This window comes from Oryctolagus cuniculus, chromosome 18 (genome assembly GCF_051225735.1).
Source record: "Oryctolagus cuniculus isolate XC-2025 breed Fujian yellow rabbit chromosome 18, ASM5122573v1, whole genome shotgun sequence".
In the NCBI taxonomy this organism is placed as follows: domain Eukaryota; kingdom Metazoa; phylum Chordata; class Mammalia; order Lagomorpha; family Leporidae; genus Oryctolagus; species Oryctolagus cuniculus.
Genome location: NC_142884.1, coordinates 3,025,564 through 3,306,459, shown reverse-complemented (window position 1 = coordinate 3,306,459; position 280,896 = coordinate 3,025,564). Strand labels below are relative to the sequence as shown.

Below are 280,896 nucleotides of genomic sequence, written 5' to 3'. Positions count from 1 at the left end.
CTCGTTCCGGTTACGACCACACAGCAATTCCCTGGAGACGTCATTGTCGACACAGTTGTATTCTCTTTGCCTGAGTTAGGGTGGAGGACTGACAAGGTCTGGACCCCTCGCAGGACAGATACTCAGGAAGCCTTGAGCATCACGGACTGCATTTGCGATGGCGAGAAATGGGCGCAGTGGTTCTTTAGTGGAAATTTTGGTGAAACTGAAGATATGGAACCCGTCTCTGACGTTATACAGGGAAACCACCCCAATGTCCATGTCCAGGAAGATCCCCACGCGTTGTAATGAGGGCCCCACCAAGAGAGGCGTGAGAGGTGTGGTGCTGGCGAAGAAGCAACCTTCTCGCAAACCCAGGGTCCAGTAGCCGCGGTCCGAGGCCAGCAGGACGGGCCCCTTGCGGTTAGCCGACTCTCTGCAGACCCCCACGTTCCATTCTCTGCTGCTGCCCACGTCCACCTCCCAGTAATGGCGTCCAGAAGTGAACTCCGGGGAGCCCAGGACGCACAACGTGTAGTTATGTCTCTCGGGATACTTCCTCCAAGTCTGTTTGTACAGCCCACAGTGGACGGTCTTCCGGTCCTCAGAGATGACCAGGCATTTGTGGGCCGCGTCCTTGTCCAAGGTCACATCCACTGCGGAGAGGAAAACCGGAAGTTCAGCCGACGCGTTCTAGACTCTTCACAACGCACCCCTCCCCCTCGGCTTCTCTGCCCTGAGCATCTCCCCAGGGAAGCCTCCCGGGCCCTCGCTGCATCCCATCTCATACAGAGAATGAGGAGCTGTGCCTGCTGCAAGTCTGATTCCCACAGGCTGCTTCTTGCTTTAAATTATTGGATCGCTTAAAGATTTTTCTTCTCTTGAAGCATAAAACAGGAAGACTGTTTACTTTCAAGATTATGACACATCACAATTCTGAGAGGATACAGGCATCTGCTCAATGGAATGATGAAGCGTTCCTGGGTGCAGATCAGTGGTGGACGTCCCAGTTTGCTTCCACTTTGTCCCCTTGCCCTTGTGTCCTGTTGCCTAGGGAGTCACATGGCAGGGTTTGCTCTCCTGTGCTATAAAAAGATGGAGAGAGACTGCAGAAGTCCAGGGGTGAGGTGAGCTCTGGGCTCTGGGAAACTCAGAGGGAAGGACGCCCCGGCCCGGGTGCAGGTGCGTTGGGCGTCAGGGCAGCCGCTGCTCCAGAGCCGGCACGAGGCAGTGCTGAGGGGCAGGTGACCTGCAGGAGAGCGGCTGTGGCGTGTGGCGCCATCTCCAACCAGCCCAGCTGTCAGGGCGGGGGCGTGGGGGTGCTCTGTGGCACGTGCCCGTGTCTGGAGCCCGTGGGCACCTCTGCAAGGAATCTCGGGGCCAGTGCCTTTCCTCGGCTCCCTGGTGACTCGGCTCAGAGGCCACACCCAGTCTTCCTACAGAGTTGACAAGCAAGAAGGCATCTGGACAGAGTCGCCATTCCAACCCAGGTGCTATGGAACAGACGCGTCTCTCCCCACTGACACTGCAGAGTGAACGCCCAGCAGAGCACGCCTGGCCCCGATTCCATGACCAGGTCGGGGAGCCGTGAGCCAGGACACTCCGGGGGCCTGGTTCAGGAACCCGGCCGTCTGGTCTGGGTCCTGACCACGCTGCACCTGTGCAGCTCAGCTTGCGGGTAACTCGGTGCGATACGGACTCAGGCACTGCGTCTCCTGTTCTGGCTCAGAGAGGCACGTGCACACCTCGGGGCTAAGGCCTGGAACCTGGACCGGGCCATAGGAGCTGACCACAGACAGCCCCGGGCAGCTGCCCCAGCCTTGCCCCGCTCACTATGGTCAGCGTGTCTGGGGCTTCCCGGGTCGCGACAGCTGCCGGCTGTCACTGCTGTGTGTGGCTCACGAACCAGCAGCACTGGCGACTGAAGGTCAGAAATCCAGTTTCTCAGGAAAGCCGGGGGCCACAGCACCGGGGTCTGCATTTCAACAGGATCCTCAACTAATTTGTAGATGCTTGAGTCTGAGAATCGCATTGCAAACCACGTTTCATTTCAAAACTGGATGCAATCACACAGGAAAAAAACAACTTAATAGTGCATTTTCTTTAATTCTCATGAATTCAAAATATCTTTACATATGTAAGCAGCCACATTTAAACAGCTAGTTACCATGGGGCCGGTGCTGTGGCGTAGTGGATAAAGCTACCGCCTTCAGTGCCCATATGGGCACTGGTTGGAGTCCTGGCTGCTCCACTTCCAATCCAGCTCTCTGGGAAGGCAGTGGAAGATGGCCCAAGTCCTTGGGCCCCTGCATCTGCACAGGAGACCCGGAGGCAGCTCTGGTTTTAGATTGACACAGCTCCAGCCATTGTGGCCATCTGGGGAGTGAACCAGCAGATGGAAGACCTACCTCTCTCTCTCTCTCTGTGCCTCTCCTCTCCCTCTCCTCTCTCTCAAATCTTAAAAACAAAACAAAAAACAGCTAGTTACCAGTGGCTTCCTTATTGGGTGTAATAGCGCTAGGGCATGGCCTAAATTTTATACTTTTATAACCATGTTTTAAAAAAAGATTTCTATTATTTATTTGAAAGGCAAAGTTACAGAGACACACAGAGCAAGAGAGCGAGATTCTGCATCTACTGGTCCACTCCCCAAATGGCTGCAACAGCCAAGGCTGGGGCAGGCCAAAGCCAGGAGCCAGGAGCTTCATTTGGGCCTCCCACGTGGGTGCAGGCGCCCAAGGACTTGGGCCATCTTCCACTGCTATTCCAGGCCACAGCAGAGAGCTGGAGCAGCCGGGACTCGAACCAGCACTCATATGAGATGCCAGCGCCACAGACAACGGCTAAACCAGCTGCACACAGCACTGGCCCCTTTCATAAACCTTTCTCGGTGGTTGTTTCCATTCTCAGTTGAGAACAGTTGCTTCTGTAGGAGGTATAAGAAGTTCAGGCACAGAATCTCCCTTGACCACAGGGGTCGCGCACTGCCTTTGCGGAGCCCTGCGTGGCCCCGATGGCAGACTTACCTTGGAACTTGAGCATCCTGGGGTTCATGGACAGCACGGCGCTCAGATGGGGCTCCAGCTCCTTGACGGCGTCCACCAGGTCCCTCAGCTGGAACGCAGACTTGATGTCCTGCTTCCGAGAGACCACAGAGCAGCCAGGGCACAGGAGACCCTCCCCGTCGGGCTCCCTCTGCAGGGAGTCGGTGCAGCGCAGGCAGCAGGTGTAACCACACTTCAGATACACGGGTTTTTGGAGGTGACCGGAGCAGATAGGACATCTACATGCCTCTTTAAAGTGTTCAGCCATGGCCACTGCCTAGGGAAGACAGGTGTGTTAGTGTCCGAGTTGAGTGACTAATAGAGATGGCGTGGGCCTAATGCTTGCAATCACTCATACTAGGTATTGAAGACACCACCTAAGCACAGATATCAACAGCTCATGGCCCCAGACTCCTGATAGATATATTTTAAAATTTATTTACTTGAAGTCCGAGTTATAGAGAAGGAGAGATATGCCATTCACTGGTTCACTCCCCAGATGGCTGCAATGGCCAGAGCTGGACCAATCCGAAGCCAGGAGCCAGGAGCTTCCTCTGGGTCTCCCACACAGGTGCAGGGGCCCAGGGACTTGGGCCATCTTCTGCTGCTGTTCCAGGCCACATCAGAGAGCTGGATTGGAAGAGGAGCAGCCGGGGCTTGAACCGGCACCCATATGGGATGCAAGCAGTGCAGGCCAGGGCTGTAACCTGCTGTGCCACAGCGCCGGCCCCAGCAAATGTAATGTAATACTGTGTTTCTGTAGGGCGGTGCCGATCTGGATTCGGGGACGCTCCCCTGTCTGAGCTGTTGAGATTGGATGTGGCAAAAAGCCTGTAGCTCAGAGACATGAGAACAGAAGCGAGGAGAGTGAAAGTGGGACTGTGCCGAACCAGAGGTGCTGCCGTGGGCTCTGGGCCGGCCGTGAAGATGCAGCTCGGGCCGCCCGCGCCGCACGTGGCAGTCCTGGCTCCTCTGCACCACAGGAGGTGGGGGAAGGCGGCCCGGGGATTCAGACCCTCGCCACGCACCTGGGAGGCCCAGGTGGAGCTCCAGGCTCCTGGCTTCAGCCCGGCCCAGCCTTGGCTGTTGCAGGCATTTGGGGAGGGAACCAGCAGATGGGAGATCTGTTTCTCTCCTTGTCTCTCTCTCTCCATATATATTTTATTTATTTGAAAGGCAAAGTGAGGGGGGGGGTTCACTCCCCAAATGGCCACAACGGGGAGAAGAAGCCAGGAGCTTCTTCCAGGCCTCCCACACGGGTGCAGGGGCCGCTGCTTTCCCAGGCCACAGCAGGTCCCTGCCTTTCAAACAATGAAAACAAAAATTTACAAAGACAAGTGCTTCCACACGGCAAAAGAAACAAGCAACAATGAGAAGGCAGCTTTTGGAATGGGACACAATGTTTGCAAAGACTATTTCTGATAAGATGTCAGTGTCCAAACGATGTAATTAGGAGCTCATCCAGTTCAATAGCAAAAAAAAAAAAATTTTAAAATGGGCGAAGGACACGCATAGGTATCCCCCCGAGGAACACACACACGGCCACGTTCTTGAGACGGGGCTCAGTTCCACTCCTCCCCAGGGACAAGCAAACCAGACCCACAGCGAAACATCAGCTTATACCTGTCGGGTGCTGGTGTGAACGGTCAGAGGCGCTGGTGTGGATGCGGGGAGACGGGGACCCTCGTGTGCTGTCGATAGAAACACAAATGGTACCGCACCGTGCAGAGAACGGGTTGGAGGATCCCCAAAAGTTAACAACAGCTCTGCCCTCTGACCCCAGCTCTGCACACAGGGAGAAGCCAAGGCGGCGTCTGGATGAGACGGCCGCCCTCCCTCCCACGTTGCAGGCAGCACTGTATGGCAAGACGTGGAGACAGCCCGTGTCCGTGGCGGTAGAAGGGGCCCTGTAACTGTGCCGTGTGCGCACACATGTGTGTTACGTGCCCATGCAAATGGCCTGCGTGAAGGAGCAGCAGTCTCCCCAAACCGGGCGAAGTCTTGCATTTGCAACACAGAGGATGCACCTCGGGGCTCTGCGAGGTCAGGTGAGCAGGCAAAGACAAGCCCAAGGTCTCACGCCAGGAACGGGGCAGGGTGGCACGGCAAGGCGCCCGCTGTGATGCAGTGGATGAAGCAGCCGCCTGAGACACGTGTCCCACAGCAGTGCCAGTGCCAGCCCCGGCTCCCCGCTCCGATCCCATTCCCTGCCTAGGCGCCAAGGAGGGCGGTGGGTGACGGCTTGAGTACTTGGGCTCCTGCCACACAGGTGGGAGACCTGGAAGCAGTTCGGGGCTCCTGGCTTTGGCCTGGCCCAACCAGGACGGTCCTGGCCATTGGAGGAGCAAACCAGTGGGGGAACAAGTTCAATCTTTCTCTCCCTTCCTGGCCCCCTTCTCCTTTTGCTTTCCATATCACTCCGCATTTCAAATAAATGAATTAAAAGAAAAACAACACCCATAGGGGAGCCTAAGGCATGAATAAATCAGTGACTGAAAACTACCGTGAAGACGGTGAAGACGCGTGAAGCTATGACTCCACTCCCCAGGCCTGCTCTCCCCCTCTGCCTTTGGCGCCAGTTTGAGAAATAAAAAGAAATCCCCTACGGTTGCACTCACCTGGCCCTGCTCAGCTCTCTGCCTCCAGCACTTCCCGAGGGCGGGCTCCCTGGGGCTTTTATGGGCAAGGCCTCCCGCCCCCGCCACGCCCTCCACAATCCGCTCAGACTTGCTGTGATTCCGGCCTGAAGGAGTCCTCTTGTGTTGGCCAGAGCCTTCCCACAGAGGAGGTGGCTGTCTTGAGTGTCATTCCGTAGTGAAGTATTACCGCATTACCACTGCAGGTGTGACCTTGGCTGTCACCGGCATTGATGATAGGATCTGGGAGCCAGGAGCGTCCCTGGGTCTCCCACACAGGTGCAGTTGATTGTGTTGATGAAGTCTAAAATATTAGCCCGTGTCCCAGACCCGAGTGCCTGAGTTCGGCCCGCCCTGCTCCGGTGAGCACCCTGGGAGGCGGCAGCTGACGGCTCCAGTACGTGGGTTCCTGCCGCCCCCGTGGGAGACGCTGATGGCGTCCTGGCCTGGCCCAGGCTGGGCCATTGCAGGCATTTGGGGGTGAATGAGTGAACGGGAGATTTGTCTCTGTATCTCTAAAATAAATAAAATCAGGCAACATCATGAACCCTGAAATGAACAGGGCTCATTTCAAAAAGCTTTGGATCACGAAAGTAGACTCTCACATTTCAGTCAAGCAAATTAGTCCACCCCACTCCAGAAGCGTAAACCACACCCCTTAGTCACGCACTTCCAGGAGAGGGTCTCGTTTCCAAAGCCGGAAGCTGCCCAAGTGCATGATGGGTGCCGAAGCCCCGGCTGTCCCTGACCATCCGTTATGGTACATGTTAGGCTCACTTTCCGTGTGCATCCCAACACGTAGGTGTCCAGTGATAACGTTGAGGACACAGAGTTGTGAACGCTGGTCTGGACATTGCACACTGGGTCCCGAGCAGAGGTGAGGCGGCCGTCTTAGCCCGAGCCCGCCTAAAAGCCGGCACAAACCAGCTTGGCTCCCCTAACGCTCGCCCGCCCAGAAGGGACAACAGCCTGTGCTATGTGGACCCCCAGTCTGTAGGGGGGGGCGGGTCCCGCGCAGGTTGGTCTCTGGGTACACCTGTTCTGGCTGTTGTTTCGTGGTCTCTGTCGTGTTTGTGTATTATAACGTCTACACGCATGGAACGACCTGGTACCGTGTAAATGTGTATGCTTTGATGTTTCACTTTGAAGTGAAAACCCCACTAAGGGTAATGAGCAGGTAACACGTGTGCCTCGGGCCCTGGGTGGCCGCAGCTGAGCAGGATGGGGGGGGGGCTCTGATGCGGTTTGGGCGATGGTCTGTAGTTTAATTGGTTGCCAGGGTGTGCTGGAAACAGCATCTCGCGTCCAAGCACGGGCACGCTCCCGCTCTCCGTGCCTTCTGTCCCATGAGGGGAAACTGGCACACACACAGCTCTGGGTCGTGACCGTGTAAGGTCACCGGCCCCTTCCCTGGCGTCTTCTGCTGGGTCCGAGCTCTGACAGCAGCCCCTGTGCCTAGGGTGAGCAGGAGGCCCCCATCTCACCTGATGAACAAGTTAGTTATCATCAAGCCCCTCTCAGGTGCTCACACTCCGGGCAGCTTCTCTGACCCCACGTGTTTTCCGTTTGTTGTTTGAGCCCAGGTCTTCTGTTGTGGGGGTCACCGGGTGCCCACGATTGTGGAAAGACCCAAGTCGGGCTCTGACTTGCCCCTGCTCTTCCACCAAAGGGAGGAGAGCCAGGTTTCCCGGCGCCCGGCAGGGGCTGCCTCTGGGAGCCTCCTGCCTTCGCTGGCTCTGGGGAGCTCCCCCTGCCTGCCCCCGCAGCTCAGCACCTGGGGGGCTCCTGCACGGACAGGATTCTGTCTGAAGTTGACAGCCACAGTGGCATGGATTCACGGGGGGTACAGTGTGGTAGTTCTGTACACGCACAGCGTGCACTGCTCACGCCGGCCGGCCAGTGTTTCCATCTCGTCATCTGGGATTGCGACGTGTGAGCTCTTGTCCTCCGTTTCTCACGATGGTCCTAGCAGGATGCTGTAACTATGGTCACCCTCTGTGCTGTGGCTCTCTGGACCTTACTCCTTCTAGAACACTGTGCTGTGTTTATTTATGATTTATTTTAGAGTTATTTATTGGCTGCCACCGGGGCTCACTGGGCTAATCCTCTATCTGCGATGCCGGCACCCCGGGTTCTAGTCCCGGTCGGGGCGCCGGATTCTGTCCCGGTTGCCCCTCTTCCAGGCCAGCTCTCTGCTGTGGCCCGGGAGTGCAGTGGAGGATGGCCCAAGTGCTTGGGCCCTGCACCCGCATGGGAGACCAGGAGAAGCACCTGGCTCCTGGCTTCAGATCAGCGCGGTGTGCCGGCCGTGGCGGCCATTTGGGGAGTGAACCAACGGAAGGAAGACCTTTCTCTCTCTCTCACTAACTCTGCCTGTCAAAAAAAAAAAGTTATTTGTTAAAAGGCAGAATGACACAGAGAGAGACAGAGAGGGAGATCTGCTGGTTAACTCCCCAAATGACCTCATTAGCCAGAGCTGGGCCAACCTGAAGCCAGGCGCTCCCTCCACGTCTCCCACGTGGGTGCAGGGGCCTGAGGACTCGGGCCGTCCTCCACCGCTTTCCCAGGCCACAGCAGAGAGCTGGAAGTGGAGCAGCCGGGACTCGAACTGGCACCCATATGGGATGCCGGCACTGCAGGTAGCGGCTTTACCTGCTCCACCACAGTGCCAGCCCCCACACAGACTTTCTAAGATCATTGTAGACTGTATGTGAAACAGTCCTGGATGACGCTGCCTTCCGTGTGGTTGCCTTCTTGGTCGTGAACTCCAGTCATTCAGGAGCAGCAGCTGGAGCCCTGGGATCCCGGGAGAGCAGCAGGAGTGGGGAACGGTGGGAAAACACGAAATCAAAATTCCAGACAGGTGCGTCAGCCGCGGCTGAGCCTGCAGAAGCAATGACGTAAAAACCGTGGCTAGAATTAGGGCGGGAGCTGACAGAGGTGCCCCCGCTTCAGGACGGCGCAGGCGGCTTGGGGGGCGGTTGGTGGCGTGCGCGTGCTGACTCTGGTGGGGCCTGTGCCGGAGAAGCACCGTGGAGCCTCTGGCCCAGACCATGGCGCCAATAGCCGTGGCAGCACGCAGAAACCGCAGGGGGACCAGGCCTGCACTGGGGCTGCAAAATGAGCCCAGGCTCTCGCCTTCAGATCCGGGGCCATCGCGTGTGTCCCGGGGGCCAGGGGCTGTCCCGGAACATAGGCACCGTTTAGGATGCTGAACACCCAGCAGGTGCAACAGAGGGAACGGCGGCCTTGGAGGCTCTTCCCGGGGCAGCAGCTTCCCCGGGCGAGGGTGAGGGGCTGACAGGTGCCCAGGGCACACGGGGAGCCCAGGGCGGAGCCGCCACTCACACAGTCTGCAGCCAGGACCGGCCAGGGCTGCTCAGAACAAGAGTGGCCATGAGGTGAGGAGTCACGGAGGCTCCAAGAACCGAGGAGTTGGCCGCGGCCAGGGGGCGAGAACCACGCGTGTGGGCTCGGTCTCAGGCCGCACGAGGTGGGAGGGACGTTCAGGAGGAAGACAGCGACATTGGCCACAGCCCCAGGCCCATAGTTGAAAACCGGTGTGATTTTCAGACCCGGCTCTCGCGGACCTTGCTCCTGCAGACGGGGTCTCCGAGCATCTGCGGTGCTGGCGAGGCTGTGCCGTGGCTGTGCCGTGGCTGGCGTCAGCACTGCTCTCGGTCCCCCGAGCTTCTGGAAGGGCTCCGGGCCTTCCTGCTCCCATGTCCCCTGGGAGGGGCTGCACGCAGCGAGCCCAGCACGCGTGCCGATTTCACAGCCGTGGGCTCATGTCTGTGCTGGGGCAGGAGGTGCAGGAGCTCACGCGAGCGGTGACGTCGGGCCTGGAGGGAGACGCGCTTCTGGGATGAGATGCCCACCGGGCTGCTTGGGAAGAGAACTGCTTGGCCAGGAGTTCTATCTCAGCGCCCCCCCCCACACTTGGCAGGGGTCCAGGCACTTGAGCCGTCCCGTGCTGGCTGCCCAGGCGCACTGGCAGGGGTCCAGGCACTTGAGCCGTCCCGTGCTGGCTTCCCAGGCGCACTGTCAGGGGTCCAGGCACTAGAGCCGTCCCGTGCTGGCTGCCCAGGCGCACTGTCAGGGGTCCAGGCACTTGAGCCGTCCCGTGCTGGCTGCCCAGGCGCACTGGCAGGAGGCCAGTCCAGGCACTTGAGCCGTCCCGTGCTGGCTTCCCAGGCGCACTGGCAGGGGCCCAGGCACTAGAGCCGTCCCGTGCTGGCTGCCCAGGTGCACTGTCAGGGGTCCAGGCACTTGAGCCGTCCCGTGCTGGCTGCCCATGCGCACTGGCAGGAGGCCGGCCCAGAGCACAGCAGCGGGGACTTGAACCCGACTCTCACGCGGGACGCTGGTGTTGCCGGCGGTGGCTTAGCCCGCTGTGCCACAACATCAACCCCCAGTAAAGACATTTTGAAACTAATCTGAGAGGTCAGGAGATGCTCATCAAGAACAGAAACACAGGGGCCAGCGCTGTGGCATCGCGGTACAGCCGCGGCCTGCAGTGCCGGCATCCCACACGGGTGCCGGTTGGAGTCCCGGCTGCTCCACTTCCGATCCAGCCTCTGGTATGACCTGGGAGAACAGTAGAAGATGCCCAAGTCCTTGGGCCCCTGCACCCATGTGGGAGACCTGGAAGAAGCTCCCAGCTCCTGGCTTCGGATCGGTGCAGCTCCAGCCGTTGCAGCCAATTGGGGCGTGAACCAGCGGATGGAAGACCTCTCTCTCTCTCTCTCTCTGCCTCTCCTCTCTCTGTGTAGCTCTTTCACATAAATAAATAAATCTTTAAAAATAAAGAGCAGGAATACAAAAACAAAACCCAAGAAGTCGAGAGTAACAACATTTATTACTCAAAATACAAATTACACACTGGTTATAACTTACTGTTTGTGGTGCAGAACGTGTTCCATATGTCTCCATTCTTCGCACAATAGCTAGACCAATCAGGAAGCATACAGGCGTGAGCACACGGCTGTTCCCAGTGCATTTCTCTTGGGCAAGGATTTACTGATGTGTTGGTCTTTGCTGTGGTGAATGTGAGCCGTCCCAGGACAGATACGCAGGGTGCCTGGGGCTGCATTGTCTGGGCTTGGAGGAACAAAGAAAGAGTGCAGTGGCCCAGGAGCAGTGCTCTTGGTAAATGCAAAGATACGCGATCCGTCTCTAACATCGTAAAAAGCAATGCTCCCCAAATCCACATCCAGGATCATCCCCAGCTAGTGCAATGTCAGGTGCACCCACAGGGCGGTAGGAGGGGCGGTGTCGGCAGAGAAGTACTGTCTGTGTCTCAAGGTCAGTGTGCGGAACCCGTGTTCTGAAGATGTTAGGATGTTCCCTGCACGGGGAGTGGGCTCCCTGCAAACCCCCACACCCCACCTCCACTGCCCAGTGAAGGCAGCCAGAGGTGATGCGAGGGGAGCCTAGGACATGGGGTGTGGGGAGCAACTCGGACTAGACTAAGTTACTGGAATTAAGACTTATTCTATGCATCTGCTCTCCCACAATATGGCGCTGGGAGAGGAGTAAACAGCTTCTACACAGCTGCCTCCAGTTCAACCAGTAACCTGCAGGAGCTGATCCTGCTCCTGATTGGAGGAGAGCAGCGTGCTCGGCGTGTGGGTAGCAGGGTTGGGATTGGTGGAAGAGGACTATAAAGGAGGAGAGAGACAACATGCACCAGGAACATCTATCTGAAGGAACACCTGTGCAGCCCCCGAGAGAGCCGGCCGGCGGTGTGCCGCTCCCCCGCGGAAGTGGGGAAAGTGGCAGGGGGAACCGTCCTTCCACGGAGGTGGAAGGACGGCAGCCAACCCGGGAAGGACCAGCAGCAAACCCGGGGAGGGCCGAGCAGACAGAAGAACAGCGCAGGGTCCTGTGTCGTTCCTCCGCGAAGAGGGGGAGCGACAATGGGGGCGTGGCTGAGTCCCAGCACACTCTCTCCAATTCTGTGTGATGTGCCCCCCTCGGACGCTCCTCAGGTCACCAGAAATGACCAGCAGGTTGTTGGCTGTGTCCACATCCAAGGTCATACCCACTGCTGGCCACTCGCGTCTCTCTCCGCAGGGAGCAGGCAACAGACGCACTTCAACCCCTGCAAGGCCCAACTTCCTTGTTCATACTCCTCTCTTAAATCTGTGTTTTCCTCACACCAAAGTTTTCATTGTGTGCTATTATTTTATTTTATTTATTTGACAGGTAGAGTTATAGACAGTGAGAGAGAGACAGAGAGAAAGGTCTTCCTTCTGTTGGTTCACTCCCCAAATGGCTGCAAGGCTGGAGCCGTGCAGATCTGAAGCCAGGAGCCAGGTGCTTCTCCTGGTCTCCCATGGGGTGCAGGGCCCAAGCACTTGGGCCATCCTCCACTGCACTCCTGGGCCACAGCAGAGAGCTGGCCTGGAAGAGGGGCAACCGGGACCACAACCCGGCACCATATGGGATGCCAGCCCCGCAGGCGGAGGATTAACCAAGTGAGCCACGACGCCAGCCCCTGGAAGGTTCTTTTGATACAGAACCTTTTGAAGCCCATGTCTGCTTTCCATCATGCACAGTTCCACAGCTTTTCTGGAAGCTCCCTCACATTACTGAAGTGTATTCCTAGATATTTTGAATGAGGGAAGTCATTGTAGTTCCTGAACATGGGCAAATACGAGAGGTTTTCTTTGCAACGTCCTTGCTGGGCACTTGCATTCTGGGATTTTCCCCGGTGTTAGGATGACACGACAGGACAGTGCCAGCGCTCTGTAGATGAGATAGTCGCAGCCTGGGAAGCCCCAGCAGAGTGGGGTAGGGTGCGGTGTGTAACAAGATCCTGACAGCTGAGTGACGATTTAGGTTCTAGGTGAATCCCGCCCCCGACAGGTAATGTAATTCACAGGTGTCCTTGTAGACTCACCGGCATTTTCAAAGCCTGGTGAAATTAACTCTAGTGATGTATTTATGTATTATTTTTTTTAGCCCCAGTGTATTCCCAATGTATTATTTCCACAGGTGGCCGCTTTTGAAGTGCCCCCTAGTGGACGGTGCAGGTGTGACATGATCTGAACGGCGGTCCCAGTCTGCCATCAAGGCTCTGGGCTGCAGGGAGTGTTCGGGGCCAGCATTCTGCTGGTGTTTGGGGGAGAGGGCTTGTCCGGCCTCTGTGGCAGGTGTGGCTGGGGGACGGCCTGACCTGGGAAGCGTCTTGGGGTTCATCGGCAGGGTGGACCTCAGCTGGGCTCAGCTCCTGGATGAGGGAATCGAGCCTCCCCAGCCTCCGGTGTGTCTGGAGTTCACCCCTTGGCACCCACGGAGCGGCAGGGATGGAGGGATCCCTCCCCTCGGGACGCTTGAACATCTCACACATAGACCCACGTCGGAAGCACGCAGGCTTCTCAAAGAGGCCACGCACGTCGGGCATCTGGTCGCTTCTAGAAAGTTCCCGGCCACGTCTGCCGCTGGGGAGACACGTGCGTCTCAGTGGGATTCTACGAGAAGAAGCTACTGGGGCTGCTTCACCTCTGCACACGTAGAGGTACCGGGGGCTGCTCTGTGCCGCCCCTCGTGGCAGGCTGCGTGCCACGTGGCATGGTTGCTGCTAGCGGCAGTGAGGGGCCTGCCTCGGCCCCCCGCGTGGAGAGGAGGTGCTGACAGTGTCTGTGGCTGGGGGTGTGGCCCCTGGGATCCCAAGACAAGGCTCTCCTGGGTACAGAAGAGCTGTGAGAGTAAAATCCACACTCGGGCTGCTGTGGGGGTGGTGGGTCAACCTGGCTGCTCCACTTCCCAGCCAGCTCCCTGCTCATGTGCCCGGGAAGGCAGCAGGAGATGGCCCCAGTGTTTGGGCCCTGCCACCCTTATGGGAGACCTGGAGTTCCAGGCTCGAGGGCCTGGCCCAGCCCTGACCATAGTAGCCCATTTGGGGGAGTGAACCAATGGATGGGAGATCTCTCTCTCTTTCTCCTTTTCAAATAAATAAATATTTATTTATTTGAAAGTCAGAGTTACACACAGACACACAGAGAGAAGGAGAGGCAGAGAGAGGGAGAGAGGGAGAGAGAGAGGGAGAGAGAGAGAGATAAAGAGGTCTCCCATTCACTGGTTCACTCCCCAGTTGGCCGCTATGGTCAGAGGGTCAGAGCTGGGCCAATCTGAAGCCAGGAGCCAGGAGCTTCCTCCAGGTCTCCCACGCTGGTGCAGGGGCCCGAGGACTTGGGCCATCCTCCACTGCTTTCCCAGGCCACAGCAGAGAGCTGGATGGGAAGAGGAGCAGCCGGGATTCGAACCGGCGCCCAGGCGGGATGCTGGCGCTGCAGGAGGTGGCTTTACCTGCTATGCCACAGCGCCAGCTCCTAAAATAAATCTTAAAAAGTACATGCTTGTTACGTGACAGGAGGAAGTGCTGGCTGCCGAGCGGCACGGGTGCCTTGTGGGCCCTGTGCTGCTGTGTTTGCCTGGAATACTTGAGATGCAAATCTGGGGCGACGCGGCCCCCTAAACGCTCAGCTGCATTAGGCGCCTGGTTAGGACAGTGTTTCCACAAGGTGCTGCGAGCCTGCCAGCAGTGTTTGGGAAGCCTTACGGTTCATCTGGAAGTACCGTTAGGAGGATTTACCGTAAGGAGGATTGGTACCAGCTTACCTCTGATTCAGCGCCCCAGAGTTTGTTTCAGCTCCCCAGCCTAGCAGCAGAATGGAGCCCCACATGGGGGTCAAACAAGGGGAGGTCGGGTAAGGAGACCCCTCCAGGATGCCCCCCCGACAGGCAGGTTTCCGTACCCAACTCGTGTCCAGAAGAGCCGCAGCTGAAGACGACCGTGCCGGGCACGCGGGGAGGCCCCATGGCGGATCCGTGCACCTGCTGCTCCCAGAGCTCAGGTTGCCAAAGCCATCATCCTGCAAGAGCAGCACAACTGGGGCCGGCGCCCTGGCTCACTTGGCTAATCCTCCACCTGCGGCGCCGGCATCCCATATGGGCGCCGGTTCTAGTCCTGGTTGCTCCTCTTCAGTCCAGCTCTCTGCTGTGGCCCGGGAGTGCAGTGGAGGATGGCCCAAGTGCTTGGGCCCTGCACCCCATGGGAGACCAGGAGAAGCACCTGGCTCCTGCCTTCGGATCAGCGCGGTGCGCTGGCTGCAGCGCGCCAGCCGTGGCAGCCATTGGAGGGTGAACCAACGGCAAAAGGAAGACCCTTCTCTCTGTCTCTCTCTCTCTCTCACTATCCACTCTGCCTGTCAAAAAACAAAACAAAATAAAACAAAACAAAAAACAAAACCAAAAAACCTTTAAGGAAGAGAAGAGGCAATTTGGAGAGGAGAGAGTTAATGACAGAGTTGTCACCGCCAGTGCCTTCATTGTCATCTCCACCCCCCCACCATCGTCATCTCCACCCCCCCACCCCATCATCATCATCTCCACCCCCACCCCCCCATCACTGTCACCCCCCCATCACCGTCACCCCCCCCCCCATCACCGTCATCGTCTCCGTTTCTCAGAGGAAGAGAACACAGTGACGTCACCGTCTTCGCCCGTGGCCGCGCAGAGGGTCCGCACCAGAGCCACGGGCACTCACCACCTTTAACCTCTGTGTCCGATCTGGGGCAGCAACAGGGGAGTTTCCACACAGGCCGCCGAGACACAGCCTTCTTGTTTGGGTGCCGCGGCCACGTTCTGGGGAGAACTTGGATTGGCGGAGGAGCTGGGACTCAAACCCAGGGACTCTGAGCTGGGACGCGGTGCCACACGCCTGCCCCAGGCTGTGGTCCTAGCGGAGGGTGTCGGCAATGAGCGGTCACCGAGATCTGGGCGAGCAAAGACTCAGGAGTCTCTTAGCTCCGAATCCTCAACAAAGCCGAGCCACACCTGCCCTCGATCGCACACAGACGGGGCTCCTGGAGAGAGCGCGTGGGCAGCCCGGCGCTCCGGCTGACACGTAGCGATGTGACCCCAGCCCGACGGCCTCCGATGCCTTTGAAAGTGGGGATGGGATGCCCCCTGCCTCAGAGAAGCAAACCAGATCTTGCAGGAAATGCCCCTGGCGGTAGGCGGTCAGGCCCTCAGCTGTCAATGAACGTTGGAGACGGAGGAGGTAACCGTGCGGTTGATACCCACAGTGGTGATGGGAGCACAGGTGCAGGAAGCTTCGCCTGGGAGTCGACCGTGAGAGCGACGTGGGCATTGGCGCTGTAACACCCAGCGCTGGTTATGCAAGCATCTCTCTGCACACCGGAGCTCCTTTACGGCTGCTGTGGAACGGGGAGGGCGCACACAGAGGGGCTTCCGGCAGAAGCCTCTAAGGGGGGGTGGTCAGAGGCTCAGGTGCTGGCAGTGGGTCCCGTTGCCGGCCTCCAGAAGCCCAAGAAGACGGCAGGTTCACAGGGTGCCTGGGGCTACGTGGGGCCCTCGGCTAGCACCACGCAAATACCCGGCAGTCAGCAGCTCCTGGCCACGCCTGGAGGAAGATCGCGCACACCTGGTGAGGGAAGCCCATGCCTCCGTCATTTCCATCACGGCTCCGTGGAGCTCTCGGCTGGCACAGCCAATGGGCCGGCCGGGAGCCTGCAGCCAATAAAAAGCAGGCGCAGCCAGGTCCTCGGTCTCTGACGAGGGTCAGCCTGGAGGAGCCGGTGCCGGCACCAGACCGGGTGAGGAGGTCTCCGTGCCCTGTCCCCTGCCTTCCGCCTTCCCCTCCCCGAGCCTCGTTAGGGTGGAAGAGAAAAGTGGCTGGGTTTGCCGACATGGTGCATCCAGCGCTTCCGCCTGGCCAAACCCCTGTGCCGGCTCTCGGCGCGAGAATGGCGCTTCTTTCTCGGGGTTGGTGGGGTCTGGTTGTGATTCGCGTAGTCTGGGGAGAAGACTTGAGCCGATCTTTGGCCAGGAGAGGTTACAAGGTGAAAGCAAGTGGAGGAAGATAAGGTTGAGGCTGGGTGACTCAGGCAGCGTTTTCCACCCGGAAATGCTAGGCTGCCCTGGTGGGGTGCTAACTACGGGTAAGCCACTTGGCCAGGTGCATTGGTTTTGCTGGGACACAGTAGTGTTTGAGAGTGAGGCAGGCTGTGCCAGCTGCCCCGTGGATGTCTTTGGGGTGTTTGGGAGTGTCCATGCGGATGGCCACCCACGTCTGGACCCTGTAGCCAGGGGGATGGCCCTGGGGAAAGCAGTAGCCTTGGAGACGGGGGCCACACCCGGGAGTCGTCTACGCAGACGAGGGAACGCTCTCCACACATAGTAAGAATCGGAATCCTGACCCGGCTGCAGCTGGAGGTGCTCGGAGAGCTGGGCTCAGTGACATCCGCCGGCCACAGAAGCACCAGCACTGTGACTGCGTGGCTAGGACGCACCTAGGACAGCCCGACTCGTGGAGGGGGAGGTCGCGTAGCCAGCGGAGGGGCTGTGCAGGGGTGTGGGGAGACTGCTATCCAACGCGTGGAGGTGGGATGACGAATACCTCCTGGGTGGAGGTGGGTGGTGGCGGCGCCCGCACAGCCGTGGGGGCCTCACGCTGCTGAACTCTGCTGTTAAAAACGGATCAGATGGCGAGCTCTGGTTCACTGCGTTTCCCCGGGACTGGGGGCGGCCTCAGCTGTCCTAACTCGAGTGTTCTCTTCCTCCTCCCTGGCAGCTGAAACCCACCTGGAGATCCTGATCTCCTGCAGCCTGGGCGCTTGGGGGGAGGGGAGGCAGAACTGGTTGGGGGTGTGGCCGCCGCTGCTGGCTGGAGCACACACTGGAGGAGCAGCGGGGTCGAGATGGTGGTGCCTTAGGGACAGCCGTGCACGGGGTGCAAGGCGCCTTGAGTTGAACCCCAGCCAATCAAACGGCTGTGTGGAGGCTGGGTAGGCAGTGGCGGCTGGGCCCGCTTTATCCCTGCTCTGGGGCCCGTGAGAGGACGTCTCCAAGGTGTCCAGAGCTTCCCCTGGCCCCTGCAGGGGGAGAGGTGGGTCTCCCCCCAGGCGGGACTTCCTGTGCACCCCATTCAACCCTGGGTCTGTGGCCCATGGGAGTGTGTATAATGGGTTGAACCAAATAGTTGCTCTGTTACTTAACTCTACTTACCAGTACTTAGGTTTTTGAAGTTAAAAATGTTACTTGAGGGGCCCGACCTGTGGCATAGTGGATAAAGCCGTCGCCTGCAGTGCCTGCATCCCATATGGGCGCCAGGTTGAGTCCTGGCTGCTCTACTTCCCATCCGGCTCTCTGCTGTGGCCTGGGAAAGCAGTAGAAGATGGCCCAAGTTCTTAGGCCCCTACACCTGTGTGGGAGACCTAGAGGAAGCTCCTGGCTTTGGATCAGCACAGCTCCGGCCATTGCAGCCAATTGGGAAGGGAATCAATGGATGGAAGGCCTCTGCTTCTCTCTCTGCCTCCCCCTCCCCCCCCATCTTGTAACTCTTAAGTTCAAATAAATCTTAAATTGTGGCGGTCACTTGGGCGTTGTGTCCATGTGCACTTGCCATCTTGGACTGGTAACCTGGAAGTAAGGTGTGGAGGTGATGGACCGGCCCCTTTGTAATGTTGACAGTGTGCCAGAAGCTCTCTAAAACCAAGTGCATTTGTATTTCAATACCCTTGTTACTCTGTTGACCCGTGCATGGTAGTGGGGATTGTATGTATTCTATAATGCATTCAAGTAGGACTGAACAGCCATTTAGACTTTCATCAGGTACATAAACTCATTTCACTTAAAGATTTGAGAGGCAGAGCTACAGAGAGGGCGGCAGAGACAGGTTGTCTTTGTGCCTGGTCACTCCACAAATGGCCAGGGCTGGGCCAGGCTGGAGCCAGGAGCTTCAGGGTCTCCCATGTGGGTGCAGGAGCCCAGGCACTCGGGCCATCCTCTACTGCTTTCCCAGGGGCATCAGCAGGGAGCGGGATCAGAAGAGGAGCAGCTGGACTCGAACTGACGCCCACATGGGATGCCGGCACCACAGGTGGAGGCTGAACCTACTATGCCACAGTGCTGGCCCCAGAACGTTCGTTCCTAAGTGAGCTACCTGCCTGAGGTATAGTTAAATTACTTATGGCTTCCTATGTTCTTGCCTCTAGTTTCTGAAGTCATGCTGGTTGGTAGAGACACTGGTACTTCTGTGTGTCTGCATCTGTACCACAGTTGATGGTTGTAGAACTTCACACGTTGCCTCATTCACTGCAAATGTAGAAATCATGTATGTACACGTGTATACTATTTTTTTTTTTTGATAGGCTGAGTGGACAGTGAGAGAGAGAGAGAGGAAGGTCTTCCTTTGCCGTTGGTTCACCCTCCAATGGCCGCCGTGGCCCGCGCACTGCGGCCGGCGCACCGCGCTGATCCGATGGCAGGAGCCAGGTACTTCTCCTGGTCTCCCATGGGATGCAGGGCCCAAGCACCTGGGCCATCCTCCACTGCACTCCCGGGCCACAGCAGAGAGCTGGCCTGGAAGAGGGGCAACCAGGACAGAATCCGGCGCCCCGACCGGGACTAGAACCCGGTGTGCTGGCGCTGAAAGGCGGAGGATTAGCCTAGTGAGCCGCAGCGCCGGCCACGTGTATACTATTTTTGACAGGCAGAGTTAGACAGTGAGAGAAAGGTCTTCCTTCCATTGGTTCATCCCCCAAATGGCCGCTATGGCCGGTGCTGTGCCAATCCGAAGCCAGGAGCCAGGTGCTTCCTCCTGGTCTCCCATGTGGGTGCAGGACCCAAGCACTTGGGCCATCCTCCACTGCCTTCCCAGGCCACAGCAGAGAGCTGGACTGGAAGAGGAGCAACCGGGGACTAGAACCCAGGGTGCCGGCGCCACAGGCGGAGAACTAGCCTAGTGAGCCGCGGTGCTGGCTAACTATCTCTTGAAGTCCAACGTAACAGAGTGAGGGACTCGTGGCAGTGGTCACAGTGTGAGGGGGAAGGCCGTGTTCCTACAGACTCACAGGACTTTTTTCTTTTGTAACTGAGCTTAAAAAAAAAAAAAAAGGGCTGCTTCTCGGTGGGGTGGACGAAGGCTCCCGGGCCCCTCCCAGAGCGGGCAGTGCCCTTCTGACGGCTCGTTTGAGGAATGTACGAAGCCACAGTTGCAGTTGACTGAACCGCTACTGGAATTTGAAAACTTGACTCTCTCCTTTTTTTTTTTTTTAAATACTTGCCCCTCTTAGGGAAGCCGTGTGCCAAAGAACCAGTGTCATGACCCCCCCTGCTGAGCTGCTGTCGCATTGTCGCAGATCCCAGCTACTCTGTGGGTTTTGTGAAGCTGTGTGTGAAGTCTCTACCTCACTGTAGTATATGCGGGCCAGACTGCACTCGCCTACAGATGCGTGGAGTACGCTGTGGTGTAGTTTTTTTGGCACATAATAAACACGTTGCAGCAGAAAAAAAAAAAAAAAAAAACCACGCGAGTTTCATACTCGGGCTCCACTAGTTAGAGTGCATGTTGTCTCTCTGCATCTGGCTTACTGCACCTGGTGTAATGACCTCTGGTTGCATCCATTTCCTTTGCAAGTGTTGGGATTGCTTTCTCGTGGCTGAGTGATGCTGCATTGTGTCTATATACCACACTTTTCCAGTCATCAGATGATGGACATCTAGGTTGATTCCATATTAACTGTCAATTGAGCTGCTGCAAACATGGGAGTGCAAGGTAAGTCTTTCATGGACCGATTTCATTCCCTTGGGATGTGTTCCTAGGAGTAGGATAGCGGGCTCATATAATTTCTTTGGAGAAATCTCTAGTGTGTTCTGTAATGCTTGTAGCAGTTGGCATGTCCACCAGCAGTGTATCCGGGTGCCTTCCCCTCCACAACCGCACCAGCATGGGATTGAGTTTCTGAACAGTAGCCAGTGAATGGACGGAGGTACCACATTGTGAGTCTTACCTGAATTTCCCTGGTGTCCGGTCATCCTGAGCATCTTTGCATTGGTCTGTTGGCCGTTTGTATCCCATCTATTTTCTTTTTAAAAACTGGTTTATTTGAAAGGAGTGTAGGGACAGAGAGAGGTCTTCCATCCACTGGGTCACTCCCCAGATGGCTGCAATGGCTGGAGCTGCGCCGATCTGAAGCCAGGAGCTTCCTCTGGGTCTCCATGTGGGTGCAGGGACCCAAGTACTTGGGCCATCTTCTACTCTTTCCCAGGCCTCAGCAGAGAGCTGGATCGGAAGAGGAGCAGCCAGGACTGAACTGGTGCCCACAGGGGATGCTTCAGGCCAGGGCTTTAACCTGCTGCGCTATAGCACCAGCCCCCGTACCCCATCTTTTGAAAAGTGCCTGTCTGTATCCTTTGCCCATTGCTTAACTAGATGGTTGTGTTTCTTGCTCTTTCTAGTTTCTGGATATTAACCCTTTATTAGCTGCCTAGTTAACATTTCCTCTGCTCTGTTGGACTCTGGTTTCTTCAGATTTCTTGGAGGCAGATCGTATGGGTCTGCTGGACCCAGGGACTCCGCCTGGTGCGGGAGCCCCGTCCCTCAGTCCTCTCTGCCTCCCGGCACCTGCGTGGGCGGGAGCAGAGCTGGGTGTGGGGTGAATGCCAGATTCCCTCTCAGCTGGTGTTGTCACCAACACAGGGTCGAGTGTAGGAAATGCCCTACGTTAGGAGCACACAGACCTCATTAGTAGAGAATTCCTGTTTACAAAATAAGTGTGCAAACATAGAAGTACCACTTGTACATTACCCAAGTGACTTTTTTTTTTTTAACCAATGTCTTTACTGTGGTAAAATAACCCATGAAACTTGTACCTTTAAAGCCAATTTTTTTTTTGACAGGCAGAGTGGACAGTGAGAGAGACAGAGAGAAAGGTCTTCCTTTGCCATTGGTTCACCCTCCAATGGCCGCCGCAGCCAGCGTGCTGTGGCCGGCGCACCGCGCTGATCCGATGGCAGGAGCCAGGTGCTTCTCCTGGTCTCCCATGGGGTGCAGGGCCCAAGCACCTGGGCCATCCTCCACTGCACTCCCTGGCCACAGCAGAGAGCTGGCCTGGAAGAGGGGCAACCGGGACAGAATCCGGCGCCCTGACCGGGACTAGAACGCGGTGTGCCGGCGCGGCAAGGCGGAGGATTAGCCTAGTGAGCCGCGGCGCTGGCTAGAGCCAATTTTAAGTATACAGTTGAGTGGTTATAAAACATTTGTCAGGTGTGATTATCACTGCTCTCGCCAGAGCTTTCTCGGGCTGAACAGGAACTCGCTGTATCCCCTGTCCCAGCCCCTGGCCACCCCCGTAGTGCTATGGGTATTGATGGTTTTGACTAAGAGCCTTATGTAACAATACCTGCCTTATAAAATACTTGAAATGCAGAGTGGTATAGAGGAGCAGGGGGGTGGGTGTCTGATCTGCTAGCCTCCTACAGAGCTGCAGCAGCCGGCACTGGGCCAGGCCAGAGCCGGGAGCCTGGGACTCCATCCCGGTCCCCACAGCGGTGGCGGGGCCCACGTGCCTGGGTCATGTTCCGCTGCTTTCCCAGGCCCGCTGGCAGGGAGCTGGATTGGCAGTGGAGCTTCTGAGACTTGAGCTGGTGATGCCAGTATCCTAGGCAGCTTAAATGACTGGGCCCCCCTCCCAGCTCTGTGGCAGGCCAATCTCGCTGGGCACAACGTCGTCCTTGTAGGTTTGTGTTGCAGCACGTGTGAAGTGGAAATGCTCACGTTGGAGTGAGCACACGTCACACATGGGTCGCGCTGTCTGGACGGGCTGGGTGGCTGCCGGGCTACAGATGCTGCCCGGTGTCCAAGTGCTTCCCTGAGAACCCGCTTAGAGGTGTGTGTGTGTGCAATGCCAAGGGCAAAGGTTAGAGATTATTGAATTTTTATTCTAGTTTTAGAATGGTCATCTGCTGGCTCCCCACATAGCTGCAATGGCCGGAGCTGAGACAATCAAGAGCCAGGAGCTTCTCCAGGTCTCCTATGCGGGTGCAGGGGTCCAAGCACTTGGGCCATCTTCCACTGCTTTCCCAGGCCATAGCAGAGAGCTGGATCAGAAGAGGAGCAGCCGGGATTAGAACCAGCGCCCACATGGGATGTTGATGTTGCAGGCCAGGGCTTAACCCTTTAGGCCACAGTGCCAGCCGCTCACCCATTTGTGGACTAGCTCATTGGCTTTGTTGAGTTTCTTGAACTCCTGATGCATCCTGGATGGTAATCCTTTATAAGATGCATAGTTTACATATTTCTCCCACCCTATTGGTTGCCTCTTCACTTTGTGAGTGTTTGCAGAAGATTTTTAGCTTTTTTCTAAGATTTATTTTGAGAGGCAGAGTTAGAGACAGACCTTCCTTCTGCTGGTTCACTCCCCAAGAGACTGCAGTGGGTGGAGCTAGGCTGGAATTAAGCCAGGAGCTTCGTCTGGGTCTTCCCCATGGGTACAGAGACCCGAGAACTTGCCATTTTTCTACTGCTTTCCCAGGTATATCAGCAGGAACCTGGATAGAAGGGGAGCAGCTGGGAATTGGACTGGCACCCATATGAGGTGCCAATGTCGGGCAGCGTCTTAACCCACTACACCATAGTGCCAGCCCATTCTTAGCTTCATGTAATCCCATTTGTCTTTGCTTTGATTGCCTGTGCTTCTGGGGTCTTTCCCAAGAGGTCTTTGTCTATGTCAGTGTCTTGTGGAGTTTGCCCAGTTCTAGTAGTTTGTTATCAAGTCATAGGTTGAAATAGGATCTAAATAAATTGAAAGGTGATTCTTAAATTTATTTGAAAGGCAGAGATATGGAGAAAGAGCAAGATTTTCTATCTGCTGGTTCACTCCCCAAATGGCCACAGTAGCCAGGGCTGGGTCAGGCCCAAGCCAAGATCCAGGAGCTTTATCCGGGTCTCCCACATGGGTGCAGGGACCCAAGTACTTGGGCCATCTTCTATTGCTGTCTCGGGCACATTAGCAGGGAGCTGGATTGGAAGTAGAGCAGCCAGGACTTGAACTGGTGCCCATACGGGATGCTGGCACTGCAGATGGAGGCTTAAAATTGAATGCCACAGTGCCAGCCCCCAGAGTTCTTGTATAAAATGCAAGGTAGGGGTGGTCCTCCACACTGCTGCATGTGGAGACCAAGATTCCCAGCACCATTTATTGGAGACTGTCCATCCTCCAGGGATTGGATTGTTAAAGCTTGCCAAAGGTTAGTTGGTTGTGGATGGGTGGGTTAACTTCCAGGGTTTCTATTGTTCCGTTAATCTACATGTTTGTTTGTGCCAGTACCAGGCTGTTTTTTTTTTTTTTTTTTTTTATTTCTTAACAGGCAGAGTGGACAGTGAGAGACAGAAAGGTCTTCCATTTGCCATTGGTTCACCCTCCAATGGCTGCTGCGGCCGGCACACCGCGCTGATCCGAAGGCAGGAGCCAGGTACTTCTCCTGGTCTCCCATGGGGTGCAGGGCCCAAGCACTTGGGCCATCCTCCACTGCACTCCCTGGCCACAGCAGAGAGCTGGCCTGGAAGAGGGGCAACGGGACAGAATCTGGCACCCCGACCGGGACTAGAACCCGGGGTGCCGGCGCTGCAAGGCGGAGGATTAGCCTAGTGAGCCGCGGTGCCAGCCAGGCTGTTTTGATTATAACTGCCCTATAGTATGTCTTAATCTAGTATTGTGATACCTCTGGCTTAGTTTTTGTTTAGGATTGCTCTAGTTACTTGGGGTCCTTGTGTTCCCATATGAATTTGAGCATCACTTTTTTCCCCCTAGATCTCTGAAGAATGTAATTGGCATTTTGATTGGGATTATGTTGACTCTGTAAGTTGCTTTGGGTAGTTTGGACATGGATTCTTCTAATCCACAACATGAAAGATCCCATGCTTGTGTATCCTTTCATTGTTTCATAATTTTAACTGTGGAGATCTTCCATATCCTGGATTAAACCTAGTCCAACGTACTTAAATGTTCAAGCAGCTACTGTGAATGGGACTGATCTTACAAGGTCTTCCTTACCCATGGCATTGTCTATGTCTGCAAAAGCCATTGTTTCTGTGTGTTTTTTTATATCCTGTAACTTCACCAAGCTCTCATGAGTTCCAGCAGTCTTCGTGGAGTCTTCTGGTTCTCCTGTGTATAGTCATGTTATCTGAAAATAGGGATAATTGGACTTGCTTCTTTCCAAATTGCATCCCTTTAATTTTTTCTTGCTGAATGGCTCTGGCCAGAACTTTAGTGAATAGCAGTGGTGAGAGTGGTTCTGGATCTTAGTGGAAATGCTTCCAGCTTTGCCCCATTCAGTGTGTTGCTGACTGTAGATTTGTCACCTGCTGCCCTGGTTGTGTTGAGGGATGTTCCTTCTGTACGAGTTGCTAAAGGTTTTCATCATGAAAGGGTGTTGTGTTTTATCAAGCACTTTCTCTATATCTGCTGATAAAATCGCAAGGTTTTTAGTCTTCAGCTTGTTGATGTGAAGTATCACATTGACTTTGGGTGTATGTTGAACCATCCCTGCACAGCAGGGATAAATTGCACCAGGTCCTGGTGAATGATTCTGGTGTGTCATTGGATTTGGTGAGTTAGTATTTTGTTGAATTTTTCCATCTGTGTTTATCAGTGATATTGGTCTACAATTCTTGTATCTTTTCTGGCTTTGGAATCATAGTGATGCTGGCCTCATAGAAGGAGCTTAGCAGGCCAGCACTGTGGTGCACTGGGTTAAAGCCCTGGTCTGCAGTGTTGGCATCCCGTATGGGTGCTGGTTCGAGTCCCAGCTGCTCTACATCCAATCTACCTCCCGGCTAACGTCCCTGGGGAAAGCAGCAGAGGGTCGCCCAAGTGTTTGGGTCCTTGCACCCAAGTGGGAGACCTGGAAAAAGCTCCTGGCTTAAGATTGGCTCAGCTCTGGCTGTTGCAGCCATTTGGGGAGTGAACCAGTGGATAGAAGGACCCCTCCCTCCTTCCTCTCTAATTCTTTGAATGTTTTTTAAAAAAGGAACTTGGGAGAATTTCCTCCACTTCAATTGTTTTAAATGGTTGGAGAAGACTTGGAACTAGTTCTTTAGAAGTCTGGTAGAATTCAGCATTTTACTCTGTTGGGAGGGTCTTCATTACTGACTCAGTCTCCTCTGTGGTTATTGGTCTATGTAGGTTTTCTGGGTCTTAACTAAACTTTGGTGGATTGTACACGTCCAGAAACCTATCCATTTCTTCTAGGTTTTCCAGTTTGCTGGCATATAGCTGTTGGTAGTAACTCATGATGGTTTATCTCTGTGGTATCTGTTACATCTTTCTCGTCACTGACTTCATGAATTTGTGTCTTCTCTCCCTCTTGTTTGGTCAATAATGGTGATTGATTTCCCCCCCCTCCCCCAACCCCAAAAAAAAAACAGCTCTTCATTACACTGATCTTCTATACCGTTCTTTGGTTTCAATTTTGTTTTAATTTTGATTCTTTCCCTTTACTAATTGCACATTGTTTTTTCTACATTCCTGAGTTGCGTTGACAGCTCATTGATCTGCCTTCCTTTCCAATTTCCTGATGTAGGCACTAACTGCTAGAAACTCCCTGCTTAGCACTGCTTCTGCTGTATCCCATGAGCTCTGTGTTGTCATCTTCACTTGTTTCCAGGAATTTGATTTCTCTCTTATTCCCTTGTGAGCCGCAGCTCATTCAGGAGCATGGTGTCCACACATGCGGCATGTTTCCTAGAATTTCCTAGGGAACTTGTGGCTTCGCCGCATTGTGGTCCTAATGGGTGAGAAGCTGTGCGTTCCAGTGCTCCCTTCTTCCTAGCGATGAGTGCTGAACGTCCTCTCCTGTGTATCAGCCATCTGTGTATCTTGGGGAAAACTCCTGAATTCCTTTGCATATTTGGACATTTGGAATTGGGTTTTCCTGGATGCATTTCAGGAGCTCCTTTATTTTGGATATTAGTCACTTTTCAGGAATGATTTGAAAGTTCTCTCCCATGTTAATGGATTGCCCTTTGACCCTGGTGGGGTCACTTGCACGAGATGCGAAGTTTCCCATGGAGTCCAGCTGGTCATACTCTGTTCACCATGCCTTTGACGTCCTAACCAAGGGTTACACTGATAACAAATATGGCGTCTCGAAGTTTGGCCCCTGTGTTTCTTACTAAGTTTCCTGGTTCCAGACCTTACATTTGGGTCTCTCCATCCATCATGAGTTTTGCACATGGTGGTAAGTAACAGGCCATCTCTGATCCTTTGGCATGTGGCTGTAAATGAAGCAATCGGAGGTTTGTAGTTGGTAAAGATCTGAGAGGTAGGTTAGTCTAAGCTGGGAGGGAGGGAGGGAGTGAGTGTGTGTGTGTGTGTGTGTGTGTGAGTGAGAGAGAGAGAGAGAGAGACAACATTGCCAGGTGCCTCTATACCCATGGACCCTATAGCCTGGTCAGAGAGAGGGGGAGAGGGAAGAGAGGGAGGGGGAGGGGAGGGGAGGGAGACAACATTGCCAGGTGCCTCTACACCCATGGACCCTATAGCCTGGTCTGGGGAGGGGAGGGGAGGGAGGGGAGGGAGACAACATTGCCAGGTGCCTCTACACCCATGGACCCTATAGCCTGGTCTGGGGAGGGGAGGGGAGGGAGGGGAGGGAGACAACATTGCCAGGTGCCTCTACACCCATGGACCCTATAGCCTGGTCTGAGAGGGGGGGAGGGGGAGGGGAGGGAGGGAGACAACATTGCCAGGTGCCTCTACACCCATGGACCCTATAGCCTGGTCAGAGAGGGGGAGAGGGAAGAGAGGGAGGGGGAGGGGAGGGAGGGAGACAACATTGCCAGGTGCCTCTACACCCATGGACCCTATAGCCTGGAGGACTAGACCACGATGTGGAAGGTCCCGAGTCTGCAGTGCGGTCCAGCTGCGGTGCTGTCGCTGTGGCCACTCTGCTGGCCCAGAATCTGCTGTGCTCATGACTTCTGTGTGTTCCAGGATTCTTGCATAAAACGTGGCAGGAGTTTGACTCGATGCAAACCTGACATGTAATGAGTAACTACTGCAGTCCTGCGCGTTGAGATTGTCCTCTGGCAGTAGTCTCACCACCTATGTTGTCTTGTTTATTTCTGCTTCATTTCCTGCCCTTCGCTGGGCTGTAATGAGTCTGGAGGGTTTCTAGTAGTGTGGAAGTCAGACTGTTGTAGTTGTTACTCTTCAAATATTAAACTTAAAAACTTCTACAATCTGGAGATAAAACATCCACATAAACAAGACAAACCTAAATACGCTTTGGTACTCTTTTTTTTACTTTTACTTTTTTTTTTTTGATTTTTTTTTTTGACAGGCAGAGTGGACAGTGAGAGAGAGACAGAGAGAAAGGTCTTCCTTTGCCGTTGGTTCACCCTCCAATGGCCGCTGGGGCTGTTGTGCTGCGGCCGGCGCACCGTGCTGATCTGAAGGCAGGAGCCAGGTGCTTATCCTGGTCTCCCATGGGGTGCAGGGCCCAAGCACTTGGGCCATCCTCCACTGCACTCCCGGGCCACAGCAGAGAGCTGGACTGGAAGAGGGGCGACCGGAACAGAATCCTGTGCCCCGACCGGGACTAGAACCCGGTGTGCCTGCGCCGCAAGGCGGAGGACTAGCCTAGTGAGCCGGGGTGCCGGCCTTTTGGTACTCTTTGACCTCCCCTTTCTTATCTGCTAAATTGATGTTGCTGGTGGTTTAGATGTCAACTCATTGTCAAAGTAGCATTAGATTATGGTAAGTGTGGGCAGGACTGTAGATCAAGGACGCTGATAGGAAGGGTGCTGGTGGGAACGTAGGTGAGTGTCTAAAGAGGAGACTCGCTGGGCTTCGTATGATAATGTGAGCCACATACATCATGACCTGTAATCCTAAGCTTGTAGAAATGTTTCTGTGCATCAAGCTACACTCAAACCTCTTCAAAGAGATTCCATTTGTTAGACAAAATGAGAAACTCGCGAGTGCCAACAGCGGAGGTAGCTATAAGTGGTGGGAAGCTAACGGTGGCATGCTGCACACCCACACACGTCCTCCGCTGATGGCTGTGTGCAGCGACATGAACTCGCCTGGCAAACCAAATGCCAGCAAAGGAGGCCACAGGTCATACTGTTCCAATTCTAGAATGTACCGTCTTCTATCAAGTCACGTTCAGTGTGCATGTGTAGTAAGATCTGCAAAAACGCAGAAAAACACCAGGGTAGTGAGGAGCTCTGGGGAGGAGCATCTGGGGAGTGACCCAGTCACTGCGAGATCTCTTCCCCGTCTGTTTCAAATAAAATTTAGAAATGCAGAGTAGAGCAGGGTCACTGGTGTTTTGCAGGTTCTCAGTGTAGACAGTTGGTGTTCATCTGGGAGGCAAGGTGTTCAGCAGAGGGCACGAGGCCCAAATGCCCCAACTGCCCCTTTCTTGGGTCCCCTGATGAGCCGTGGCGCGGCACTGTGGTTCTAAGACTCTGACACTGATCTAGGGGCAGCCAGGAGGTGCAGCTGGTGCCGAGTTCACAGGCGCCGCTGTGAGAAGCGGGCTGGCGCACCTTCCCTGGCGGAAGGTGGATGAACGTTGGAAGTGAGCCTTGCGCGATGCTTGGTGGTGAGCCCCTTTCTGCTGCTGAGACTGACCTGGGTCCTCCTCACTTCCCCAGGTGTCGCTCGCTCCTTGAAGATCCGCACCCCCACCCCTGCTCTGGCGAGCTCGGAGCTCACAGTTCTGGCACAAGATGGCTGCGTCGTACTTCGCCGAGTTCGGCTTGTTGTGGTACCTGGAAGAACTCAGAAGGGAGGAGTTCTGGAAGTTTAAGGAGCTCCTCAATCAAGAACCTGCGAAGCTGGGGCTCAAGCCAATCCCCTGGGCGGAGATCAAGAGGGCCAGCAAGGAAGACCTGGCCAACATGCTGGCGGAGCGCTACTCCAGGAAGCAGGCCTGGGAGGTGACCCTGAGCATCTTCCTGCAGATCAACCGGCAGGACCTCTGGACGAAGGCCAAGGAAGAGATGGAGAGTAAGTGCAGGTGGGAGGGCAAGGCCCGGAGGTTGGGGACCGGTCACCTCTGCCCTGAAGCTGGCAAGCTGCAGAACGAGCCCCTCGCATTGTGTGAGAAGGGATAGGAGGTCGGCGTGAGCCTTGGAGGTACACGGTTGCAGCTGGTACCGGTCCTACAAGGGCCGGTGAGGAGGCGGGGACAGCGGCCCGATGCCGCTCATGCGAGCAGTTCTCCGTTATTCTGCCCCGAGAAGAGTCTGATCTTAGGGGATACGACCTGGCTGTCGGTGCGTGACTACCAGGTCTGCTGAAGTGGAGCAGCTGACTGCTCCTGGGAGCAGACGTGCACAAGAGGACCTAGGACGTGCACAAGAGGACCTAGGCAGGACCCCAACAGGAAATAGCTCTGGACACTCGATGTCCTTCCTCGGTGTTGCAGGAAGCACTTCTGCATAACTTTCTCCCATTTTGCCACAACTCATCAGAAGTTAATAAGAGAACTGGATTACTAGTACCCCCATACCTTAGATCTTCCCAAGGGTGAAGGATTGGATTTCAGCCAGTAATGAAGTGACCTTCACTGCACCTCAGTTCCCCTACTGGAGTAAGGGGAGGGTGATAGTGGCTGTGTTGAGTTTTTAGGGGTGGCCGTGATCTGTGTTCTGGTGAGGACCGGGCAGGCTGGTGCGCCTAGGACACGGAGGGTGGTGCCCGGCGAGCACTGGCTGGTGGAGGCTTGGACCGCGTTCCTTGGAGGCTTGTATCTGGAACAGCAGCGCGAGTCATCCTTGGACCCTCTGTCGCCCATTGCTGCTGCCCTCTCCCTGGCCGTGAGCGCCCTGGACTCTGCTCCACATGGTTCTTCTAGGGTGCCATTGGCTGGAAGGCAGGGCGGTCTGCCCTCCCAGGGGGCTCTACAAAGTCCAGAGAGTTTGGGTTGCCATGACAATGCGTGGTGACACTGTTATCTTGGGGGTAGGGGTCAGAGATGATTCTAAACACCCAGGACAGCCCGACATCATGTACACAGTGTCGTGGCTAGATACCCCAGCTGCACAAAGCAGACCAGGGGAGTTGATCTCGGTGGCCCTGGGGGTGCCTGTTCTGTGCCAGTGCCATGATGGAAAGGCTCCTTGTGGGGAGCTCAGTAGACACAGATCACCAACACTCGGTGCAAACGTTTAATCGGATCTTCAGAAAGAGGGTGGTTAGAGTCCTCTCTTGGGCCCCTTCACGGGAAGTCTCTGCACAGCAGCTTTGGTACAGCACAGCCGGTCTGAGCCTGCCAAGCTCCAGGGAGGCTCACTGGGCAGGGGGCGCGGGTGAGGGCAGCTTGCTGGGCATCGCGGTTGGCCGGACTGCCTGTCTGTTGCTTGGTGGGATGTGCTGGGCTATTGGCTGAGGTCCAGTTGGCATTCTTCTCTGTTGATGGGGCCTCTGCTGGGTAAGGTACTTGCCCAACACACCTACTGCCTCGCCATCCCTCAGTGGGGCTTCTAGGGGATCTGCAGCTCACAGCGATGGGGAGGAGAGGGAGGGAAGCCAGCAGGACTGAGGGTGGCTCCTGCTGGGAGAGAATGGGGCAGAGTGGGCATCCTGGGCAGGTGACTTGAATACGCTAATTAAGGCATCAGTCAATGGCATAGAATGAAGACCTAGTTCTGCACTGTCATCAGAGAGGATTGGAGTGTTGACTTGGTGCTTGCGAAAAAGGCATTTTTCTCTAAAGATCTATTCATGCTCTTGAAAGAGACAGGTGGAGACCTTCAACCCGCTAGTTCCACTCCCCAAATGGCTGCAATGGCTGGAGCTGGGCCCATCTGAAGATGGGAACCTGGAGCTTCCTCCAGGTCTTCCACATGGGTGCAGGGGCCCAAGGACGTGGGCTGTTCTCTGCCGCCTTAGCAGGGAGCTGGATCAGAAGTAGAGCAGCTGAGAATGGAACCCATGCCCGCGTGGGATGCTGGCGCTGCAGGCTGTGGCTTTATCGGCTACACCACAGGACCGGCCACAGAAGGCATGTGGCTCTAAGCCTGGTATGTCGATTCAAATCCAAAAAAGGTACCTCATGAGTGTTGGGTAAAGTGCTGTGGTCGTTAGTGGGCTGTCTTCTGCGTCACCTTGCACCTCTGCACAGTCATGGCTGTGACATCTCTGGGGAATGTCACAGCCTTATTGAATGCCTCTCCTTTCAAGTCTACTTCATCTGGCACAGGGTGGCAGTTCCTGCTTCCTTGTGGTCTCCACTCGTCTGAGGAATCTGTCCAGCCGTCCATACCTGGCCTTTGTTAAACTTACACAATTGTAAACTGACAAATTGTACCTCCTTATGGAGTACTGCGTGATGACTTGATAGGCGTATACATCGTGTAGTGTTAATTGGAGGGACGGCATCGTACTCCAACGTTGACCATTTACTTACTGTGAAGGCATTCGGATACTTAGTTTCATAAAGGCACAGTCTAGTATGTTGTTGCTATCTGCATCAACCAGGACAACAGCGCCCTGCAACTTGTACTCTCTTGTAACCAAGACTTAGCACTCACTGAGGAGTGTGTCCCGCCCTCCCCAGCTCTCCCGAGCCATGGTAACTTCATTCTCCTCCACTTCTGTGAGGTCAGCTTCCTTAATGATGTAACTAGGGGACGTCATGTGCCCTTCGTTTTTCTGTGACTGGATTCTTTCATGTCCTACAGAGATGCACGGCTTCATGCATATTGAATGACGAGAGTTCAGACTACTGAGCTGCATTCATTGTGTACGAGTTACGCCTTTTCTTGATCAACTCACGGGGACAAATAGGTTTGTTTCGGCTCGTTGTCTGTCAGGAACAGTGCAGATGTCTTCCATGGACTGGCCATGTTTTCCTCGGATGGACACACACACACACACACAGCACTGCGATCGCTGGGTCACAGGGTAGCTCCTTTTTGAGCTGTATGAGGAATCTCCGTACTGTCGTCCACAGCAGTTGCCCTGACTTGGATTCCCACCAACAACATGCCAGCATTGCCTTTTCTCCACACACTTGTCAGCACTCCCTACCTTTGATCGTTCTAACAGTAGCTAAAGTAACTGGAGTGGGGTAATGGTGCATTGTGGTTTTGACTTTAATTTCCCTGGTGATGGGTGATGCAGAGCACCAACCCCTTGGTCCTTTGTACATCTTTGCACGTCTTTGTGTGTGTATGGGGGTGTCTGCACATATATGGGGTGTTTGTGTTGGCTGTTGGGTTGGATTGCGTTACATACAATGGCTAATAACTGCTTGTCCGATGTGCAGCTCTGTTTGTTCATATTGTCTAGGTCGTCTTTTGACTGCGTTGATAATCCTCTAATTCATCTTTTGTTTCATGCTTTTGGGGTCTGATCCAAAAATCCTTGCCTTGGAGTATTTTCTGTATGTTCTAATGCTTTCATAGTTCCATATTTAGGTCTTTTGCTCCTTTTTTAGTTATTGTACATGATTGGAGATAAAGATTCAGTTTGACGATTCTCTATGAATTTCCAATTGTCTAAGCACCTTCTAAAATCTTTTTAAAAGTGATTTATTTGAAAGAGTTGCACAGAGGAGGAGAGGCAGAGAGAAGTCTCCCATCTGCTGGTTGACTCCCCAATTGGCTACAACAGCCTGAGTTGTGCCAGTCCAAAGCCAGGAGCTTCTTCCGGGTCTCCCACGTGGGTGCAGGGACCCAAGGACTTGGGCCATCTTCTACGGCTTTCCCAGGTCATAGAGAGCTGGATTGGAAGTGGAGCAGCTGGGACTCAACCAGAGCCCATATGGGATGCCAGTACTGCAGGCGGGGGCTTTGCCCGCTACGCCACAGCACCGGCCATGCCTGAGCACCATTAACCGAACCTATTGGCACTTTTTCCAGTGTGTTCTTGGTGCCTTCATCAAATAAGATAGTAGTGGATGATGGGATCACTTCTCAGCTCTGTTCTGTTCCACTGGTCTAAGTGTGTTTTTATGCCAGTGCCATACTATTTTAACAACTCTAACTTTGCAGTATATTCTATTGTAAAGATCTTATTTGAGAGGCAGAGTTAGAGGGAGAGACATAAAAAGGTCTTCCATTTGCTGGCTCACTCCCCAAATGGCTGCAGTGGCTGGAACTGAGCCAGCCCGAAGCCAGGAGCTTCTTCCAGGTCTCCCGTGTGGATGCAGGGGCCCCGAGCACTTGAGCCGCCGCCGCTGCCTCCTGCTTTCCCAGGCCCAAGCAGAGAGCTGGATGGGAAGAGGAGCAGCCTGGACTCAAACCGGCGCCTATAAAGATGCTGGTGCCTCGGGAGGAGGCTTAGCTCCCTAGGTCACAGCGTTGGCCCCTGCAATATCTTAAAGGCAGGTTGTATGATGCTGCCTCCTTTCTTTTTGCTCAAGGTTATATTGGGTGCACTGGGTCTATCGTGGTTCCACACAAACCTTAATCATGCCATTTCTGCCTCTGAGAAATGCCACTGGTCACTTTGGTTGAGCGCTGTAGCTGTAGATGGCTTTGGGTAGTAAGGCCATTGAGTCTCGATTCCACCTGAGATCATGAGAAGTCTTTCTGCTCCTTTGTGTGGCCTTGACTTTATTCACCAAGTGTTTTAGTTGTCATTGTAGAGATCTTCTACATACTGGTGAAATTTATTCTTAGATACCCCTCTCTAGAGCTGCTGCAAACAGGATTACTTTTGGGATTAAGTGCTATTGATAGCAGTGTTGATACAAAGTCAAAGTAGTGCTGAATTGGACCATTGTTACAAAGGTGTGTGTGTGGTTTCCTATATATAAGGTGATCTGCAATAGGGGGCAACTCCCTCCTGTACAGTTTGGGTGTCCTTTAGTATAATTACTGTGCCAAGAACTTCGGAGCTGTAGAGGAAAAAGTGCACCTCCGTGTCTTGTTGGAGATCTCGCATTGGTGTTAGCTGTTGGCCGTTCATATATGGCTTTTATTACATTGAAATGTTCTTCCAATAAACAGTTAAGATGAAGTGATGTTGGATTTTATTAAATGCCTTCTGCCTCTATTGAGATGTGATTTGAATGCAAATTTAAAAGATCCATTGGAAGCAGAGTTGGAGGAAGGGAGAGACAGAAATAAACACATCTTTCATCCACTGGCTCATTCCCCAGTGGCCACAACAGCTTGTGTTGGGCCAGGCCACAGCCAGGAGCCTGGGTCTCCATCTGGGTCTCTGGCATGGATAGTGGGGGCTGACGCACTTGGGCCCTCCCTCTCCCACTGCTTTCCCAGGTGCATCAGCAGGAGCTGGATTGGAAGTGGAGCAGCTGGGATGCCAACCTTGCCTCATGAGATGCTGCTTTGACCCACTCTGCCCCTGATAGGAATGTTGCCATTTTGCTGATGGGTTACATCGTTTGTTGGCTTCTGTTGAGTCACCTTGTATCCCTGAGAGTCCCACCTGATCATAGTGGTAACGACTATAATGGGCTGCTGGATTCAGTCTAGTGTTCTGTTGAGTTTTTCCATCCATATTCATCAAGAATGTTGATCTATTACTTTGTTTCTTGGTGTGCGCTTTGGTTTTGATATCGGAGTAATTCTGGTCTCATTCCATCTTTATTTTGGAATAATTTAAAATATAAAATTTGTAAATGTTACACAGTTCAGTAGTGAAGTCTGGTCTTGAGCTTCTCTTTGGGTGTTTTTCTGAATCATTACTTAACCACTTTGCTGTTTCTATATTCATGATTCGATCTTGGTAAGTGGGGTGTGTGTGATCGGCTCTTCTAGGTTGTTAATTACACATCACGGTGAACAATACTTGGCATTGTTGCCCTTTTCATCTGATTGTACTTGATGTTTCTCAGTCTGGTTAGGAGTGTGCCTTTGGGTCAAAGGACCTAGGCATCCTTTATTACATGTAAACCATCTCATGTCCAGTTATAAAAGCGTTGCTGCTGCATTTTTGTATGAACTTGATTGATTTTCCTTCTGTTAACTGGTTTGGCGTATGCTTATTTTATTAGCTGCTTGGGATGCAGTAAGATTATTTGATAACTTTGTGCTTTTAATGACTAGTACTGCTTTTGCTTCTGCTGTATTCCATAGACATTGATCCATTTCTTATTTTATTTGAAAGAGTTAGAGAGGTAGAGACAGGTCTTCCAGCTGCTGGTTCACTCCCCAGAAGGCCGCAATGGCAGGAGCTGGGCTGATCTAAAGCCAGGAACTTCTTCCAGGTCTCCCACGTGGGTGCAGGGGCCCAAGGACTTGGGCCATCTTCTGCTTTCCCAGGCCATAGCAGAGAGCTGGATGGGAAGTGGAGCAGCTGGGGCTCGAATTGGTGCCCATATGGGAAGCTGGAGCTTCAGGCCTGGGCGTTAACCCACTGCGCTACAGTGCTGGCCCCAATCCACTTTTTCTTTTTGGCCGAGTTATAGACAGAGACAAAGGTCTTCCTTCCGTTGGTTCACTACCCTAATGGCCGCTACAACCAGCGCTGTTCACTCCCCTAACAGCTGATATGGCCTACGCTGCACCAGTCCAGAGCCAGGAGCTGGGTGCTTCCTCCCAGTCTCAAATGCGGGTGCAGGGACCCGAGCACTTGGGCCATCCTCCGCTGCCTTCCCAGGCCACAGCAGAGAGCTGGACTAGAAGAGGAACAACCTGGACAGAACCAGCCCCCCAACTGGGAGTAGAACCCGGGGTGCTGGCGCGACAGGTGGAGGATTAGCCAACTGAGCCGTGGTGCTGGCCAATCCATTTCTTCTTAATACCTTCCATGCTACACTTTTCAGGAGTAAATTAACTTTCATGAATCTTTGTAGTTTCCAAGGTTTTCCTTGCTGTTTCCTTGTTTGTCTGTTGCCTTTTTATTTATATTTTTGCCCTTCTATTTCCTTGTGTTCAGAACAGATCCAATACAAGCTTAAGAATCTCAGCCTTGTTTGATCTCTCGTATGACCTATACTTCAGAGCTTTCCAGGAACATGAAGAATGGCTGTTTGGCTTCTGTTGGAAGGGATATTCTGTAGATGTTACGTTCAATTAATCTAGGAAGTAGTTTTAAAAAATTTGAGACTAAGAGTGGTTTTTCTACTTGGTGAATTCTGTATTTAATGGAGGGTTAAGTATGTCATTGAAAAATAAGGAAGATGGGAGGGTGTAGGGTGGGAAGTACCATTATGCTTCTTCTAAAAACTTAAACAAGTTTTGTGTACTTCATAGATTTAGAAACACAGCACTACTTCCCCTCCCTGCCTTATACTCTTAAAACTATATTTGAAATTCATTCCTTCTGTGTAAATAAATTATTTGAAAGATGGACGGAGACAGAGATGGGAATTTCCATCTTCTGGCTCGTTCCCCAAATGCCCCCAATAGCCAGGGCTGAGCCAGGCATTCCATCCGGGTCTTCAATGTAGGTGGCAGAGAGCCAAGCCCTTGAATTGGCACTTACTTCCCAGAGAGTGCGCTGGCAGGAATGGGAGTTGCTCCAAATAGCGCAGCTTGGAGACCCATCACCTTACAGTTAGAAGAGGGAATTAACCCATGTTAGACTTGATGTCTAGCATTGGGCCTGTAACAGAAGCCCAGTGCTGGGCCAGGCGCCATGGCCCCTATGCCATGCCGATACCTGCAGCCTCCAGTGATCCTGATGTGCAGTCCTGAGATGGTTGCCTCTAACTCTGACTTTCAAATGAGTAAATCTTTATTCATTTGAAAGTCAGAGTTAGAGAGGCAGAGGCAAAGAGGGGTATTCCATCTGCTGGTTGACTGCCCAAGTGGCCACAGTGGCTGGAGCTGAGCTGATTTGAAGCCAGGAGCTTCTTCTGGGTCTCTGACATGTGTGCAGATGCCCAAGCACTTGGGCCATATTCTGCTTTCCCAGGCTGTCTCAGAGCTGGATTGGAAATGAAATAGCTGGGACTCGAACCAGCGCCCATGTGGGATGTCGACACTGCAGGCGGCGGCTTTACCTGCTACATCACAGTGCCAGCAGCCCCCAAGTTTATTCTTTATCACACAATCACTGGAGATTATGGACAGGCCTGGGATGAGGTGTCTTCTAGTACAGAAACAATGATAGCACACCAATGGCAGACTTGAGGCAAATCCTTATCTAGTGTGACATCCAGTGCTAACAGCACAAACGTCCACAGGTGTAAAGAAGATAAGGCTACTAAAAATCTATGCAAGGGCAGTCATCCAAATGCTAGGTTATTGGCTACAGAAATGGCTAATCCTCCCATGTACCAACAAACATCAAGAAACCAAGGAATTGCGTCATCACTTAGTGTCCGAAGCCAACCAGCTAGCAACTGACATGTGCAAATTCTTGGATGAAGAATTAAAGTAGGTGTTTTAAGGAAGCTCAAACTTCAAGAGAACGTAGAGAGAAATGACTTGATTGCAGAAATTTCTGAAATGGAAATAACTAAGACCTCAAGGGGAAAACTCCAAGCCGAGAAGTACATGAAAGTTAACACATGACACAAGGCACCAATAGCTGAACAGATGGGAAGAATCGGAGTTCAAAGGAAGGCATTGGAAAGTGCAGTGGAGGAATAAGCAGAGCTTACGAGAACTTGCGGGTAGAATTAGGAGGGCAAATGTCAGCACTATTGGGTTTCAAGAAGGACTGGAGGCCAAAAGAGCATAAGGCATAGTCAAGGACATAAAAATAAAACTCAACCTAGAGAAAGCACTTTTTTTTTTTTTTTTCAAATATCCAAAGAACTGTTGGTGTTGGTTGCCAGTGAGACTGAACTCAACCAAGACTACCCCAAGGCACGTTACAATGGAGATAATCAGGATTAAAGATGGGATTCCCAAAGCGCTCTAAGGAACAACACTCGAGGGTGTCCAGATTTCCCTAAAAGCAGACTTGTGTAAGGTATGACTCTGATGGTACTGTAGGAAGATTACTGTTGGCTGAGGGTACTGTACCCAGCAAAGTTGTCCTTCAGATGTGATGGAGAAATACTGGCAGTACTAAATAAAAGCTGAGTGGATTTGTCACCACTAGACAAGTCCTTAAAGAAATGCTAAAAGCTCTTGAAAGAACTTCTAACAATTAAAAATGACAGAGGATAGAAAATGCACTGGAGAGGGGCTGGCACTGTGGCATAACAGGTAAATCTACTGCCTGCATTGCTGGCATCCCATATGGGCACCGGTTCAAGTCCCAGCTGCTTCACTTGCAATCCAGCTCTCTGCTATGGCCTGGGAAAGCAGTGGAGGATGGCTCAAGTCCTTGGGGCCCTGCACCCATGTAGGACACCTGGGAGAAGCTCTTGGCTTTGGATTGGCCTGGCTCTGGCCATTGTGACCACTTAAAACCAGTGGATGGAGGACCTCTCTCCCTCTGCCTCTGCCTCTGCCTCTCTGTAACTCTACCTTCCAAATCTTTAAAAGAAAGTATTGGCAAGAGCAACAACACAGACAACACCAGAATACTGTAAGCCATTCACTTAGCTAAAAGACTGGAAGCAAAACAATGGTGTGTAAGGCATTGATATCTTTAGTATAAAGATGATAAGCAAAATGATAAAAATAGCTATTAATGTTACAAGATAGGCAATACAGAAAGATGTCAAATGGGACATAAAATTTTCAAAATGTAAGGCGCAATGGAGTAGAGGTACAATTTACTAGAATTCTAGTAATTGTCGAGTTTCTTCGATCTTTATAACCACTATGAAGTTATTTCAAAGGAACTTGTTCTTACCAAAATATTCTTGTATACCTCATAATGACAAAGCAGCAAATGTAACCTCATAAAAATGGGAACCAAGGAACCAAGCACCCTACTAGAAAAAAATGGTTTTATCTGGTTTTACTGTAGTTTTAATTATCAGTTTGGCAGTACCAAGATCTCACATTATCTTAGACTAAATTCTCTAAGTGTAGGGAATGACCACACAGGTATTTAAAAACAAAACCTGTGTGCAGGCTGCTTGGAAAGCCTGCTTTCATGTCGGAAGCGTGGAGTAGGCGGAGCCCAGCGGGGTGGCTGCAGCATGGGCAGTTGTAGCTCCAGCTCCTAAGGAGCCCTCCGTACTGCTTCCTGTAGTGGCTGTACCAGCTGACGTCCCCAGAGGTGCCGGTTTCGCTTTCTCAGAACCTTGCCAGCGGTCACTGCTTCCTGAAAGTGGCCAGTCTAACAGGTGAGGTGGTATCATTGTGGTTCCCACTCGAGTTTCCCTGACGGCCAGTGACGGGGGGCACTTTCCCCATGTACCTGTTGGTTATTTGTGTTTCTTCACTTGGTGACTGTCTATGGTGGTCTCCTGCCATTTCCTGATGGGTGGTATTTGTTGAATTGATTGGCTGACATGTCCTGGATATTAACCTGTCAGATCGGTAGCTTGCAACTGTCTTCTCTGGCTCTGTCGTCTCTTCACGATTGTTAGCCTTGTTGTGCGGAAGCTTCTGAGCTGTATACGATCTCATTGCCTACCTGTGCTTTCGTTTGTTGCCTGTGTGTGTGTGTGTGTGTGTGTCCAGTTGTGTCAGCACCATTTAACGATGACTCTTTGTGTTCTTGACACTTCTGTGAATTATGTTGGCTGTATGCATGTGGATTAATTTCTCGGCTCCGATTCTGTTGCACTGATGCATATGCCAGTTGTATCTTTTTCCACTATGGTTTCTTTTTTTTTTTTTTTTTTTTTTTTGGACAGGCAGAGTGGACAGTGAGAGACAGAGAAAGGAGAAAGGTCTTCCTTTGCTGTTGGTTCACCCTCCAGTGGCCGCCGCGGCTGGCGCGCTGTGGCTGGCGCACCACGCTGATCCGATGGCAGGAGCCAGGTGCTTCTGGTCTCCCATGGGGTGCAGGGCCCAAGGACTTGGGCCATCCTCCACTGCACTCCCGGGCCACATCAGAGAGCTGGCCAGGAAGAGGGGCAACTGGGACAGAATCTGGCGCCTGACTGGGACTAGAACCCGGTGTGCCAGCGCCGCAAGGCGGAGGATTAGCCTAGTGAGCCGCGGCGCCAGCCCTTGACTTCAGTTTCTAAAAAGCAAGGACTTGATTTGTCTATGACATACCTGTCATAGAAAATGTTCCATACACTGAAGAGCAGAATGTGGATTCCATAGCTGTTGGGCAGAATGTTCTGTGAATTCTGTGTTCTTGCTGTCCAGTCTGAGTCGATACTGAAGGCGTGTGCGTGTGTGCGTGTGTGCGTGTGTGTGTGTGTGTGTCTGGATGACCTGTATCTCGGAGCTCCTTCCTGTTGCCGTGGGGTCTCTCTCTTGATTTAGGGCTAATACTTCACACAACTGGGAGACAGTGTGCTTGCGCATATGGGTTGTATCTTCTTGCTGAGTTGATCCTCCAATCAGTGTGGAGTGTCTTTTACAGGTTTGGATTTAATGTCTGTCTGACCCAATGGGAGGAAAGCTGGGACAGCCGTGTTGTCTTTGGTTCCTGCTGGAATGGCATGCCTCCTTGGGAACCTTCCCTTTCAGTTCCCCTGTGTCTAAATCTGAAGAGGGTTTTCTACACGCAGCATACAGCTGGGTCTTTCAGATCCATTTGGCTAACCTTCATAGGCAACAATTCCTGTCGCTGTATTAATCGCTTACTGATGACCTTATATGCTCTGTTTGATTCTGTCTTGGTGTTTTGATGGAATTCTCAACTTCTCATGATAGAAAGCTTTTTGTATATGCTCTGTTAGTGAATTTTGTACTGTTGAGCCTTTTAATGGTGGGTGCTACCCTTTAACTTCCAACGCAGGATTCCCTTCACTACTTGTAGTGCTGGCTTGGTGACAATTTTTAATTTGATCTGGGAGATACTTTTCACCTTTAAAATTTAAGCAATATCTTAGAGTTAGAGTTGGACAGAGGGAGAGACAGAGACAACTGTTGGTTTACTCTCCAAATGGCTGCAATGGCTGGAACTGAGCTGACAGGAAGCCAGGAGCTCCTTCCTGGCCTCCCGTGAGTTCAGGGCACAAGCACTTGGGCCATCTGCTGCTTTCCCAGGTCATTAGCAGGGAGCTGGATCGGAATTGGAGCAGCTGGGACTTGAACCGGCACCCACATGGGATGCTGGCACCACAGATGGAGGCCTGGGCCACGATGCTACAGTGCCGGTCCCTTTGTTTCACTTCTAAGGATAGCTTTGTTGGATAGGCTTGGTCAGAATTCTGTTTGCTCGAAACACCTTCAATATATTGGAGCATTCTCTTCTGCCTTGTAGGGCTTCCGCCGAGACGTTTGCTGTTAGTCTTATGGCTTTCCTCAGCAAGAGACCTGACGTTTTTCTCGCTGTCTGTGGGATTCTCTCCTTGTCCTGAAGCTTTTGACAATTTGCTGTAATAGGCCTTCTAGGTCACCTTTGAGTCTGGGGTCCTTTGAGGTTCCTGTCTTTGGATGCTGATGTCTTTTTCAAGACTTGAAGTTTGCAGATACTTAAGAAGTTCTCCGTCTTTGCCCTTCCCGGCTCCTCCAGGCATCTCTATAATGCACATACTTGTTTAGGGATATGTCCTATCTCATAGGGTTTCTTAATTTCCTTTTGTTTGACTGGGTTTTCCTTAAGACTTGTCCTCAGTATTGGAAATTCTTCTCCTTGGTCTGTTTTGGTTTTTTTAAAGCTGTTTTATTTCATTGGTTGACTCTCAGGCTCCGTTCGACTAGTTCTTTTTAAAGTCTTTTTTTTCTAGACAGGCAGTTGGAGACAGAAAGGTCTTCCTTTTCTGTTGGTTCACCCCCCAAGTGGCTGCTATGGCTAGCGCATTGTGGCTGGCGCACTGCGCCGATCTGAAGCCAGGAGCCAGGTGCTTCTCCTGGTCTCCCATGCAGGTGCAGAGCCCAAGCACTTGGGCCATCCTCCACTGCACTCCCGGGCCACAGCAGAGAGCTGGCCTGGAAGAGGGGCAACCGGGACAGAACCGGCACCCCAACTGGGACTAGAACCCGGTGTGCCAGCGCCGCAGGTGGATGATTAGCCTAGTGAGCTGCGGCGCCGGCTAAAGTCATCTCTTGGCTGACTTTTCTCATTATAGTTTTTCCCTTCATTTCTTTTTTTTTGACAGAGTGGACAGTGCGAGAGAGAGACAGAGAGAAAGGTCTTCCTTTGCCGTTGGTTCACCCTCCAATGGCCGCCACGGCCGGCGCGCTGCGGCCGGCGCACCGCGCTGATCTGATGGCAGGAGCCAGGAGCCAGGTGCTTTTCCTGGTCTCCCATGGGGTGCAGGGCCCAAGCACCTGGGCCATCCTCCACTGCACTCCCTGGCCACAGCAGAGAGCTGGCCTGGAAGAGGGGCAACCGGGACAGAATCCGGCGCCCCAGCCGGGACTAGAACCTGGTGTGCCGGCGCCGCTAGGCGGAGGATTAGCCTAGTGAGCTGCGGCGCCGGCCCCCTTCATTTCTTAGAGTGACTTCCCTGTATTGCATCTCATTGAGTTTCCCTAGGATCACGTTTGGAGCTCTTCCTTGCTTGGGCATTTGGTGCATCTCCAGAAATGCATCCTGATGGGAAGGACAGTGCGCGTTCTTGCAGTGTTCTGCCTTCTCACCTTCCTGTATTTCCTATACCGCTGACTGCACTCCTTCATGGCGTAGTTGTTGCTGGAGCTCCTGACTCGGATGAGTGCAGGGTTCCGGCTGGCGAGTTGCTTTGGCTTTGTCCCTGGGGGAGCCTGGGCTTTGACTCCTGAGTGTTCTCTCCAGCTGTGATGAATGTTGGTGTTGTCAGACACTGTTGGGTGGACGGTTGTCCAGCCCTCCACGGTTCCATAGTCCATGGAGGGAGTGCAAGGACTTGATGTAGACATGGGTCTCCAATGGTGTGCATCTTCAGACCCCAGGGGGTTGGGTGTAGATTATACCGTGGTTCCTCGTGGCATGTTGGTGGCGCTGTGGGACACCGTGGGCTGTCCTATCCTGCCAGCAGCTCTGAGTGAGGCTGAGTGTGGCACCAGTAGCTGTGGTTCTAGAACTGTGTGATGTGCATGGAACTATTGCTAAGCTCTTGGTAGGTGTGAGTGACACTGGCATTTACAGCAGTAGAAGCCCGAGGCCGAGCACTGAGGGGGTCCTTACTGTGGTCCCACAGGGCGAGTACAGGTTGTGCTGTGGACGTGCACTGGTAGGTGTGGGGCTGGAGTGTGGTGGGTTAGAGGAGTTCAGTACTGGCTGTCCCAGTGCTGGAGCTATAGGGCAGGGAAGGGTACTTCATGCAGTTGCCCTAGGAATAATCCTAAATTAAGCTGGGTGTTGGCCGGTGTTGCGGCTCAATAGGCTAATCCTTTGCTTGTGGCGCCAGTGCACAGTTCTAGTCCCTGTCAGGGCGCTGGATTCTGTCCCGGTTGCCCCTCTTCCAGGCCAGCTCTCTGCTGTGGCCAGGGAGTGCAGTGGAGGATGGCCCAAGTGTTTGGGCCCTGCACCCCATGGGAGACCAGGAGAAGCACCTGGCTCCTGGCTTCGGATCAGTGCGGTGTGCTGGCTGCAGCGGCCATTGGTGGTGGTGGGGTGAACCAATGGCAAAGGAAGACTTTTCTGTCTCTGTCCACTCTGCCTGTCCAAAAAAAAAAAAAAAATTAAGTTGGGTGTCACGCATGGGTTGCCATCGACCTGCAGCATTGGCACAGGGATGGAGCTGCCCCCTGATCCCGCAGGGCGAGTCCCGGGGCTGCAGGTTGCAGTGGGCACCTCACTTGTGTCTAACATGTTTGTAGAGGTTATGCTGGGGACTGCCCTATGGTAGACACAGATCTGGAATAGTGGAATGTAGATGGGCCCTTCCAGATCCTGTGGGGGGTGAACTTGGGTGACTGTCCAGAATGTAGCTCCACCAATACTGGTCCCAGAGCCACAGGACTGGCAGGACATGTTGCCCTCATCCCATAGGTCGATGAGATTACACTGGGCGTTGTTCACTGGTTGCCGCAAGCCTGGATTGGCATGCCGGAGGGCCTTTGCCTGCCCCCACGTGTGCACACTGGTGTCCCTGGGACTTGTCACAGACCCAGAGCTGCAGGTTGCAGTGGGGTTGTTACCCTGCTCCTGTGGAGTGAGCTTGGGGGGCTCTGGAGTATACAGCTGGAACATTGAGGGTCCCAGAGGGGTGTGACCCAGAGCCCGATGGTGCGTGCATGTTACACAGGGAGTCGTGTGTTAGTGGGTGTGGCCTGGAGTGGAGGAACATGGGGCTTGCCTGGAGAATGGATGTCGGCAGTGGGATACTGGATTCTGACAACAGACACTGTTGATTGACAGGCGTCAGTCGTTTCTCTCCTCCCTCTTTTCCATCTCTGTGCCCCCTCCCTGTGCCCTTCTTTCCTGCCTTGACATCGAAGTCGAGCAGTTTGCCCCATGACGTCCCGGTTGGCTGATGGTGGTTGGTTTTCCCAGATGTCCCGGTTGGCTGATGGTGGTTGGTTTTCCCAGATGTCCCGGTTGGCTGATGGTGGTTGGTTTTCCCAGATGTCCCGGTTGGCTGATGGTGGTTGGTTTTCCCAGATGTCCCGGTTGGCTGATGGTGGTTGGTTTTCCCAGATGTCCCGGTTGGCTGATGGTGGTTGGTTTTCCCAGATGTCCCGGTTGGCTGATGGTGGTTGGTTTTCCCAGAGTGTCACCGGAATGTGCAAGGTTGTATAGACTAAACATCTTTGAGCACGTACACTTGTCCATGTCTGTGGGGCAGAGTGTGACGTTTGCGGAACGGGCTAGGAGCAGATCAGGTAATTTGCATATTCATGTCAGGAGGGGCCTATGAGCCCTTAGTTCAGCTCCTCAGTATAATGACTGAACAGTAGCCACTTCACATGCATGGAACACCGGAATTTATCACTGCCATCTGCGGTTGTCAGTCATCCAGTCTCCCTCTGGCACCGGGACTCCCTCCCTTCCCAGCCTCGGGTCACGAGTATTGCAATTTTTTTTAAAAATTTTGACAGGCAGAGTGGACAGTGAGAGAGACAGAAAGGTCTTCCTTTGCCGTTGGTTCACCCTCCAATGGCCGCTGTGGCCAGCGCGCTGCGGCCGGCGCACCACGCTGATCTGATGGCAGGAGCCAGGTGCTTCTCCTGGTCTCCCATGGGGTGCAGGGCCCAAGCACTTGGGCCATCCTCCACTGCACTCCCGGGCCACAGCAGAGAGCTGGCCTGGAAGAGGGGCAACCAGGACAGAATCCGGCGCCCCGACCGGGACTAGAACCCGGTGTGCCGGCGCCGCAAGGCGGAGGATTAGCCTAGTGAGCCGCGGCGCCGGACACGAGTATTGCAATTTTGATGGGCTTCTAGAACCTCTACAGACCAGAGGGCGTGTGGAGATGGTGGCTCTGTTTCTGGCTGTCTGACTGATGAGCTCCGGTTCTGTTCATGTTGAGGCGAATGGCCGAAGGTGGCTCGCTAAGGGCTTAGGTGATACTGCTCTGTGTGTGTGCATATGGCATCTGGTTTGTTGATGGGCGCGGGTGTCTCCATTCCCTGGCGATGCTGAGTAGCGCTGGAACAAGTGGTGGGGCTGTACCCGTGATGCGGCAGTGTCCTCTCCTTGGGCTCGGTACCCGAGAGTCCTGGCCGGCTCACGGGGTAGTCCTACTTAGCGGGGCCTTCATCTGATGTCCACCAAGACTGCACTGCCTCGGGTTTCCACGAGCAGCGTAGGAGATTCCTGGAGCTCACACACCCTCACCAGCGTTTGTTACTTTCCTCTTTGTGAAAACTCAATTTTTTAAAGATTTACTGTATCTATTTGAAAGTTAGGGGTAAGGAGAAGGAGAGCTCTTCCATCCACTGGTTCACTCCCCAGGTGGCTGCAATGGCTGGAGCTGAGCCGATCCAAAGCCAGGAGCCTCTTAGGGGTCTCCCACACAGGTGCAGGGGCCCAAGGATTTGCATCCTCTTCCACTGCTTACCCTGGCCACAGCAGAGAGCTGGATAGGCACAGGGGCAGCCGGGACTAGGCCGGCGCCCACGTGAGATGCCGGCACTGCAGGTGGTGGCTTTACCTGCTAACGCCGCAGTGTTGCCTCCGGTAACTCAATTCTAACTGGAATGAGATACTCATTTTGGTTTTCATTTGTAGTTCCCTGGTGGTAAATGGCGCTGGGGATACTTCATATTTCTGGACATTAGAATTCTTCTGAGATCTCTTGCCCATTTACAGGATGAACGGCTTGGAAACGTTCTCATTTCCTCAGTTTGTTCATTATATTTCCTGTGTGCAGAGACTCGGTGGCTAAATCCCATTTGTCGAGTTTTGCTTTTGTTACATTTTGGGTTCTCATTCAAACACGACAGCCTCTACTGATGTTGGGTTTCTCTCTGTTCCTGTAGTTTCATACCTTGCATTTACGTCTTTGGGGCCTTTAGAGTTGATTTTTGTTAAGCAAAAGGAAGGGGGGGCAACTTTAAGTCTTTGGTGTATATATATGCCCACTTTTCCCCAAGTAGCATTTGTTGAAGAAATTGTTCTTTGTCCAGTGTTGGCTTTAGGTATGGTTAGGGAGAGTCAGTGGGGTGGACATGTGTGGACTCCGTACTGGTGTCTCTGTTGTGCTGGTCCATGTGTCTGTATGCCAGCACACTGCTGCTGTGTGGACGGAGTACTGAGTCTGAGTTGGTCCATGTGTGTCTGCACCAGGACCGTGCTACCGTGTGGACTGAGTACTGGTGTCTGGGTTGGCCCCTGTGTCTGTGTGTACACCAGCACCCTGCTGTGTGTGGACTGAGTACTGGTGTCTGAGTATTCCATGTGTCTGTACACCAGGGTCCTGCTGTGTGGACTGAGTACTGGTGTCTGGGTTGGCCCCTGTGAATGTGTGTGTATACCAGCACCCTGCTGTGTGTGGACTGAGTACTGGGGTCTGGTTTGGCCTCTGTGTCTGTACACCAGGGCCCTGCTGCTGTGTGGACTGAGTACTGGTGCTGGGTTGGCCCCTGTGTCTGTGTATACCAGCACCCTGCTGTGTGTGGACTGAGTCCTGGTGTCTGAGTTGGCTCATGCGTCATAGTATGCCAGCACCAGGCTGTTGTGGCTACTTTACCTCTTCACTGTGTCTTGAGGTGAGATGTGATGCCTGCAACTTTGTTTTATTCCTGATTTCTTTGGCTACTAAATGGCTCTTGTGCTTCCACTTGATTACTAGGGTCGTTTTTCTAGTTCTGTAAAGAATATCCTTGATACGTGGTGTTGAATCCAGAATACTGAGTATTAAAGACGTCTTAGGCCGGCGCCGCGGCTCACTATGCTAATCCTCCACCTTCTGGCGCCGGCACACCGGGTTCTAGTCCCGGTCGGGGCGCCGGATTCTGTCCCGGTTGCCCCTCTTCCAGGCCAGCTCTCTGCTGTGGCCCGGGAGTGCATGGAGGATGGCCCAGGTGCTTGGGCCCTGCACCCCATGGGAGACCAGGAGAAGCACCTGGCTCCTGCCTTCGGATCAGCGCAGTACGCCGGCCGCAGCGCGCCGGTCGCGGCGGCCATTGGAGGGTGAACCAACGGCAAAGGAAGACCTTTCTCTCTGTCTCTCTCTCTCACTGTCCACTCTGCCTGTCAAAAAAAAAAAGTCTTAGTGTACAACCCGTAAATGTCTATTTCCATCTTTCTGTATCTAAACCTTTTTTACATAACAATTTTGCCTCAGAATCATGTTATGTCATCTTGATTCAGTTCCTTCTCCAGGGACATTAATAAACCTGATGTTAGATCCTTTTTGTCAAATATGAGCTACTTCTGATCCTTTTTTTACTTAGATTTTTTAAAAGGTTTTAAAGCTTATTACAGGAGATGGCACTGTGGCATAGTGGGCTAAGCTGCCGCCTGTGGCACTGGCATCCCATATGGGCACCACCTCGTCTTGGCTGCTCCACTTCTGATCCAGCTCTGTGCTATGGCCTGGGAAAGCAGTGGAAGGTGGCCCAACTGCCTGGGCTCCTGCACCCGTGAGGGGGACCAAGAAGTGGCTCCTGGCTTTGGATCAGCTCATCTCTGGCAGTCGTGGCCACCTGGGGAGTGAACCAGTGGACAGAAGACCTCTCTGTCACTCTCCGTAACTATCTGCAAAGTAAAATCTTGATAGACAATTTATTTGAAAGGCAGAGTTGGAGGAAGAGGGTGAGGGGGAAAAAGAGATGGATCTTCCATCTACTGGTTCACTCCCTCCCTAAGTGGGACACAGTGGCCAGGACTGGGCCAGACTGAAGCCAGGACACTCCTCTGGGTCTCCCACATGGATGCAAGGGCCCAAACTTTTGGGCCAAACTCATCTGCTTTTCCAGGCACATCAGCAGGGAGCTGGACCAGAAGTGGAGCAGTGGGCTGTAGAACTGGTAATCACACGGGATGTCAGCAGGTGTGGTAGGCGGAGGCTTAACCTGCTACACCACAACGCTAACCCCACCTTTTACTTTCCAATCTCACGTTCATTTTCTTGATAGCTTTGCTAACTTCCTTCAATGTGCTTTATTTTTTCCTTCAAATCTGTATTAGACACTTTCAAATTTAGTTCTCATTGCTGCTAATTTTTTTTTTTTTGACTTGAACTCCTAGAGTGGGGTGGGGCGGGGGAGGTTTGGAGCAGAGGGAAGAGAAATCTTGCATCTTCTGGCTCCCAAATGGCTGCAGTGGCTGGAGCTGGGAGCCCAGAACTCCGTCCAGGTTTCCCACGTGGGTGGCAGGAGCCCAAGCACTAGGTTCAGGTGCTGCCTTCCTTGGGTGCTTTAGCTGGGAGCTGGATTGGAAGCAGAGCAGCTGGTCATTGAACTGGCTCTGTGAGGCTGGTGCCAGCGGCAGTGGTTTAACCCACTGTACCACAGCACCAGCCCTGAGAGAGCCTTGACTGCTGTGTGTACTGAGACTTCAATATATCGTCAAACTATGACTTCCCTCAGCCTTTGTTACAGGATAGGAGAAAATGCGCTGCCCCAAGTCCCTGAGCAGTGCACCCTGAGCTGTGGTCTGAGAACACGGACAAAGGCCTCCTTCCCCCTCATGTGTGAATGAGTGAACAGACTTCAGTTCCCACTGGTGGGTGCTGGGTGTGGGTGCCTCACCTAGAATTAAGTGCTCCACCGAAATTATGAATAATCCTAACTTTAAAAATTTTATCTGAAATCTTGGGTGTTGCCAAAGCTTTATGGGAAAATATGGAAAGCTAATACTTCAGTTATTTAAAATTTATTTGAAAGAGTTACACAGAGAGGAGGAGAGGCAGAGAGAGGTCTTCCATCTGCTGGTTCACTCCCCAATTGGCAGCAATGGCTGGAGCTGCGCCGATCCCAAGCCAGGAGCCAGGAGCTTCTTCCAGGTCTCCCACATGGGTGCAGGGGCCCAAGGACTCGGGCCATCTTCTACTGCTATCCCAGGCCATGGCAGAGAGCTGGGTCAGAAGTGGAGCAGCTGGGACAAGAACCAGCACCCATATGGGGTGCCGGTGCTTCAGGCCAGGGCATTAACCCACCATGCCACAGTGCCAGCCCCAAGTTATTTGTTTTTGAGTGAACAACATATTATGAATATTCATAGACTCGAATTGTTAGGTATGGGTTTAGAGAAGAGCCCATAATGTATATTCAGTCAAAAACCATGCCCCAGAAACAACGCACTGTAACTTCACTGTGCAGAGGAAAAACGGGCAGAAGAAAGTGACACAAATGAACTCTGGACCACGATTCCGCGTGACGGGATTTTGGAATGGCTTTATTTACCCGTGTTTTAAACTCGCGACAACCTTGGGATAGGGCTTGGTGAAGAGTGCGTCAGTCCGGCCACGAGAACGGCTCCTGCTTGCTAGACGGAGGGGAGTGGCGGATGCTGTCCCTCTGCTGGACCTTAGCCGTGCTGGCAGGAGCCCGGCGACGCTGCCCTGGGCCCCGCTTGTCCTTGTTGGGCCCCTTGGGAATCTACTCCCATTCGTTCCATTCTGTGCCCCTGAGTTTTGTTTGAAATTTTAAATTCAGATTACGAGCCAAATTCTAGTTCTCCATTCTTCATTCCTCATTATCATTAGTTTCCAGGGGGCATATATTTGGTCCATAGGTGACTGGTTGATTATGGTGAGATTAATAAAAGAATGAGTGGGGGAGGGAGCCTGGGTAAGATCAACTTGAGAGGCAGTTGATAGTTAAATTCATCTAAAAACCTAGCTTTGGATCATTTTTTGGAAATTTACATTTACTGAAAAGTTAAAAAAAGAAAATGAAATACTGTAGGCTCTGAAATTGTCTATTCTTCCCTGGTTTTTGCTTTTAAAGGTAGGCTAAGATTTTGTCTGACTGGAGTAACGTGTGATGTGTAACAGAAATGCTTGCGTAGTGGTTGACCAGTGCTGTTGACCAGTTACGTTACTGAGTAAGACGGGTGTATACTGGGGCGCGTGACTTCTATGGCAGTTGTTAAGTCTTGCTGTGGAGCTCACCCCCAAGAGGACCCAGAGTCTGGGTTTTTTTCAAGACTGATTTATTTGAAAGGGCAGAGTTAAAGGCAGAGAGCAAGCTTCCATTCGCTGGAACACATGGACTGGGGCTGATAGGAAGCCAGGAGCCAGCAGCTTCATCCGGGTCTCCCACGTGGGTGCAGGGGCCCAGCACTCTGGCCGTCCTCCACTGCTGGACCAGGTGCATTAGCAGGGAGCTGGATTGGAGGTGGAGCAGCCGGGACTTGAACCGGCGCCCATGTGGGATGCCGGCACTGCTGCTGGTGGCTTTACCTGCTATGCCATAGCGCCGGCCCCCTCATTGATTTTTGTCTCCTGTTGTCAGCAGTGACTTGTCCTGGATGTGGAATTGTCTGAAGCTGTGTGGGGGTAGTACAGGATATTTTGATAGGCAAGGCTTGAAAATGACACTCTGCTTGTGGTCACTTGTGTGGTCACACCGAACAGCAGGGGAGGGGTGTTTGACCATGAAGCTTTCCATCGTGAGGCAAAACAGGGCCTAGACATGGAGGAGAGGCAGGAGAATGTGCCAGCAAACTGGACACACTGTGGCATCCACCAGGGACCGTTCCCAAGTCCCTGAGTCGAGAAGCCCTGGGAGTTCTCCCTCTCTGAGGACAGCGAGGTCGGTACTGGAGGGTCACTGGGGACAGCTGAGCTGATCTTGACCTTCACAAAAATCCACTTTGCAATTGAAGACGGGGCGTAATCCTCACCTGGAATAAACTGGAATCGAACGTTGGCGGGAACTAAGGAATTGGGCCTCGGTGAGCTGGGATCCACATTGTCCTCGGAAGTGGCTGAAATCCCAGCTCGCCCTGGGGCCACGTGAGATGCCCTGGGGCCACGTGAGATGCCCGTGGCGTGGGGCTTCCTTATTAGGGACTTACTGGAGTAGCTTAGTCACTCTTCTGGGAGCGGTGTTTGGAGTGTCCTTCCAGCACACCTTGTACTTGGCTCTGTGTCCCCTCAATGTGTGTCCCCTCAATGTGTGTCCCCTCAATGCAGGGCACTGCCCGGACCGTTTTGCTGACCGCCTTTGGTCCCCCAATCTGTTCCTGAACCTGGAAGGGATGCAGTGTGATAAAACGGTGGTTCAGGCGTGCTTTTCAAACGTAGCCGGCAGCCAGGACTGGAGATAACCCAGGCCTCACGGTTACAGGTCGGACATGGGTGGACTGTCCAATGCTGACAGTCATCAGTCTGAGTTAGTCCAGCCCCGTGAACCCTCTGAATTTTTTTTAGCAAGGTAGGGGTAGAATTGAACTTGGTGGCTTGTTGACGCTATGAACCATTCAGAATCAACACCAGTGTGCACAGTCCTGCCTCCCACAGGCCTTGAGCGGATGGGGACATGGATGGATTCTCTACTGGGGAGAGGGCAGCCCTTCTTGGAGCTGATGCGTGGTTCCCAAGTAGCCACACGTTGCTTTAGTTTCCAGCTCCAAGTTAGGCTTCCGATTTCGGTCGTGGGCTTCCAGGGGCAGCATTCCGGATAGATGACAGCCCTAACGCAGGACAGTCGCTGTACGAATGTGCCAGTTGGTCTGGAGTCGCTCCGAGGACCGAGTGAGTGTTCACATGACTTCAATTTTCTTCTTCACTCAGGTAAGCCAAACCCATACAAAAACCGGATGAAGGAAAGATTCCGACTCGTGTGGATCCAGGAATCCAACCTCCCAGTCCCCGAGAGCTTTTACAAAGACTCGGTAGGCGTGGAGTACAGCACGCTGACCAGGGCCGCTGCCGAGGCACCTGGACCGGCCACCGTGGCTATGAATGGCCCAGAAGGATGCGGGAAAACGACGATCCTGAGGAAGGTGATGCTGGAGTGGGCGGAGGGAACCCTGTGGAGGGACAGATACACCTACGTCTTCTTCCTCAGCGTGGACGAGCTGAATCGCGTGGTGGAAACGAGCTTGGCGGAGCTCCTCTCCAAGGACTGGCCCGAGTCTGCGGAGTCGCTGGAAGACGCCTTGGCGCACCCGGAGAAGATCCTGTTCATCATGGACGGCTTCGAGGAGCTGAAATTCGACTTGAACGTGAAGACGGACGCGTGCAGCGACTGGAGGCGGCGCTGGCCGACGCCGGTGCTCCTGAGCAGCCTGCTACAGAAAAGCATGCTCCCGGGGTGCTCTCTGGTCCTCGGGTTCGGGACGCGGAGCATGCAGAGCAACAGGTTCTTGCTGAAGCACCCGGTGCTAGTAGGTCTCCAGCCGTTCTCCGAGCACCACAGGAAGCTGTACTTCTTCCACTTCTTCGATGACACGGACGAAGCCATGCGGGCGTTCAGCTTCGTGAGCAACATCCCGCCGCTGTTCGTGCTGTGCGAGAGTCCCCTCGTGTGCTGGCTGGTCTGCACTTGCGTGAAGTGGCAGCTGGACCGGGGGGAGAGCCTCTGCATCGACCCCGAGACGGGCACCTCCCTGTACGTGTCCTTCGCGGCAACCGCGTTCAAGGCGGGGAGGTCGGATTCCCTGCTGCAGAACAGGGCGCGGATGAAAAGCCTGTGCTCTCTGGCCGCTGAGGGGATGTGGACCCAGGCCTTCTTCTTCGTCCAGGAAGACATCGGGAGGAACGGCATCTCGGAGTCCGACCTTCTCATGTGGGTGGGCATGCGGCTGCTCCGGCGGCGGGGCGACGGCTTCACCTTCAACAACAGGTCCCTCCAGGAGTTCTGTGCCGCCCTGTACTACTACCTCCGGCAACCCAGGGAGCAGCAGAACGCAGCCATCGGGACCGTGGCCCAGATGGTGGCGGCCAGCATGGGTCACGTCCACACCCACCTGTCCCAGGTCGGGGGGTTCCTGTTGGGGATCTCGACCCATAGGATTCTCAACCTGCTGGAGACGTCCTTTGGCTTCGTGCTGTCGAAGGCGATGAAGCCGGAAATAATCCAAAGCCTTAAAAGTTTGGGTCAGCACGAGCCCGATAAGGGGGAAGTGAATTTCCAGAGGCTGTTCTCAGCCTTGTTCGAGACTCAGGATGAGGACTTTGTAATAAAAGTGATGAATTTCTTTGAAGAAATCTTCATTAACATCGAAGATACCGATCAAATGGTCATAGCTTCCTACTGCCTGAAGCATTGTCGAAGCCTCAAGAAACTGCACCTCTGTATCAATAACGTGTTTCCGTATGACCTCTCCTCGCCCATAAGGTGAGTGCATCGGTTAATCCTCTGTCCCCTGCATGCCGTGCCTGCAGTCGCTTTGGTGGTCAGTGGGGAATCCGTGGGTCCTCGTACTCCTGTGGTCAACAGCCTGGGTCCTGCAGCCAGAGGCATCCTCCCGAGCCCTGGTGCTGCTGGCGGCTCCCAATGGGACCGTGAGCAGCAGCTGGTAGAACGTTCCCCTTCAGTGTCTTTGCCCACGTCCCTGTTGGCTCTGCTGACTTCTGCTCTGTATCCTTTAATTGGATTCAGAAGAACGGCTTGCGGTTGAGAACAGACATGGCCCCATTCCCGAGCTGCCTGGAGACGGTTCCCTGCTCCCTGAGGGGTCTCCGCGTGTTGACCGCTGCTCCCGTGACCAATATTCTCCCCTCCAGGAGGGGTGGGGAAGGTGGAGTAGCTCGTCCAGGGTCACGTCGTGAGTCAGTGGGAAAGCCACAGCTGGGTCCCATAATTGGTGGCCGATCCATTTTCTTAACGGCTACGCCGTGTTGACTGTTTACCTGGCTGGACTTCCCGCTCCCTCCTGGGTGAGATGAGCTTGGAGGGGCCCTGGGCCGTCGTCTGTCTCCGGACTGTCTCGCGTTGAACTCGGCTCCTGGTGAGAATCCTGCTGTCTGGTCTTCCTCAGTGAGATTCAGACGATCTTCTTCTGGCGGGATCTCTGCTCGGTGTTCACCAACAGCAGGAAGTTCCAGGTGTTAAAACTGGACAGCTGCACACTTGACGACGTGTCCCTGGGCATCATCTGCAAGGCCCTGGCCCGGCCCGGCTGCAGAATCGAAAGCTTGTGGTAAGTTGGGTGTTTGCCTGTCCCGTGGGTAAGGAGCCTGCGGGGTTCGCTGTTCTCTGCTCTGGCCTCCTGGGGAGAAGATCAATGCGGAGACGTGGTGGGACCCAGCGTATGGGGTGTCGTGGCGGCAGAGGTTAAGTGCGAGGGATCTTCGACAAGTTCATGGAAAAGTGCCAGCATTTCGGGTTGTGGCGCCAGGTTAAGTGCATCTTTGAATTCTCATGAACTTCTGGAAATACAAGTTTCTATTTGCATAGACCTGGCTGATAAGCACAAGTGGATCTGACTTGTAAGTCCACTGAAAGCCAAGCTGACATGTTCTGGGTACTCCAGGCAACGCCCATTTCCTACCTGTCATGACAGCGCCTATGTTTCCTGCAGAAACTGGACTGAAGAAACTTGGTCGTTTCCCAACCTTGCAAATAATAGCAAGGCCAACAGCAAAAGCTGAACCCAGTTTTAACTCTGGAACCAGCAATTGAGTCTTTACCTTGTCTATCTTTTTTTTTTAATTAATTAATTTTTTTTTTTGACAGAGTGGACAGTGAGAGAGACAGAGAGAAAGGTCTTCCTTTGCCGTTGGTTCACCCTCCAATGGCCGCCGCGGCCGGTGCGCTGCGGCCGGCGCACCGCGCCGATCCGATGGCAGGAGCCAGGTGCCTCTCCTGGTCTCCCATGGGGTGCAGGGCCCAAGCACTTGGGCCATCCTCCACTGCACTCCCTGGCCACAGCAGAGAGCTGGCCTGGAAGAGGGGCAACCAGGACAGAATCCGGCGCCCCGACCGGGACTAGAACCCGGTGTGCTGGCGCCACTAGGCAGAGGATTAGCCTAGTGAGCCACGGCGCCGGCCTTACCTTGTCTATCTTAAAACCCCAAACTCGCAGCTACTGGGTGCTTCCTCAGAAGCAGTCTGGTCTGTATCATTCACTCCGGCACGTGCACCTTGCCTGTGGATGAGGGACTGGGCTGGATCTCACAACGCAAAGAGGCACAAACATAGCTTGGACGTGAGTTGCTGTGGCTCAGATAAACGTGGGATGTGCCTGACACTTCCCTTGTAACACATAGGGTGTTAGGTGCAGGGCAGGGACGTTGGGGACATGAGATGCCGGCAGCCTGATGTCCTGTCTGAAGACCCCAGCAGAAATCCTCTGTAGGCAGGACTAACCAAGATTGACAGGTCACGGGAGAAGTCCCCGGGTGTCTCGTGCTGGGGCCTTGTGACGCTGGCTTACCTTTTACAGGTGCAACTTTATTTATAATTTTGGAAAAGGCTTGGACTTCTCTAAGGCGATTCTTCACAGCTTCCACCTGAAGTACCTGAACCTGTACGGCACCAGCCTGTCCACGGGTGCCGTCACGTACCTGTGTGAGACGTTGCGGTACCCGGCATGCAATGTGGAGGAGCTCGTGTGAGTCCCTGGCCTGGGCGTGCCGCGGGGAGGCCGCAGTGTGCATGTGCCCGTTGGCTTTCCTGGAGCTCGGTACATCCGTCTTCACCCCTTGGCTTTCTGTCCTCGGCGTCGGGCTGTGCAGACCCTGTGGGAAGGTGGGGGTGATTGTGAAGGCAGGGCCTCCCCCCAGGAGGCTGGTCGGACTCCCCAGCTCTCGTGCTCACTTCCATCGTGTCTCTGGGCGCCTTGCCTGCCCTCTCTCGGCTCTGCCCCCAACAACACGAGCCGAGTCTTGGCCCCATTTCTTGCTGAAGCTATTCGGTGAAACTGGAAGCCGGTGGCATGATCTTGAGTGTGATCTTGCTGGGAGACTGACACCACGGAGCCGGAGGGAACGTGCTGGCCCAGAGACCCCTACTCCTCTTGAGGACAGTATCTGGGTTGCTTCCATCCCAACCGGTGATGGCCAGGCGGGGCCTGCCCGTTGCTCACAGAGGGAAGTTGAGGCAGCAGTGGCCAGACTCGCCTGACATCCACTGGGTCACGGAACTCGCCTGACATCCCAGGTCACTGTCGGCAGGAATGGAAGACCCGGTAGGCACAGTCTCACACACCTCTGACTCGGCTGCCTCCAGTTGCAGTAGCCGGACTGATAGGAGTTCTTGGGCTACGGGATCCCTAGAGATCTGGGCCTTCAAAGCCTTCCTAAATCCCAGAAACCACCCCCCCCCCTTTTTTTTGACAGGCAGAGTGGACAGTGAGAGAGAGAGAGAAAGGTCTTCCTTTACCGTTGGTTCACCCACCGCCTCCCCACCCCCCATGGCCACTGTGGCCGGCATGCTGCGGCCGGCGCACCGCGCTGATCTGAAGCCAGGAGCCAGGTGCTTCTCCTGGTCTCCCATGGGGTGCAGGGCCCAAGCACTTGGGCCATCCTCCACTGCAACTCCCTGGCCACAGCAGAGAGCTGGCCTGGAAGAGGGGCAACTGGGACAGAATCCGGCGCCCCGACCAGTACTAGAACCTGGGGTGCTGGCGCCGCAGGTGGAGGATTAGCCTAGTGAGCCGCGGCGCTGGCCCCCCTCTGTCTTTCTACGCTAATTCTCTCTCCTCCGGGTGAACGTGGAAACTGCTTTTGCTCTTGCATTGTTGACGGCACTGCATGGAGTGTTTCTTTTCAAAGATTGAGAGGCAGAGTTAGGGAGAGATGGAGAGGAGGGTCTTGAACTTGCTGGTTTGCTCACTTGGGCCATCTTCCACTGCCTTTCCGGGCCAGAAGCACAGAGCTGGATCAGAAGTGGAGCAGCCGGAACATGAGCCGGTACCCATAAGGAATGCTAGCTCCACAGGTGGAGGCTGAACCTACGAGGCCCCCGTGCCGGCCTCTGCATAGGGTGCTTGTTCTTTTTTTTTTTTTTTTGCCAGGCATAGTTAGAGACAGAGTTATAGACAGAGAGAGACAGAGAAAGGTCTTCATTCTGTTGGTTTTCACCCCCAAATGGCCACTACGGCCGGTGCTGCGCCAATCTGAAGCCAGGGGCCAGGTGCTTCCTCCTGGTATCCCATGCGGGTACAGGACCCAAGCACTTGGGCCATCCTCCACTGCCCTCCCTGGCCACAGCAGAGAGCTGGACTGGAAGAGGAGCAACCAATACAGAACCGGCACCCCAACTTGGACTAGAACCCGGGGTGCTGGCACTGCAGGCGGAGGATTAGCCTAGTGAGCCGCGGCGCTGGCCACTACGTTATCGTAATGTGATGATACTAGGCTGACAGTGTATCTTGGCTTTGTGAACAGTGCCTCTATGAACACGGTGAAGCAGGAATGCCTTTGCCATGATGAACTCTTCTGGGTGAATACCCACTACTGGGATGGCTGGACCATACGGCAGTTCCATTTCAAGTTTTCACAGAAATCTCAAATCTCCAGCCTGCTCCCTACAGTGGCTACACTCGCTCATATTCTGGCTTCTGTACATTTTTCTAAACTTGTGTATTGGGATCTTATCCCATTGAAGGTAATGTGAAGAATATGACAGTTCTCAAGATGTCTCTGCATTGTGGCTTTGCTTATCTGAGTAGAATTCCCTGAGCTTCCCGAATCTGGATCAATGTTAATGTGGGGTTCTGAACACGTGTTCCCATGACATCTTTAAACGTGGCTTGTGCCCTACTACCCTTTAACTTCCTCCTGATCTGAGAGGACCAGTCCTGCCCAACTTTGCATCGAAACTTGGGTAGAGGAGGCGCTTCGGAGATGAGCGCTCCATGTGGCCGAACTTGGGTAAGCACCTACCTCTGAGTAGGATGGAGATGGAGAAAACCGGAAGCAGCTGTGACGGGGCTGAGACGATGTCAAGGACTCCGCAGGGCCTGGCTACCGGCCCCTGTGAGTCACACGAGGGCTCAGACCAGGCTGTGTCCACCCCCACACTTGGGTGGGGGTGTATGACATGAAGTGTGCATCCTGGCCTTCATTGCCACTTCCTGGTGCAGATCTCCAAAGCCCTTGAGTCCATGAACGTTGGGGGTAGAAGCAGAGGTCTCGTCTTAAAGTACTTGGTCTCTGTGGTTCCTGACAGACTGGAAGCTTCCTGGGTGCTAGGAGCATCTTACGGACATGGCTCTCGGTGGGCTCCTGATGAGAACTGATTCCCAGAAGGACCATGGCCCAAGTTTGGCCTTTCTCAACCCTTCCCCCTCCTCAGGGGGAGGGGAGCACCCAGAGTGGAGGGAGTAATCGTGCCCGTGGGATGGAGGCCCTGTGAGACTGCCCACAGTGTGGAGTCTGGGGAGCTTCAGGCTGCCAGACACAACCATGCTGTGTACCCCAGCTGTGGTCCTAGAAGCCCCGGCAGCTTCCCTCCCAGATCTGCCCTACGCTTGCTTCGTCTGGCTGTCCATCTGTCCCTTATCACATCGCTTATTTATGTACCAAACTCGTGGATGGAGTCCCTGAGTTCTTTGATCCATTCTGGCAAACCCATCAATCTGAGGGAAGGGATTGGGGGAACAGCAGACTTGGAGCTGGTGGCCAGAAGCACAGGCAAATACTTGGGGACTGCCTCTGGCACTGGAAGTGGGGAGCAGTCTTGCAGGGTGGACTCAGCCTGGATCTGCCCACAACTCGGGGTGGACAGTGCCAGGGTCGAGGTTAAGTATGCAATCAGTATCCACTGAAAGCCTCGGACTCAGTGGGTGGAAAACCCCACAGAGGATTTGGAGACCAGAGGTGATGTGTTCTCTACTGGGGGTGTGAGTCCACCTGAGTGTGAGAGGGGCCAAGAGTAGGCTTTGCTGTTGTTTATAGCACTGTGGCCAGGTCAGTCGATAACTGGATTTGTTGAATTCCATGTAACACAATTTGGGGGCTTGTCCTGTTCCTTGTAGGATGTGGAGCAGTACCCCTGTCCCTTGCCCGCCAGATGCCAATAGCAAGCCCTATGTTACTAGAACCAAAAAAGTCTGCAGAGGTTTCCAGGTGTCTGCCAGAAACCAAAATCACCCTTGGTTGCGAATTGCTAGCTTAAATGTTTCCCTGCTTGAGTGGAAAGCCGTAGGTGACTAGTGGGGAGCCTGAGTCTGGCGATGATGGGGGGCTTTAAAAAGCTAGGACGCAGACGCTGGGTTGGCAGGTGCGAGACGGAAGCAGAGGCATCGTTGGCGCTGTGACCAAGCCCGTGTAGACTGCTCAAAGCCTCTTACCGTCTCTGTAGGTTGGGCAAGTGTGACCTCCCGAGTGAAGTCTCTAAGGATCTCGCCTGTGTCCTTATCTGCAACAAGCTCAAGTCGCTCTCCTTGATCGAGAACGCCCTGGGCGACGAAGGCGCGAATGTGCTGTGCGAGGGGCTCAAGCACTCAAAGTGCGCCCTGCAGACGCTGATGTGAGTATGTCTGGGGGACCTGGTGTGTGCACCGTCATTCCTTGGTCCATGTGTCTCCCCCTGGAGTGTTGTGAAACAGCAGCCATTGAAGATTGTTTCACCTAATCATCAAAGTACTTCTAATACTCTCAATTTGTATTTCTTTGAGAACATTTGACCTAGGTACCTATCATCTGATTGGGAAAATGAGAAGATTGTAGGGGAAACCTCCCACAAGAGCATCGGGAACTTGAGCTTTCTTCCTGCTGGGGCTCGTGTTCTGATGTCCCCAGGGAGGAAGCAGGAGGGAGTGGGGGCCAGGGAGCAGCGGTGGCGAGAGGGGCCTTTGTCCATGGGACCACCTAGGGCTGGGGCGCCAGGTGTGCTCCAAGTGTGGAATCCCGCGGGCAGTCTCCTGGTGAAATGTTAGCTTCCCTGGCAGGTAACCCAGCTACACCTCCATCGGGCATGCAGGAATTAGGTGGAGTTCTAGATAACTTCTGTTAATCACCAACTCGGTTCATTCGTTGCCATTTTATTGCTATATAACTGACATAACTGTATATATTTAAGGCATTCAATGATGTTGGCGGGAAATGACTTTTACAACAGTTAATAGGTGATTATTTTCTAATAGTTTCCTTATTGTATGATGAGAACACTTGAACAATCCTGGGAAACTTACATATGCAGTACAATATGGTTAAATAGCAGAAAGTTACTTGATACATGCATTTAAATGTTACTGTAGACCAATAGATTAACACACTCATCCCGCAGTTACACCTTTTTGTTTGGTAAGATGCCTAAAATCTACTTTTGCCAAACACTTAAATACATAGTGTTGCTCCCCCTCTTCGTGGAGGAACGACACTAAACCCTGCCTAGGCTTCATATCCGAGTCACGGCACCATTATGTCGCTCCCCGTCTTTGTGGAGGAACGACACAGGACCCTGCGCTGTTCTTTTGTCTGCTCGGCCCTCCCCGGGTTTGCTGCTGGTTCTTCCCGGGTTGGCTGCCGTCCCTCCCACCTCCGTGGAAGGGCGGTGCCCCCTGCCACTTTCCCCACTTCCGCGGGGGAGCGGCACACTGCCGGCCGGCCGGCTCTCTTGGGGGCTGCACAGGTGTTCCTTCAGGTAGATGTTCCTGGTGCATGTTGTCTCTCTCCTCCTTTATAGTCCTCTTCCACCCATCCCAACTCTGCTACCCACACGCCGAGTACACTGCTCTCCTCCAATCAGGAGCAGGTCCTACAGTTTATTGGTTGAACTGGAGGCAGCTGTGTAGAAGCTGTTTCTCCCTTCTCAGCGCCATATTGTGGGAGAGCAGATGCATAGAATAAGTCTTAATTCCAGTAACTTAGTCTAGTCCGAGTTGCTCCCCACACATAGGATGTAAACTGTTATCTGGTAAACTGCATTAAACCAGAAGTGGACGCCGGCGCAAAGATGGGGTGGTTTTTATCTCGAGACCTGGAGATGGTCTCACAGTTATCACACTGGACTCCATATACCTCCTTCTGTATCTGTGCCACCACCACAAGTTCGAAGCCCTCCATTGTCCTGAGCGACTGCGGCGTGCAAGGGACGAGGGGAGAGCCGTGCTGTGGCGCCCTGAGGGTGCTGCCGTGCACAGCTTCGTGGGCTGACAAACCGACGTGTGTGTCTTTCTTTGCAGAGTAAACTTCTGCTGCCTCACCCGTGTCTCCTGTGACTACTTCTCCCAAACCCTTCCGAACAACATCTCTCTGTCCACCCTGGACCTGGGCTCAAATATACTGGGGGACGAGGGGGTGGCGACTCTGTGCGAGGCGCTGAAGCACCAGAACTGCACCCTCGCGGAGTTGTGGTAGGTGTGGCCCTGGCGCCTCCGCGTCGGCGTTTCTGGTGTTGGCACTGGGAGGGAGACCGGGCGAGTGCTGTGGTCCCAACTCCAGACTGTGATGTGGAATCCTCGTAGACCCCGCAGGGTCTCCCTGTCCCCCGTCCTGAGCGCCCTTGGCTGGGTGAGCTTGCTCAGGAGGGTGAGTGTGCACTGGGGACGGAGCTGGCCAGCTGGAGTTACACAGGGGGAAACTGTGCTCAGAGACTGGCCGCCGGTGTGGTCAGTCAACGCCAGGAGGCACAGCCTGGAGGACGCCCAGTCCTCACACTACCACCTGGGCACTGCCCTGCCTGCCTAAGTGACACTGGTGAACAGGCCGCCCCCCTATTCCCAAGGGACTCTGTTTTACGGAGCCTCTCACACACATGCAGGTGGGGTGCTTGTGTGTCCTCACAATATTGGCACCTCCTGAAATCTTGACCCGGCTTGTTGGTTGCTACAAGGCATTGATCCAGTTCCTGTCCACTCAATTCTGATAGCACCCTTCCTGTGTGTGGCAAACCAAAATGTCTTCCGATGCTGTCAGTCCTCCATCCCCCGGAGAGAAATCATGCTTGAAGCCAAGTAGAGAGAAATGCGTCGTATGTTACATGCATGTCTACGTACATCTGTACTGGCGTGTGTCTACCCACCTAGCACTATTCATGTGTTCTGTGTTCATCTCTTGCTTTGTCTCTCCAACTCCTGTTTGTCTATTGGAATTGATAATCCATCATCCATCCATTATCTGTCTTGGCTGTCTCACATCTATCTAAAATCCATCTCCTCTAACCGTGATCTATCGCCTGTCCGTGAATCATCTTCGCATCCCTCTCTGACAGCAGGTGACAAAGACTATGGGGGTAGTGTGTGCTGGGGGCTGCAGAAGGCTTGGGAAGAGGACCCTCCACAAGCTGGTCCTGGGAGGCCTCACTGACAGGTGCCACTCGTGGAAAGACTTGAAGGCCACGAGGGAAAGCCCTGCTGGTGCCTGGGGCAGAAGCTCCTTAGCCAGGGAGAATGAGAGCAGAGGCCCAGATGGAGGGAGGCAAGAGAAAGGCCACAGTGCTGGAGCAGGGCGGGGAGTGAACTCGGACGTGGTGGCACCTGCGTTGGAGCATCGTAGGCGTGCTCGGTGTTGGGTGCTTCGTGTGTGAGTGGAAACAAGCTTGGATCTCCCGAGTGTACACAGTGTGTTTCTCCAGTCTGACCAGCTGTTACCTCACTCCTGCTTGCTGTAAGGACATCGCCACTGCCCTCACTTGCAATGAAAGTCTAAAGACCCTGAAACTGGGCAACAACGAGATAAAGGATGCTGGCGTGAAGCAGCTGTGTGAAGCTCTGAAGCATCCCAAAATCCAGCTGCAGCGTCTGGGGTGGGTACCTGCTGTCCTCTGGAGGGGCACCTGTTTCCGGAGGAGGGGTAGTGGGGGCCTTGATAGGGCTGACGGGAAGCAGGGTTTGAGAGAACGTGTCTGGAGCAATCTGAACACACTATCCCCTGGGACTAGGGTCTCGGTGCTGTGGGCATCCGGGGCTGGATCATGCTGGGTGGGCCTGGTGGGGCAGGACGGTTCAGCAGCCCCGGCCCCTATCCGAGTGGCCAGTAGCACCCTTTGGTTAGGTGAAGTGTCTAGCCATGGCGCCACGCCTCTCCCCGGTTGAACGGCTGCATGGAGCAGAGCCTCCTGCTAAGACGGGAAGGGGTAGGTGCAGCCGCTCTGCCTTGCAGCCTGGAAATGTGTCAGCTCACCATGGCCTGTGTTGAAGACCTCGCCTCGGCTCTCATCACCTGCAAGTCCCTGAAAGGCCTGAACCTCGACTGGATCGTGCTGGACCACGATGGGGTGGTGAAGCTGTGCGAGGCCCTGACCCATGCGGACTGTGTCCTGGAGCTGCTTGGGTGAGTGGGTGCTGTGTCGCTGGGGGGTGCGTGACCTTGGTGAGGGCAGTCACCTGTCCGGTTTGCTCGACCTCAGCTTCAGTGGTCCTGGGGCTGGACAGTTCTTCACGGTGGAGAGTGTCCTGTGTGCTGTAGGTTCTTGGAAATACCACTCACAGATGCCTGTAGCACCTCCCTCTAGTTGAGGCCATCCAGTATCTCCAGACATTGTAGGAGAGCAATGGTTTTGTCCTTGGGTGACCCTGTCTTCCCGGGGACACTGGACAGACAGCATCTCCTGTTTTGCCCACAATCATGCAGCCGCAGATCAGGGCTGGCCCAGGCTGAGCAGGGTGTGGACTGAGGGGTGCGCTCAGGGAGAGCAGCAGTCGGGGTGTTCCGAGTGCACACCTTGCACTTGGAGGGGCACCCGTGCAGCAGAGGCAGGGTTCACGCTGGGCCGCCTGCGGGGGTGACATACGGAGGACGTGGCTGTGCGTGCAACGGTTGATGAGCCCAGCCCCGTGCTCTCCGCTCTGTACCGGGACAGGGAGGAGTACTGCGTAGGGGTAGCGAGTGAGGTGCCGAGTTCGGGGGGAGAGGTGCTCTGGGCAGGGCAGGGCATGACTGACAGAGCAGCAAGAGTCGTGAGGCTGAAATGGACGGGGTTCCTGCAGAGACGGGCAAAGCTCCGGCTGCCCTGAGCATGTAGCTTCCCCCTGTCCTGGCCACAGCCCGAGAGGGCCACTCGCTGCTGCTCCTTCCAGATGATGCAGTGGCTCACAGGGGCGGGCTGCCTCTGCCTGGGGCCCCGGGGCTCGGGCATGGTTAGGTTGACCTCTACAGTAGGCACGAAGGCTCTAGGCTCTTGGTTCTTAACTGCTGTGCTTGCCCGGAAATGGCTGCAGAGTTGTGAGTGGCGTGGGGAGGGGCCACAGCCAGCACAGAGGCCCTGAGGTGGAGACAGGCTGTGTGCTCGCCAAGGCTGGCCAGGAGACCAGGGCAGCTGTCCGGCAGAGACCCAGCTCCTCTAGGCACGTGTCCGGTATCTAAGGCTTGGATGATAAAACCATGAATTTTCTTTGATCTACTTGAAAGTCAGAGGGGGGATAGAGGACAGACAAACCTTCCACCTGCTGGTTCACCGCCTAAATGGCCTCAACTAGCAGGGATGGGCCAGGCCGAAGCCAGGAGCTTCTTCGGGGTCTCCCATGTGGGTGGCAGGGGCCCAGGGACTTGGGCCATTCTCCGCTGCTTTCCTAGGCCATAGCAGAGAGCTGAATGGCAAGAGGAGCAATCAGGACTCGAACTGGTTGCCCATATGGATGCCAGTGCCGTGGGTAGCAGCTTAACCTGCACCACAGTGCTGGCCCCCAAGATCTTGATCTTGTCTCCGCCTTATCTGACCACCACCCTCATACCTAAACACATCCTCTCCACAGTAGCAAACTCAAACCAGTGCTTCCTAGGTAACCTGATGGCCGTATTGCATCTGCAACCAAAAGGGAGCTTAAGCGTCTTCCCTAATGGGAAAGCCAAGGGTAAGGAAACCTCACTGTGTGTGCAAACGTCAGTTGTTGACCTGCCAGCTCTCCTCCACTTCCTTGTGCAGTTGGAGCTGTGGCCGTGAACACCATGCAAGGGACGTGACCATGAACACCATGCAAGAAAGGACACAGGGAGTGTGGGGATCCTGGGAACACTGTTTTCTTAGGGAAACCTGTGTTGCAATCAACGCAACTTTGTAAACCTTTTCCTGGGACCCATGTACTCCAACAGTTTCTATCCGAGGTATAAAAGGATACAACCTTATAAAGAGATCACCTTATGAGAAAAGAAAATCGGGGCTTCTCTTCTGGTTTTTAGTGTCGTCTTTTTGTAAACTTGAAAGGTTAAGTGACAGAGGGAGAGACGGATCTTTCGTGCACTGGTTCACTCCCCAGATGGCTGCTGTGGCTGAGAAGCCAGGAGCTTGGAACTCCCTTTAACTCCCTCTGGGTCTCTGCTGATGGGGGCAGGGGCCCAAGCACACGGGCCATCTTCCGCTTTCCCAGGCCCATGAGCAGGGAGATGGGTCGGATGTGGAGCAGATGGGACTGGAACCAACTCATGGGAAATGCTGGCATTAGCCAGCTGTGCCACGATGCTGGCCCCAGTACAAGTCAGTCACTATGAAGATAAACATTGTTTTCTCAAAAGTATTTTCTTTGCAATAAAAACGATGTGAACTAAAACATAAAAGCCAAACTGAACATAAAAGAAAAAGCTACAACTGAGGGGTATTCCCAAAAAACAGGGGTTAAATATTTCAGAAAGTAGAACTTACTACACTGATGGCTGACTTAAGTAACTTTAAAAAGGATTTGATAAGTTACCGGTGACTGAGACAACCAGCTCGATGGAAGTGGGAGAGGGAGACAGGACCTGGGAGGAACTTAATGGTGGATGAGACTGAAGTACTTATGGGTAAGACTGATCTGAGCATTCACTCTAAATCGCCTTAAAATTGGGTAAGAGGTATACACGGCATTGGCAGAATCTGAATATCTCAGCTCCCATCTGCTGGTTGTACCCCTTAAGTACCCACAATGCACTTCCCATACTTCCCATCTGCTGGTCTACCCTTTTTTTTTTTTTTTTTTTTGACAGGCAGAGTGGACAGTGAGAAAGAGAAAGGTCTTCCTTTGCCGTTGGTTCACCCTCCAATGGCTGCTGCGGCCGGCGCACTGCAGCCGGCGCACCGCGCTGATCCGAAGCCAGGAGCCAGGTGCTTCTCCTGGTCTCCCATGGGATGCAGGGCCAAAGCACCTGGGCCATCCTCCACTGCACTCCCTGGCCACAGCAGAGAGCTGGCCTGGAAGAGGGGCAACCGGGACAGAATCCGGCGCCCCGACCGGGACTAGAACCTGGTGTGCCGGTGCCGCAAGGTGGAGGATTAGCCTAGTGAGCCGCGGTGATGGCCTGGTCTACTCTTAAGTACCCACAATGCACCTTCCATCTGTTGCTCTATGCCTTAAATATCCACAGTGTCTGAGACTGGGCTATGCCAAAGCTGGGCACCAGGAACTCAACTCTGGCTCCCCTTTGGGTTGCAGGGACCCAAGTACTTGAGCCATCACTTGATTCTCCCAGGATGCATGTGAACGGGAAGCTGGAATTGGAATGGAGCAGAGACTTTTTAAATTCATTGAATTTGCAAAGGCATGGTTAGAGGGAGAGACAGAAGTCTTGGACCTGCTGGTCACGCTGCAAATGGCCACAAGAGCCAGGACTGGGCCAGGTTGAAGCCAGGAGCTGCTACTTGAGCTCCCACATGGGTGCAGGGGTCCCGGGACTTGAGCCTGCCTCTGCAGGTTTCCCAGGCACACTGGCAGGGAGCTGGATTAGAAATGGAGTGGCTGAGACTGGCACCTGTATGGGAGGCTGGTGCCGTGGGTGCTGGCTTACCCACTATGCCACGGTGCTGGTCAGAGCTGAAACTTGAACCCGGCCTCTCAGGCATGAACAGGCACCTTAACTACCAGGCAAAGCCTGGCCCAAGTATTGGTAGCCGTTGAAGCTGGTGATGGGTGTATTAATTCATTACACTAGTCTCTGTATGTTTTAGAGAACTTGTTGAGGTATTCAAGTTAAAAAAACACAAGCAATAACAAATGTACCTGTGCATATAAAAATCAAATGAATAGAAAAATCTGACCCTCTTAGTACATGTTTTAGGCCGGCGCCGTGGCTCAATAGGCTAATCCTCCACCTAGCGGCGCCAGCACACCAGGTTCTAGTCCCGGTCAGGGCACCGGATTCTGTCCCGGTTGCCCCTCTTCCAGGTCAGCTCTCTGCTGTGGTCAGGAAGGCAGTGGAGGATGGCCCAAGTGCTTGGGCCCTGCACCCCATGGGAGACCAGGAGAAGCACCTGGCTCCTGGCTCCTGCCATCGGATCAGTGCAGTGCGCCGGCCACGGAGGCCATTGGAGGGTGAACCAACGGCAAAAGGAAGACCTTTCTCTCTCTCACTGTCCACTCTGCCTGTCAAAAAAAAAAAATACATGTTTTATGTGGACTTGCACTGTGTCGTGTAAATCAGTGTTTTTGTTCCAAAGGATGGACTCGCGTTTGCGGCAAGCTGAATACAAGTCTTTTTTTTTTTAAGATTTCATTTATTTGAAAGGTGGAGTTACAGAGAGGTAGATACAGCTCTTCCATCTGGTTCACTCCACAGATGGCTACAACAGCCAGAGCTGCACCAATCTGGAGCCAGGAGCTTCTTCCAGGTCTCCTACGTGGGTGCAGGGGCCCAGGGACTTGGGCCATCTGCTGCTTTCCCAGGCCATAGCAGGAAGCTGGATCAGAAGTGGAGCAGCCCAGACTCAAATTGACGCCCACATGGGATGCTGGCACTTCAGGCCAGGCCATCAACCTGCTGCGCCACAGCACCAGTGTGAATGCAATTCTTAGTCCTTATCAGGGAAGAATGACATGGAGGTAGGCTTTGGGCTGTAGAGAGGCGGGCGAATGATGTGTGTGAAGACGTTATTTCTGTTCCCCCAGGCTGGACAAGTCTGTGTATGAGGAGGAATCGCAGATGTTGCTGTCTTCCACTGAGGAGAAGGTCTCCCACCTGACGATTGTGCATGAGCCGTGGCTACAAGAGGAGTACAGGATGAGGGGCGTGGTCCCCTTGGGGAGCAACCTGAAGTAATGCGGTCCCAAGGGCCTCTCTTGGTCACCCTGGCCTTTGTCCTCCCACTTCCCCCTGTCCTGCAGGTGCACATCGGGGCAGCGGGGGTGTCTCCAGGGCTTCTCCCCGACAGTGCCGTAGCTGTGTGCTTGGGAGTGGGCTTCTGTGTTGGTGCTGTTGGTACGTGGCTCTACCCTCTATGCTCCTGTTTGGAGACTCCATCCTACCTTGCAGTATCTAAAACAATAAATACACGGAGTGAATGCTAGATGTTTGTAAAGCTTGTTTTTTTTTTAATGGAAGTCTTGTGTGCAGAAGTTTGAATTGGAAAGATCCTCTGATCCTTTACACTTACTTGAAAGGCAGAGTTAGTGAGATGTCTTCTAGCTGTGAACCAACTTCCCAAACAGCCACAGTGGCCTGGGGCTGGGCCAGGCTGAAGTCAAGAGCCTGGAACTCCATCCGGGTCTCCCACGTGGGTGCAGGGGACCAACGACTTGGGCAGTTCTACACTGCTCTCCCAGGTGCATTAGCAGGGAGCTGGATTGGAAGCAGAGCAGCCGGGACTGCAGCCACCACTCAAAGGATACCACTGTTGCGGGCAGAGTCTTAACTCCTTGTACCGCAACTCCAGCCCCGTCCTGATGCCTACAGCTTGGAGGTCATGCTGGAATGTGCCCACAGAGGGAGTTGGTGTCACTGGATCTTAACATAAACCCAAACTGTGTCTCTAGTTGGTCTGGCTTGGGTTTGGGTCCTAACCCCAGTGCCACATAATCCCAAATGTTAATACCCTGAAAGATCGAAATATCTAAAGTCTGCACTCTCAAACCACAAGACTGCAAAGATCTTCAATTTCATGCTTCTTTAAAAGGGGGCTTATTTGAGAATAAAACATAACTGCTTCATAAGCCACTTGACATAAGACTGGCGACAATAGATTGCTGAGCGTTGGTACTGGTGCAGACTAAGGACAGTCCATGGGCACTGCAGAGTCAGAAAGCAAAATTTGTAAGCACCTGTCGCCTGGCTAGTAACTGTCCCCAGCTTGGCAGCTGGTCGCCTGTTCCTTTGAGGGACAAACTGTCATCTGGTACACTTGGCCAAACACTGGCAGGTCTCCATGGTGTGTGCACATGACCCAGAGAATGGAGATCAGAGGCCTTATGTCACAAACGCGAGGTGCAATGAATGTTGATAGTACACAGGGCTCACACACAAGCAGAGTGTGTGACAACTGCCTTCTGGGGAGCTGGATCTCCCAAGAAACGCACCATGTGGAATCCTCTGGGAGTACAGAGTTTGCCTCTCCAGCAGTACAGAAGGTGCAAAGACGCGACGTGTTGAGTGATGAACTGTAAATGCTGAGGACTTAGAGGGCAGGAGAGACTGGAGCGGGAGATGGCTCGTGTGTTGAGGGTAGGTTACAGGCAGTTGGGGGAGCTGGTCTCTGGAGCTGGATTTGTGCTGAATTTGCTGCCATGTGAATGGCTGCTGTCTTGGTTCATGTTTTCTACATAGCACTGCTCCTTAATTGTGATTGGGGTGCACCGACATGAGCGTTCCTTACTACACGGCGCTAGGTTCTGTGCTATCAGGGGTATGAGGAAGCCAGTTCCCACGCCATCCCACGCATCAGCAGTGACAGCTCTGTCGGAAGCAAGACTGGTGATGGGACAGCAACACGGTTGCAGCACTCCTCACCCCGTGCATCTGCCTGGTTTTCAGCCAGTTGCTTTAAAGCCTCCAACTCCTTACCAGCTCCTGAATTCAATCAGATGCAGCAAAGGCCACTGTGGAGAAATGATGCATTTTCAAACAACTTTTGTCATTGCTCACATCCTGGCAATCCTGGAGGGGGAGGGAGAGAGGAAGAAACTGGCACTGTGGCGCAGCGAGTTAATGCCCTGGCCTGAAGTGCCGGCATGGGCAATAGTTCAAGTTCCAGCTGCTCCTCTTCTGATCCAGCTCTCTGCTGTGGCCTGGATAGCAGTGGGGGATGGCCCAAGTCCTGGGGCCCCTGCACCTACATGGGAGACCCAGAAGAAGCTCCTGGCTTCGGATCGGTGCAGCTCCAGCCATTGTGGCCATCTGGGGAGTGAACCGGCAGATGGAAGACCTCTCTATCTCTACCTCTCTCTGTAATTCTTTCAAGTAAATAAATCTTAAAGAAACCGGCTTTCCTAGCTGCCAGTTTACCCCAGTGTCCTCCTCTGTGAGACCAGGGAGCACAACAAAACCCCCTGGGGGTTGCTACTTCTGCAGTTAACAGATGCAGCTGAGGAAGAGATCGGATGTTTAAAGTATGCAGTGTCGCAATGCGAGCTGCACAGAGGACACATCTCTACCTCCTGCCAGCGTTCAGCTGTATCCAAAGTGCACAGGGTAAGTGCTACGATCGCAGGTGGTTTGTCTCTCATGGGTTCATACGTTGAGAGCTCAGTCCCTCCCACCTCCGAGCGGGAGCAGGTGGGGTCCAGTGGGTGGCCCTCGGGTCCATAGGGGCTCCGCCCTTGGGAGGGTTTAAGGCGGTACTCATGTGACCCCTTGGTAGTCCTTACAAAGGAGCCTGAGCCTTGGATAGTCCTACTGGGGTCACCACTTCCTCTCACAGGTGCTGTGTTGTTGGCCATGGGGACTTGGAAGGAGTTGGGGCTATGATGCCTGGCTTTTCGGCTCCCAGAACAGTGAGTTAAACCTCTCGAGTTTTTTTTTTTTTTTTTTTTTTTTTTTTTTTAACAGGTAGAGTTATAGACAGAGACAGAAAGGTTTTCCTTCCATTGGTTCACCCCCCAAATGGCTGCTAGGGCCGGCGCTGCACCAACCCGAAGCCAGGAGCCAGGTGTTTCCTGCTAGTCTCCCATGTGGGTGCAGGGCCCAAGCACTTGGACCATCCTCCACTGCCTTCCCGGGCCACAACAGAGAGCTGGACTGGAAGAGGAGCAACTGGGACTAGAACCCGGCACCCATATGGGATGCCAGTGCTGCAAGGTGGAGGATTAACCAAGTGAGCCACGGCGCCGGCCCCCTCTCTAAAGTTCTTAAGATTTATTTTTATTTGAAAGGCAGAGAGATAGGTGTGGGAGGAGGTGGAAGAAAGAGATCTTCCATCCACCATCTCACTCCCCAAATGTCTGCGATGGCTGGGGCTGCGCCAGACCAAAGCCAGGAGCCAGGATTTCCATCCAGGTCTCCCCTGGGGCAGGGACCTAAGCGTTTGAGCCACTGTGTGCCGCCTCCCAGGCTTGCATTAGCAGGACACTGGCATCGGAAGCCGAGCCGGGACTTAAACCCAAGCGCTCTGACATGATGTAGACGGCTCGAGCAGTGGTTCCACATCTGTCTCTGACTACCCCTGCTTTTTAAGTGTTTGAGCTAATGTAGTTAGTTACAGTGACAAAGCTGATCACTGTCAGTTAACTTCCAGAGTTTAATAAGTATCGAGTACAGCAGTAACGGCATTTTTATCCAGGACTTGACTAACGATTTTTATTTATTTTTGACATGTAGAGTGGAGAGAGAGAGAGAGGGAGGGAGAGAGGGGGAGGGGGAGGGAGGGAGGGAGGTCTTCCTTTTGCTGTTGGTTCACCCTCCAATGCCGCGGCCTGCGGCTGATCCGATGGCAGGAGCCAGGTGCTTCTCCTGGTCTCCCATGGGGTGCAGGGCCCAAGCACTTGGGCCATCCTCCACTGCACTCCCAGGCCATAGAGACAGCTGGCCTGGAAGAGGGGCAACTGGGACAGAATCTGGTGCCCTGACCGGGACTAGAACCCGGTGTGCCGGCGCCGCTAGGTGGAGGATTAGCCTAGTGAGCCACGGTGCTGGCGACTAACGATTTTTAAAGACTTATTTGAAAGGCAGAGTTGGAGGGAAAGAGGGAGGGAGGGTGGAACTGAGATCAGCTTTCAACAACTGTTGTTCTCCCCAAATGCCCATAATAGTCGGGGCACAGGCAGATCAAAGGAGCCTGGAATTATTTTTTATTTATTTGACAGGTAGAGTTACAGTGAGAGAGAGACAGAAAGGTCTTCCTTCCTTTGGTTCATCCCTCAAATGGCCGCTATGGCCGGAGCTGTGCTGATCCGCAGCCAGGAGCTAGGTACTTATCCTGGTCTCCTATGCTGGTGCAGGGCCCAAGCACTTGGGCCATCCTCCGCTGCCTTACGGGCCAAAGCAGATAGCTGGCCTGGAAGAGGAGCAACTGGGACTAGAACCCGGGGCCCATATGGGATTCTGGCGCTGCAGGCAGAGAATTAGCCAAGTGAGCCACGGCGCCGGCCCAGGAGCCTGGAATTCTACTCAGATCTTTGATGGGGATGGCAGGGACCAGAGTACTTGGAGCATTGTTGGCTGTTTTCCCGGGTGCATTAGCTGGACTGGAAGTGGAGCGGCTGGAACTTGAACTGGCACTCAGTATGGGGAGTGGGCATTGCTGCTCTGCCTAGCGTTTGTTGTAGGTCACTTCTGCCAGTGACAGACGGTCTCCTGCTTATGTGGGAAAGTCTTACTTTACCCCCATTTTGAGGACAAGTCACTTTTCTTGGTCTTCTGTGGGACTGTAATGTGCTTCAGTGTAGGTCTCATTTACCCTTGGTGTGTGCCCACTTGGTTGGATGCATGCTTTGTCTTTCATCAAATTTCAGAAATGCCATTCATAATTTCTTCACAAAGTCTTTCTACAGGTTGCTCTTTTTTAAAATATTTTCACTTCAAATTTTATACTTTAAAAATTTTAAGTCAGGGTAGTACTAAATTTACAAAACAAAAAATCACGTAGTACAGAGCTCCCACATACCCCACACCTAACTAACATCCTCTGCTGTTAATCTTATTTGTGTAATAATATACTTGTCACAATGAACCACACCTGCTTCCCCTAATTTTTAAACCTCCTTTTTCCGCTCCTTCTGCCTCCAATTGTACGTAAGTTGGAAGGCTTGATGGTTTCCTATGGGTCACTTAACCTGTTTTCTTCTCTGCTTAGACAGGATAACTCCAGCTGCTCTGTCTTCAGGTTCACCTGTTTTCTGCCTTCATCCTGTTCAAATCTGTGGAAATGTCACAGTGTGCTTTTCAGTGTACTTGTCAGCCCCCATATTTCCTTTTGGTTCCTTGTTGAAGTTCTGCCTCTTAATTGATGCTACCGACTTCCTGAGACATCCTCCTCCTGGGTCCTGTTAATTCTTGGGGCATGTTGAGGTAGTTGATGTAAAGTCTTACCTAGTAAGTCCAATGTCTTCTTTCACTCATGGACTACTATTAATTATTTTCTTTGAAGGAGTCCTACTCTCTGTTTTTGTACACCTGGTGATTTTTCTGCTGAATTCTAGACCTCTCTCCCCCCTTCAGAGAAAAGTACCTCCCTCTTTGATGGCCCCTCTTTCCACCGGGGTCACAGAGACCCTTCATGTAGGATATTTTTTGGCCACAGTGTCTTGGCTTTCCATGCCTGAAATACTCTCAACAGGCCTTTCAGCCAGACCAGGAAGCCTTAAGGGTTGATTCTGAGGTCAGAGGCATACATCTTTTCTTAAAAAAAAAAAACATGCTAAGATATTTATTAAAACTGTCTCAGAAATTAAAGAGAGAAAAAAGCAGTAAAGATATAAAATTTTGAACAAGAGTGACAAATACAACCAATTTGAACATACTGAACATGGCAACAAATACACAGGCAGTATTTACCAAATCTTAACATACACAAGGTCATAATTGCTTCCATGTATTTAAATCAGATAGATTACAGTGCATATATCTTTAAGTTTTGTTTCTTCATGCCTCTCTTGGTTATCTTCGTGCTTTGATAGTTTTCTGCCATGATTACTCTCTCTCTCTCTATCCTCCCCTCCCCTCCCCTCCTCTTCCTCTCCCCTCCCCTCCCCTCCCCTCCCCTCCCCTCCCCTCCTCTCCTCTCCCCTCCCCTCCCCTCCCGTGTGTGTGTGTGTGTGTGTGTGTGTACACACACATTTTCTTCTCCCAGTTATCAGCTGATGGATGCTTTACATGAGAAATGGAAGCCAGGGCTGGATTCGGGGAGATGCTCTTCTAGGTACGGTTGAAGAGACTTTATTTTGGGGCTGCTTTAACATAGTTACACTGCCCTCCTTCCTTCCAGATCCTTGAGAGGGTCTTCCACCTTCGAGAACCTGGTGGAATTCGTGAACCTAGAACCCAGAGACCCAGGTGAGAGGCCCCAGGAGCCTCCCATGTGGGAGTTCTCACTGATCCTGCAGCAGTTCCCTGTGGGCTGACGGCTCCGCCTGCTTCTGTTCCAGGCGTGCAGGTCTCTGCCGTGACCGTACAGACTTGGGCATGGCAATTTGCCACATGATCACAGTTCCTGTGGGTCCATCTTTTTTTCAACTTTTTCTGTTAAATGTCTAGTTCCATATCACGGCTTGAGAGGCAGTGATGGAGGGGGAGAGACCCTGCGTCTGCTGGTTCACGCCTCAAATGTTGGGGCTGGGACAGGCTGAAGACAGGCACTTAGAACTCCATCAGCGTCTTAGGCATGGGTGGCAGGGGCCCATGCACTTGCACCACCCTGTGCTTTCTTGCGGGAGGCGTCAGCAGGAAGCTAGATGGGGGAGTGCAGCCAGGACTTGAACCAGTGCTCCGACGTGCTGTGCGTTCACGGCTTGACCTGCTGCACCACGGCAACTTCCCCCAGCACTGCTGCTTGTTACGAGGATATGGGTGATTTCTAAGATGCTATGTCAGATTCCACGGTTAAAATCCTTGAAACACGGGGCCGGCACTGTGGCGTAGTGGGCTAAGCCTCTCCCTGCAGTGCCGGCATCCATATAGGCACTGGTTGGAGTCCCAGCTGCTCCACTTCTGATCCAGCTCTCTGCTATGGCCTGTGAAAGCAGAAGATGGCCCAAGTCCTTGGGCCCCTGCACTCAGGTGGGAGACCCGGATGAAGCTCCTGGCTTCGGATTGGCCCAGCTCCAGCCATTGTGGCTGTTTGGGGAGTGAACCAGCTGATGGAAGACCTTTCTCCCTGTCTCTCCTCTTCTCTGTAACTCTACCTCTCAAATAAATGTTAAACATTTTTTTGAAACACTAGATAAACAAATGAAAATAAAAACCATACAAGAGGTTTTTAGAAGAGTTACAGAAGGGTGTTGGGGGTGGGTGGAGGAGGAGAAAGCTGGGGTGGGGGGAGAGAGACACAGAAAGATATTGAGGTATCTTATCCACTAGTTCATTTGTTCACTCTCCTACTGCCTGCAACAGCTGAGACTGTACTAAGGAGTCAACCCGGTTATCTCACACGGGTAGCAGAGACCCACTCACTTAAACCGCCAGTCCGTCCCCAGGGTGTGTAGTGACAGGGAGGAGGAGTTGGGGGCCAGAGCTGTGCATCTAACCACTCTGTTATGGGACATGAGCCTCTTACCCAGGGTCTTAAATTTTTATTGTCCAATGACGTTTGAATTACCCCATATCTTATCAAACAAGCATAAATACTGAGATATCTTAGTGACTGAAGGTACCTCTTTTATACCCATAAATAGTGATACTGAATAATCTCTTTGGGACTATCATGATAGCTTTGTTCCTGTAATGGATTTTGGGGAACCACCACTTAGAACAGTGGGAGAAAACAAGCTGTTTCATCAGGTTATAACACACTGATTGGGTTTCATCAGCTTCCAGAATTCAGATCAGCAGGAAGCTGGGATCGGGAGCCAGGAGTCCCACCCAGGGTCTCTGGTGGGGCCAAGAGCAGCCCAACCACATCGTGACCGCTAGGCCTTGCAGTAACTTGGTGTCATCAAGAATTGGCGACATCAAGGCAGGACTGGGTTGGGGAGAAAGTCCAAGCTAAAAACCCCACTGTTCATTTCCTTTAGGAACCGCTGTTCCTAGGCCAGAAAATCACCCGTGGGGAAGAAAGGTGAGTTTAACATCCTGCAACTTACTTTGATTCTCCAGTTTCTAAAACTATAGCCCCAGGATAGAAAACTGGTGACGTGGTGCTGTTAGCGCTGCCGTCTGAGCATCACGCCCACCCTGTCACTGTCGGTTTTGTCCCCTTCGTCCCTGCACCCTGGGGTCAGCAGGCTTTAGCTGGAGTTCCCCCAAGTGGCAGCGATGTCTTCAGATGTTTGTAGAGAATGTGTTACGGGAACACACTGCATGGATTTAAAAATCTTAGCATCAAAAGAAACCTTTAATTCAATGTTTCCATGGAGTTTTTGAAGTACCTCATATTACAGCCTGGGTTTCTCTGGGAGATAGCAAATCGAGAGTCTCCTTGATTATTTCAATCGTTTGGTTCCCACTGTGGACCCACGCAAGAGTCAGGTTGGACCTGCTGGAATCTGGGAGGGTCCCTGTGAGTCTGGACTCTTTCCTAACTCAACCCAGAGGAAAGCCATGGGCATGGTTTCCTATAATTTTTTTTGCTGTAACCTCTTAGCCACCACCAGGGTCTGGTAAGAAGCTGACAAAATATATTTGTATCTACTCAACTCGGGAAACTCCTGTGCCGTGAGCTTTCTTTTTATCCCCCAGGCTACATGGCTGCGGCTGGAGTTCATCGAGAAGCAAGGTGTCCGACGCCTGGTCTATTTGGAGATGCCCACAGGCTTGGAACATGGACACACAGGGCGCCTCCTCATTCATGTGCTGCAGCCCGATGTCTTTCTGGTGGCAGAGAGCAGTTGGCAGCAGTGGAAGACGGGCTCCGGGGTTAAGGAACCGTCTTCCCAGCTAAGAACTAATCTACACCTGGACCCAGGTTCCCAGTAAGAAACCTGTGTTAACAGCCCCTCTGCAGCTACCGTTCCTGCCTGGTCAACTCTTCCTCCCTTGACTCTCCTAAGCACACGTTTACCCCATCTCCTCATCTGCTCAGTTCCTGTCATTTGGTCCTTCATAGCGGCTCCTGCTGAGCCTCTATATTTCAGTTGTAGTGTGGCCTTTTTCATCTCTAATTTTACTTGGTTTTTGTTTGGCTAGAAATTTATCTATTGTGTTTGTCTTCTCAAAAACAGCTTTTTGTGTGGTTGAGCTTTTCTATTTTAAGTTGCAATTTCTCTGTTCTTTTACTTCTCACCTCCTGCAGATTCTGGGTTTGGTCTGTTCTTGTTTCTTTTTTTTTAATGTAAACACTTAATGCTATAAACTTTTTTTTGGGGACAGGCAGAGTAGACAGTGAGAGAGAGACAGAAAGGTCTTCCTTTGCCGTTGGTTCACCCTCCAATGGCCACCGCGGCCAGCACATCGTGCTGATCCGATGGCAGGAGCCAGGTGCTTTTCCTGGTCTCCCATGGGGTGCAGGGCCCAAGCACTTGGGCCATCCTCCACTGCACTCCCTGGCCACAGCAGAGAGCTGGCCTGGAAGAGGGGCAACCGGGATAGAACCCGGTGCCCCAACCGGGACTAGAACCCGGGGTGCCAGTGCAACAGGCAGAGGATTAGCCTAGTGAGCCACGGCGCCAGCTCAAACTTCTCTTTTAATACTGCTTTTGCTGTACCCCACAAGTTTTGATGTTGTATTTTTTATTTCATGAAAGTTTGGCTTCCGTTTTAACTTCTCCAAAGACCCATTGATCATGCAATAGCATGTTTAAGTTTCAAGTATTTAGGAGTACTGTATTGTTTTAGTTGATTTCTAATTTTTTCTGCTTGTGGTCTGAGAAGACACAGGGTATGATTTCAGTCTTTCTAAATTTGCTGAGACTTGATTTGTGGCCTGACATGTGGTCTGTCCTTGGAAATGTTCCATGTGCTGATGAGAAGGTTAATTCTGTAGCTGTTGTCCTATAAATAAATGTTAGGTCCATTTACTCAATTTAGGATGCTTCAACTCTGAACTATATTTGGATGATCTGTCCATTGATGAATGGGGTGTTAATGTCACCCACTATTATTGTATTGGAATCTATATCTCCCTTTAGGTCTACATCTACATGGGAGGTCTTGTGTTGGGTACATACATATTTATTTTATTATTTTTATATATTTTTTTGACAGGCAGAGTTAGTGTGAGAGGGACAGAGAGAAAGGTCTTCCTTTTTCTGTTGACTCATCCCCCAAGTGGCCACTACGGCTGGTGCATTGCGCCGATCCAAAGCCAGGTGCTCCCTCCTGGTCTCCCATGCGGGTGCAGGGCCCACACACTTGGGCCATCCTCCACTGCCTTTCCTGGAAGTGGAGCAACCAGGACTAGAACCTGGGGTGCCGGCACCACAGGCAGAGGATTAGCCTAGTGAGCCGCAGTGCTGGCCGAGTACATATACATTTATGAATTGAACCTATTACAAAATATGATGTTCTTTAAGTCAAAAACTGTAAAAAGTATTTTATCTGCTATCAGGATAGCTACACCTGCTTGGTTTTGCTTTCCGTTTACCTGGTATATCTTTCTACAACCCTTCGCATTCAATCTGTGTACCTTTGGGAAGTGAGTTTCTTATTGGCAGCATGCAGTAGGACTGTTTTTTTTTTTTTTAAATCCATTCAGTCAACCTAAGTCTTTCGGCTGGTAAATTTAATCCATTTACATCCAAGGTTAGCATTGATGATCAATTAACAAAATGACAGTCTTAATTCTTAATTATTCTTCCTGCTCTGCCAGTGAATTTGGTGGTGACATGTGTTTTGATGTTTACTTTTTAAAAATATTTACTTGAAACTCAGTTACAGAGAAGGAGAGGCAGAGAGAGGTCTTCCATCCACTGGTTCACTCCCCAGTTGGCCACAATGGCTGGAGCTGCACTGATCCAAATCCAGAAGCCAAGAGCTTTTCTGGGTCTCCCACACAAGTGCAGGGGCCCAAGCACTTGGGCTGTCTACTACTGCTTTCTCAGGCCATAGCAGAGAGCTGGATCAGAAGTGGAGCAGCCGGGACTTGAACTGGCACCTGTATGGTGGCTTTACCCACTATGCCACAGTGCTGGCCCCTTTATGTTTACTTCTAAGGCAGGATGCCCTTCAGAATTTAAATCTGGTGGGTGGTGAATTCTCTACTTTTCTTATCTGATATGTAGTTCTCCTTTGCTTTTAAAGGAATTCCTCACTGGATTTATTCTTGGTAGAAAGTTCATTCCTTTTAAGACCTTGACTATATCATCCCACTCTTTTGGCCTGCAGGGTTTCCACTGAGACGTCTGATGTTAATCTACTTGGTTTTCCTTCATCTGTAACTTGGCGCTTTTCTCCTGTCTTTAGGAGTCTCTCCTTGTCTTTAACTTGCAGCAGCTGGATGACAACATGCCTTGGAGGAGACCTTTTGTGGTGGAGTCTGCCTGGGGTTCTTTGAGCTTCTTGCGTCTGGATGTCCATGTCTTTTTCCTTTTCTCCAGGAATACCTACAATACAAATACTTGGTTGCTTGACTGTTACATATTTTGTGTAGACGTTCTTCATTCTTTTAAATTGTTTTTGTCTGATTGGACAACTTGATATTTAACATCTTATATGAAAACATCTAAATCCTATGTTAGATTTTGAATGTAGATTATCTACAGTCAGCCTACTGTGCAGTAGGACTCAAACTCCTCGCTCCTATCCAGCTGTAACTCAATACCTGCTAACCTTTCCTGTCTCCCTCCCCTGGTGACCACGTGAGGTCACGTTGGTAAAGCTCCACGTAGGAGTGAGCTCATGGATTCCTCTGTGCTGGGCTTGTTCCCCTCAGTGGCCTCCAGTGTCATGCATGTTGCTGTGAATGACAAGGCTGCATTCTTTGTTAATGTCTGGGTAGCATTATATTTATTTATTTTTTGACAGGCAGAGTGGACAGTGAGAGAGACAGAAAGGTCTTCCTTTGCCGTTGGTTCACCCTCCAATGGCCGCCACGGCCGGCACACCGCGCTGATCCGAAGCCAGAAGCCAGGTGCTTCTCCTGGTCTCCCACGGGGTGCAGGGCCCAAGCACTTGGGCCATCCTCCACTGCACTCCCTGGCCACAGCAGAGAGCTGGCCTGGAAGAGGGGCAACTGGGACCCGGTGTGTCGGCGCCGCAAGGCGGAAGATTAGCCTAGTGAGCTGTGGCACCGGCTAGTATATATTCTTAAAAAGGATTGAGAGAGATCTTCCACCCGCTGTTCACTTCCCAGATGGCTGGGCTGATCCAAAGCCAGGAGCTGCTTCTTCCAGGTCTCCCACGTGGGTGCAGGGGCCCAGGGACTTGGGCCATCTTCTACTGCTTTCCCAGGCCATAGCAGAGAGCTGGGTTGGAAGTAGAGCAGCCCTAACTGGTGCCCATGTGGGATGCTGGCACCCCAGGTGGAGGCTTTACCTGCTATGCCACAGCACTGCTCCCGTCTGTCTTCTTTATTCATCAGTGGATAGACATTTAGGTTCTTTGCAGTGCTGCAGTGGACTTGGGAGCACAGATGTCCCCCAACAGGCTAGCTTCATCCCCTTTGTACATATACCCAGTAGTGGAACTGCTGGATCACAGGGTAGTTCGATTAGTTCTGAGGAACCCCATGCTGTTTTTTTGGTTTAGTTGACATTTCTCCACACCATCACTGACACCTGTCATCTGTTGGAAGCAACCGAGGTAGGTGTCCACTGAGGAATGGACGAAACCTAGTACAGAACGGAATACTGCTGAACCGTGAAATAATGCAATCCCGTCATTCACAACAACATGACTGGAACTGGACTCCCTTACGTTAAGTGAAGTAAGACAAACCCAGATACACTCATCGCATGATCTCATGTGAGATAAAAATCATTTCATAGAAGTTAAAACTGTAATGGTGATGCCAGAGCCTGAGAAAGAAAGGGGGAAGGAGGGATGACTGACAGGTGCTACGTTACAGCCAGGTAGGAATAAGACGTGCTGGGGCCCTGTTTATTGCACAGTAGGGTGACAATAAATAAATCTTTAAAAAGTATATACATTATTTGAAAGTCAGTTACACAGAGAGGAGAGTCACAGCAAGAGAGAGATCTTCCATCCGCTGGTTCACTCCCCCAATTGGCTGCAACAGCCGGAGCTGCACTGATCCAAAGCCAGGAGCCTCCTCCGGGTCTCCCAAGTGGGTGCAGGGACCCAAGGACTTAGGCCATCCTCCACTGCTTTCCCAGGCCACAGCAGAGAGCTGGATGGGAAGTGAAGGAGCCAGGACTAGAACTGGCACCCGTATGCGATGCCGACACTGCAGGCCAGGGCATTAACCTGCTGTGCCACAGCACTGGCCCCTATAATGTATATTTCTAAATAGAAAACTGACAGGACGGTGGATGCTTTTACTATAAGTGTTAAATATTTGAATATATATTTATGCTGATTGGCCTTTACACATGTAAACATCTAGACATTACATGATACCACATAAGTATATACAATTTCTCTATGTTGCACTTTTTAAAGCTACAGCAGTTTAAAAACGTCAGTTATCTGGATGGCTATTGCATTGATCTGCAGGTCACTCTGTGGTGTGGTCACTTCAGTACTGTTTCTCCAATCCATAAACCTGGGAGGCATTGTCACTTTGTGTCTCCACTTCCTTTTGTTTTGTAATTTTCAGCATGTAGGTTTCTTACACCCTCATTGCTATCGTTGGATAAAAGTCGGGTGTCTCTCAAAGCCTGTATTGAAAGCTTTGTCCCTGTAGTCTGATTCAAAAGGGTGAAAGCTGATGTACAATGGATGGATACAATCACAGTGTGTAGGAGGGGGACGGGAGGGCTTGGTCCTATGAGGGTGGTGCCTTGGAGACGGGTGGTTATGGAAGCCAAGCGCAGCCTCCCTCTTGCCTGGATCATCATGGGATCTTCCCTCAGGTGTTCTGCCATCGTCACCCTTAGCAGACCTCAGACCCGTGGGGCTCCCCAGTACTGGAGAGTGAACCTCCAAAAACTAAGCCACCATGCGTCCTCCTTTCCTGGGTAATCGGTCTCACTTATGCAGTCTTACAAAGCTGATTAAGACACTGAGTTAAATTCTCAGGAGCTTCTGTTTGTGTAGCTGTTGTGAATGGGATTGCTTTACTGATTCCCTCTTAGCAAGTTCTCTAGGGATGCATAAGAATGCCCCTGACAAATTCAGTGATGTTGCAAGATACAAAACCAATTATCAGCTCTAACGGTACTTGGGTAGAGTCTTTATCATTCTAAACATAGAAAAACCTAAACTATAAACAATCTGTACTCCTTTCTCTTGCCTAATTTCTCCATCCTTGTCTAGTATAAGATACCGAGGGAAATGCTTTGTTTTTCCCCAAAGAGATGTTGGTGGCCTGTTGGTCACATGTAGCCTTTCTTATGCTAAGGTATAAACTCTTATACATACTTTTTTTTTTGACAGGCAGAGTTAGAGAAAGGTCTTCCTTTTGCCATTGGTTTACCCTCCAGGTGGCCGCTAAGGCCAGCGCATTGTGCCGATCCGGAGCCAGGTGCTCCTCCTGGTCTCCCATGTGGGTGCAGGGCCCAAGGACCTGGGCCATCTTCCACTGCACTCCCAGGCCACAGCAGACAGCTGGACTAGAACCCGGGGTGCTGGTGCCGCAGGTGGAGGGTTAGCCTATTGAGCTGTAGTGCCAGCCCTTATACATACCTTTTATATTAGAGATCTTTCCCTGAATGTTTTTCTGCATCTGTTGAGACTTTTGATGTCGAAATATCTGATAAACCTCACTTTTCTGATTTTTGTTCATGTGGTATGGGATTGACTTGGTGGTACTTTGACAGTTTTTGCTACTATGGTCACCAGACACACTGGTCTCCACCTGAGCTGTTCTGATCTGGTGCTGTCAGGGCAGTGCTGCCCCTGGAGAATGGGGTGAAAGGAATTGGAGTTCTTCTGCATGGGTGTGGTGGACTTCAGCAGTGAAACCATCTGATCCTGGGCTTTTCACTAAAGATTCAATAGTGTTACTAGTTCTCAGTTCAGGTTTTCTATATGCTCATGGCTCAACTGTGGGAAGCTAGGTGAGCCCAGAAGTCTATTTGCAACACTGTCCATTGATCCTTGGAGTAATTCTGATATCACAAAGCAAAGACTGATTAGCTTGGCTCAAGGTTTGTTTTTATGTGTCCTTGAAATGCATGATGCTATTCCAGATGTGATTGTTAAGCATAGGATATTATTGCTACAAACTTACCTCTTTGTAATGCTATGATGTACTCTGCAAGTTTTGGCATATTTTTCCTGACTTAAGAATTTTAAAAAATCATGGGCACCGGTTCTAGTCCTAGCTGCTCCTCTTCCCATCCAGCTCTCTGCTGTGGCCTGGGAATGCAATAGAAGATGGCCCAAGTGCTTGAGCCCCTGTACCTGCATGGGAGACCTGGAAGAAGCTCCGGCCGTTGCAGTGAACTGGGGAGTGAACCATTGATAGAAGACCTCTCGCTGCCTTTCCTCTGTGTAACTGACTTTCAAATAAATAATCTTAAAGCAGCCAGAAGGAAATTTATTATTTCCTTTATTATTATTCAGAAGGGTTCTGCATGATGCCTAGTTTCATCCCATGTAGTCAGATACAATGTCTCCTATTTTGAATTTAAGGCATGATCTATTGAGAATCCTTAATGACAAGAATGTATTCTGTAGGTATCATACAATTTTCTGTAAACGTCAGACCCATTGGGCTACAGAATGCTTCAACTCCAGCCTCTGGTGATTTTCTATCTGATCTCTGGGGGCAGCAGGCTTGCTGGGTGGTGAGGTTTGTGTGTCTACACGGATTCCTGCACCTCTGGTGTTGTAGCTACTGCCTCCCATTCCAGAGTAGCTCCTGTGGGAAGGACTTTGTAGATGGGGCTGGTGGTACACGGAGCCGAGTCGTCTCACATCTATACTCTCCAACCGTGGCAACACCAGGAGCAGCTGGATGGAGTACAGCGACTGGGAGAGGTGGTGCTGGGACTTCTCAGGGGCTGTGCAGCACGGGGAGCCCATTTCCACGCCCGCAGCTGCAGGCTTGGTACCGCACATCCGTTCCTCTGCCCAGGAGGCAGGGCGAGGCCCCTCCCAGGCCTGGAAGGATAGACCTGACTATCAGTGGCTGTTCTGGGGTATGGTGGATTCTCATGAGGCCTGGGGAACTCTCCTGTGACTAGAGCTAGGCACTTGCAGTGGGGTGTGTGTGAGGGAGTTGTAGGAGTGGCAGCTCAGCTCATTCTCGGGTTTCTCCTCCCTGTGCCATCTCCTAGTGGCGAGGGGAGCCCAGAGCACCTCCCTTCCGCCACCTTAGAACCTCCCATTTTTACTTTTGCAACTACAAATGCAAGGTTTCTCCACTGCTTGCAGTCTGGATACTAGGATTTCTTTTGGTAGTACCCTGTACTTGGAATGGATGTGAATAGCAACACATTTAAGATAGCCAAGGACAGGGTAACTATTGTGACAGTGAAGTGGTGAATTAAACTCATCTGGAAAAGGTAATGATAGTGGCGTATTCTAAAGGGCAGGCAGAAGTGCAGGATATGTGTTTCTAGTATCTAGATACTGTGGATATCAGACGATCCTGTTCCCAAGATATCCACTAAGGGAATGAAGCCAGACCTTCCAACATGTTCAACATACATTCAGTGTATTTCCTAAATACTGCAAATAGTGTGGGAATGGAAGGCAGAGCCAAAGCCCACAGCGCATACCCACAATCCCGTGCTGTGGAGGAGCAGTCCCCCCTGCCAGGACATGCACTTTGGATGAGGGAGAGCGCTGGGCCCCCTCAGAGGGCCACCCCCTTCATCTTGTTCTCCTCCGCGGCCCACGGTTCGTGTTGTATCGTCAGGTCGGGCTTTCTCTCTTCTGCAGCTGAGAGCAGCCGCCAGCTTTCTTTACCGTATGCAGTTTTGTCCAGCCTGGGAACAGAGTTTTGTTTTAACACAACGATCAGCCTTCCTAGAGCCCGATGCCTGCCTTCATTCCCTAAATATAGACATGAGTCTCTCCTACAGGATAAGAACCCCCCAGTTCACACAAAGCATGGATCCGTAAGACTTGGGAACAGATAGAAATCGTATAAAAGTGACAACTTTCAGGTGTCCAGTGCTTTTATGCCAAGCCTTATGTGTATTTATGAAGAATGATGTCTGGGTAAAGTCCATCTTATGTAAAAGGACTCGTTTAATAAACCAATACATTCGTCTGCTCTACCATACCTAGTTTTTTGTGAGATACACAAGTTTACCTGTGAGTACTTTGATCACTGTTGTCCTAATTGTCCGCTGAGCCCCCCTCAAGAACACGGGTTGTCTGTAAAGTTACTTATACGTCCTGTTCTACTTTACAGTGACGAGGCTGCATTTTCCCTTGGTTCTGGGCTCCGGGTTAGATCTCTATTAGGTTATGACTTCTAAAGACTGAGGTTCACGAGTGACAGGCCAGCTTGAGACAGTGGATTTGAGAGAAAAACTGCCACTCACCGTGTTGTCTTTGTCTCACATTCACACCCAGGTGAGTATTTCAAAAAGTATGTGAAAAATGGATTTAAAAGGCTAGCACCAAACATCTTTTCATTCCATTTTCCACAAACTCTTTGACTTCCTTGTAGGAGGTTCCTTCAAGGAGTTGGTAGATCACAACCCCGCATTGATGGGCATCTAGAAAGGTGCATTTTGTTATCCTTGGGTTTTTCCAGGTAGGGAAGATGCTTAAGTTACCTTTCATTTTCTGATGCACTATGGCCAACAGGTTCTCCCGTAACAGCTGGTGCGAGTGCATACCAGTGGGAGATGACACTGGGGGGTGGGGGCAGATGCCCCAGGGGTCTGGAGAGGCTAGGGTGTTGCACAGGACCATGTCTACACCAAAGCAACCTCCAGCTGAGGTCGAGCAAGATGGACAGGCAACTGCCCTCACCAAGGTCACGCACCCCCCAGCGACACAGCACCCACTCACCCAAGCAGCTCCAGGACACAGTCCACGTGGGTCAGGGCCTCGCACAGCTTCACCACCCCATCGTGGTCCAACATGATCCCGTCGAGGTTCAGGCCTTTCAGGGACTTGCAGGTGATGAGAGCCGAGGCGAGGTCTTCAACACAGGCCGTGGTGAGCTGACACATTTCCAGGCTGCAAGGCAGAGCGGCTGCACCTGCCCCTTCCCGTCTTAGCAGGAGGCTCTGCTCCATGCAGCTGTTCAACCGGGGAGAGGCGTGGCGCCATGGCTAGACACTTCACCTAACCAAAGGGTGCTACTGGCCACTCAGATAGGGGCCGGGGCTGCTGAACCGTCCTGCCCCACCAGGCCCACCCAGCACAATCCAGCCCCGGATGCCCACAGCACCGAGACCCTAGTCCCAGGGGATAGTGCGTTCATCTTCAGAGTGCCCCAGACACGTTCTCTCAAACCCTGCTTCCCGTCAGCCCTATCAAGGCCCCCACTCCCCCTCCTCCAGAAACAGGTGCCCTTCCACACACAGACCAGCGGGGACGCACCCCAGACGCTGTAACCGGAAGTTGGGGTGCCTCAGGGCTTCACACAGCTGCCTCACGCCGGCATCCTGTATCTCGTTGTTGCCCAGTTTCAGGGTCTTTAGACTTTCATTGCAAATGAGAGTTGCCACAATATCCTTACAGCAATCGGCAGTGAGGTAGCAGCCCACCAACCTGTGGGGGGGAGGGGGAGGGTCGGGGAGGGATGGGGTTAAAGACAAACAGACTCCCAGAGCCGTCTTCACGGCTTGCTTTCACTTGGTCCCCTGGGGCAGGAAAGCCCACGTGCTCCTGGCAGGGTGGGGGCGTTGAAGATGCAGGCTTTCCGCTGCTCGCCACCCTGCTCTGCGCTGGCACCCAGGCTCCCTGGGTCCTTCGGTGGCCTGCCCGCTCCCCTTGGGGGCTGCTGCTATCACTTTTCTCCACGGTCACTCCCTTCCAATCTCGCCTTTTGTTGGGGGCTCCCGTGACTGTCCTGTGACACCATTTCCCAGTCCCTGTGCAGAGCCGGCAGGCACGACTCTCCAACCTCCTCATCACCTGCCCGTGTGCAGATGGATACAGAGACACCAGGCCGAGAGGTGCAGCTGGCTTCTAACAGATGCAGCCCAGCACCGGGCAGCAGAGAAGGACCGGAGTCAAAACGGTAGTAGTTAGACACCACAATCTGCTTGCCCCGGTGTGCACGCTGTAAGCACACATGTCCGTGACCCTCTGCAGAACAGGTGTCTTGGGGGCAGGGCTGTGGGAATGTTTTCTGGATCCAGGGCAGCGCCCAGGTGGCAGTGTGAGGACTGGGCGTCCTCCATGCTGTGCCTCCTGGCGTTGACTGACCACACCAGGGGCCAGTCTCTGAGCACAGCTCTCCCCCTGTGTAACTCCAGCTGGCCAGCTCCATCCCCTGTGCACACTCACCCTCCTGAGCAAGCTCACCCAGCCAAGGGCGCTCAGGACGGGGGACAAGGGAGACCCTGCGGGGTCTACGAGGATTCCACATCACAGTCTGGAGTTGGGACCACAGCACTCGCCCGGTCTCCCTCCCAGTGCCAACACCAGAAACGCCGACGCGGAGGCTCCAGGGCCACACCTACCACAGCTCCTTGAGGGTGCAGTTCTGGTGCTTTAGCACCTCGCACAGAGTCGCCACCCCCGTGTCCTCCAGCATATTTGAGCCCAGGTCCAGCAGGGACAGGGTCCTGTTGCACAGGAGGGCCTTGGAGAAGTAGTCACAGGAGACACTGGTGAGGCAGCAGCAGTTCAGTCTGCAGAGACACACATGGGTTTGTCAGCCCACGAAGCTGTGCGCGGCCACACCCTCAGGGCGCCACAGCACGGCTCTCCCCTCGTCCCTTGCACGCTGTCGCTCAGGACAATGGAGGTGTTAGGATGATGGTTTCAATGGCTACACTATTCTGTAGCTCCGATTAGCCACACTTGTATCCTTTACATTCTTCCTTTTTAATGTATACCGAGTTACAGATCAATTCTTTCACGTGCTAAAGTCTAGTTGTGCATGAAATCCATGTACAGTCCTATTCTGTAAATTCTAATCTATTAACACAACTTATTCAAGCTTGCCACTGAGTTTGCTAAACACTCCAACTAATATATCCAATCTTTATATAAATTTGTCCATGTTCAGAGTCCTGGCTAAGTGTTTATCTGAGTTTTATGAGTTTGTTGAAAATGGTATTGTCTTGAACACTTTTGCATTTTAAGTTATGACATTGCTTTCACAGCCTTTTTGTTTGATAAAGATCCAAGTCTAAAAACAAAACCGGCTAGATGCGTTTTAAACAACCCTTTAGCTCAATGTAGATCATTTTAATTCTCATTTCTGGGTACACTTGAATTCTATTTGTGGTCTCAGCAGGTGTTTTAATAGCTCAATGTTTCTCATGTCATTCTTTCACTAACCTGCCAACTCATGTGTTAAGGGTTTCTATTTCTTTTTCTTTTCTTTTTTCCACAGGCAGAGTGGACAGTGAGGGAGACAGAGAGAAAGGTCTTCCTTTTGCCGTTGGTTCATCCTCCAATGGCCGCCGCGGCCGGCACACCACGCTGATCTGATGGCAGGAGCCAGGTGCTTCTCCTGGTCTCCCATGGGGTGCAGGGCCCAAGCACTTGGGCCATCCTCCACTGCACTCCCTGGCCACAGCAGAGAGCTGGCCTGGAAGAGAGGCAACCGGGACAGAATCCGGTGCCCCGACCAGGACTAGAACCTGGTGTGCCGGCGCCACAGGCGGAGGATTAGCCTAGTGAACCGTGGCGCCAGCCTCTTTCATTTCAACGTTTAATCTTCAAGGAATTTTACTACAGGTTGCACATCCCCATTTTGAAAATCCAAAATCTGAAGTCCTCCCAACCTTGAAACTTCGAACACTGGCACAGCCACAGAACTGGAAAATTCCATTCCTGACCTCATGCAGCATGTCCGTCAGAATGCAGGTGCACTGAAAACCTGCCTAGTTATCTTCAGGCTACGTGTACAAGGCATGCAGGGAACACGAATCCGTGTTTGTAGCTCTGGATCCCCCACCATACTTAGTATGCCCATGCAAGTGTGCCAGGATCTGAACACATCCCAAAGTGAGGTACTTGTGGTCCCAGAATTCTGGATGAAGGTACTCACCCTGTACTGGTTGTCTGACAGTCTCAACAGTCAGTCACCCTTCATATCCCAGCCCGCCTCTGATGCACCTCAGCATACGATGCCGTGAACACACGCATGCACAGCGTGTGCACAGCTCACGGGCTGGAGTTCTGCTTCCAGATGGCTCAGGACCAGGCTGCTTATGCAGGACCCCGTCTTAGGGCACTGCAGCCTTTTCTTGGACTTCAAGAAGGTTTCCAGTGTGGCCCGTTTGGACCAACAGAGGATCAGCTCTGCCGCTGTCCTGACCAGCTGCCCCCAGCACAGGCGGCAGCTCTCTCATTCTAGCATCAATTCGAGGGGAGGGAAGACACAGAGGAACCCAGGGACGGCCTTAGAATATCTCAAGTCTGTTCCAGCAAAGACTCCAATGAATTCTTTTCTTCTGTGCTCTGCCCTACTCCAGCACCCCTCCAGGGACAGCGCCCCCCTCCACAACAGCTGAGACGCATTCAGGTCCAGATTAGTCTAGTCCTGCACACCCTGAATGCCATCTCACAGGGCTTTCATATTTGCACGAACTCTGTCCCTGCCAAGCCAGGGGAGGCACAGAGATGTGGCGCAGCTCAACCACACACTCCCTGGTCTGCTGCAGCCTCCCGCATGCGGGGCGGATCGAGGCACAGTCCCCAGAGCTACTCACATCAGCGACTCCAGGACGCACTCTGGCCGCTTCAGCCCCTTGCACAGTATCATCACACCCGTGTTGTTCAGGGGGTTTTCCACCAAGGACAGACACTTCAGCTTGCTGTTGCAGACGAGGACACTGGCGATGTCATCGCAGTGGTCCTCTTTGATGTCACATTTGCCCAACCTACACGTGACACACAGGTAAGGGGAGGTGACTGATGGGCTACGCAGCTCGGTCACAGAGCCAAGACGCATGCTTCCACTCCTGCACCTGCTAACCCATGCAAGCACGCAACCTTCACCCCACGGCTCTCCTCGTTTAGCATTTACAGCTTTCCACTGAAGCAAGCCAAGTGTTTACGACAGTGATGCCCAACCAGGAGTCATTTTGCCCTGGGGGAGACCTTCTGAAGGGCCTGGAGACATTTTTTGGTCATCACAGTGGGAGGCTTGCTATTGGCATCTGGTAGGCAAGGGCCAGGATGCTGCTCCATATCCTACAACCAAGGCACATCTGGGACTTGTGACGTCAAATGACGTGTTGTCAATAATGCTGTAACAGACAGGAAGTGCCATCTGAATCCTGCGCACACACTCAGTATGTAACTCTACACAGTCCTCACCCCAGCTCAGCCATGTCCGGGTGAGGATCTCCCCTGCAGACCTAGCGGTTTCCAGATCGCACTGGATGGCTGTCCTGCAGTGTACCTCGATCCTAGCACCGTCGTCCTTGATTGTAGACAGACTGCAATCCAGCATCTGCGCCACAAGACAGCTCCCACTCGGATGCCACTTTCTTTTCCTAGGCTGTTTTGCCTGTGCTCTCCCCGCCAAAGAAACCTTTTATTTAATGAGTACAAATTTTTTTTTGACAGGCAGAGTGGATAGTGAGAGAGAGAGAGACAGAGAGAAAGGTCTTCCTTTGCCGTTGGTTCACCCTCCAATGGCCGCCACGCTGTGGCTGGCGCACCGCGCCGATCCGACGGCAGGAGCCAGGTGCTTATCCTGGTCTCCCATGGGGTGCAGGGCCCAAGCACTTGGGCCATCCTCCACTGCACTCCCTGGCCACAGCAAAGAGCTGGCCTGGAAGAGGGGCAACCGGGACAGAATCTGGCGCCCCGACCGGGACTAGAACCCGGTGTGCCAGCGCCGCTAGGCGGAGGATTAGCCTAGTGAGCCGCGGCGCCGGCCACAAATTTCTTAAGTACAACTTTAAGGATATAGTGGTTCTGCCCACCAAACCCACCCTCCAACCCCCATTCCCACCCCACCTCCCATTCCCATTGTCCATTAACATTCATTTCCAATTACCTTACACAGAGAAGACCAACTCTATACTAAGAAAGATATCAAGAATTTGCATATACACAACTGTTTGAGACCCAGTTTTACTGTTAATTCTCATAGTATAAATTGTGAAAACAGAGGTCCTACATGGGGAGTTAGTGCACAGTGACTCCTGCTGTTAATTTAATAACAACACTTATGTATGATGTTAGTGATCACCCGAGGCTCTTGTCGTGAGCTGCCAAGGCTACGGAAGCCTTTTGAATCCAGTCTCCATCGGTATTTAGACAGGGCCATAAGCCAGGTCGAAGTTCTCTCTTCCCTTTAGAGGAAAGTGCATCTTTGATGGCCCCTTCTTTCCACTGGGGTCTCACCCACTGAGGTCCTTCATGTAGGTCATTTTTTGGCCACAGTGTCTTGGCTTTCCATGCCCGACATGCTTTCATGGGCTTTTCAGCCAGACCAGAATGCCTTAAGGGCTGATTCTGATTGCCTGTGCTTCTGACCACCGGCTTGAGGTCTGTGGGTTCCCATGACCCCTTCCTCAGTGTGATGGATTTCCTTGAGTGGATCCTGGAGCTCGAGAAGCGCGTTTACGAGTTTGGCTCACTAGTAAGTGATGGGATGAGCACAGAGAAGCAGCCTGATGCAGTGAGGAACAGGGTGGGTCTGGGACACAGCCAAGCCCAGGAGCTGCCGTCTCAGAGGAGGACAGAGGATCTGGAGCTGCCCAGACTTTTCATTGGAGAATTCTATGGAAGATTGGTCAAACAGGCCTGGTTGAGTGTTCACCCCACTTCCCGCCCCTCTTCCTTCCATGAGGATCGGAGAGGACTTCATGGTTTGGTCCTTCTGGTAACCAGTTTCCATCTAAGAGCCCAGCAAGCGTTCTCCACTCAACACACGATCCTGCGCTTGCTTTGGCAGCACACCCACTGAGACTGGGGTGATGCAGAGGTGACCACGCCCCCGGGCAAGGACGACACGCCAGGCTGCAGAGTGTGTCATGCGTTTAAACAAGAGCTGGGGGAAGGCACGCCCAGCAGTGGGCATTCGACAAAGTCACGCTGGAATAGGTGGTGTGTTTGCTCTGAGCATATCACAGGGGTCACAGCCAACAGTCAAGGCGGGTCAAAGAACCCACGGGACCAGCTACAAAGGAGTGTGCAGACCTGCAGCTCAGGACTGCGCCCCATGCAGGCGGCAGCGCAGGAATCGCCAGTGTATTTGTAAAAAACCACCACTAAGGTTGTTCTCCAGTAACAAAGCCAACAGAAACCTCCAGAGTCTCCTGTCAACCCACACAATGCCAAAGGATTTGCTAGTTCCGTGTCAGTAACCAGGGTCAGAGACCAAATATTACAGCAAAATATTCCATCTCTAGTACTTGTGAAATCAAAAGTTTTTAGGGGGGCTGGCACTCTGGCATAGCAGGTAAAGCTGCCACCTGTAGAAGCAGCATCCCATATGGGCGCTGGTTCAAGTCCCAGCTGTTCCATTTCCCATCCAGCTCTCTACTTTGGCCTGAGGAAGCCCAAGTAGGTGGCTGAAGTCCTTGGGTCCCTGCACCCACGTGAGAGACCCAGAAAAATCTTCTGGCTTCAGATGGGTGCAGCTCTGGCCGGTGTGGCCAACTGGGGAGTGAACCAGTGGACGGAAGATCGCTCCCTCTCCCTGTCCCTCTGTAACTCTGACTTTCAAATGAATCTTAAAAAAAGTTCTTGGAGTTCTGGGCCAAGGACCGAATACGTGCATTTCTTATTCTCAGTGTCAGTAGCCCTGCCCTGTACCTCCTGCAGCTCACAAGTGGCAGGTACCCAGGTCCCTCAAGTCCCACTGGGTGTCAGGCCACATCTGTGTGTCCTCATTCCACAGCTGCCTCCCCACTCCTCTCCATCCTGCTCCAAGGTCAATGCCTGTGGATATTGTGATACCCGAGTGCTTCCCCTTCCTGATAAGGCTCACAGATCTCATCCTTCAAATTTACAAAGTAGGAGTGGACTTCAAAAAGGTCATGGAAAAACCGAATTAAAAGTTTATTTTTTGGAAAAAAAAATCTGAGTTCTATCCATAGTTTTCTTCATAATACATTTTCTATTTCAAAGACTCACCCTCCCCCCGGCCCCCAATAGGGTTCATTTTTTTTTTTTTTTTTTTTTTTTTTTTGTGACAGGCAGAGTGGACAGTGAGAGACAGAGAGACAGAGAGAAAGGTCTTCCTTTTGCCGTTGTTCACCCTCCAATGGCCGCCGCGGCTGGCGCACTGCGGCCGGCGCACCGCGCTGATCCGATGGCAGGAGCCAGGAGCCAGGTGCTTTTCCTGGTCTCCCATGGGGTGCAGGGCCCAAGCACCTGGGCCATCCTCCACTGCACTCCCTGGCCACAGCAGAGGGCTGGCCTGGAAGAGGGGCAACCGGGACAGAATCCGGCGCCCCGACCGGGACTAGAACCCGGTGTGCTGGCGCCGCTAGGCGGAGGATTAGCCTAGTGAGCCGCGGCGCCGGCTTCAATTCTGTTCTGAGACTAAAAGACAATTAGAGGCCGGCGCCGCGGCTCCCTAGGCTAATCCTCCGCCTTGTGGCGCCGGCACACCGGGTTCTAGTCCCGGTCGGGGTGCCGGATTCTGTCCCGGTTGCCCCTCTTCCAGGCCAGCTCTCTGCTGTGGCCAAGGAGTGCAGTGGAGGATGGCCCAAGTGCTTGGGCCCTGCACCCCATGGGAGACCAGGAGAAGCACCTGGCTCCTGCCATCGGATCAGCGCAGTGAGCTGGCCACAGTGCGCCGGCCGCGGCAGCCATTGGAGGGTGAACCAAAGGCAAAGGAAGACCTTTCTCTGTCTCTCTCTCTCACTGTCCACTCTGCCTGTCAAAAAAATTTAAAAAAAGCCAATTAGAAAATGTTTAAGAAATAATGTTTAGCATATAAGGAAAAACATACTCAGGATCTTACGCAAACATGAACCCACAAATGTAGGAAGCTCAATTTTAAGATAAACATAGGCAGAAAACACAATGAAAATAAATGTACAAGTGGCCAAAGACACATTACCTTTCACGGAACAAAATACTGATGCCTGAATTTGGAACAACGTACGTGAGCCAGAATCTGAGAATTCTGTCTTGACAGTTTAAAAGAAGAGAGAATCCTGACAGCTTGTAATTTTCTGATGTGTGTGGGGCATCTTCAAAACTGGAATCCAGACACTGGCATTTTCAAATCTATACCCGAGGTCGTCTTGTTGGCAGTGTCTTTGCCAGCATCCTGTGTTCCAATGGGGGAATGGCGGCTCCATGTCACAGCACAAGGAAACATTCCACGTAGAGCAGAGCCCCAGTTCTGTGTGCTACAAGTTCTAGAAAAACACGGGCTATCCTTGTGACTTTGAGCTTGAAAATAATTTCTTAGGAAAGGCATGAAGCATAAAATTAAGAATTCAGTTTTTGAAAAAAGATTTTGAGAGGCAGAGAGATCTTCCATCCACTCGTTCGCACCCCAAATGGCTGCGACGGTCAGAGCTGGGCCAATCTGAAGCTGGGGGCTTCCTCTGGGTCTCCCACATGGGTCAGGGGTCCAAGGACTTGGGCCATCTTCTACCGCTTTCCCAGGCCATAGCAGAGAGCGAGATTTCAAGTGCAGCAGCCAGGACTTGAACTGGTGCCCACATGGGATGCCGGCAGTGCAGGCAGAGGCTTAGTCCACTGTGCCAAAACGCCGGCTCCGAGAAACCAGTTTTGGTCATGAGCCTTTTCCTATCCAAAGACATTAAGGATGTGGGGGAAAAACAAACAAAAAAATCCCAAAACCAAACTAGCCACAGAGAGACTATTTGCAGGATGTAAAAGAGCACCCATAAACCTATTAAAAGACAACCCAATCCATCAATGGGTCCAAGAGGCACATCCAACTGGTGTTGGGAGTCCAACAGTCAAACACACAAAAAGGCACTTTAATCCACCCACCTAGCTGTCTCAGCCAGGATGGCCAGGATTTCGAAACTCAACCCCACAAGCTGGCAAGTTTGGGGTGCAAGTGAACAGTTGTGCACTTTGTGGGAGTATCAACTGGTAAAGTCGCAGCAAAGCCTTTTACTACCTATGAAAATGGCACACACATTCCACGTACATCAAAAACCCCACTTGCAGGTCCACACTCAGGAGAAGTGGGCGACTGGTTATCCAGGACCCAAGCACAATCAGAATGTCGACGGAGGTCAGACGCACCTCACGAGGACAGCGGAGTCGTGTTTCTCTGGGGCTTTTGGGATGGTTATCTGGAAGCCTCCAAGCTCAAGCAGCCTTGAAAGTGTGTGTCAAGGCTTTGGGAGACGGGGCTGTTTTTATAGACTTAGGTTCAAGAGGGTTGCGAATTCCACCTCTTGTTCCTCAGGAGGTGTGTTGGGAGTTCCAGGACAGGGATTACCCACGTTCTCAGCAAACAATGGGAACGAGCCCCCTGACAATCGCCAGAGCTACCGAGTTACATTTCCGAATCCGCGGTCTGGCTCAGTTCACAAGTCCGGTTCAGTAGCTCCACCGTGGATGTGGCTTAGCTCAAGTATTTTTGCCGTGATGGTTCCAGAGACCTCCAAGCTCCATTCTAAGAGCCCTGGATCAATGATACTCGGATTGTCTTTCTTGACAAAAGCAATTATATTAACAAGAGAACCCGCTGCCTGTCAGAGCTGCGAAGAATTCCAGAGAGCCATCCACCACGGTCTGTCTGGGAAGCATCGCAGAGGCGTTCATCTTGTCGATGAGGTCGGGTTAACTCGGGAAATGTGCACATCATTGTGTATCAGCAGACTTGCAGGATCCTTTGGGCTTCGTTCCTCTATGCACCTATTTCCAGATGCGTCCTTCTTGAAACTGACCACCTTTCTTTTCTTTTTCAGCATCTTCTATCTCTGAGGACAGCTGTAACCAACCATGCTCTAAAAACGAGAATCTCCAACCTGTGATGAACTCACCCTGTTTACCCAATGCCTGCCTTTTTGGGCCCAGCCAAATGTAATTTCACTGAATAATGTTAAAGGAAGATTTACTGTCGTGGAATACATCCACTCCGACTGGAATCTGACCACTTTGGAACACTTCCCACACTGTATACAAGTCATCGGGCTTTTGTCTACGGGGCTGAGGTTATCTACATATTGCCCCGAATGAGCTGTGTATTAACCGGCTTACAGACCTTGACTATTTCTCTTAGCGATAACAGCCAGCTACTAGGAATGGTCCAATATTCAATAGAACCGTTACGTCAATCATGGTATAATGACGTATCGCAATGCCATGCAGCAAAATCAAGACGACACATGAACGCCTAATAGATTTCTCTCAAACTCATGCTCCACTTATAAGATTTTGGTTTTGTATAAAAATTCTCTAAATATCACAAAGGAGAAATACAGCAGGCAGTCCAACAGAACAGATACTGTAAATGTAAAGTACAAAATGATACCCATGATCAGGTTTTAGTCATCTAAACCAAAATAAAGTACTTTAAAATTAATGCTGAGTTAGCTTTTAGAAATGGCAACTGGGCTATATATACCTAACAACTGTGAGATAACACCTACAGGGAAAGAAACAAAACGAAACAAGCAACAGTTATGTCTGGGGAAGGCTAGGGTGGTCGGAAGTGAGGGTCCAGGGAATTTTGTAAATTTTTTCCACTGGGATACTTCACACAGCATTTTTAAAAAATCATATTAAGAAAAATGAAATTCTTGACTATCAAATCAACCCGAGAACATGCAGCATGTGGAGGCCACAATCCTGCTCCTGAGGTTGGAATCTACCACTTGCTTCCTTGCTTGCTTTGGGGTTGTTGAACTCCTGACAGAGATCTGAGTCTGTAATCCAGGCTCTGCAAGTGTCTGCATTCATTTCCTGCTTGCTCACTTCTTGTCTGCCAGCGTTCTCTAACATTCTGGTATATTCCCTCCATGACAGCTTCCCTCAACCTTCAACAGTAATTGACAGCTTTTGGCCTGCAGACTCAAGAAGTAGCGGAGACAAGTACAGGGCCAGGCCCCCCAGGGAATGCAGGAAGTTATGCTGTACTTGGGTCTTGGTAGTATGCGACACTGTGTTCCATTCCCACTGAGGAGTCAGGGCCTGGAGTAGCTCCACCAACTTCCCTTGTGGGTGACCAAGATGGCAGGATCCCCCTTGGTCTGGTCTGTGTGATGAGCCCAATGGTCCCACTTCATTTTCCTTGAACGTTCTATACTACTTCTCTACCTGGTATTTCTTCAAGACATTTTGGCTCAAATTCACAAGCATTCCCCCTGAACTACATTTCTGCTATTAGTTTTGGGTTTAGAAAACACACTGAGGAGTTTCAAGATGGTGGAGTAGGGAGGGAGCTTACTGCTCTAGTCTAGGGGAAGACAGTTTTAAAAAGGGGGTAGAGTGCAGTCTCAGGGAAGAGTTAGGAGAAAATGGCAGAGGAAACTGTGCAAATTAGAGAGACACAATGGATCTACGTGGAGGGCATGGGCACCCACGGCTCGGGACTCCAGCAGCCAAGAGCCGATGCACCAGTGTTGGAAACAGCTTAACTTAGACCACAGCAGGCCAAGCCACCAGCACTACAGCTGCAGGAAGAGCCTAGAGGAAACCCAGCTTGGAGCCCAGTGTACCTGGCAAAGCAGAGGAAAAGAAAAGACATCACCCTCTCCCCTATCACTTTACAACAGCATCCTGTAAGGAGCCGACAGAGCGGGCGCCATTTTAGATATACTTAACAGCTGCACCAGCTCATGTCTGTGCCCAGCCATCAGCCTAGTGGAGACTCCTAATTCTGGTGGGGAGAACTCAAGGGGGCTGGGGACTGTGGGAGGCTTCTGTGCTGGGACCGTGAATGTGACTGAGGCTGTGTGGGAGGACTCATGATGTGGCCAGGATTTTGGGCAGTCACAGTGGGAGACTCCACACGCTCAGGGCTTCCTGGCTACCTGGTGAGGGACATTGCTGCGGAATCTGAACTTATACTGAGGACTGCACATAGCCTTTGTGTGGTCCTTGGGAAGAGCTGATGAATATTATACCCACTGGGGCCAGCGCTCAGGTACTCATCTCCTTTGATGAGAGGATCTCAGCTGAACAGAATATACCTCCCTTCTAATTAAAAAGATTTACCACGCCAAACCTGGGTCGTCACCTTAGACACACCCTTCACACTAGAGAACTGAACAGAGCTCCCTGGCCACACCTACTAGCCTCTAGATATTCACTGAGAGCAGACAGTCCACACATCTACAGAGGCATAGTACAAAGATAAAGGTTACCACAGCAAAAAACAAACCAATGGGTATCTCCACAAATGCTGAACAACAAATGCACCAATCTAAGAAACAAGAAGACAACATGACATCCTCAAAAGAACACAATACTTCAATACTAGATTGTGAAGATGAGATGGAAGAAATGCAAGAAATGGAACTCAAAAATTGATAAGATTACATGGACGTAATCAGAAGCACATACATGAACTACTGAAATCCATACAGGACATGAAAGAATTTCTCCCATGAAATTGAGATCTTAAAGAGAAATCAAAATGAAGAATTCAATAGAACAAACGAAAAATGCAGCGGAAAGCCTTAACAACAGAATCAGTAAAACAGGAGAAATAATATCCAACTTAGAAGACAAAGATCAGACGAGATCGGGCGCGTTCAGGGTGGTATGGCCGTAGATCCTGATGCCATAGACAGGAGTGTCAATTGGTAAAGTCAACAACAGGAGTCACTGTGCACTTACTCCTCATGTAGGACCTCTGTCCTTAATGTGCTGTGCATTGAGATTTAATGCTATAACGAGTACTCAAACAATATATTTCACTTTGTGTTTCGATGGGGGTGCAAACGATTGAAATCTTTACTTAATGTACACTAAACTGATCTTCTGTAAAAAAAAAAAGAAATTATCAATTCCCAACTTGACTCTCACTGGGATTAAACATGACAATAGGTCTGATCTGATTTCATCATCATTTAAAAAAAATCATCTATTATTTTTCACTTTATGTTTCTGTGTGGGAGCAAACTGTTGAAATCCTTACTTAAGGTATACTAAGCTGATCTTCTGTATATTAAGATAATCGAAAATGAATCTTGATGTGAATGGAAGGGGAGAGGGAGTGGGAAAGGGGAGGGTTGTGGGTGGGAGGGACGGTATGGGGGGAAGCCATTGTAATCCATAAATCGTACTTTGGAAATTTATATTCATTAAATAAAAGTTAAAAAAAAAAGACAAAGATCAAGAAATTGCACAAACCAGAAGAGGAAATTAGAAAGCTGGAACACTGTTGGGAGGAGTCTACAGGATACTATCAAACGACCCAGAATATAGGTTCTAGGGGTTCTTGAAGGCATGCAAAGAGAATTAGAAGGCCTTTTTAGTGAAACAATAGCAGAAAACTTCCCTAATTTGGAGAAAGAAAGGGACATCCAAGTACAGGAAGCACAAAGAACTCCTAATAGACACGACCAGAAAAGATCTTCACCACAACACATTGTAATAAAACTCACAGTAAAACAAAAGATTCCAAAATGTGCATTAGAGAAGTGCCAGATTACTCAGAGGATCTCCAATTAAACTCAGTACTTCTCATCAGAAACCCTACAGGCTAGGAGAGAATATTCCAAGTATTAAGAGAAAAAAAAACCTGTCATCCCAGAATACTATACCCTGCAAAGCTCTCATTTATGAATGAAGGGGAAATAAAGACCTTCGGTGACAAACACAAATTAAAAGAATTTGTCACCATCCATCTAGCCCTGCACAAGATGCTTAAGGATGTGCTGCACACAGAAACACAGAAACATTGTCATCACTATGAAAGAAGGCAAAGGAAGAAAATCTCAAAGTTCAAAGGAAAAACAAAGTAAAAAATAGGAATATTTTTGGAAAAGTTGCAGGGCAAAATCATTACTTATCAATTGTCACCTTGAATGTTAATGGTCTCAACTCTCCAGATGAAATTCAGACTGGCTGAATGGATTAAAAAATAAAGCCCATGTATTTGCTGCCTACAAGAAACACATCTCACCAAAGATGCACCCAGACTGAAAATGAAAGTATGGAAAAAGATGTTCCATGCCAACAGAAACCAAGAAAAGAGCTGGTGTGGCCATCCTAATATCAGACAAAAATAGACTTTAACACAAAACCTGTTAAGAGAGACAAAGAGCAGCACTGTGTAATGATTGAGGGATGAATTCAACAGGAAGATGTGAGTACTATAAATGTATATGTGCAAATCATGGGGCACCTGGCTATTTAAAAGAAATGTTAAGGGATCTAAAGGGAGACACAGACTCAAATACAATAGTAATGGGAGACTTCAATACCCCACTTTCAGCAATGGACAGATCAGACAGAAAATCAGCAAGCAAACAGCAGAGTTCATTGACACTATACACCAAATGGACCTAACAGATAGCTACAGAACTTTACATCCTACAGTTGCAGAATACACATCCTTCTCACCAGTGCCTGGAACATTCTCTAGGATTGACCACATACTAGGCCATAAAACAAGTCTCAACAAATTAAAAAAAAAATCAAAATCACACCATGCATCTTCTTAGACCACAATGGAATGAAGCTGGAATCCAACCCAGGAATCCCTAGAGCATATGCAAACACATGGAGACTGAATAACGTGCTCCCAAATGGACAGGGGTCATAGAAGAAATCAAAAGAGAAATAAAAAACTTTCTGCAAATGAAGATGACAACATAATAGATCAAAGTTTATGGGACACAGTAAAAGCAGTGTTAAAAGGAAAGTCTATAGCAATTGATACCTGCATCAAGAAATTGGAAAGGCACTAAATAAATGAGCTATCAATGCATCTCAGGGATCAAGAAAAACAATAGCAAACCAAAACTAGGAGAAAAGTAGTGATTAAAATCGAAAACAAAATTGAATAAAAAAAAAGATCAGCAAAACAGCTGTTTTTTGAAAAAAAAAAAATTGACACCATTAGTCCAACTAACCAAAGTGATAGAGAATACCCAAATCAATAAAATTAGAGATGATGAAATAGAAACAGACACCACAGAAATAAAAATCATCAGAAATTGCTACGAAGAGCTGAAGGAGACAAAACTGGAAAACCTAGAAAAAAATGGACAGATTCCTGGACACATACAACCTACCTAAATTTTTTTTTTTTTTTTGACAGGCAGAGTGGACAGTGAGAGAGAGACAGAGAGAGAAAGGTCTTCCTTTGCCGCTGGTTCACCCTCCAATGGCCGCCGCTGCAGCCGGCGCACCGCGCTGATCCTGGCAGGAGCCAGGAGCCAGGTGCTTTTCCTGGTCTCCCATGGGGTGCAGGGCCCAAGCACCTGGGCCATCCTCCACTGCACTCCCTGGCCATAGCAGAGAGCTGGCCTGGAAGAGGGGCAACCGGGACAGAATCCGGCGCCCCAACCGGGACTAGAACCCGGTGTGCCGGCGCCGCAAGGCGGAGGACTAGCCTATTGAGCCACGGCGCCGGCTATAACCTACCTAAATTGAGCCATGAAGACATAGAAAACCTAAACAGATCCATAACAGACAAAAACTGAATAATAAAAGCCCTCCAAAGAAAAGCTCAGGACCAGATGGTTTCACTGAATTCTACCAGACATTTAAAGAACTATTCCAATTCTTATCAAGTTACTCAAAACAATTCAAAAGGAGAGAATCCTCCCAAATTCTATGAAGCCAGCATCACCTTAATTCCTAAACCTGAAAAAGATGCAACAGAAAGAATTACAGACCATTTTCCCTGATGAACATAGATGCAGAAGTCCAACAAAATTCTAACCAGTCGAATCCAACACCACATCAGAAGATCATCCACCCAGACCAAGTGGGATTTATCCCTGGTATGCAGGGATGGTTCAACATTTGCAAATCAATGTAGTGCATAACATTAACAAACTGCTGAACAAAAACCATATGATTATCTCAATAGATGCAGAGAAAGCATTTGATAAAATACAATACCCTTTCATGATGAAAACTCTAAGCAAACTGGGTATAGAAGGAACATTCCTCAATACAATCAAGGCAATTTAGGACAAACCCACGGCCCGCATCATATTGAATGGTGAAAAGTTGGAAGCATTCCCACTGAGCTCTGGTACCAAATAGATGCCCACTCTCACCATTGCTATTCAATATAGTTCTGGAAGTTCTAGCTAGAGCTATTAGGCAAGAAAAAGAAATTAAAGGGATACAAATTGGGAAGGAAGAACTCAAACTATCCCTCTTTGCAGATGACATGATTATTTAGGGGACCCAAAGAACTCTACTAAGAGACTATTGGACCTCATAGAAGATTTTGGCAAAGTAGCAGGATATAAAATCAATGCACAAAAATCAACAGCCTTTGTATACACAGACAATGCCATGGCTGAGGAAGAACTTCTAAGATCAATCCCATTCACAATAGCTACAAAAACAATCGAATACCTTGGAATAAACTTAACCAATGATGTCAAAGATCTCTACGATGAAAATTACAAAATATTAAATAGAAGATACAGAAAAATGGAAAAATCTTCCATGTTCATGGATTGAAAATATCAAAATGTCCTTTCTTCCAAAAGCTACTTACAGATTCAATGAGATACCAGTCAAAATACCAAAGATATTCTTGTAAGATCTAGAAAAATTGATGCTGAAATTCATATGGAGGCATAGGAGACCTCAAATAGCTAAAGCAATACTACACAACAAAAACAAAGCCAGAGGCATCACAATACCAGATTTCAAGACATACTACAAGGCAGTTATAATCAAAACGGCCTGGTACTGGTACAAAAAGAGGTAGATAGACCAATGGAACAACAGAAACACCAAAAATCAATTCAAACATCCAAACCCAAAACCAAATTATATTTGGCCAAAAAGCCAAAACCAATCCCTGGAGCAAGGTCAGTCTATTCAACAGACAGTGCAGGGAAAACTGGGTTTCCACATGCAGAAGCATCAAACAAGACCTCTACCTCACACCTTGCACAAAAATCCACTCAACATGGATTAAAGATCTGAATCTATGACCTGACACCATCAAATTATTAGAGAACATTGGGGAAACCCTGCAAGATATAGGCACAGGCAAAATCTTGGAAAAGACCACAGAAGCGCAGCCAATCAAAACCAAAATTAACAAATGGAATTACAAATTGAGAAGTTTCCGTACAGCAAAAGAAACTCAAAGTGAAGAGGCAACCGACAGAGAAATTATTTGTAATCCATGCAACTGATAAAGGATTAATAACCAAAATGTACAAAGAGCAAGAAATTCAACAACAAAACAACCCAGTTGAGATGGGCAAAGGACTTAGATATTTTTCAAAAGAGGAAATCCAAATGGCCAACAGGCACATGAAAAAATGTTCAGGATCACTAGCAATCAGGGAAAGGCAAATCAAAACCACAATGAGGTTTCACCTCACCCCGGTAAGAGTAGCTTTCATACAGAAATCAGCTCACAGATGCTGGAGAGGATGTGGGGAAAAAGGGACACTAACCCACTGCTGGTGGGAATGCAAACTGGTAAAGCCACTATGGAAGTCAGTCTGGAGATTCCTCAGCAATCTGAATCTAGTCCTACCACATGACCCAGCCATCCCACTCCTCAGAATTTACCCAAGGGAAATGACATCAGCAAATAAAAGTTATCTGTACCTTCATGTTTACTGCAGCTCAATTCACAATAGCTTAGACATGGAATAAACCTAAATGCTCATCAATGGAAGACTGTAAAGAAATTATGGGCTATGTACTCTATGGAATACTACACAGCAGTTAAAAGAAATCTGGTTATTTGCAACAAAATGGATGAATCCGGAAAACATCATACTTCGTGAAATAAGGCAGTCCCAAAGAGACAAATACCGTATGTTCTCCTTGATCTGTGTTAACTAGTGGAGCACCTAAAAGGAAATCCTTAGAAGTGAAACTGACACTTTGAGAAGGTATGACTTGAGCTGCTCTTGCATTGATTGTCAAGGAAGAGTTTTGTTTTTTCGTTTTTTTCTTCATACTATTTGTTGAACTCCACTTAACATAGAGTTAATCATATGTATATAAAAGCAACTGAATTGAAAATAGATCTCAGTAAAAAATAAGAGTGGGAATAAGAGGGAGGAGGAAGTTTGTAACTGTAAAGCTGTATAGCTTGGCATACATTTCTATGGACTTACTTCTAAGGGTCCAGTTTAAAAATTTGTCACGGGACCCCCAAATTCCATTAAACTTGGTTGTAAAATTCCATCTTAATTGTTAAAGTGATCATATTAAGTGTTAAAGTGAACATATAGATAGGATCAAGTACCTGGTACTAAGAGATAGAATTATAAAGGAGTGAATGTTCCAACATGGGAAGCAGTCCACACAGCAGACTCATAGAATGACAATCACTTTAAGTAACACTCTGACCTCAGAATCAGCCCTTAAGTCCCTGGTCTGGCTGAAAAGTCCATGAGAGCATCTCAGGCATGGAAAGCTTGGACACTGTGGCAAAAAATGGATGTTCTCCATGAAAATCTCTGTGGGTGAGATCCAGTGGAAAGAAGAAGTGGTCAAAGAAGGATGTACTTTTCTCTGAAGGGAGGAGAGAAGTTCCACTTTGCTTATGACCTTGCCTAAACACTGATGGAGATTGTGGATTCAAAGTCTTCCATAGCCTAGGCAGCTCATGTCAGGCGCCTTGGGTGGTCACTGACAGCATACATAAGACTGTTAACTGTTAAATTAACAGGAGTCACTGTGCACTAACTCTCTATGCAGTACCTCTGTCCTCAATGAGTTGTATTATGAGACTTAACTGTAAAAGTAGTTCTCAAACTGTTGTGTTTGTGTGTATGCGTGTGAATTGTTGAAATATTAGTGTGCAGTTGGTCTTCAGTGTACAAAGTTAATTGGAAATGAATCTTAATGGCGAATGGGACTGGGAATGGGAGAGGGAGGAGTTGTCTGAGTGTGGGTGGGAGGGTGGGTATGGTGGGAAGAATAACTATATTCTTACAGTTGTACTTATGAAATTTGTATCTCTTAAAACTTATTAAAAAAGAAAACATACTAAAAATAATTTGGATTTTAAAGTCATTTATAGGGAGTAGAGACCAGGACAGCAGCTGAGTAAGACGTGCCATAACCACCCCCCCCCCCCACACACAGAGACACCGATGAGCATCCATTCACGCACCAGCTCACCTCACCAGTCACAGATGCCAGGTCAGAGACCACACGGCCTCCTCTGGCAGCACAGTAAGGAAAGCTACACTGGGGAAGACAGGAAGGAAGGCATTGCCAGGTCACCCCTCCCCCAGCTCCAGGGAGCACAATGTGGACTAAGACAACTCCCACTTGGGGTGGGGGGACAGCAACTTGAATCCCACCTTCAGGCCCACAGCATCAAGACTGAGTTGGACTCAGGCTTCCAGCCCCAGGCTCCAAGTTGCAGACAGAGAATCTGGTGACACAGCCAGGCAGCATCTACTCCTCCTCTCCCAACTACTGGCAAAAACGGGAGCAAGACCCCGACATGCAGAGTAGGGCAGGGGGAGGGGCTCAGGCCCATGCCTTGGAGCTCGGCCACTCACCCACTGGAGACCCAGAACCTGATGGAGCCCAAGGCTTCTGACCGCAAGTTGGTTCTCAGAGCCTCTAGACTTGCCCATCACCCGGGGATCTGCGGTCCACTGGGACAAATTTTGGCATGAGTCACCGTCGATCTCAGGTGGTCCTGCTGTGCACCCCATGGGACTTCATGGGGCCTGGTGACTCTAGGACCCCAGTGTCACCAAGCCTGGTGCCAGTCTGGGTAGTGAGAAGCTGTCCTTATCACTCTCCCCCAAACTTGGGCAGACAGTCAGGAGCCACAGGGCTGTGTCTTGGGACTCAGCCCAACATGGGGCAGACCTCACTGGTTCCTGTCCCTAGGCAAATGCCTGTTGTCAGTCTCTGGACTTGCCCAGTACTAGGGGAAAACACGGAGCTGGTAGAATGGATGTGGAATGGCGTGTGTCACCACCATCCTCACATGGCAACTGTGTGCACCCCAAGAGTGCACGGGGCCTAGTGACCATGAGGGCCAGGCATGACCCACCTGGTGCCTGCCCAGGTAGCTGAGGGGCTGCTTCAATTACTCCTCCTGCAAGCTTTGGCAGACAGGAAGAAGTCACAGGGCCATTTTAGGACTCAGTGCCAGTAACCTCCACTGTCGAGCAGATCCCAGGCTAGCCTCCAGATCCGCTTCAGAACCAAGTGGACCTCTGTGTCGATCAGTCCAGCGTACTAGCTACCACCAGCAGTGGCTGGCCTCAGTGCCACCTCAGCAGGGCGAGCTACGCTGTTCCCAGTGGGCTGTGGGCTCCAGGTGTCATCCAGCATCGGAGCCCTGTACCAGGAGTCGGAAACTATCACAGGCCCAGGCTGTGTAGGCACCGTGCAGAACACTGTGTAGAACGCCCCTGGGTAGGCACCGGCTCAGTTTCTTCTGAGAAACACTCCAACTGGCAGATTGAAGTGAAATTCGAGCTTGAGGAGTGCTGTAGGACTAAATCCATCAAAACCAGAGGAGGACCAGGGCCAAGCCCACTACCAGGAGGCTTCAGTTGCCGAATTCTACTTAACATCTTACGAATGAACACAAATGCTTCTTAAACTATTTCAACATGATAGAAGAGGAAAGAATTCTTCCAAATTCTACGCAGTCAGCAGCACCCAGATACCAAAACTAGACAAAGTCCTAATCAAAAGCAAGCTGCTAACCAGTATCCTTGATGAACACGGATGCAGATGTTTGCAGGACAATGCAGCAAATGAAACCCAACAGTGCATGAGAGACATTCAACTATTCACCATCACGCTCACCTCAGCGGCACGCAGACCACCAGCATTCACCATGATCGAGTCACCCCAGTGATGAGGATGGCTCATAGCACACTCAACTCGGCCCTCAGAGCACTTCATGGGCTGGCACAGCTGTTGCCATCTTGGCACTGGTGACATTGGGGCTGGCTCACTCTGTTGTGGGGGCTTCCCTGTGCATTGTGGGATGTTCTTCAGATGCTGGGGCTCCACCTACTGGATTCCAGGAGAACCTTCACCAGGCATCTGTGACCATCAATGCATCTCCACGGGCCGGCACTGTGTCTTAGCAGGCGAAGCTGCCGCCAGCAGTGCTGGTATCCCCTATGAGCACTGGTTCAAGTCCCAGCTGGTCCACTTCCAATCCAGCTCCCTGTTAGTGCACCTGGGAAAGCAGCAGAAGATGGCCCAAGTCCCTGGGTCCTTGCACCCACATGGGAGACTCAGAAGAAGCTCCTGGCTCCTGACTTTGGATTGGCCCAGCTCTGGCCATTGTGTCCATTTGAGGAGTGAACCCAAATGGAAGCAGATCAAAGATCTGCCTCTCCCGTCTTTCAAATAAGTAAATCTTTCTATAAAAAAATCTCCAGATATCAGCATCCCCTTAGGGACACACCTGCCCGCTGTTGAGAGAACTGCTGAGCTACAGAAAAACCTGTCATTCTACCCAACAGCAAACTGAAATCCATCAAGAATGCAACGGTTTGCCCCAAAGCTGCAAAATTTCGAGCGACCAAGTATCCACGATTGAGTCCTACCCTTGTCACTTTCAACCTATACCCACCTCACCTGGGGTCTGGGGATTCCGAGACTGCCAAGATGCAAAACATACGAAGTGAAGGCAGGTAGAACGACTCCCAGGAGAGGAGAGAGGCACATTTTTTTTTTTGACAGGCAGAGTGGACAGTGAGAGAGAGAAACAGAGAGAAAGGTCTTCCTTTGCCATTGGTTCACCTCACAATGGCCGCCGCGGCCGGCGCACTGCGCTGATGTGATGGCAGGAGCCAGGTGCTTTTCCTGGTCTCCCATGGGGTGCAGGGCACAAGCACTTGGGCCATCCTCCACTGCACTCCCTGGCCACAGCAGAGAGCTGGCCTGGAAGAGGGGCAACCGGGACAGAATCCAGTGCCCCGACCGGGACTAGAACCCGGTGTGCGCCACAAGGTGGAGGATTAGCCTAGTGAGCCACAGGGCCGGCCTAGGGGGCACATTCTAACGGCAGTGTCCACGCCCAGACCAACCTGACGCTCAGCATGCGCGGCCCAGGCACTTTTATCACTTACATCAGCACTTCCAAGTTGCACTTGGGCTTCTTCAGCATCTCGCACAGGTACCTGACCCCAATGGAGGAGACATTCGTACGGTACAGATTCAGGTACTTCAGGTGAGGGTGAAGAAGCATTTTGGTACTGAAGTCTACGCCGTTTCCAAAGTTGGACATAAAATTAAACCTGTAAAACCCAACGGAGTGCAGTCAAGCAAGGAGGTCCGAACAAAGCCACACCCACTCTGTTCTTCCCTCCTCCTGCTTATGGGTTGTGGAATCCTGCTGACTCCTGGCCAATTATTGTCCATTGAGCTCTTCAGACACCAGACAGGATCCAGGTGCTTACAGCTGCTTGTTGGCGCATCTGCATACCCACAGGCAGCGTGAAGGGAGCGGGTCAGGCAGGTCTTGTATTACACCGAGATCCCTCGGGTTCAGGGTAAACCATGCCTGTACCTCTCCATGTTCTTCGATCTGGCACAGGGCCTCACTTACACCAGACACGCACATAGTTCAGTTAATACCGCACGAAAGGCACACGGGGAAAAACAAACCCAGAGCAAACCAGGTACAAGCTTCCAAGGGCCTCTCTCTGTAGAGTGACCAGGACTCGACTGATTCCTCCAGCACCAACTGCAACTCGTGGGAGAACTCAGAGGCTCAGAGGCCAAGCCCTTTGTTAAACCTGGGAGTAGTCACAGAGGTACCTCTGCCTGGTATGTGCCCACATTCCAAACTTGCCCACCCTAGTGCAGCTAGGGAGGCAGGAATTCTCCCCAAAGTCAAGTTCTTTTTTTTTTTTTTATTTTTTTTTGACAGGCAGAGTGGACAGTGAGAGAGAGAGACAGAGAGAAAGGTCTTCCTTTGCCGTTGGTTCACCCTCCAATGGCCGCCACGGCCGGCGCGCTGCGGCCGGCGCATCGCGCTGATCCGATGGCAGAAGCCAGGAGCCGGGTGCTTTTCCTGGTCTCCCATGGGGTGCAGGGCCCAAGCACCTGGGCCATCCTCCACTGCACTCCCTGGCCACAGCAGAGAGCTGGCCTGGAAGAGGGGCAACCGGGACAGAATCCGGCGCCCCGACCGGGACTAGAACCCGGTGTGCTGGCGCCGCTAGGCGGAGGATTAGCCTAGTGAGCCGCGGCGCCGGCCCAAAGTCAAGTTCTCTACCATTCAATGGCTGGCCTGGCAAGCATCCCTTCCTGGGGACAGCAGTCTCAGGCTTGCTATGTGAACTGTTTTTCTGCACAAATACACTGGCCAGCCATTATACACGTGATATCTGTAACCAAATAATACTACTACTGATAGGATCTGGGAGCAGGCCGAGATCAAACTTACGCCAAGGCTTGGATCTTGCATGTGGGATGGGCCAGAGCTTTCCAAAGAATTGTCAAGGAAGCATCATCAAGCTTACAGTTGTCCATATCTAACAACTCAAATTTCTTGCTGGTGCTGAACACGGAGCAAAGGTCCCTCCAGTAGGCGAGCTTCTTACTGTGACTTTGGGAAAAGAAAACCCGTGACTCCCCAGCGGCTGAGTTCCATGCGCGACATCCTCAGGACAGGCAGACAATGCCCCAGACCTCTCAGAGGTGACCAATGCCCACGTGCAGGGGGAGGAGTTCAGCCAGGTGAAGTCAGTGAGTGTGGCGTAGTGTTAAGGAAGATGGACCCCCAGGCAAGAGGAGCTGCACTGAAATCGTGGCTGAACTGCTTGTTGGCTATGTGGCCCTGAAGAAGCTGTTCCACCTCATTCATCCCCCTTAGTCAAAGTGGAAGTTCTCTCCTCCCTTCAGAGAAAGGTACCTCCTTCTTTGATGGCCCCTTCTTTCCACTGGGATCTCAGAGATCTTTCATTTAGTTTTTTTTTTTTTCCAGATTATCTTGGCTTTCCATGCCTGAAATACTCTCATGGGCTTTTCAGCCAGATCCGTATGCCTTAAGGGCTGATTCTGAGGCCAGAGTGCTATTTGGGACATCTGCCATTCTGTGAGTCTGCTGTGTATCTCACTTCCCATGTTGGATTGTTCTCTCACTTTTTTATTCTTTCAGTTAGTATTCACAAACACTGGTCTGGTTTATGTGACCCCTTTGACTCAGTCCTATTAGTATGATCAATTGTGAACAGAAATTGATCACTTGGACTAGTGAGATGGCATTGGTACGTGCCACCTTGATGGGATTGTATTGGAATCCCCTGGTATGCTTCTAACTCTACCATTTGGAGCAAGTCCGATTGAGCACGTCCCAAACTGTGCATCTCCTCCCTCTCTTATTCCCCTGGTACGTGAGACTTGTTTTCATGTGATCAAGGAGAGGTATCTGGCGATGCCTCCGTGAACGGGAAGCTGCACCCCAGCATTAGGACAGGTGCCGTACAGCTGAGAGCTGAAGTATCAGCTGGTAAGCTGAACCCAGCGTAGGCAGCAGGGACACAGGTACAATCCACAGTCACAGGTTTCCCAGGCACCCAGAGGCGAAGCAGAGGAGGGGAAGAAGCAGTCATAATAAAAGCTACGTGACTTTAAACCTGACATTGATCTCATCAAGTAAAAGCCTTTTCTTTATACTGATGGGGAAAGGCACCCAGAACCTGCTGCTCACAGCCACATAGCCATCAACGGGAAGCCCTGGGGAAGCCCGGACTACAGCATCCGTGCTCTTGAGCAGGAAAGTGAAGGACGGGCACGAACGCGAACCCCAAGTGGCAGAGGCCTGTGCGCGCGGGGGTGGGGGATTCGCGTGTGGACTCACTCTGGGATAGCGCCCAAGTCCCCTGGGAAGTCGTCGTCCACACACAGGTGCAGTTTCTTCACGTTCCGGCTGCTTTTCAGGCAGAAGGAAGACATCGCCAGATTTTCAAGGCTGTCGATGTAAATGAAGATTTCTTCAAAGAAATCCATCACTTGTGCGACGAATTCCCTCTCCTGGATCTCAAACAGAGCGGAGCTCAAGTTCTGGAAATTCACCACTTCACCAGGCTCGCCCTTGCTTAGGCGTTGAAGGCACTGGGATATTTTGGGCTTTATCTCTTCAGACAGCAGCATGCCGAACCATTTGCCCAGCATGCCGGTGATTCTGCCGCTGCAGATGCCAAAGAGGAATATCCCCATCCGGTACAAGCGGCTTTGGAGCTGCCCCATAGTTGCCGCGACCAGCTGCGCTATGCTTCCAATGGCTGGGTTCAGCTGGTCTCCGGGCTGTCCGAGGAAGTAGAACAAGGCAGCACAGAACTCTTGCAAGGGCGTATGGTTGAAGACGAAGCCGTCGCCTCGTGGCCGGAGAAATCTCACGTCCAGCCACATCACCACGTCAGATTCAGACACCCCGTGCCTCCTGAGATCCGCTTGGGAGAACACGTAGGTCTGAGTCCATATCCCCTCCGCGGCCAAGGTACACAAGCTTTTCATCTGCGCCCTGTTCTGCAGGGGGGGACAGTTCTCCCTCCCTACTCTGAACGCACCTGTTAAGAAGAACGCATGCAGAGAAGTGGTGTTCTCGAAGACAACGTGAAGTTGCTCCCCCCTCTCTTGCTGCCACTTCATACAAGTACAGAGCAGCCAGGATATCAGAGGGTTCTCACACAAGGCGAACAGTGAGGGGATGGCTCTCACAAAACTGAGGGCTCTCAAGGCGTCTTTCTTCTCACCGAAGAAGTAGGAGAAATACAGTTTCCTTTGCTGTTCCGAGAATCCTTTGAGTCTTAGGTATGTTGGATTTTCCAAGAAGGAACAGTATTTTCCGATACTCGTCTTGCCATATCCAAGCAGCAGAGAACATTCTGGAAGCATTGCTTTCTGCAGCAAGCTGCTCAGGATAACCTGTGTTGGCTTCCGTTGCCTCCAGTCACTGCACAAGTCAGTCTGCTGTTCCAAGTCGAATTTCAGCTCCTCAAAGCCGTCCATGATGAACAGGATCTTCACTGGCTGGGCAAAGACATCTTCGAGCACCTCCTCTGACGCGGGCCAGTCTCTGGAGACGAGCTCCGCTAGGCTCGTCTCTGCGACACCATTCAGCTCATAGACGCTGAAGAAGAACACAAAGGCGAACCTGTCCCTCCATAAGTTCCCGTTCGCCCACTCCAACATCAGCTTTCTCAGCAGCGTGGTCTTGCCACTGCCTTTGGGGCCACTCAGTACCACAGTGAGTGGTCCGACCTTGTACGCAACATACAATGATATGTACTCGTTAAACACCGTTTCTCTGTAGAAGTGCTCAGGGACTTGGAGACAGGTCTCTTCCTCCCAGATGAGATGAAATTTTGTCTTCATGTGGTTTCTGTATGGGCTTACTTTACCCAAGTTAACTAGAAGAAGGTAGAAACGCACTCACTGTTGTGTCCTCCTCAGAACAGCTCTTACACACGTCTTACAACTTCTGTGACGTGGCCCATCTGCATCTCTAGGTAAGTTTGGAGCAGAATCTGGTGAAACCCTGTCCCTGGGAGTACAGGCACAAACCTGCAAACCTAACTCAGAGCTAGAGACGAAGGCAAGGGTGAATAACCGGGCATTGCATTTCAAGTACAAGAGGTGGGGGATGGTACCTCCCCAGCAGAGAACCCATGAACACCACCATCTGCCGAGGCAGGGGGGACAGTGTCACTGTTGACCTCACAGTATCTTTTCTACAAGCCACAGAGTCAACTCCAGTCCCACCTCACACAAAAAGCATCGGACAGTCTATGGGACTCCAGGTTCAGACCAATTAAGAAATGGTAGGGTCAAGCAAGTGTTTATCCCGTATCTGACTGGAATCCTTGGGGTCTAGTTTATTACCAACACTCTGACTGTACTGAACTCTGGAGCTGTAGCCCTGAACTATCATCCCTTTGATTGATTGATTACATCTGCTGGTTTGCTCCCCAAATGGCTGTAATGACTGGGCTGGGGCCAAGCCAAAGCCAGGAGCTTCTTCTGGGTCTTCCATGTAGGTCCAGGAGCCCAAGGACTTGGGCCGTCCTCTTCTGCTTTCCCAGGAGCATTAGCAGGGAGCTGAATGGGCACCCACATAGGATGCCAGTGCTGCAGGTTGTGGCTTTGACTTGCTGCACCACAGTGCCAGTTCCCTTTACAGCTTTTTCTAAAAGGTCAGATTTGGCTATGCTGAGACTCACCAAGCTGCCCTAAGTGACTCCCCGGTGCCGACATCCCATATGGGCGCCGGTTCTAGTCCCAGCTGCTCCACTTCAAGCTCCGCTTGGGAAAGCAGTGGAAGGTGGCCCAAGTCCTTGGGCCCCTGCGCCCACGTGGGAGACCTGGAGGAAGCTCCTGGCTTTGGATCGGCACAGCTCCGGCCGTTGCGGCCATCTGGAGAGTGACCCAGCAGATGGAAGACACCTCTCTCTCTCTCTCTCTGCCTCTCCCTCTCTCTCTCTCTCTGCCTCTCCCTCTCTCTCTCTCTCTGCCTCTCCCCCTCTCTCTCTCTGCCTCTCCCCCTCTCTCTCTCTGCCTCTCCCCCTCTCTCTCTCTGCCTCTCCCCCTCTCTCTCTCTGCCTCTCCCCCTCTCTCTCTCTGCCTCTCCCCCTCTCTCTCTCTGCCTCTCCCCCTCTCTCTCTCTGCCTCTCCCCCTCTCTCTCTCTGCCTCTCCCCCCCCTCTGCCTCTCCCCCCCCTCTCTGCCTCTCCCCCCCCCTCTCTGCCTCTCCCCCCCTCTCTGCCTCTCCCCCCCTCTCTGCCTCTCCCCCCCTCTCTGCCTCTCCCCCCCCTGCCTCTCCTCTCTCTCTCTCTCTCTCTGCCTCTCCTCTCTCTCTCTGCCTCTCCTCTCTCTCTCTGCCTCTCCTCTCTCTCTCTGCCTCTCCTCTCTCTCTCTGCCTCTCCTCTCTCTCTCTGCCTCTCCTCTCTCTCTCTGCCTCTCCTCTCTCTCTCTGCCTCTCCTCTCTCTCTCTGCCTCTCCTCTCTCTCTCTGCCTCTCCTCTCTCTCTCTGCCTCTCCTCTCTCTCTCTGCCTCTCCTCTCTCTCTCTGCCTCTCCTCTCTCTCTCTGCCTCTCCTCTCTTCTCTCTGCCTCTCCTCTCTTCTCTCTGCCTCTCCTCTCTTCTCTCTGCCTCTCCTCTCTCTCTCTCTCTCTGCCTCTCCTCTCTCTCTCTCTCTCTGCCTCTCCTCTCTCTCTCTCTCTCTGCCTCTCCTCTCTCTCTCTCTCTCTGCCTCTCCTCTCTCTCTCTCTCTCTGCCTCTCCTCTCTCTCTCTCTCTCTGCCTCTCCTCTCTCTCTCTCTCTCTGCCTCTCCTCTCTCTCTCTCTCTCTGCCTCTCCTCTCTCTCTCTCTCTCTCTGCCTCTCCTCTCTCTCTCTCTCTCTCTGCCTCTCCTCTCTCTCTCTCTCTCTCTGCCTCTCCTCTCTCTCTCTCTCTCTCTGCCTCTCCTCTCTCTCTCTCTCTGCCTCTCCTCTCTCTCTCTCTCTGCCTCTCCTCTCTCTCTCTGCCTCTCCTCTCTCTCTCTCTCTCTGCCTCTCCTCTCTCTCTCTCTCTCTGCCTCTCCTCTCTCTCTCTCTCTCTGCCTCTCCTCTCTCTCTCTCTCTCTGCCTCTCCTCTCTCTCTCTCTCTCTGCCTCTCCTCTCTCTCTCTCTCTCTGCCTCTCCTCTCTCTCTCTCTCTCTGCCTCTCCTCTCTCTCTCTCTCTCTGCCTCTCCTCTCTCTCTCTGCCTCTCCTCTCTCTCTCTCTCTGCCTCTCCTCTCTCTCTCTCTCTGCCTCTCCTCTCTCTCTCTCTCTGCCTCTCCTCTCTCTCTCTCTCTCTGCCTCTCCTCTCTCTCTCTCTCTCTCTGCCTCTCCTCTCTCTCTCTCTCTCTCTGCCTCTCCTCTCTCTCTCTCTCTCTCTGCCTCTCCTCTCTCTCTCTCTCTCTCTGCCTCTCCTCTCTCTCTCTGCCTCTCCTCTCTCTCTCTCTCTCTGCCTCTCCTCTCTCTCTCTCTCTCTGCCTCTCCTCTCTCTCTCTCTCTCTCTGCCTCTCCTCTCTCTCTCTCTCTCTCTGCCTCTCCTCTCTCTCTCTCTGCCTCTCCTCTCTCTCTCTCTCTGCCTCTCCTCTCTCTCTCTCTCTGCCTCTCCTCTCTCTCTCTCTCTGCCTCTCCTCTCTCTCTCTCTCTGCCTCTCCTCTCTCTCTCTCTCTCTGCCTCTCCTCTCTCTCTCTCTCTGCCTCTCCTCTCTCTCTCTCTCTGCCTCTCCTCTCTCTCTCTCTCTGCCTCTCCTCTCTGTAACTCTTTCAAATAAATAAACCTTAAAGAAAAAAAGGGAAATCCAAGAACAAATGCTCCCAGGGAGCCCGAGTTTCTGGGTCCCCTCGTCGAGCCGAGGTTCATGTGCCCCGACATCCCTGCTCAACAGTGTGGGAGAACCGAGATGTGAGCACTGCTGTTCAAACATCGTTACCCCACTGAATTAAAAATAAAATCGTTACTTCAACGCTGGAGACAAAATCCTGTCCTACCCCTCCTTCTCAGGCAGCTTTGCTTTCCTTGCAGGATGGGACAGGAATGACGAAGTCACTCCTGTCTGATTCTTCCATAGTACTCTCTCCACAGTGACTCAGGAAGCAGAACTGCAGTTTTATGTTCTGTGCAGTAACAGCTGTGTCAGGCCAAAAATCAGGTTCTTAGAAAGCGACTGTGCCAGTTGCTTCTAAGATTGTCTGTCTCCTTCCTCTTAAAGCATTTCTTTTATTCAACTGATAGTAAACCAACTATCAGTAAAACACACATCTCATGCAAAATGCATGCATTCAGTAAAGAGAAACTGGGAAGGGAGAAGACCTAAAGCCTTTGAATTTTAAGATTTCATACAAGACTCAAACCCACAGAAGGGAACAAATGGGATTAGACCCCAAAGAGGCCTGACAAGGACACACCTGAGCCAAGTGCAGTGTCTGGGGGCCTTGCTCTCCCCGTGTTAAACGGTGAATGCAGCAGCGGGACCATACCCATCTGCTCCCCGCTCCTTCCCTCCAGTCTAGCAAGTGGGGGTCCTTCAGGGAGCTGCACTGGCATTCTGACGTCATCAGGCCACTACTGTAAAAATGGTTTCAAACTTAGGACATACAGAGGAAACAGTCATTCCAAAATTCTACCTCATATGAACTTTCATGATCGGTTGGGATCTTCATCATTAAGTCTCCCTCCCGTCTTCTCTCTACGGTGAAATTACACTGTCTGTGCTGTTTTGCAGCATGGTTTGATTGAACAGTCCATTACAGGTGCCTCTCTAAGTTCATGCTTACCTGTTGAGTGCACCTGCCATTATTTTATTAATGTTCTTCATTTCTCTATAATAAACCTGCTGACAACATTTGAGACATTCACAAATTTTAGTTTTTGGATTGAAGGCAGGAAAAACGGAGCCTCATTCCTCTGCCAGGTTGCAGCTCAACCGGCATTGCTGTGACAAGGAGAGTAGTTTTTCCTCCTCCATTCACCAACAGTTGATGAGGTCACCTTCCGAACACTGGCTGGTCTGGCACTGCACGCCTTCCACCTGCTGCCCTCACCCAAAGCCAGACCAATGGGACCGCCTTGTCTGGGGCCGTCAGCCTCTCAGACTAAAGCGAGAGGTGTCTGCAGGACCCTGTGGAAGCTGCTTTTCTTCCCGGAGGACCAACGGCCTGGAAATGCGGACTGGCCCCCAGACGGTCCTGGGGAAGGCGGTCCTCAGTGTGACCCAAGAGCTAATTACAGGCAGTGAGGGTGAAGATGGCTCCAGCTTTCCAGCCCAGGCGGAAAACAGAGTCCTGAATTCACGGAGAGACTCTGGTTGACTTTATTTTTGGTCAGAGTTTGAACTCGAGTTTGATTTCACTAGATGTTGGTGGTGACATTTCAGTGTGGTGGTAGCAGCACATATTTGGGTACAAAGACGTGTCCAGTTTACACAACTCTGTCCTGTACTTGTCTTTAGCTACCAATCCCCTAACATGGTACTCAATGTGAATTTCAATGTTTTAAAGAAAAAAGTAATGCCTTAGAGACGAACTATAGCAATTAAGGTATTTATGTCTCAAGAGATCAGCTCAGTTCAGACATTCACTTTTTTTAAAATCATCTCCTAACACTGGCTTTTCTGGTAATGGGGATTCCCCACAGCTACAGGAAGCCAGCTCACAACACTCCAAATGGAAGAAAAGATCCACAACCGTGCATTTGGCACACGAAACAATTTCAGTTGGAAACATCACGCACAGGAAGAGAAGGGGACAAGAAGCAGGCAGAAATGAAATGGGAGTTGAACAAACTTAGAAAAGCAGAAGACAAACAAAATATTCACATCAGCAATGAAATGCCTAAATTACTAGAAGCCTAAAAGGGGGTAGACTTGGAGGAAAACAATTCAGAAACTTAAAGAAAAGCAGGTGTGACCTTATCAGCAAAGATGCACGCAGACTGAAAGTGAAAGGATGGAAAAAGATACTCTAAGCTAACAGAAATCAAAAAAGAGCTGGTGTGGCCATCCTGATATCAGACAAAATAGACTTTAACATACAAACTACTAAAAGAGACAGAGAAGGGCACTATATAATGATTAAAGGATCTATCCAACAGGAAGACATTACTATTATAAATGTATACACACCTAATTACAGGGCGCCTGGCTATCTGAAAGAACTACTAAAGGATTTAAAGGGAGATATAGACTCAAATACAATAGTAACAGAGGACTTCAACACCCCACTCTCACCAATGGACAGATCAATCAGACAGAAATTCAACAAAGAAACTACAGAGCTAATTGACGCTATAGACCAAATAGACCTAATAGATATCTTCAGAACCTTCCACCCCACAGCCACAGAGTTCACGTATTTCTCCCCAGTACATGGAACATTCTCTAGGATTGATCATATGCTAGGCCATAAAGGGAGCCTCAACAAATTCAAAAAAATTGAAACTATACCATGCAGCTTCTCAGACCATAGAGCAGTGAAACTCAAAATCAACAACCCAAGAATCTCTACACCATATGCAAATATATGGAGAATGGACAACATGATCCTAAACGAACAGTGGGTCATCGAAGAAATTAAAAGAGAAATCAAAAGCTTTCTAGAAACAAATGAAAATGATAACACAACCTATCAAAACCTGTGGAAAACAGCAAAAGCAGTGCTAAGAGGAAAGTTTATAGCAATTAGTGCCTACATCAAGAAGCTGGAAAGGAACCAAACAAATGAACTCTCCATGCACCTCAAGGATTTAGAAAAACAGCAGCAAATCAAGCCCAAATCCAGAAGGAGGAAAGAGATACTAAAGATCAGGGAAGAAATAGAATTGAAACAAACAAAAAAAAATACAAAAGATCAACAAAACCAGGAGCTGGTTCTTTGAAAAAATAAACAAAATCGACACACCATTGGCCCAACTAACCAAAAAAAGGAGAGAGAAGACCCAAATCTGTAAAATCAAAGATAGTAATGGAAATGTAACAGACACAACAGAAATAAAAATAATCATCAGAAACTACTACAAAGAGATGTATGCTAACAAATTGGGGAACCCGGAAGAAATGGATAGATTCCTGGACACATACAACCTTCCTAAACTGAGCCGGGAAGATATAGAAAATCTAAACAGACCCATAACCATGGAAGAAATTGAATCAGTAATAAATGCACTACTGAAAAAGAGCCCAGGGCCGGATGGCTTCACCGCCGAATTTTACCAGACATTTAGAGAACAACTAACCCCCATTCTTCTCAAGTTATTCAAAACAATTGGAAGGGAGGGAATCCTCCCAAATTCTTTCTACGAAGCCAATATCACCTTAATTCCTAAGCCCAGAAAAGACACAACAGAGAAAGAAAACTACAGACCTATCTCCCTGATGAACATAGATGCAAAAATACTCAACAAAATTCTGGCAAACCAAATCCAACTGCACATCAGAAAGATCATTTCACCCAGACCAAGTGGGATTTATCCCTGGTATGCAGGGATGGTTCAATATTCGAAAGTCAATCAATGTGATACATCACATTAACAAATTGAGAAACAAAAATCATATGGTTATCTCAATAGATGCAGAGAAAGCATTTGACAAAATACAACACCCTTTCATGATGAAAACCCTAAGCAAATTGGGGTTAGAAGGAACATTCCTCAACACAATTAAGGCAGTCTATGATAAACCAAAGGCCAGCATCATATTGAATGGGGAAAAGTTGGAGGCATTTCCATTGAAAACTGGCACCAGACAGGGATGCCCACTCTCACCATTGCTATTCAATATAGTCCTAGAAGTGTTAGCCAGAGCCATCAGGCAAGAAAAAGAAATTAAAGGGATACAAATGGGAAAGGAGGAAGTCAAACTATCCCTGTTTGCAGATGACATGATACTATATATAGAGGACCCAATAAACTCCTATAAGAGGCTACTGAAACTCATAGAAGAGTTTGGTAAAGTAGCAGGATACAAAGTCAACGCTCAGAAATCAACAGCCTTTGTATACACAGACAATGCCAGGACTGAGGAAGAACTTCTAAGATCAATTCCATTCACAATAGCCACAAAAACAATAAAGTACCTTGGAATAAATTTAACCAAGGAGGTCAAAGACCTCTATGATGAAAATTACAAGACACTAAAGAAAGAAATAGAAGACGACACAAAAAAAATGGAAAAACCTGCCATGCTCATGGATTGGAAGAATCAATATTATCAAAATGTCCATTCTCCCAAAAGCGATTTACAAGTTTAATGCAATACCAATCAAAATACCAAAGTCATTCTTCAAAGACCTAGAAAAAATGATGCTGAAATTCATATTGAGAAACAGGAGACCGAGAATAGCTAAAGCAGTCCTTTACAATAAAAACAAGGCCGGAGGCATCACAATTCCAGACTTCAAGACATACTACAGGGCAGTTACAATCAAAGCAGCCTGGTACTGATACAAAAACAGGTGGATAGACCAATGGAACAGAATAGAAACACCGGAGATCAATCCAAACATCTATAACCAACTCATATTCGACAAAGGACCTAAAACCAACCCCTGGAACAAGGACAGCCTCTTCAACAAATGGTGCTGGGAAAACTGGATGTCCACATGTCACAGTATGAAGCAAGACCCCTACCTTACACCTTATACAAAAATCCACTCAACATGGATCAAAGAACTAGAGATGCACCACGACACCATGAAACTAATTGAGAGCATAAGGGAAACCCTTCAAGATATCGGAACAGGCGAAGAATTCCTGGAGAAGACCCCAGAGGCACGAGTAATCAAAGATAAAATAAACAAATGGGACTACCTCAAATTGAAGTTTCTTTACAGCAAAGGAAACAGGAAAGTGAAGAGGCAACCAACAGAATGGGAGACGTTATTCACAAACTACACAACAGATAAAGGATTAACAACTAGAATCTATACAATGATCAAAAAACACCACAGAATCAAAACAAACAACCCAATAAAAAAATGGGCCAAGGACCTTAACAGGCATTTTTCAAAAGAGGAAATCCAAATGTTCAACAGGCACATGAAAAAATGCTCAGGATCCCTAGCCATCAGGGAAATGCAGATCAAAACCACAATGAGATACCACCTCACTCCAGTTAGATTGGCTTACATACAGAAATCAACCAACAGATGCTGGCAAGGATGCAGGGAAAAAGGGACACTAATCCACTGTTGGTGGGAATGCAAACTGGTAAAGCCACTATGGAAGTCAGTTTGTAGAGTCCTCAGAAACCTGAATGTAGCACTACCACAGGACCCAGCCATCCCACTCCTTGGAATTTACCCAAATGGAATTAAAAGGGAGAAAAAAAAGAGCCATTTGCACCTCAATATTTGTTGCAGCTCAATTCACAATAGCTAAGACATGGAATCAACCTAAATGTCCATCAACGGATGACTGGATAAAGAAACTATGGGATATGTACTCTACAGAACACTATACAGTAGTAAAAAACAATGAAATCCAGGCATTTACAACAAAATGGAGGAAGCTGGAAAGCATCATGCTGAGTGAAATAAGCCAGTCCAAAAGGGATAAATATCACATGTTCTCCCTGATCGATGGCAATTAAACGAGCACCTAAAATGATACCCATTGAAGTGAAATGGACACTATGAGAGACAATGACATGATCAGCCCTTGTCTAGACTGTTGAGGAACAACTTACTATTTTATTCCTTTTAGTATTTTTGTTGTTGTTGCTCTGTTTGTTCTACATAAGACCACCAGTTGAACTCTGTAATCAATGCACAATCATTCTTAGGCATTTAAAATTAACAGAAAAGTGATCTCTGTTAAACATAGGAGTGGGAGTAAGAGAGGGAGGAGATATATAGGTTGGCATATGCTCACTTGGACTTACCTCCAATGGTGGAGCTAGAAATGTGCCAGGGGATTTCAACTCAATCTTACCAAGGAGGCAGGTACCAATGCCAACACACTTGGTAAAGTGATAAGTATAAATACACAACTGATCAAAAATATAGGGTAAGTGTTGATGAGATTTCACAAATAAGATCAGTGTAAGCAACTAATGAAGGATAGAATTAAAAGGGAGAGAATGATCCTGTGGGGGAAACAGGACACACAGCAGACTCAGAATGGCAGCACTCCTGCCTCAGAATCAACCCTTGGGACATTCATGGACCTTTTAGCCAGATCCGAGAGTCTCACAGGCATGGAAAGCCATAACACAGTGGCAAAAAACAACCTAAATGAAAGATCCTGGTGAACAAGACCCCAGAAGAAGGAACAGGCCTTCAAGGAGAGAGGCCCCTTTCTCTGAAGGGAGGAAGGAACCTCCACTGTGATATGGCCTTGACTAAACAAGTTCAGAGTCGGTGAACTCAAGGGGCTTCCATAGCTTAGACAGCTCATAGTAAGAGTCTCGGGTGATTGCTGACGTCATAAATAAGAGTGCCAATTGTTAAATCAACAACGGGAGTCACTGGGTACAGGCTTCCCATGTAGGATCTCTGTCCTTAATGTGTTCTACTATGAAACTTAAAAACAACACTACTAGTCGAACAATACCCTATACCTTGTGCGGTTGTGTGAGTACAGCCTGTTGAAATCCCTGCTTAGTATATACTAAGTTGATCTTCAGTATATGAAGGTAATTGAAAATGAAACTCGATGAAGGGCGGGATGGAGAGGGAGTGGGAGAGGGGAGGGCCACGGGAGGGAGGGAGGTGGGGGGGAGAAGCCACAACAATACAAAAGTTGCACTTTGTAAATTCACATTTATTAAATAAAAAAAAACTATATAATAAACAAAAAAAGAAAAAAAGAAGTTAATACTTTACCCTTTTAGTATTTCTTATGTTCTACTTAAAACTATTGGTTGAACTCTGTAATTAATACACAATTACTCTTAGGTGTTTAATTAATGCTATAACTAGTACTCAAATAGTATTTTACACTTTGTGTTTCTGTGTGGGTGCAAACTGTTGAAATCTTTACTTAATATACGCTAAATTGATCTGTATATAAAGATAGTTGAAAATTTATCTTGATGTGAATGGAAGGGGAGAGGAGTGGGAGGGGGAGTGTTGTGGGTGGGAGAGAAGTTATGGGGGGGGAGCTATTGTAATCCATAAGCTGTACTTTCGAAATTTATGTTCATTAAATAAAACAAAATATAAATATAAAAAAAAGAAAAGCAGGCGTGAGACGACAGAGGAAAGTAGATTTCATGGGAGAGAGAGAAGGTCCACACAGCTCTTTGTCTTTCAGGGGAAGAAAACCAAAGAGCAGATCAAACCATTAGAGAATGTTCTAGAAGACCCATCTATATTATTGAAGTGGCCCAGAGTGAGAACAGGACTCTAAAAATTGACTTTTTTATTTTTATTTTTTTGACAGGCAGAGTGGACAGTGAGACAGAGACAGAGAGAAAGGTCTTCCTTTTGCCGTTGGTTCACCCTCCAATGGCTGCCGAGCCGGCGCACCGTGCTGATCTGAAGGCAGGAGCCAGGTGCTTATCCTGGTCTCCCACGGGGTGCAGGGCCCAAGGACTTGGGCCATCCTCCACTGCACTCCTAGGCCACAGCAGAGAGCTGGCCTGGAAGAGGGGCAACCGGGACAGAATCCGGTGCCCCGACTGGGACTAGAACCCGGTGTGCTGGTGCAACAAGGCAGAGGATTAGCCTAGTGAGCCGTGGCGCCGGCCAACAATTGACTTTTAAATGTCAACTCAGAGCTCATAGTGAACAAGGCGGGGTGGGAGAACAAGGGGGAGAGGGAGAATGCTTTCCCCAGGCCACTAGCAGGAAGTTGGATTGCAAGTGGAACAGCTGGGACAGGGGCTGGCGCCCATGTGGGATGCCATCAGTACAGGCTGCAGCTTTACCCGCTGTGCCACCTTGCTGACCTCTCCCCCTGCCCCTCCCCCCTCCTCCTCTCTGCCTCACCCTCTGCCTCCCCTCCCCCTCCCCCTCTCCCCCTCTCGCGGCCTCTCCTGCCCCTCTGCCCCTCGCGGCCTCTCCTGCCCCTCTGCCCCTCGCGGCCTCTCCTGCCCCTCTGCCCCTCGCGGCCTCTCCTGCTCCTCTGCCCCTCGCGGCCTCTCCTGCCCCTCTGCCCCTCGCGGCCTCTCCTGCCCCTCTGCCCCTCGCGCCTCCTGCCCCTCTGCCCCTCGCGGCCTCTCCTGCCCCTCTGCCCCTCGCGGCCTCTCCTGCCCCTCTGCCCCTCGCGCCTCCTGCCCCTCTGCCCCTCGCGGCCTCTCCTGCCCCTCTGCCCCTCGCGGCCTCTCCTGCCCCGGCTGTTGTGGACATGTGGGAAGTGACCCAGCAGATGGAAGACACAACACTGTCTTTTAAAAAAGTAAACACATGTTTAATAAAATAAAATGCTTAGAACTGGTAAAGAGACTTAGAGAACCATTAGAATTATTTACACAAACGTAACTAAAAATATAGACTTTGAAAAACAAAAGATTTTGAGGACACACCAAGAAATGCATTGTAAATGCTTATATAACCCAGATGATAATTTTAATAGAAAACACAATTAAAACTAAAATAAATATTAGTATAGAAAATGTAGATGATTGACCAACAAAATAAATTTTCAGGTTTGCCTATACTGCAAAATTTAATCTTATACTGCACTAAAAGCACTTTTTAAATATGGTATTTCAAAGACAGCTGAATAAAGACAGATGGGCCAAGGTTTTACCAGACAAACAGAACCTAAGGAGGCAGGGTCAAGCAAAAAGCACCAAGACAGGAAAAAAAAATCACTTTAGAACTATGAAGAGCCACTTTCCCAATGACATAGGAACTCTGAATATTAATGCACAAGTCACACGGAAACCAGAGGTGGAAGGTAACTAGAAAGACGCACCAATACCAGATCTCGACATTTTCAGGATGACAAAAATAAAGACTATGGAAGATCTAAACCACAAAGCCTATGGGGTAGGTCTTCTGGACACAGATGGACAACAGGCTGACAACAGGCTGACAACAAATACGCCTTCCTCACAAGCACACACCACGTTTAAAGCTGCTCACGTGTCGGGGCACCAAGAAACACGAGTGAGTTCTGAAAGTGAAACTATCAGAGTTCTGATCACCAGGGAACAAACCCTGACTCTGTGCTTTGCCACTGTTCAATGCTCGGGTATCAACAGCACATTCCTCTCACCTACCCCAGGCAATGTCAACCTGCTGCCCAGGACCCCCATTCTACCTCACTGTTTTCTAGAATTTTCCCACCTGACAGGACCCTGATCCCACTTCCTCTCCTTTCCCAGCCCGGGGAACACCAAGGCAAGAGATGTTGAGCAAGTAATCTTTTATCCATCACAGGTGTGCGGGTGTGCATAGCCGACAGAAGGTTGCCTGGACTTCAGCCAGCAGCCTGTCACATCATGTCAAGCAGGGGCCAGCAACACACACAGAAAAACACAAGGCCAGTGCCCCGGCCTGTGGGGCCTGGCTGCTGTGGGCTGCTCTCCGCTGAGCCCACTGTCCAGCAAGCCTACCTGGAGCTTGGCTGTCAGGTTCTTTGCCTCACTAAGCTGGTTCAAACCAGACTTCTGGTCCCCTTGTTACCCAGAGAGCTGTACCTGCACTCTGAGAACCGTAACTGTGTCTGATTTATGTTTGTCATTCCCACGTCTGTGAGCTATACTCAATTATAAGCCTCTTGCCAATGTCAACCGCGGCCATCGCAAGATTCTCCTGGTGTGACCGCGTGTGTGGGTCTGTGCGTCTTAGGGGACGAAGCAGTGTGACCGAGTGAGGGCACAACTGACACGTGGGGCTGGACAATTCTTTGTTGTGGGGCTTGTCCTGGATGTAGAGAGGCACCCCTGGCCTCTACCCCCAGAAAGCAGTGGCACCGCTCTTTATCATGACAACCAAAACTATCCTCTGATACTGTGCAGTCCCGTGGGAGAGAAGGTTGACCCTGCCTGCAAGCCAGTGGCAGCCCAGGACAAAGAACCACATCAAGCAGATTCTGTGGCTGTCACAGCCAAGGAGACACTTGTGGGTGACGGATGCTCCAGAGACTGACTGACTTCACGACCAACTCTGATTATCTCCTAACCTCAGGATCCTGCATAGGCCCTTGTGCGTGGCTGGTCAAAGGGATGGCATGACACCATGCTAAAACTCCATCTTGGCAGACCTGGAAATCAGACACCAACTTCCAGAAACTCAGCATGGGGCAGCATAGGGGAGGGGGAGCCTTAGATGTCCCCTCTCACCGCAGTCCGTGACCAGCACCGACTTCCCACTCTTCTCCCATTTCTCGGATGCCGCTCATTCAACAAGCATGCCACCTTCATGAGCAGGTGGCAACAGCAAACCAACCGTACGCGCAGTCCCAGCCCTTCCCCCTGCACTCACTTCTCATCTCCTCCTTGGCCTTCAACCAGAGATCTTTCCGGTTGATCTGCAGGAAGAGGCTCAGGGTCACCTCCCAGGCCTGCTTCCCGGGGTAGTGCTTCTCCAACAGCTTCGCCAGCTCTTCCTTGGTGGCCTTCTTGATCTCAGCCCAGGGGATTGGCTTGAGCATGAACTTCAGAGGTTCTTGCTTGAGGAGCTCCTTAAACTTCCAGAACTCTTCCCTTTTGAGTTCTTCCAGGTACCACAACAAGCCGAAGTCAGAAAAGTAAGAATCAGCCATCTTGTCCCAGAACTGTGAGCTCTGCACTCTCCAGAGGAAAGAAAATCTGCAACGACAAGGAGTGAGTGACAGCTGGGGGAGGACGAGACCCCAGAGTCGAGTCTCGCTTGCATCACTCACAGATGCACAGTAGTTTCCACTTCCGGCATTTCCGTCCAGCTTCGTCCAGAGAAGCAGCTTCACCCAACTTTTTTTTTTTTTTTTTTGGACAGGCAGAGTTAGACAGTGAGGGGGAGAGAGAGAGAGACAGAAAGGTCTTCCTTCCACTGGTTCACCCCCCCCCCCAAATGGCTGCCATAGCTGGCGCTGCACTGATCTGAAGCCAGGAGCCAGATGCTTCCTCCTGGTCTCCCATGCGGGTGCAGGGCCCAAGCACTTGAGCCATCCTCCACTGCCCTCCCGGGCCACAGCAGAGAGCTGGCCTGGAAGAGGAGCAAGCGGGACTAGAACCTGGTGTGCCGGCGCCACAGGCGGTGGATTAGCCTAGTGAGCCACAGCGCTCACTAGCTTCACGCAACTTTAAACAGCATCACATGTGAACTCAGGGTTAGCAACAAACTGCAGGCGATGCTACGTCAGACAGCAAGGTCGATCAAACTTGGCTAAAAGCGCAGTCAAGCTGAGACCTATCAGGGGAGCCAAGGAAGCAGAAGTCAACGTCTTTCTGTGCTTTGCCCCTGCTCTCCATCTCTGAGAGACTTCTCAGAAGGCTGAGTACTAACTTTGTGCGTTATGAGAGCTTCTAAAATTCAGTATTATGCTATAACCAAACATCTCTTGAACAGTTTCTGGTATGGCTTCACTAAATAATGGAATAAATTAAGGTGAAATAAGGACTGTCTAAAGCAAACAAACTGAAAGCATTGGTCACCACCTGGCCAGCCTTACAAGTGATACTTAAGGATGTGCTACACAGAAACGGAGGAAGATGATCAGCATCATGAAAGAAAGTGAAGACAGAAACCCTCCTGGTAAACGCACAGAGGAAATCCAAAACAATAGGAACAGTTATGGAAAAATGACAGCACCAAGTCATTCCTTATCAATAATAACCTTGAATGTAAATGGCCTCAACTCTCCAGTTAAAAGGTAGACTGGCCGAGTGGATTAAAAAGTAAGACTCATCTATTTGTTGCCTTCAAGAATCACACTTCACCAACAAAGATACATGTAGACCGAAAGTGAAAAGATGGACAAAGATATTTCATGCTAAGGGAAAGAATAAAAAAGCAGGAGTAAGCATCCTAATATCAGACAAAATCTACTAACACAAAAATCGTTGAGAGATAAAGAAGGGTATTTTATATAATGATTATATGATTGATTCAACAGGAAGATAGTCAATGTATGTGCTCCTAACGCTAGGGTACCTGGCTATTTAAAACAAATGTTAATGGATTTTTTGACAGGCAGAGTTAGACAGTGACAGACAGAGAAAGGTCTTCCTTTTTCCGTTGGTTCACCCCCCAAGTGGCCGCTACGGCCAGCATGCTGCACTGATCCGAAGCCAGGAGCCAGGTGCTTCCTCCTGGTCTCCCATGTGGGTGCAGGGCCCAAGCACTTGGGCCATCCTCCACTGCCCTCCTGGGCCACAGCAGAGAGCTGGACTGAAGAGGAGCAACTGGGACAGAATCCGGTGCCCCAACCGGGACTAGAACCCAGGGTGCTGGCGCCGCAAGTGGAAGATTAGCCTAGTGAGCCGTGGTGCCAGCCCATGTTAATGGATCTTAAGGGAGAGTCTAATGCCCCACTGTCATCAATGGACAGACCAACTAGACAAAAGGTCTAGAAATGGAGCTGATTTACACTATTGACTAAATGGATCTAATTGCTGTCTACAGATATTTCATCTCACAGTGGCAGAATATACTTTTCATTAGTACATGGCACTGTCTCTAGGCTATGAAGCTAGTCTCAAAAATCAAACACTGGAATTGTACCAGGTATCTTTTCCAGCCACAATGGAATGATGATGGGAAGCAGCAATATCAACTCCAGCAGCATGACACGTGAGCACAGAAGGACTGAACATGCTCCTGAATGCACAGTGGGCCACAGAAATTAGACAAAAATTCCTGGAAATGAATGAAGATAAATACAGCTTAGCAAAACCTACGGTATACAGCAAAAGCAGTGTTAGGAGCAAAGTTGATAGCAGTTAGTGTGTAAATCAAGAAACTGGAAAGACATCAAAATAAATGATCCAACAATGTATTTCAAGAACATAGGAAAACAAGAACAATCCAAAATCAAAATTAGGAGGAAAGAAAAATGAGAACAAAAATGAAATGAAGTATCAGTAAAATGAAGAGCTCGTTTTCGTTTTTTTTTTTTTAACTTTTATTTAATGAATATACGTTTCCAAAGTACGAATAATGGATTACTATGGCTTCCCCCCCATACCGTCCCTCCCACCCACAACCCTCCCCTTTCCCACTCCCTCTCCCCTTCCATTCACATCAAGATTCATTTTCGATTATCTTAATATACAGAAGATCAGCTTAGTATACCTTAAGTAAGGATTTCAACAGTTTGCTCCCACACAGAAACAAAGTGAAAAATAATAGATGATTTTTTTTTAAATGATGATGAAATCAGATCAGACCTATTGTCATGTTTAATCCCAGTGAGAGTCAAGTTGGGAGTTGATAATTTCTTTTCTTTTCTTTTTTTTTTTTTTTTTACAGAGGATCAGTTTAGTATGCATTAAGTAAAGATTTCAACAGTTTGCACCCCCATAGAAACACAAAGTGAAATATATTATTTGAGTACTCGTTATAGCATTAAATCTCAATGCACAGCACATTAAGGACAGAGATCCTACATGAGGAGTAAGTGCACAGTAACTCCTGTTGTTGACTTTACCAATTGACACTCCTGTCTATGGCATCAGTAATCTCCCTATGCTCCAGTCATGAGTTTCCAAGGCTATGGAAGCCCCTTGAGTTCTCCGACTCTTATCTTGTTTAGACACGGTCATAGTCAAAGTGGAGGTTCTCTCCTCCCTTCAGAGAAAGGTACCTCCTTCTTTGAAGACCTGTTCTTTCCACTGAGATCTCACTCACAGAGATCTTTTGCCAGAGTGTCTTGGCTTTCCATGCCTGAAATACTCTCATGGGCTTTTCAGCCAGATCCGAGTGCCTTTAGGGCTGATTCTGAGGCCAGAGTGCTATTTAGGACATCTGCCATTCTATGAGTCTGCTAAGTATCTCACTTCCCATGTTGGATCACTCTCCCCTTTATTTATTCTATTGGTTAGTGTTAGCAGGTACTAGACTTGCTTATGTGCTCCCTTTGACTCTTAGTCCTTTCATTATGATCAATTGTGAACTGAAATTGATCACTTGGACTAGTGAGATGGCATTGGTACATGCCACCTTGATGGGATTAAATTGGAGTCCCCTGGTATGTTTCTAACTCTACCATTTGGGGCAAGTCAGCTTGAGCATGTCCCAAATTATATATCTCTTCCCTCTCTTCTTCCTACTCTTATGTTTAACAGGGATCACATTTCAGTTAAATTTCAACACTTAAGGATAACTGTGTATTAATTACAGAATTAAACCAGTCATATTAAGTAGAACAGACAAAAAAACTACTAAGAGGGATAATGTATTAAGTTGTTCATTAACAGTCAGGGCTATGCTGATCAAGTCACCGTTTCCCATAGTGTCCCTTTCACTTCAACAAGTTTCCTTTTTGGTGTTCAGTCAGTTGTCACCAATCAGGGAGAACATATGGTATTTGTCCCTTTGGGACTGGCTTATTTCACTCAGCATGATGTGTTCCAGATTCCTCCATTTTGTTGCAAATGACTGGATTTCGTTGTTTCTTACTGCAGTATAGTATTCTAAAGAGTACATATCCCATAATTTCTTTATCCAGTCTACCGTTGATGGGCATTTAGGTTGGTTCCAGGTCTTAGCTATTGTGAATTGTGCTGCAATAAACATTAGGCTGCAGACCGCTTTTTTGTTTGCCAATTTAAATTCCTTTGGGTAAATTCCAAGGAGTGGGATGGCTGGGTCGAACGGTAGGGTTATCTTCAGGTTTCTGAGGAATCTCCAGACTGATTTCCATAGTGGCTTGACCAGTTTGCATTCCCACCAACAGTGGGTTAGTGTCCCTTTTTCCCCACATCCTCGCCAGCATCTGTTGTTGGTAGATTTCTGAATGTGAGCCATTCTAACCGGGGTGAGGTGGAACCTCATTGTGGTTTTGATTTGCATTTCTCTGATTGCTAATGACCTTGAACATTTTTTCATGTGCCTGTTGGCCATTTGGATTTCCTCTTTTGAAAAATGTCTATTGAGGTCCTTGGCCCATCTCTTAATTGGGTTGTTGGTTTTGTTTTTGTGGAGTTTCTTGATCTCTTTGTAGATTCTGGTTATTAACCCTTTATCTGTTGCATAGTTTGCAAATATTTTTTCCCATTCTGACGGTTGTCTCTTCACTCTCCTGACTGTTTCTTTTGCAGTACAGAAACTTCTCAATTTGATGCAATCCCAATAGTTAATTTTGGCTTTGACTGCCTGTGCCTCCCGGGTCTTTTCCAGAAACTCTTTGCCTGTGCCAATATCTTGAAGGGTTTCTCCAATGTTCTCTAGTAACTTGATGGTGTCAGGTCGTAGATTTAGGTCTTTAATCCATGTTGAGTGGATTTTTGTGTAAGGTGTAAGGTAGGGGTCTTGCTTCATGATTCTGCACGTGGAAATCCAATTTTCCCAGCACCATTTATTGAATAGACTGTCCTTGCTCCAGGAATTAGTTTTAGATCTTTGATCAAATATAAGTTGGCTGTAGATGTTTGGGTTGATTTCTGGTATTTCAATTCTGTTCCATTGGTCTATCCTTCTGTTTCTGTACCAGTACCATGCTGTTTTGATTACAACTGCCCTGTAGTATGTCCTGAAATCTGGTATTGTGATGCCTCCGGCTTTGTTTTTGTTGTACAAGATTGCTTTAGCTATTCGAGGTCTCTTGTGCCTCCATATAAATTTCAGCACCAATTTTTCCAGATCTGAGAAGAAGGTCTTCAGTATCTTGATTGGTATTGCATTGAATCTATAAATTGCTTTTGGGAGAATGGACATTTTGATGATATTGATTCTTCCAATCCATGAGCATGGAAGATTTTTCCATTTCTTGGTATCCTCTTCTATTTCTTTCTTTAAGGTTTTGTAATTTTCATCGTAGAGATCTTTAACGTCCTTGGTTAAGTTTATTCCAAGGTATTTGATTGTTTTTGTAGCTATTGTGAATGGGATTGATCTTAGAAGTTCTTCCTCAGCCATGGCATTGTCTGTGTATACAAAGGCTGTTGATTTTTGTGCATTGATTTTATACCCTGCTACTTTGCCAAACTCTTCTATGAGTTCCAATAGTCTCTTGGTAGAGTTCTTTGGGTCCCCTAAATAAAGAATCATGTCATCTGCAAAGAGGGATAGTTTGAGTTCTTCCTTCCCAATTTGTATCCCTTTAATTTCTTTTTCTTGCCTAATAGCTCTGGCTAGAACCTCCAGAACTATATTGAATAGCAGTGGTGAGAGTGGACATCCCTGTCTGGTCCCAGATCTCAGTGGAAATGCTTCCAACTTTTCCCCATTCAATAGGATGTTGGCTGTGGGTTTTTCATAGATTGCTTTGATTGTATTGAGGAATGTTCCTTCCAAACCCAGTTTGCTTAGAGTTTTCATCATGAACGGGTGTTGTATTTTATCAAATGCTTTCTCGGCATCTATTGAGAGAATCATATGGTTTTTCTTCTGCAGTCTGTTAATGTGGTGTATCACATTGATTGTCTTGCGCACATTAAACCATCCCTGCATACCAGGGATAAATCCCACTTGGTCTGGGTGGATGATCTTTCTGATGTGTTGTTGCATTCTATTGGCGAGAATTTTATTGAGGATTTTTGCATCTATGTTCATCAGGGATATTGGTCTGTAATTCTCTTTCAGTGCTGCATCTTTTCCCGGCTTAGGAATTAAGGTGATGCTGGCTTCATAGAAAGAATTTGGGAGGATTCCCTCTTCTTCAATTGTTCTGAATAGTTTGAGAAGAATTGGAGTTAGTTCTTCTTTAAATGTCTGGTAGAATTCAGCAGTGAATCCATCTGGTCCTGGGCTTTTCTTTGTTGGGAGGGCCTTTATTACTGTTTCAATTTCTGTCTCAGTTATGGGTCTGTTTAGGTTTTCAATGTCTTCCTGGTTCAATTTAGGTAGGTTGCATGTGTCCAGGAATCTATCCATTTCTGATAGGTTTCCCTGTTTGCTGGCATACAAGTCCTTGTAGTAATTTCTGATGATTCTTTTTATTTCTGTGGTGTCTGTTGTTACATTTCCTTTTTCATCTCTGATTTTATTGATTTGGGTCTTTTCTCTTCTTTTTTTAGTTAGTTGGGCCAATGGGGTGTCAATTTTGTTTATTTTTTCAAAAAACCAGCTCCTCGTTTGGCTGATTTTTTGGAATGTTTTTCTTGATTCAATCCTGTTGATTTCTTCTCTGATTTTAATTATTTCTCTTCTCCTACTAGATTTGGGTCTGGTTTGCTGTAGGTTTTCTAGATCCTTGAGGTGAATAGAAAGCTCATCTATTTGGTGCCTTTCCAATTTCTTGATGTAGGCACCTATTGATATAAACTTTCCTCTTAACACTGCTTTTGCTGCGTCCCATAAGTTTTGGTATGTTGTGCTGTTATCCTCATTTACTTCCAGAAAGTTTTTGATTTCTCTTTTGATTTCTTCTATGACCCATTGTTCATTCAGGAGCATGTTGTTCAATCTCCATGTGTTTGCGTGTGCTCTAGGGATTCCTGAGTTGTTCATTTCCAACTTCATTCCTTTATGGTCTGAGAAGCTGCATGGTATGATTCTAATTCTTTTGAATTTGCTGAGACTTGCTTTATGGCCTAGTATGTGGTCAATCCTAGAGAAGGTTCCATGTACTGCTGAGAAGAATGTATAATCTTTAGCTGTAGGATTGAAAGTTCTGTATATATCTGTTAGATCCATTTGGGCTATAGTGTCGTTTAAATCTACTGTATCCTTGTTGATCTTCTGTCCTATTGATCTGTCTATTTCTGAGAGTGGAGTATTGAAGTCCCCCAGTACTATTGTATTGGGGTCTAAGTCTCCCTTTAAGTCCATTAACAAATCTTTTAGATAAACCGGTGCCCTGTAGTTAGGTGCATATACATTGATAATTGTTATATCTTCCTGTTGAATTGATCCCTTAATCATTATGTAGTGTCCCTCTTTGTCTCTCTTAATGGTTTTTGTGGTAAAGTTTATGGTGTCTGATATTAAGATGGCTACGCCTGCTCTTTTTTCATTTCTGTTGGCATGGTATATCTTTTTCCAGCCTTTCACTTTCAGTCTGTATGGATCTTTGTTGGAAAGATGTGTTTCTTGTAAGCAGCAAATAGATGGGTTTTGTTTTTTAACCCAATCAGCCAAACGGTGTCTTTTAACTGGACAGTTCAGGCCATTCACGTTCAATGTGACTAATGATAAGTGGTAACTTTGCCCTGCCATTTGCCAAAGATAAGTTCTAATATATGCTTTGAATTCCCTGTGATCTTTTGCTGTGAGGTTTCCTTCCCTGGTTTCCTTCCTTTACCTTCTTTCATATTGATGACCGTGTTTCTTTGTTTCTGTGTGCAACACATCTTTAAGCATCTTTTGCAGGGCTGGACGAGTGGCAACAAATTCTTTCAATTTCTGTTTGTTATGAAAAGTCTTTATTTCACCTTCATTCACAAATGATAGCTTTGCAGGATATAATATTCTGGGCTGGCAGTTGTTCTCTCTTAGTACCTGGGCTATATCTTGCCATTCCCTCCTAGCTTGTAGAGTTTCTGATGAGAAGTCAGCTGTGAGTCTGATTGGAGATCCTCTGAGAGTAATCTGACGTTTCTCTCTTGCACATTTTAGGATCTTTTCTTTATGTTTCACTGTGGAGAGTTTAATTACAACGTGCCGTGGTGAGGGTCTCTTTTGGTCGTGTTTATTAGGGGTTCTGTGAGCTTCCTGTACTAGGATTTCTCTGTCCTTCTCCAAACCTGGGAAATTTTCTGCTAATATCTCACTAAAAAGGCCTTCTAATCCTTTCTCCCTCTCCATGCCTTCAGGAACTCCTAGAACCCGAATGTTGGGTTTTTTAATAGTATCCTGAAGATTCCCGACAATATGTTTTAGATTCCTAATTTCCTCTTTTCTTTGGTCTGACTGTATCCTTTCCTGTTCTCTGTCTTCTAAGTCCGATATTCTCTCTTCTGCTTCTCCCATTCTGTTTGTAAGGCTCTCTATTGTGTTTTTCATTTGATCTATTGAATTCTTCACTTCAGTCACTATCCCAGTTTCCTGTTGTACTAGTTGTTTCGTTTCATTTTGATTCCTCCTTAATATTTCATTTTCACGAGAGAGATTTTCTATCTTGTCCATTAAGGATTTCTGTAGTTCAAGAATTTGTTTTTGAGAACTTCTTAATGTTCTTATCAATTTTTTGAGATCTGCTTCTTGCATTTCTTCTATGTCATCATCCTCATAATCTTGAATTGGGGTGTCTTTTTCATTTGAGGGCTTCATGGTGACTTCCTTGTTTTTATTACCTTGGTTTTTGCGTTTGTTATTTGTCATATTGGAGATATTTGGTTTCTTCACTGTGGTGCTTTTTCTTGTTATACTATGACTCTAGATTAAGTGGACTCTCTGTTTTTGATGGAGCCTTAGGGCTTGAGATGGGTGTGGCCTGAGAGCTCTGTTTGGTGTGCCAAAGGTGACACTCCCAGGTTAGGCGTGGTAAACCTCTCTCTCTCTCTCTCTCTCTTTTTTTTTTTGATTCAACAGGGAAGTTATTCTGCACAGCTGAACAAAGTTGGAGGTAGTTAGCAGGCAAATGATATACCCACAGGAGCCAGAGATCAGAAGCTCTTTCCCAAGGACCACACAGGGAATCTGTTCGGCCCTTAGAGTGGGCTCAAATTCTCCTTCAGTCTCCCACTGGGTTGCCAAAGTTACGGAATTGTAGCGTCTCTGGAGAGTGCTCACGTGAATTCAATGAGTTCTCTCCCCCACCGTCTCTTTTTTCACAGTCTCAGTTCAGTAGCACCATAAATTTACTAAGTCCTAATCTCCTGTTAATTCGCCCCACCCAGAGTCAGGTTTTACTGCTAGGCTCAGGGCTGGTGCAGACCTGAGGTCGCTCTGCTTATGACGTATGTCCAAGATGGCGCCTGCTCTTTGTCTTGCTCACCCTTGAGAGGTGAGCAGAGAGAGAGAAACCCGTGTCCATACCAGTCACCTTTTTTTTTTTCCCTCTCTCTCTCTTCCAGTTAGCTTGGTGAAGTCCCCCCCGCCCCGGGGGTCATTCCCTCTAGTCTCCTCTCTCCGCTTGCCTGCCGGTGTCTCGGGTTATTGAGGTTCGGCTCACCTCGCGTTCCAGCGCTGGTGTGTTGAGTCTGCCGCTGATGTCCTGAACTGTGGGCTCCCACGCTCTCCACGCAGGTCCACTCCCATTCCAGCGCCGATGTGTGGACTCGGAGCCCTGGACGTCCCAAGTCTCCCCGCTGTTGCACTCCCCTTCAAGCACTTGCGCGCAGACCCTGCAGCTTGCGCAGCTCAGTCCCGCGGCTCAGCTTCCGCGGCTCAGTCCCGCGGCTCGGTCCTGCGGTTCGGCTTTCGCGCGCGGTGGGCGACCTTGTTCTCCCAGTAGGTCCTCCGATTCACGCCCACTGGATCCAGAAGAGTTTTGTCTGCAATATTTTCCTGGTTCTTTTTTCTGAGGCTACCGTAACTCCCCTTTTATTAAACTAAATTTTCCCGGACTATCGGTGCGCGCCCTCACTATTCCGCCATCTTGGCCGAAGAGCTCGTTTTCTGAAAAAGTAAAATTGATAAACCGCTAGCCAACTAATCAAAAAAAGACTCAAATTACTAAAAGAGATGGAAAGGACATGTTACAACAGATACCACAGAAAAGAGATCAAGAATTACTATAAGTAGCTATATGCCAACAAATTGGAAAATCTACAAGAAATGGATAGGTTCTGGACACATACAACTTACCAAAATTGAGACACAAAGACACAGAAAACCTAAACAGATCAATAACCAAGATGGAGGTTGCGTCAATAATAAAGACCATGCCAACAAAGAAAAACCCAGGACTGGATGACTTCAATGTTGAATTCTACCAAATTTTTCAATATCAACTAGTCCCCATCCTTCTAAAACTATTCAAAAACAATTTCATTAGAGAGAATCCTCCCAAACTCCTTTTATGAGGCCAGTATCACCTGAATTCCCAAACCAGAAAAAGATACAAAGAATCAGAACTGGAGACCAATATCCCTGAGGAACATTGATGAAAAACCCAACAAAAACACTAGTTAATCGAATCCAACAAACACATCAGAAACCAGGACCAAGTGGGATTTATCCTTGCTGTGCAGGGTTGGTTCAATATATACAAGTCAATAAATGTGATACAGCACAATAAATTGGAGAATAAAATCCATATGATCAATAAATGCAGAAAAAGCATTTGATAAAAATGCAAATTCCTTTCATCATTAAAAATCCTTAGGCAAATTGGGTATAGAAGAACATTTCGCAACACAATCAAGGCAATATGACAACTCCACAGCCAGCATCATATTGAAAGGGGAAAATTTTGGAAAAATTTCCATTAAGACCCAGAACAAGACAAGAACTCCCATTTTCACCATTACTATTAAATATATTTCTGGAAGTTTTAGCCAGAGCCACTAGGCAAGAAAAAGAAGTCAAAGGGATACAAATTGCAGAGGAGGAGGTCAAATTTCCCCTGCTTGCAGATGACATGAATTATATATCACACACACACACCTCGAGAGATTCCACAAAGACTACTGGAATGCATGAGATTTGTCAAAAAGTTGCAGGGTATCTAATCCACACATAAAAATCAACGGCTTTTGTATATACAGGACAATGCCACAGCTGAGAAAACTTCTACAATCAATCCAACTCTGAATAGCTACCAAAAATTAAATTCCTTGGGATAAATTAACCAAGGACACAAAAAATCTCAGCAATTAAAACTGAAAAACATTAATGAAAGAAATAGAAGGTAAAGAATGGAAAAATATCCCATGTTTATAGGTAAGAATGTTATCAAAATGTCCACACTGCCCAAAGCAATTTACAGGTTCAATGCAATACCAATCAAGACACCAATGACATTCCTCATATCTAGAAAAAACTACCCTAGAGTTCATATGGAAACACCAAAGACCCTAAATAGCTAAAGCACTTTAAAACAATAACAATGAAGCTGGAGGTATCACATTACTAGATTAAGACATCATATGGCAGATGTAATCATAACAACTTATTACTGGCACAAATATAGACATTTGAACCAATGCAACAGATTAAAAACCCCAATAATTAATCCAAACATCAACAAGCAAGTTATTATTGACAAGTGAGCTAAACTCACTCCCTGGAGAAAGGAGTCTCTTCAACAGATGTTGGGACAATTGGATCTCCGCATGCAGAAGTATGAAACAAGAGCCCTCCCTACCTTACTCCTTATGCAAATGTCAACTCACAATGGATCAGGGATCTAAATCTAAGACCTGACACCATAAAGCTACTAGAGGAAAACAGAGGAAACACTGCAATACATTGGAATAGGCAAAGAATTCTTGGATAAGAACACAGAACAGGTAGTCAAAGTCAAAATAGATGGGGCCAGTGCTGTGGTGTAGCAGGTAAAGCTGCCGCCTGCAATGGCAGCATCCCACGTTGGCACCAGTTTGAGTCCCAGCTGCTCCACTTCTGAACTAGTTCTCTGCTATGGCCTGGGAAAGCAGTGGAAAATGGCCCAAGTCCTTGGGCCCTGCACCTGCATGGGAAGACCCAGAGGAAGCTCCTGGATCGGTGCAGCTCCAGCCTTTGCAGCCAACTGGGGAGTGAACCTGTGGAGAGAAGACCTCTCTGCCTCTTCTGTGTTACTCTTTCAAATAAATAAATCTTTAAAAAAAAAAGTCAAAATAGACAATTGGGATTCCATCAAGCTAAAAAGCTTCTGCACAGCAAAGGAAATACTCAGAGGCAATGACAGAATGGGAGAATATATTTGTAAACTATACACCTGAAAGGATTATTATCCAGAATATACAGGAGCTCAAGAAATTCAACAAGAAAACAACCTACTGGGCATTGCCTAAAATAGTCCCTAACAGCATGGCGCCTGGCGGATGTTTGGGGGGGGGGTGTCTGTGGCTGCTGTGGTTACACCACGTGAGATTGGACCACCTGCAGGGATAGGTCCAATTTAGTTCCGGACATGTGGACAGTGCATGATCCCTATAGCTCACTTAAGATGGCCCTGTGCTGGCGCCGCGGCTCAAAAGGCTAATCCTCCACCTAGTGGCACCAGCACACAGGGTTCTAGTCCTGGTCGGGGCACCGGATTCTGTCCTGGTTGCCCCTCTTCCAGGCCAGCTCTCTGCTATGGCCCGGGAGTGCAGTGGAGGATGGCCCAGGTGCTTGGGCCCTGCACCCCATAGGAGACCAGGGGAAGCACCTGGCTCCTGCCATCGGATCAGTGCAGTGCGCCGGCCGCAGTGCACTGGCTGCGGTGGCCATTGGAGGGTGAACTACGGCAAAAGGAAGACCTCTCTCTCTGTCCACTCTGTAAAAAAAAAAAAAAAAAAAAAAAAAAAAAAAAGATGGCCCGCCCTGTGCGTGGTCCCTGGTCCCCCCGTGCCTGCGTGACCTTTTCGCTGATTGGCTCCCCTACTACGCATGTCTTTCGTAAGCTTTATAAGCCTGTGCACTTCCTCAATAAAGTAGTTCCTGCTTTGACAGAACTCACGGGTGCTTGCTGTGGTGTGCTTGACCCGTCGACCTTACCTTTCCCGTTCGCCTTGTTGGGGAGTGCTTGTACTGCCCCCTGATGGTCAGGGGGCAGCCTCAGGCTTAAGACCCCAACAACAATCCAGTTAAGAAATGGGCTATGGATATGAACAGGCATTTTTCGAAGGATGAAATGCAAATGGCAAACAGACTCATAAGATGCCCAGGATTACTAGCCATTAGGAAAACACAAATAAAAACTGCAATAACAGGCCAGCACTGTGGCTTAGTGGGTAAAGACACCATCTGCAGTGCCGGCATCCCACATGGGCACTGGTTTGAGTCCTGGCTGTTCCACTTCCAATCTAGCTCTCTGCTATGGCCTGGGATAGCAGTAGAAGATGACCCAAGTCCTTGCGTGCCTGCACCTGTGTGGGAGACCCAGAAGAAGCTCCTGGCTTTCTGCTTTGGATTGGCACAGCTCTGACCGCTGTGGCCAACTGGGGAGTGAACCATTGGCTTGAAGACCTCTCTCTCTCTGTTTGCCTCTCCTCTCTAACTCTTTGACAGGCAGAGTGGACAAAGAGAAAGGTCTTCCTTTTGCCGTTGGTTCACCCTCCAATGGCCACCACGGCTGGCGCACTGCGGCCCGCGCACCGCGCTTATCCGAAGGCAGGAGCCAGGTGCTTCTCCTGGTCTCCCATGGGGTGCAGGGCTCAAGCACTTGGGCCATCCTCCACTGCCTTCCCGGACCACAGCAGAGAGCTGGCCTGGAAGAGGGGCAACCAGGACAGAATCTGGAGCCCCGACTGGGACTAGAACCCGGTGTACTGGTGCCGCAAGGTGGAGGATTAGCCTATTGAGCCACGGCGCCAGTCCTTTCAAATAAATAAATCTTAAATCTACAGTGATGTATCACTTTACCCCAGTTAGAATGTCTATTATACAGAAATCAAAAACCAATTAATGCTGGTGAGGATGTGGGGGAAAAGGTAACCTAATACACCATTGGTGGGAATGTAAAGTGGTACAGCCATTGTGGAAGACAGTATGGAGATTCCTCAGAAATTTGAAGATAGATCTGATCTACCAGATGACCCAGCCATCCCAAGCCTGGTAATTTAACCAAAGAAAATGAGCACATGGAAGAATTATCTGTACCCCTATGTTTACAGCAGCTCAATTCACAACAGCTAAGATTCAGAATCAACAGATGTCCATCAGCTGATGACTGGATAAAGAAAATGTGATATATATATATATATATGCAATATAATACTACTCAGGCATAGAAAAGAATGAGATATCTTCTCCAAGATAGTTGATGAAACTGGGGACCACTATGCCTAGTGAGGTAAGCCAGACCCCAAAATAATTTTTAATTTGTGGTACCTAGTATAGAGTACAAAGAAGTAGTATTTGAGTAAAATTGACATCTTGAGATTTGATTGTTTGTAGCCCTCGTCTATATTCCTGTGGAACAGTGGTCTTTCTACTTACTACTTGTTGACTTCTGTATTTAATGGAGAAATAAGCCTGTGACTATGAAATAAATCAAAAGTATGTTACTGTAAAAATTAAAAAGAGGAAGGCAAGAGGGTAGAAGTATCATGTGCTTATCACATATGGAATACGTATAATCTGTTCTTTGTATAAATACAGTTTTTGAAAATAAAACCCGAAGTTACATGAAAATTTGAGAATCAGAGGTAGAAGCAAAATTGTGATAGAAAATAGTTTTGAATTTTAAGAAGCAAGCAGGAAGAGACCCTCCAAGGACATGCAGTGCAGTGGTCCTGAGTAGGAAGGAGGCGGCCAGGGAAGGTGCCGAGGTTCTCCCACACAGCTGCATGGGCGGGGGAGGTCGTCATGCATAAAGGATGGAAAAGATGAACTATCTACCTATTAACAGCTCCAGAAACTCCCACGTCCATTCCACTCAGGCTCCAGAAAGACCGTAGGGGAGAGGGGGAAAGAACTATTTCACGTCTCACATCAGCAGGGAACCAAGATGGTGGCAAAGTGACACACTGATGACCAGCTCCCCACGGGACACCACTTCATTCATTCATGAAGTCACAAGAGCTATGAAGCCAGGTGAGATCCTAGCGCCTGAGAATGAGTCAAGCTACACTGAAGACAGCGGCAGTCAAAAAGTCAGCACCACCCCTCCCCCAGCCGCTGGCCCCGAGCTCCAAGCTCCAGCCACGCAGAGAGGCCGGGGTGGGAGTCGGGATCATGCCTTGGAACTCAGAGCTTGGATTTTCATCTTGAGATCCAGCACCTGATAAAGCCTAGAGGCTTCTACCACAGGGTTAGTGCTTGGACTAAGCCTCTAGACCTGGTCAGGCAGAGAGTTACACCCCTGTGGGAGGTGTGTCCTACACTATTTTACACTTTTCCTGGACCATTCTGGGGCTCGGTGACTATGGGACTCAGGTGTGACCCAGCCTGGAGCCAGGCTAGGTGGCCAGCAGCTGGCTTTATTGTTGCCCTCCCACAGTGAGCAGATGGCCAAGGTCACGGGCTTGTGTCTTAGGACTCAGGTGCCCAATGCTGGGTAGATCAAGGTTTCTGTTCCCAGCAAGTACCTGCAGATATCCTCTCTGGATTCACCACAGTATCAGGCACTGCATCTTGATGAGACGGACTTGACTTGGTGTGACAGATGCAACCTGCCTGGCCCACAGCCACGCAGCCGAGGGTACCTGCCTCTACCACCTCTCCCACAGCCTTGGGTCGACAGCAAGGAAACACAGGGCTATTCTGAGACTCAGGGCCAAGTTTGTGTACCCCAATATAGAGCAAATCCCAGTAGCCCTTACACCAGCTCCGTGTCTTCAGTCAGAGCCTCTGGAACTGTCTTGCTGCCACGTGGGTATCTGTGGTCCCAGCTGCTCAGTCTCATACCCCAGCCAGTGTCACCAGTGGCTGGTAGACGTGGCACTGGGCAGTGAGCCCACCTTGGCAGCAGACAGACCTTGGCATGGTGGAATTCCATCAAACCCCCAGGCTCTACCTGTCTTGGTGGTCTGTGGATTCAAGGCATGATCTAGTCCCATGGCATTTGTGGAACAGCACAAAGAAACAGCCTACGACATCTGCGAAAGAAGCTCGTAGGCGTGGATGGCCCCTTTGTAGGCACTCTTCCAGTTCATTCTGAATACCACAACTGCAGGCTTGAGTTTGGTTTAAAAAAAAAATTCACACAAGGCCTGGGAGAAAGTGTGACTTGGGCGCTGTCCAGTGCTGAAATTGCTGAAGTGTCCGTGAGCTCAGAGCAGGACAGCCCAGAGCAGAGCCAGATCACTGTGACTCATCGTGTTCAGGTGACATCATGCACCAAGAAGCAGCGAAGACTTCAGGTCAGTGGGTCCTCGTCTGAGGAGCAAAGTAGGAGCCGGAAACCGGCTTCCGGGAGCTGAAGTGACCAAACGCTCAGGTGACTTTTCCAACTAGCTGCTTTAAGGAAACTCAGTAAACTTCAAGAAAAACCCTGAGATACTATTTAATGTTCTAATAAATGACAGAGATGGAAGTAATTAAACAAAATACAGAGAAATGCTTCACTGGAAAGCATCCTAAGCATAATACAAATGAAGCAGAAATTATCAATAGGATACAGCCAACAAAACAGTGAGTCCAAGACAGGCTATTCTAAAATATACAGTTGGAGGAGAAAACAGAATTAGGAGGAATGAAGAAAATCTTTGGGGCATTTGGAACAGCATGGAAAGAAAACATCTCAGTTATTGGGCAATCAAGTGAGTCTTAAGAATGCCAAAGGTGGGGGCCGGTGCTGTAGCAAAGTGGGTAAAGCCACCAACTGCAGTGCTGGCATCCCATATGGGCACTGGTTCTAATCCCGGCTGCTCCACTTCCCATCCAGCTCTCTGCCATGGCCTGGGAAAGAAGAAGGTGGTCCAAGTCCTTGGGCCTCCTGGCTCCTGATCAGTGCAGCTCCAGCTGTTGCAGCCATTCGGGGAGTGAACCAGTGGATGGAAGACCTCTCTCTGTGTAACTCTGACTTTCAACTAGGTAAGTCTTTTAAAATAAGAATGCCAAAGGAGCAGAAAGCACAAAGATGACAGAAAACTTCCCAAACCTAGAGAAACAGTCGATTATCCATATGCAGGAGATCAAAGTTCAGAAGTCATTCAACCCAGTGATTTCTACTCCAGGAAATACTATAGTCAAACTTCCAAGTGTAAGGGTGAAGAGGATTTTCAAAGCTACAAGAGCAGAGACACAAATAACTCATGAAGGGGTCCCAATTCATGTGACGGCAGACTGCTCAGCAGAACCCTCACATTCCCGAAGGACTGGGACGAGACTCGCAAGTCATGAAGCAAAAACAATGCCAGCCATGAACAGTACACCCAGCCAATGCATCCTTCAGGCATGAGGGAGAGTGGACATTCACCAAAAAAGCTGAGAGAATTCATCACTGCAGTCTAAAGAGTTCTTGAAACTAAAAGTGATGCTAATGAGGCAGTCAACTCACTGGTACAATGTTGAAACAGGTGACACAGAAGGAGGTAAAGTACAACCACCAAAATTCAAAAATGTGGGGAGCAACGGAACAAGATGGCCACTGGCAAGTGTCAGTTACTCAGGAATGGCTTCGAAATCTACCTGGCAACAGGCTGTGACTGGATGGCTTTGGAGCCCGCCTGGCAACAGGCTGTGATTCGTTAGGGCATAGACTGCCCTTTGACTGGATTGGCTGCCTTGGCTATATAAGCTGCTATACCAACTGAAATAAACGAGTCTGCGGGCTGCTCGCCTCTGGCCTGCTTTCACCCGACTCCCGGGGTCTGTGTGGCAACTCCGTGCCTCTTGCCCCCACCACGCTCCTACTCTCAGGAACGAATCCACCTCAACATCTGGCACCAACATGACAGAGAAGGACAGCATGTCATACTCGGCAAGGTCCCCCCCGGATTTCGGCAAGTAGGCCCCTCGATATTTTGTGTGCTGTTTGGTTCTGTGAGGGCGAGCACAGAACCCCCTCCTATGCCCCTTTCCTTGTCCTCGGTCTAAGTGACCCCAGGTTAGGCACACACCACCCAGAAACCTAATGCCACGTCTTGGCTCCTCCTTTTACTTTTGGTTTGCCTGGTGAATTCACATAAGGGACTGATCATCCCATAATTCTGAACCAAGTCATCTTCCCTCACTCGAGAGAGGTGATGCTCTGGAGACACCGTGTAGGCATATGGCCTTGACCTAACGAGTCAGGGAAGTCCCCCACTAAGCTCAGGACATGCTTACGATCTGATACACCACCATCTGTCCGTCTAACGTAGGGAACCCTTGCAGAATGCCATCAGCCACTGAGGTGCTAGGAATTTGCTTTCTTACGGCAGCAGTGCTGTGCGTGTCTTTCCTTTGGCTAGAGTTGGTGTGGCATGCCGCTCTTAAGTGCTCAAACATGGGAAAGATACCCCCCTCTCAGAAGTGCACGCAGATTACTGAGCAGTCAATCTGTGAGTGATAAGAGCCTGACACTCCAGGTCCCTGCCTCACAGACAACAGTTGATGACTTAGGGAGAGAGAACTCCGACAGTGAAAATGACATGACAGCAGACAGCGCAGCAATGCCTGGTTAGCCACCTCCAAATACCTGTGGGATGAACTTAGATGACCTCAAGGCAATAACCCATGCGAGGTCATCCCATCCGCACCCAGTGAGGATCCCCACATTTGTGGCGGTTCACAGGCACCCCAGGCTCTCATGGCAGCCACTAGACCCCATCCCACCCACACCTTTGCTGTTAATATAGGAGCGGATGCAGAATTCAGGCCCTGGATTCCAATGCCCATAAATGACCTTACTATGCTAAAAAAAAGGCTTCAAGGGTCGGGCCCCGACTCTCCCTACTTTGAACAAGTGCTCACACAATGGGCAGCAACCCTTCAGACTCATTTTGACTGGGTTACACTGCTCAAAGTGTGTTTGTTGAGACCACAGTTCTTACAGTGGAAAGCCTCCTATGAGAAAGAGGCTGAAACCATGGTGAGGACTAATGCTGCCTGTGGAATAGCAGTAACCTTTGATATGCTTACAAGCCATGGCACTTACATATATCCTCAAGAACAGGCCCACATTGGAGTAGTTGCCTACTTTGATCAGGTCAGAGATTTGGCACTTAAAGCCTTAAATATAAATCCTCCTGATTATAGTCAGCTCTTTAGAAACCTAGTTTGAGGCCCAGGCAAATAGTTCCCCGATTTCCTTGCCAGACTCTTGGAGGCAGTAGAGAAAAGACTTCTGCCTGGCCCTGATCAAGACAATTTGGTCAAACAATTAGCTTGGGAAGGTGCTACCAAAGAGGCAAAAGCAGCAATCGCCCCAGTCCGTAATGAAGACATTTCTGAATGGATAGTAGCCACAAAGGAGGTAAACCCTGCTGATACACCCATACAGGCCCTGACTGCAGCCATTAACAAACTGAACACAAAGAAGTCTAATGACCCTCCAGTTTGTTGGGGATGCCAGGAAACGGGACACCTATGGCGAAACTGCCCAAACGCTGACAGACGGGGCAAGCCCAAAACGCTGTGTCCCAGATGTAAAAAAGGCTTTCATTGGGCAAAAGATTGCAAGACCAAACCTTTAAACTCCCAGTGGGGCGGCCCTCAGCCCAGCAAGTAAGAGGGAGTCCCACCACCATTAACTGGTCGATGCCTATCTTCAATCTGAGGCTGAAATTGACCCTATATTTAGATGACATTGCCTCTGTGGGTTTAACTGATACAGGAGTAGATGCCACTGTCTTAAAAGCTAGGGATGCACCAGCGCCGCGGCTCAATAGGCTAATCCTCTGCCTGCGGCACTGGCACCCCGGGTTCTAGTCCCGGTCAGGGTGCCGGGTTCTGTCCTGGTTGCTCCTCTTCCAGGCCAGCTCTCTGCTGTGGCCTGGGAGTGCAGTGGAGGATGGCCCAAGTGCTTGGGCTCTGCACCCGCAAGAGAGACCAGGAGAAGCACCTGGCTCCTGGCTTTGGATCAGCGCAGTGCGCTGGCCGCAGCAGCCATTGCGGGGGTGTGTGTGTGTGTGAACCAACGGAAAAAGGAAGACCTTTCTCTCTCACTGTCCACTCTGCCTGTCAAAAAATTAAAAAAAAAAAAAAGCTAGGGAGGCAAGAAAAATGCAATATTGGAAGACAGCACCCGGGCCAGAGGATTATAATTGGCTGATCAGGTCATCACGCCTGTAACATGGTGAGATGACAATGGAGATACAGGAACCATCTTTCCACTAATTGCTGAGGTTTCCCTGACCTTATGGGGGAGAGATGTGCTCTCACAAATGCAAGCGGTCTTTACTACGGATCACAAATCTCCACAAGCCAGCAGCTTTAATGGAGAGCCTACGAGTAAGATTCACCCCCAATTCTAGGGGCCACTGCTCACCTCATACAGAAGCCAGGCCCAATCCCCATTGAGTGGGAAAACACAGGAAACATCTGGGTAGAGCAGTGGCCAATGTTACAACCCAAACTTGGCATCCTTAGAGAGTTGGTGCAGGAACAATTGGAAAAGGGACACATAGAGCCCTCCACTAGCCCTCACAACACACCCATTTTTGTGATACCAGAGAAACAGGGAAAATATAGGCTTCTACAGGACTTGAGAGCCATCAACAAAATCATAAAAAAAGATGGGAACATTCCAGGCTGGCATTCCCCATCCAGGGGCCATTCCTAATGGATACCACGTAGTTACCATTGATATCAAAGATTGCTTCTTTTCCATTCCCATCACAGAGCAGGATAAGGCTTACTTTGCCTTTACAGTCTGGGGGCCCAATTTCCAGCTCCCTGAAAAAAGATTCCAGTGGACAGTATCCCACAAGGCAGGAAAAATAGCCCAGCCATTTGCCAAAGATACGTTTCCCATGCGACCAGCACACTTAAAGATCAGTGCTTGGTCATACACTATATGGATGATATCTTACTTGCTCATAAGAATGCGGCACTCGGAAGGCCTAAGTGAGACAGTAAGAAATTTACAATTCCTGGGTTTGTCTATTGCCACAGAAAAGGTACAACATTTTCTTCCCTTTCAATTCTTGGGTTATCAAATCTCCTCCCATATATCTTCAATGGGCCCAAACCTGAAAGTCAAGCATAAATACTCACTTAATGAACTTCAGCAACTATGTGGCCTAATCAGTTGGCTGAAGCCCTTCCTTCCCCTAACACCTGCAGAGCTTAGACCACTATTCTGTTTACTAAGGGGAACAGCCCTTCTTCAAAAATCACATCGACACCTGCAGCCAAATCCACTATAGAAAAGATCAACACCCAGTTGTCAAATTTAAAAACCTTTAGATATGACCCTCATGTGCCTCTATTTGCCATAACCATATTCTACCCTCAAGGCCCCCTTAGGAGTTATGTGACAACAACATGGACCACTTTTTTGGGTGCATAGCCTGGAGTGAGTGTTGTAAAATAGTTAATTTAAGTCCCATCATAAGGATGGCATCTACTTTGTTAAGATATTATGCCAATAAGATATTTAACACAGAGCCAGATATAGTGGTCCTGCCACTATCACAATTAGAACTGTCGACCTTGATGCAGACTAGCACGCTCTTTCAAACTTCAATGACAAATTTCCCAGGACAGGTTGACAATAACCTGCCAGTGGACAGGCTACTCCAGATGTTACAAACCTGAGAAATAGCCTATCCAAAATATGCTTTCCCTGCTAATCAACCATGGCACCGTGTGTGTTTACGGATGCCAACAAGTCACTGATTGGAGCAGTGATAAGATCTATGTAGAACCCCACGGGGGATCAGCACAGTTTAGAGAAATAAGGGCAACAGTCAAGGTTCTACTCCTTAACCAGGATGGGCCGGTAAATATTTTCAGACAGCAAATATTCAGTACAGGTAGCAAAGACGATCCCTTTTGCAGTCTTTAACCCGACCAATAAGCCAACTGACCAGATGTTCACAACACTTAAAGAGCTAACTGAGAACAGAAAACACCCATGGTATATCTCACATGTAAGATCACATACTGGGTTACCTGGCTTTATTTGCCAAGGCAACAGAGAGGTTGATCGTCTTATCTCCTGCAATACGGCTTCCATTGGACACCTAGAACAAGCCCGTATTCTACACCAAAAATTTCATGTGTCAGCAAGACTGCTTTTCCCAGAGCTAACAATGAGCCAGTGCAAACACCTAGTGCACTCTTGCAAGAATTGCACACTCCTCGCCCCGTTAGGCCCACTGCAACAGGCAGGAGTTGAACCTGCAAGGCCTTGCTCCTAATAAGCTATGGTGAAGAACCAAAGTGACTCCATTTTTAAACAATAAAAAAAAGCAGCCTCCGTTTCCCATAGCAGACCTGGGTTCTCGTAAAAGCAGGCATTCAGGCATTCCAGAGACATCAAAGCTTACCAGGGACAGCTAGCTCGGCAGACCAAGGACAGCACAGTAGAGATTGCTGAACAAAGTAACTCCCGGTGCCCAGAGATCCTGTGCTGTGAGCCCCGCTGTAACTCCCTGTACCCAGAGCTCCCGTGCTGTGAGCCCCCCCGTGACTCCCTGTGCCCAGAGCTCCCATGCTGTGAGCCCCCCTGTGACTCCCTGCACCCAAAGCTTCCATGCTGTATGTAATTCTTTTTTCCTGCTGATGTAGCCCTTTTTTCCTTTAAAAACTCTCCCTAACAAAGACCGGGGCCTCACTCCTTCCTCTGTGGTGCCGGTTGGTTGGATGGGGTCCCTGTTGCGGCTTGTACTCCCAAATAAACCTTGCTTTTGCAGTTCGGTGTGATCGACTCTCTGGGGGTCTCTGCGGGGATCTAACGATCTGGGCACAACATACTTTTTGGTGCCCAACAATGGCAAGTGGACATCACCCACATTAATGCCTTTGGTAAACTTAAGTTTGTCCATGTGGTGGTAGATACTTATTCAAAGGCTGTATTTGCAACAGCCCAATCCAGAGAAAAGGCTAGTAATGTGATAAAGGTGGTTAAGTCAGCCATGCTGGTCCTTGGTGTCCCCTGGACAATAAAGACTGATAACAGGCCAGCATATACATCACAGGAATTTAATTCCTTCCTGAAATCCTGGAACATACAGCCTGCCACAGGTATCCCATAGAACCCACAGGGACAGGCAATCATTGAAAGAACTCATAGGACGATTAAAGATCTCTTACAAAGACAGAAAAACAATCATATGCCCTCAGACCCACAGCTTGCTTAGACTGAGGTCCTTTTCACTATCAATTTTCTTACTTTTGATTCCCAAGGGATCAGCCCAGCTTATAAACACTGGGGATGCTTTCCATCCCAGATCCCGGCCCCTGTTGTTAGGTGGAAAGACCCCTGACAGGAGCATGGAGGGGACCACACCCTCTGCTAACCAAGGGCCGAGGAAATGCTGTGTCTTTCCAGGGAATGTGGGACAGCCCGTTTGGGTACCAGCCAGAAACATCAAGCCTGCAACTGACAGCCAACCAGAACCAGCTGAACAAGACAGAGTCCACCTTGTTAGCAGACGCACCTGCCCTGTCATCCTACCCTGAGAAACTGCCCATAGCTATACCTGTTACTGTTTTATACCCCACTAGCTCTGGTCAGCCACTCTAATGGCCCACAGCCTGTGTGCGGTCATGCCATTCCTGATGGCCATTATTCCTCATTCCTACCCCCATCTGAGCAAGCACTCCTGTGGTCTCCCGTTTTGAGCGCTGGTTAGTCAATGATGGGTAAGATCTCCTGGAGGACAACCTAAGACAGGCACAGCTGTGTACAGAGACTGCATGGAAACAGGGTCAACAATGGTATGGCCAAGAATCATGCCTCCCGTTCCCATTGGGAAATGTGGTGGAATGAGAAGGCCATGCCAAGATGGCCACTGGCAAGCGAGCATCAGCTACTCAGGAATGGCTTTGAATCCCACCTGGCAACGGAGCCTGCCTGGCAACAGGCTGTGATTGGATGGCTTTGAATCCCACCTGGCAACAGAGCCTGCCTGGCAACAGGCTGTGATTGGATGGCTTTGAAACCCCACCTGGCAATGGAGCCTGCCTGGCAACAGGCTGTGATTGGTTGGGGCATAGACCGCCCCTTGACCGGATTGGCTGTCTTGGCTATATAAGCTGCTGTAGCAACTGAAACAAACGAGTCTGCAGGCTGCTCGCCTCAGGCCTGCTTTCACCTGACTCCCGGGGTCTGTGTGGTGACTCTGCGCCTCTTGCCCCCACCACACTCCTCCTCCCAGAATCGAATCCACAGCAACACAAGTATAGAGTTCTTTATTAGCATTTATCTTTTTATCTTTATAATCAATGCTGTTATTTCAAAATTTCTTATAGCCAAAACTTTTTTTGCAAGCATGATGGTTATCACACAGCAAATACCTTTATCAGATTTACCAAAAAACAAGGAATCAAAGTACACCATTAAAGAAAATCCCTTAAGCACAAAAGATTTTAAAGAACCACAGTAAAAACACAGGTATCAAAGCAGCAGTAGCGAGAGTGTACCTGCCAGTAACTACAAACGGAGTAATTCTCTAATTAAACTACAGTTACCGAATGAAGAATCAAAACCCAACCATGCTGCTGAGAAGAAATTTTTCACCTAAGGACACACACGGACTTAAATGAAAGCGTGAGACAGGATACTCCACGTAAATGGGACTTAAGAAAACAGAAGTAGCCCACTTCTATCAGATGACACAGATTTTACATCAAAAGCAACAAGAGGAGACAAGCAAGGTCACTGTATACTGATTAAGGGTTCAGCCCAGCAAAAGGGCAAAACAATTGCTAATACATGCACCCAATATCCTAACACTGAAACACATACAGCAAATATCAGACCTAAAGGGGGAGAGACTTCAATAAAGAGAAATTTAACACCCATTTTCAGAACCTGACATCATCCAATCCACAAACAGCAGAGCTAAATTGCACCCTAGAATAACTGGATGTAACCATTCATCCAACAGTTGTGGAATATACACTATTCTCAACAGCACATGAAACACTCCAGGGGAGAGTAAACACTGGGACACAGAACAAGCATCAAACTTAAAGACTAAATCTTATTAAGTGTATTTTCTGATCACAGTGCAGTAGCGAAAACTGTGGCAACTACATAAGTATATGAAAATTAAGCAACTTACTCCTGAACAAACAATGGACCAAGGAAGAAACCAAAGAAGAAACTGAAAAAAAAATCTTGAAACCAATGACAATGGAGACGCAATGTACCAAAACCTATGGGACACAGCAAAAGGAACAGTAAGAGGGAAGCTTACAGCGATCAATGCCTGCACCAACAAGCAGGCACTGTTGGTGCATCTCAAGGAACTGGAAGAACAAGAACCAAAAAGAGCCTGAGCAGAAGCCAAGAGAATTCAGAACACAAATGACATGGAAGCTAAAACAAAGATGAAAAAAAAAAAAATCAATGAAACATGGAGCATGTTCTTTGAAGACAAATTAAAACACGTAGACTAAGGAAAGGTGAGCTTCAAGTACAAGTGCATGAGCCGTGCCTGTTCACAGCGTGCTAAGCCGCCACACACGATGTCTGTGCCCCATACTGGAGGCCCAGCTGGAATCCCGGATGCTCTGCTTCTGGCCCAGCACCTCGCTGAGGTCTCAGGTGGTGGCTTGATGACTTGAGTCCCTGTCACCCACGTGGGAGAACTGGGTGGAGCCCTGGCAGTCATGGGTAACTGGGCAGTGACCCAGAAGATGGAAATTTTTTTTTAACAGATTATTTGAGAGGTAGAGTTACGGACAGTGAGATGGAGAGACAGAGAGAAAGGTCTTCCTTTCGTTGGTTCACTCAGATGGCCGCAATGGCCAGAGCTACACGGACCGGAAGCCAGGAGCTTCTTCCAGGTCTCCCAGATGGGTGCAGGGGCCCAAGGACATGGGCCATCTTCTACTGCTTTCCCAGGCCACAGCAGAGAGCTGGATCAGAAGTGGAGCAGCCGGGTCTCGAACCAGCACCCATATGGGATGCTGGCACTGCAGGCAGAGGATTAACCTACTACACCACGGGGCCAGCCCCCTAGATGGAAGATCTTTCTCTCACTCTGCCTTTCAAATAAATTTTTTTTTTTTATTTTTGACAGGCAGAGTGGACAGTGAGAGAGAGAGACAGAGAGAGAAAGGTCTTCCTTTGCCGTTGGTTCACCCTCCAATGGCCGCCGCTGCAGCCGGCGCACCGTGCTGATCCGATGGCAGGAGCCAGGATCCAGGTGCTTTTCCTGGTCTCCCATGGGGTGCAGGGCCCAAGCACCTGGGCCATCCTCCACTGCACTCCCTGGCCACAGCAGAGAGCTGGCCTGGAAGAGGGGCAACCGGGACAGAATCCAGCGCCCCGACCGGGACTAGAACCCGGTGTGCCGGCGCCGCAAGGTGGAGGATTAGCCTATTGAGCCACGGCGCCGGCCTTCAAATAAATGTTTTAAAAATACATAACATCAGAGATGAAAACTTTGCAGAGATGGCAACCGACATTACAGAACTAAAAAGGATTGTTAGAGCTTACTATGCACAACTATATGGCAACAAATTTGATAACCCAGAGGAAATGGGCCAATTCTTGGACACACATCCCTGACCAAGAATGAATTACGAATAATACCACTTAAACTGATCCAAATAATAATATTGAATCCACAATGGAAAGTCTCCCATCAGAACAAAGCCCAGGACCAGATGGCTTCACTGCTCAATACTACCAAAGACTTATTAATAATTAAGATTTTATTTATTCAAAAGTCAGTTACACAGAGAGAAGAGAAGCAGAGAGAAAGAGGTCTCCCATCTGCTGGTTCACTCCCAAATTGGCCACAACAGCCGGAGCTGAGCCGATCCAAAGCCAGGAGCTTCTTCCAGGTCTCCCACATGGGTGCAGGGGCCCAAGGACTTGGGCAATTTCTACTGCTTTCCCAGGCCACTGCAGAGAGTGGGATCAGAAGTGGAGCAGCCAGGTCTCAAACCGGTGGCCATATGGGATGCTGGAGCTTCAGGCCAGGGCGTTAACCCACTGAGCCACAGCATCAGCCCCAATACTAACCAACATTTAAAGAATTAACACCAATTCCTCTTAAACTACTCTAAAAAAACAGAAGAGGGAATTCTTCCAAACTCATTCTATGAGGCCAGCATTACCTTGACGCCAAAAATCAATGCAACAACAGAAAGAGCTGTAAGACTGTATCTCTGATGAAGATGGATGCAAAAATCCTCAACCACGTGCTAATGAGTTGAATCCAACAGCACTGTTAAAGATGGCTCACCATGACCAAGCAGGACTCATGCCAGGAATGCAAGGATGGTTCATTGCTTGCTACTCGATAATCATGATACACCCCATCAGTAGCAACGATGCTGCATTAACCTAGATGCCCATCAGCGGGTGAATGGGTAGGAAAAAGTGGTCCGTGTGCACAGTGCAGTTTTAGTCATAAAAAAGAATGAAAATTTGGCATTTGCAACAAAATCGGGAAAATGGAGGCCTTCGTGCTAAATGAGATGAGCCACAGAAAGGCAAGACCACATGTTCTCTCCAATGGGGAGAGAACATGAGTTTTACTATGGTTTATAAAGTGTAGACACCACAGAATTTGGTACGTAGACATTTATTAATGTCTTCCCCGAATTACACTCCTCACATATTAAGCCATTCTTATTTTCTGATCTTTGTCTGCAATTCCACACTGTGTGCTGTTAGCATATCCACCCTGCTTACTTTGTGTTTGGAAAGAAATTCTCGAAGCACAAAGTGGAATGGTTTCCAGAGGCTGGAGGGAGGGAGGAATGGGAGTAATTGCTTTACTGGGTGCAGAGTTTGGCTTTTACCAGGTGAGAGGCATTCTGGAGATGAATGGTCGCGATCGTTTCGCAGTAAGATATTTAATGCTACTGGACGGTACACTTAAACCGGTAAACACGGTAAGTTTTTATGTTATGTGTATTTTACTACAGGAAAAGTGGAAAAAGTGACATACCATTTGGTTAATGAAAAAAGAGTTCCCAGTGTGCATACGAAACACACACTTGTGTTCTGTAAAGGTAAAGCAGTTTAACGCCAAATCAAGTCTGTCCATCTCACTTGAACACACATGGGGCATTTTCTATCCTTGACGCTGTTAGGCACAAAGTTACCAGGGAAACAGGCATTCTAAGTCCAAAATCATTGCTTCAGTGGATAATTGCAACACTATAAAGGAATAGGAAGTCACATTATCACAATAAAGCACAATTATGAACTCAAAGGGTAAATCAGTAAACATTTCTCATGTACATTTTAATATAATTCACGTAAGAAAACTCACTTATTTAGAAATGGACAGCCTTGAATAAAGGAATTTAGCTGGCTGTTAAATATATGAAAAAGTTTTAGGAACTCACTTTTCCATGTTTGAATATACAATATGTGGAAGATATCGTTTCCATTACAATAGATGGAGAAATAGTGTTAACGCGGTGGTAGAACCAAGTTCACAGAGGGAGAGCTGGCAAACCATGAAAACAGAAGCCTTTCTCAGCCCTTCGATTTACTTCCTGGCAGTCCTTCCCAGGTGGCAGGTGCATACATCTCCAGAGGTTTGCACGCACAAATGACCACTGCAGGGCTTGAATATTTCAAAGGCAAAAATCTGATGAACGATAAGGCAACAGTTAAGCCATGGGTCAGCTGTCTGATACACTCACTGGACCACAGACTCAATGTTGAGTGGATCCACGGGGACTCCCGCCTGGTCAGAGATCAGCCCTCCTGAGACCAGGGAGAGTCTCGTTCACCCTAGTAGATGCCCTTCGTGGGCCACCGAGCTCCCCATCAGCAGGAGTAAGGAGGGCTCCGGACACTGCTGCCCTCTCCCCCATACTGCAGGCTCACCGTGGCTACCTGATGAGTGGGGCTGACGGCCTGGGGCCGGTGTGCACTTTGTGCGTGCCTGTAACCCAAGCATCCCACAACGTGCGTGTTCTACTGCACCAACAGCCTTCCCCAACTGTTTCAGTCAGTTTTGTCCCCTTATCTGCTCTCCCCCAACAGCTGAGGTCTTGGGAAAAGAATCTACCATCCTCAACGAAACTTCACGGGTCACAGAACGGAGCTACGCTGTGAACTGCAGCAGCCCGAATGCGCACTGGGGACGGAGGGGTCAATGGAGTGTGGGCTATCTGACCACGAGATAGGTATCGAAACCCCGACATACGCCTCTCCTGGACGAACTCTGAAAACATGATGCCGGGTGGAGTGACAGACGCACGGGAAGACAAATGTATGATTTCCCTTAGAACAACCAACCCACAGACAGCCAACAGCAGACCTGGCGCGGGGGAGCCAGGTGTCACTGCTTCGTGGTGTTCGGGAGAGCGCACGCACCTGGAATGGAAGTGGATGGCGGTGGTGACCGCACAGCAACGCGAACTGACCGTGGGCCTTAGAAGTGGTTAACACGGCCGATTCGGAGTCGTGTTTGGCCACAATCCGAAAAAGCCTCAGGTGTCCTAGCTTCTGCAAGCCTTCCTCTCTCCGTCCTGCTCCAGCTGAAGCCTTCCCTGAAGGCACCCGTCTCTCAGGCTGCCCATCTCATCGGCCCCATCCGCCAGGCTGCAGGGCCCAGAAGCGGGCGACAGCCTCACAGACACCAGCACCTGACTCTTAGCAGCCAGACTTCAGGCCCGTGGTGTCGTCATCTACAGTCCTGCCACCACCGGCCTCATGCCATGCTCATACGAAGCAGAGGCCCCTCACCCTGAGCACAGAATCAGGACGCCCTCGAAGTTCTGGGGCGCAAAGATTACTTTATAGCAAGCCAATCAATCAGTGAAATCATTATGGCCTTGAGTTTCAAACTTAACTCCCTCCATTTGCCTTCTCCTTTTGTAACCTCTCATTGCCACAGATTTGCTTTTTACCCATCTCGCCAGGTTGCATAAATCACAGCCAGACCCCAGAGATGCACCAGGTCTGAAAACAAACCTAGGATGCCAGGTATTTTCATGACTTCTCCTTAGTTCTCCAACACCCAAGGCCCTCCATTCTCTATGTCTCCAGCTAAATCTTGTAAGTTTTGCTTTTATATCTGTAAAATATTTCAATACGTAAAACTACAAAGAGCTCAAGGCTGGCATCCCATAAGGGCGCCAGTTCGAGTCCCGGCTGCTCCACTTCTGATCCAGCTCTCGGCTGTGGCCTGGGAAAGCACTGGAAGATGGCCCAAGTCCTTGGGCCCTGCACCTGTGTGGGAGACCTGGAAGAAGCTCCTGGCTCCTGGCTTTGGCCTGGCCCAGCTCTGGCCTTTGCAGCCATTTGAGTGAACCAGAGGATGGAAGACCTCTCTCTCTCTCTAACTCTGCCTCTCAAAATAAAGAAAAGCTCAGGAGCCCGGGTCCCTCCTGCAGGAGTGACCTCTGCTCACGGATTCAGTGCCGCAAGCGCAGGTTTCACGGCGGGAGCGCGGGGTGGGTGGTCCGCATGCAAATCCCGGTGGCCTCTCCAGCGTGTCCTCGACAGGGCAGCCGCAAGACCGGGTCCCGGAACCCTCCTGCCGCCGCCTTTAGGCTCCCCAGACCCTGCCCAACCACGGAACCCAGAAAAGGAGAAGCGAGCATCCTCACCCAGCCCGGCGCCTGGTCCTCCTGGCCGGTCTTCATCAGGGGCCAGCTGTGGAGGCCTCGGGAAGAGTCCGCGCCTGCCCTCTGATTGGCCGCGGAAGCGCTGCCTCCCCATTGGTGGTCACCACTCCGCGGTGATGCGGGACAGGTGTGGGTGGGTGTTGGGTCCCAGGTGTGAAAGATCTTCCTCCAGGCATTGTTGGGAACCCAGGCGGCTGGGTGTCTCCACGGTGTTACTAACACACTCCTCCATAGCACCACATGCATCACAATGTACTATATAGAGTTCAAACCTCAGGATCTCCTGCAACCTGCCACCAGTGAGGGCTCATCGCAGGGCAAATGAGTCCCTTCATCTTTGCAATTTGTAGAGCAGCCCTTCAGAAAGGAGCGTCCCACATCAGAACTCCCAGACTTTTCTTGCATGGCCCTGGGGGTCACAGGGGCAGAATTCAGAGCTGGGAGGTGTCTTAGCACCTTAGGTTATCCTCAGGGTGGAACCTGTGCGACCTTGGCCCCACCACCTTTTCTAATGCTGATTGAATGCTAATGAGGTGGCAGCCCTACTGCTAGGGGCCTTTCGTGGGAGATCTGATCTGCTTTTCTCTCTTGTTTCTCAGCTGAGGAATACCAGAGCAATACTCTTAGTAGCCACGTTCCCATGAAGGCTAGAGTATCGGCATTGAACTGGCAAAAAATTTTCATTAACAGTCATACATATTTACACTTGCCATTGTCACCTTTTACTATATGTACGTGTGTATGGTATGTAAATGTGTATTCTGCTTAGTGAAATACGCCAGGCCCCCATAAGGCAAGGATCCTGTTTTCCCTGATCTGTGGTAACTAACGGAGCACGAGACGGTGATGCATGCGAGCGGAATGGACACTGAGGTTCACTTGTTTACAGTTCTTGTCTCACTGTTCAGGAACAGTGCTTTTTCTTCCATTTGTGGAATTCTTCACTTAGTGGAGGGTTCAGTTTATGATTATAAAATAAAGTTTGTCAGCGAAAAAATGAAAAGAAAACATAAGAAAGGAAGGAGGGGCCGGCGCTGTGGCACAGCGGGTGAAGCCGTGCCTGCAATGCCAGCATCCCATAGGGACGCCTGTTCATACGAGTCCTGGCTGCTCCACTCCAATCCAGCTCTCTGCTGTGGCCTGGGGAAGCAGAAGACGGCCCAAGTCCTTGGGCTCCTGCACCCACTGGGAGACCTGGAAGAAGCTCCTGGCTCCTGGCTTTGGATCAGGGCAGCTCCCACCGTTGCAGCCATCTGGGGGGCGAACCAGCAGATGGAAGACCTCTCTCTCTCTCTCTCTCTCTCTCTCCCCCTCTCTCCCCCTCCCCCCTCCCCCTCCCCCTCTCTCCCTCTCTCTGCTCTATGTAACTCCACCTTTCAAAGAAATAAATTAATTTAAAAAAGGAGGGTGGAGGGAGGGTAGGGTGGAAGTATCCCTGTGCTCCTGAGTCTGTATAGATGAAGGACATGAAATGTGTTCACCTTATATAAATAATTAAAAATCACACACACATGGCCACAGCAGCCAACACTCCCCATCTTTGACTTTATTATTGGAGGCAGGAGCCTCTTGTGTTTCTTCACACAGCAAGCATCAGGTCATCGTGAACTATAGCTTCCCACTGGGCTGCGTAACACTCAAACTCTCCCTTCACTCACTCTGGGTTTACACCCATTAACCCATTATCCACATTCCCTCAACTCCCCCGCCCCTCACAAACTCTTCGGCACTCAGAGTAGTTTTAGCTTCCACACGTGCGGGAGAACACGTGGTACTTGTCTTTCTGCGTCTGGCTTATTTCACTTAACATGGTATCCTTTAGTTCCATCGGTTTGGCCTAACAGTCCTCGGATGTGGGCGGCATTATCGTGCCCATTGCGAAGATACCTGAGGTCGTCAGGATGGACAATGGAGCCGAGCACATTCCCACGTGGCCACTCAAATTCTCACTGCTCCACTGCACCGCCTCCCCGTGGAGACTGAGGGTTAGAGACACGAGTGTTGGGTCAGTGAGCAGGTGTGGCTTAGTTTTAGCGACTGAGACGGAGCAGAGAGACGTAATGAAACTTTCCACTCCAAGATCCGGGTCACCATAAAACACAGACACGGTCCATCAGTATTCCAACTTGACTTTCTCCCTCCCACTCAGTGCTGGGCCACAGCTCACACATTAGAGGATTTGTGTCTTGACCGCTTAAAAAAATGTCCTGCTAGCTGCCCCCAGGTGTGTGATAGGAGGCTGAAGGTCATTAAGGAATCGAGTTGGAGCACCTGGCTTCAGGCCAGCTCATCTGTGGTCAAGCCTCTGGACGTCACTTCATGCTCCTGTGAGAAACGGATGGGATGATGGCCAGGGTGGAGGTAGTTGTGGAAACTACGGTGCTAGTGATGATGGTGGTGATGGTAATGGCAATGGTGATAGTGATGGCAGACATGGTGATGGAGACGGTGGTGGTGGTGGTGGTGGTGGTGAAGGACTGTGGGTGGTTATGGTGTGTAGTACTAGAGAGGTGTGGCTGAAGAATTCAGCAGAGATAAACCTGCAGGCAACAAGACACTCTCAACACAGGGATTGAACAATCGGGAATTTATTTTGATCAAACAAAGTTCAGAAGAAAACAACGCCACATCGCGGTAACACCAGCTCCCAAAATTTCACAGCTGGGGAACGGGGAGGTCCTGGCTGGTGAGGTTACAAAGTCCCTGCCTCCCTAGTTCCCTTAGATACCCTGAGCCCAGGCGGCCCTCACGCAGGAGTCCTTGCGCGACCTCTTAGGGCGTGCTTTCCTCCAGGGGCTGAAGGAACACCTGTCCTTGATCCGCATCTTGAGCCAAAACAGGGCTTGTTTTTCCTGCAAGGGAAACAGCACTTACAGCCCCAGGCTGCCAAGTTAGTCTTTAGAGAGAAGTCCCTAGAGGGACAGGACCTGGACTTCTTTAATATTAACCCTTCATAGCGATGGTGACGACGATGGAGGTGATGATGATGGTGGTGGTGGTGGTGGTATACTCTGCTCGGTTTAAGTGCGAAGTTTGAATTTCACCACCAAGAAGTATTCGAAATGAGCCCTACTCATTTCAGAGGGATCAATAACGCGTCCTGGTACTTTACTTACTTATTTATCCATTTACTTTAGAGGTAGAACAACAGACATATCTGTTGAGGGCAGGAATTTGGAAGAAAGAGTTTCCCATATTCCTATGCCTTCTGCACTTGCCCCTTGTATCTGTGCCCCCATCTCTTCCTTGACAGTAATGGTGTCATGGTAACCGACAGATCCACCTGCCTGGCCAGCTGCCCACAACACTCTGCTTGGCTCTGTTTGGCTCTGGGCCACTTTTGTTTGTAAACCCAGATGAGCAACTGGGGGCCATGGCTGGGTGTGATTGTGGATGGACGTGGACACGGATGCGGTTTAAGCCTCTGCCTGTGGGGCCGGCTTCCCATATGGGTGCCGGTCTGAGTGCTGGCTGCTCCACTTCTAATCCAGCTCCCCACGAACGCTCCTAGGAAAAGCAGCAGAAGATGGTCCAAGTGCTTGGGGCCCTGCATCCCCGTGGGGGACCCAGAAGGAGCCCCTGGCTCTTTAGCCTGGCCCAGCCTCAGCTGTTGCAGCCATTTGGAGGATGAACCAGCAAATGGAAAAACTCCCTCTCTCTGTAACCCTGCTTTTCAAATCAATCAATAAATATAACTAAATAAATAGAAATAAATCAAAATAAAGAAATGACACTCTGAAGATACACTCATTTCCCTTTTTGGTATAAAAATCTTAGGCTTGCCCAGCACCATGACTCACTAGGCTAATCCTCTGCCTGTGGCACCAGTACCCCGGGTTCTAGTCCCGTTTGGGGCGCCGGTTCTGTCCCGGTTGCTCCTCTTCCAGGCCAGCTCTCTGCTGTGGCCCGGAAAGGCAGTGGAGGATGGCCCAGGTCCTTGGGCCCTGCACCCGCATGGGAGACCAGGAGGAGGTGCCTGGCTCCTGGCTTCGGATCGGCGCTGCACCGGTGGTGGTGGCCATTTTGGGGGTGAACCATCGGAAGGAAGACCTTTCTCTAATTCTGCCTGTCAAAAAAAAAAAAAAAAAAAGAAAGAAAGAAAGAAAGAAAGAAAGAAAGAAAGAAAGAAAGAAAGAAAGAAAGAAAGAAAGAAAGAAAGAAAGAAAGAAAAACTCTTAGGCCAACAGCAAAATGACTCACACTGGATTTGAATGAAGTCTGATTGGATTAGGGAGGCTGCAGGGTGTGGCGGAAGGGGAGGGGAGGCCTCTCCAATAAAAGGCCCTGCCTGGGAGGCCAACTTGGAGTAGAGCAGAGCGTGGCTGTGCTGTCCGGGACGCGCTGGAGGCAGAGAGAGCTGAGCGGGGCCAGGTGAGTGCAACCGTAGGGGATTTCTTTTTATTTCTCAAACTGGCACCGAAGGCAGATGCGGGAGAGCGAGCACATAGAACTCAGCTCTTTAATCCTCAATACTGGAGAATTGATCCTCTTTGTTCTCTTAAACGGGACCCAAACCTTGCAGACTTTATGTGATGTGTTTAGTCACTGATTTATTCAGGTTCTGCTATATATATATATATATTTTTCTAATATTTATCTTATTTGAAAGGCAGTTGCAGAGAGGGAGGGAGAGATCTCCATCTTCCATCTGCTGGTTCACTCCCCAAATGGCCACAGCTGTGCCGAACGAAAGCCAGGAGCCAGGAGCTTCTTCTGGGCCTCCCTCATGGGTGCAGGGACCCAAGAGCTGCGTCAGAGGTGGAACAGCCAGGACTCGAACTGGCGCCCATATGGCAGCGGGCACTGCAGGCAGCAGTTTTACTTTCTACGCTGTAGCACTGGCCCCTGCTATGGGTTTAAAATGTATATACAGGGACCGGTGCTGTGGCGCAGTGGGTTAAAGCCCTGGCCTGAAGCACCAGCATCCCATGTGGGCGCCGGTTCTAGTCCCGGCTACTCCTCTTCAGATCTGCTCTCTGCTGTGGCCTGGGAAAGAAGTAGAAGATGGCCCATGCGCTCGCATGTGAGACCGGGAGAAGCTCCTGGCTTTGGATCAGCTCAGCTCTGGCCATTGTGGCCATTAGGGGAGTGAACCAGTGGATGAAAGACCTCTCTGTCTCTACCTCTTTCTGTAACTCTTTCAAATAAATAAAATAAAAAAGTTATATATAATTTGAAAGGCAGAGTGACAGAGGGAGAAGGGAGAAGAGAGATCTTTCATCCACTGGTTCACTCCCCTAATGGCCACAATGGCCCAGGCCCAGACAGGGGACTGCACCTCCATCCAGGTCTTGCACACGGGTGGTGGAGGCCCCAGGACTGGACTGCCTTGTGCTGCCTTCCCAGGCTCGCTGTCCGGGAGCCGGCTCAGAGGTGGAGCAGTGGGACCAGCGCTGCTGCTGCGAGGTGGGAGGGGGCACCGCGGGCAGTGCTTCGTTTGCTGATCTGCTAGTTGTGGTGTTCCCCACCCTGCCCCGTTCCTGGCGTGAGACCTTGGGCTTGTCTTTGCCTGCTCACCTGACCTCGCAGAGCCCCCGAGGTTCATCCTCTGTGTTGCAAATGCAAGACTTCGCCCGGTTTGGGGAGACTGCTGCTCCTTCACGCAGGCCATTTGCATGGGCACGTAACACGCATGTGTGCGCACACGGCACAGTTACAGGGCCCCTTCTACCGCCACGGACATGGGCTGTCTCCACGTCTTGCCATACAGTGCTGCCTGCAACGTGGGAGGGAGGGCGGCCGTCTCATCCAGACGCCGCCTTGGCTTCTCCCTGTGTGCAGAGCTGGGGTCAGAGGGCAGAGCTGTTAACTTTTGGGGATCCTCCAACCCGTTCTCTGCACGGTGCGGTACCATTTGTGTTTCTATCGACAGCACACGAGGGTCCCCGTCTCCCCGCATCCACACCAGCGCCTCTGACCGTTCACCTTGTTGACACCAGCACCCGACAGGTACGAGCTGATGTTTCACTGTGGGTCTGGTTTGCTTGTCCCTGGGGAGGAGTGGAACTGAGCCCCGTCTCAAGAATGTGGCCATGTGTGTGTGTTCCTCAGGGATACCTATGCATGTCCTTCGCCCATTTTTAAAAGTGAAGTAGATGTTTTTGCTATTGAGGTGGTTTTTTTTTTTTTTTGACAGGCAGAGTGGACAGTGAGAGAGACAGAGAAAGGTCTTCCTTTGCCGTTGGTTCACCCTCCAATGGCCGCCACAGCCGGCGCACTGCAGCCAGCACACCGCACTGATCCAATGGCAGGAGCCAGGTGCTTCTCCTGGTCTCCCATGGGGTGCAGGACCCAAGCACTTGGGCCATCCTCCACTGCACTCCCTGGCCACAGCAGAGAGCTGGCCTGGAAGAGGGGCAACTGGGACAGAATCCGGCACCCCGACCGGGACTAGAACCCGGTGTGCCGGCGCCGCAAGGCAGAGGATTAGCCTAGTGAGCCGTGGCACCGGCCCTATTGAGTTTTATGAGTCCCTTTTATTATGGTGTTTGGATATCAACATCTTATTAGACAAATTCTTTACAATTACTTTCTCCCATTCCAAAGGTTGCCTTTTCGTTGTTGGTTCTTCGGCTGCGCAGTTTCTTTGTAGTTTTATTTATTCTCATTCTCCTGAAAGGTAGAGAGGGAGAAGGAGCAAGGGAGGGAAGGAGGGGAGGAGAGAGCGCTTCCATCCACTGGCTCATTCTGCAAATCCCTGCGGTAGCCAGGGCTGGGCCACTGTGAAGCCAGGTGCCTGCATTACCCCTGGGTCTCCTATGTGAGTGCCGAGGATCTAAGTCCTTGAGCCACCATCTGCTGTCCCCCAGGTACTGCCTTTGGAAGCTGGATCGGAAGGGGAGGAGCCAGGGCTCCCATCTAGGGACTCCTCCATGGGAGGAGGGCACCCAGTGCCTGCCCTGCACACGCTTTGCAGTTTCACGCGGCCCCACTTGCTTCTGTTGCCTTTGTCTCAGCGTCCCATCATGCCTGGGCTCTCCCCACGTCCAAGTTCAACAGCTGGGGTGATTCAGGGTCCCTGAATCTAGACCAGTGCTGGGCAACAGGAACACAGGGTGACCCACGTGTGTAATTATCAGTGTCTGTAGCAGCCACCTAAAGTGAAACGAGTCAGTTTAAAGAACAGTCATTTCAGCAGTAATCCATTTTTAAATGCTGTAAGGGAGACGGTTATTTTTCGCCTTAAATCTTCAAATTGAGCGCACTCTACACTCAGATCACATCTCCACTCAGAAGCCACATTTCAGATCCTCTGTACTAGAGCCATATTGGACAGCCCAGTCCCATGGCCTTGTACCGCTGTATCTCAAAGCCATATGCACACCGACGTCTTTTAAAAAAAAATCGGGAGTCTGGGGCTGTGAGCTGTTGATCTGTGCTTAGGTGGTGTCTTCAATACCTGGTACAAGTGATTGCGAGCATTAGGCCCACGCCATCTCTTAGTCACTCAACTTGGACGCTAACACACCTGTCTTCCCTAGGCAGTGGCCATGGCTGAACACTTTAAAGAGAAATGTAGATGTCCTATCTGCTCCGGTCACCTCCAAAAACCCGTGTATCTGAAGTGTGGTTACACCTGCTGCCTGCGCTGCACCGACTCCCTGCAGAGGGAGCCCGACGGGGAGGGTCTCCTGTGCCCTGGCTGCTCTGTGGTCTCTCGGAAGCAGGACATCAAGTCTGCGTTCCAGCTGAGGGACCTGGTGGACGCCGTCAAGGAGCTGGAGCCCCATCTGAGCGCCGTGCTGTACATGAACCCCAGGATGCTCAAGTTCCAAGGTAAGTCTCTGCCATCGGAGCCACGCAGGGCTCCGCAAAGGCAGTGCGCGACCCCTGTGGTCAAGGGAGACTCTGTGCCTGAACTTCTTATACCTCCTACAGAAGCAACTGTTCTCAACTGAGAATGGAAACAACCACCGAGAAAGGTCGTCTCTCCTGTTGAGGAACAGTGTTTTGTGTCCTGTTCTTTTGAAATCCTATTTGTTGAACTCTTTACTTTGTGTAGGGCTAGTCTTATGACTATAAAGGAGGCTGGAAATGGATCTTTGTAAAAATTCAGAGTGGGAGTAGCAGAGTGAGGAGAAAGAAGGATAGGGTGAGAAGCCGCACTATTTTCCTAAATCCGTGTACACAAAATACATGAAATTTGTATAACTTTAAGAAAAGAAAATGAAATTTAAAATATTTCTAGCTCAGAAAAAAGTAGACCATTTAAGCCATGTACTAGACTCTTATACCAAATGTCAGAGCCAATGGCACTTAGTCAGTAGTCATTTTTTGAGCTACATGAAAATGAGATTTTAGATCTAAGAATATTCTTACGTAAAATGTTAAATCACTTTTCCATGATTCCCCTTTGTGTTTACATTCCATTTTGAAATGACACAGATGCACAACCTTGAGGGTCTATACATGCAGACCCCGGTGCTGTGGCCCCCGGCTTTCCTGAGAAACTGGATTTCTGACCTTCAGTCGCCAGTGCTGCTGGTTCGTGAGCCACACACAGCAGTGACAGCTGGCAGCTGTCGCGACCCGGGAACCCGCTGTGTGGGAAGCCCCAGACACGCTGACCATAGTGAGCGGGGCAAGGCTGGGGCAGCTGCCCGGGGCTGTCTGTGGTCAGCTCCTGTGGCCCGGTCCAGGTTCCAGGCCTTAGCCCCGAGGTGTGCACGTGCCTCTCTGAGCCAGAACAGGAGACGCAGTGCCTGAGTCTGTATCGCACTGAGTTACCCGCGAGCTGAGCTGCACAGGTGCAGCGTGGTCAGGACCCAGACCAGACGGCCGGGTTCCTGAACCAGGCCCCCGGAGTGTCCTGGCTCACTGCTCCCTGACCTGGTCATGGAATCGGGGCCAGGCGTGCTCTGCTGGGCGTTCACTCTGCAGTGTCAGTGGGGAGAGACGCGTCTGTTCCATAGCACCTGGGTTGGAATGGCGACTCTGTCCAGATGCCTTCTGGCTTGTCAGCTCTGTAGGAAGACTGAGTGTGGCCTCTGAGCCGAGTCACCAGGGAGCCGAGGAAAGGCACTGGCCCCGAGATTCCTTGTAGAGGTGCCCACGGGCTCCAGACACGGGCACGTGCCACAGAGCACCCCACGCCCCCGCCCTGACAGCTGGGCTGGTTGGAGATGGCGCCACACGCCACAGCCACTCTCCTGCAGGTCACCTGCCCCTCAGCACTGCCTCGTGCCAGCTCTGGAGCAGCGGCTGCCCTGACGCCCAACGCACCTGCACCCGGGCCGGGGCGTCCTTCCCTCTGAGTTTCCCAGAGCTCACCTCACCCCTGGACTTCTGCAGTCTCTCTCCATCTTTTTATAGCACAGGAGAGCAAACCCTGCCCTGTGACTCCCTAGGCAACAGGACGCAAGGGCAAGGGGACAAAGTGGAAGCAAACTGGGACGTCCACCACTGATCTGCACCCAGGAACGCTTCATCATTCCATTGAGCGGATGCCTGTATCCTCTCAGAATTGTGATGTGTCATAATCTTGAAAGTAAACAGTCTTCCTGTTTTGTGCTTCAAGAGAAAAATCTTTAAGTGATCCAATAATTTAAAGCAAGAAGCAGCCTGTGGGAATCAGACTTGCAGCAGCCACAGCTCCTCATTCTCTGTATGAGATGGGATGCAGCGAGGGCCCGGGAGGCTTCCCTGGGGAGATGCTCAGGGCAGAGAAGCCGAGGGGGAGGGGTGCGTTGTGAAGAGTGTAGAACGCGTCGGCTGAACTTCCGGTTTTCCTCTCCGCAGTGGATGTGACCTTGGACGAGGACACAGCCCACAACTGCCTGGTCGTCTCTAAGAACCGGAAGACCGTCCACTGTGGGTTCTCCCCACTGACTCGGAGGGAGCGTCCCGAGAGATTCGACTACGCATTGTGCGTCCTGGGCTCCCCGGGGTTCACTTCTGGACGCCATTACTGGGAGGTGGACGTGGGCAGCAGCAGAGAATGGGACGTGGGGGTCTGCAGAGAGTTGGCTAACCGCAAGGGGCCCGTAGAGCTGTCTTCAGAACACGGCTTCTGGACCCTGAGTGTGAGAGACGACGACGTGTTCTGTGCCAGCACCGTGCCTTTGACTCACCTGTTTCTGGAGCCCAGGTTAACCCGAGTGGGGGTTTTTGTGGACCTGGATACTGGGATGGTTTCCTTCTGTAACGTGGCCGACGGAGCCCATCTCTTCACGTTCAGCAAAATCTCTGTCCAAGAGCCTCTGCGCCCATTCTTTGCTCCGGCAGACATTGCCCGCGGTGACAAAGCCTTCCTGCGTGTCATCCCGTGACGAGTCCAGACTTCTAATTCACTGACTTATCCTGGCCAAGATAAATAAACGTTGTCTACCAAGCCTTCGCTAGGAAATTATTATTGAAATGTAGACCCAATGCTGGGGTTTTATGATCATTTAAAAAGATCTATTTTATTTATTTGAAAGGGAGAGTTATAGGGAGGGAGGGAGAGGGATCTTCCGTCTGCAGGTTCACTCCCCAAATGGCCAAAACGGCCAGGCTGAAGCGAGGAGCCAGAAGCTTCTTCCAGGTCTCCCACATGGGTGCAGGGGGCCAAGCACTTGGGCCATCCTCTGCTGCCTCCCTGGGCCATGACCATGGAGCTGGATTGGAAGTAGAACAGCTGGGACTTGAACCTGTGCCACTGTGGGCAGCTGGCGTCACAGGCAGTGGCTTTAGCTGCTACGCCGTAGTGCTGTCCCTCTGACACTGTTGTGTGCTCCTAACGAAGTTAGGAACTCTTACGCTTGGTGCATGTATGGTACAACACTACAGCAGAAAATAGAAGTCAGTCTAGGAAACAGGAACATGATTATATTGAAAAGGAAAAATTAAATCTAAAGCATTCTAAGTATCATTGGATTAACGCAAAATCCCTTTATGTTAATCGGGTATAGGCGCAGGATTGTAACATAAACCACTCCTCACACCAGGCACGTGGTCCTTCCATTCCTTTCCTGTATGTATCCGACCCTTCTGGGCAACGCCAGGGCCCAGCACCTTCAGCTCTCTGCATCTTCTCATCCTCAGATCTCCCACCCTTCCCAGGTCATCTGGCTTATTTCATTCAACGTATTATTTCCTGGAGACTGAAGTTGATATTTCTGTTCAAATGGAACTTTCAGATCAATTTTTTTAAAAAAATTTTATTTATTATCTGAGAGGTAGAGTTACTGTCAGAGAGGGAGAGAAAGAGAGAGAGGTCTTCCATCTGCTGATTCACTCCCCAAATGGCTGCAAAGGCTGGAGCTGGGCTGATCCAAAGCCAGGAGCCTCATCCAGGTCTCCCATGCGGGTGCAGGGGGCCCGAGGACTTGGGCTATCTTTCACTGCTTTCCCAGGCCATAGCAGAGAACTGGATTGGAAGTGGACCAGCCAGGACTAGAACCCACACCCATATGAAATGCAGGCACTATAGACGGTGGCACAATGGACCTTGAACAGCCAAAGCAAAGCAATTTTAAACAAAAAGCTGGAGATAATACCAAATTTCAAGATATACTACAGGACAATTATAAACAAAACAGCTGGTGCTGGCAAAAACAAACATGTAGAACAATGGATCGGAAGAGAATCCCTAGAAACAAATGCACCCATCTTTGGCAAACATTCCAAAAAGATTTCCTGGAGAAACAACCATCTCTTCAACAAACGGTGTTTGGAAAATTGGATTTCTGTGTGCAGAAATTTGAAACAAGACCTCTGCCTTACACCCTGTACAAAAATCAACCCACAATGGATAAAAAAGTCGAAACTTAAAACCTGGAACTATCCAACTACTAGAGGAAAACGGGGGAAATGCTGCGAGGCTTTGAACTGGGTCGTCTTTTTGGGCATTCCAAAGCAGAGGCAGCAACAGCAAAAGGGGTTATGTCAAGCTCCTGTTCGCAAAGGAAACATTAACAGGTGAAGCGATAGCAGACAGAATAGGAGAAAATACTTGTAAACTATGCAGATGATAAAGGATCAATGCCCAGAAGACATAAGGAGCTCAGGAAACTCAACAACGACCCACAGTCCATATGGTATTTTAAAAAATTTTTTTTTGACAGGCAGAGTGGACAGTGAGAGAGAGAGACAGAGAGAAAGGTCTATTCTTTTCTGTTGGTTCACCCCGCAATGGCTGCCACGGCCGGCGCACAGTGCTGATCCAATGTCAGGAGCCAGGTGCTTCTCCTGGTCTCCCATGGGCTCTCCCAAGCACTTGGGCCATCCTCCACTGCACTCCCTGGCCACAGCAGAGCTGGCCTGGAGGAGGGGCAACCGGGACAGGATCCGGCACCCCGACCGGAACTAGAACCCGGTGTGCCGGCGCTGCAAGGCGGAGGATTAGCCTAGTGAGCCGCGGCGCCAGCCACAACTGAATCTTAAAAAGAATTCCAGGCCGGCGCCGTGGCTCACTAGGCTAATCCTCCGCCTAGCGGCGCCGGCACACCGGGTTCTAGTCCCGGTTGGGGTGCCGGATTCTGTCCCGGTTGCCCCTCTTCCAGGCCAGCCCTCTGCTGTGGCCCGGGAGTGCAGTGGAGGATGGCCCAGGTGCTTGGGCCCTGCACCCCATGGGAGACCAGGAAAAGCACCTGGCTCCTGTCTCCTGCCATCGGATCAGTGCGGTGCGCCGGCTGCCACGCGCCAGCTGTGGCGGCCATTGGAGGGTGAACCAATGGCAAAGGAAGACCTTTCTCTCTGTCTCTCTCTCTCACTGTCCACTCTGCCTGTCAAAAATAAAAATAAAAAAAAAAAAAAAAAAAGAATTCCAATGCCCTTATGCAGGAAGCCAGCACCGGGTTCCATGCAGAGGGCGGTTCCAAGCCCACGGCTGGCACAGAAGAGCCTCCCTTTCACAGATTCCCCATCCAGGATCCAGTGTGACAACAGGTGACCTCCCCTTGTGGGAAAACTGATGCTCTGCAACCCCCCGACACCACTCACTCTTTGCTGGTTCCCACAGCTGCCTGGTGGTGTTGGTGGTGAGCCGTGCACAGGGAGCAGCCGGGACACAGAGCACCAGCTGCGTGTGAGCCTCTGGCAGGCTCGCCCTTGGCTGATGCCCGTTCCTTCCTGGGTGCAACACTCCCCGACACCGAGGAGGGAGCGGGAAGGACAGCGGGATGCCACACACGCCCTGGCCGTCGCAGTGACCCAGACTCCACGGCATGGCACTTCATTTCTTTCTGCCTCCCCACAAAAACATTCTCTGAATTCCTACTTAGGACTCCATCAGTAGCCCAGGTCCACCAAGATTCCTTCCCATGGGAGTTAGCCTCCGTTCAGCTAGCGGCTGGTTCACAGCCGCTAGTCACAGTCACAAGGCGACTCTGCCTGCTTAGACACAGAGACAGGTGAGGGACAGACGTCCAGGGACCTCCCAGCCTTTTTTTTTTTTTTTTTTTTTTTTGACAGGCAGAGTGGACAGTGAGAGAGAGAGACAGAGACAGAGAGAAAGGTCTATCCTTTTCTGTTGGTTCACCCCACAATGGCTGCTGCGGCCGGCGCACCGCACTGATCCAAAGCCAGAAGCCAGAAGCCAGGTGCTTCCTCCTGGTCTCCCATGCAGGTGCAGGGCCCAAGCACTTAGGCCATCCTCCACTGCCTTCCTGGGCCACAGCAGAGAGCTGGCCTGGAAGAGGGGCAACCGGAATGGAATCTGGTGTGCTGGCGCCGCAGGCAGAGGATTAGCCTATTGAGCCACAGAGCCGGCCAACCTCCCAGCCTTTTACAAAGCTCATTACATGGGCAGTGACCCCGCCTTCTCCAGGGGGAGGGGCAGGGAGGACGGGGTCCTTACATTAGAACTTTGCTGGCCGGCGCCGCAACTCAATAGGCTAATCCTCCACCTTGCAGTGCCGGCACACCAGGTTCTAGTCCCGGTCAGGGCGCCGGATTCTGTCCCGATTGCCCCTCTTCCAGGCCAGCTCTCTGCTGTGGCCAGGGAGTGCAGTGGAGGATGGCCCAAGTGCTTGGGCCCTGCACCCCATGGGAGACCAGGAGGAAGCACGTGGCTCCTGGCTTCGGATCAGCGCGGTGCACCAGCCACAGCGCGCCGGTCGCGGCGGCCATTGGAGGGTGAACCAACGGCAAAGGAAGACCTTTCTCTGTCTCTCTCTCTCACTGCCCACTCTGCCTGTTAAAAAAAAAAAAAAAGAGAGAGAGAGACTTCATACAATGTATCTTCTCTGACAACAACAACAAAAAAGAACTTTGCCAACGGTGGGTGCACCTGCTGTGTGGCTCTTGGCTGGGGCTCCAGGGCCTTGGTATTCAAAACCAGCAACCCCGGCTGCCCATGGTGCCTGATGCTGTTCTGAGAGACCATGAGCCGTCTCCCCGAGCTGCTGTCCTTCAGAGAATGGTAGAGACGCTGTGGGTATGTGTACACTTCAACCATGGACCCCTTGAGGGAGGACACTCAGTGCTTTCAAACTGCAGACTGTACCAGTTAAACATGCACAGTCACTAGGGATCAAATGCTTAAAAATAAAAAACGATGGACACCTGGTCACACACCTGCTTCCAAATTGTTCGGCCACGGTTGCTGCCTGGGGTGGGCCAAGGACTGGGCCAAGTGACGGGGATTTGAAAACGGTGCTTTCCTGAACGCCTTTACTCCTCAGTGTGCAGCGAGCCAGTGAGCTCCATTTGCTGGCCATTCCACGTGTAGAACACACCAATGGACAGGGTCCAGACGTCAAGGGGTTTGAGACAAGCTGCAGGGAGAGCCCTATCGGGGTATGGCCTCAGACTCCTCGGGACCTGCGGGTCAGCTGTGTCCTTCCGACTGCGAGGTCAATGCAGAGCTGAGGAGTTTGAGGCGGCAATAGGCCAGGCCACTCTGCTCCAAGGGTCTCAGGGTCCCCAGGAGCATGGGCCCTCCAATGACCTCAAATAAAGGCACCGTAATAATCAGGGACTCTCGGCCGGCGCCGCGGCTCACTAGGCTAATCCTCCGCCTTGCGGCGCCGGCACACCGGGTTCTAGTCCCGGTCTGGGCGCCGGATTCTGTCCCGGTTGCCCCTCTTCCAGGCCAGCTCTCTGCTGTGGCCCGGGAGTGCAGTGGAGGATGGCCTAAGTGCTTGGGCCCTGCACCCCATGGGAGACCAGGAGAAGCACCTGGCTCCTGCCATCGGATCAGCGCGGTGCGCCGGCCGCAGCGCGCCGGCCGTGGCGGCCATTGGAGGGTGAACCAATGGCAAAGGAAGACCTTTCTCTCTCTCTCTCTCTCACTGTCCACTCTGCCTGTCAAAAAAAAAAAAAATAATAAAAATAAAAAATAATCAGAGACTCTCTGGACTAGCACCCAAGTCGCTGAAGGTAGGGACCAAGCACTTGCAGTTCGTTGTCAGTGTCCCACCCCAGGGAAGGCAGCCGCTGGGACACGGGGGCTCCACGCTGCAGAGCTGTCTGTGGGCACGGGGGCTCCACGCTGCAGAGCTGTCTCTGTGGGCACCGCCGCGGTTCCGCTCCGCAGAGCCCACTCCCCGCGATGTGGAATAGGGCCGCTCTGGGGCAAGGAGCCCGCAGCCGCCCCTCCGCCCAGCCCACTGAGAAGCCACGTACCTGAAGAGTGGACGGTCCCCTCCGTGCCCAGCGGCTCAGGCGGGAGGGGGCGCAGGGCCAGGCCCACCTGGCAGCAGGGCAGCTGGTTTCCAGCACCCAGGCCCGGGACCCCCAGCTGAGAGCTGTTCTCAGATGAAACCACGGCGATGGGGTCCGAGGCGAGGGGCAGGGCCCACTGCCCTCCCACCCGCCCCACCCCGCCCCGCCCGGCCCACCGCCCCGCCCACCGCTCCGCTCCGCCCCACCCTCCGCTCCGCCCCCGCCCCACCGGAAGCAGCGCTGGGCTGTTCCTTCCCCATTTCCTGTGGGACACACCTGCGGGGAATGGGCTCGGAGGACGTGGCCCCTGCTAAGTGGAAACCAGGAGACGGTTCAGGTGCTGATCTGCGGTGGGGAGCGGGCAAGGAGGGTCTTCCCCACAGAAAGCAGGCGGGTCCTCCCCCGAATTCCAGCTGGGGAAATGCTCGGAGCAGCCTACACGCAAAGTCAGCGAATTTTCTCTTCCCTTCTCCTTACTGGGAGGACTGGTAACCCAGACGTTAACATGGACACAGCTCCAGAATGTTCAGGGAGGCAAATCAAAGCACTTTGGCTTTGTTACCAAAAACCACAGAGGGGCTGCTTGTGGCAGCTGAATACTTGGAATCAAAATGAAGTTATCTTTTATTTCCATTTTCTTTTCGAAGTTCTTCGGTCTATTCATGGATGTTGTGTATTTATTGGGCATTAGTTCTAACGGTTGTGGATCTAAAGTCCACGACAAACCGTCCAAAAGTTGGGCCCTGGGATGCTGATGGCGTGGCTGCAAGAAAAGCAAACGTTCCTCTGTGACTTGAAAACGTGTAGGTGTTCTCTCCAGCAGCAAGCCAGTGCCCCCAATCCAGTCTTGTCCTGGGAGATGCTGTCTGGCCCCACAGGGTGGGGACTCGGGCCTCGAGACGGACAGACAGGCGGTTCTACTCTGTGCCTGATGTAGCGGGTACGAGTCAGGGCCTCCACAACCCCTCCCTCAGGTTTGATCAGTTTGTGAGGGCGGCTCACAGAGCTCACGGGGACACAGCGGCCCGTCCACTGTGGAGGACGTGGCAAAGCAGACAGAGGTGGAGGGTGAGGCTTGGAGGGGCTTGCGGGGCTGCCACGAGCTCTCTGGCTGTGCCACCCTCCAGGAGCCACCGTGGGTCTGGCCGTCTGGAAGCTCCCTGAGCCGGCGGGGGCTTCATCACACAGGCAGGGCTGTTTCCACCCCTGGACACTGGTGGTCAGCTTAACTCGCAGCGTCTGCCTTCCCAGGGGGTCGGGCGTGGGGCTGAGAAGTCTCAACCCTCTACTCCTGACCGGGTCTCTGGGTGGCCGTCCCCCTGCTGAGCGAGGGCCCTAGGGCTGCCAGCCTCCCGTCAGCTCACTAGCAGAGACACACACTGTCAGTCCAGAGAGCCCAGGGATTCTTGGAGTTACACACCAGGACATTGTGGGAAGACCACACACAGGCTTGTGTGGGGATGGTGGTGATGGTTACGCACCACAGATGCATTTAATGACGTGAACTGGGCGCTTAGGGAGGGCTACAGTGATTAGATAACGGTTACTTTACCACACTGCAATGTTTCTAAAAGGAGTGCATGGTAACTGACTTAGAGAGAGTGGGTGAAGTATCGGTACAGAGGCCGATACTTCGTAGTATACCAGTGGCTCAGTCCCCGTCGCAGGCCTCAGAACTGGACAGGCCAGCGGTGTAACTGTTGGCCCAGGCCAGGACCCGGGGGCCAGGGCCACTGTACCAGCACCGCAGCTTCTGCTCCCAGGAAGCGCGGCTACCGTGTTCACGGCCGCAGAAGAAGTGCCGACTCAGCAGCTCCCCTTCCCCACACTGCTCACCCAGACACGCCCTCAGGGAACACTCACACACTGTCTGCCCACCCTCTGGGCCTTTCTAAACCCGGCCCAACTGGCTACTGGAGTTAACCGGCACAGGCATGAAGTGATGGGCGGGCCCAGCAACACCGGTGGGAGATCAAGATGCTGGCTTTAATCACTTAAATACGTTCTGAGCCCCTTGTGCCTCTCCCCAGATACCTACCAGCTCCTAATTCCACATCCTGCACCTCACACCTGGTCACCTGTGGCCGCTCCAACACCACGATGCACCTGCGGTAACAATTCTGTGCGGAGATGCATCACATACTGTGCTCGGTGGGGAAGAGTAAGACTGTAACAAGACGCTTCTTTTATTTTCTGACTGTTATGAATAAGCAGGACTACCCCTGGCTGACAGGGAACAGTTCAGGGTTTCTTTATCAACAATCTACAGAGAATACCTGATTGAGGAGACAAAGCCCATTGAAGAAGTGACTGTGGACTAGTGAGTGTGATTTTTTTAAAAGATTTATTTATTTATTTGAAAGTCAGAGTTACACAGAGAGAGGTCTTCCATCTGCTGATTCACTTCCCAATTGGCGCAATGGCAGGAGCTGTGCAGACTCTTCCGGGTCTCCCATGCTGGTGCAGAGGTCCAAGGACTTGGGCCATCTTCCACTGCCTGCCCAGGCCACTGCAGAGAGCTGGATCAGAAGTGGAGCAGCTGGGTCTCGAACCAGCGCCCATATGGGATGCTGGCGCTTCAGGCCAGGGTGTTAACCTGCTGCGCCACAGCGCCAGCCCCTGTAACTCTCCTAATTGACTAAATCTCTGAAGTTTTGAGGGGTCAAGGCCACACTGGCCTGCTCTGTGACAGAGGAGAGCTTGTCAGGAGACTCCCGCGAGCAGCCCATGGCGTCCAGGACGCGTTACCACATGCAGGCTGGAGCCGGGGGTCTGAAACGAGATTGGATCTGCACAAAAGCCAGCAGCATCCATCTGTGTGAGAACACAAGGGCGCAGTCTAGGACACAGGACGTGAGGCGCTTGGAGCCTCTCGTTGCAGAGCCCAGTTCTCGACGCTGCCCCAGAACTTGCGGTGCTTTTAAGCAGGTCCCACGGAGCTCTTCTTCAGCGGTCTGTGGCCCTCCCCAGGCCGCACCACACACGAGACCCTTTCCTATCTGCCTTCAGTCTCCTTGGGGATTTTCTGTGGCTGAATCAAATATTCGAGGACACGTGAGGGTCGCTTGTGTATTCAGAGAGCTACCAATTTTCTTTTTCTTTTTTTTTTTTTTTGACAGGCAGAGTGGACAGTGAGAGAGAGAGAGAGAGAAAGAGACAGAGAGAAAGGTCTATCCTTTTCCGTTGGTTCACCCCCCAATGGCCGCTGCGGCCTGCGCACCACGCTGATCCAAAGGCAGGAGCCAGGTGCTTCCTCCTGGTCTCCCATGGGGTGCAGGGCCATCCTCCACTGCACTCCCAGGCCACAGCAGAGAGCTGTCCTGGAAGAGGGGCAACTGGGACAGAATCCGGCGCCCCGACCGGAACTAGAACCCGGTGTGCCAGCGCCACAAGGCGGAGGATTAGCCTAGTAAGCCGCAGCGCCGGCCCAATTTTCAAAGGGTATTTTTTAAGGCAGAGTTACAGAGCGAGGGACATCACTCCGTAACAGTGACAGTGACAGTAAATAATAATACCATTTGATGGTTCCATCCCCAGATAGTCACAACAGCCAGGACTGAGGCAGGCAAGAGCTAGGAGCTTCCCAGGGACTTGGGCTATCTTCTGCTGCTTTCCCAGGTACATTAGCGGGGGGCGGGGTGCACTGGAAGTGGAGCAGCAGGGACTTGAACCGGCACCCATATGGGATGCCGGCATCATAGGTAACGCTTTACCTGCTACACCACAGCGCCGGCCCATCAAAGGGTGTTTTGTCTCCAGACTTTGATGAATAATGTCATGAGTTTAGTTGATGCTTAATATGGATTATTCTATAACAGGGTAAATCAGTTCACTCTTTTCAACAGCTGGAAATGACCTACAATTTAAGTTTTTATCAGCTTAGTAATACATGGTTGCACCTGACAGGACTGGCACAAGAACTGACACTCTGAAGTACCATCGCATCCGAAGACCAGAATAAAAAGTCCCACATCCTCCGAAGCCAGCTGCCTAACCATAGCATATTTTTTTTTTTTGACAGGCAGAGTGGATAGTGAGAGAGAGAGACAGAGACAGAGAGAAAGGTCTTCCTTTGCTGTTGGTTCACCCTCCAATGGCCGCCGCGCTGCGGCTGGCACACCGCGCTGATTCGATGGCAGGAGCCAGGTGCTTCTCCTGGTCTCCCATGGGGTGCAGGGCCCAAGCACTTGGGCCATCCTCCACTGCACTTCCCTGGCCACAGCAGAGAGCTGGCCTGGAAGAGGAGCAACCAGGACAGAATCCGGTGCCCCGACCGGGATTAGAACCCGGTGTGCCGGCGCTGCAAGGCGGAGGATTAGCCTGGTGAGCCGCGGCACCAGCCCCTAACCATAGCATTCTGCATCCTTTTTTTCTGTCGCCTTTTCTCTCTGTGGTTTGTCGTATTATTCACAGTATTTCTCTGCAAATGGCCTGGTGGGGAATATCTCAGACTTCGTGAGCTACAGTCCTGGCAGAGACAACTCAGCTCTGCTGTTGTAACGTCAGCAGCCACAGGCAACACAAGCCAGTGCGCATGGCTGCATTCTAGGAAAACCGCAGGGTCAGAAACAGCCAGGAGACGGAGGGGACAGCGAGTTGCAGGTAGCGAGAGGGAGTGTGCTGGGTCACACGGGGTCCCTGGCGCTCCAAGAGCGGGAAATGCAAGGCTCACCCATGAGGCCTGGTCAGTCCACGACCCACCCCTGGTTCCAGCTTGAGAGGCACCTCTGCAGTGGCGTGATGGGGGGAGGGGAGAGGGACTGCCGATTTGGGGTAATGTTCCCCTCTGCCCGGAGGAAGGGCTTCTGGGGTAATGAAGAGGTCCTCTCTAAATCCTACTGCTGTCATTCTTTATGTAGCAGAACCAGAAGACTCTACCGTGAGCACTGCTCAGGGAGTGCAGCCAAGTTGCAGGATGCAAAATCAACACCAGACCACAGCAGTCGTCTACACAATGTTCTGGGAAGGAACTTATTTATTTATTTATTGACAGGCAGAGTGGACAGAGGGAGAGAGAGACAGAGAGAAAGGTCTTCCTTTGCCATTGGTTCACCCTCCAATGGCTGCCGCGGCCAGCGCACTGCACCGATCCGAAGCCAGGAGTCAGGTGCTTCTCCTGGTCTCCCATGGGGTGCAGGGCCCAAGCACTTGAACCATCCTCCACTGCCCTCCCTGGCCACAGCAGAGAGCTGGCCTGGAAGAGGGGCAACCAGGACAGAATCCGGCACCCCGACTGGGACTAGAACCCGGTGTGCCGGTGCCGCAAGGTGGAGGATTAGCCTAGTGAGCCGTGGCACCAGCGAGAAGGAACTTTTAAGAACAATCCCATTCGCTTAAATATGTTGATGAAAGTAGCCAAAGGTGTGCAAGATCCCTACAATAAAAACTGTAAAACATGACTCAAAGAAATAGAAGACAGGACATAAAAATGGGGAAATCTTCCATGTTCATGGATTGGAAGAATTATTATCAAAATGACTGCACCGCCCAAAACAATTTATAGGTCCTCATCAAAATTCCAAGGACATTTTTCACAGATCTAGAAAAAGCAATCCTAAAATTCTTATGGTCACAAAAAAGACTCTAAGTAGCCAAAGTAATTTTAAACAGCCAAAAAAAAAAAAAATGTGGAGGAATTACAATACCAGATTTCAAGACACACTGCAGGGCTATTACAACCACAACAGCTTGGCACTGGCAAAGACAAACAAACAAAAAAGAAACAAACAAACATATAGGGGTCTGGCATTGTGGCATAGCAGGTAAAGCCCCAGACTCCAGTGTCAGCATCCTATATAGGTGCCAGTTCGAGTCCCGGCTGCTCCACTTCTGATCCAGCTCTCTGCTGTGGCCAGGGAAAGCAGTGGAAGATGGCCCAAGTGCTTGGGCCCCTGCACATGTGTGGGAGACCTGGAAGAAGCTCCTGGCTTTGGATCAGCTCAGCTCTGGCCGTTGCGGCCAATTGGGGAGTGAACCAGCAGATGGAAGGCCGCTCTCTCTGCCTCTCCTTCTCTTTCTGTGTAACTCTGACTTTCAAATAAATTAATGAATCCTTAAAAAAAAACTATATAGACCAATGGAACATTATAGAATCCCCAGAAATACATCCACCCTACAACCACCCGATCTTTGATAAACACACTAAAAACATTCCCTGAAGAAAGGATAGTCTCTTCAACAAATGGTGCTGGGAAAATTGAATTTACTCATGCTGATGTTTGAAACAAGATCCCTTACACCCGGTACAAAACTAACAAAATGGATCAAGAACAAGAACTCGAGGACTGAAACTATCAGAGGAAAACATGGGGGAAATACCAGAAGACACTGGCCGAGACGTCAAAGCCTAATGGGATTCTAGCAAGTCAAGTAGCTTCTGTATGGCACAGGGAGCAATCAGCAGAGCAAAGAGGACAGCTGATGGAAGGGGAGAAAACATTTGAAAACCATGCCTCAGATAAAGGATCCATATCGGAATATGTAGGGAGCGCAAACTCAGCAACCAACCAGCCACGTGGCATTAACCTACCGAGCCACCCACTTGTGGGACTGCAGAGGTGGGATATGCATCGTTTTCCAGCTCGTGTTAGGACCATCGATCCACTGCTCGGGGCCGGGCGGGGGGTGGGGGGTACACCATGAGTGGAGAGAGCATCTCTGGGTCCTAGAAGCCTCTATTTCAATTCTTTGGCACAGAATTTCTGTTTCCTACTGGGAAACTTGATCTCCTGACTTCCCTGTGACATTATCTCGGGAAGGTGGTAAATGGGGCACTACAGCAGGAGGGACCATGGGAATGGGAGGAGGCTTAGCGCGTGCCCCCTCCCCTGCAATGGGGCAGACAAGGCAGAGGGTCTGAGAATCGGCAGCTCGTGGGGGCCAGTGTTCACCTTATGGGACATGCTCACGGGTTTGTGAGTAGAGAGCGATCGGAGCGTGGAGGCAGCGGTGGAAAGAAAGGAAGGAACCATTTCCTTTCACAGGATTCTTGGAGACTTCCGATGACACTCCCCCAACAGGACCACAAAATGACCCCGCTCCTCCCGTTCCATGTGTCACCCCGCAAAGACCTGTGACGAAGCAACGATGTGTCAGGCGTTCCCCGCTGCATTTTAACCTTTATTAATTCATACAATCCTCTCAGAACTGTGAAAACACATAGGAACTGCACCAGCAAGCGGCTCACGTCAGCAGGGGCCCAGGACGAGCAGGATGGACAGCGTACCCACGACATCCCTGCAGCCCGGCCGTGGCCAACGCCTCCATCACACACGTCATGTACAGTGCGTCTGAGGGGGCTGCCCACCGCCTGCGGCAGACCCTTCTAAGGGTCTGAACCGTCTGGGCATTCGGGAGGTGATTAAGTGCCAGGCTTCCTTCTGCCTCGCAAAACTCGGCTCCGAAGGACTCGGACAGTCAGTGCGGCCACCGGCCCCTCTGCCTTCTCGCTTGGCCCAGGACTGACTCACAAACTCAAGGCTGCAATTTTTCTCTTTCACGGCCTGCAGTAGCTTCTGGGTTTCTTCACCCACATTGCTCATTTCTAGCCTGAGGAAATAGAGGGAGAATCCCATTATTTCAAAATGTTAGAGGCATTTCAAAAAGTTCATGGAAAAACTTACTTAAAAGGCAAGTTTCTTTTGATGCAAAAAAATCTTTAAATCCCATATCGTTTTTTTCATATTAAACATTTCCCATGGACTTTTTGAAGATCCCACATATGCACAGATTTCAAAAATTTTTGGCACCCAAATTGCCTTTCAACTCCATTTTAAAAAAAGATTTATTTTTTTGAAAGGCAAAAAGAGAGAGAGAAAGAGAGAGGTCTTCCATCTGCTGGTTCACCCCTCAAATGGCCACAACAGCCTGAGCTGAGCCAATCTGAAGCCAGGAGCTTCCTCCAGGTCTCCCACACAGGTGCAGGGGCCCAAGGACTTGGGCCATCTTCTACTGCTTCCCAGGGCCATGGCAGAGAGCTGGATTGGAAGTGGAACATCCAGGACTAGACCTGGAGCCCATATGGGATGCTGGCTCCGTAGGCGGCAGCTTCACCTGCTACACCACAGCACCGGCCCCTCCAACTCCATTTTATGTGAACTTTTTGAACTACATTGTTTCAATCTTGCTACCTTAATGACTAATCTCCCATGTATCATCCTTTGGGCACTGGGGGCGGGGGTGTGTGGATCCCATGCTGCCTGCAGACTAGAAACGCTGAGTTAGTCTCTCCATGAGGTTTGGAGCACGAGGCAGGAATGTCTATGGGAGAAGAGTTGGGATTTGTGGTCTCCGTGTTGCTGTGCACTCAGTCTTGGCAACCTTAGCTCACTGCAGCCTCATCACGTGTGGCACCACTCGTGGTTTATAGAATCCAGCACCGAGGGTCAAAGCCTTCCATTGCAATGCACTTGCACGGCTGGAGACCCAGCACACCTGCTCCTTCACAATGAAGTCCTCTTTTCAAGTCTAGGAGAGGGATTCATGGTCACCTTCACGTATTCTGCGCCCCTCCGTTCCGTCGTGAACATCCTAAGGGCACACTGGCACAAAGTATCGTTCTTACCCCAAATCCATTCATTCCTTCTCTTTCGCGTTGTTGAGCACGTGGTGCTGGGACGTAACACTGAATGAGAAGAAATCCCCGCCATCATGGAACTTCTCGCATGGCCAACAGAGGCTGCGTTTATTGTGCTGTTTTGCAATTTGGAAGATGAGGTGATCTTTGGGTAAAGGGAGTAAAGGATTTGGAAAGGTTGTGGGGTTTGAACTGAGTTTTTCTATGCATCTGTGTGACTCAGTATTTGTGCCTATGGAAAAGTGTCACTCGGGAGGATACGGGATAACAGTTCAGAGCCAAGTCTCATGCAGACTGAGTCAGACCTAACCGTAAGTGTCCTGAGATAAATATCCCGATTCTCCATCTGAGAAAAGCCAAGTGGGAAATGCAACGCCCTGCCTGTGCCTGAGCAGGGTGAGTCCAGGATACTTGTACTGGGTCTCTAATCCAAGGCACGGCAACCTGAACACTGACGACTCCGGGGTCTCTAATCCAAGGCACAGCAACCCGAACATTGATGACTCCAGGACAGAGTGAAAACGGGGAGAGCGAACGGGTGACTGCTTCGATCCGGTCGGTACACACCATGGACATTCTTAAGGATATCACCTATAGCCTTGACATTTAAGCAATCGTTGAATGTTAATCAGAAAACGTACATATTTAAAGACCGAAGAACATAATAGACTAGGAACCGAATCCTAGGTTTCCCCCCAACTTTCTAGGTATGTGGACAAAGTATGGATGAAACTCGTGGCGGGCAGTTTTTAAGATGCCTTCCTGCAGCCGGTGTTCTGGTGCAGCAGGTTAAAATGTCGCCCACAGTGCCAGCACTGTGCCCATGTCAGCACTGACTTCAGTGCTAGCTGCCGCACTCGGATCCAGCTCCCTACTAACGTGCCTGGGAAAGCGCGGCAGATGGTCTGGATGATGGCCCCCATCATCCACTTAGGGGACCCGGATGGAGTTCCAGGATCCTGGCTTCAGTCTGGCCCAGCCCGGCTGTTGTGGCCAGCCATTTAGGGAAGGAACCAGCAGATCGGAAGGCTCTATTGTTCCCCTTCTCTCTCTAACTCTGCCTTTCAAGTAAGTAAATCTGTAAAAAATAAAACAATATGGCTTCCAATGATCCTCTCCTGTGGCAGCCACACCCTTGCAAAATCCCCTTGAGTGTAGGTGGGATCTGTATTTTGCTGCTAACAGGTAAAAATGATGAGATGTCACTTCCTTGATGGCCAGGAAGTACTTCCACCAACAGCCATCCACACACCAAGAGCCTCCACCCAACAGCCCGACAGACACTGGATCACACCTACAACAGTAGTGCGGATGATATGTTGATGGCAGCCTCATCAGAGATTCTTGGGACCGACAAAGCTACGACGGGACTCCTGTCTCCCATACCACGAGGTAAGAAGTATGTCAAACCCCAAGTTGACAGAAACGTGTTGCACAGTAGTAGCTAACACAGAAAGGAAGGCGATCTTTGTTTTGGGCTGAGAGGTGGCTATGTAAGTTCTCTGGTAATAAAGGACCCAAGCAAGGAACACAGAAAACACTGCCGTGTAGAGTATTTTCCTCCCTAGATCACATGTAACAGGAAGTACCAACTGCTACATTGTACTCAGCATTAACAACACACTATGCTCTACAAGTCTGACACGCATTCTCAACATAGCAACGAGGGAAAAGTATTCTCATTTCAAGGTATTTGAAGCTGGCAATAGGGCTTATTACCACCTCATATACCCGCGACCATCCCAACACAGAATTGCCCCTACGCAAGGCAAACAGTGTCCACTTACCCAAGGGTCTGAAGCACACAGCTTGGCTCTCCCAAGCCCTGAACAAGCTGCACAATTCCTTCGTCACCCAACTTGTTCCCAAGCAGATTCAGTCTTTTTAGCGTTTTGCTGCTCCTAAGAACAGATGCGAGAGACTCGCAGGAGGCACTGGTTAGCATGCACTCTTCCAGCCTGCAACGAGGAGACGCACAGTAAGACAGGACCCAGTCCTCACGCAGAGACGACAGGTGTCAACTTGATGTTTGTGAGACGCTGGACAAAGACCACATCACACAGCAGGGTGTCACCATGTTTGAACTTTCCCTTCCCAGCCAACCTGGTCCTGTCCTCACCCCTCCCTGAGGTTTTCTGAACTCAGAGTGCGACGTCTCCGCCAGGTACCCACCCGATATTCTCCAGCTTGCAGCTGGGGTGTCGCAAGGCCTCGCACAGCAGCGTCACGCCCGCATCTCCCAGGTAATTGCTCCCAAGCTCCAGGCTCCTCAGGTTTTGATTGTTAACGATGGCGGAGGCGATATCCCGACAGACATCGCCGTTAAAAAAGCAGCCAGACAGCCTGCAAAAGATGAGCGAGTGTTTGAGTCGTGGCCACGGTTTCAAAGGTTTCATGTCACAGAGGGCCAGGTTCCTGGTCCCGTCTACGACATTCGTGAAGAAGGGGCTCGATCGGACACACGCAGTGCTAACATCGACAGATGGCATAAAACATATCGGCACTATCTGAAGCTCTTAACTTGCTGACTGGCCCTGCGGTCTCTGTTATCCAGATCTGACAAACAGGGAAGCTGGAACCAGGGCACGCTAAGCCTCTCTCATCTAAGGACACAGACAGCAGGATGTCACAGTTCCAACCCAGGTTTCCATGACGCTGAACCTGAGCTCCAAACAATTACTTTAGACAAACTCTACTGAGATCCGCGCTTCTACCTTCCAGTGTTCATGTCAACAACCAGCAGCACTGACAGAGCTAAATGCACTGTGCTTATAACCCAAAATGCACCCCGTGGTTCCTCCTCCCCAAGTCCTCACACTTGTGCGTGTTCTCACACGCTCTGCCATTGTCTTTTCCCTGCCCGTGTCACCCACGTCTTCTACCGCCACAGCTGCACTCACTGCCCATCCTCCTGCCCTTCTCGCTGTTCATCCAGCACTGTGGGATGCTGATGCGCCAGCCCTCTGCCCTGGCCCCCTGGCCAGTGTCCTCCCCTAAAAGCCCAACCCTAGTGCACTGCACCACTGAGATCTTTCTCTCCGCCAAGGTGCTGCTCAAGTGTCCCCTTGTCAATGAGGCTTACACTGATGGATCCTGCTTAGAAATGCCCACTATCAGGCTGGCACTGTGGTGCAGTGGGCAAAGCCGCCGCCTGCAGTGCCGGCATCCCAGATGGGTGCCGGTTCGAGTCCTGGCTGCTCCATTTCCCATCCAGCTCTATACTATGGCCTGGGAAAGCAGTAGAAGATGGCCCAAGTCCCTGGGCCCCTGCACCCATGTGGGAGACCCGGAGGAAGCTCCTGGCTCCTGGCTTCGGATCAGCACAGCTCCAGCCATTGTGGCCAATGGGGGAGTGAACCAGCAGATGGGAGACCTCTCTCTCTCTGCCTCTCCTTCTCTCTGTGTAACTCTGACATTTAAAAATAATAATAAAGCAAATCTTTGACTGCTAACACTAACCGATAGAATAAATAAAGGGGAGAGTGATCCAACATGGGAAGTGAGATACTCAGCAGACTCATAGAATGGCGGATGTCCTAAATAGCACTCTGGCCTCAGAATCAGCCCTAAAGGCACTCGAATCTGGCTGAAAAGCCCATGAGAGTATTTCAGGCATGGAAAGCCAAGACACTCTGGCAAAAAGATCTCTGTGAGTGAGATCCCAGTGGAAATAACAGGTCTTCAAAGAGGGAGGTGCCTTTCTCTGAAGGGAGGAGAGAACCTCCACTTTGACTATGACCGTGTCTAAACAAGATAAGAGTCGGAGAACTCAAGGGGCTTCCATAGCCTTGGAAACTCATGACTGGTGCATAGGGAGATTACTGATGCCATAAACAGGAGTGTCAATTGGTAAAGTCAACAACAGGAGTCACTGTGCACTTACTCCTCATGTAGGATCTCTGTCCTTAATGTGCTGTACACTGAGGCTTAATGCTATAACGAGTACTCAAACAGTATATTTCACTTTGTGTTTCTATGGGGGTGCAAACGATTGAAATCTTTACTTAATGTACACTAAACTGATCTTCTGTAAAAAAAAAAAAAAAGAAAAAAGAAATTATCAATTCCCAACTTGACTCTCACTGGGATTAAACATGACAATAGGTCTGATCTGATTTCATCATCATTTAAAAAAAATCATCTATTATTTTTCACTTTATGTTTCTGTGTGGGAGCAAACTGTTGAAATCCTTACTTAAGGTATACTAAGCTGATCTTCTGTATATTAAGATAATCAAAAATGAATCTTGATGTGAATGGAAGGGGAGAGGGAGTGGGAAAGGGGAGGGTTGTGGGTGGGAGGGACGGTATGGGGGGGGAAGCCATTGTAACCCATGAGTCATACTTTGGAAATTTATATTCATTAAATAAAAGATAAAAAAAATAATAATAAAGCAAATCTTTGAAAAACAAAAAAAGAAATGGCCACTATGGTCCGAGTTCCCATAGCACCTTTCATGTCTGATGGAGGGAATGACCTTTTCCTATAAAGGGCCACATGATAAACATTTTAGGCATCATGGACCCCATGGTATCTGCCACAGCCATAATAGGTCAGAAGCATCTGCAGACAACATATAGATGAGTGACTGTTTCAGAAATTTTATTTTCAGAAACAGGCTAAGGACTAGACCTGGCCCCCGGATGATCTAATTTGCTGGTCCCTAGCCTAACGATACATAATGTGCTCGTGTCCTATTTCTCTTCTGTCTTCCACAGTGCCAAAGCAAGATCCTTTAAGACATTGGATTTGTGTGTTCACTGAGGTATCCAAGCCACCTAGAGGAGCGCCTGCCGCCTAGTACACACTTCGTAATTATTTGCTGAGTAACTTTGGAAGTTTCTTTCTTTCTTTCTTTCTTTCTTTCTTTCTTTCTTTCTTTCTTTCTTTCTTTCTTTCTTTCTTTCTTTCTTTCTTTCTTTCTTTCTTTCTTTCTTTCTTTCTCTTTCTTCTCTCTCTCTCTCTCTCTCTCTCTCTCTCTCTCTCTTTCTTTCTTTCTTTCTTTCTTTCTTTTGACAGGCAGAGTGGACAGGGAGAGAGATACAGACAGAGAGAAAGGTCTTCCATTGCTGTTGGTTCACCCTCCAATGGCCGCCGTGGCAGGCACGCTGCGGCCGGCACACCGCGCTGATCTGAAAGCAGGAGCCAGGTGCTTCTCCTGGTCTCCCATGGGGTGCAGGGCCAAGCACTTGGGCCATCCTCCACTGCACTCCCTGGCCACAGCAGAGAGCTGGCCTGGAAGAGGGGCAACCGGGACAGAATCTGGTCCCCCGACCCGGACTAGAACCCGGTGTGCTGGCGCCGCAAGGTGGAGGATTAGCCTAGTGAGCCGCAGCGCCGGCCGGAAGTAGTTTCTAAAAATCCGTAAGCTTATTCTCTATTTAATAATCGTGAAGCAGTAACAACATGCCAACCGCACCTGCAGTGACAAAGCACACCCACGTCTTCAAGTTGAGAGGGAAAGGAAGTGCCACCAACGATGCTGAGGTTGAGATGAGTGTGGGAGCTCTCGGGAGAGGCCCCAGCCCAGACCGAGGGGGTAGACTTCAAGACTAAGCAAAGCATCGCATTTGGGGTCTACAGGTGAAACGCAGCCGTGAGCTGAAGCCTGACAACTTCTGGGTCCGCAGGGCGAGTTTCAATGGGACCCGACACATCCATTCAATGATCGATTTGGTCACGGCTGCTCATCGGCGTGGCAGCGTTGAGCAGTTGTAACAGAGACCATGTGGCCCACCAAGCTGCAAACATTATTTATCTTTCAGAGACAATGCGTGTTGACTCCTACTCCACAGCATTGAGGGAATGTACCTCAACCTACTGAGCACCCACGGAAACCAAAGGAGAGAAACAAGGGTTGTGCCACACTCCCTAAGACAGGTGCCTAGGAGAGGCCGGAAGAGCCAAGACTATAGAAGAAAGGAGGCCCCCAGAGTTTCTACCTTCCTGCTGACCCGCCTATTCCCAAATTAAAGTGAGACGTGGATTTAAGTTGTAACTACACGTCAAAAATACATTTCAAAGCCGGCACCGCAGCTCAATAAGCTAACCCTCCGCCTTGCGGCGTCGGCACACCAGGTTCTAGTCCAGGTCAGGGCGCTGGATTCTGTTCTGGTTGCCCCTCTTCCAGGCCAGCTCTCTGCTGTGGCCAGGGAGTGCAGTGGAGGATGGCCCAAGTGCTTGGGCCCTGCACCCCATGGGAGACCAGGAGAAGCACCTGGCTCCTGCCATCGGATCAGCGCGGTGCGCCGGCCATGGCAGCCATTGGAGGGTGAACCAACAGCAAAAGGAAGAGCTTTCTCTCTGTCTCTCTCACTATCCACTCTGCCTGTCAAAAAAAAAAAATACATTTTGAATAAGAGGACACCATAACGCTGATTAAATTATCACAGTGCATTGGGCATTGCGGCTTAGGAGCTCATGAACCACGGTGCTGCTGGCCTATGAAAAGTACACGTGTTATTTACATTTTTCATATTTATGAGCTGGAGGAGGACACTGGAGCTACATTTTTCAAAATACGACTTCAGTGGAAGTATCTCCAAAGGATAAAAACCACAGTAACTGTTTTTCAGAGAGATGATGCCTCTCATCCACTCAGAAGTTGAGAATGTGGTTTGACACGGAGGCGAGGCCCTGCCAAGTCTGTACCTGCCTCATGACCAAGGGAGCACAGTGTGTGTGTGTGTGTACACATGTGAGTGTGTACATGTGTATGCATGTGTGTGTACATGTGTGTCTGCACCTGCCTCCCCCGAGAGCTTAGTCCAAGGCCATCGCCTCATGACCAAGGGAGCACAGTGTGTGTGTGTGTGTACACGTGTGAGTGTGTACATGTGTGCACATGTGTGTGTACATGTGTGTCTGCACCTGCCTCCCCCAAGAGCTTAGTCCAAGGCCATTGCCTCATGACCAAGGGAGCACAGTGTGTGTGTGTGTGTACACGTGTGAGTGTGTACATGTGTATGCATGTGTGTACATGTGTGTCTGCACCTGCCTCCCCCGAGAGCTTAGTCCAAGGCCATCGCCTCATGACCAAGGGAGCACAGTGTGTGTGTGTGTACACGTGTGAGTGTGTACATGTGTATGCATGTGTGTGTACATGTGTGTCTGCACCTGCCTCCCCCGAGAGCTTAGTCCAAGGCCATCGCCTCGTGACCAAGGGAGCACAGTGTGTGTGTGTGTGTACACGTGTGAGTGTGTACATGTGTATGCATGTGTGTGTACATGTGTGTCTGCACCTGCCTCCCCCGAGAGCTTAGTCCAAGGCCATCGCCTCGTGACCAAGGGAGCACAGTGTGTGTGTGTGTGTGTGTGTGTACACGTGTGAGTGTGTACATGTGTATGCATGTGTGTACATGTGTGTCTGTACCTGCCTCCCGAGAGCTTAGTCCAAGGCCATCGCCTCATGACCAAGGCCGCCCTCTGGTGGAGCACTGTGTGTGTACTGTGTGAGTGTGTACGTGTGTGCACATGTGTGTGAGTGTACATGTGTGTGTGCATCGAGGATCTGTAAAACATTCATGAGAAGACCATTCATGGACTTCAGATTTTTCACCAAAACAAACACTTTAACTCCATTTCCCATGAACTCTCTGAAGCACCCTTAGATGCTTCCACACCAGTGGGCTCAGCTCTGCCGTCTCCCCATTAGCTACGCTCCCAACATCCCCTTTTTCCAAAAAAAACTATTGCCAAACACAGATGCCCTCATTGTTGTCTACCCCGCCCCCCGTTTCCCCTCCTCCACCAACACGGGGGCCGGGGCAGGGCTGACTCCCTGGGTCCGCTCTCCTGTGTGACCACTCCCGCCCCGGCATTGCTAGCTGGGTCTCTCTGAGACACGGAGCATCAGGGATTTCGTACCCTGTGCCCGCTTGGTCTCACCGTCAGATCTCACCCTGCTTTTATGCTGCCTGTTACGGGGAGCGTTGCTCCAGTCTCCTCGCTTCTGCTGGCTGCTCTCGCACCCACACCTTACACAGCAGGGATGCGGACCTGCAAGGGAGCCAGGGGAACCTACTCCAGCTCTTGTAATTTGCAGGTGGGAAACATCAGAGGCAGGGTCAAGACCAGCACTCCGTGGTTTTGCAGGAAATTCACACTCAGGTCTAGATGCTTCAGGGTTTTGCTGAGTAGAAGAACTCTCCCGATGGAGCTGCAGCAAGCTTCGGTGAGGCAGCAGAAGAACAACCTGCGTGGGAACACCGGCAGAGAGCCGCGCGTCGGCGACAGCGGACGGGCTCAAAGAAGGCTGCGTGAGGCCGCCCACCCCAGGCCACGGAGGCCGCTTTGCCTTCTGCTGCCCCAGCCCCGGGTGGCCCCCCGTCACTTTCCCACTGACAAGAAGGGATAGAAGTACCTAACGCGGTGCGGAGGCTCAAGTACAGGATGCACGCCACAAACAGGGCATGGGAACAGTCACATTCCCACTTCCACCCACTGGAGAGTCAGAGGACTGCAGTAACTCGGCTTCTTCCTTTTTGGACAGGACGTGCTCGAGTTGACTTAATCCTGAGATTGCTTTTGGGTTAAAAATTCTATGATTCTAGCAGAGTTATCTTGCTGCTTCCAAGTGAATAAGGGAACTATTGAAAAGTGTTAAGACAGCAAAGATGGGCAGTGCATTGGAACCCTCTGGTTGTGGGTTGGTAAACCCACCTTGTGGCACCCACAATTGCCATTTTCGTGGTTTTAATCTATCGCCAATGTTTGAAAGCTTCACTCGTTCCCAATCTTTATCTCTAGCTGTTTTCTTTAAAAAACCTGGAAGTCACCACCCTGGGTGTTTGTTCCTATGTGGGGATCAGATAAGCCCGAGCAGGGATTGGTGAAGTGTAGCCAGCGGGCAGATCCAGCTCCCATGGGTTAGAAATGGTCTTCATCTTTTGAATGACTGGGAAATAGACAAAACTGTGGCACATGGAACTGATATGAAATTCAGATTTTAATACACACAGCCCTCCGTATCGTCAGCTTGTACATCCACAGAGTCAACCAACCACGGATCAAAAACACTAGGGAGACTTGAGTGTGTACTGAAGGCACACAGACTTCTTTCTTGTCCTATTCTCATAACAACACAGCGTGGCTACTTCACAGCCTTGGCATTGTGCACAGCAGTAACCTAAAGGGAATTTAAAGCACAGTGTGGGGTAGGATGTGTGTAGGTTATGGATCAGGGACCTGAGCACTGGAGATTTTGGTATGCGTCTGGGGTCCTGGCGCCCAACCCTCAGGTATAACTGTACTCATGAAGCAGTACTGACATGGCTTTTCTGGCTTTCTTTTGTTCTATGCATAGGCAAGAAATGATCATATCTATGACAAGATCTGGATTTCTGTGCCTCTAGGATTTTAAGCTTAGCAATATCATTTTATAAAACTATTTAACAAACTGTGACCCTATAGCTAAGATTACATCAACAACATGTAATATTTATTAATATCTTAATATGTATTTGCCATCTATATCTTCAATTTATTTCATTAGGATATTTTCCTAGAGTACCTGGGTGGTTTTACATCATTTTTAAAACGGTATTTCAAACATCAGGCAATGCTAGATTGAGTCCCGCACCATCCCTATCAACAATCTGTCCATGGTCGGTCTCATTTGCTTCAAAATGTGGCTGAGAAGTGGGTAAGATTCAGAGAGCAAACACTGGACACCCCAGTTCCTCACTGTGAATAGTTCCACAGTTACCTCTAAATGGTAAGGTCTTTTAATATGTTACATTTATCATACTGAAAATAACGTTTATTACAAGTTTGACTATTTAAACTTTGTTGAGTGTCAAACTTGTGTTAGAAGTCAAATATCAGCTTTTACCGACTTCTGCTGGATTCTAGACAACGTTTTTACGTATTGTTATGCCTACTAATTAGAGTTCTCAGCTTGGAGCACGAGGTCACCACACAACCCCCTTACCACTGTGGAGAGGGAGTTCAGTGTGGTGCCAACGCGATTCCACACGTAGACCCTGGGCTACAGCAGCGACGTGATGAGAGAGGGGAACCTGCGTCGTTACCTGGACAGGAGCACAGAGGCCAGGTGTGGTGTGGGACGTGCTGTATCCGGGGGCACAGGAGGGAAGCCGAGGAACGGGGCTGTGCATTACGGGAGCTCTGCATATGCTGACTTGGCCATCGGAACACCAGAGACATGGGTTGTATTCTGTTTGTGTAGCAACTTGTGTTCAATTTTTAGAAATTGCATGTAAAGTCAAAAAATCAGAAAAACTAAAGAGCCCCTCTGTTGTTTTTCAAAGTTTTTCCAAAGCCAATGCTATCAGCTGACCAGGATGCTAATATTTTCCATCAATAAGATTTGGTCAAAATCTAATGTGAATTTTTAGACATTTTCCTTAGATTACTACAATTTATTTCACTGCTTTCGGATCTGGAAATTCCTTGCCTACTTAAAAATTAAGAGAAAAAAATGTTTCTTGCTTGACTACATCTGCAATATTTGAAATATAGATGTGAATTATGAAGGCGTGCATGCCAGCAACTTCACGGGGTGAGGGCAAGTGTTCTAAAGTCAGACTGTGGTGATCGTTAACTGTGTGCTAAAAATCCACTGAATATGCACTTAAATAGGTGAGTTTTCTGGGACATGATGTATATCTCAAAGCTGTGGGGTGGGGGCCGGTGCTGTGGCACAGGTGGTTAATGCCCTGGCCTGAAGAGCCAGCATCACATATGGGCACCGGTTCTAGTCCCAGCTGTTCCACTTCTGATTCAGCTCTCTGCTATGGCCTGGGAAAGCAGTAGAAGTTGGCCCAAGTCCTAGGGCCCCTGCACCCATGTGGGATACCTGGAAAGAGGCTCCTGGGTCCTGGCTTTGCATTGGCGCAGCTCCGGCTGTTGTGGCCAATTGGGGAGTGAACCAATGGATGGAAGACCTCCCTTTCTCTGTCTCTCTCTTGCTCTGCCTCTCCTCTCTCTGTTGAACTCTGACTTTCAAATAAATAAATCTTAAAAAAAAAAAAAAATGGTGTGGGATGTGAAGATGAGATGAAGGTGGCCCTGTTTGGAGTCAGTGCCGAGCCAGTGACCTGGTGCCCTTTTTCCATGTTTCCTTCTTTCGTAGTATGAATTTAGTCAAGTTGGCAATCACTTTCTATGGAATCCCTGTGGGGGGTCAGAGATATCCTCCAACCAGCTGGGATTTTGGAAACAACTATAAAGCAGTATTATGCAATCCTACCAGGGTTCATGATGTTATCCTGTGATCAAACACATACATGTTTCCATAGAAACATATATGAATAGAGAACATAAGGAATACCGTTTCAGTTTAGACTCTCATGTTTGGGAACTCCATGTAGTCTGAAAAAAATTAAGCCCTACTGCATTCTTAAACCATTGGTAATGTAGAACTGAATTTAATTGAAGCTGAATTTAGGTGGTGTGTCCTTTAACCCACCTAGTTACTTATTCCATTTTGTCTTTCTGACCACCCTTGCACCTTTCATCTGTGCGTCTATGCCTTACTTCTGTCCCATTTTTTCTGCTTTTGCTCTATTTTCTGTGCCCTGACCACCTGAAACACCTACTTTTCTAGAAACTTCCCCAGAGCAGAGAAAGAGATTGTCTTCCATGACAGAAACAAGTGACAGGGGCAGGCACAGGAGGATCCCATCACCGGCCACCTTGAAAGAAAAGCTAGGAAAACAAACCTCAACTTCAAGGCAGTCTAGCACCAGGCCCCGTTCCTCGGCTTCCCTCCTGTGCCCCCAGATACAGCACGTCCCGCACCACACCTGGCCTCTGTGCTCCTGTCCAGGTAACGACGCAGGTTCCCCTCTCTCATCACGTCGCTGCTGTAGCCCAGGGTCTACGTGTGGAATCGCGTTGGCACCACACTGAACTCCCTCTCCACAGTGGTAAGGGGGTTGTGTGGTGACCTCGTGCTCCAGGCGGTGAAAGCAAGTTGAGAAAACTTCATGCCAGCCTGCTGCCGTATTTTCATCGGCAACGCTGACCACGAACCCAGCCCTGTCCAAGCCCAGACACTCAACGGTTCTTCAGCTAACAGGCTTCCATGTGCTTTCCCCTCTGGTACTTGTCTGTACCCACACTTTCAAACCCGAGTCCCAGTTCCTAAGTGGTGGGCTTGCCCAAGCCAACTTACACCAGCGACTCCAGAATACAATTTGGGTGGAGCAAGGCGTCGCACAGTATCTTCACCCCATCGTTCTTCAGTGGGTTGTTGGACAAGGTCAGCTTCTTCAGCTTCTTGCTGTCGACAAGGAGCGAGGCGACGTCTCTACACGCACTAGCTTTCAGGTCACATTTCATCAAGCTGCAAGAACAATTCGAGTGGAGTAAATGGGGCTATTTTCTACACCATTTCTCTGTCAAGTGCAATCAGTCCCCACCAAGTGCTAGGATACCTACGCTTACACTGGGAAGTCAGTAGAGTCCTCTGCTTCTAATCTCATCCTACGCTAGTTCATACTTGGGTAAGGTTGCAGACCCCAGCAGGGCTGTGAGTGACAGTCAGAGGAACTAGCCCATTAAAAAAATAGGAGTCAAGCCAATTACAGAAAAGATCGTCTATGTAGAAGCTGAAATCGACCAAGATGATAGGAGTCATGGTGGCAGGAGAGAACCGTCAAGGAGTGAATGGTACCAAGCAGGTGGTGGTAGAACCATCTCAAGGGCATCTGCGGCACTGCCCGGCCGTGCCCCTGGCACACAAGCTGAACGCTGCTCACCACAAGTGCTGTAGGTTGCAGGCTGGGCTATCCAGGATCTCATGCAGAAGCGAAAACATCTTTGGGGACATGTCCATGCGGTTCAGGCTCAGGGAAGTCAGGCTCTTGATCTGGGCGATAGCCCTGAACAAGTCATCAAATTCAGAGCCCACTGCAAGATTTGACAACCTGTGGAAGAGAGAGAGGAGGAGACTTCCAGTGAAGAGAGGATCACACAGACAAGTATCTTCTTGGCGAGTTTTCTCATAGCCTGCTGCACTGTAGAACAGATTCCGGATTCCATCATGAGCCTATTAAAATGCAACTCATATTATGGTATGTCTGCTCCAAACCCCACCCCTCATTCCAGAAAAATCCATTGTTGATACTGTTGATGACACCTGAAATCTTGCCAAGCACACCTACGAGCTACGTCCCTGAGACCACCCCCCACACAGTGGTCTACACATGGGGGGCTCTGAACTCCTCTGAGCACACCAAGCCTTCTTCCGTGGACCACTCTCCCAGGGGCGCTCTGTGACCAACCATTCACCTAATCCATCTCTTCCTTTATGGCCAATCTCGCCTCTCTGGAGCTTAGCACATGAACCCCCACCACCACCACCAAAGTATACTCGTAAGAAACTTTCATTGATATTCTCCCTCTCTCCCCATAACCTGTTATCTGTCTTAAAGCGCATGAATTTAAGTATCATGTGTGTCCCTTTTCAATCTCACTGGATGGGAAGCAGGGGCATCTATTTTCCCGTTCATTGAGAGAACCCAGGTACCTAGGCTGGACCTGCAGTCCAGCAGGCCTCCTGCCCAAAGGAAAATAAAGCTGGCCTTTGGGCTGCCAGGCTCCGAGACCATCACACCCCCTTATGTTTGGCCGTACTGAATCACTCAGTACCATTTCCTGCAGAGCCGCTAACAAACTCAGGCCAGTGCTGTGTTCTCAGCAACGCTTGACAAGTTTTCACCCTATTCTGATGGACTTCTGGGGAAGTGGTTGACTCCCACCCTGACATACTTTTGCTTTTTTAAAAAAAACTTTTTCTGGCCGGCACTGCGGCTCACTAGGCTAATCCTCCGCCTTGCGGCGCCGGCACACCAGGTTCTAGTCCTGGTCGGGGTGCCGGATTCTGTCCCGGTTGCCCCTCTTCCAGGCCAGCTCTCTGCTGTGGCCAGGGAGTGCAGTGGAGGATGGCCCAAGTGCTTGGGCCCTGCACCCCATGGGAGACCAGGAGAAGCACCTGGCTCCTGCCATTGGATCAGCACGGTGCGCCGGCCTAGGCGGCCATTGGAGGGTGAACCAACGGCAAAGGAAGACCTTTCTCTCTGTCTCTCACTGTCCACTCTGCCTGTCAAAAACAACAACAACAACAACAACAAAAAATTTTTTTTTCTTTCTTTCTTTTTTTTTGTTTTAATTATTTGAAAGGCCAAGTTACAGAGAGATCTTCCATTTCCTAGTTCACTCCCAGATGGCCATAATGGCTTAGAGCTGGGCCAGGCTGAAGCCAGGAGCCACTTCCAGGGGTCCCACATGGGTGGCAGGGCCCAAGGCCGTCTCCTGCTGCCTTCTCAGGATCATTAGCAAGGAGCTGGATTGGAAGTAGAGCAATCTGGTCTCAAAATGGTGCCCATTTTGCAGGCAGAGGCATTGTTCCCAATGCCCCTACAATGATGGTCTGTTTGCTTTCTTCTTTAGGACAACTCCAGTTTTTCACTATTTCCAACTGCAACCAAGAATAAAGACTTCTTTCTCAGCCCCTCTTTGCATTCTGCAAGGTTAAGTGGTGACAAGATGAGCAGGTCAATGAAATGCGAACCAAAGTGATCCAAGCAAGCCCTCCAGCAGGGCTCCAGCCAGGAAGCTGCCCTTCCCTCCCTCCTGCTGCTTCCTGCCTCCAGGGCAGGCCCAATGCCTGGGGCTTCACAATCTCATGGCCAAGGGCATCTTGATCCTAGGAGGTGCACTGCAGATGGCTGAGAGAGGTGTATGGGGCCCTAGACCAAGACAGACCGGGCTTGCAGGGTTGTCTACCGCAGGCTTCCCACAAGGCCTTTGTGTGGGTTGGAAAATCAAGCGCTGTGCAATAGAGCTGCTCTTGGGGAAGAGAAGGCTGTTCTGTTACAAGTGCTTGAATACAATCCAAAGTGATGCAGCATGGGGCCAGTGCTGTGGCGTAGCGAGTTAACGCCCTGGCCCGAAGCGCCAGCATCCCATATGGGCGCCGGTTCTAGTCCTGGCTGCTCCTCTTCCAATCCAGCTCTCTGCTATGGCCTGGGAAAGCAGTAGAAGATGGCCCAAGTCCTGGGGCCCCTGCACCCACCTGGGAGACCTGGAAGAAGCTCCCGGCTCCTGGCTTCAGACTGGCTCAGCTCTGGCTGTTGTAGCCATCTGGGGAGTGAACCAGCAGATGGAAGACCTCTCTCTCTGTCTCTACCTCTCTCTGTAACTCTTTCAAATAAATAAATCTTAAAAAAAAAAAAAAACGAAGTGATACAGCATCTTCTGTTCACCCGGACAACTTGTGACGCAGCATCTCCTTCTTCTAATTTCTGAAATGTGGCCAGGAATTTCCGGAATTCCCCACCCCACTGCAGCCCCACTGCGTGTGCTCTGTTCACCTGCTTCAGTTTGTTTTTCCAGTACTGCTTTTATCACTTGGAATCATCCTGGACCAGAAAATGAAAAGGAGGTTCCTGTTATTCCTCGGGGAAATTGGAGGTTGGGATTGGAGGCACCTACTTGAGTGTCTGGAGCCGACAGCTGGCATGTGTCAGCGATTTACACAGAATCCTTTCCGAGGTGCTGTGAAGGTCACTGTTACAGAGCTCCAGCTCCCGGAGGTTCTCGTTGGTGTGGAGCAGTGAGCAGATATCTCTCCAGTAGGCGAGGTTCCTCACCTGACTACACAGAACACAAATGTCACCGCACAGTAGAATCCATTCAATCCAGCCCACACGTTAACGTCTCTTTTCAGAGTAGTTGTTCACTGATTCAGCCCGAGTACCAGGTGGGAAGAAATAAAATATGGCCAAGTATGAACGGTAACATCCAGACCCGTGAAGAAAGTAATTCTGAGGTCAGACAAGATACAACCGATCGAGTACAGTGCCTTTGGACGTGAAAATGCCAACTACTAAGAAGTACAGTTGGCCGGAGCCGCAGCTCAGTAGGCTAATCCTCTGCCTTGCGGCGCTGGCACACCAGGTTCTAGACCCGGTCGGGGCGCCGGATTCTGTCCCGGTTGCCCCTCTTCCAGGCCAGCTCTCTGCTGTGGCCCGGGAGTGCAGTGGAGGATGGCCCCAAGTGCTTGGGCCCTGCACCCGCATGGGAGACCAGGAGAAGCACCTGGCTCCTGCCTTCGGATCAGCGTGATGCACTGGCCGCAGCGGCCATTGGAGGGTGAACCAACGGCAAAGGAAGACCTTTCTCTCTCTCTCTCTCACTATCCACTCTGCCTGTCAAAAAAAAAAAAAAAAAAAAGAAGTACAGTCGACAGGAACTGCTCTTGTGTCCTGTCACGATTCTGTGAGGATTATCTCAGTTGAGCCATACGACGTAAAGAAGAAACGAGATTAAAATACTGATTCTCACCATGAGGCAAGTTAGCCTCACAGAGACGCTTGGCGAGGCCAGGGGTGCTGTTAGACAGCCTCCCTCAGCCAATTCAGCCCCTGACCACGAAGCATTCTGTGGCCCCAAGTATCAGTCATGCCGAGGTTTAACCCAGAAACCCGGTGTAAACTGCAGCACAGAGATTTTCAAACCGGTGCTTTGATGTGAGACACCAGAGAGGACTCCAAGTTCTGCAGTCTCTCCAGTACAGTGTCGTCATGGTCAACGGCACCGGGGGGTCTTAGGAATACAGAAAAGGAAGTTGTGCTTTTCACAAGACTCACCGAGAAGTCAGCTTCACGTTGGGATCCTTGTGTTTAAAGACAAACAGCACGCCCAGCTTCAGTCTTTGCAAAGTCTGGCTGTGCTTCAGGCAATACGACGAAACCATCAGGTCTCTGCTTGTTCGAATATTCACAGTAGCCTGCAAGAAAAAGCCCATTATCTGTTTCACAAACTCTTCCTCCTGATTCTCAAAGAGGCAGTAGAACACGGGCATGTGGTATTCCATCGCTCTGGGATTGTTACTCAAACACTCCATCTGTTGCCGAAAGTACTGTCTGAGCGGCTCCACCAGTAGTTGACAGCCAAAGGACGTCTCGAGAATTTTCCTCCTCTTTTCATTGAGAAGTCCAAAGATGGATACAGTTACTGGACTGAAATCAGGGTATGTTTCCCTTTTCTCTTTAAGCTTTCTGCTGGCCGAGGGGATTTGGCAGCTGTTCAGTATCATCATATACGCAATGGCCGCGCAGAACTCTTGGACCTTCAAGTGTATGAACGTGTGCCGGTCTTGAATATTGCTGCACCGCACGAGAATCTTGCGGGCCTGCAACAGGGAGACATCATCCTCGGTCAAACCAACACTCCTGAGGTCCTCGTCACTAAAATTCTGGGTGTCGTGGAGCAGCCCTTCCACGGCCAGCGTGCAAAGACGTTCCAGGAGAACCAGTCGATGCTGACCGCCTGTCGCTCCAGCCTCAGGTGTCAGTGTATTGGCAAGAAAGTGGGTGAAGACGTCAGTGTGTGTTTGGTAGGAGAGTTTTATGTCATCACCCTTGCCTAGGTGCCGGCTCAGAGCAGTGCAAGTGACCCAGCATAACGCGGGGACCTGACACAAGCTGATGAGCATCTCATTGTCATGAACAAGTCTGCAAGCTGTCATCACCTTCTGCTCGTTGCGAAAGAATAAGGTGAAATACAGCTTCCTCCTTTCATCCGAGAACTGTAGGGTGAGGCAGTAATCCGAGTGCTTCATCAGTGTCCTCATGGCGGTTTCGCCGCCGAACCTGGAGGAGATGAGGAACCAGGAACCCGGAGCCATTTTCCTCTGCAGCAGACTGGCCAACAGAACCGACATTGGCACCTGCTGTCTGCTGTCGCTGCATAAGGCAAGCTCGTCCACGTTTAAGCTGCAGTTGATGTTGTCCAAGTCCTCAAGGATGAAGAGGAGATGCTTGGAGTAAGCCAGGATGTCTGCCACCGGAGCGTAGCCACCAGGCCAGTCCTTGGAGATGAGCTCGACCAAGCTGCAACAGGGGATCTGGTTGATTTCGTGAGAAGTGAGGTAAACAACGTAGGAGATTGTGTCCTTCCAAATCTCCTCCTTGATCCACCCTAGCACCGCCATCCTTATCACCATGGTTTTCCCGATCGCTCCTTCTCCGAACAGGAACACGTTAAGGTTCTTAGCTGAGTAGTCACTGTTAGTCGTATACGAATTCTGCAGTACGTGTAAAGTGTTGATGGCAATTTCACCGTAGAAGTAGTTGTGCACCTCTGCAAAAGGGCACTGTTCCCACTGGTATAGGACTTTTCTTCCTACGACAACTTTGTCTATCTCTTCGTGACCTAAACCAGCGAGCACAGGAGAAATGCAGAACATGGGTAAAAACTCAAAATGGAAAAACAGTTTCACCCAGTATTTCTACTTACTACTGTTCAGCATAAACATAGAAACTAGGATATTGTCGCATGCTGCTTAAAAAGAAAGAGGTTAAGTTGACCCAACTCTTCCATCTGTTTTATCATTTCTTCTTTATCCTTCAAGAGATGCCCTCGAGGCCAGTGCTGCGGTGCAGTGAGTACAGCTTCCATCTGCAGTGCCGGCATCCCATGTGGGCGCTGGTTCGAGTCCCAGCTGTTCCACTTCTGATCCAGCTCTCTGCTATGGCCTGGGAAAGCAGTAGAAGATGGCCCAAGTGCTTGGGCCCCTGCACCCGTGTGGGAGACCTGGAGGGCTCCTGGCTTCGGATTGGTGCGGCACCAGCCCTTGCAGCCATCTGGGAAGTGAACCAGTGGATGGAAGATCTCTCTCTCTCTCTCTCTCTCTCTCTCTCTCTCTCTGCTTCTGCCTCTTTAACTCTGCCTTTCAAATAAATAAATAGATTTTTTAAAATGTAACCTCTAAAACTAGAACATGAAGAAACAGGTAGGGGGAAGAAAGAAAAGAGGAGGAAGATGAAGAAAAAGAGAGAGAGGGAGGGAGAACATCTTTATATTCTTAGAATTACATCTATGAACTATACAGAGTCCTAATTCTGTGTGTTAATATTACATTAACATAGAAATAAGATACCAATTTTTATTTTTTTAAAGTTTTTTTTAAAAAATTTATTTATTTGACAGGTAGAGTTACAGACAGAGAGAAAGAGAAAGGTCTTCCTTCCGTTGGTTCAGCCCCCAAATGGCCATTATGGCTGGCGCTGTGCTGATCCGAAGCCAGAAGCCAGGTGCTCCCTCCTGGTCTCCCATGTGGTTGTAGGAGCCCAAGCACCTGGGCTATCCTCCACTGCCTTCCTGGGCCACAGCAGAGAGCTGGACTGGAAGAAGAGCAACCGGGACTAGAACCCGGTGCCCATATGGGATGCCAGCACCACAGGTGGAGGATTAGCCAGGTGAGCCACGGTGCTGGGCCCAAGGTACCAATTTTAAGAAGTGTCACCTGCGTCAGGGGTCGTCACCATGATACTGCGGTGCGTCTGGGACCTCACTGGCCAGCGCAGATCACCCTAGGCCTTCTGCAGGGCTGGCCCGTGGGCCCTCCGTGTGGGACGCGTCTGTCTCTCACTAGCCAGTGACACAATCGTCTCCCCTAACCGTCTGCATCCAACAGGCAGATTCGCTAATGGGGTTTTTTTATCTGAAGCTTTTTATGTATTATAACCCCCTGTGCCCACTAAAGTTGATCTGATACACTGAGTGACTAAAGTTTATTGAAAAATTACACATGAAACCTGCTAAGTCATTACCTCCTGGGAGGGAACCCAGCATGGGGACAGTTTCAGATTTTTTTTTTAAGATTTATTGATTTGAGAGGCAAGATTACAGAGAGATACAGGGAGAGACACAGAGAGAAAGGTCTTCCATCCTCTGGTTCACTCCCCAGATGGCCGCAACTGGCAGGGTTGGGCCAGGCCAAGCCAAAGCCAGGAGCCAGGAGCCTCGTGCTGGTCTCCCAAGTGGGTGGAGGGGCCCAGGCACTTGGGCCGTCTTCTGCTGGTTTCCCAGGCCACAGCAGGGAGCTGGACCACAAGTGGGGGAGCTGGGTCCTGAACTGGCGCCCATATGGGATGCCGGCACTGGAGAAGGCAGCCCAACCTGCCAATCATAGCACCAGCCCCGGTTTCAAATTTTTTAAACTTACTTTAAAATATCTTGGCCGGCGCCACGGCTCACTAGGCTAATCCTCCGCCTTGCGGCACCAGCACACCGGGTTCTAGTCCTGGTCGGGGCACCAGATTCTGTCCCGGTTGCCCCTCTTCCAGGCCAGCTCTCTGTTGTGGCCCGGGAGTGCAGTGGAGGATGGCCCAAGTGCTTGGGCCCTGCACCCCATGGGAGACCAGGAGAAGCACCTGGCTCCTGCCATCGGATCAGCGCAGTGTGCCGGCCGCAGCGCACCGGCCGCGGTGGCCATTGCAGGGTGAACCAACGGCAAAAGGAAGACCTTTCTCTTTGTCTCTCTCTCTCACTGTCCACTCTGCCTGTCAAAAAAAAAAAAAAAATCTTAACATTTAGTGATAAGAGCAGGGTTGTTTCTATTTTTCTGTATTCATTTGTACTCTTTCAATATCCAGTTATACATCAAATTTATCTTGTCTGACTATAAACGTGTCCTATGAGAAAAGACGTGAAAAGATAAAGGTCAAAGCATTTTCAGTTTTCAAATAAGGGGCCAAGTGAGATTCAGGCCACGGCTCCCGGCTGTTCTCCGTCTGCCACACCCCTGGCCACACCCCTCATTCTGTGCCATTACCCCACCAGGACAGCCCGAGAGGGGGTGCTGCTTCCGCCACAATTCATCACCTTTTTGAAAAATAGTTGTCAGCAAGTCAATGTCCCAAGAGGCCCAGAACGGTCCCCACCTCCAGGGTTTCTCGTCACATCAGAGAACCTGGCTGCACTTAGAGCCGACGGCCATCACGCAGTGTGTGCAACCGCCTAACGCGACTTCTCTTGGGCTACGGCTGAGGACTGCCTGGAGTCTTCTTGTCACTCAGGCCAGTCTGGAGGACAAGAGCTGGTACAGGCTGAGCTTCTGTAAGCCGAAAGCTGAGCTGCGATACACTCAGCAGAAAATGCCACACCTGACCTCGTGGGACTGGAGCTGATCAAACCCAGGTGCGCCAGAAACGTCCCCTAAAACTGCCTTCGGGGTAGCTAAGGCGTACGTGAAGCGTCAGTGACTTGTGTTTCCGCTTGGGTCCCCTCCCACAAACATGTCGCGATGCCGATGCCAATTTTCCTAAATCCAGACGCTGAGACACTCTGGTCCCAGCCGTTCAGCTAAGGGAGCCTCAGCCTGCTGTGACCCTGAAGACATGTTTAACCTTGAGGCAGCTGTGAGTGGACCTTGGTGCTGCCTGCCTGGATGGTCCCCGTGGGAATCTGAGTCTTCCCAGGTGGAGGAGGGAGAAACAACAAGAGAAAACCCTGGGGTGCACAGTCAGCTACACCTCACAGTCTTAGAGCTCTGCCCCCTGGGGACCTTAGGGATTTCTCCCAGCAGCTTGGCTTCTCTGCCTTTTTTTTTTTTTTTTTTTGACAGGCAGAGTGGACAGTGAGAGAGAGAGACAAAGAGAAAGGTCTTCCTTTTGCCGTTGGTTCACCCTCCAATGGCCGCCGCGGCTGGCGCGCTGCAGCCGGCGCACCGCACTGATCCGATGGCAGGAGCCAGGTGCTTCTCCTGGTCTCCCATGGGGTGCAGGGCCCAAGCACTTGGGCCATCCTCCACTGTACTCCCGGGCCACAACAGAGAGCTGGCCTGGAAGGGGGGCAACCGGGACAGAATCTGGTGCCCCAACCGGGACTAGAACCTGGTGTGCCGGCGCCGCAAGGCAGAGGATTAGCCTAGTGAGCCGCGGCGCCGGCCACTCTGCTTCTTTCTATTGGGCATGCCAGGGACTGAAGGGGCCTCTGGACCGACCTGTTCCACAGAGGCCCTGGGATGCGAACCCTCATGGTCTTTGCAGGTCGTTCAAAACACCGTGTGGACCCTGCTGTGCCGGGGCAATGCGCCACGCTGGGACCCCTCTGGCCGGCACTTTCCTGGGGTCTCAGCCTCTGGCTGCTTTCTCTAAGGCAGTTAGTTGACAACAGGGGCAGAGCGGGCAAGTCACCAGCCGGCCACAGCCCACCCCAATCCAAACCCTCTCTCCTGACCTCCAGCTCTGAGTTGTGGATAGTCGCCATCGCATGCCACTCATGTCTCTACAACCGCCTGTCAACCATGAAAGAGGAAAAGGAAGGAGCTTCCTGAAACCCCCCTGCCGCCCCCACCCTGCTCGGGGCCTCACTCACGCCTCCGCCTCCTCCTGATCCTCTCGCAGAGGTCTATGCGGTTGATCTTGTCAAACGCGTTGCCGGCCATCATCCAGGTGTACTGGGCCTCGTAAGTGGCTGTCAGGATGTCGACCAGCTCCTCCCGCCCGGCCCTCCTGAGCGGAAGCAGCGGCAGCTGCGTGAGGCCCAGCGCCAGGGGGTCATGTTCCAGACAGTCCTTAAAGCTCTGGAACTCCTTGTCACTGAGAGTCTGGAGAAACCACAGCAGGTCCAAGTCGGTGAGATCCAGCATCGCCATCTGCTTCTCCAGGGTGTTGGTTTCAGAGAGGCCGGCTCCGGAGGAGCCAGGCGGGCAGGGTCTGGAAGACGGAGACGCCATCAGAGACTCACACCGCGTGGCGGCGTGGCGGCGCTGGTTCACTCGAAGCTGACTAGTGGAGAACTCCGGCGGTCTGGTTAAAACAAACAAAACAAACCACCTCTTTGGATGACCCAGTAAAGGAGGTCTGAACTTTCTCTGGGAAAATGGGTTTTTCCACTGAATTTGGTCAACTTCTAAGCTGAGATAAACGTAGAATATATGTTCTATTAAAAGGCAATGCCCGGGGCCGGCGCTGTGGCACAGCGGGTTAATGCCCTGGCCTGAAGCACCGGCATCCCATATGAGCACCGGTTCTAGTCCCAGCTGCTCCTCTTCCAATTAGCTCCCTGCTAACATGCCTGGGAAAGCAGTAGAAGATGGCCCAAGTCCTTGGGCCCCTGCACCTGCATGGGGTACCCAGAAGAGGCTCCTGGCTCCTGGCTTCAGATTGGCACAGCTCCGGCTGTTGCAGCCAACTGGGGAGTGAACCAGCAGATGGAAGACCCCACCCCCCCTCTGCCTCTCCTTCTCTCTTTGTGTAACTGACTTTCCAATAAAAGAAAAAAAAGCAATGCACACACTGTAGAAAGCAACTCTTGAGCAGTGAGCAGCGTTTGGGTTTGTGAGAACTGAGTGAACCGGTGGGAACGGGTCTTTGGCGGCCGACAGTCAGCCTCGTGCAGGCTGGAGGGCTGTGCTCCTCACCTCACCAGAGTCGGCCCTGTGCTGGGGTGACCTGCACGACACCTGGCTGCAGCCTTCTCAATGACTGCCCACCTGGGGTGCGCGTCCTCGCACCTGGGCATCTGCAAGCCCTCCCGCAAGGAGGTGCTGTTGGTCAGACGCGTTCCAGGCAGTCTTGCCAGCCTCTGGAAACCCGAGCGTCAGGAGGTGCTCTGTGCCGTCCCGGTGGCTCAGCCAGTCAGAGATGGCTCCTACTTTACGGCTTCGCCTCGGTCTGAGACCTGTTAGCTCCCTAATGGCTCACGAAATCCACTGGCCCCACGCTTATTTCTGTATGTGCAACCGCTTTACGTAAAGCCCAGATAAACAGACTGCTTTGGTCCTTTAGGTCCTGTCTGGGTTTCATACCCACTGAACTTCATTCAACATCTGCCAGCAGCAGATACAACCCAGGCCATCGAAGCCTCCAGACACGGCTGTGCCTCCTTGCGGTGCTGCAGGGCAGGGCCACCTCTCCAGTCCTCTCCTGCCGAGCTCTCTAGCCTTCCTCTGCCTCTCAGCAGGCAGCCCTGCTCTGGAGCCTCCAGCCAGCCTCCTGCTCTGAGCGATGTCCCCCACGTGCACGCCTGTCAAAACGACACCCGACACGTCAGGTGTGGTCACCTTATTCCTTAAGAGGCACCCACATGGCTTGGGCCCCCCGCACCTGTGAGTTTCAGTGCCCATCTGACTGTTACCATTTCATGTTGTCATGGTGAGGACAGGCATCGCAGAAAGGTGTCTAAACAAGGACTCATGCCAGGGGTGGTGTAGTAGGTAAAGATGCCACCTGAAGTACCGGCATTCCATATGGGCGCTGGTTCAAGTCCCTGCTGCTCCACTTCCCATCCAGCTCTCTGTTATGGCCTGGGAAAGCAGTAGAAGATGGCCCCAGTCCTTGGGCCCCTGAACCTAGAAGAACTGGCTTTGGATGGGCACAACTCTGGCCATTGGAGCCATCTGGGGAGTGGACCAGCAGACGGAAGACCCCCCCACCCCCGGCCTCTCCTTCTGTGTATAACTCTGACTTTCAAATAAAATTTAGAAAAAAGAACTACCGTATGTGTGATCCAGATGGCAAAGGGCTCACAAGCACCCAACAAGGGGCAAAACACAGGCACGCGGCCCTGTCTCCATGGTGCCCACGTACTACAGTCAGGGTAGGTGGGCTCCAAGGCCCAAGCCCTCTCATCCCTAGGCCTAAGCAGCCTTGTTTTCTCCCTCCCTGACTTAAATATGCAGCGGCGCTGGCAGAAAAATAAGGAGGTCGAGGCCCAGAGAGCAGTACAGTGCTGGATCAGGGGCGGCCGAGGGAACTCTGGCGGCCTGGAAACGCAGGGTTAGGGGTATGGGACAAGACAAAGCGAAGCCCGGCGCTGTGGGAGACAGGTGAATCACTGAGGAAACTGCACAGAGCAGAACGTGGCGTGGTGTGCTCCCTTCACAGCCACGTGCTGTGGGGTGGCACGCTCCCTTTGTGGCCACGTGCCGTGGGGTGGTGCGCTCCCTTCATGGCCATGTGCCGTGGGGTGGCACGCTCCCTTTGTGGCCACGTGCCATGGGGTGGTGCGCTCCCTTCATGGCCATGTGCCGTGGGGTGGCACGCACCCTTCATGGCCACGTGCCGTGGGGTGGCACGCACCCTTCATGGCCGTGTGCCGTGGGGTGGCACGCTCCCTTCATGGCCATGTGCTGTGGGGTGGCGCGCACCCTTCATGGCCACGTGCTGTGGGGTGGTGTGCTCCCTTCGTGGCCACGTGCTGAGGGGTGGCACGTTCCCTTTGTGGCCACGTGCTGTGGGGTGGCGCACACCCTTCATGGCCACGTGCTGTGGGGTGGCACACTCCTTTCATGGCCACATGCAGTAGGGCCGGAACGGGACAGCTGACGAGCGTGGCCTCTGTGTTCCACACTCAGCACGGTTGGGTAGAAGGCACAGTGTCCAGGGTTCTAGAGCCTAGCAGGACAGCTACGATTGACAACGGTGAACTGTGTGTTTGCAAACAGCTGTGGAGAGGATTCTGCTTCCAACTCAAAGAAATGATCAACTTTGAGGGGGGAATATGCTAATTAGCCTGCTGTGCTCATGGCACATAGCACACACGTGTCAAATGCCACACCGAACCCCGTAAATATAATGGGGTTTCCTTGTAGAACAGGGCTTGTTGAGCCGGCGCCGTGGCTCAATAGGCTAATCCTCCACCTTGCGGCGCCGGCACACCAGGTTCTAGTCCCGGTCGGGGCGCCGGATTCTGTCCCGGTTGCCCCTCTTCCAGGCCAGCTCTCTGCTGTGGCCAGGGAGTGCAGTGGAGGATGGCCCAGGTGCTTGGGCCCTGCACCCCATGGGAGACCAGGAGAAGCACCTGGATCCTGGCTCCTGCCATCGGATCAGCGCGGTGCGCCGGCTGCAGCGGCGGCCATTGGAGGGTGAACCAACGGCAAAAGGAAGACCTTTCTCTCTCTGACTCTCTCTCTCACTGTCCACTCTGCCTGTCAAAAATTAAAAAAAAAAAGAGAGAGAACAGGGCTTGTAGTGAGGAAACTATGCATGAATGTCAATAATTTTTGCATCTGAACTTATTTAAGATTTATTTGTTAACTTATTTTAAATGCGGAGTTAGAGAGTTAGAGAGTTAGAGAGAGAGAGAGAGAGAGAGAAGTCTTACATCCACAGGTTCACTCCCCAAATGGCTGTAATGCTGGAGTTGGGTCAGTCTGAAGCCAAGAGCTCCTTCTGGGTCTCCCATGTGGGTACAGGAGTCCAAGCACCAGGGCCATCCTCTGCTGCTTTCCCAGGTGCATTAGCAGGGAGCTGGATCAGAAGTGCAGCAGCCGGGACTGGAACTGGTGCCCATATGGGATGTCAGCATGCGAGTAGTGGGGTAACCCACTAGGCCACAACGCCGACCCTGAACTTATTCTTAAACTCCCTGTTCCATGAAGTGCCCTTGTAATACTGTTACTGTGTATCAGTTGAGCCCTCTTAACTATAGATTTTAAAAGTGAAATTCTTACTGGCTCAGTTTTGGGTCTGAGAAGAACAAAAAAAAGTGGTATCGGTTTGGAGTTTCTGAACTTGAGCCACATTTATCATCTGCATGTACTTGTATCCTGGACCCAAATGCACACACACGTGTCGAAAAACAGCCTATTTTCATCATCTTTCTTCCCAGTATCAGCTAAAAAATTAATTTTTACATGAATAAACTAGACCACCAAGCCACAAAACACTGGTTATGGGTGAGTAATTGGTGTCCCAGAAAGAGATTTATGACACACTAGTGAGGTAAAGAGCAACGAACGGAAGCAGCATCTCCCCAGATCCACACGGGCGTCATTTCAGCCCAAGTCAGCGCTGTCGGGGCACACAAGAGAGTGAACACAGGGAACTGGCAGGCGCCACCCTGAAGAAGCGTGCGTGCGAGCCTGGCCCCTGGAGGGCATCTGGGAACTCGGGGTGTGGCAGGGCCCTACCTCACCCAGGGCTGGGAGGGGCGGCTCTTGGGGCCCGGACAGGTTGTGTCCTGCCGACTCCTGCTTACCTTCTAGGAGTCTGGAGTCTGACATAGGCCGTCAGGGCTAGGGAACCTTTTCTCTACCAAGGGCCATTTAAATATTTACACCATCATTTGCGGGCTACACAAAATTATCAACTTAAGACTTAGTCTGGGCTGGCGCCGCGGCTTACTAGGCTAATTCTCCACCTTGTGGCGCCGGCACACCGGGTTCTAGTCCCATTCGGGGCGCTGGATTCTGTCCCGGTTGCCCCTCTTCCAGGCCAGCTCTCTGCTGTGGCCAGGGAGTGCAGTGGAGGATGGCCCAGGTGCTTGGGCCCTGCACCCCATGGGAGACCAGGAAAAGCACCTGGCTCCTGGCTCCTGCCATCGGATCAGCACGGTGCGCCGGCCGCGGCGGCCATTGGAGGGTGAACCAACGGCAAAGGAAGACCTTTCTCTCTGTCTCTCTCTCTCACTGTCCACTCTGCCTATCAAAAAAAAAAAAAAAAAAAAAGACTTAGTCTGGGGGCTGTCGCTGTGGTGCAGCAGGTTAAGCCTCCGCCTGTGATGCCCGCATCCCGTACAGGCGCCAGTTCCAGTCCTGGCTGCTCCCTCTCTGATCCAGCTCTCTGCTAATGCACCTGGGAAAGCACAGAAGATGACCCAAGCTTGGGCCCCTGCACCCACGAGAGAGACCTGGCAGAGGCTCCTGGCTTCGACTTGGCCCAGCCCAGGTCGTTGTGGCCATTTGAGGAATGAACCAGCAGAGGGGGAGCATATCTCGCTCTGTCTCTCCTTCCCTGCTGTGGATTCATTGAATTTCCAGTCCTGCCTGAGGTTGCCTGGGCAGGGCCAGACCAGATGATTTCTCAGGCTTTGTGTGGCCCATGGGCTGGACGCTCCTCCCGGCCCGGGACAGATGGAACAGCGCTCCATAAGGTGACCACACGAGCGTGTTACGGGCTTCTGCAGGGGCAGTATTGTATGGTTCAGGTGAGCCCTGTGTGACCCCACGGGGAGAGGGCTCTTGGGAGCCTGATCCTTTTGACCTTTGTTTCTTCCCTTTGGGCAATGTTGCTTTGTGTCTTTTTATTTATTTTTTTGACAGGCAGAGTTAGACAGTGAGAGAGAGTGAGAGAGTGAGAGAGTGAGAGAATGAGAGAGTGAGAGAGAGAGAGAGAGAAAGGTCTTCCTTCTGTTGGTTCACCCTCCAAGTGGCCGCTGCGGCCGGCGCACTGCGCTGATCCGAAGCCAGGAGCCAGGTGCTTCCTCCTGATCTCCCATGGGGTGCAGGGCCCAAGCACTTGGGCCATCCTCCACTGCACTCCCTGGCCACAGCAGAGAGCTGGCCTGGAAGAGGAGCAAGCGGGACAGAACCAGCACCCCGACCGGGACTAGAACCCAGGGTGCCGACGCCGCAGGAAGAGGATTAGCCTAGTGAGCCACAGTGCCGGCTGCTTTGTGTCCTTTTACAATGCACGAGCATCATGCATTAATTTAAAACTCAAAAATAATGAGAACTGGGGCTGGCACTGTGGCATAGCAGGTAGCGGTGCCACCTGTGACATTGAAATCCAATATGGGCACCGGTTCATGTCCCAGCTGCTCCACTTCTGATCCAGCTCCTTGCTAATGGGCCTGGGAAAGCAGTGGAGGATGGCCCACATATGTGGGCCCCTGGCACCCATGTGGGAGACCTAGATGCAGCTCCTGGTTTCAACTTGGTTCATCCCGGACCATTGCAGCCATCTGGGGAACAAACCAGTAGATGGACTCTTTCAAATAAATAAATTTATTAAAAAACGAAGACACCAAATCAAATACTCAAGATGAGCAGAAGCCACGAGTGTGTCCCGTGCATCCTCCCAGCAATCACCAGACCAGAAACTGCTTTGTGACCCCTGGGAGGCAGGCAACCATGAAATATCTTGTGACCTGAATTACGTTTCCCACAGATGAAGAGAATTCAAAAATTACATGAGAAATGGAATTAAGATAATTTTAGGGGCTATTGCTATGGCGCAGTGGGTTAACACCCTGGCCTGAGGCGCCCGGGTCCTATATGGGTGCCAGTTCGAGACCCGGCTGCTCTGCTTCCGATCCAGCTCTCTGCTGTGGCCTGGGAAAGCAGTAGAAGATGGCCCAAGTCCTTGGGGCCCTGCACCCATGTGGGAGACCTGGAAGAAGCTCCAGGCTCCTGACTTCAGATCAGCGCAGCTCTGGCCGGTGTGGCCAACTGGGGAGTGAACCAGTGGATGGAAGATCTCTCTCTCTTTCTCTTCCTCTCCTCTCTCTGTGTGGCTCTGACTTTCAAATAAGTAAATAAATAAATCTTTTTTAAAAAAAAAGATAATTTTAGGGGCCAGGGTTGTGGTGTAGTGGGTAAAGCTGCCACCTGCAGTGCCAGCATCCCATATGGGTGTTTGTTCTAGTCCCGGCTGCTCCTCTTCTGATCCAGCTCTCTGCTGTGGCCTGGGAAAGCAATGGAAGATGGCCCAAGTCCTTGGGCCCCTGCACCTGTGTGGGAGACCTGGAGGAAGCTCCTGGCTTCAGATTGACACAGCTCCAGCCATTGTGGCCATTTAAGGAATGAACCAGTGGATGGAAGACCTCTCTCTCTGCCTCTCTGTAATTCTACCTTTCAAATAAATAAAACTTAAAAAAAAAAAAAAAAAGAAAGAAAGAAACCACAGATGAAGAAAATGAAGATGAAGTGAGAAGCAGGTTTTTTTTTTTTTTTTTTTTTTTTTTACAGGCAGAGTGGACAGTGAGAGAGAGAGAGAGAGAAAGGTCTTCCTTTTTCTGTTCGTTCACCCCTCAATGGCCGCTATGGCTGGCGCACCATGCTGATCCAAAGCCAGGAGCCAGGTGCTTCTCCTGGTCTCCCATGGGGTGCAGGGCCCAAGCACTTGGGCCATCCTCCACTGCACTCCCTGGCCACAGCAGAGAGCTGGCCTGGAAGAGGGGCAACCGGGACAGAATCCGGCGCCCCGACCGGACTAGAACCTGGTGTGCCGGTGCCACAGGTGGAGGATTAGCCTAGTGAGCCGTGGCGCTGGCCAAGAAGTAGGTTTTTAAAAATTTGTCTTACCCAGGGCTCGAGCTCTGGCGTGGTAAGCTAAGCTTCCACCTGTGGTACTGGCCTCCCTGTGGGCACTGATGCACATCCCGGCTGCTCCACTTCCAATCCAGCTCTCTGCTATGGCCTAGCAAAGCAGCAGAAGATGGCCCAAGCCCTTGGGCCCCGGAATGCGTGTGGGAGAACTGGAAGAAGCTCCTGGCTCCTGGCTCCTGGCTTTGGATCAGCACAGCTCTGGCCGTTGCTGCTACTTGGGGAGTGAACCAGTGGATGGAAGACCTTGCTCTCTGTCTCTCTGCCTCCTTGTCTGTAACTCTTCCTCTTAAATAAAATCTAAAAGACAAGAACTCTTGAGAGTTCTGTTTATAATCATTGAAGAAATGCCAACAACCCATTAGATACAGAATTTACAAACAGGAAGTTGTGGGTGGCTAAGACATCCATGCTCAGAACTGTGGTGGAATGAGAAGGTGAGAAGGTCATGCCAAGACGGCCGCTGACAACAGAAACTGCCTGGCAACAGGCTGTGATTGGGTGGCTTCAGAAACCACATGACAACAGAAACTGCCTGGCAACAGGCCGTGATTGGATGGCTTCAGAAACCACATGACAACAGAACCTGACTGACAACAGGCTGTGATTGGATGGCTTTGGAAACTGCCTGGCAACAGGCTGTGATTGGTTGGGGCATAGACCGGCCCTTGACCAGATTGGCTAGTCTTGGCTATATAAGATGTTGTTCCAACTGTAATAAACGAGTCTGTGGGCTGCTCGCCTCAAGCCTGCTTTCACCCGACTCCCGGGGTCTGTGTGGTGACTCTGCACCTCTGGCCCCCACCACGCTCCTCCTCCCAGAAATGAATCCACAGCAACATCTGGTGCGCCAATGTGACCAAGAGAAAGACAGCGTGTGATACTCGGCGAGGGCCCCCCTGGATTTCGGCAAGTAGGCCCCTCGGTTTTGTGTGCTGTTCGGTTCTGTGAGGGTGAGCACAGAACCCCCTCCTATGCCCCTTTCCGAATCCACAGCAACACAGAACTTTTTTTTTTTTTTGGACAGGCAGAGTTAGTGAGAGAGAGAGAGAGAGAGAGAGAGAGAGAGAGAGAGAGAGAGAAAGGTCTTCCTTTTTCCATTGGTTCACCCCCCAAGTGGCTGCTACGGCCAGTGCACTGCGGCCGGTGTGCCTCACTGATCCGATGGCAGGAGCCAGGTGCTTCTCCTGGTCTCCCATGGGGTGCAGGGCCCAAGCACTTGGGCCATCCTCCACTGCCTTCCTGGGCCACAGCAGAGAGCTGGCCTGGAAGAGGGGCAACTGGGACAGAATCCGGTGCCCCAATCAGGACTAGAACCCCGGGGTGCCGGCATCGCAGGTGGAAGATTAGCCTAGTGAGCCGCGGCGCCGGCCCCAGAACAGTCATCTTACACACAGCTCAGTCAGAGGTCAATTGAAGCAATCAGTTTAAAAAGCGAATGCTGGTATAAGGCAGCTTCGCGCTTGGCAAAGCTAACGCAAGGCCTTTGTGAGCTTAGGCACTCTGGGCTCACGTTTCATGCTGAAGTAACCCATGAAGCAGAATCACTAGGCATTGCACTTCTGTACTATGTCCTCTTCTTTGGACTACATTCTTTTTTAAAAAATTTATTTATATGAAAGAGTTACAGAGAGGCAGAGGTGGGGTTGGGGGGTCTTCCACCTGCTGGTTCACTCTCCAGTTGGTTGCATGGCCGGAGCTGTGCCAGTCCAAAGCCAGGAGCCAGGAGCCTCTTCCAGGTCTCCCATGTGGGTGCAGGGGCCCCAAGGATTTGGGCATCTTCTACTGCTTTCCCAGACCATAGCAGAGAGCTGGATGGGAAGTGGAGCAGCCGGGACTTGAACTGGCGCCCACATGGGATGCCGGCAATGCAAGTGGTGGCTTTGCCTGCTACACCACAGCACCGGCCTCTGTACTACATTCTCTAAATCATCCCATACATGTAGAAATCAGTAACAGATGAAGACTGACGACAAGGGCACGGTTGACTATCCCTGGTATCTCAATAGCATATGTTTTTAATCCACTGAAAAAGTCACCAAGGAACCTAAGAGGTGCCCAGCCCACAGTGTGGAGGGAATGGAGGCTGGGAGCTGCCTGCCGCCCAGCCGGCACCTCTGCCGCCACAGAGAAATGTGTTCCTCAGGTGCGTGGCAGTGAACGAGGCCTCATGAGGCCTCCAGCGCGCCCGCCATCCTCTTGCCAGCACCCATTTTATTCCAGCTCCATCCCTGCAACTCAGGTTAGGAGCTCCGACCCCGGTGTTATAGGCGGAAGCCGAGGCTCACGGGCTGAATGAGCACCGCGTCGGGATAACCAATGCTGGAAGCTCCAAGCGCCACAAACCAGACCCTTTGAAGGATCGATTGCTACACAACCACACTGCTGGGGGCGCTCTCAAACACCCCAGAGCCCAGAAATACACACCCCAATTATCCTGATTTCATCACTACACATGGACTCCAAGTTAGAGTCACATACCCATAAGGAGGTACAAATAGTATATGTCAATTAAAAATAAATAAAAAATCCAAGGAGGTGAACTGGCAAAAGTAACTCACCAAACCTGACACCAGGACTCCCCGGCGGGGTCCCAAAGCGACCAAGCCAGGAAGTAGAACAGAAAGCGCTTGACCCACTCAGGGATTGCCTAATGCGTCTCCTCTGTTTATCGGCTCATGGAGGCTCTCGATGGGCACAAAACACCGCTGCACCTGGGCGTCGCTGCCCTGTCTACACCCGCTGGGTTTCACAGGCTCTGCTGATTGGAAGATGGCCCAGACCCACCTGGATCCAAACGACTGATTCGGGCCATACCAGCGGGGAAGAACTCTGCCGATAACCTCCACCCCGACTACCACCTATGCCACACGCATAGTGAGGAGTGCACTTGACGAAGGAGCCCTGCAGGCCTCACGGATGCGATAAACACTGTGGAATGACTGCTTTAACCGGTGGCAGAATGTGCAGAAGCACTTCCTGGCTCGGCCCTGCCCGGCCGCAGACTGGAGCCCCTGGGAATCTCTGAGGCTTGCTGGTGACCCGTCCCCATCTGGAGGCACTCTCGGTAGGGCTGGGACTGACAAATTCAACTCCCCCTACTAAACAGATTCAAGGAGAAAAAGAAAGGGAAACACAGAGGAGTCAACATCTTTTCATGCTCTTGGGCGAAGCTTTGTAAGTTAGGAAACAAATTTCCTTAACACTATAAAGGGCTCCGAAAGGGCAACCAAAAGCCTCACAAGGAGCGGAAAAGTCATACAAGGGTGGCTTTTAAAGCAAGGTGCAGGACAAACGTGCCTTCTGCCGCCTCTCATTGCAACATAGTGCTAGAAGTACAGGCATTTCAGCGGGACAAGAAAGCGATTTGAAAGAAAGGCAAAATGACCGCAGAGATAATTTGAATATCTACGTAAACTTCCTCCCCCCAAGTCTATAGAAAAACTGGGCTTTGACAAGTATATTATATAAAAATCTGATTAATTTCTATGAAACTATCCATGGGGGACCTGTTCCAAAACCCCTGGTCAATGACTGAAGCTGTAGACAGCACTAAACCCATAGGTACTGGGCTTGCCCTTAGCTTACACATCGATGATAAAGTTTATTTACAAATAAGCAGAGAAAGAGATTAACAAGAGCAACCAATAATAACGTAGAACACGTCATACTATATTGTAATAAAGTTTATCTAGAACTTGGGAATTGTTTGTTCTGGGAATTTTCCATTTAATACGTTTAGACTGCAGAAAATGAGCTTCAGATACAGAAGACTACCATAGTTAGATTTTGAAATTTAAAAGGACTCCATGTTTAGTGATAAGAAAAATGTAAAATCCCTTGGAATGATTCTAACAGATTACAAGTCTGTTGAATAAAATATAAAACTTTAATAGCCATATAAAAGATGTTTAAAATGAAAATGGGGGCCGGCACTGTGGCACAGCAGGTTAAAGCCCTGGCCTGAAGTGCTGGCATCCTGTATGGGCACTGGTTCGAGACCCGGCTGCTTCACTTCCCATCCAGCTCTCTGCTATGACCTGCGAAAGCAGTGGAAGATGGCCCACGTCCTTGGGCTCCTGCACCTGTGTGGCAGACCTGGAAGAAGCTCCTGGCTCCTGGCTCCAGATCAGATTGTTCATTGTGGCCAATTGGGGAGTGAACCAGCAGATGTAAGATCTCTCTCTCTCTCTCTCTTTCTTTTTCTCTCTCCCTCTCCTCTCTCTGTATAACTCTTTCAAATAAAAATAAATAAATGCTAAAAAAACTTTAAAAATTAAAAAATAAAATGAAGAATGACACCAAATTCCTATAAAGGAATGCTCATTATTGTAAGTCTATCAATACTCCCCCAAATCTCTGTATACTGCCAAACACCAATAAAATATCAATAGGAATCTTCATGTCAAGATACAAGGCACGTGGCAAACAGGGCAGCTAGGAAAAGCCAAGAGATGTGTGAAGCACAACAGGTGTGTTGGGGGAGGGGTGGAGCTGTTGCTTGAATTGGACCTAATTTACAAAGACTTTATTAAAATGCTATGCTACGGAAGACCTGTTTTTATACGTGGATATACAAACAAATCAATGGAATAAGGCAGAGAGCCCTATCCAAAGGCAGACAAGTATGAAAAATTGATTTATACCAGATTGCAGGACACGGCACCAGGTGAACTCTTCATTCAATGAAGCTAGTGCTATTTTTATTCAAATTGAAAAATATTGGATCCCTTCTCTCTATCCTAGAGAATAACAATTCCAGTGCGTTAATATTTCAAGGCAAAAAGTAAAACTCTGCCGTGTTTTGAAAGTTAGTGTAGGATACCCCTATGACTTGGAGTAGGGACTGATTTTTAAAACAAGACTTAATTTATAAAACAGAAGGTAAATCTTCATTTCTTTTTTTTTTTTTTTAAGACAGGCAGAGTTAGACAGTGAGAGAGAGAGAGAAAGGTCTTCCTTTTTCCGTTGGTTCACCCCCCAAGTGGCCGCTATGGCTGGTGTGTTGCGGCCGGTGCACTGTGCCGATCCGAAGCCAGGAGCCAGGTGCTTCTCCTGGTCTCCCATGGGGTGCAGGGCCCAAGCACTTGGGCCATCCTCCACCGCACTCCCGGGCCACAGCAGAGAGCTGGACTGGAAGAGGAACAACCAGGACAGAACCAGCACCCCGACCAGGACTAGAACCCGGGGTGCTGGCGCCACAGGCGGAGGATTAGCCTAGTGAGCCACGGTGCTGGCCAGCAAATTTCATTTCATTAAAAATAAATACTGTCCAGCAAACAACCCTTATAAAAAAAAAGATATAAGCCACCAATGGGGAGAAGATATATGGATTACACATAACTGCCAACCTGTTATACCAGAATACAGAGAGCAGCTCTACACACCAATTCAGACAGAAAACACCACTAGAGACCTCACAATGAAAAGGCGTTTCCTAAAAGAGGCAACAAGTGGCCGTGAACGTGTCAAAAACGCTCACCTGTGTTAATAATCAGGTAAAGGTGAGTGAAATCGACAACAAACTACTTTTTCCAATCAACGTGTGGCCACTATTGTAAAATTTTGACAATAGCAAGAGTGGGCTGTGATGGGGATATCCATGAAAACCTGGTGCTCGTGTGAGTTGGTCAAACTATTATGGGTAGGCAGTCAGTGGGAGACCTGTGCCTGTGTGACCAGCAGTTCCGGAGGGCTGTGGACCAGGGACTACGTACACGAGTGTTCAAAACAGCATCGTTCACGTTAGGGGACACCGAGGAACAAGCCAGCTGTCTCTCACCGAGAACGGACACACTTAAGTATGTAAGGCCGTGACTAGAGATTGACTGCAATACGAAATCTCAGAGGTGTGAGGATAAGCCAGAGAATCAAGACACGGGATTATACGCTATCATTCAAAACCAGCAGAAACTAAGCCTGCCTCCTGGGGGAACCTGTGTCAGTGCAAATGTAAAGTGGTCCAGGGCAGACCTTTCACTTCAGTGGAAACTACCGAGGATGGAAGGGACGTGCAGCTGGCAGCCAGTGTCTGTGACGGCCCCAACAGAGCCTTGTTCTCCATCGGGGCCGTGGACGGGTGCTGGTGCAGCTAAGACAGTGGCCGCTCCTCAAATTTCCTGTCATGCTCTCCACACTCCTTATACACACTGTGTGTTCACAACCACCCTACTGAGAAAGCAGAATCTCGCACGGAGGAAACCATGCGGGGGTTCTAGAAGCACAGTACCTGGAACCTGACCATCTCCGATGAACATCACAGATTAGTGTGATGGCGCTAAGGATGCTGGGACACAGGGGAACGTGTGCTCACCACCCAAGTGTTGACCTCACCCCTGAAAACCACAATGCCCCTCTCCATACTCCCAACAACGGTAGCCAGCACTCACCGGATACGGCGGCCGCAGAGAGATGATCAGGACGCAGAAGTATTCCTCAGGAGTCTGGGTTGTGGGAAGGAATCACACGCTATAGAGCACGGGCAGTCATCCCCGCTCCCAAGGCAGCCTTCCTGGAGGGGGTGGCAGAACCTCCGTGCAGTCAGAAGCCCTGGGGACCTCAAATCAGAAGCTCACTCTGAAATATCCACCATTCTCTTGGGTGCCGGGGCAAAAGCTAGACTGACACCCAAAGTGGGGGTGGAGAAAGCTCTGGTTCACCTGTTCCCAGCGCCAATTAGCAGCAAGTCGTCCTGAGCCAATGGGGAGGGAGGAACTTGTTGGCCAATGAAATGGCCCCACAGAGTTTTTCCTCTGGGCTCCAGCTGCCGCCCATCAAGGACCAGCCGGGGAGACCTGGAGGGTGAGTCAGGGCCCCTGTGGCCGGGCGTCTCTTCCGTCGGTTGATTTCCGTGGTTGCTGCCCGTCTCCATTCTCCCCTCTTCTTCCTGCCTCCTTTCTTACCTGGCCGAGAGGGTCCTCACCTCGAGGCGCTCTCTCCATTTTCACTTCTCTAGCACGTTAAAAGGCGGCTCGTGGTGGAGATGCTTAACCCCCTGGGTTCAGGAGTAGTCGACGTCCGAGCCTCCCAAGGCTGGTCCCCCTGGATCCAGGGCCAGGCGGCTCCGCTCTGTTGGCTGGCTTTTTTCGACTCTAAGTTAGTGGCGCAGAGGAGCTACAGGTGCCGCAAGCCTCAAGGCTGCCAGGTGAGCTGAGGCCGACCAGCGAGGGCTCTCGGAAACGCAGCCCAGGGAGTGGATCATGGGGCGAGACCTGGCGTGCAGAAGGTGGCCGCCTCTTTCTGGGATTCCTGACGCCGCTCGAGACGATCAGGAAGCAGAAGCTGGAGCTCCCATAACGGAATACACGTTTTTCCATCATCCTGGTTGCTGATGCCTGGTGTGCGTGAATTTCCAGTACTTTGGCACCAAGATAGATTTACCTGGTGGCTCCATTTCCTCGTGAGTCTTCTGAAGGCTTCCGGGCCCTGTGTTCCAGGTGTGCCTGCCTGGGCTGCCAGCACTCAAAATGGCAGGAATCTGTCTTCTCGCAGCCCCTGAGCCTGGGAGTCAAGCCAGCTTCCCGAGGAGATCTGCTCTTTGGCTTTCCCAGTGGCAACCAGGCAGAGCCCCTCCAGCCATTGGTTTCTCATCTCACCAGAAGCATGGCCAGTCCTTTGAGTGGTGTGTAGCGGCATCGCACCTCTCCGAGGCTTCATTGTGCTGAAGATGATGTCACTTATCTTTTCGTATTCTTTCTTGCCGCCGTGGATCTTCTTTGATGAAGTAGTTGATCTTTTGCTTATCTTTTATTGGATTGATGATTGTCTTGTTGAGTTCTAAGAGTTCTTTGTATATTCTGGATACGAATAATCAGATTGGTCATTTCAAAGGCATTTTCCCCTGGGATGTGGGAAGGCGTCAAGCACTGTATTCATTCTTTTTAAGGCCAAGAAGTGATCTAAACCATGTATTTTTTTAAAGATTTATTTTTTAAAGATTTATTTTTTAAAGATTTATTTTTTAAAGATTTATTTTTTTAAAGATTTATTTTTTTAAAGATTTATTTTTTTAAAGATTTATTTTTTTAAAGATTTATTTTTTTAAAGATTTATTTATTTGAAAGGCAGAGTTATAGAGATGCAGAGGTAGAGAGAGGTCTTCCATCGCTGCTTCACTCCCCAGATGGCTGCAAACGGCTGCAGCCCTACTGATCGTGAGCCAGGAGCTTCTTCCGGGTCTCCCATGCAGGTGCAGGGACCGAAGGACTTGAGCCATCTTCTACTGCCCTCCCAGGCCCTAGCAGAGAGCTGGATCTGAAGAGGAGCATCCGGGACTCAGAACGACACCCATATGGGATGCCGGCACCGCAGGTGGTGGCTTTACCCGCTACGCCACAGCGCTGCCCCTCTCGTGTTCACTCTTAGCGTGTCCTCCACTGAGGAAATGTCTCTAAGAGTGTCTGTCTGTCTCATGGATTGTGCCTTTCATGTTTTACCTAAAAAAGCTCGTAACGATGCCTTGGGTCCAGTAGATTTTCTCCTGCGTCGTCATCTGAAAGTCTTACAATTTTTTGCATCTCCCATTGAGCTCTGTAGCCCGTGTGTACTTGAGTCCTTTTTCTCTTACGGACAGAGAGTAATCGCACGTGCTGTGGGGCACGGTGTGCTTGCTGCACTTACACGGGGCCTTGGGCCACTCGGGGCACTTGAACTATCCACTGTCGCAAACGTTTATTGTTTCTTTGTGATGAGACTATTCAAATCCTGTTCCTGGCTATATTGGAGTGCGTGATTCTTGAGTGTTAACCATACTCCCTCACTGTGTGATAAACACCAGAACCCACTCCTCTACCTGGCCGTGACTTTATACTCATTAACCAAGCTCTCTCCGTTCCTTTACTCTCCCACTGCCCAGCCTTTGATAACCACCATTCTGCTCTCTGCTGCTGCTGCTGCTTTTTTTTTTTTTTTTTTTTTTGACAGGCAGAGTGGACAGTGAGAGAGAGAGGCAGAGAGAAAGGTCTTCCTTTGCCGTTGGTTCATCCTCCAATGGCCGCTGCGGCTGGTGCACCGCACTGATCCAAAGGCAGGAGCCAGGTGCTTCTCCTGGCCTCCCATGGGGTGCAGGGCCCAAGCGCTTGGGCCATCCTCCACTGCCTTCCCGGGCCACAGCAGAGAGCTGGCCTGGAAGAGGGGCAACCAGGACAGGATCTGGCGCCCCGACCGGGACTAGAACCTGGTGTGCCGGCGCCGCAAGGCGGAGGATTAGCCTAGTGAGCTGCGGCACTGGCCACTCTCTGCTTCTATGAGCTCAAGTTTTTTTTTTTTTTAATAGCTTCTTTAAAATTTATTTGAAAAAATAAAATTTATTTGAAAAGTAGAACTACACAGAGGGAGAGAGAGAGGTCTTCCATCTGCTGTTCACTCCCCAAATGGCTGCAATGGCCAGGGGGAGCTCCATCCAGGTCTCCCAGGTGGATTGGCAGGAGCCCAAGCACCTGAACCATCTTCCACTGCTTTCCCAGGCGCATTAGCAGGGAGCTGCATCAGAAGTGGAGCAGCTGGGACTTGAACCAGGGTCCATGCGGGGTGCTGGTGTCATAGATGGTGACCTAACCAGCTGTGCCATGACGCCGGCCCTGAGCTCAGATGTGTTACATCCCACATGAACGAGATCATGGGACTTACTTTTGGGTAAGACGTGAAGTCCGCATCTAGGATATTTTTTTTCTAATCTGGACTTCGTTTCTCCTGCGTGATTTGTGGAAGAGTTCCTCCTCCATGCTTCTGTCACACACCAGTGGTGTGTTGGGGGTAACCACGCCATCTCTGACTACTGAGAAGGGATGTAGTCTCCCACGACTTACGGCTTGGTCTACGTTTGGTTCTACGTTGAAGAGGGGCCCTATGAGAACAGGCTGAGTGTATCCTCTGGATTCCTCCATCTGTGGTCCTCCTGGGAGGTCCTCCTTGTCCATTATCACACTTCTGCCTTCTCGTTACACACTGTGACTATGGAAGCCTTCGTCTGCAGTCTGGGCTCCCATGGTTGATTTTTCCAGCTAGTTGATACTGGCAGAGTGGACAGTGAGAGAGAGAGACAGAGAGAAAGGTCTTCCTTTGCCGTTGGTTCACCCTCCAGTGGCCGCCGCAGCCGGTGTGCTGCGGTCGGCGCACCGCGCTGATCTGATGGCAGGAGCCAGGTACTTATCCTGGTCTCCCATGGGGTGCAGGGCCCAAGCACTTGGGCCATCCTCCACTGCACTCCCTGGCCACAGCAGAGAGCTGGCCTGGAAGAGGGGCAACCGAGACAGAATCCGGCACCCCGACCGGGACTAGAACCCGGTGTGCCGGCGCCGCAAGGTGGAGGATTAGCCTAGTGAGCCGCGGCACCGGCCGATACTGGCATTTATTGTAACGTTCCATCAGGTTGTCCTGGATACTCAAACTGAGTGCTGTGTATGCTGCCTCTCATCAGGCGTCAGCAGAGCTGGGACCAGCGCCATCCTTTTGAGTCTTCTCTCTTAGGTGGAGTTTTCCAGGCATCATTGTGTCCATGGCCCTTCCAATGCGAAGGTGAGGGAGGCTCAGTCTTGTCTGAAGGATTCCTCACCCCCATGCCCTGGAGCTAGCAAGGGACTGGACAAGAAGTTGGTGTTTGGGGCCGGTGTTGTACCATACCAGGTTGAGCACACCTGCAACACCAGCATCCCGTGTGGGCTCCGGTTCGAGTCCCGGCTGCTCCACTTCTGATCCAGCTCCCTGCTAATGCACCTGAGAAAGCAGCAGAAGATGGCCCACGTGCTTGGACCCCTGCACCCATGTGGGAGACCTGGTTTTGGCTTCGCCCAGCCCCGGCTGTTGCAGCTGTTTGGGGAATGAACCAGTGGATGGGACATCTCTCTTGTTCTCTCGCTCTCTCTCTTTCCCTCCTGCCCTCTGTAATTCTGCCTTTCAAATAAATAAAACTAAAAACAAGAAGTTGGTGACCACTTGAAAGAACTTGGGACTGCCTTACATTTTCTACAGGTTGCACTTCTGTCTTATTTCTGGCCACCGCCTCGTTGAAGACCAGCACCTCTGTCCCGGACAAGATGGCATCCTCCTTCTTCTCTGACTTCGGCCTTATATGGTACCTGGGGGAGCTGAGAAGGGAGGAGTTGGCCAAGTTTAAGGAGCTCCTCAGGCTGGAGACTTCGCAACTTGGAATCCAGCAAATCCCCTGGGCGAAGGTAAAGGTGGCGTCCCGGGAAGTTCTCGCGGACCTGCTGACCAAGCACTATGGGGAGCAGCAGGCGTGGGACATGACCTTGAGGATATTTCACACGATGGGCAGGGAGGACCTCTGTGAGAGGGCCAGAAGAGAGAGCGCAGGTGAGTGGGCCCGCGGGGATGAGGCTCGGGCCACAGCTGGGGTGGCTTCTCCCAGCAGAGCCAGACTGTGCGGTGGGAAGATGCTTTTCTGGTGGGGAGGACACAGAACACGTGGCCTTGGTGGTTCTGTGTGGTGGAACATCGGCGTGTGCCTGAACCTGGGTTGTACCTCTCTCTGGCTCTCCCGGGATTTCACCCTAACCGGAGAACTTGCATCCAGGCCAGGAGCTCTCCAAGGAGACGCTGTGGCGCGGGAACTGTGGGTCTGGCCCACCAAGAGCAGCAGTCGGCAGCTGCCGTACATCATATATGATGTCTATACGTGTATAGTGTATGTATGACGTAGACCTGCGCAATGTGTGTAAATGCACTGAGGCTCACTGATTGTCACGTGTGCTTCCTCGGCCATCAAGCGCAGTGCTCCACGGGATTTCTGAGTTGTCTCGAATGCATGCGTTGTAGAGAGAAGCTCTTGTTGGAGAAGCTGTGATACACGAATGATGTCTTCTTTTCGTGTTTATTATTTAGCTTTAGCATTGCACAGTCTTTAACACTCCACCGCATCCGCTTCGTATGCAGACAGTGTACACGGACACATGAATGCTGCTTTTCCTGACAGCAGGGCTAACATCACAGCCGGGGGTTCTTGACAATGGTCGTGTGGGCAGAGCGGGGACGGGCGTGTGAGGAGAGTAGGGAGCGGGGACGGGCGTGTGGGGAGAGCAGAGAGCCGGGGAGGGGCGTGTGGGCAGAGCAGGGAGCCGGGGAGGGGTGTGTGGGGAGAGTGGGGAGCCGGGGAGGGGCGTGTGGGCAGAACAGGGAGCAGGACGGGCGTGTGAGGAGAGCGGGGAGGGGCGTGTGGGGAGAGCGGGGACAGGCGTGTGAGGAGAGCGGGGAGCGGGGAGGGGCGTGTGAGGAGAGCGGGGACAGGCGTGTGAGGAGAGTGGGGAGCGGGGAGGGGCGTGTGAGGAGAGCGGGGACGGGCATGTGGGCAGAGTGGGGAGCTGGGGAGGGGCGTGTGGGGAGAGGAGAGCGGGGAGCGGGACGTGTGTGTGGACAGAGCGGGGAGCAGGGAGGGGCGTGTGGGCAGAGCGGGGACGGGCAGGCGTGTGGGGAGAGCAGGGAGCCGGGACGGGCATGTGGGGAGAGGAGAGTGGGGACGGGCATGTGGGGAGAGCGGGGAGCGGGGACGGGCGTGTGGGCAGAGCAGGGAGCCGGGAGGGGCGTGTGGGGAGAGCGGGGAGCGGGGACGGGCGTGTGGGCAGAGTGGGGAGCCGGGAGGGGCGTGTGGACAGAGTGGGGAGGGGCGTGTGGACAGAGTGGGGAGGGGCGTGTGGGGAGAGCGGGGAGGGACGTGTGGGCAGAGCGGGGAGGGGCGTGTGGGGAGGGCGGGGAGGTGGCCAGGGCTGTGTGCTCAGGGAAGCAGTGTTTCCTCTGAAACCCAGTGAAGACAGGAACACAGCTTCTACACTTTCTATGTGTTAACTTCCACAAATAAGAGAAAACATGATGTTTGCCTTTCTAGTCCAGCGTATGTCACACATAATGATCTCCAGGCCCACGCAGGGCAGTCCTTTTTAAATTGTACATTTTTGTGGGGTGTAACACGAGACTCCAATACTCGTGTGCAGTATGTAATAATCAAATTGGGATGGTTAGTGTTTCTGGTTCCTTTTTTTTGTTTGTTTTTTACTCATATATAGTAGTTACACCCCATTCTGCAATGCAGTGTGATACTTCAGTACATGCCTATAGTTCATACTGATCAAGTCGGGGTGGCTAATATTTTTGATTCTTTAAGGATCACATTTATATCTATCCTGGCATAAATTGTTACTGTTTCTTTGCATTTTTTTTTTATTTGACAGATAGTTAGACAGTGAGAGAGAGGGAGACAGAGAGAAAGGTCTTCCTTCCGTTGGTTCACCCCCCTAATGGCTGCTATGGCCGGAGCTGCGCTGATCTGAAGCCAGGAGCCAGGTGCTTCTCCTGGTCTCCCATGTGGGTGCAGGGGCCTAAGCACTTGGGCCATCCTCCACTGCCCTCCGGGCCACAGCAGAGAGCTGGACTGGAAGAGGAGCAACCAGGTCTAGAACCCAGCACCCATATGGGATGCCGGTGCCACAGGCGGAGGATTAACCAAGTGAGCCACAGCACCGGCCCCATCTTTGCATTTTTTTTAAGATTTGCTTATTTGAAAGGCAGAGTTACAGGTATGCCATAGAAACCGGGGGTGAGAAAGCTCCCTTGGTTCAAACAGGTGCCAGAGACGGTGGTGGGTCAAGCGGTTGATGAGGCCATCGGGCTCAGCTGGAATCCTCAGAACTGGGCAGCAGTCCCGCATCTTCTACAACATGCAGCCTCCGCATCAGACCTTAGCCGTCACAGCATTGCTGGGTTTAGACTGCAGCCTACATGACCTGGGACCACACTCCAGTAGTCGGTGGGGCCAGTATGTTTGTAAAAGAGATACCAGGGGCAGATTTCTTAGGACGGATTTCTGACTGGAGTTCAGACGCAGAACTTATGACGTCTTCCCTCCCTAGACAAAATCCCAGTGGCAGCTGCTTCACTAGTTAACTGGGGGCAGCCGCTTTTCAAAGTGAGTGTGTGTGTGTGGGGGGCACCTGATTTCCTTCCTCTGTCTCTGTCTACAGGCAGAGAGGTCTTCCATCCCAAATGGCTGCAGCAGCCCGAGCTGGGCCTATCTGAAGCCAGGAGCTTCTTTTGAGTCTTCCATGTGGATTAGGGGCCCAAGCACTTGGGCCATCTTCTACTGCTTTCCCAGGCCACAGCAGAGAGCAGGATGGGAAGTGGAGCAGCCGGGACTAGAACTGGCACCCGCGTGGGATGCCGCACCTCAGGCAGAGGCGCGGGCCGCATTCTTTGCATATTTCAAGCTTCTCTGGCAGGAGGTAGCTCTCTGTTAGACTTCGTTCTTAGCCCTCACAGTGACGTGCTCCCCAGATAGCTTCAGTAGCCAGAGCTGGGCGGCAGGGATTCACCTAGTGCGGCATCACCCTCTGCCAGGCATTCCAAGAGAGGTGTAGGCGTCCGAGCCACCAGGCCCAACACCCGCCCCGTCACTGTGTTTGACTTGTGAAAAGTGATTTATGCGAAGAACACTCTTTGAACTTGCAACTTCAATACAACAAAAGGGCGTTGCTGGAGTGTACTTCAGGGAGGTCTGAAGGTAGACCTTCCTGTGGGTGGCTGAGCCTTTACCTCCCTCCACAGCCGGGCCAAGGTCGTGCCCATGTAGTTTGTCCTTGGAGAGTTACGAAACACGGAACTAAAATCGTCAGAGCAGTCGACAGAACCAGGGGCGTAGAAAGGCACTAAGGGATGAGCAAAATGCCTAATAAGCCTGGGGCGCTGGTGGATCCTCGCTGACACCAGGCTGCCACTTGGAGCAGCTAGGAACTTCCGGGGGTGGAAAGATTGGGAGAAGCCATTGTCCTGCCTGCCCGGTGGGTTAGTGCGGCATCACCTGCCTTCCCAGGGGCGCTAGATCAGATCCGTCACCTACGTCCAGGCAAACCCATTAACAGTCACGCAGGGACGTAGCGAAAATTTCTCTTCTACAACAGCCCCCCACATACTTGGTCTATCAGCCACCATTCACTCACAGAAAGCAAAGACCACCCCACTTGTGGAAAGAAGAGTCCTTTTTATAAGGGAGTTTGTTTCCAATACTTTCGGGATGGCTGAAGGATCAAGTTCCAGTCTGGTGCGCCTGAAATACAGCTCTGAATTTCACCACCAGGGCAATCTCCCTCTCCCCTCGCCCTCTTCCCCTCTCTCTCCCTCCCCCCTCTCCTCCCTCTCTCCTCTCCCCCTCGGCCTGAGGGCTATAGTCTGCAGATCCCTGAGAAGAAAAGCTGCTGTAGAAACGAGTGTCCACCTCTTTTTTTTTTTTTTTTGACAGGCAGAGTGGACAGTGAGAGAGAGAGACAGAGAGAAAGGTCTTCCTTTGCCGTTGGTTCACCCTCCAATGGCCGCCGCGGCCGGCGCACCGCGCTGATCCGATGGCAGGAGCCAGGAGCCAGGTGCTTCTCCTGGTCTCCCATGGGGTGCAGGGCCCAAGCACTTGGGCCATCCTCCACTGCACTCCCTGGGCCATAGCAGAGAGCTGGCCTGGAAAAGGGGCAACCGGGACAGAATCCGGCGCCCCGACTGGGACTAGAACCCGGTGTGCCGGCGCCGCTAGGCGGAGGATTAGCCTAGTGAGCCGCGGCGCCGGCGAGAGTGTCCACCTCTAACACGCGGTGCTGTCTCTCGCCCTCCCAGACTCGAGGCCGACAAAGATGTATCAAGACCACGTCAGGAGCACATTTCCCCACGTGTGGTCCAGAGACTCCTTGTTTAGAAGTCACGAGTTCGAGTGGAAGCTGACCCAGGAGGAACGGGAGACTTTAAAATTCGTCTTAGCTCCGACGGACGCCGGAAGACAGTTCCGTACCGTGGTCTTACAGGGATCCAGAGGGATCGGGAAGACGGCACTGCTGAGGAAGCTGATGCTGGCCTGGTCGGACGGCAGCATCTACCAAGACAGGTTCTCGTACGTTTTCTACCTCTGCTGCCGAGAGGTGAGGCAGATGGCCAGCACGAGCCTGGCGTCGCTCATCTCCAGAGACTGGCCTCGCCACTCCACTCCCCTGGCGGATGTCGTGTCCCAGCCTGAGAGACTCCTGTTCCTCGTCGACAACGTGGAAGAGATGAGCGGTGACATGGCCGGGCCCCCGTCCGATCTGTGCAGCCACTGGTTGGAGCCGCGGCCGGGGAAGGTGCTTCTGCGCAGCCTGCTGGCGAAGTCCCTGCTCCCGGCCGCCTTCCTGCTCCTCGCGGTCACGCCCCAGTGCCGAGGGGAGCTGCTGAGCGGGCTGCAGGATCCGAGCGTTAAAACAGTCTTGGGATTCAGCAGGAACAGCAAGAAGCTGTATTTCGGCAGCTTGTTTTCAAACAAGCGTAGAGCCTTGGAAGCCTTCCAGTTGGTGAACAGAAACGACCGCCTCTTCTCCATGTGCCAAAACCCCATCCTTTGCTGGCTCGTGGGCACGTCCATGAAGCAGGATATGGACAGGGGCAGAGATGTGGCGCTGACCTGCCAGAGCGTCACCTCTACGTTCATCTCCTTCATCTTCAACGCGTTCACACCCAACGGTGCTGCGTATCCAACCCAGCAGAGCCAGGAACAGCTGAAGAATCTGTGTTCCCTGGCTGCGGAGGGCACGTGGACACACATACAGTTCTTCAACCAGGAGGTGCTTGGGAGAAACGGGATCGGGGACACGGCCATACCCACGCTGCTGGACACCAAGGTGCTGCGGTGCCGGGCGCCCGAGAACTTGTACGACTTCCCCCACAAGGCTCTGCTGCAGTTCTGCACCGCCCTGTTCTACCTGCTGCAGCACCCCAGCGCACACCCTAACCCTGCAGTCCAGTGCACACGGACGCTACTGCTGACCGTTCTGAACAGAAACAGGTCTTCGATCTTGCTGGGGTTGTTCCTGTTCGGCCTGTTAAACGAAAGGGAGCGACAGAAGCTGGATGCGTTCTTTGGCTCAAACCTGTCCCGACAGAGAAAAGAGGAACTGGAGCAGTTGCTGCAGAACATAAGTGGGTGTGCAGATTTTCACCCGCAGGTGGATTTCTTGGTCTTGTTTTACTGTCTCTCGGAGATTCAGGACGACGTCTTTGCAGGGCAAGTGATGGCCTGCTTCCAAGAACTGAACTTGACCTTCCTTTCCAGCTCCGACCTGGGGATGGCTGCCTCCTACTTAAAACATTGTTACAACCTGAGGAAGCTTTGCTTTTCCATCCAAGCCCTGTTTAGGGGAGAAGACCCGAGGACGTACAGGTGAGCCCCTCCATTTCAGAGTCCATCCGTGTGCTCAGACGGGTCTCTTGATGGAATAGCGCCTACTTGTGTAGGGTCATGGTTAGATTCTCGCCTTTTCTGTCAAACAGGAGTTAGTTCAAGTCCCCAGTTGGCTCTCTGTGGAAAATTTTTAAGGATGTATTTACTTATTTGAAAGGCAGAGTGATGGAGGTAGGGGAAAAAAGAGAGGGAGAGAGCTCGTTGAGCCACTAGTTCACTCCCCAAATGGACACAACCGCCAGGGCTGGGCCAGGCCAAAGCCAGGAGCCAGATGCTCCATCCGGTCTCCCGAGTGGATGTCAGGGTCCCAACACTTGGGCCGTCTCCCACTGCTTTCCCAGGTGCATTAGCAGGGAGCTGGACTGAACGTGGAGCAGCCAAGACCCAAACCCCTACTAGGACTGGGCTGCCGGTGTTGCAGGCGGTGGCTTAACTGTGTACCACGACACTGGCCTGGTGTCTGACTCCAGTCACCGAACGTGTGTCCCCCAGTCCTGTACATTTTGCTGCAAATCAGAGTTTCATTCTTCTTGTGTTCAGACAACGTAACTGACGCTCAGTGACCTTGTCCCTGAGACGCATGCTTTCCTAGCTGCCGTTGTCCCATGAGGAAACTGGCCGTGGGGTTAGCGTTGGGACTCCCCATAAAGACGTGATGGGATTTTGAGGTCATGGTCATGCTTTTCACCCTGAGTGGGTCACTGAGAACACTGCCATTGTGTCTCACATACACCTGCCCATCATTCAGAAAAGCACCCAGAATCAATACTTACATCTCTCCCACTGGACCATAACTGGACTCTTTCTTCACATCCCAGCTTCAAAATACACTTTGAAAGTTACTCTAAGGATCTTATGGGGGTCGGCACTAGGGCTTAGTGGGTAAAGTGACCGCCTGTAGTGCCAGCATCCCATAGGGGTGCCAGTTCAAGTCCAAGCTGCTCCACTTCCAATCCAGCTCTCTGCTATGGCCTGGGAAAGCAGTAGAAGATGGCCCAAGTCCTGGGGCCCCTACACCTGCGTGGGAGACCTGGAAGAATATCTTGGCTTCTGCCTGGCTCTGCCCTGGCTGTTGGAGGCTACCTAGGGAGTGACCAGCAGATGGAAGACCCCCCCAACACACACACCTCTGCCTCTGCCTCTCTGTAACTCTGCCTTTCAAATAAATAGGTCTTTAAAAAAAATCTTGCAAATTCCAATTTGGTACTAGGCAAGATGGCTAAGAGGTGGATTGTGTTATGGCCATGGGACAGGTGAGGTATCGCACCCCAAATTCAAGGGAGCTGGCCAGTTCCCAAGGGGAGGACGCTGCACACAGGCTGTTGGGGCTGAGGCAGGGGTGTCAAAGGTTGGGCTCAGCTGTGGTGTCTGGACCCACCTTTCACTGTGGAATGACGGGCACTGGACACAGGCAGGGCTCCTCAACCTTGGCACCAGAGGTGACTTTGGAGTGGCCTTCCTGGGGGTTGAAGGAGACTGTTCTGTGCGTTGTGGGGGGTGTGGAAGCATCCCTGGCCTCTGTTATATGCCGGAAACGCCGCTCCCTCCGGGGAACAGCCAAGCACGTCTGCGGTGTTGCAAGATGACCTGCGCTGACCCGGCTTCTCCCTGACTGCAAGAGGGGCTGGGTCACGTGCCTCCTGCCGCTGTGTCGGTGGAGGGGTGGGCGGGGGGCAGCTTCAGCATCGGTGGGCGGGCGGCTTTGGCCATGGTGGGGGGTGCCTTCGGCCGTCGGGGGCGGGGGCGGGGGCGTGGCTTCGGCCCTCGGCTCACTCGTGGAAAGCGTGTTCTTCCTTCTCCGCGGCAGGACGAGGCAGAACTTCTTGTACTGGTCTCAGATCTGCTCTGTGCTCGCCTCCAGTGAGCACCTCCAGGAACTGCAGGTGGTGGACAGCAGCTTCACGGAGCCTACCTTGGTGATCTTCTGTCATCAACTGAGGCAGCCCGGGTGCCGCTTGCAAAAGCTCATGTGAGTGCAAGGCAGTCCGGACCTGTAGCTCTCGTCTCGGACCAGCTGCGTAGACGGAGAGCTGCAGCCCAGGGCACGGACGCGGAGAAACGGGGTCCTGGCCTCTGCCCTCCACCGAGCGGCGGTCGCTCCTGGTTGGGGTCACAGCCATCTGCAGTCGTTGGCAACTGTTCTGTGGGGGGTGACTGGAAAAATCGGCTGGGGTTGAGAACCAGCGGGCTAGCTGGCTGGGTGGTGAACAGTCTGAGCTAATTATGAAGTTGTCGTCGGAAGCCATCAAAGACAGACAGGCGCTCAGGCTGGGCTCCAGGGCCAGAGAGCAGGAAAACCTTAACAACGTTGGTTGTTGCAGGATGAATAAAGTCACCATGACGTGTGAGAAGCTGGCTTTCTTCGAAGTGTTCACTCACAACCCAGGCTTGAAATACCTGAGACTCAACCGCATGGCTCTCTCGTGGGATGACGTGAAGTTGCTGCGTGAGGCCCTGAACCACCCGATGTGCGGCCTGGAGGGGCTCCTGTAAGTCTCCCTGGTCCCCAGGTCCCTGGCTGGAGGCCAGAGGGGACCGTGCGCTGTTCCCACTGCCCACCTCTGTCCACCTGTCTGCTTCCTGCCTGTCGTATGCAAACTAAACCTGCTGGGAAACCGAGGGCAGAGTACGGAAGCCAGTTAGTGACGCACGTTCTTGGGAAGAACAACTTGGCTATCGTGTGACCCGGAAATTCCACTGTTCGGCGCGTGTTTGGCAGTTGCCTGGTTCCGTTTGCTAAAAGACAGACATGAAACGTTCGTGTCCGTTATTCATAACACTGAAAAAATGTCAATGAACCCTGGCGGCGAGTTCCATGAGAGAGCTGTGGCTGTATGCTCATCTTCCACGAGGGGGAACGGTCTGCAGCGTAGGAAAAAATGGAGAGGAAACGCGCATGTCAGTGACGGGACTGTGTCAGACTTAGGGCAGACCGTGTGGTTTTATTGACATTCAAAGAACAGTGGAAACCTTGGTTAGGTTGGCGACAGGTGGGGAGCACAGGACGTAAGGGATGTGCCCACCTGGATGTGTCTAGACCTGGACGCAGGTAGCACAAGTGCATTGACCTTCTGAACGCACTCACAACTGGTGCGGCTTTTCCCTGGTGTACATGTGGTATATATATGCCAAGCATTTTTTAAAATCAAGTAAGAATTCCCCCCCCCTTTTCTTTAAGACTTATTTTTATTTATTTGAAAGGCAGAGAGACAGACAGAGATCTTCCATCCACGAGTTCACTCCCCAAATGGCTGCAACGGCTGGGGCTGGAATGATCGGAAGCCAGGAGCTTCTTCTGGGTCTCCCACGTGGGTGCAGGGGCGCAAGCACTTGGGCCATCCTCCACTGCTTTCCCAGGAACACTAGCAGAGAGCTGGATTGGAAGTGGAGCAGCCAGGACTCGAACTGGCGCCCACAGGGGATGCTGACAGTGCAGGCAGGAGCTTAACGCTCTATGCCACAGTGCCAGCCCCAGAAGCCGCATTCATATTTAGTCTCTACTTAGTGCGTTGGCATCAACAGGTTCAGATACTTCTCCTTTCGATGCTTTGCTATTTCTCTAAGCTCCCATCAGTCAAACACACAAAGATTCAAAGAGAATTAATGATACAATTCTCACACCAAAAAGCTTGTGCTTTTCAAATATGCAATGTGACGATCTTAGTGTATAGTCACAGTGACGTGGAACCATCCTGGTCCTCTAATTCTGGAACATTCTCATCGCCTTGATAAGAAACCCCTGGCCTGTGGAAACCACTCCACGCTTGATGGGTTTTCCTCTTCTGGACGTCTCATAGAAATTGAATTACACAATGTGTGGGTTTTAGTGAGTGGTTTGCTTTCACTCAGCGCCATACTTCCAAAATTCATCAGTTTTACCACGTATCGGTGCTCCACTCCTTCTTGTCGCTAAGTAGCCTTCTTTCGCATCAGTAGAAATGGTTTTGTTAATCTACTGAGAATATTTACATTATTTGTTGTTTTTGACAGGCAGAATGGACAGTGAGAGACAGAGACAGAGAAAGGTCTTCCTTTGCCGTTGGTTCACCCTCCAATGGCTGCCACGGCCGGCGCACCGCACTGATCCGAAGCCAGGAGCCAGGTACTTATCCTGGTCTCCCATGGGGTGCAGGGCCCAAGCACTTGGGCCATCCTCCACTGCCTTCCCAGGCCATAGCAGAGAGCTGGCCTGGAAGAGGGGCAACCGGGACAGAATCCGGCACCCCGACTGGGACTAGAACCCGGTGTGCTGGCGCCGCAAGGCGGAGGATTAGCCTAGTGAGCTGCGGCGCCGGCTGCATTGTTTCTGACTCTTGACTCTTCTGAACAGTGTATCATGAACATTTTGGTTTCAGTTCTCTTGGGCTAGTGTCTAGGAATGTAATTGCTGGGTCACATTTAACTTTTGGAGAAACCATCAAATTACTTAGTGGCTGCACAATTTTATGTTCCCTCCAGCAATGTATAAGGGTTCTAATTTCTCCAATCCTTGCCAATATTTATTTTCCTTTTTCACATTATTATAGCCATCCTGACGGGTGTGAAGTAGAATCTCGTTAGGGCTTTTTAAACAGATTTATTTTATTTATTTGAAAGGCAGAGTGATAGAGGTGGGGGGAGAGATCTTGCACCTGCTGGTTTACTTCCCAAACAGCCACAGTGGCCAGGGCTGGGCACTCCAAAGCCAGAACCTAGAGCGCCCTCTGGCTTCCCCATGTGGCTGGCACAGGGGCCATCACTGGCTGCTCTCCCAGGCTCATGAGCAGGGAGCTGGACTGGAAGCAGAGCAGCCAGGTCTCAAGCTGGTTCTGCAACATGGGAGGGGTGTCACAGGCGGCAGCTCAACCCGCTGTGCCACATGCCGGCTCTCGGTGGTTCAGGCTTTCTTTCCCTGGATGACCTGGTGAGGGTGAGCACCATCTCCTGTGCTTTCCGACCACTGTGGATCCTCTCCGGAGAAACTTCACCCCAGTCCGTCTCATGTTTTTAGTTGCAGTGCCTTTGTTGGGTCACGAGAGTTCTTCATATATGTTGACATGCACGTGTGCTGACTGTGACTTACTGCATCCCATTCGGAGTTGTCTTCACTTGGGATTTGTTATCTTGGGTCTCTAGTACTTCTGGTGACCTGTGTCAGAAATCATTACGTAACCCAACATCGTTACGACGAATGCCGCTGTCTTCTAAAAGTTTCGTTGGTTCTTCTTTTTCAAATAAATAAATCTTTAAAAAAAAAAGTCAGAGTTAGACAGAAGGAGAGGCAGAGAGAGAGAGAGGTCTTCCATCCGCTGGTTCACTCCCCAAATGGCCACAATGGCCGGAGCTGCACCGATCTGAAGCCAGGAGCCAGGAGCTTCCTCCAGGTCTCCCACGTGGGTGCAGGGCCCAAGGACTTGGGCCATCTTCTACTGATTTCCCAGGCCACAGCAGAGAGCTGGATCGGAATTGGAGCAGCTGGGACTCAAACCAGTGACCATTTGGGATGCCGGTGCTGCAGGCGGTGGCTTTACCTGCTACATCACAGCACTGGCCCCTGGTTCTTCTGTCTGAAGATTCATTCTGAGTTCCATTTTGTGTGCAGTCTGAAGTAGGCTCATCCTGTTCTCACTTCCTGAACATCAGGTCTGGAATCTGGGAATAACTTTGAAACACACCTTCCCCAACAGTCTTCCCAGAGCGATGTGAGCAGCCATGGGCGGGTGACTTTCCAGCTACGCTTTCATTTTTATTTTTTATTTGACAGAGTCCAACAGTGAGAGAGACAGAGAGGTCTTCCTTTCACTGGTTCAGCCCCCAAATGGCCTCTACGGCTGGTGCTGTGCCGATCCAAAGTCAGGAGCCAGGTGCTTCCTCCTGGTCTCCCATGCAGGTGCAGGGCCCAAGCACTTGGGCCATCCTCCACTGCCCTCCCAGGCCACAGCAGAGAGCTGGACTGGAACAGGAGCAACTGGGACTAGAACCCGGTGGCAGCATGGGATGCAGGCACCACGGATGCAGGATTAACCAAGTCAGCCACGGCGCCGGCCCCCAACTTTCATTTTTCGATAACAACCATGACTGTTTATGTCTTTGCTCTGTTGTCCCTGAGCCTGGTTTATTTTCTGTGGCAGCAGAGGTAAGGAGAGTGCAGGACTTAATAAACCATACCCCTGGCAGCACAGAGCTGCTCGGTTGGACTGCAGCAGCAAGCCCCGGGACGCCCGCTCCAGGCTTCCTCTGGGGAATGCTCTTTGAGGAGACGCCTCTTGCCCAGAGGCCCCTTGTTCTAGAGTGGACACATGCAAAACCTAAGTGGGGCCCAGCTGAGGGGTGAGTTTGGGAATAGCACACAAGCGTCCCTTTAAAACACACACACATTGTGGTCAAGCATGGTTGCCCCATGGGGATTCAGAGGGTGGGGTGGGGTCCTTGCAGACTACGCTGTGTGTTTCGCGTGTCTCCCAGGTGCAGGGAGAGGAGTCCCTGGCGGGGGTGGTGCTAAGAATAGATAAGCTGGGACCGAGCGAGTCCCAGTGGACTTCCATCAGGGCCTAGGCGACGGGTCAGTGGGCATCGGGGATGGACTCGAGTTCAGTGCGGTTTACGTGGACAGCAGATGTTTGCTTCTTGTCTGTGGTAGGGTTAGGGGCGGAGACGTCAGTCCACGGGATCTCCCCTTCCCGCAGGCCGGCGAGCCGTGGCCTTGCCCCTGACGACTGCCGAGTCTTGGCCTGGGTCCTCTTCTCCGGCCAGAGGCTATAGCAGCCCCCTTAGGGGAGGGATGCACCTGCTGCCCGGCCTGCGTGTAAGCAGGCTTCGGGTGGTCTGTCCGTCAGCAGAGGTTTGTCAAGGCACGGAGCCTGAGAATCAAAGCCTTGGGTTCTAGCCCCGGGTCTGCAGGTGCGCACGACCTCTCATGCGAGTTGTGTAACCTCTCACTCTCGGCTTGCTCCTCTGTAAACAGAAGGGGCAGTGACCAGCATGTGAGGTCAGCCCAGGCTCGGGGGATCCACATCTGTGAGTCCCACCCACCGCAGACCACAAACATCAGAAAACATGGCATCTCATTATTCCCTGAACACCAAACAGTGAAACTCCTGCTGACCTGGTATTGTCATTGTGACACACTGGTGTCGTAAGTGACCGCAGAGGTGGCTTAAAGTACTCCCTCCCCCTCCCCCCCCTTCTCCCTCCTTCCTCTCTCTCTCCCCCTCCCTCTCTCAGAGCAGCCATGATGATCCAAGGGGCACACCTGTAACCAGTGTGTCCTCAGGGTGTTTGTCTTCCTGTGATCCAAGGTTTCCCCTATTCCACCTTGGCTTTGGGACTGTATCAGTACCCTGGGGTGACCCTCCAGGGGGCAGTGTTGGCTGGGGTTGGGGGGCTCACAGAGAGGCTGGGATGGAAGGTGGCTTCCCGGGCCAGGTTCTGATCCGTGTGCACAGCGCAGAGGCCTGGGAGGAGCCTTCTGCGGGGTTCGAGGGATCTGAGCCTGGGGCTGTGGGGCACAGTCCTGTGCTGTCGGCCCATGCGACCCGGAGGCGCCAGGTGGAGGACTCAGAATGGACCCACCCAGGGAAGGAGATGGAATTAGCTTTAAACTCGGTGCTACTCTTATTAAAAAAAATTCTTCAAAGCGAGACCTAGAAGGATCAAGAGCAAGGAAAAGACCGGGTTTGCGGGGGGATTCTGTGTGCGAGACTGCAGAGCCGTCGGCTGGAGTGGGAGCGTGTGCCACGCCGACCTGGGTGCCTTTTCCCTGCTCTCAGTTCGCCCGTGCTTCCGTCCTGCAGGTTGACCAGTTGCCACCTCAGTGAGGCCGCCTGGGAACTCCTGGCTCAAGTCCTCATTTCCAACTGCAGGCTGCTGTACCTGGACGTTAGTATCAACATCCTGGGAGACGCGGGGCTGAAGCAGTTCTGTGACGCCCTGAGACACCCCAGCTGCCGCCTGCGGTCTCTGCGGTGGGTTCCCCCGGGGCCAGGATGTCTGCCAGAGCTGGGAGGCGCTCGGTGCCGGGGAGACCACGGGTCTGTGCTGAGGATGCGTGGTGGGGAGTGGGGGGCGGCTCCAGAGCCCCTGGCTGGGTTCTGTGGCATTGTCCCGGGGACAGATGCACAGCCTGACTCCCGTGCTGCAGGCTTGGCTCCTTGAGAGCGGCCGCACTATGCAGTCAGTGTGCAGAAAGGCTTGGGGGTGGGGGAGTCTGACTAGGCACAGGGGATGGTTTTATGGCTAGAACCATGTCTGCCAGTGTTCTCTGAGAGGGATAAATACCACGGGTGGGTGGAAAAATAGATCCCAAATCCCAGGTGCAAGGGTAAACCATGGAGGCAGGGTCCCCAAACCACGCGTGGGAATTAGCGTGGATGGAACAAGGGATGCTTTAGAGAGGAATGGGGGAGGAGGGCGTGAGGAGACCACCACATTCGTGCTGTGACAGTCGGAGAAGGAACTCGTACAGTAAAACCAGCAGAAAGGGTGACATCCAACACGTAGAAATTATCAGTATAATTAAGACTGTAAGAGAGGGGTGAGGCAGGAGATCAGACAAAAGTAAAAGATTGGGGACACAGAAGCTAGATCTAGCAGGCAACATGGAAGAGAAAAACATGCAAACTATAAAAGAGAAAATGGAACTTGGAGGATGGTGCCAGCTCACTTAGTGGGAATCCCCGGGGTGAAGGAGTTAGGCTGGTGCCAGTGGCCAGCAGAACCCATCAAGGAGACAAACTCAGACGTGCGCAGGGCAGAGTGAGCGGTGAGTCTTGGCAACGTGTGGGCGGCGTCCAAAACCAGCCCTGTGCTCAGGACTTCCGACGTGGGACAGCAAGAGTGAAACCCACCAGGGAGCCAAGTTGACGTCCTAGGGCCAGAAAGTGGTAAGGGGATCGCTGGGCTGAGGTGAGGACGGAGTGAGTGTGGGCATAGAGGTCTCCAGCCCAGACACTGCACCCTGGACGTGCCAGCTCTCAGCTCTGCAGAGAGGGGGCACGGGAGGACAGACGGACCTGACCCCAAACAGAGGCGAAAAAGGACCAGATTAGGACTTGCGTCCTTCTAGTCGTATTGAATACTAAGAACGAGTGTTTCCGGATTTTTTTAACGTGCATGGGTTTGGCACAACCTCAGGAGTGTGGTAAACGCCGCTGAGCTGTTCGGCAGTTAACTTCTCGTGATGTGGATCTCCCCCACGCAAAGAGATGCGTGGGGGAACGTGAGACCATTCTTCCTTTGCAGCGTGTTCGAATGTTTGATCACCGCCGCCGGCTGTGGAGACCTGGCCCAGGCTCTGGTCGGCAGCCAGGACCTCAGGTGTCTGCAGATTGGGAGCAACGCTATAGGGGACGCCGGCGTGAAGCTGCTGTGTGAGGCGCTGGTGCAGCCCAGCTGCCACCTGGAGACCCTCGGGTAGGTCCTGCCAAGGCTCCCATCCTCACCATGCGCTGCTTCTCGGCTCGCCTGCTTCTCACCCTGTGTCTTGATTGCAGGCTGCAGATATGTGGGTTAAGCAGCGCCTGCTGTGAGGATCTGGCTTACGCTCTCACCGGCAGCAGGACTCTGCAGGATTTGGACCTGTCCTGCAACGCCCTGGACCACAATGGGCTGGCTGTGCTGCTGGCAGCCGTGAGCCACCCAGAGTGTGCCCTGAAGGTGCTGAGGTGAGCTGCCAGGGGTCCTGCTTGGTGGGAGGCATCCCTGGGCTTGGAAGGGATGTGCTGGGACCGGAAATGCACTCTGACCCTTTGCATTTCAAATGTGAATACCATGCCCCCTTTGAGCGGCAGTGAGTACAAAGTCCTGGCCACCAGTGATGCTTCCTAAATGAGGATACTTGGTACTAGTATAATGCAAACGGTCACAGCACTGAGCAGCACACTTACAAATGCAGTTGTGTATCCGTAGATCTCTATGTTGGTAAACATAGCCTCTGTTGACCAGAAGGCCCTGAGTTAGGACATTTTGACTTTACAAAAGTGTTGGTTTGCACTTCCTTTCTTTCTTTTTTTTTTTTAAAGACATTTATTTACTTGAAAGACTGAGTTGGAGAGAGCAAGAGAGAAGAGAGCGAGAGAGAGAGAGCAAGAGAGATACTTCATTCACTGGTTCAATCCCCAAGTGGTGGTAACGGCTGAGACTGGGCCAGGCTGAAGCCAGGAGACTGGAACTTCATCCAGGTCTCCCACATGGGTGCAGGGACCTAAGCACACAAGTCCTCTTCCTCTGCTTTCCCAAGTGCATTAGCTGGGAGCTGCACCAGACGTGGAGCAGCCAGGACTCGAGTCAGTGCTCAATGGGACGCCAGTGTTGCAGGTGGGCAGCTAAAGCCACTCTGCCACAGTGCTGGCCTCAGACTGGACAATGTTTGCCATTTTTCCATATTCACTTCATGTGTAGGTGTTGAACACGTATGCATGAATACCTTTTTTCTCAAACAGGGACATGAGTACAAAATGTGGGGTCATGACAGTGATTACAGAGTGAGGAAAGACGGGTATTTTGTCGTGCAGATGATAGCATTCAGTGGAGACAATGTTGATGATGATCTGTATGCCCATATGCCGTCACGTGTCTATGCTCTGCATCTGTTGACTTCCACATACGAGAGAGAGCACGTGGCGTTTGTCTTGGTGGGTCTGAGTTGTCACTTAGCACCCAGTTTGTTGCAGATGTCAGGATTTTGTTCTTGTTGATGGCTGGATAGTATTCTATTGTGTGTGTGTGCACACATTTTCTTCATCCAGTCATCAGCTTATGGACATCTAGCTTGGTTCATATCTTTGCTGTTGTGAATTGAGCTGCTATAAACATGGAATTGGATGTGGCTCTCTCATACGCTGACTTCACTTCCCAGAAATGGGATAGCCAGGCCGTATGGAAGATCCGTATGCAGCTTTTGAAGAATCTCTGTAGTGTTCTCCATAATGATTGTACTAATTAGCATTCCGTATATTAGGGTACCCTTCTTGACTTAGGGTATTTTTAATTAATCAAGATGTATCACACCATGAGTCAAGGAGGATCTATTCTTGTACATACACAGGTATTATAATTGACAGTATGTAAATGTAGAGTTGATGTAATTTTAACTTATATAGATATAAAACAAATTATTTGTATGTTATTATTTATTAGCTAACTACACATAAATCCTTAGCATTTCTCTTTCTCTTCATTTTCCTTTACCCTTTTCCAAGAAATATGTGGTCGAGACAATCCTAAGCAGTTACTAGGCCATTCCTTTCTGGAAAATGGATGTATAAGATGTCAGGTTAAAACTGCTGAAACTCCAGAGTGGGGGGATTGGCGTGGCCGTTGAGGCTGCACTTGGCATGTCCACATTCCATGTTGGAGGGCCTGGGTTCAAGTCCCGGCCCCTCTCCTGATTCCAACGTCCTGTTAATGTGCCGCTGGGGGAAAGCAGGTGACGGCTCAAGTATTGGGTTCCTGCTGGCCTGTGTGTTAGACCTAGACAGAGTCCCAGGCTCCTGGCTTCAGCGCTGCCCACCCAGGCCACTGCACATGTGGGTGTCTGGGGAGTGAACCAGTAGATGGGTGGTGTTCTCTCCCCCCCCCCTCAAAAATGAAAAAACCATAAAGAACCATTGAACTGCAGTGCTGGAAAGCAGTCTCTTCTCTTCTCTGCTGAAAGGTTCACTTGCTGGAAGCCCGTCTTTGTAATCTCCGTCGGGGCTGGTGCTGGAAGCCCGTCTTTGTAATCTCCGTCGGGGCTGGTGCTCTCTAACTTGTGCTCACAGCTCAAAACGTTCCTCTCTGAGTCTTGGAGATCTGTGTGGATTCCTAGCTTTTTCGTGTTTGGCTCTGTGGCCTGGGCCAGGCACCTGTTCTGTCTGTGGGTCAGTCCTCTTTGAAGAACAGGAATAATTATCTGACGTGGTGATTATGAAAATAGACACCGGATGGTAAGATAAATTTGATGAAACCAGATAGGTGATTTTCACACTCACGTGAGGGTTTTGCTTTGGTTTTTCCCTGACGTGGAATCTTTGTGGGTTCTGACGGAACACAGTGTAATCTTTCACCACACATAGACAGTGCGGCTGCTCGGGTCAGGTCATTAGCATTTCCATTTCCTTATTTCTGTTTGGAGTCTCTCCACTTCTCCCCCATGGACAAACTCACAAAGATGTGTACTAAGACACTTGGGTGCACCAAAGAACATAGCTTACTCTGGCAATGAGGTGGAGCGACTTGGAACCTTTGCAGCTAAACAGATACCAGGGACAGGGAGCATTTACGTCTAAGAAGCGAGACAGGATCTTCAGTCCTCTGTCTGATGCAAGACAACAGCAGAGTGTGGCATACAACAGCAGGGACCCCAGAACCGCGTGGCTGGGATGGGTAGCCTCACCCTAGCACGCTCAGGTTTTGTTTAACTTGGGCCAGTTCCTTAACATTGCTTAGCCTCAGTGTCTGCATCACAAATAAGAGTATGACACTTTTATGAAATAAGCATGTGGGGCCAGTGTTGTGGCGTAGTGGGTAAAGCCACCATCTGCAGTGCTGGCATCCCATATGGGCGCCGGTTTGAGACCCGGCTGTTCCACTTCCAATCCAGCTCTCTGCTATGACCTGGGAAAGCAGTAGAAGATGGCCCAAGTGCTTGAGACCCTGCACCCACATGGGGGACCTGGGAGAAGCTCCTGGCTCCTGGCTTTGGATCAGTGCAGCTTTGGCCATTGGGGCCAATTGGGGAGTGAACCAGCAGATGGAAGACCTTTCTCTCTGCCTCTGCCTCTCCTTCTCTGTGTAACTCTTTCAAGTAAATAAATCTTTAAAAAAATATGCACATAAAACCCTTCACAGAGGGTTGGACCAGGCTCTGGGATGATGGGAACTAGTGCTATTTTGTCTTTATTTTTTTCATCTACCTGGAAGTCAGAACAACAGAGATTTTCATCCACTTTCGGTTCACTCTCCAAATGCTTGCGACAGCCAGGCATGGCCCAGGCCAAAGCCTGAAGCCAGGAACTCCATCCAGGTCTCTGATGTGGGTGGCAGGGGCCCGAGCACTGGAGCTCATCTGCTGCCTCACGGAGGTGTTGCAGGAAGCTGGATCTGAAGCTGACGAGTGACGACTCGGCCCGGCACTTCAATACGGGATACGAGTGTCCCAAGTGGCACCTTAACCCACTGTGCCTCGATATCCACTCCGTTCTACCTCTTCAAAATAAACACAGCTTCAGGCTTCCGCCCCGGCTTCCCGACTCCTCGTGCAAACGTTAATGTTTCCGTGGAGTCAGAGCTTTGGGTATCACAGATTCCGGACGTGTGTGCTGCTGGACCGGGGTGCAGGTGGCAGGGGTGGGGAGACCTGCGTAAGCCTTGGCACCCCTGTGTGCATTGACATCAAGTCCATTGCTTGAAGTCCGTCACGTGTGGGCTGGAGGACTTAGACATGAATGGGGGCTGCTGTGTTTTCTTTTTTGGAGAGTCGGGAGTGGACACTTTGCAGATCCCACCGTGTGGTGGCCAGGCCCTTCCCCTGGTAGGAATGGATGGAGAAATTAGGTGCAGAGGGGAGTCCTAGAGAGGTGGGGACTGAACAGGGCCTCTCTTGTGTTTGACAGGCTGAAACACATGGAACTCGGAGAGGAAACCCAGGCGCTTCTGACGGCTGTGCAAGAGCGGAATCCCTACCTGAGGGTCATCAGCCAATGACAAGGACAGGCCGGGCTCACGAGAGCAGACTCCGCCTGCAGGCACTGTCATCCCATGCGGGAACCGACTGGGGACTGGGCCTGGGCCCCCGGTTGTCTGCGCTCTGCACTCGGGCGCGGTGGCTGTGCTGGGAACTCGGGCAATGCGGTTTCCCTGGGAGTGAGGGTTTTAACTTGCTCGGTGGCCTTGGACGAGCCACGGACAATTTTAAACGCTCAATAAAGTAGTTTTTGTTTAAACACTTGGGAGACTCTTGAAGTGGGCTTCCTGCTGGTGAATGCCTGCAGCAGAGTGCGGGTTGCAGAGGCTGTGGCCCTCTCCAGGTTCCTGGCTGCGTGGGGAGCCCCAGTGAGGCTGGCCTGACTCCGCCACCTCTGTCGGCCCCACTGTGGGGCAGCTCGGCCTCTTTCTCTTCTTTGTTCCTATGAAGGTATTTTGAAAGTAAGTTGTTGGGGCTGGCGCTGTGGCATAGCAGGTAAAGCTGCCACCTGCAGTGCTGGCATCCCATGTGGGTGCTGGTTATAGTCCTGGCTGCTCCACTTCTGATCCAGCTCTCTGCTGTGGTCTGGGGAAGAAGTTGGAGGATGGCCAAGTGCTTGGGCCCTGCACCCACATGGGAGACCTGGAGGAAGCTCCTGGCTTTGGATGGATCCAGCTCTGGCCATTGCAGCCAGTTGGGGAGTGAACCAGCAGATGGAAGACCTCTCTCTCTCTGCCCCCTCTCTCTCTGCCCCCTCTCTCTCTGCCCCTCTCTCTCTGCCCCTCTCTCTCTCTGCCCCCTCTCTCTGCCCCCTCTCTCTCTCTGCCCCCCCTTCTCTGCCCCCTCTCTCTGCCCCTCTCTCTCTCTGCCCCCTCTCTCTCTCTGCCCCTCTCTCTCTCTGCCCCTCTCTCTCTCTGCCCCCCTCTCTCTGCCCCCTCTCTCTCTGCCCCCCCCGCCCCCTCTCTCTCTCTGCCCCCCCTCTCTCTGCCCCCTCTCTCTGCCCCCCTCTCTCTCTCTGCCCCCCCCGCCTCTCTCTCTCTCTGCCTCTCCTCTCTCTGCCTCTGCTCTCTGTGTGTGTAACTCTGACTTTCCAGTAAATAAATAGATCTTTTAAAAAAAGGAAAGTTGTTGAAATTCAGAGAGGTTGACATCACCCCTTCACCCCTTCCCTCTTGCAAACACCACAGGTAAGGCAGGGCCCCGGTGAGCAGCACTGCCGTCTCACTGCTGTCTCGCACGTCCCCGGCCAGGCCTGTTGTGGGATTCCTGCAGAGCCCCAGTACAATTCCGTGTTCCTCTGTAGTGCTGGAGTGCAATGGTTCTTTACATGAGAGGAAGTCCCACCCACTGGCTCACTCCCCGTCGCTGTACCACAACGTGCACAAATAGACAGAAATCTGTTTCAGTTACAGTGAGGGCTTGGTGTGTGGTACAGCAGGTTTAGCCGCCACCTGGGATGCTTGCGGCCCCTACGGAGTGCTGCTTCAAGTCCCAGCAGCTCGAGTTCTGATCCAGTGCCCTGCTCATATACCTGGGAGGCAGCAGATGGTGGCTCAAGACCCTGGGCCCCTGCCACTCCTGTGGGAGAGCTGGCTGGACTCCGGGCTCCTGGCTCTGGCCTGGCCCAGCCCCAGCTGTTGGGGCCATTTGGGGAGTGACCCAGCAGATGGAAGATTCTCCCTCCTCCTCCCCTCCCCTCCCCCCTCTCTCCCCTTAACTCTGCCTTTCAAAGAAATACATCTTTAAAAATATTAAATCAGAAGAAAGCAATCGGGGAGAGGAGTAACAACCACAGGGAACAGCTGAAAGTCCTCACCGCGGGTGACTTGATTACACAGCTGGAAACGCGGAGAGACTCCAGGGCACACTGCCGCCTGCAGTAAGAGATCTGGTATCGCAGCGGCTGACAATGGAAGCGAAAGGCAGCGGACTTCAGATACGCCAACAGGACATGGAGAAACTAGGGGAAGAGGACTCCTACTTACTACAGCAAAAAAAAAAAAAAAAAAAAAAAAAGATACCCGCTGAGAAACTACAAACCACATCCCCACAAACGCGAAGGCAGGCTTAAACCGGAAGCAAGTGCACGCTGCCTAGTGTGGGAAGGCCCCGCAGCCCAGATCCCGTCTGATGCAGACACAGCCGGGTTTTTCCTGAGCCGAGGAGGTGACCCCAAGCCTGGACAATGCTCAGAATAGAGGAACCGATGCAGGTACGGAGATGGAGATGGCTGGGGCCAGAGGAAGAGCCCCAGGAAGCTTGTTGGCATCCCCTCCTCCAGGGTCGCCCCAGGACCCCCCACCCCTGCAGCAATGCCGCAGGCTGAAAATGCCCAACGGGGCTGCTGACTGCTTCCTGCAGCACCTGGGGCCGGCTGCACCGTCCGTCCAGCAAAGTCCCCTGCAGCACCTGGGGCCTGCTGCACCGTCCGTCCAGCAAAGTCCCCTGCAGCACCTGGGGCCGGCTGCACCGTCCGCCCAGCAAAGTCCCCTGCAGCACCTGGGGCCGGCTGCACCGTCCGCCCAGCAAAGTCCCCTGCAGCACCTGGGGCCGGCTGCACCGTCCGCCCAGCAAAGTCCCCTGCAGCACCTGGGGCCGGCTGCACCGTCCGTCCAGCAAAGTCCCCTGCAGCACCTGGGGCCGGCTGCACCGTCCGTCCAGCAAAGTCCCCTGCAGCACCTGGGGCTGGCTGCACCGTCCGTCCAGCAAAGTCCCCTCAGCTGACGCTGCCGCTCCCAGCCTGCACCGGATGCCACGGCGCTTCTGAGGCTTCCTACACGTTCCTGGAAATCTCTGCCAGCTCCTGGAAAATTCAGCCTGAAGCACAGCCCACAGCGCCCCCAGACCCTACAGAGGGATGACCCCAAACCTCGTGGTTGCATCCCTCTTGGGTGTGTGCTTTTGCTTTGCCAACAAATCTTACTCCTCTGCAACCCTTCTCTATGTCTCCTCCTCACATTAATTCTCTCTCTTTTTTTTTTTCCAACAGAGAGAGAGAGAGACAGAGAGAAAGGTCTTCCTTTTGCCGTTGGTTCACCCTCCAATGGCTGCCGCGGCTGGCGTGCTGCAGCCGGTGCATTGTGCTGATCCGAAGCCAGGAGCCAGGTGCTTCTCCTGGTCTCCCATGGGGTGCAGAGCCCAAGCACCTGGGCCATCCTCCACTGCACTCCCTGGCCACAGCAGAGAGCTGGCCTGGAAGAGGGGCAACTGGGACAGAATCCGACGCCCCGACCCGGACTAGAACCCAGTGTGCTGGTGCCACAGGCGGAGGATTAGCCTAGTGAGCCGCGGTGCCGGCCCACATTGATTCTTTTTTTTTTTTTAATTTTTATTATTATTTTTTTGACAGGCAGAGTGGACAGTGAGAGAGAGAGACAGAGAGAAAGGTCTTCCTTTGCCCTTGGTTCACCCTCCAATGGCCGCCACGGCCGGCGCGCTGCGACCGGCGCACCGCGCTGATCCGATGGCAGGAGCCAGGAGCTTTTCCTGGTCTCCCATGGGGTGCAGGGCCCAAGCACTTGGGCCATCCTCCACTGCACTCCCTGGCCACAGCAGAGAGCTGGCCTGGAAGAGGGGCAACTGGGACAGAATCCGGCGCCCCGACCGGGACTAGAACCCGGTGTGCCGGCGCCGCAAGGCGGAGGATTAATCTAGTGAGCCGCGGTGCCGGCCCACATTGATTCTTGCATGGGCCCCACTAGGCATCGAAACCAAGCAGTAACCTTTATAGTTAAACGTGTGAGTGTTGCTTTGGCACACGTACAGACAGGCTGGGCTGGGGACCAGACTGGAAGATCTGGAAGGAGAATGCAGATTGGCTGAGGACAGCTCTGCCAGCAAGGGACGAAAAACGGACTGGAAGAGGTGCAAGGCGGCGGGTCTGTTTCCCCTGCTGTAGACAGGACGATCTCCAAATGGGTCAGAGATTCAAATGCACAGTACATGAATGAAGTAGGCAGGCAGGAGGAGACAGTGGAATTCCTCTAGGCCTGGTAACATCATTGAATGCAGTAGGGCCATGGCCCAGGGCGCCTGGGAGCAATCTGGGATGTGGCCTTTGGAGCAAAGATTTTTTTTAAAACTTTTATTTAATGAATATAATTTCCAAAGAACAGCTTATAGATTACAATGGCTTCCCCTCCCATTACTTCCCCCCCCACCCGCTCTCTCTCCCCTTCCATTCACATCAAGATTCATTTTCAATTCTCTTTATATACAGAAGATCAGTTTAGCATATATTAAGTAAAGATTTCAACAGTTTGCACCCACACAGAAACACAAAGTGAAAAATACTGTTTGAGAACTAGTTATAGCATTAAATCACAATGTACAGCACACTAAGGACAGAGATCCTACATGAGGAGTAAGTGCGCAGTGACTCCTGTTGTTGACTTAACAATTTGACACTCTTGTTTATGGCATCAGTAATCACCCTAGGCTCTTGTCATGAGCTGCCAAGGCTATGGAAGCCCTCTGAGTTCTCCGACTCTGATCTTTAGACAAGGTCATAGTCAAAGTGGAAGTTCTCTCCTCCCTTCAGAGAAAGGTACCTCCTTGTTTGTTTGTTTGTTTGTTTTGCCAGAGTGTCTTGGCTTTCCATGCCTAAAATACTCTCATGGGCTTTTCAGCCGGTGACTTGATCAGCCCTTGTCCTGACTGTTGATGAACAACTTAATACTTTATCCCTTTTAGTATTTTTTTCTGTTTGTTCTACTTAATACTATTGGTTGAACTCTGTAATTCACAATTATTCTTTTTTTTTTTTTTTTTGACAGGCAGAGTGGATAGTGAGAGAGACAGAGAGAAAGGTCTTCCTTTTTTGCCATTGGTTCACCCTCCAATGGCCGCCATGGCTGGCGTGCTGCAGCCGGCGCACTGCGCTGATCCGATGGCAGGAGCCAGGTGCTTCTCCTGGTCTCCCATGGGGTGCAGGGCCCAAGCACTTGGGCCATCCTCCACTGCCTTCCCGGGCCACAGCAGAGAGCAGGCCTGGAAGAGGGGCAACCGGGAAAGAATCCGGCACCCTGACCAGGACTAGAACCCGGTGTACCGGCGCCGCTAGGTGGAGGATTAGCCTATTGAGCCATGGCGCCAGCCCACAATTATTCTTAGGTGTTGAAACTTAACTGAAAAGTGATCCCTGTTAAATATAAGAGTGGGAATAAGAGAGGGAGGAGATGTACAATTTGGGACATGCTCAATCGGACCTGCCCCAAATGGTGGAGTTAGAAATGTGCCAGGAGATTCCAATACAATCCCATCAAGGTTGCATGTACCAATGCCATCTCACCAGTCCAAGTGATCAATTTCAGTTCACAATAGATCATAATCAGAGAACTAAGAATCAAAGGAATCACATAAACAAGACTAGTGTCTGCTAATACTGATAGAATAAAAAAGGGAGAGAACAATCCAACATGGGAAGCAGGATACACAGCAGACTCATAGAATGGCAGATGTTCTAAACAGCACTCTGGCCTCAGAATCAGCCCTTAAGGCATTCGGATCCAGCTGGAGCAAAGATTTTATTACTGGCTGGAAGGAGACTGGACAAAGCGACTCGAATCTGCCTACCCCAATCAGGGGCTAGGGGAAAGCCTTTTGGATTGGGTAGGGAGAGCTTATCTGAGAAGTGCTGGCAGGTTCTCACTAGAAGATCTTGAAGTCAGGCTAGCCTGACACATTCATGCCCCAAAGAGCTCTTCTAAGAAAGTAGACACTTTAAAAACTTTCCGATCAGGGGCCTGAGTGGTGGTGCAGAGAGTTACGTCATCGGCTGTGACACCAGCATCTCATACCAGAGTGCTGGTTTGAGTCCCTGGGGCTCCACTTCCAATCCAGCTTCCTGCTAGTGTACCTGGGAGGTAGCAGGTGTTCTCGGATCCCTCTCACCCACATGGGAGGTTTTTTGTTTCTTTTTAAAAATATTTATTTTAAAGGCAGACTTACAGGACAGGGGAGAGATCTTCTATCCACTGGTTCACTCCCCAAATGGCAGCAACAGCCGTGACCAGGCTGGGTCAAAGCCAGGAGCCTGGAATTCCATCTGGGTTTCCCAGGTGGCTGCAAGGGCCCAAGCACTTGGACCATCTTCCACTGCTTTCCTGGAATTGGATTGGAAGTAGCATCCATATGGGATGCTGGTGTTGTGGACAGCAGCTCAACCCACCATGCCACAACACCAGCCCCAACATGGAGTTTCTTTAAAAGCATTCATAGCAAAAAGATTATTAAACAAAGAAAAAAGACAAGTGACAAAACTGGAAAATATATTTGCAACGTAGAAGGTATTTATTGGCCTGATTATGAAAAGCTTCTAGGCCGGCGCCGCGGCTCACTAGGTTAATGCTCCGCCTTGCGGCGCCGGCACACCGGGTTCTAGTCCCGGTTGGGGTGCCAGATTCTGTCCCAGTCGCCCCTCTTCCAGGCCAGCTCTCTGCTATGGCCAGGGAGTGCAGTGGAGGATGGCCCAAGTGCTTGGGCCCTGCACCCCATGGGAGGCCAGGATAAGTACCTGGCTCCTGCCATCGGATCAGCGCGGTGTGCTGGCCGCAGCAGCCATTGGAGGGTGAACCAACGGCAAAGGAAGTCCTTTCTCTCTGTCTCTCTCTCACTGTCCACTCTGCCTGTCAAAAAAAAAAAAAAAGCTTCTAAAAATTGGGGAATTATTAGAACTTTGTAAGCAAAGAAAGCCAATGGTGCTGAATTTCCTGCAGAAGAGAAGCACAAAGCTACATTGCACAGAAGGTCTGTTTCTTACACACACGACGAGGAGAGAAACCCGAAACTTTGGCAGCGTATGGTGTCTTTGAGGAGACAAGCACTGGCATGGATGGTGGGAGGGATGCCAAATGGCACATCCCTGTGGACCGAAATGTGGCAACACCAAAGAGACACCATTTCCGTTTGTGCTCTGCCTTGGGAATCCCTGTTCTGGGATGCATCCTAGGAAGATGACAAACAGTGTGTGCACGAGGCAAGCCCCGCAGGGGCACGTGGGACTGCCAACGGCCCCGTGTCCACTGCTTGGGGGCTGGCCAAACGCGCAACGATGCCTGCATCAGTGGCTCAGCTGTCCCAGGGCACACACATTCCCAGCCCAGATGAAGGTACCTCTACAAGAAGCAAGTGCTAGTTTAAGCAGTCTCCCAACCATCTAGGAAGTGTGTACTAAAACACCTTTTATTTATCATACATTTTGCCCAAACTGGGAGAGGAAAGCAAAGCCATACGTTCTCCCTCGCATGTGGAAGCTGATGCTGTGAACATAGAGCAGTGAATGTGATGACAGACAGGCGGGGGGGCAGGAGGTCAGGAGAAGCGTTAACAGTGGGCACCAGGCTGTGCCGCGGCTCACTAGGCTAATCCTTCACCTGCAGCGCCGGCACCCCGGGTTCTAGTCCCGGTTGGGGCGCCAGTTCTGTCCCGGTCACTCCTCTTCCAGTCCAGCTCTCTGTTGTGGCCCGGGAGTGCAGTGGAGGATGGCCCAAGTGCTTGGGCCCTGCACCCCATGGGAGACCAGGAGAAGCACCTGTCTCCGGGCTTCAGATCAGTGCTGCGCTGGCCGTAGCAGCCATTTGGAGAGTGAACCAACAGAAGGAAGACCTTTCTCTCTGTCTCTCTCTCTCACTGTCCACTCTGCCTGTCAAAAAAAAAAAAAAATAGTGGGCACCAGATGGCGGTCCCAGGGAAGGAATAAGTTCCTGGTCTGCACGGCTTGCTGGGGTGACTGTAGATCACTCCAGGCTCCAATCGCAGTGCAGTGATGCACACGGGGAAGCCTTAATGCCCTGACTTTGTCAGGCACGTTTTCTACATATATACAGTTAGAACATTAATACTACACACAAATCTAAATTAGAATATCACGGCCCAGGACCCTGCCTGAGAGCCTGTGCTAATCAGCGGGTTTCCCACCGGGACCCCGGCCACCAAAGCCCATTCTCTACCAGTCCTTTTAGCATTCGCTCGTTCTTCATTCTCCGGCTCACCGGAGCAGCTGGCGCTGATGAGTGTTACGGAGCCATGATGAGGAGAGCCCGCTCGGATTGCCACCTGGCCCGCAGAGCTGCTCACCCCACGGCTTCCCGGTAAAGCCAGGGAACCTGCCGTTCTCGCGGCTTCCCAGGTGGCACTGAGGCCGGCCCATGGGGAGAGGAAAACCCAACCTGGAGAGCCCTGCTTCCAAGATTACCCAGCACTTCCCAAGCCACCTCCGGGGCGGGGAAGACACTTTATCATCACCTGAGGAAAGCCCCAGAGAGCAGGGTCGCCAGGGGGTCCTGGTTCCCCGAATAACACAACCTTGACTGCTTCCACCCTGCTGCTGAGATGTGGTGGGAAACCCCGGGGAGGACTGCCCTTCTGCCCGAGTTGCTGTTAGCCTGGCTGATCCAGAGTCTGGGAGGGTTTTTACCTCCACTTATTAGTGATTTTTGGCAAACCCACTGCTCCCTTGCACTCTGCACTGCTAAGTTTTCCTTCTACAAGTTCTGTCTCCGGCTCTCCCATCAACAGGGAGGTGTGAGACCAAGCCTGGGCCGTGGGGGTAATGGGAGCCTCCTCCTTCCTCTCCATCATACCCCAAGCGGGGCACAGGGTCGTGGGCACAGGTCACCCCGTGGGATGCTCCAGATGTGTCCGAGGGCAGCGGGACCCAGGGCTCATCCTCCATCAGAGCTCCACACGCCCAAGCTCTTCTCTTGCTCATCCTTCTGGATCGAAGGGGCGGGAGGAGTTCCTTCAACAAGTGGAGGCACCTGTGGAGCCCAGCCTTGTAGCCCATTAACTCCAAGCACAGGGTGCTCAGGGCTTTCAAGTCCCTGTGATGCAGAGGGATAACGAGGCTGTCCTGGCCAATAGGAAGGCAGGCTGTCACTACCCCGGCCAATAGGAAGCCAGGCTGTCACTGCCCCGGCCAATAGGAAGCCAGGATGTCAGCTGCCGGATGCCCCAAAGCCTATAAGAGCTTCGGCAAGGAACGGGCTCAGTGCTTTTTTCTTTCAGCTTTGAGAGACAGTTTTGACAGGAAGGAGCCAGGAAGCCTAATTCCTTCTGGGGTGAGTGAGTTTTTTTCCTTATTATTATGTTTTCCCTCTGTTTACCTACTATTTTCCGTGTTGACCCATTTTCTTAATGGCCGCAAAGACAGATCCACTGGTTCACCAAACCCAAACAGACCTGTACTGAAAATGCCAAGACCAGCGATTCCGCTCTGAAAGTGACCGGCCCTCCTGGATGAAAGTCCTTGCCGGCCTCTGTCTCTCAAGGGGGGGCGCTCTACATTCGCAGATTCTCTTCCAGCTCTGAGACTTTTGCTAGCCAAGAGAGAGGCAGAGCCGGAAGAGATCCCCAGACCCACCGGGAGATGGAGTCGGGCCTCCTCGTATTCGGAGACGACGGCGAAATAGCCGAGGATGCCAAGGAGAACTGGGCGGCACCAGCCCAGGAGGAAGTGGGAGTTCACAAGCCCCGCTGCACCCTGTGGCCCCGCCAGGGAGTTTGGGCAGCGCTCGGGGCGCCTCTTGCTGGTTTCTGAAGACTGGTTCACTGGCAGCTTTGGCTGGGTTTTCTTTTTTCTAAGTTTCATTTATTTATTTGGAAGGCAGAGTGACAGAGACAGAAGTCTTCCATCTGCTGATTCACTCCCCACATGGCAGCGGCAGCCAGGGCGCTGCAGGCTACAGCCAAGAGCCGGGAACTGCACCCAGGACTGGCAGGGACCCAAGCCCTTGGGCCATCTTCTGCCGCTTCCCAGGCACCTTAGCAGGAGTCTGCATTGGAAGTGGAGCAGCTGGGACTCGAACCGGCACTCTCATTTGAGATGCCAGCATCTCGTGTGGTGTTTTAACCCGCTGCACCACAAGGCCAGCCCCTGGGTGAGTTTTCCCAACCCAGCGAAATCTCAGTTTTCTCTTTTGCACAGTGGAGTAGAAAGGATCAGGTGACAGGAATCTTGTGGAAATTTAAAGTGAGTCTGAGTGGTTAAGATTCTACCACTGAGCCAGACGGAGAGTAAGCTCAAATGATTTTTTTTAAAGATTTATTTATTAATTTGAAAGTCAGAGTTACACAGAGAGAGAAGCGGCGATGGTTCACTCCCCAGATGGCCACAACAGCCAGAGCTACGCCAATCCGAAGCCAAGACCAGGAATTTCTTCCAGGTCTCCCACGTGGGTGCAGGGTCCCAAGGACTTGGGCCATCTTCTGCTTTCCCAGGCCACAGCAGAGAGCTGGATCGGAAGTGGAGCAGCCGGGTCTCAAACCAGCGCCCATATGGGATGCTGGCGCTTCAGGCCAGGGCATTAACCCGCTGTGCCATAGCGCTGGCCCCCTTGAATGTTTATCCATTAGGATAGCTAGTATTTTTTTTAAGTTACAAGTGTTGGCAAGAACGTGGAGGACGTGGAATGGCAGTGTGTCGCTGACAGGAAATGGGGTAGGGAATGCAGGGTAGCAGTTCTGCACAGAGTTAAGCATACACTGCCCGTGCAGGAGGGCAGGTCCAGCCCAGGGATATACACAGTGGGACTGCAAGCCGGGACTCGAACGCTGTACACCATTGCTCACAATAGCCAAAGAGTGGAAAGAATCCACATACCCATGGAGAGCTAAGTGAGAAATCTGGTACACACAGAATGCAGTACAACTCCCTCTTCAGAAGGGCTGCGGTACAGATCCGTGGTGGAGCACGGGGAACCTTGAAACCTCACACTGGGTGACGCAAGGCAGACACGAAAGGACAAATATTGCATGCGCCCGTCTGCTATGAGGCACCTAGAACAATCCAAACCAGAGACAGCGGTCAGCATAAGCCACCACCTGCGACACCGGCATCCCACGTGGGTGCTGGTTCAAGTCCCGGCTGCTCCTCTTCCTATGCAGCCCCCTGCTAATGATCTCGGGACAGAAGACGGCCCCTGCTGCCCACGTGGGACACCTGGAAGAAGCTCCTGGCTTTGGCCTGGCCCAACCCCAGTTGTTGTTGCCATTTGAGAAGTGAAGCAGCGGATCAACGGTCTCTGTCTCTCCTTCTCTCTGTAACTCTGCCTTTCAAATAAGTACATCTTTAAAAAAAAATCAGAAAGTAGAACAGAGATTACCAGGGAGTGGGGGGCGAAAGATGTGGAGAGCAAGGAGATGCCGTTTAAAGGGTTCAGAGTTTCTGTGCAGAATGATGGAAGGGCCCTGGAGATGCATCGTGCTGACAGTCGCACAAAGCAAGTGACCTTAGCGCCAATGAGCTGCTTAAAAACGATTAAAATGGCGTTTTATCTTATACAGAGCATCATTTTAAAACAAATAATTTGAAATAACGCATCACGTTGCATTGCTTTACTGTGTTTATTTGTAAATTAAGATAAATTTTAAATAGTTTCTTGAATGTGCGCCATGTGAAAATACACACCGTGGGACCGCGATGAGAAAGTCCGCAGACGTGAGTTACAGGGAGCGCCTCACTGAGAAGTCAAAGCTGTCTGCGTGCCGGCTGTCTCCCAGCAGCCAGGTCCTCGGCCACAGCACCATCTCCTGCAATGCCTCCGCCCCCTTCTCCCCTCTCAGTCTCCTCCTGCTCAGCCCCCAGAGAGCCTCAGCCTGCGTCACACGAGGGCCCTGAGTCCTGCTTGAGTCTCCTCCAAGCTCTCGCTCCGCTGACCTTCTCCGTGCAAGGGGCGGCTGCCAGGACGTCCCCTCTCCGATTCCATGCTGCCGCGCTGGCTTCTCCACCCTCCACCTCCTCCGCTGCTCGCCAGGAGACCTCCACACGCTGGTGTGCCCAGATCCAGCTTTGGACACCTTCCCTCTTCTTCCTGAACCCACACTTCGGTGGCCTTGCTTCCTCTCTGTGATTTAATCCCAAAGAAAGCACTAAGGCCCTGTCTCCAGTCCAGGCTTCTCTCTTGAATTCCAGCTCCCTGCTTGGCATCTCCGTTTCATAAGGAATAGGCTGCTTTAAATGTCCACAACTCAGGCCGGTGCCGTGGCTCACTAGGCTAATCCTCCGCCTTGCGGTGCCGGCACACCGGGTTCTAGTCCCGGATGGGGCACCGGATTCTGTCCTGGTTGCCCCTCTTCCAGGCTAGCTCTCTGCTGTGGCCCGGGAGTGCAGTGGAGGATGGCCCAGGTGCTTGGGCCCTGCACCTGCATGGGAGACCAGGAGAAGCACCTGGCTCCTGGCTCCTGTCATCGGATCAGCATGGTGCACCGGCCGCAGCGCACTGGCCCCGGCGGCCATTGGAGGGTGAACCAACGGCAAAAGGAAGACCTTTCTCTCTGTCTCTCTCTCTCTCACTGTCCACTCTGCCTGTCAAAAAAAAAAAAATGTCCACAACTCAGCTCTTGAAGCCCATGGTTTGGTCTTCCACATTTCCAGTAATGGCAGCAGCAGCCTTCTGCTAGCCCAGGCTGATAAATCCTTGCACACATGGTGGCCACTCCCTCTCTCTTACACCTTACACCTGAGGAAATCATCGGCAAGCCCTCGTGGCTCTGACTGCGTTTATAGAAAATAGCTAGGATGTGTAAGTCCGTAGGAACAGAAGGCAAGTTGGTGATGGCCAGAGGTTAGGGGTGGAGAGTGGAGGCTTAGTGGGCGTGCACTATCGTATGGGATGTGTGCTTAATGACAGGGACTTGTTCCCGGAAACACATTGTTAGTCACTGTGCCAGCATCACAGGCGGCACTTCCGCGGACTAAGGCGGCTACAGCGCCACCTGCTGAGACAATCTCAGGAGACCACCACAAAGACAACGTCCCCTGCTGGCCAAGTGTCACCCTGTGGCACACGCCTGTAGATGGAATTGCCGGCTGTATACAACATCGTGAATGACCAAGCAGCACTGGATTGTACAGTTTCAAATGGCCCACTTCATGTCACGTGAGTTTTGCCTCAATACCAACATCTCATTGACTTGCTCTTCGATGGCCCGTTCTCAACACTTCCACCGTTACCACCCATCTGGGTCACCACCCCGGGCTTCCTGTCAGGCTTCCTGCTTCCACCTCATTCTCGGATCAGGAGCCGAAAAGGCTGTGCAGAGGACAATTCCGTGTGGGTCTTCTCAAGGCCGCCAGTGGCTCCTGCCTCAGAGGAGAGCAAAGCTACCAAAAGCGTCCTCACTGCTCTCGGCTTCCCCATCCTCTGGCTCCCACACCGGCTCCCTTCCTGCTTCTCAGACATCTCCAGGCACACTCTGACCTCCGTGCCTCGATGAGTGCCCCTCCGTCTCATGGGACTCTTCCGTCTGACATCCACAGGGCCCGCCCACGGCCTCCTCACCTGCTGCCGGCCTTGGCTCAGGTGTCCCTGTTTCCGTGGACACTTTATCAGCCTTTCGCGAAGGGCAGCATCCTTTCTCTTGCTTCCAGTTCCCTTTCTTGGCTTTCTTTTCTCCGCCGTGTGTGTCCCCTTTGGGGTGCCCTGAAATGCCGGCTCCCCAAGGGCAAGGATGTCCTGTGTTCTTTGCTAAAGTAGACAGCGTGACACCTACTCAACATCGAAACGTTTGAGTGAGGGAACAGGCAGCGACTGTTCTATGACCTGGATGGGTTTCGCCAAACAGAGTAATGTAATCCTATATTATAAAGTGTAATGTACTAACACCTGCGGGGTGATGCACTGGGAGGCGATTAGGTTGTGACGGTGGGTTTGTTCTCTTTCTCGTGTCGCGTCTCCGCAGGTCTCGGGTCTCTCTGATCGGCTGTCTTTGTGCTGCCTGGCCTGGAGCGAGGATGAGCGACGCGATCCCGGGGCCCAGCGCGCTCTCCTCTTCGGTCGTGTACGCCTCCTTTCTCCCCTTCTGGATCACCTCGTGCTGCTCCGCGTCGCCGTACGAGAAAGGGCTCATGCTCTACCTGCTGTACCTGAGCAAGGAGGAGCTGCGGCAGTTCAAGCAGCTTCTGGTGAGGCAGTTCAGCATCTCCGCCCAGCCCGCCGGGGAGCAGCTGGAGACGGCCAGCTGGGCGGAGCTGGCTCACTTCCTCACCCAGTACTTCCCTGGCCGGCAAGCCTGGGATGTGACCCACAACCTCTTCGCCAAGATGAACCAGCAGAACATGTGCTTTCTCGTCCAGAAGGAGCTGAATGGTGAGTGGCGGTCCAGCGTACAACATGGGGGTGGCCTTGGGCTCCAGAATCCAGTGCAGCGACCCCATGGTGTCCAAGGGCATTGGTGTCAGGACCCCCGCCACGGCTCGCGTCCCTGGTGGAAGACGGTGTGGTGTGTGCACAGCGTCCACACACATCTTACCACCGATTCCTCATCATCTCCGCATTACTTACAGTAGCTGGGTCTGTGAGACGCTGTATAGATAACCGATAGGCTACACTGTTGAGGGGAAGAGATCTCCGCGTTTTCAGTATCCGTGTGTTCTTCCAATGGTGTCAACCCGCAGCTGGGAATCCACTGGAAGCAGGGAGGGAGGGGCACTGACTACACCGGCTGCTCTGTGCCTTATCGGCCACCGGAACAAGAAAGCAAACGGAGGACGGTGCCGCGGCTCACTAGGCTAATCCTCTGCCTTGCGGCGCCGGCACACCGGGTTCTAGTCCCGGTCGGGTTGCCGGATTCTGTCCCAGTTGCCCCTCTTCCAGGCCAGCTCTCTGCTGTGGCCAGGGAGGGCAGTGGAGGATGGCCCAAGTGCTTGGGCCCTGCACCCCATGGGAGACCAGGAGAAGCACCTGGCTCCTGCCATCGAATCAGCGCGGTGTGCCGGCTGCGGTGGCCATTGGAGGGTGAACCAATGGCAAAGGAAGACCTTTCTCTCTGTCTCTCTCTTTCACTGTCCACTCCGCCTGTCAAAAAAAAAAAAAAAAAAGCAAACGGTGGGTGATGGACCCACAGTCTGCCATCCTGACGTACTTTTCAAAGCTGATGGGGACTGGGTACTGCTTCCAGGAGATGAGCTTTACATAACACCGTGGAAAAGGAGGAAGAGCAGTGATGGGGAGCAGCTACGGTGAAAACTCCCACAGAACACAGCTGCTGCAGTCACGATGACAGAAATGAAGTGGTTCGGGCGAGAGGATGACATTCTACGAAGGGCCACTTCATAACAGCAGAGGATCAGCCCCACAGGGGGAGACGGCAGCTTTAACCCCCCCTGCCGGGGACACCCCCACATACAGAGCGTCCCCAACCTGGGGTGTTCAGCGTAAGGGTCCCCACTCGACAGTGGCACAACAGCAAGTGAAGTGCCCACTCAGAGCTGCAAGCGTTGAATGTCCATCGTTTCCCAGACCACATATACGTGCAACCGAACTCTCGAATCTGGGCGTTGGCCACAACTCCAGTCAGTTACATAGTCACAAGGGGGAACCAGCAGTGCTCTCCAGCGCCGTGTTGCTAAGCTGTGATGTTTGCCAGGAAGATAGTACCCAGTGCACATGTTGTAGGCTGTGGTGTGTGCTGAGTCAGCTGTACCCAGTGCACATGTTGTTCAGCTATGGTGTGTGCTGAGTCAGCTGTCCCAGTGCACATGTTGTAGGCTGTGGTGTGTGCTGAGTCAGCTGTCCCAGTGCACATGTTGTAGGCTGTGGTGTATGCTGAGTCAGCTGTCCCAGTGCACATGTTGTAGGCTGTGGTGTGTGCTGAGTCAGCTGTCCCAGTGCACATGTTGTAGGCTGTGGTGGTGCTGAGTCAGCTGTGCAGTGCACATGTTGTAGGCTGTGGTGTATGCTGAGTCAGCTGTCCCAGTGCACATGTTGCTAGGCTGTGGTGTGTGCTGAGTCAGCTGTCCCAGTGCACATGTTGTAGGCTGTGGTGTGTGCTGAGTCAGCTGTCCCAGTGCACATGTTGTAGGCTGTGGTGTGTGCTGAGTCAGCTGTCCCAGTGCACATGTTGTAGGCTGTGGTGTGTGCTCAGTCAGCTGTCCCAGTGCACATGTAGTTCAGCTGTGGTGTGTGCTGAGTCAGCTGTACAGTGCACATGTTGTAGGCTGTGGTGGTGCTGAATCAGCTGTCCCAGTACACATGTTGTAGGCTGTGGTGTGTGCTGAGTCAGCTGTACCCAGTGCACGTGTTGTAGGCTGTGGTGTGTGCTGAGTCAGCTGTCCCAGTGCACATGTTGTAGGCTGTGGTGTGTGCTGAGTCAGCTGTCCCAGTGCACATGTTGTAGGCTGTGGTGTGTGCTGAGTCAGCTGTCCCAGTGCACATGTTGTAGGCTGTGGTGTGTGCTGAGTCAGCTGTCCCAGTGCACATGTTGTTCAGCTGTGGTGTGTGCTGAGTCAGCTGTACCCAGTGCACGTGTTGCTAGGCTGTGGTGGTGCTGAATCAGCTGTCCCAGTGCACATGTTGTAGGCTGTGGTGTGTGCTGAGTCAGCTGTCCCAGTGCACATGTTGTAGGCTGTGGTGTATGCTGAGTCAGCTGTCCCAGTGCACATGTTGTAGGCTGTGGTGTGTGCTGAGTCAGCTGTCCCAGTGCACATGTTGCTAGGCTGTGGTGTGTGCTGAGTCAGCTGTCCCAGTGCACATGTTGTAGGCTGTGGTGTGTGCTGAGTCAGCTGTCCCAGTGCACATGTTGTAGGCTGTGGTGTGTGCTGAGTCAGCTGTCCCAGTGCACATGTTGTAGGCTGTGGTGTGTGCTGAGTCAGCTGTCCCAGTGCACATGTTGCTAGGCTGTGGTGTGTGCTGAGTCAGCTGTCCCAGTGCACATGTTGTAGGCTGTGGTGTGTGCTGAGTCAGCTGTCCCAGTGCACATGTTGTAGGCTGTGGTGTGTGCTGAGTCAGCTGTCCCAGTGCACATGTTGCTAGGCTGTGGTGTGTGCTGAGTCAGCTGTCCCAGTGCACATGTTGTAGGCTGTGGTGTGTGCTGAGTCAGCTGTCCCAGTGCACATGTTGTAGGCTGTGGTGTGTGCTGAGTCAGCTGTCCCAGTGCACATGTTGTAGGCTGTGGTGTGTGCTGAGTCAGCTGTACCCAGTGTATTTTTTTGACAGGCAGAGTGGACAGTGAGAGAGAGAGAGATGGAGAGAAAGGTCTTCCTTTGCCGTTGGTTCACCCTCTAATGTCCGCCACGCTGGCGCGCTGCGGCCAGCGCACCCCCAGTGCATTTTTGATGCATGATATTTTTAGTTGATGGTGGATTACTGGGACATAACTGCACGGAGAGCCATGGAGCACCCAGACATAAAGCCAAACCTGACTGTTGAAAAGCAAAGGGGACAAGTGCACTAACATGGATTGAGGTGGCATCACCCCTCCACTAATAGCTGACGTTGCACGAAGTCAAGGTTCGTACCAACAAGAAGGAATAAGATGCAAACTCTACAGTCTTTACCAGCAAAAACTGGGCATAAGTGATGGCGAGGAGGGACGCTCTCCGTACGGTGGCCCAGGAAGTCCTCCTGAGGGCACGGACCCTGAGGCTGGGCTAACAAACGGGGAAAGAGCTGCAAGAAGGAGATTGGCTGGATGAGGCAGGAAAGGCTCACGGAGTCTCGCGTCTCAGAGGTGGGGGATCGGCAGGTGTTCAGGAGTGGAAATGCTAGCGCTGTCTGGGACCTGAGGGGACGGAGGACAGAGCAGTGTGGGCGTGGGGGGTGGGCAGCCGGCCCTCAGAATTCATGCGCTCCTCTCCCGTGAATTTGCCTGCTTGCTAAATGCGTCTGTAACCTCCCCAGGCACAACCTCAGGCTTTCAAGGCCAAGCCTCGACCTGCGCAGAGCCTCACAAGCTTAGGAACCTTGGGCTGAGCGCCACGCGTGCTCCAGGGAGGCCAAAGCAGGCCGTGTTCTGCCTTCGGCTTTGCATTCTCACCCCGAAAGCAAATAGCCTCTGCGTGATCTGGTTAGTGCCACTTTCGCGCCTTTGATTGGTGGCTTTGCCGTGTAAGACGGTGCCAAACGGGGCGGTGCAGCACCACCCACTCTTCCCAAGGGCAGAGAGGCTGTGCCGTGCATCGTGGGGAAATCCTAGTTACAGACTTCGATGCAGCTGGCCCTGAGTTCAACATTAGTAAGTCAACAGCAGGTATTGGCTAGTGCATCTCTAAGCAAAAACACACATAGAATAAGGTTATTATTCATTAATCAGTGGACTAATCACATATTATCATATATATATACTGTATTATTAATTATACTAATATATTACATTAATTTTATTATAATTAAAATAATTATATTATATATAATATAATGCATGGTATATATTATATATGTGATAAGTATATAATATTATAAATAATATATAATAATATAATTGCAATTATATTATTATAATTAAAACGTGAGTGAGTGTGTGCTTAGAGTTGGACCCCATCCCCAAGATAACTTGTCATTTCTATGCAAATACCCTAAAACTTGGGGAACAGCCCCAGATACTCCTCGTCCCCGTGCTTGGATAAGGGACTCTTAACCTGTATATACTGGCCCCTCAGTGCTCGGCTGGGCGCAGGGTCACAAAGCAGAGCACTTTCCCGTTTCCTAAAGTCGCGTGAAGGAGACCCAGGAGATGTCTGTCTCCCTGAACAGAGGGGCCGCTGGCAGAGTGAGACTCACAGGTCCCTGGCCGCCACGTGGCTCCCCTGTGACATAAATCCGTCAGCCCCGTGGACAGTCCCCTTCCTTGTCTGTTCCAGCCTTGCTGCCTACATTGGTATCGAATGAAGAAGTGCTACTGAAGTTGGAGAAAGAAGAAGTGGGTATGTGACCGTGGCCGTCTGGTGGAAAACGGGCGTGGGTCGGGGTGGGAAGCTCCTCTGGCCGATCCAGGCGGACTGTGGGTTGGCACGTCCAGTGCTTCTGCTGGTCAGAAGTTGGACAGAAGCATGCAGGGCTCAGACCGCTTCCCTGAGGCACGGCACCTCCTCCTGTCACCTGCTCTCTGCCGTGAACTGGGAGCCTTGTGCGGGATCAGTGTCTCCCTCACGTGGTGGCAGCTTTGCCACCGGCTGCGTGAAGCATCTGTAGTGTCTGTAGGCAACACCGGCAGAAAGAGAGGGATTATTGTCCAGGATTTCCAACAAAAACCACAGCTGAATGGGGCCATGTGCTCCTTAGTGAATGGAACATTCTGGTTGGCTAAGACAAGTACAGTAGTCCCTTGGTGTCCGTAGGGAAACGGTCTGACCACCCAAATCCTCAGATGTCCCAGTGCCTATGTAAGGTGGTGCCGTGCTTACCTAGAACCTACGCACTTCTTTCCAGACGTTTTCAATCATCCTTAGAGCACGTGAAATAGTGAATACAACGTGCACGCCATAGTAACAGTTACAGTGTGCTGTTTGGGGAATGATGGGAAGAAAATGCTATCCATTTTCAGTATCAGTGTAATCTTTTCTTCAAGTATGTTCAGTCCTCTGTTGATGGAATCCGTGGGTACAGGACCCAGAGGCACAGTCCAGTTTAACGGACTGAGGGTGGGATGGGACAGTTGTCCAAAGAAAAACTGGAACGCTGTTGCCAGAATAGGAATGATTGGCAAGGGAATGTGGAAATTGAATCCACTCCTCCTTCCCTCATGCTCCAGGGTCCTCAGATTGGGATTCCAGAGAGAGCCCAAATTACGTAGGTGTGAAACATCGTGCAAGGAAACGAGGCGGGAGGGAGCGAAGGGTCCAGGCCATTTCAGTGTGCCTGTGGGTGGTCAGCTCGCGCCATCAGAGCCCCACTGTAGATCCCGAGAGCCTGGTGATTCGAACAGGGCCGTGCGTCACGTGGTGAACTCGGCTCTGATTCTAGAGGTGTGAGGCTGAGAGGTCTGTGACTCGCTGGAGGTCCAGAGGTGCTAATAAGCAGATCACGGACTTCCCGAAGGCTTCCCTCTGCCCGGAGACCAGGGACACAGTGGGAACCAGGCTGCGGGTGATCCTGGTGCAGCTCGCAGCTGAGGAGGCGGGAGAGGGAGAGAGGGAGAGAGAGAGAGAGTCACAGATTAGGACAGAGGTTTACGACATCCTCGTAGCTGCCTACCTGAAGAATTCCACCCTGTACGCTAACGAAGCCCGATGTTACGTACGGGCGGAGTGTGGCCATCTCCCGGGCCATGCTTGTTCTCTCGCCTTGTTAGAGGTGGGGCTCATTCAGTGACAGTGTTTGACCGTGAGGCATGAGTGGGCGGTTCTGTCTGTGCTGATGAAAGCAGACGGGAGCCAATAGCACGTCCCCTCTCCCCAGTATTTCTGACACCATTGCCACTAGCACAGCTAAAGCCAACTGCAGCAGCCTATGGACAAAGGACCGAGAGAGCCCGGTGCCCTTGGCCCTGAGACTGCTGAGTCATTGCTTCCACTCCCACAGCTTTGCACACAGACCCCACGTGCTGCGGGGGTCAACAAGCAAGTCTCGCTTTGCGTAAGCCACTTGGGGCTGGGTTCTCTGTGAGCTCTGGCTCGTAGCAGGAAGAGCACGAGGTCTCTGCCACTCTCCCTTGCTCTGCTTCTTCCCGTGAATAACTGATGCCGTGCCCTGTGTCTCTCCCGCCTCGCCGGTCTAGATCAACTACGAGAGTATAAGCTGTGTGTGTTGCGGAAGTTTTTCCCCGAATGGGACCGTATTGCTTGGCCTGGGAACCGCGTGGACTTCTTTTACCAAGAAGTGCACAAGCACAAGACGTTCTTACCCTGTCTGTTCCTACCCAGAAAACCCCAGGGGAGACCAGCCAAGACGATCATCATAGACGGCGCTCCTGGCGTTGGGAAGACAACCCTGGCCAGAAAGCTGATGGTGGCGTGGGCGAGGAATCAGTTCTACGTCCACAAGGGCTGGTTCGTGTTCTACTTCCAGTGCCAAGAGGTGACTGGCGTCGGGGAGCAGAGCTGCTCGGAGCTGATTGCGCGCCAGTGGCCAGGGTGCCAGGCTCTCGTGTCGAAGATTTTGTCCAAGCCGGACCAGCTTCTGCTCCTCTTCGACGGCTTCGAGAAACTCACCCGGCCCCTCTTCGTGAGACAGCGCGAGCTGAGCGCCGACTGGAGCCGCAAGCTGCCCGGGGCCGTTCTCCTGAGCAGCTTGCTGAACAAGACGATGCTGCCCGAGGCCAGCGTGCTTCTGACCATGCGAATGAACTCGTGGTGGGTGGTGAGGCCCCTGCTGAAGAGCCCCTTTTTTGTCACCCTCCGAGGGTTTACCATGATGGAGAAAATCCGGTACCTGCGGACGTATTTCGGGAACACGGAGGAGGGCGAGCGCGCGGTGGACTTTGCCAGGAGGAACACCATCCTCTTCTCCCTGTGCCGGGTCCCCGCGCTGTGCTGGATGGTCGGCTCCTGTCTGAGACAGCAAATGCAGGCCGGAGTGGACCTGGCCGAGGCTTGTCCCAACGCCACCGCCGTGGTCGCCCTGTACGTCTCCAGCTTGTTCCCTTTCAGGGCGGAGCCCCTGCCCGGCAGGACTCACCTGGAGCACCTGGAGGGGCTGTGCCACCTGGCTGCCCTGGGCATGTGGAGCATGAAGTGGGTGTTCGGTAAGGAGGATCTGGAGGAAGCCAAGGTGGATGAGCTGGACGTCTCCAGTTTTCTCGGCGCGGACATCCTCCAGGAAGTGGAAGGCGAAGAGCCCCGGTACACCTTTGCCTTCGCCGTTTTCCAGGAGTTTCTCGCGGCTCTGTTCCACGTCCTCTATTTCCCAGGGCGGCCCACGCCCTTCCACTTGCTGGGCCACGGAGACATCCAGTACCTGATCGCAAGTCCCGGCGGCAGCAGAAGCCACCTGGCTCACATGGGGATGTTCTTGTTTGGCCTTTTCAACGTCTCGTGCGCCGCCATGGTGAGGCGGGTGTTCCACTGCGAGCTGTCCTGGGGAAACAAGAGGAAGGTGTTGCAGACCGTGTCCTTGCTGCTTGAAGGTGACCTGCCTGCTCTGTGCTGTGGGGTCCCGCAGCTGTTCTACTGCCTGACGGAGGTCCGGGAGGAGGACTACGTCAGCCAGGCCCTCTCGGGCTACCGTAAAGCCGTTTTGAAGATGCAAAGCAATAAAGATGTTCAGCTCTCCGCGTTCTGCCTTAAGCGCTGTCGACGCTTGCAGGAGGTGGAGCTGACGCTCATGGTGAATTTCTCACAGGTGTGGTGGCCGGGCCCTGGGGACTCGCTCCACGCGGCTGAGTAAGTACCGTGTTCCTCGGGCTTGCCCGAGGTCTCTGGGCCAGCTGGGCTCCCTCCCAGGTAGCTGATAAGCCTTCAGGTGTCCCATGTATCTTGCTGCTGAAGTTTGCACGCAGCCCAGGCTTGACCTCTGCAGGGCCACTTAGCTGTGGGATTTTTAGGGAGGGAATTTTTGGGGGGAGATTCACAACAATTTGAAAAAAAAAATGCACCCACTGTGATAGGTGTGTTGTGGGTGTGGGTGCATAACATTTTTGGGTATAAGTAACCTACTATGAAACATACACAGGGCCGGCGCCGTGGCTCTCTTGGTTAATCCTCCATCTGCAGCGCCGGCATCCCATATGGGCACCGGATTCTGTCCCGGTTGCTCCTCTTCCAGGCCAGCTCTCTGCTGTGGCCCGGGAAGGCAGTGGAGGATGGCCCAAGTGCTTGGGCCCTGCACCTGCATGGGAGACCAGGAGAAGCACCTGGCTCCTGGCTTCAGATCAGTGCAGCGCCAGCCATAGCGGCCATTTGGGGGGTGAACCAACAGAAGAAGACCTTTCTCTATGTCTCTCTCTCACTGTCTAACTCTGCCTGTCAAATTAAAAAAAAAAACATACACAAATCTGTTAAGTTGAGGTGCATCGAAATTTGCACAACACCCCCCGCCCTGCCCCTGCAGACCGAGCGTGGTCCCACCCACAGCCAGGAGCAGCAGACAGGCCACGGCCCTCCCATCCTGCACTCACTTCATCTTCCCCTATATGGGGTGTTTTTCCTCTCTCTATACTTGAGTGAGGATTGGGCTGTAAGATACAATGCCGCGGCGCCGTGGCTCACTAGGCTAATCCTTCGCCTTGCGGCGCCGGCACACCGGGTTCTAGTCCCGGTTGGGGTGCCAGATTCTGTCCCGGTTGCCCCTCTTCCAGGCCAGCTCTCTGCTGTGGCCCGGGAGTGCAGTGGAGGATGGCCCAAGTGCTTGGGCCCTGCACCCCATGGGAGACCAGGAGAAGCACCTGCTCCTGCCATCGGATCAGTGTGGTGTGCCGGCTGCGGCGGCCATTGGAGGGTGAACCAACGGCAAAGGAAGACCTTTCTCTCTGTCTCTCTCTTTCACTGTCCACTCTGCCTGTCAAAAATAATAAAAAAAAAAAGATACAATGCCATCCCTGGCCCTCATGGATATGCAGGCTGCTTCCTGAGAGCGTGCCCCCCCGCCCCGGCCGGGGGAATGGGAACCTGGCACCGAGGGAGGCGGGGAGGGCTCTGAGCCGTAACCGGGGTGGGGAGCCCCTGAATTTGCAGCACCGTTTCCTGTTTGCCCCCGCGCGCAGGATACAGGAGAGTGACATGCAGTACCAGTGGTGGCAAGACATCTGCTCCGTGCTCACCACCAACGAGGGCCTCGCGGTGCTGACCCTGACCAAGAGCATCTTGGAGGCCCCGCTAGTGAAGGTGCTGGCGGCTGCGCTGAGGCACCCGCAGTGCAAACTCCAGAAGCTCTCGTGAGTGCGGGGCCTCCCGCGAAGCCCTTCTCGCCCCTTCTCTGCTCAGGCTCCAGGAAGCACCCATGCTCGGTGTCGTATTTCCAAGGGTGGCATCAAGTCTCTGTCTTTGCTGGATTACTGGACGTAGCTCTGGGGTGCTGTGTGATGATCGGGTCAGGGCAACTGGTATACCCATCATCTCGGGGACATCCTCTCTGCTGGCTGCTGTGGGATGGCCACTAGATGGCTGACGGAGTCCCCCACCCTGTGCTGCCAAACGCTGGCACCCACTCCCCCAGCTGACTCTGTGTTTGTCCCTAGTCACCACACCCTCTCCATTTCCCCCTCCCCGTCTCCACACACCCCCTGCTAGCATCTTAGCCACCAGGTCAACGCCCGGCCCCAAGCCCTTGCCTAACTGTCGGCTACCCCGAGAGGCCTTGCGTGACCTAAGCGGCCCAGTGATGGCCATAGGATGTCGGGACTGTGGGCGCCCCGGGGGCCTGAGATGCTGCTTCCTGCTCCAGGTTGAGACACTTGGGCCCCAGCGTGCTGCACGAGGACTTGTTCTGCGTGTTGGTGGAAAACCGTCATCTGAGTTGCTTGGAAATACAGTACACGGAAGTGGGCACGGAGGCCATGAGGGACCTGTGTGCAGCCCTGAGACACCCCCAGTGTGCTCTGCAGTGCCTGAGGTGAGGCTGCGTTCAGGGGACCCTGGCCCTGGGCAGGGGGTGGCTGGAGGCTCTGTCTGCCCGTCTTGCGTCCTTCCATCTGTCTGCTGTTGGTTTCACCCACGTCCACAGGACAGCTTTATAAAGTTCCCGGTGCACCCGGTACTGGGGAACCTGGGTCCCCACTATGAACTCATCCTGGTTTGCAAGAGCCAGTTGTTCAACATTCAGGAATTTCGTGAGCCCATTGTGAAAACGGCACCTGCTAGACATTAGCTAACACAGAGATAGGCACTGGCTAGCAGGTAAGCCACCCAGTGATGTAGGTTCAAGTCCCAGCTCCACTCCTGCGTCTAGCTGTCCACTAATGCTCATCCCGGGAGACAACAAGTGATGGTTCAAGTGGCCGAGCCTCAGCCCCCGTGTGGGAGACCCAGCATGGGTTCCAGACTTTGGGCTTCAGCCTGGCCTAGCCCTGCTGCTGCAGGCCTTTGGGGAGTAGCCCAGCAGATGAGAGATGTCTCTACCTTGTCTGTTGGTCTGTCTGTCTCACTCTCTCTGTGTCTGTGCTTCTCAATTAAAGGGCTTTGTAAATATAACACTCCCGTCCCACGCGGTGGCGGCCCCAAGCGTTTACCGTTATCCATGGATAACGTGGGATGCTGGCCTCCATGCAGGTTTACGGGCTGGGGAAGTTGGAGATAGCCTGCAGGGTCAGCCTCCTGTTCTGAAGCAAGGACGTGAGGCAGCCAAGGGGCTGGGTGGCCAGCCAGCTGCCCTTTTCCCTGGGGGCTGGGCTCAGCCTTGGCCGTGGCTTCTGCAGGCTGGAATACTGCATGGCCACCCCTGAAGATTGGATTGACCTTGCCAAGGGTCTACAAAATGACATCCACCTGGGGACTTTGCTGCTGAAAAGAAACCCCCTGGAGTCGTTCATGGCGAATTATGTGTCAGCGAGTCGACTGGAACGGCTGTCGTAAGTCTCGCTCTTGTTCCTCTTTGGAGTAGACTCGGTGCTTCTGGGAAAAGAGCAGTCATGGGGGAAGGCATATATATTGAAGCAAATGTAAGCGTTATGCTGCCCTGATCATATAAATCAGTCCCTAAGAGTCCAGCCAAGAGAGAGGAAAAAATCCACATGAGGGTATATGTGTGCACCTAATGTCCTAGAATATGTGATTACCATGAGCCCCGAGTATCCACTGTCCAGTTTGCTAAGTACACTTCATCGGTACTGTCTGCTCTCCCCCAACTTGTGCAGACGGCCCAGCCCTACCTCCGTGGTGGCCATCTTGAATTAGGTTGGGCAGATGCCTAGTTAGGCAGCCATCTTGAATTAGGTTGGGCAGACGCCTAGTTAGGCAGCCATCTTGAATTAGGTTGGGCAGACTCCTAGTAAGGCAGCCATCTTGAATTAGGTTGGGCAGACTCCTAGTTAGGCAGCCATCTTGAATTAGGTTGGGCAGACTCCTAGTTAGGCAGCCATCTTGAATTAGGTTGGGCAGACTCCTAGTTAGGCAGCCATCTTGAATTAGGTTGGGCAGACTCCTAGTTAGGCAGCCATCTTGAATTAGGTTGGGCAGACTCCTAGTTAGGCAGCCATCTTGAATTAGGTTGGGCAGACTCCTAGTTAGGCAGCCATCTTGAATTAGGTTGGGCAGACGCCTAGTTAGGCAGCCATCTTGAATTAGGTTGGGCAGACTCCTAGTTAGGCAGCCATCTTGAATTAGGTTGGGCAGACTCCTAGTTAGGCAGCCATCTTGAATTAGGTTGGGCAGACTCCTAGTTTACTTGTGCTACAGCACGTTCGTCCTTCAACAGGGCACCATATGGTTCACATGGCTTTCAATGTGACATAAATGGCAGCCACTGCTCCACGCTCATTTTCTGATCAGCACTTTAGGACCCATCAGCGTGCAGCTGCTCCTGCAGCCATTACTGCCCAGTGATGTTTCTGTGACCACGCATGTTCGTTATCCGTCCTATGTGCACGTGAGGTCTGGGCTGCCTCCTGTGGCCAGCTACATGTGCACACATGCATGTGCACACGTGTGCATGCATGCTACAGTGAGCAGCCTAAGGGAAGAATTGCTGGGATGTGCTTCCTGGCGGATTTCCAGGCTGTACCAATTCCAGTCCCATCAGCAGTGGGTAGAAAGTTCCGGAAGCTCCAGATTCTCACTCAGCTCATTACTGTCAGGCGTCTTGGTGTTCTTGCGATTATGTTGAACAAAAACAGTGGGTTCTTGTTTTGACAGTTCATGTCTCCTCAGTGACTAAGGGCCACTTTCTTGTTCTCTTACATTTGCCTGGTCATATAGTGCACTCAGCTTTCTGTTTTCCTAACGCCTTAACACATGTAACCTCCTGGGTTATCTGTGTCGGCTAGTGCACTGTGGTCACCGATGGCCTCTCTGTCTTCCCTTTTACTCTCTTTGTGCCACTCTCTCTCTAACCCACAATTCCTTCAACTGCCATCCTCCAAGCAAAGCCGCTACCCTTTCTTTAGGAGGCGCCAGCAGAGGTGTGGGGAGGCTTGTGCCTTCAGAGGGAGTGCTCGCCCCCGGTCCAAGACCAGGAATGAGGGAGTTACTGTCCGTGTGTTCCTCCCACAGGCTGGAGACTTGTAACCTCACAGGGCTTGCCTGCGAACGTCTCGCCTCCTCTCTCCAGCAAAGCAAGATGCTGTCACACCTGAGCTTGGCAGATAACCCCTTGGGGGATGAAGGGGTGAAGCCTATCTGGAAGGCCCTAGAACAACTAGCGTGTCCTCTGCAGAGGCTGGTGTAAGTCCCCAAGGGTTTTCTCTTGCAACTCTGTGTGGCATTGTTCTGATGCTGAGAGCAGAGAGGAGACGCCGTTACCACTTCCGTTTCAGAGGCAAATTTGCTAGTGGCAGGGTTCTCAAACTGTGCCGTGGCACCCAGCAGTGAACTCGCAGGACCTACGGGACACGTTGAGTTTGAGGGATGTTGACATCCATCTTCACTCACTGGGGATAGTCCGACGTCAGATCGCGCTACATTCCCTCTGATGGCATCATTTCTCTGCAAAGCTGGGCTTGCAGGAGTTATGGTCTTGGGAGTATCACAGAATTTAATGGAAAACAAGGAGTACCTGAAAAATTACCAAGCCGCTAAAGGCGTGTGAACCGAGAGAGCTTGGGGACCTCCGCCGTCAGGTATGTCCCCATCTCTGGGTCAGCCTCAGGCCCCTGAGACCAGATGACTCCTCGTGAGCTCACACCCGGCTTTAAGAGGTCACTGCCAACTCCACGGCATGGGCCAGAAAACGGGGACTCCTCAGAAAGCTCAGGGAACAGGTACTGAGGAAAAGTCTGTAAATTGCAAACCAAAGTCTGGCAGCAGTGGGAACTTACCTTTCAACTCCATTTTTCTACAAACTTGTGAAGTTCCCTGGTAAATACTAACTGAGAACCTCTCGTGTTTCTCTTACCCGGTCGTGAATTCTAAATGACTCCCCTTAGGTGGCAGAGTGCTTTTGTCTATCTCACACCCAACTGCCTTGAGCAGCAGAGACGTTTGCTGGGTCAAGGACCCAGAGGGGCAGAGACGGAGCAGCCTTCGCGGCTGGTCCCCGAGGCCGCCATGGCTCTTTTTCCCGAGCGAGTCTCACCTCCAGCTAAGTCTTACAACAGGGTGGCCTGAGCCGTTGCTGGAGCTCCGTGTAAGATTGCAAGATTCGGAGGGGGAGGAGGAGACTTGGGAAGCTCCCTAGGGAGTACAGCAGACATGTCCCAGGGGGTTCTGCAGATTTCCCCTCTGTCCTCACTGACAAAGGCGGTACTGCCCTGGATGAACAAGTTGCTAAGAAGATGGGGTACACTTAGGGCATCCAGAGGAACCGCCGTAGCTGGGGTGCCATCAGCTTCCTTAGGGCACGTGGGCCATGTAGGGAAATAGCATTTCCTGAGCAAAACTGGGAGGAGAGGGAGAACGCATGCAGCTGATGGCGGCTTTGTTCCATTCTTGTATTTCATTTCAAGGTGGAAAACCAGAGACACGTGCACGACCTGTGAAATGCAGGCGTGTTGGTCGTCTGTACGATGCGCCCTGAAGCACCGGTGGCACTGCTCTGAAAGCCATGTCCAAGTCAGGTCCACACACAGGGGATGACCGGTTGCCAGGGCTTCAGAGCAGGCTTGGAGGTGAGCGTGGAGCAAGGCCACCGTCAGGGCTGTAGGTGACCGTCCAGGGGAAGTGTCTCAGGGTCTACCTGAAGCTTTATGGCGAGCCGTCATCAGAGAGCAGGATCCTGATTCTAGAACCACCGCTCCCTGTGTTGGGAAGAAAACTGGACACCCTACAAAAGGAGCAGAGAAAGAGGCAGGGTGGTGCGACACTGGACAGCAGCCTACAGTGTGTGGGATGCTTGTGGTGGGGGCGGTCTGGCCTCTTCAGGGGACATCACGGTGACTGAATCTCACAGCTTGTACGTGAGCGTGACAGAGGATGTCAGTTGCATAGACGGTCCCAACCCAGCTCTCAGCCAGGTGTGTGACTGCCTGGGACAGAGCCAGATGCAGGTAGCTCAGGCGTGAGAGGGGGCTGGGTGCACAGGAGGAGCTCCTTCACAGGCTTAGCAGAAGTTGGAGGAACTGGCTGGCGCCGCGGCTCACTAGGCTAATCCTCCACCTGCGGCGCAAGTACTCCGGGTTCTAGTCCCGGTTGGGGCGCCAGTTCTGTCCTGGTTGCCCCTCTTCCAGTCCAGCTCTCTGCTGTGGCCCGGGAAGGCAGTGGAGGATGGCCCAGGTGCTTGGGCCCCTGCACTGCATGGGAGACCAGGAGGAGGCACCTGACTCCTGGCTTCGGATCGGCACAGCACCGGCCATGACGGCCATTTTGGGGGGTGAACCAATGGAAGGAAGACCTTTCCCTCTGTCTCTCTCTCACTGTCTAACTCTGCCTGTCCAAAAAAAAAGAAGAAGAAGTTGGAGGAACTGTATCCAGCAGGAAGAAAGGGACGCGACAGCTCCCAGGCCCCTTGCAGGGCAGGATCTCCCAGCTACAGCGTTCACGGGGGGCGAGCCTGTGACAGTCCCTCGGAACTCAGGGTTCAGGCTGCATTCCTGTGCCCCGTTCCTCAGGGATGTCACCTCTGAGGGGCGAGTCCATGTCACACCTGTGTCCCCTGACTAGTGGCAACCCGGGAAAGGGAGTCTTCCTCTCCTTTGTCATCAGGGGAGAGAGGTGAGCGGCTGTCCCCACACAAGACAAGGCTCCACAGAAGTATGAGGAGATGGGTGCTGGCAGGCAGACGCCCTGACTCTGAGAACCTGCTGCTGTCTCAGGAGAGTTCTGATCTGCTGCTGGCCAAGCTCGCACTCTGTTCTCCTCATTCTCCCCACGGCATCACGGGTGCTTAACCCCTGCTCCATAAAAACCGCTCAGTTACAAGGTGCTGTGTTTCTCTAACCCAGTGCTTTAAAGTTCCTTCCAGGGGAAACCACACGTTGGCTTTTTCCTGCTTAAATTCAGAGATTGTGTGTGTCTGTTGTGCATCAAGCCCTGCCTATCGTGTGCGATGACTGTAGAACCAGATAGCAGCCTCCCTCTCCCACGTCTCTGAGTAGCTTCAGATAACTGGTCTACCGGGACATCCCGGGACCCACAATACCTAACTTTCTTCTTTGGTTTTTGTCTCACATTAAAATATGAGCATCAGAGGCAGAGGCCTTGCCAGAAGGAATCCCCAGCGCCAGGTTCAGTGCCTGAAGCCTGAAGCAAGGCGCGTGAAGTGGCATAAAAGACCCCCTACACCACTGATGCATCTAGCTCCCCAAAAAGAGGCAGAAGACGGCACCCTGCTTTGGCAAACAGTCTCGGGGCTCCCAGTAGTGGAAGCAGAGACTGCTTGAGCCCCAGGCCCGCTTTTAGGACTGTACATGAGAGGATCGAAAGCCCACACGCACACGGAGCCCTGTGTACAGATGATCACGGCGCATTGTTCACGATAGGCGAGCGACGTGCAGGGCGCCCTCTCCAAACGGGGACGTTGCCCCACCCTGCCAGGGAAAGAAGTGCTAGCCCGTGCCATGGCGAGGGTGACTCAGGAGAAACTGTGCTGAACGGAGGGAGACAGCCGAGCACGGAGGGATGAGTCCCTTTGTAGGATGTGTCCAAGTCCACAGGGAGGGCGGGCAGTGGGTGACTGAGCAGAGAAGGCGTGGAGAGGGAGCAGGTGCGGAGTGGAGTCTACGGGTGGAGGAAAATGTTCCAACACTGGTTGTTGTCATGATCGCACAACTCTATGAGACCAGTGGAGTGCATACTGTACATGGTGACTACCTCTTGAGAAAGCTGATTTACACACACACACACACACACACAAAAGGAAATATAATGTAATGGTGTTGTGGTTGAGTTTTTTTTGTTTGTTTGTTTGTTTTTTTTTTTTTGACAGGCAGAGTGGACAGTGAGAGAGAGAGAAAGAAAGGTCTTCCTTTGCCGTTGGTTCACCCTCCAATGGCCGCTGTGGCCGGTGCGCTGCAGCCAGCGCACCGCACTGATCCAATGGCAGGAGCCAGGAGCCAGGTGCTTCTCCTGGTCTCCCATGGGGTGCAGGGCCCAAGCACCTGGGCCATCCTCCACTGCACTCCCGGGCCACAGCAGAGAGCTGGCCTGGAAGAGGGGCAACCGGGACTAGAACCCGGTGTGCCGGCGCCGCTAGGCGGAGGATTAGCCTAGTGAGCCGTGGCGCCGGCACATGGTGGTTGATTTTAATTTTGTGTTGGTGTCACATCTAAGGGGGACAGTGTGACAATGCAATGCGTGGATTCAATGTGTGGCGATCAAATCCAGTTTGTCAGCATTTTCATCTCCTTAAATGTTTTGCTTTGTTTTTTGATGAACAATACTCGTGTGTATTTCTGGGGAAGGTGTGACCTTCTGACGGGTGCACACCTGTGCTGTGGTCACATCCTGGGGATAGTGTGACCTTCCAACGGGTGCACACCCTGTGCTCTGGTCACATCCTGGGGACAGTGTGACCTTCCGACGGGTGCACACCCTGTGCTGTGGTCACATCCTGGGGACAGTGTGACCTTCCGACGGGTGCACACCCTGTGCTGTGGTCACATCCTGGGACAGTGACCTTCTGATGGGTGCACACCCTGTGCTGTGGTCACATCCTGGGGATAGTGTGACCTTCCGACGGGTGCTCACCCTGTGCTGTGGTCACATCCTGGGACAGTGACCTTCTGATGGGTGCACACCCTGTGCTGTGGTCACATCCTGGGGCAGTGACCTTCCGACGGGTGCACACCCTGTGCTGTGGTCACATCCTGGGACAGTGACCTTCCGACGGGTGCACACCCTGTGCTGTGGTCACATCCTGGGGACAGTGACCTTCCGATGGGTGCACACCCTGTGCTGTGGTCACATCCTGGGACAGTGTGACCTTCCGATGGGTGTACACCCTGTGCTGTGGTCACATCCTGGGGCAGTGTGACCTTCTGACAGGTGCTCACCCTGTGCTGTGGTCACATCCTGGGGACAGTGTGACCTTCTGACAGGTGCTCACCCTGTGCTGTGGTCACATCCTGGGACAGTGTGACCTTCCGACGGGTGCACACCCTGTGCTGTGGTCACATCCTGGGACAGTGTGACCTTCCGACGGGTGCACACCCTGTGCTGTGGTCACATCCTGGGACAGTGTGACCTTCCGACGGGTGCACACCCTGTGCTGTGGTCACATCCTGGGACAGTGTGACCTTCCGACAGGTGCTTGCCCTGTGCTGTGGTCACATCCTGGGGACAGTGACCTTCCGACGGGTGCACACCCTGTGCTGTGGTCACATCCTGGGACAGTGACCTTCCGACGGGTGCACACCCTGTGCTGTGGTCACATCCTGGGGACAGTGACCTTCCGATGGGTGCACACCCTGTGCTGTGGTCACATCCTGGGACAGTGTGACCTTCCGATGGGTGTACACCCTGTGCTGTGGTCACATCCTGGGGCAGTGTGACCTTCTGACAGGTGCTCACCCTGTGCTGTGGTCACATCCTGGGGACAGTGTGACCTTCTGACAGGTGCTCACCCTGTGCTGTGGTCACATCCTGGGACAGTGTGACCTTCCGACGGGTGCACACCCTGTGCTGTGGTCACATCCTGGGGAGGAGTGACCTTCTGACAGGTGCTCACCCTGTGCTGTGGTCACATCCTGGGGACAGTGTGACCTTCCGATGGGTGCACACCCTGTGCTGTGGTCACATCCTGGGACAGTGTGACCTTCCGACGGGTGCACACCCTGTGCTGTGGTCACATCCTGGGACAGTGTGACCTTCCGACGGGTGCACACCCTGTGCTGTGGTCACATCCTGGGACAGTGTGACCTTCCGACAGGTGCTTGCCCTGTGCTGTGGTCACATCCTGGGGAGGAGTGACCTTCCGACGGGTGCACACCCTGTGCTGTGGGTACATCAGGACCACCCATCCATGCTTTCCTTCCCTCCCCCTCCCCTATGTGCCTAGAGTCTTGAAGCTGCTCTCTTTCCACCTGGCCGCCGCCTGGCCGTGGAGCGCTGGGCACCTCTCCCTCCATCCGCCTGGACCGGGCGCCCATGACCCTGGCCTGTGTTTCTCTGCAGGCTGAGAAAATGCGCTCTGACCTCTGCCTGCTGCCAGGACGTGGCCTCTGTCCTCTGTCAAAGTCAAACCCTGAGGAGTCTGGACCTCAGCTTCAACAGCCTGATGGACAAGGGGGTCACCCTGCTCTGCGAGGCCCTGAAGAACCCTGACTGCAGCTTGCAGGTCCTGGAGTAAGTGCCCCGGGCCCTGCCCCAGAGCAGCGCAGCCGTCCACAGAGCTCCCTCCGGACGGGGGAGGGCAGAGTGCGCTGGCATCCAGCTCCATGACCTGAGGCTGGAGGGCCCACCCCAGACCTGTGCAATCGCAAACTCGGAGTGTGGGACCCAGCAATCCATCTGTGCTTAGCCGTTGTCCCCAAATGCCCACAATGGCCAGAGCTGGGCTGATCCAAAGCCAGGAGCCAGGAGCTTCTTCCAGGTCTCCCACATGGGTGCAGGGGCCCAAGGACTTGGGCCATCTTCTACTGCTTTCCCAGGGCACAGCACAGAGCTGGGTTGGAAGTGGAGCAGCCAGGGCTCGAACCGATGCCCATACGGGATGCCGGCACTGCAGGCAGTGGCTCTACCTGCTATGCCACAGCACCAGCCCTGATAAACTTATCTTTAAATTCCATTCCCACCAGCTTATTGAAGTCCCCTCATGTCCCCTGCGCACGTCTCCCATACACTTCCAGCTCTCCCTGGATCATCTGCAAGTCCTAACGTGACGTGAATACTGCAGAAATCGGTGTTGTCCTTTATTCTGTAGGGAGCAAGGGCAAGGGGGAAAGACTGTCGGGGTTCAGCACAGATGAGTTTAATGTTTCAGACCCGGGGTTGGTGAATCCATAAACGCACGACCTGGGGGTGGGCAGAGGGTGTAGCCTGGCTCCTTAGAGAGCTCGTGCTCCATGTCCCAGGATGGGGTCCAGGGCTGGGCCCTTCCCTCTTACACACGGGCGATGAATCTGTGGCACACGGTGTTCTCGTGTGCTGTGAGTCTGTTTCTCCCGGTCTGCCGTGAGTGCTGTGTGGCAGCACACAGTGACTAACTCACGAGGGACCAGAACACTTCGCACAGTGGCGTGACGAAGCCACAGTACTGGAGTGACCGGCGGCTCTGGGTCTGCATGTCCACGTCCACGGCAAATTGCTGCATCTACTGAACACGTTACGGTCGTGTCTTGTCATTAATTGCTGAGCAGTGTGCTGTCACTGTTTGCATGGCATTTACCGTCATGGTGTTAGCGGCCATCTGCAGGACAGCAAGTGCACGGGAGAGTGGGCACAGCGTGGCATTTCCTATACGGGGCTTGACCACACGCAGATTTTGGAGCCAAGCCCCACAGTCTCTGGGGGACAGCTGCGTTTACCTGGTCCCCAATTCCCTCTGTGCCCAGGCAGCTGTGAGTTCTGGGGAGCCCAGGATGGTGTCCGTCTTGCTAACGCACTGCTGTGCCCACAATACCCAGTGCCAGGCACAGAGATGGACGAGTAAAGATTTTGTTCAATGAGCAAAGAAAAGTAGTTACAGTCCATTTTTTGAAAGATACATCGGGCTCAGGGCTTCTCAGAGTAAGGGATTCCACAGCCTATTCTTTCATTTTTAAATACTTACTTTATTTATTTATTTATTTTTTATTTATTTATTTTTTTTTGACAGGCAGAGTGGACAGTGAGAGAGAGAAAGGTCTTCCTTTGCCGTTGGTTCACCCTCCAATGGCCGCTGTGGCCGGCGCACTGCGGCCAGCGCACCGCACTGATCCGATGGCAGGAGCCAGGTGCTTCTCCTGGTCTCCCATGGGGTGCAGGGCCCAAGCACCTGGGCCATCCTCCACTGCACTCCCTGGCCACAGCAGAGAGCTGGCCTGGAAGGGGGGCAACCGGGACAGAATCCGGCGCCCCGACCGGGACTAGAACCCGGTGTGCCGGCGCCGCAAGGCAGAGGATTAGCCTAGTGAGCCGCGGCGCCAGCTAAATACTTACTTTATTTATTTGAAAGGCAGAGTGATGGAGAGAAGGAGGTCTTCCATCCACCGGTTCACAAATGGCTGCAAGAGCTGGGGCTGGGTTAGGGTGAAGCCAGGAGCCTGGAACCCTGTGCGGGTCCGGCCACGTAGGTGCCAGGGCTCGTGGACTTAGCCGCGTCTCTTTCTGGCCCACAGGCTGGAGCAGTGCCTGTTCACCTCGGTCTGCTGCTCGGCCATGTCCTCCATGCTGCTCAGCAACCCCAGCCTGCGGTACCTGGACTTGAGCAAGAACAGCATCGGCCTCCTGGGCATGCTCACCCTGGTCGGGGCCTTCCCGAGCCAACGGCAGAGGGACAAGGTCCTCCTGTGAGTCTCTGCTCGGGCCGCCCAGGGAAAGCTCCGGGACAGGGAGACGTGCCACGTTCCCACCTCGCTGCCACGCTCCCACCTCGCTGCCTGGGGTCTGCGGTCACGGTTCAAACCCCGGCTCCGGGATGGGGAGACATGCCACGTTCCCACCTCGCTGCCTGGGGTCTGCAGTCACGGTTCAAACCCCAGCTCCGGGACGGGGAGACGTGCCACGTTCCCACCTCACTGCCTGGGGTCTGCGGCCATGGTTCAAACCCCAGCTCCGGGACAGGGAGACGTGCCACGTTCCCACCTCGCTGCCTGGGGTCTGCGGTCACGGTTCAAACCCCGGCTCCGGGACAGGGAGACGCCATCACGCTCCCACCTCGCTGCCTGGCGTTTGCGGTCACGGTTCAAACCCTGGCTCCGGGACAGGGAGACGCTGCCACGTTCCCACCTCGCTGCCTGGGGTCTGCGGTCACGGTTCAAACCCCGGCTCCTGCTTTGATCTGACAGAGACGGGGACTGGGTTCTGCTGTCTGGCCTTTGCTTCCTTCTCCTCCTGCCTGCTCTGTCTTGGGCACCTGCATCTACACTTGATCCTAGCCAAAAGGCCGAGAAGCGACAGGCACCCACGTCTGTTCTTCCGTCTCACCAGCCGTCTCTTTGCCACCCTAAGCCTCTGTTTCCCTGTCTGTTACGCCAGCTCGGCGTCTTCTCATGGAGGTTCCACTGGGACGGGGGAATCGGACACTGAGTACGAGGCACTCTGACGCTGTTGCGTCCCCGCAGTGGTGGATTTGGGGGGAAGGTTGGAGCCACGCGTGGTGTGTTCTCTGTCTATTGCGGTGTGACAGGCAGCCCGGTGACAAGCATCTGTTTCCTGTGCAGAATCTCCTGCTGGTGGCGGGTTCATGTGGGCGTGGTTTCACGGGAAGGGTCTGGCTGTGAGTCCTCAGTTAAGTGGTTGGGGGAGGAGCTGTTGGACCTGCGTCTGTGCCCACTCACCTGGCTGCAGACAGGAGGCTTCCGGTGCTGTGAATGGACATGTGGCATCCCCCCAAAACAGTGACAGGAGAGGGACAGACAGGCCAATGGACGCGGGCACACACACACGCACACACACACGCACACATTCATTCTTTAGCCTAGAAACTGACACCCCGCCCCGTGCCTTGTTCTATTGACGGCACAGACCAGGCCTGGTCCAGTGAGAGAGGGGCCATACGAGGGTGTGGCTGGCAGGAGGAAGGGCTGGGGGGGGCACGTCTACCATGTGGCTGGACCAGGGCACTTTGAAGCCATGTCTGAGCCCCCTTTGGTCTCCATCTACTCCGTGGGGCCACGGTGGTCTCCTGGGTGGTCAGCTTCTGTTCTGGGGGGGTGGGGGTGGGGTCTGCACGCTTGCCCAGGGCTGCCACAGAAGCCTGAATGTGAGAGAACAAAACCCTCTTGGTGTCGTTCCCAGGGAGAGAAAAGCAAAAGGGGATGTGGAGATGCTGGCGCGGCTGAGCGGCCCCACGGTGAAGAGCAACTACCTGAAGATAGTGCAGGACTGGAACTCCTAGTGCCGCTGGGGGCCGTGGACTGGCCGCCAGCCGGGCAATGGCTCCCTGCTCTCTGGGCCACGCGGGGTCCAGAGCGGCGGGGTTTGTGCTGGGAACGGTGCCCTCGGGTTGTGCATGCTGTGGGTTTAGATATAGTGGAGCACCCAGCTGGGGGCCCCCAGGCAAGCAGAGCTCCAGCCAGTCTACTCCTGGCTCCTGGGCTGTTTTTAATGTGTTGTGCAAACGTGTTCACTGGGAAATGCCTGCCTCACCTCCTAGGGTGTTGGGAGCAATTAATTAAAAATGTGCATCAGTACACTTTGAAGACTTTTCAAGTGTGATTTCTTTACCAGTAAGCTCTGTTAAGAAACCTGATCCTTACACTGTCTAAAAAGTACCCACAGGAAATCCCCAAGGAAGATAATACGAGGATATTCTCAGAGGTTCATGGAAAATGGAATTAAGGCTACGGTTACTTTGGTGCAAAAGTTTGAAGTCCATGCAGCTTTCTCATAATGTGAATTTTCTGTGGGCTTTTGGAAGAACCTTCATAGCTGGTTCAAGGAACTTCAGAAATGAAACCTGATTCCTAACTTAGTCCTAGCTAACTAGTATACTCTTTAAAAAAAAATATATATATATATATATATTTTGGCCGGTGCTGTGGCTCAATAGGCTAATCCTCCGCCTTGAGGCACCGGCACACCGGGTTCTAATCCCGGTCGGGGCACCGGATTCTGTCCTGGTTGCTCCTCTTCCAGGCCAGCTCTCTGCTGTGGCCAGGGAGTGCAGTGGAGGATGGCCCAAGTGCTTGGGCCCTGCACCCCATGGGAGACCAGGAGAAGCACCTGGCTCCTGCCATCGGATCAGCGCTGTGCGCCAGCCACAGCATGCCGGCTGTGGCAGCCATTGGAGGGTGAACCAACGGCAAAGGAAGACCTTTCTCTCTGTCTCTCTCTCTCACTGTCCACTCTGCCTATCCAAAAAAATAAAAAATAAAATATATATATATTTTTTTTAATTTGAGAGGCAGAGATATAAAGTTTATATTTACTGATTTATTACCCAAGTGCCCACAACAATCAGAGCTGGGCTGGGGCTCAAGCAGGAGACCGAGAACCCAGGTGTCCTGTGCGAATGTCAGTGACCCAGCTACGTGAGTCATTACGGCTGCTGCCCAGGGTCTGCCCTAGCAGGAAGCTGGGATCAGGAGTGGGGCCAGGGCTGGATCCCAGCCGCTCTGAAAGGGCTGTGGGTGTCCCGATGCCAGCGCCACCTGCTGGCCATTCTCAAAGTAGTCAGGACAGTTTTGGGAATTCAGTCTTTTTTCCCCTTTAAAAAAACATTCTCTTTATACACAGTGGAGTGATCAGCTGTTGTCCTTGTTGGTGTCTCCACTCCCCGAGGGAATGTGTGTGTGTGATTTATTTTTCTGGAAAACAGGGGCATTAATATCACAAGCGAGGGATTCCTGACAGTGATCGTAGCGTGGGGAAAGAAGGGTACGTTGTCTCCTACGTGGCGTGACTTACTGAGGCAATGTTCGTAACTGCACACCGGATGTATGGCACCCACACGGTCTGTACACTCCACGCTGACCTCCACAGATAAGGGAGCAGGATGCTAGGTTTGGAGCACAGCCAGCCGGCTCCCAGCCCCAGACAGTCCCACCCAGTCACGATGGTGTGGCCCAGGCATCAGTTTCCCAGGCGACTCTGGCCTCAGCGAGGTTTGAGAGCAGTCATAGTGGAAGTGGGAGATCTGTTGTGGAACTGAGCTTCCTGGTAGCGATCAGGATGAGGGGCCGGGTGGGTGTCGCTGCCACAGTGGGCGGCATGGCGAGGGCTGCTGCTCGCAGACGGTGGCCTTGCTCGGGCTGAAGCGGGCTGGCATTCACCAAAACCAAAAAAGGAAGGTGGAGAATCCTGGTGTTAGGGCTGCAGCATTGCAGAAACCAACTCTAAACACAGCACCATCCACAGCCAGCTCTCAACCCAGAGCCCTCTGGTGGGAGGGGAGGCTGCACCTCGCCTGGAGTGGGAGTCGTGCAAAGCACAGGTTGTGTGCACGCTGGTGAGGTCTGCACCTCCCTCCCCTTGAGTAACAGCGCCCGGAACTGAAGACCTGAGTCATTCGGAGGTGTGCACGAGCTGCTGTGGACACCAGACAGAAAGCACGCCCAAGCCATCACGCGTGAGGCACTCACAGAGACCGGGGGATGCTCATCGCACCGGGGGCCACGTGGGTTCCGTTCCTCGCGTCCCTGAGTGTGTGAGGGATGGAAGCACCTCGCAGCTGCCAGGAGCCCCGTGTCGGCTTCCTGTGCTGCGGGACGAACCCCGAGATGGAAG

General features: G+C 51.7%; 7 protein-coding genes across 35 annotated transcripts in view; 4 read left to right on the top strand and 3 right to left on the bottom strand.

Annotated features, from left to right (window-relative positions):
* LOC100348708 (ret finger protein-like 4A) overlaps positions 1–5,836 on the bottom strand; it is a 9,110-nt gene extending 3,274 nt beyond the window's left edge. Inside the window, exons 1-4 of one of the 6 annotated variants that reach the window (XM_017339429.4) lie at positions 5,642–5,799; positions 4,647–4,714; positions 3,006–3,300; positions 1–635 (exon numbers count right to left, since the gene is read on the bottom strand). The exon at positions 1–635 is cut by the window's left edge and continues 3,274 nt beyond it. In XM_017339429.4, coding sequence (XP_017194918.2) covers positions 76–635; positions 3,006–3,291 — 846 coding nt within the window. In that variant the 5' untranslated portion in view covers positions 3,292–3,300; positions 4,647–4,714; positions 5,642–5,799 and the 3' untranslated portion in view covers positions 1–75. The other 5 variants (XM_089319718.1, XM_089319716.1, XM_089319715.1 and 2 more) reach the window with 5 other exon arrangements.
* Positions 5,837–15,593: 9,757 nt separating this feature from the next.
* On the top strand, positions 15,594–68,732 carry LOC100348957 (NACHT, LRR and PYD domains-containing protein 9). 6 transcript variants are annotated; one of them, XM_089319780.1, is made up of 10 exons: positions 15,594–15,728; positions 29,139–29,493; positions 52,436–53,984; positions 54,628–54,789; positions 56,035–56,202; positions 59,898–60,065; positions 61,723–61,893; positions 63,114–63,284; positions 63,641–63,811; positions 68,335–68,732. In XM_089319780.1, exons 2-10 carry the CDS (start codon positions 29,214–29,216, stop codon positions 68,483–68,485), a joined length of 2,991 nt encoding a protein of 996 aa, XP_089175906.1. In that variant the 5' UTR covers positions 15,594–15,728; positions 29,139–29,213; the 3' UTR covers positions 68,486–68,732. The 6 variants fall into 6 exon arrangements, with proteins under 6 accessions (XP_089175906.1, XP_069918886.2, XP_089175907.1 ...); XM_070062785.2 differs by lacking the exon at positions 15,594–15,728 and adding an exon at positions 16,129–16,284; XM_089319781.1 differs by lacking the exons at positions 15,594–15,728; positions 68,335–68,732 and adding exons at positions 16,129–16,284; positions 65,403–65,590.
* Positions 68,733–84,962: 16,230 nt separating this feature from the next.
* On the bottom strand, positions 84,963–157,238 carry NLRP9 (NLR family pyrin domain containing 9). 3 transcript variants are annotated; one of them, XM_089319711.1, is made up of 10 exons: positions 157,087–157,238; positions 126,325–126,650; positions 111,288–112,839; positions 109,872–110,033; positions 108,550–108,717; positions 90,112–90,282; positions 87,907–88,077; positions 86,819–86,989; positions 86,282–86,452; positions 84,963–85,242 (listed from the first exon to the last, which is right to left on the bottom strand). In XM_089319711.1, the coding sequence occupies exons 2-10, from the start codon at positions 126,602–126,604 to the stop codon at positions 85,110–85,112; spliced, it is 2,979 nt and encodes a 992-aa protein (XP_089175837.1). In that variant the 5' UTR covers positions 126,605–126,650; positions 157,087–157,238; the 3' UTR covers positions 84,963–85,109. The 3 variants fall into 3 exon arrangements, with proteins under 3 accessions (XP_089175837.1, XP_089175839.1, XP_089175838.1); XM_089319713.1 differs by lacking the exon at positions 90,112–90,282; XM_089319712.1 differs by lacking the exon at positions 126,325–126,650 and having other exon boundaries at positions 157,087–157,213.
* A 4,080-nt stretch (positions 157,239–161,318) lies between these two features.
* Positions 161,319–167,437, top strand: RFPL4AL1 (ret finger protein like 4A like 1). Of its 9 annotated transcripts, XM_089320551.1 has the most exons (6): positions 161,386–161,475; positions 162,451–162,510; positions 162,977–163,053; positions 163,241–163,362; positions 164,586–164,880; positions 166,843–167,437. In XM_089320551.1, the coding sequence occupies exons 5-6, from the start codon at positions 164,595–164,597 to the stop codon at positions 167,370–167,372; spliced, it is 816 nt and encodes a 271-aa protein (XP_089176677.1). In that variant the 5' UTR covers positions 161,386–161,475; positions 162,451–162,510; positions 162,977–163,053; positions 163,241–163,362; positions 164,586–164,594; the 3' UTR covers positions 167,373–167,437. The 9 variants fall into 9 exon arrangements, with proteins under 9 accessions (XP_089176674.1, XP_089176673.1, XP_089176672.1 ...); XM_089320548.1 differs by lacking the exon at positions 162,451–162,510 and having other exon boundaries at positions 161,319–161,475; XM_089320552.1 differs by lacking the exon at positions 163,241–163,362 and having other exon boundaries at positions 164,590–164,880.
* Positions 167,438–179,795: 12,358 nt separating this feature from the next.
* NLRP11 (NLR family pyrin domain containing 11) lies at positions 179,796–217,604 on the bottom strand. 7 transcript variants are annotated; one of them, XM_089320013.1, is made up of 10 exons: positions 217,464–217,604; positions 203,400–203,833; positions 197,885–199,451; positions 196,728–196,889; positions 193,991–194,158; positions 193,405–193,575; positions 189,289–189,459; positions 183,437–183,607; positions 183,052–183,222; positions 179,796–180,237 (listed from the first exon to the last, which is right to left on the bottom strand). In XM_089320013.1, the coding sequence occupies exons 2-10, from the start codon at positions 203,758–203,760 to the stop codon at positions 179,964–179,966; spliced, it is 3,216 nt and encodes a 1,071-aa protein (XP_089176139.1). In that variant the 5' UTR covers positions 203,761–203,833; positions 217,464–217,604; the 3' UTR covers positions 179,796–179,963. The 7 variants fall into 7 exon arrangements, with proteins under 7 accessions (XP_089176139.1, XP_069919573.2, XP_089176141.1 ...); XM_070063472.2 differs by having other exon boundaries at positions 203,400–203,740; positions 217,464–217,599; XM_089320015.1 differs by lacking the exon at positions 217,464–217,604 and adding an exon at positions 217,304–217,418.
* A 134-nt stretch (positions 217,605–217,738) lies between these two features.
* NLRP4 (NLR family pyrin domain containing 4) lies at positions 217,739–242,173 on the top strand. Of its 3 annotated transcripts, XM_089320021.1 has the most exons (10): positions 217,757–217,875; positions 221,492–221,589; positions 222,043–222,387; positions 226,678–228,247; positions 230,076–230,237; positions 230,590–230,757; positions 236,041–236,211; positions 237,488–237,658; positions 237,739–237,909; positions 241,840–242,173. In XM_089320021.1, the coding sequence occupies exons 1-10, from the start codon at positions 217,805–217,807 to the stop codon at positions 241,928–241,930; spliced, it is 3,018 nt and encodes a 1,005-aa protein (XP_089176147.1). In that variant the 5' UTR covers positions 217,757–217,804; the 3' UTR covers positions 241,931–242,173. The 3 variants fall into 3 exon arrangements, with proteins under 3 accessions (XP_069919568.2, XP_089176147.1, XP_089176148.1); XM_070063467.2 differs by lacking the exon at positions 221,492–221,589 and having other exon boundaries at positions 217,739–217,875; XM_089320022.1 differs by lacking the exons at positions 230,076–230,237; positions 230,590–230,757.
* An 8,667-nt stretch (positions 242,174–250,840) lies between these two features.
* NLRP8 (NLR family pyrin domain containing 8) lies at positions 250,841–278,710 on the top strand. Its single transcript, XM_089320019.1, has 11 exons — positions 250,841–250,969; positions 255,591–255,997; positions 260,488–260,550; positions 262,344–263,946; positions 265,266–265,436; positions 265,946–266,113; positions 266,916–267,068; positions 268,708–268,878; positions 274,702–274,872; positions 276,846–277,016; positions 278,467–278,710. The coding sequence occupies exons 2-11, from the start codon at positions 255,643–255,645 to the stop codon at positions 278,564–278,566; spliced, it is 3,126 nt and encodes a 1,041-aa protein (XP_089176145.1). The 5' UTR covers positions 250,841–250,969; positions 255,591–255,642; the 3' UTR covers positions 278,567–278,710.
* Positions 278,711–280,896: the final 2,186 nt, after the last annotated feature.

What these genes read in the sequence shown, in the direction of transcription:
- LOC100348957 (XM_089319780.1), top strand. Translation starts at nt 29,214, where the DNA reads ATGGCTGCGTCGTACTTCGCCGAGTTCGGCTTGTTGTGGTACCTGGAA. An exon ending in GACCTCTCCTCGCCCATAAG is followed by an intron (nt 53,985 to 54,627) that starts GTGAGTGCATCG and finishes GGTCTTCCTCAG; the next exon opens with TGAGATTCAGACGATCTTCT. An exon ending in ATCCAGCTGCAGCGTCTGGG is followed by an intron (nt 63,285 to 63,640) that starts GTGGGTACCTGC and finishes TCTGCCTTGCAG; the next exon opens with CCTGGAAATGTGTCAGCTCA.
- NLRP9 (XM_089319711.1), bottom strand. Translation starts at nt 126,604, where the DNA reads ATGGCTGATTCTTACTTTTCTGACTTCGGCTTGTTGTGGTACCTGGAA. An exon ending in TTCCGGTTACAGCGTCTGGG is followed by an intron (nt 86,453 to 86,818) that starts GTGCGTCCCCGC and finishes TCTGCCTTGCAG; the next exon opens with CCTGGAAATGTGTCAGCTCA. An exon ending in TGTGTCCTGGAGCTGCTTGG is followed by an intron (nt 85,243 to 86,281) that starts GTGAGTGGGTGC and finishes CTCTGTTCCCAG; the next exon opens with GCTGGACAAAACTGCATACG.
- RFPL4AL1 (XM_089320547.1), top strand. Translation starts at nt 164,595, where the DNA reads ATGGCTGAACACTTTAAAGAGAAATGTAGATGTCCTATCTGCTCCGGT. An exon ending in CAGGATGCTCAAGTTCCAAG is followed by an intron (nt 164,881 to 166,842) that starts GTAAGTCTCTGC and finishes TCCTCTCCGCAG; the next exon opens with TGGATGTGACCTTGGACGAG.
- NLRP11 (XM_089320013.1), bottom strand. Translation starts at nt 203,760, where the DNA reads ATGGCGTCTCCGTCTTCCAGACCCTGCCCGCCTGGCTCCTCCGGAGCC. An exon ending in AACGTGAAGCTGACTTCTCG is followed by an intron (nt 196,890 to 197,884) that starts GTGAGTCTTGTG and finishes TGTTCTGTGTAG; the next exon opens with TCAGGTGAGGAACCTCGCCT. An exon ending in TGTGTGCTTCAGACCCTTGG is followed by an intron (nt 180,238 to 183,051) that starts GTAAGTGGACAC and finishes CTATTTCCTCAG; the next exon opens with GCTAGAAATGAGCAATGTGG.
- NLRP4 (XM_089320021.1), top strand. Translation starts at nt 217,805, where the DNA reads ATGGCCCCACAGAGTTTTTCCTCTGGGCTCCAGCTGCCGCCCATCAAG. An exon ending in ATGGCCCTTCCAATGCGAAG is followed by an intron (nt 221,590 to 222,042) that starts GTGAGGGAGGCT and finishes CATTTTCTACAG; the next exon opens with GTTGCACTTCTGTCTTATTT. An exon ending in TGCGGCCTGGAGGGGCTCCT is followed by an intron (nt 230,758 to 236,040) that starts GTAAGTCTCCCT and finishes TCCGTCCTGCAG; the next exon opens with GTTGACCAGTTGCCACCTCA.
- NLRP8 (XM_089320019.1), top strand. Translation starts at nt 255,643, where the DNA reads ATGAGCGACGCGATCCCGGGGCCCAGCGCGCTCTCCTCTTCGGTCGTG. An exon ending in TGCAAACTCCAGAAGCTCTC is followed by an intron (nt 265,437 to 265,945) that starts GTGAGTGCGGGG and finishes TTCCTGCTCCAG; the next exon opens with GTTGAGACACTTGGGCCCCA. An exon ending in AGTCGACTGGAACGGCTGTC is followed by an intron (nt 267,069 to 268,707) that starts GTAAGTCTCGCT and finishes TTCCTCCCACAG; the next exon opens with GCTGGAGACTTGTAACCTCA.